The 230,359-nt window shown below is 38.2% G+C and overlaps 7 protein-coding genes and 1 long non-coding RNA gene across 20 annotated transcripts in view; 4 read left to right on the forward strand and 4 right to left on the reverse strand.

Annotated features, from left to right (window-relative positions):
• LOC139966610 (uncharacterized) overlaps positions 1-10,605 on the reverse strand; it is a 10,723-nt gene extending 118 nt beyond the window's left edge. Inside the window, exons 1-7 of the long non-coding RNA XR_011792715.1 lie at positions 10,479-10,605; positions 7,168-7,255; positions 3,681-3,704; positions 2,935-2,952; positions 1,360-1,383; positions 908-925; positions 1-117 (exon numbers count right to left, since the gene is read on the reverse strand). The exon at positions 1-117 is cut by the window's left edge and continues 118 nt beyond it. This is a non-coding gene — a long non-coding RNA (uncharacterized lncRNA). The remainder of the gene's footprint in view (positions 118-907; positions 926-1,359; positions 1,384-2,934; positions 2,953-3,680; positions 3,705-7,167; positions 7,256-10,478) is intronic.
• Positions 10,606-18,272: 7,667 nt separating this feature from the next.
• Positions 18,273-49,172, reverse strand: LOC139966609 (nascent polypeptide-associated complex subunit alpha-like). 2 transcript variants are annotated; one of them, XM_071969820.1, is made up of 8 exons: positions 48,977-49,166; positions 29,581-29,762; positions 25,793-25,950; positions 25,270-25,361; positions 23,531-23,743; positions 22,145-22,279; positions 21,051-21,173; positions 18,273-20,078 (listed from the first exon to the last, which is right to left on the reverse strand). In XM_071969820.1, exons 3-8 carry the CDS (start codon positions 25,860-25,862, stop codon positions 20,064-20,066), a joined length of 648 nt encoding a protein of 215 aa, XP_071825921.1. In that variant the 5' UTR covers positions 25,863-25,950; positions 29,581-29,762; positions 48,977-49,166; the 3' UTR covers positions 18,273-20,063. The 2 variants fall into 2 exon arrangements, with proteins under 2 accessions (XP_071825921.1, XP_071825922.1); XM_071969821.1 differs by lacking the exon at positions 29,581-29,762 and having other exon boundaries at positions 48,977-49,172.
• Positions 30,534-44,001, forward strand: LOC139966608 (2-hydroxy-6-oxononadienedioate/2-hydroxy-6-oxononatrienedioate hydrolase 2-like). The gene is made up of 7 exons (XM_071969819.1): positions 30,534-31,093; positions 32,687-32,951; positions 33,324-33,426; positions 34,302-34,427; positions 35,228-35,417; positions 36,488-36,668; positions 38,924-44,001. Exons 1-7 carry the CDS (start codon positions 30,893-30,895, stop codon positions 39,079-39,081), a joined length of 1,224 nt encoding a protein of 407 aa, XP_071825920.1. The 5' UTR covers positions 30,534-30,892; the 3' UTR covers positions 39,082-44,001.
• Positions 49,173-65,058: 15,886 nt separating the features above from the next.
• LOC139966613 (uncharacterized) lies at positions 65,059-79,167 on the forward strand. Its single transcript, XM_071969832.1, has 8 exons — positions 65,059-65,327; positions 68,733-68,879; positions 69,323-69,442; positions 69,752-69,920; positions 70,567-70,668; positions 71,851-72,104; positions 74,504-74,591; positions 75,307-79,167. The coding sequence occupies exons 1-8, from the start codon at positions 65,280-65,282 to the stop codon at positions 75,411-75,413; spliced, it is 1,035 nt and encodes a 344-aa protein (XP_071825933.1). The 5' UTR covers positions 65,059-65,279; the 3' UTR covers positions 75,414-79,167.
• A 986-nt stretch (positions 79,168-80,153) lies between these two features.
• On the reverse strand, positions 80,154-127,133 carry LOC139966611 (coronin-2B-like). 8 transcript variants are annotated; one of them, XM_071969824.1, is made up of 11 exons: positions 126,851-127,133; positions 122,783-122,835; positions 95,356-95,556; positions 92,347-92,463; positions 91,781-91,930; positions 90,007-90,171; positions 88,277-88,396; positions 87,747-87,851; positions 86,189-86,398; positions 85,068-86,012; positions 80,154-84,314 (listed from the first exon to the last, which is right to left on the reverse strand). In XM_071969824.1, exons 2-11 carry the CDS (start codon positions 122,810-122,812, stop codon positions 84,189-84,191), a joined length of 2,169 nt encoding a protein of 722 aa, XP_071825925.1. In that variant the 5' UTR covers positions 122,813-122,835; positions 126,851-127,133; the 3' UTR covers positions 80,154-84,188. The 8 variants fall into 8 exon arrangements, with proteins under 8 accessions (XP_071825925.1, XP_071825923.1, XP_071825930.1 ...); XM_071969822.1 differs by lacking the exon at positions 126,851-127,133 and adding an exon at positions 123,682-123,778; XM_071969829.1 differs by lacking the exon at positions 122,783-122,835 and having other exon boundaries at positions 126,851-127,131.
• Positions 127,134-128,061: 928 nt separating this feature from the next.
• Positions 128,062-133,621, forward strand: LOC139966614 (guanosine-3',5'-bis(diphosphate) 3'-pyrophosphohydrolase MESH1-like). Its single transcript, XM_071969833.1, has 3 exons — positions 128,062-128,468; positions 129,657-129,712; positions 130,137-133,621. Exons 1-3 carry the CDS (start codon positions 128,132-128,134, stop codon positions 130,512-130,514), a joined length of 771 nt encoding a protein of 256 aa, XP_071825934.1. The 5' UTR covers positions 128,062-128,131; the 3' UTR covers positions 130,515-133,621.
• Positions 132,931-149,335, reverse strand: LOC139966612 (phosphoserine aminotransferase-like). Of its 2 annotated transcripts, XR_011792716.1 has the most exons (11): positions 149,121-149,335; positions 144,429-144,489; positions 143,956-144,025; positions 142,321-142,517; positions 140,256-140,333; positions 139,292-139,386; positions 138,208-138,377; positions 137,031-137,159; positions 136,291-136,428; positions 133,707-135,895; positions 132,931-133,541 (listed from the first exon to the last, which is right to left on the reverse strand). XR_011792716.1 is itself a non-coding variant. In XM_071969831.1 (10 exons), the coding sequence occupies exons 1-10, from the start codon at positions 149,184-149,186 to the stop codon at positions 135,787-135,789; spliced, it is 1,113 nt and encodes a 370-aa protein (XP_071825932.1). In that variant the 5' UTR covers positions 149,187-149,335; the 3' UTR covers positions 132,931-135,786. The 2 variants fall into 2 exon arrangements, 1 of the variants encoding a protein (XP_071825932.1); XM_071969831.1 differs by having other exon boundaries at positions 132,931-135,895.
• A 16,000-nt stretch (positions 149,336-165,335) lies between these two features.
• On the forward strand, positions 165,336-218,121 carry LOC139966615 (uncharacterized). Of its 4 annotated transcripts, none has more exons than XM_071969836.1 (21): positions 165,358-165,493; positions 172,518-172,958; positions 185,370-185,625; positions 185,960-186,168; positions 189,758-190,124; positions 192,128-192,249; positions 192,631-192,919; positions 193,546-193,691; positions 194,561-194,849; positions 196,328-196,855; positions 198,521-198,678; positions 199,986-200,283; positions 202,055-202,191; positions 203,758-204,073; positions 208,177-208,310; positions 208,668-208,966; positions 212,545-212,683; positions 213,704-214,005; positions 214,996-215,143; positions 215,833-215,864; positions 217,553-218,121. In XM_071969836.1, exons 1-20 carry the CDS (start codon positions 165,448-165,450, stop codon positions 215,838-215,840), a joined length of 4,632 nt encoding a protein of 1,543 aa, XP_071825937.1. In that variant the 5' UTR covers positions 165,358-165,447; the 3' UTR covers positions 215,841-215,864; positions 217,553-218,121. The 4 variants fall into 4 exon arrangements, with proteins under 4 accessions (XP_071825939.1, XP_071825937.1, XP_071825935.1 ...); XM_071969834.1 differs by lacking the exon at positions 172,518-172,958 and adding an exon at positions 179,187-179,627 and having other exon boundaries at positions 165,360-165,493; XM_071969837.1 differs by lacking the exon at positions 172,518-172,958 and having other exon boundaries at positions 165,433-165,493.
• The last annotated feature ends 12,238 nt before the right edge of the window (positions 218,122-230,359 follow it).

Genomic DNA, 230,359 nt, shown 5'->3' on the forward strand with positions numbered 1-230,359 from the left:
GTAGGGTGTGAATTTTACAAATGTTCATGAAGAATGTCTGCAATGCAATTTCCTGGATTACCATCTTTTATTTATAAATTTGATTACCAATGCATGGTCCGCAATTTTCTATCAATTCTGAAGAAGAAGAAGAAGAAAAACCATCATCATCATCATCATCATCATCATCATCATCATCATCTTCATCATCATCATCATCATCATCATCATCATCATCATCATCATCATCATCATCATCATCATCATCATCATTATCATCATCATCATCATCATCATCATCATCATCATCATCATCATCATCATCATCATCATCATCATCATCATCATCATCATCATCATCATCATCATCATCATCAGTGCATGGTATCTTTGACTGTACAGGTTCTAGCTTGACAAATCACTTCGTGTTTTTACTTCAACTATCTGTCACATTTTCAGCTGGTAATGCAATAGCGAATATGATTTTCATTTACAACCATATTTGCATAATCACTTGATTCGTCTACTGTGCCAATCAAATTTGAAGTGCTAGCTTTGCTCTGCTGACGATACAGGTTATAAAATGATTTGGAAATCGTAGATGTCTATAAAAGGACAAGCATACGCTACAGAACCATACTGCGTAATACATTTTTGAATAAAGAAAATAGTGACTTTCCTTCACCTAGAAATTACGACTCCCTATATTTCCGGTAATTTAACAAATGTAAATAGGTTTAAATTAAAGCAGCAACAAAGGCTTCTTATTAAAGAGCTTAAGGAGTTGACAAATCAATATTCTCATGCCACATATTAGGAAAATGGAAATCTGACCCTGCTTCGCAAAATGGGTTAAGAATTGAAAACAAAGTGCACAAGCAGTTTAAACAAAAGCACAAATTATGCACTAATTAATAGATTTAAATACTTTTGCACTCGTTGGGATCTGCGAGAAAGACCGAAAGAGAAATAAGAAAACATACAATATTATAATATCCTTGTTGACGTTACCAATTTTTGGCTTAAGAAGGGTGATTTTAACACTACAATAACTAATATTTGCTTCATACCATACTGCTTATACGTGCAATTTTTGTATTTGTCAAACATTTAATATACATTTTTTACACAATCTATCAGGATATTTTAACAATTTTGTATGAAGCAGCACGACAAAAGAAGTACATAAATTCATCTTTTCATACAATATTGAAGAAATATCTTATTTATATGGATGCCGTAAAGTTAAGTCAAACATTTGGAATGTTACATATTCTGCTGTTTTGCCATTTTCAAACCATCTAAAGTTAAAGTCAAATGGTAAACTTAAAAAGTAATACTACTATTAAAATTAGTTACGGTAACAAATACTTTACGCACTCAAGTCACAGAGTTTGTAGGCGTCTGTCAGAATCAAGAGAAATATTTAAAAAGTTGTATCAGAGATTTCCTATTTGAGGGTGGGGATGGATGGGATGAGGGGGGGGGGGCTGATAAGAAAGTACATTATTTTTTATTGGTTTTGAGATTTATATTAAAGGCAAAAATGGAAAACGATATCCATAGCTTCCCCCCCCCCTCCCCCTCCCTGTCACTATCACACCACGACACAGACACCCGAGCACAAGGTGTTTATTTAGTAAATTAACATTAAAAAAATTATGAAACGCACATCCATTCCCGGCTCCATATACTCCAATTTGAAATTTAATGAACAGATTATGTTTCGTTTGCAAATCTTTGAAATTCATATTAGTAAGCTGCATGGTGAGTGTTAGGTATACTGGTGTAGTAGATTGCACTGTTTTTAGGCACGATATTTAATAACTTATTTAATAACATATAGGAAAAATCACACTTAACGTTAGATGACTTGAGGTAAACTTTTAGTCTTCATATGTCATAGTTCCAAAATATGAGACATAATAAAATAATGTCTTAAGCTATTCCTGGTTTTCAGATTATTCAGTTCCTTAATTGCTAATTCTCTTTAATTATCCTTATAGGGCTAAATTGATAATGACGCCGGCTTCTCAGTGCATGTCTAAATCGTGAGATGAATGCATTGCTTTACAAATTCTAATAACCCGACGAAAGCATGTTATTTTTATACAAACAATAGAGCAACCTCGGTTGACATCCAACACCATTGACAAATTGCATTGTGGCATGTTAATTGAGTCGATAAAAGCCTTATGGTAGCATACGACTATTAAAAGCCCCATTGACTTACACACTAAATCTCAAAAGTAATGTGGTCTCTAGGTCTAGATAGAAGTTTTCACTAGCTAAACGCTACCCATTACTGGATAGCTGACAAGTTGGCCTTTCATGGCACCCTCAATTTTCCTTACCATGACTTTGCAGATTGTTTTGCTACCAGAGCCTGAAGTTTTCGTCACGTGTAAATAAACCTCTTTACCCCTGTCGTAAATTTTCGTAGGCTGCTCCTGGGAGGGCTAAACTGGTCCAAAATTGCCGCAATTGACCCAATGTTTGCACCAAATGTGCTTCCATTCAAGCCACAAAAGAGCAAATCCTAATTGATAACATAGCAAAACAAATTGTTGTCCTGCTCCTAATTGGCACTTTTCCTGAAGGAGAACACTTGGGCGGATTGATATAGACGCCAACAGGAGTATGCCACTTTAAGTTTCCTTTTGAGTTTTGTGTTGCATCTGAGGAAGTGACCTTATGATCTGTTAAACTTTGTAGCCCAGTCACTTTAACTGATGATCCTCATGTGTTAGACTTAGTAGCCCAGTCACTTTAACTGACGATCCTCATGTGTTTAAAAGGCATTTTTACTTCATTAACAGTGCCTAGCAATTACAACATGGAGTGAGAGTAGAGCATTTTAACGATCTGCAGCCAATCAAAATGAACTATGTGTCTTAAGTCATCCTTTAAAACAAAGAAAACGACTACAAAGACAAGTAATTAATATTTACATACCGCATTTGTCAAACTGATCTGAAGACAGTTGTAAATGAGGGGGAAATGAATGTATTGAAGTCACCGTAAAACTATTGCTAGGGCGATACAATCGCATTGCTAATACAACTCAATACAAACATTACTGCCATGAACATAAAATATCCGACATTAATTTCCACAAAGTGCAAACAATATTTGTGGCATTATATTGACGTAAAGAAATGACAAGCTAAATTCGTGAATTCATGCTTTGTATGGTGAAGAATAAACAATATTTGTGGTGTACAAAGATTGTGACCTTATGTACAGCACATAAAGATTGCCGAGGTTATAACTATACCAGATAACGGTGGAAACAATTAACAATTGTAGTGGAAAGTTATATAGACGTTGTTTAAGAGCATTGGACGTACTACAACAAATTCTACATTTCAATGTTTTTCACTAAAACGGCCAAAACAGCACTATATGAATACAATTTTTTTTCTTCAATTCTTCGACAAAATGGTACTTTGAACTCGCCCGACCTTTTTCTGAACAAATGGATTTACCAAGGGGATAGAATGAAGGAGTGAACTTTTTATTTACCGTATGGATTTACCAAGGGGATAGAATGAAGGAGTGAACTTTTTATTGACAAGAAGGGCATTTACAATTTATGAACAAGAAATCTTCTCTTTCTTTTTTCTTAAAGATAGCGTTGGATGGGATTAAGTTGCCTAATCCATGTCATGAATGATAAAAATTAAAGACAATATACGCACTTCTTAGGCAGCTTAATGGGAACTCTGTTAGGATCAAGACAAAAGAGGGTTACAGAATAATTGTAATTGTTTACTTTTCAAGTATTTCAATCTTTGGATAATTACTTTCATGCTATCATGCATTTCATTATATGTAATAACCAAAAATGCTATTAAGTATTGGAGGGCGTTGTGGTCAAGTGGTTAAGGCAGTGGACTTGTGATCTAAGGATTACAGGTTCGAGCCCTGGCCAGATCGTGCCAGATCAGCGTGATCAGCGTTGTGTCCTTGGGCAAGGCGCTTTATCTCCATTGCCTCTCTTCACCCAGGTGTATAAATGGGGACCTGCGAGGTAACTTGTAAATATAGTTGCGTGCGCCGGTTTGTGGCTGCACCCTATGGGAAGTCCCCCGGGGGACACGTGGTTGTGGTGCACTGTGGTGCCCCAGGAGAGATTGATTGAATTGTGCACACTTTGGTGTGTGGGTGTGACAAGTTACCAATGACCAGAGGTTAAGTTGTAAAGTCGTGTGAGGAGGCATTAGCCTCATACAAGACTGTAAACCTTCAACTTTTAATTTTTAAGTATATTAAGTTATACAACAGGTTGTATGTCAACATCGATGAACTCATTGTGTATCATTATACTTTAACTGAAAAGCCTCTGCTTATTTGTACCACCTTATAGCCTCTGCATAGCGTTCTAAATCAATTGCATTTTGTTTACACTCAAATCACTGATGCGACGCTCTCTTCAAAATTCTGACCTATTCATTCTCCACTGCAAACAAGTGAAAGTACTTTGCAGTAGGCCTCAACTGTACAGTTAATGACAACGGCAACTTTCGTACAGATTTTTGTATGCACAATAGGCTAGGCTATACTCACATCTGCTATGAAAGTGCGGTAGGTCTGGAGTGTTCATATGACATATGTTTTGAAAAGTAAGACCCTTTGTCAAGGTTTTATGACTCTGTTGCTATGCTAACGCAACAAACTATTGATACCGTTTCTGTCTGAGGTTACTTAATGTCAGGAAATAATATCAGATTGCAGATATCATCCAACTACGTTAGTTATATGACATGTTACAGGAGTGTACCTATACCAAGTTTGAAGTACATCTCCCTTATATTAGGGGTTAGAGAGTTTGCGGCACAATATAAACATTGAAAATCGTATACGTTTAGTTGGATTTCATTGGTTGGTTAGATCACATTTGATCATTAATCACGTGACATTGACGTGTTACGTTAATATGAAATAGATATTGATAGTCCGGTTTTTTAACGTGCAGTTGATAGTTACTTCCTTTAAGGCATTACTGCACGCTAATAAAGGTCATAAATGAAATGTGCGGCTTTAATAACCTTTGAAATCATCCCGGGAGGGACGACAGCCATGCACCAGCATACACACACTACGTGTAAACTAACTCTGCGTTTTGTTTTAAGAGGTGTTCACGACACACTTTTTTTTCTCAAGAAATATGACCAAGTCTTCACCTTAAACTTCATTCACCACGTGATCATTGACGCGTGATCCTAACTAACCCAACATAAATATTGAAAGCCTGATTTCTTACGTGGCAATAAGTAATCCTGTCGGCCCGTATGGCACGTTCGCACGTGACCAATTTCTCCATTGAACACGTGACCCTCGATGCTTTAGGATATTTGATAACTGATGCAACATAAACATTACTTTATGAATTCTTACATGGGCCTTTGACACTACATAATGGCTACATTTCTCAATTTAATGTCCTTTGACCTATTACCTGTAACCCGTTGACGTCATAGGTCACGGAGACACAAAAGATCATGCCTGGGCACATACCCTCGAAGTGTGAATTTCGTTATCGACACTTTTCTTGTCACACACACAATTACACACAATACTTTTATACCCCAATTATTATTGTGTTATCTATGTGGTACTCCCGTCAATGTACAGTAACACGCGGAACGCCAGGTCAGTCCCACCATGGGTGTGACTGTAGGTGGGCGGCAATTAAAAAAATGCCAATGAAGTCCAAATATTGTCAGTATATTTAAATATATGGATGAGGGCGGATGAGATTGACGCAGGGGCCACGGAGCTCCAACCACCCCCCCCCCCCATCACCCTCGTCCTGTGTTCAACCTTAACAGTTAACCTATATCAGTTAACGTCTGTTACATTTTCTGTCCTGATACTTATATTGAATACCTATACTTTATATCATTATGCATGTGCTGTAGTTCTGTAGTTCAAACATTAACAAATAACTACCTTTCAGGCTATATGTAAGGCATTCTTCGTTGTTGTTTCACGACAAGCCGATCACGAACACTATATAAACTGAGTCTACCAGCTTTTGAACAGAACCGCTATATGAATGGTCAATATCTAACCTAAAATGGTCACAAGTACAGGCAATCCATGGACGGAGTTGCAGTTATCATCCCATTGCATGACCGCTAAGATATCATCACTTTGACTCATATAACGATGACGAAAACGAGGATTTGGGGCATAATTGTGTGAAAAAATGTAAACTACTACAGAACTTTCTGGCTAATAGACTTCAAACTTGGTGGGAATGTGCCTCCATGCATGGTATATGTAATGCCTCCGTGCAATATGACAAACTACTCCTAATTTGTATACCTCAACCTTGATGGGTTTTTGTTATGAGATGGGTTTGGTCACGAGATGTAGTGCCTATAGTACGTGATTATTGATCAATGCAGGTCAATGGGTCAAACTTGGCCAAGTTTTTGCTCATGTCAAATAATGGCGAACATGTGTCGCAATTGTCTCTTAAATCTTAAATGAATATTGCGGTGGGTGCAGTTGATTGCTTACCACATTTTGCTGGAAAGTTTACCTTAACTAACCAACAAGTTTAATTCATAAGAAGAAAAAACCCTTCACGTTTGCCGTTATGCACAAACCAAAGCGACACACATAGCTCAAACTTGCCTTACCCATACACGAAGTATCAGTGACAGTTTGAAGGAATTGTATAAATTAATGTGTAGATCGAATTAATTAACATAAAATGTGAAAGTTTATTAGGTCATTGAAGTTTAAGGCCCATTTATTTCAAACTTGGTGAGTGTATGACTATCAAAATGACCCGAAATTAAGGGGTCATATACCCAATTTGACCTGCATCTCCATGGATTGACAACTTCTTAAGCCCGTTAATATGATGGGCATGCTAGCAAGGCATACCCCAATAAAAATGAGCTGGAGCGCGCGCACTTTCTTTCTCTCTAAATATTTCCACCTGTGGCCTCGTGTTCTGAATTGGGACAGCTTGTTTGTATAGCGGCATAGCACACATAACGTTATATCAAAGGACCGTTTACCTTTTAACTTTTAAATATCGAAGTTTCACTGACATGGAATTGACCATGAAACAACTCAAATAAACCACCATAAATGTGAGCAAAGACGGTATCTATGTAAAAATTATATATATTAGCTTAAAGACAGAGTAATTAAGAGGAAACTTACTTATGCATTCAAGCGCATAGCAGCCAGTCAGTGTCATCAACAAGAACGCGTACAGTTTCATGATTTCTGTCTCGAATGGTATGTCGACCTGTAGACAAATAGAAGATAAAACGTGGAATCGTTATTGATGGCCATTATTACTTTTTCGTATACGTTAGGGAGAAGAAATAAATATAAATAAAAAACATATAACGTTGGGCTTTATGTGTTAATGCGTTAGTAGTATACGTGGGGCAGCTTGAAGCCAGTTTAGATTACCATGCAATTGAAGAACCTTGTGTGCATATTGAATTACTGATGAGTTAATGTTTGGATTCACTGATCGGAAGATCTATAGCTGCTGTCCTAGCTAAATATCAACTGTGTTGGAGATGTGTGTGCGCGCAATAAGTCCCACCAAATACGATGGTGCTTATAATACTAACCTTCTTGCAATACTTGAAACACCTGCATGGTGTTAATACAGTCAAGTGATGTAGTATTTACACAGGCGTACGGGACCATTTCAGTTTGGGAGGGGGGCAGAAACTTTTGTGCCCGAAAGTTCCCGTGACACTATCTAAGCGGAGCGCCACCATCGGTTGGCGCGTAGCGTACAAGATTTTTTTTTTGGCAAAAGGTGCCTCTCAGATTGCCGGAAATGGCCCTTCTGAGGCCTTGCAAGTTGCATTTAAACATTTTTTATTTTATAATCTCACGTTTTAGAAAATTACACTTCCCCAAAAATTTGGTAAATTAGAAGAAGAAAAAATGGTAACATCACTTTCAAGGGGAAAAATAGGACAGTTTATTTTGTAAGCTCCTATTTAGTTACCGTATTTATTGTTTTAACACAGTACTCATCTACCTCCAGAAAAACATACATTGTTCATCGACACGTAGGCGGGATAATGTCGCTGTGTCGGGTAAGACTGCAATTTGTCTCACAAAAAAGTATATAAAATCACAAAGAATATGATAAACCTGTACTTCTATAGGCTTGTAGGCACCCCCCCCCCCTCCCCCACCATCCATGAACAAGAAAACGTTTCTTATATACACTCATGTCGGGGATGTCAAGGTATATAGTTGACTAGTTAGGAAAAAAATTGATAGTGCAAAAGCGTGGTAGCCCACAAGAGCTGCGCTTACGGTGGTGTTACATGGAAATATTCTGGCAACATGATGCTAAATAAAGAAAAGCAGAAGGCCTATATTAATATTAATGTCACAAAACAAATATCAAAAAACGCTCTCCACAGAATTGTCGGGCAAAAATTTGAAAAAGATTCGGGCAAGCTATTGCATATTTATATATACATATATATTTTGTTCTCCTCTTAGGCTGCCCGAATTTTTCAGGACTTTTGCCCGAATTTCTTGTCCTCTGGAAATTTGGGGGGCAGTCTGCCCCCCCCCCTGCCCCCCTCCCGTCTCGTACGCCTATGAGTATTTACATGTAGCTGAATACACATCCATCTGACTTAGAGATGTATGCGGTTATACCCATAGCTTCTAGACCTATGTAGCTTCTTACCAGTTCCAATACCTCCCATTACAGAAAAATGTTTTGTCCAAAGAATTTATAAAATAATATTAAATTGACTTGAAGGGCTAAAGAAACATTATTGCTTTAAGTACTCCAACTACTCTTTTATAGGTGTAGACTTTATGATACCATCTGATTGGCTAACATATACTACAAAAATTCAGCTCTAATTAGCAAGCGTTGCCATGCATGGTTGTAGTTTGTACGCGTCTAAGATTGAAGATTGTACACGTCTAATTAGCAAGCGTTGCCATGCATGGTTGAAGATTGTACGCGTAGTGGAATCACCGTACTCCGCATACACAAAGATTGTACGCGTAGTGGAATCACCGTACTCCGCATACACAAAGATTGTACGCGTAGTGGAATCACGCGTACTCCGTACAAAGAGATTGTACGCGTAGTGGAATCACCGTACTCCGCATATACAAAGATTGTACGCGTAGTGGAATCACCGTACTCCGCATACACAAAGATTGTACGCGTAGTGGAATCACCGTACTCCGCATACACAAAGATTGTACGCGTAGTGGAATCACCGTACTCCGCATACACAAAGATTGTACGCGTAGTGAATCACCGTTTGCCGCATACACAAAGTGGAATGATCACGGTACGTGAGAGAAAAAAGAAATTCGTCTATACTTCCAACGTTACAAAATAGACTATTTAAAATCATTAAAAAAGTTATCTATCTTTTACCAGCCTACATTAGTGAAACATTCATGCACCAGAAGAAAGCAAATGAATGTTGTATCTCTCCGACCATACCATGTAATAATCACACATATATGAATATTTATCATTCTGAATAAGAGCGTTGGTTGCTGCAAATGATTCTATAATTAAGTGATTTATTCATTCATCCATTTATTCATTCAATCATTCTTTCACAATTCCTAAAGAGAACCTGATGGGCTGAAAGGGGGTGTAGGCGGTTTTACACTATCTAACGCAACGTAGTCGCCAAGAACCTGAAGTATTTTTAAGGGAGGGCCCGAGGAACATGAACTTATAGCATGCTCCTCATGGTGAAACATAATTGCACCTATTAGGTGAATTGAGTGTACTGTTAATAGTAGGAGAGACTAGCGTAGGTTCTTATGACCAGCTAGACCGGTTATGACCAACTGAAAAAGAACATTAGTTAATGAAGGAAATGGAACATTATTCAGGTTGGGGGAAAAAAAAACATTTGTTAAACCAAAATACAGAAAATGTTTTGTTTTGTGGTCAAATGTGAAGAAATCATAAGAAGATTCACTAATTATAACTTTGATGCTTGTTAAATATGTCGGTTTAATACATCATTTCTATTACTAACCTGCTATTAAGGCGATTGGCAATATTTTCACTAGAAACACTAGTTTTTTCACTTCAAAATTTCCCGAATTTGTGTTCAGAAAATACTTGAAAGTTGGATTGAAATAACTATGAATGCCACGTTTAAGAGGATATTACAGTGTCATGTTATAGCCACCTTTTCGCTCTGAAGGGTTTTCAGTGAAATGAACTATATGATAAAAAAACAACGTTTGCAATTGTGAGACAATATTTACATCTATTAACTAATACACAGTAAATTATATAAGTGCATAACTTTTGCTCTTAAACTGCCTGTGCACTTTTTACATTTCTAAACCCATTTTTGCGAAGCACGGTCACTTTTCCATTTTCCTAATATATGGAATGAGAATATTGATTTATCAACTCCTTAAGCTCTTTAATAATAAGCTTCTATTGCATATTTTATTTAATCTTGTTTAATTATTTTTTAACTTACCTGAAATATAAGAAGTCGTAATTTCTTGGTGAACGAAAGTCACTATTTTCTTAATTCAAAAGTGTGTCGCGCAGTAAGGTTTTGTAAGTCTGTAAAGTATGCTTGTTCTCTTATAGACATCTGCGATTACCAAATCATTTATAACCTGTCAAATTTGATTGGCCAATAAATCAATCATGCTGCAAATATGGATTGGAAATAAGAAACCATATTCGCCATAGCATTACCAGCAAAAACGTGACTGATATTTCAAATAAATGCACAGAGTTGTCTGTCAAAGTAGAACATGTACAGATAGGATGGTAACAGTTAGATGATGATGATGACGACGACGACGACGACGACGACGACGACGACGAGGAGGTGGAGGGGGAGGAGGGGGAGGAGGAGGGGAAGGAGGGGGCAGAGGGGAGGAGGAGGGGAAGGAGGGGAAGGAGGGGGAGGAGGGGAGGAGGGGAGGAGGGGAGGAGGGGAGGAGGGGAGGAGGGGAGGAGGGGGAGGAGGAGGAGGGGAGGGGGAGGAAGAGGTGGAAGAAGAGGAAGAGGAGAATGACGACGACGCCGCCGCCGACGCCGAAGACGACGGCGACGATGACGACGATGACGATGACGATGATGACGATGACGATGACGAAACGACGACGACGATGTTGATGACGATGATATTGATGATGATATTCATATTGATGTTGATATTGATGATGATATTGATGATATTCTTATAACTTAACTTAACTAGCTGAAACTGACAATGTTAATGATGATGTTAATGATGATGACGATCATGATATTGATGATGATCATGATATCGACGATGACAATGACGACGACGTAGGTGGTAATTGGAACAAGACCAAAAGGTTATGAAACAAAATGAGTTACTTCCAGGGGCATCGAGGGCCAGGTTGTGCTCCGGGGACATTTACTGTGCGTCACGATGCCACATTTTAAGTATATTATGTAAATTAGAACATCTTATTCCCTATCTCATATTTTCCGGGCCTCCAAACCGACCTCGGGTCCGGACCTGAAGCGCTTAGACCCCTTGTCGTCGGGCCCAGCTGCTTGAAACTAAGACACAGGTTGTGGATTACAATCAGCTTCTGATTGTAGGCTACATTGTAGAAGCAATGCATGATTAATGCATGTTCAATACAAGAACAACATTATGTTCAACACACTTCCAATACGGAAAGGATCAATGATTAAACAAAATGGGTTTGGTGGTGGCTATCCATCCATCCATCCATCCATCCATCCATCCATCCATCCATCCATCCATCCATCCATCCATCCATCCATCCATCCATCCATCCATCCATCCATCCATCCATCCATCCATCCATCCATCCATCCATCCATCCATCCATCCATCCATCCATCCATCCATCCATCCATCCATCCATCCATCCATCCATCCATCCATCCATCCATCCATCCATCCATCCATCCATCCATCCATCCATCCATCCATCCATCCATCCATCCATCCATCCATCCATCCATCCATCCATCCATCCATCCATCCATCCATCCATCCATCCATCCATCCATCCATCCATCCATCCATCCATCCATCCATCCATCCATCCATCCATCCATCCATCCATCCATCCATCCATCCATCCATCCATCCATCCATCCATCCATCCATCCATCCATCCATCCATCCATCCATCCATCCATCCATCCATCCATCCATCCATCCATCCATCCATCCATCCATCCATCCATCCATCCATCCATCCATCTATCTATCCCCAAACATAGTTGCATGCTTCCTGACATTCTTACATATAGTTTAATAAAGCACTTCAAATTTCGTTAGATAGATGAAGTATTTTGTATGCCAGCACTACATGCTGTATTTGTTCGCCGAGATCTCAAGAAGAACAACGGTTGACCTAGTGTGTAGTAGAGTTCGTATACAGTCAGTCACTTCCTGAAATCTCGAAACGGTTAAAATAAAGCAACATATACTTCCTTGAAAAGATATAATTACAGTAAAAAATAGAGGAATGAAACTTTATGCCAGCTCCAGCCTTACATTTCAAGGCGATCTACAAGCAGGAAGAAAAAAGGAGCCTCATCTAGGTTCAGCTTTGTGTGTAGCAATGTACCAGCCAAAAAATATATATATATTACATTAAAAAAAAACTAGGATACTTGATCCGAATTCAATACGTCTACCTTGGTTAAGTTAATAAGAATGTGATTAATGGACTTTTTTATCGTTTTTCTTTTTTGATCTATAATGAGGGGGTTTCTGTCTTTTCCGCTAGGTCAACATTGCTGTGGTATCGTTCTAGTTGTATGTGGTGCCTATATCATATGACATATGCCAATTCTGCTTTCTGTTAATTTCCAAACAAATTTCATAATAACTGACGAAACGTTAAAGTTGCTTTTCTATTTATTTCCACAATGTATATGTATATGTATGTGTATATATATATATATATATATACATTGGCGGATCCAGGGCCTTTGTTTGGGAGGGGCCAAAGTGGCATTAGAGTGATATGGGGGAGGGGTCTAAGGGTAGGGGGTTCCCCTCCCCTTTGGAAGATTTTCTATTGCTATATATTCTATTGCAATATATATTGCTGAATGCCCTCAGATGCAATTTGGTGCGACAAAAGTGTACAATGGTGATGTTAATTTACTTCTAAAAAAATGTTTCCCAGGTGTAATTTTCTAAAATATTTATAAAACAAAGTTGGCATCATCTTTCTCAAGAAATTTTATTTCTCATAGGTTATAAATTCCTTACAACCAGCCTGTAACTGCAAAATGGTGTTAAACTGTAAATCCTCATGCTCATACATTTACATAGCTCCCAACTCTTGAGATGGCAAATGCTGGTCCATGCCACGAATCGCCGTCCTGGGGGAGGGGTATAAGGGGAGGGGGTGTCCTGGTGATGCCTACATGTAAAATGGTGGCACTTAGAAAGGCTTTTGTCACCCAAAATGCATTTTTTTTGTGTGTAACATCAATAAATTGAATAGTAGGTGATAATTCATTCTTTCCCGTGGCATGAAAATGTTCGCTGCTCGCCCCAATGAAAAGAAATATAGGCTATTTTGAGGTTCAAATGATGCTGTAAAGGAGGTTTTATACTCTATTATGCTAAATGCTAAAGAAATGATGGTTGCTAAGTCAAAATTTGATGCAAATGTTTTTATGTATACTTGACAATTACAATGCGGATTTTTCGGACGCTTGTGCGGGTCAGCGGGTTTGGGTGTTAGAATGCGGGTCTAATTCCCGCGAATTGCGGGTCAGTTGGGAGCTATGCATTTAATTTTAAACCAGAAAACGAAAAGGTTTAGACTAGTCTACCACTGCTATTCCTCTCGATTTTTTAAATTTCCAATCATATGATTTAGCGGATGTTCGGAAACACTTTTTGGCTCACCTTTGGGGGGCATGGCCCCCCTTGGCCCCCCCCCTTGGATCCGCCCGTGTGTATATATATATATATATATATATATATATATATATATATATATATATATATATATAGGGTTATAGCCACGCCGGCCGGCGGCGCCCGGTGGTAACCGCCACTCACGCCTGCCGGCCGGCATTGGAAGTGAATAAACAGTCCACTGGCCGGCACAAAAAATAGTAAAATGCTTGTGAAATACAACAAAAGTAACAAATTTATCTTTCCCTTGCCGTAAAACATGATAATAACGTCACCTTTTTCTGTTATTTATCAATTGTAAACCTGAAAAGTAGCAAAAATCACCCTTAAGCGGGCCCCTGGACCCCGGCCGTGAGATGCGAGAGCTTCGCTCGCTACGCTTCGCAAATTTATTTAACCAGCACTCACAATCTCCTAGCTTTAACCCTATATATATATATATATATATATATATATATATATATATATATATATATATATATATATATATATATATATATATATATATATATATATATATATATATATATATATATATATATATATATATATATATATATATATATATATATATATATATATATAGATAGATAGATAGATAGTCTCTAACGTTAGAGACTATACATAGTCTCTAACGGTTCCATTGACCGCAAGTTAGGCCAAAACCTCCTGGAAAACGACCCAAAACCTGGTCGCTTTTATTTTCTGCCTAAAATTCACAAAGAAGGCAATCCCGGGAGGCCCATAATATCGGGTAATGGCACAGCGACTGAAAAAATTTCCAAATTCGTGGATCTCCTCATCCAACCTCTCGTTTCGGCCCTACCGTCCTATGTGCAGGACACTACGGATTTCATCCGGAAAATTGGGGAAATAAAAAATCTTCCCTTATCTTCTCTGCTAGTAACCTTGGATGTGTCTTCGTTATACACAAATATCCCTAACAAAGAGGGCATTTCGGCCTGCACAAAAGCATTCAAACCGATACGTGGCAAAACCCCCACGAAGAAAGAATTGGCCGAATTAATGCAACTTATCTTGACCAACAATAATCTGGTATTTGGCAACAAACACTACCTCCAAATTCATGGCACCGCAATGGGTACCAAAATGGCACCGTCTTTTGCCAACATCTTTATGGGAAACCTCGAGAAAGAATTTTTATCTCGACAAAACTTGAAACCACACACGTGGTTACGTTACATTGACGATATCTTTATGATATGGACCCATGGTGAGGCTAATCTAAAACTCTTCATTGATGACATAAACTCGTTTCATCACACTATCAAATTCACTGCTGATTTTTCTGGACATGGCGTTCACTTTCTGGACACCACCGTGACCCTACAAAATGGTTCACTCAAAACAGACTTGTTCAATAAACCCACGAACAAGCACAACTACCTCTTACCAAGCAGTTGCCATCCACGTCACTGTACCAGAAATATTCCGTACAGTCAAGCGTTGCGCATTCGACGCATTTGCTCCTCTGAAGTCGATTTTGATTCACGCACTAAAGAACTGTCACAACACCTCCTAAACAGACAGTATTTTCGGGGTACTATTGAAAATGCCATCAAAAAGGCTAAAAGCAAACCCCGTACCGAAACATTGACGTACAAAACTCGTCAAACCAGTTCCAAAAGGGTACCATTGGTTACTGAATTCCACCCTGGTCTCCCACCACTGGCTAATATCATTCAGAAGAATTTTCACCTACTTCAAGGCACCGAACGCCTGAAATCAGTATTCCCAGAATTACCTGTCATCGCTTTTAAAAGACCCAGCAACCTACGGGATATCTTAGTTCGGGCATCCTTTCGGGATGACACCCCATTAGGGGAAAGCAAAACAGAAACTACAGGATCATCGCCCTGTACACAAAATTGCAAAACGTGCTTACTTGTCGATTCGACCGGGGCCTTTCAGAGCAACCAAACCAAACGCACGTTCCAAATTCGGCACAAAATTAACTGCCTATCCAAAAATGTCATTTACCTCATCTACTGCAATATTTGTAACTTACAATACATTGGAGAGTCAAAAAACACTCTTAGAATGAGAATGACACAACATAGATCGGCGATCAAAACAAAAAAGATCTACCAACCTGTTGCAAATCACTTCAATCTCCAAAATCATTCAATTGAGAATTTGCGTGTTATTGCCATTGACCAGAACGATTCTTGGACAGATAAATCTAGGAAAGCGAAAGAAAATTTCTGGGAACTAAACCTAAAGACCACGGCACCATTCGGTTTAAACATCAGAAACGATTTGCCGTCCCAGATAAACCAAAACAATTCCTTTACAATTACGACGGAATCGGATTAAAATAATCCGACGCGGATTAAAATAATCCGAATTTCTAATACTTCTGCTCTATTCAACAGAAATCAGTAAGTCGCTTTGCCTTTACAACCATGCCGACATCTTCTCTATAAAACAGTTTCAATTCCTGCTACTCCATGTCACTTTCGGTGATCATGCACTGAAGAAGAGCTAGTTTTGCTCGAAAGCTCTGCAAAAACCAAACATTGGCTGTTTTACTTCCAATCACTTACCTAATTCAATTATTGTATCTCACTCGAGATCCAGCCTTTCTCTAAATGCAGCATAGTTGTTTAACAGTTTTTCCTATATATATATTTATTCATATATATATATATATATATATATATATATATATATATATATATCGCATGTGCTTTGAAAAAGACAGTATCACGGCGTTCCACACAGGCTTGTGCGAAGCCAGCTGAGCCTCAGCAGCTTGAAGCTCCCGGCCACAGCAAGCACTTTGCAGTGGTGTCAGCATCTCCAAGACTGTGGTAGGACCAAGAATTCGCCGGCCTGTTCAGATCAACGAAGAATGATACTCATACCACACATCTACGGATATATATATATGTATATATATATAGCACTACAGTTCATTTTGGTTCACCTAGCAATTTACGTATGTCTGTGTATAAATGCATGTTAGTTTGTATGTCTGTACGAATGTGTTTAGTTTGTGTTCATCTATGTATGTACGTATGTATACACGTACGCATGAAATAATGACTGAATGACACTGATGTCAAATTTAAGAGATGACTTGTATGGAACGCTAATTGTTGAACAGCGCCGATGGCAACAACATAAGTTTAGACGACGTAAGTTTCGACAACGGAAGTTTAGACATAAACGTGAGTTTGAGCACCAGCCTGGTAAAAACAGCAGCAACAACTTTAGTTTAGACAACAACAAACTTAGTTTACACAACGTAAGTTTGCCCTTTTCGCGTTCCATAGACTTAAGGCTCAAGGTTGGTCGTGGTATGTCATAGTCCAAGAAAAGATAAATAATTAGGTGATTGTAATGCTACTATTGCAATCTGGTTTTCCAGATATCCAGCTGTAAAATATGATTGATCTCTGAATGCTGGAATGCTGCTTTAACCTAAACATTTCAATGGACCTTGATTACATTTTCAAAATGAAATCTCTGTCCCCGTTGTATCTTCACCATAATCTCTCATCTGTCAATCAAACAGTGTTGTATCCTATCGTCATGGCCACTATCGCTCGTTTGTATACACATTTTGGTAGTCTTTTAAAGTTAAACTACTCTAGCATGGCAATGAGGCCGAGTGTGGCTGAAGAGTTTTGATCGACAGATAACCCACTTACAAACGTATGCTTTGGCAAAAATAACAGTGAGGGTAAAACAAGGAGAAATTCATGTTAATGCATCAGTGACATAGAAAAGTTCGTCTAATGTGTTGAATCTTATAACCTTCACAGATAAATATAAGAGAATAAACAAAATAGTTAGGTCTTAAGATGATCTATCTGATATTTTGCGGTCATAGATACGTAGTTTTAATGGAGGCATAGCGACCAATTAGTTTACCATTCCCAAAGGAATATTACAAGGTTTACAATGTAATTATCACAGATAGAAAACTTCTTAACTCTCTTTCCCACGTCCTCCTTAAGCCAAATGCTAAATGTCTTAAGGAACAGATGTATTTTGTGAGAGGACTGCAGATTCACTTATTCAGTATTCACCCTCATTGCTTCGTTTTTCCCCATCTCATCTTAATCAAGACTATTTGAAATATGGTACACGTTTGTATTTTCCAAGTTTGATAACTGCATTGTTATGCCAGTTCGATGTTACAAAAGGAATTATTTACATAATGCGTAAAAAAAATTTTTGAATCAATTCCCCCCCCCCCTCTCTTTTCTTTTATGAATATCTTATATGTATATATAAATAAATCCATATATAAATACATGCTTCATTTGTTGCCATGACACAATAAGGCATAAATACACAATCCATCAAAAATAGGAATCAGAGGTTGCAATGTTAATGTAGGATTTCACTTTATTTCAAGCAGGAGAGCTTTATAAATTCATATGAATTTAATGGACATCTTACATGCATCTGTAGTTAACGACCTTAAAGGGCAACTGAAGGCTGAAAATAATAACAAAGGTGAGGGCAAAATTTGTTTAACAGATTTAAGAGAAACAATAATGGTCTAAGTTGTCTCATAAAAATTCATGTCAAAATTGTCCTGTTTGCAGAACATTTTTAATACATGATATTTTCAGCTTTAAATGACAAATTGTTGCTTTTTTACAACTTTATACTCATATACTTAATTCTTGAATAAACTATGCCCTTAAATGTAGTAAGGTAAGGTCTATTGTATTATGCATACAAATTCAACAGACCCTGCTAACTCAATACATATACTTCATACAAGATATCTTAAATATCAGAAACAGGTCGAGCAAGTTAGACCATATCGATCCCCCCCCCCTCCGTTTTTATTCTAGCCTTCAGTGGCACTTTAAGTTCAAACTAACATTCAGTATATCTTAAGGCCCTGAGTCACCTGACCCACATTTCTGTGGTGTGGATTCAACAAAGGATACAACTACCCCAGTTTGTACAGTAAAAAGTACTGTTTTATAATGATTTCATACAAAACAAATTTAAACAACAATATCTACTGTGAGGGGGGATAAATACAATTAGCTTGATGTTGGAAATATATAAATATATATATATATCCATACCATTCTTGGTTTCTGTACCTCTTTAATCAGAAGACCATCAAGAGGAGGGGGGGGGCTATTAAAGTTGAGAACAGAGACCCTACAACACAACAGAGACCCTAAATGCACAAAGAATCAAAGCAACAAACAACTTACAAAAGATTTCTTTGACAAAACCAGTTCAGAGTGTATTTATGTACTCTTCAACATGAACCTTTTCCTTATTTGGCCACCTATCCCCACCTTCATACTCTGGTCGAGTCTGATGCATACAGGGTCGAACACTATTCAAAATTATGCAAATTGCTTGCTAACGAACCATTCTTGCATCAAGGTGTATATCTGTGACCAACTCATCACATGACGTAACTGCTAGCAACCTGTCTCCTAACAAACTTACTGTAGCCCTCCAAAACAGTCTTTTCCTTCATCTACCGATATCAAACCAATGTGGAAATATTTTGCTAACAGCTTCACTTAAATTAAACCAAAGTTACAAGAAAATGGTGTGATAGTCAATTCTGCATCAAAACCAAAAATGTTCCGGGGATTCAAATTAACCGTTGCTCAATAAGTTCACATCGAATGTTCCCCCTCCTCTGTGAGGCCTACCGACTAAAGCTGACGTAAAGAAGTAAACGTTTTGGTTGCGAATACTACAACGTCACAGTTACCACCGGTGCAGAAGATTACAAATTCCATAGCAGGCAAAGAGAAAGACTCCCTCTTTACCTCTGTTCCGTTCTTCATGCGGCCTATCATCTGCTACTTCTTCGGTAGTGGCCATTATCTGATTTTGAGGAGGTGGCAGGGTGGGCCAGTAGTGGCCATTTTCTGATTTAGAGGTGGCAGCAGGCGGGCGGGTAGTGGCCAATGGCCAGTCTTCTCCATCGCACGCATTTGTTTTCAGGATTATTAACATTCGTGATCTGGATATCCTATTACCACATGATATAGTGGTAGACCCAAAAAAAATTCTTTGTAAAGTCTCGTCTATAATGGGAGTGGTCTCTTCTTTCCGACAGGTACAGTCTCCTCGCTACAGGCCCCTCCCTCACTAATTATAATATCAATGTTCATCTTCAGTTCAATGCTACATTGTAAGCTCCTATGAACAGAAAAAAAGAACAAAGATTAATGAAGAGAAGAATTGCATTCATCACAACACTGAGTGGTACAGTAAAAAAGTTTCTTGCATTTTATATATTTTGCTTGAAATATTTCAGAAAAATTAAATGTTTGAATAATACATTTTTTAATATAAAAACAACCAAGGAGACACAATGGAGACATAGTGTGTCTATCTGGTGCCTGCCAAAGAAAGCCAGTCAAGAAAAAATGTGTGAAAATATTTCTTGGAGGGTCTGACGATTTCAAACGAGCAGAATCCTTTTCAGACAAAACTTCACACGTGGTGCCTCCCAAAATATTCATACCACCCCCATTAAATACTGGAATGCTTGTTCCCTTCATTCTCTATTGCATGATTTAGCTACCTTTCAAGCACAGACAGTGTGTATATCAGGAATCCTCTTTTTCCTTTAATCCCCTTCATAGACACTGTATCACCTACATTACTGTGTGATTCTTCAAAAATTGTGAAGTGCTGTGACATTTGCAACAAACTTGATGTCTCGTTATGATAATTCACAGAGCCAACTAGATAACTATGTTTCCAAAGCAATGGAAACAAGTTCCTTGTCCTAGATTGAGGTTGTGCCACATGTGATATATCAGGACATAACAAGGCCACCTGCCAGTGCTTTCTGTTTTCTTTTAAATGATTTTCTTCTTTCATGACTGCATATTTTTTGTATCAGTACCAATCGAAAACTGGAATAACTTTCTCAGCTGCAGAACAACATCGGACTATCCATGGCTCCAGGACTGAGCTGGGCGAGGACAGGGGATATATAGTCTTGGAGGGGGGGAGGGGGGTTAATGAGGCCAACAGACAGTGAAGTCAACACCTACCAGGGGGCTGCCAGGGGACTAGCCAATGTATTACATTAACATATGAATGTTCACACAGATTGAAAAGCAGACAAGGAACTGATAAGAAATAAGGATAATGACTCACCATAATAGCGTTGACAATATCATTGTTATTATTCTTCAATGCCTTTATTGCCTTCGCTCTGGACACGTTGGCCTGTTGCTTGACAATGTCAATGTCCTTCTCTTCCAACCCACCATCATCAACCTGAGGAGAAAAATGGACTCTCATTGGCAATAGATGGAAATAACTTGCTTTGCATTTGATCAGGTGAGGAGTATGTGATGGGAGGATCAGGGATAATGTCCTGCACAGTCAAATGTGGCGGCGCATCCTCAAATTGGAAGGAAATAAGACAGTCGACATTTAGGATTGGCTGATACCAAGTACCAGTCAAATCAACCAATGTCCTTTCAAAACATTTTATTGTAACCTGTCACAGGATGAATAGCAATGAATTTTCACTACATGTGGAAATCCTCTGCAGTTCTTAAGACAAATTAGCGAAAAATCACACACAAAAAATTAAAAGTTTGAATCTGCATATTCCGAGTTTCAGCTAGATTAAATCTATGAAGAAGTTACCCATGAGTCTTTTTACAACTGTTGTGTTAAGAATCAAATTCCCTTTTCATGAATTTTTACCATTTTAGTAATACTGTATTGATAGGCTAGGTAACTTCTGAGGTGGTTCGACTTTACTATGACAAAGGTATGACAGTGTACATTTCTTAATACAAGAAATTCACAATATTTTTGGCCACATGAACAATACATGTTTGAATGTTGTCCAACTTTTCATGATGGATGTGAATGGCCCACGTATTTCTGACGCTGGATAAGACACTGCAAACAATATAGGCCTAAATGCTTGCATATTGTATGCTGAAAATTTCATAATGTGGCAGTGAGCTTCCCAACTCACAATGTTACAATATTTGCACATTCTATTGTTCTTTTTAAGTTTTAGAATCACTGGATACTTTTGTATTTGGAAACAGCTTTTAATCTTCATTGGAGGTTGTTAACTTAAAAAGTTGCCAAAGAATAAATGTGTTTGGGAAGGTGGGAATGGTTGGATCTCTCTCAGAATATGTGGCATAAATCCAGATTCTGACTTCATAAACTTAGTGTACAGACTGGCTGTTCTTGACAAATCCACGTAAAGCAAATGTTACCTCCTCATCATCACTTTCCTCCTCGACTGCTTGGTTGACAGAGGCTTCGCTCTCACTGACAACCTGGTTGGGTGGTTCCTGTGGTCGGAACTGTTCTGCTGCGGCCATTTGAGCCTGCTGGCTGATGTCTTCAATCTGTCAAGTATTTAATAAATCCATGAATAAAGAAACAAAACTACTTTGCAAATCGACTATGACTGCACCATAGCAGTATATCATACACAGGGATGTGCCCAGGATTTCCTGAGTGCCGGGTATACTGATTGCCGTCCTGGGGGAGGGGTCTAAGGGGGAGGGGAGTGTCCCCTACCCCTTTGAGAAATGTTTCGATTTTTGAAGGTGTTCAGATGCCAAATGCTGGCACCTGTCTAGCCTTTTAAGCACATACACAAGTACTAGTTTTGCTAAAAATTTAAGTTGAATATATTGTTAGGAATGTCGGGATTTTAGATGAAAATAGTGCTGGGTGGGATTCACGATTTTTAAGACAGTGATGGGTGGTAATTGTTAGTGCTGGGCGGGGCCGCCCAGCGTGGGCACATCCCTGAATACAGATATCAGTGGTAGATCCAGGACCTTTTACAGGAGAATGCATGGCCCTGGAGGAGTTAAAGACTGCTCCGTTTGTACAGGGTATGAGCGATTTTCTCCAGGCAGAGATAGTTCTTACATTTCCCTTGCTTGGCATTTCTAATAGCAACTACTACATGATGTTAGTACGCCATTCAAACCATATCTACTGGATCATCACATCTTACAGTAGTTTTATAATCAGCATGGAACATCCACCATTAACAGGTCTAAAAGATTATTTAGCATTTTGACCACAGGTGTCATACAAATGGTATCTATATAGAAATTAAATCATTCTACTATGAAAACCAGTTGCATGGTGCTCTCCAACGACAAACAAACAATCTACACAGGGTTTGTGTCATCTCTAGTTCCAGGATAGTAGACAAGCTGTTGCTGCTACCAGTATTAGTACTGGAATCTTCAGTAGTAACATGACAGTAAAATGACTTGATCACTAAAAGTATAAATAAGTTCGTCCCTTATGAAGTGATCATTTCAAATATGTCCAAGTTTCAAGTCATACTATCAGTTTTTTTGTAACTTAACTTGTTTCTCAAACCTTTGTTTTTTCAATTGCCAAACCTGTACATGCTAAATCTTGCCAACTAGTCAGCCTGCAACCCCCTTCAAGTCAATGTCTCGCTCGGATTAAGATATCTGTGAACAACACTGACCCAGAGTCTATCCGCGGCTCTGAGAGGATCTATATGACGGCACCCTTAGATGAAACGCTAGAGAGGAGAGTCCTATCATTTCGTATTGTACATTTCCTTTCCTACACATTTTTTGGTTTTGGTTTTCTGAACTAACCTTTGCTTCACCAAACACTATATACGTATCCGAGGCAGGGCTTTTGTAGACATCGGGTTTGCTGATGACAAACAGAATATTCTTAGATTTCCTTATCGTGACTCTGGTGATACCTGTCATTGGTTTGAGACCCAATCTGCTCAGACCCTTGCGTGCTCTCTTCTCACTTCTGTTCTGTTTGGTTTTGCTCATTGAGTCTTCGGACATCCCAAGCTGTTACGATAATTGAAGAGAAGAAATGCTTTTTATGCCTGTACCAATTAAGTACATGGTGAGAGCATGGATGTATACCAATACAGTGAGAAATATTACCCTGACATGGTGCAAACTTTCAGCAATTACTAATTAGGTTCTTAAAAATGGAAATCATTCTCAATTTCATACAATACACTACTACAATATCAATTAGGGTTGTTTGACCAATAACATGCTTTTCTGTACACCACGTCCTTGGAAAAATGTCATGCTGAAACCAAAAGCTAAATTACTGCTCACATTCCTAACTAGGAAGAAAGAATTTCAGGGATTGAATTAAGCTAGCCTTAAACCGTTGAATTGAAGAAATTAAAAGTCTCAACTTGAAAACAAAATTATCCAGCTACAATGCTTTTAAGGTTTTAACCCTTTCCCCTTGCTGACCTCAAATGATCTTTGACCTTTACAACGAATTACTGGGCTCTTGCACTCATTATAGGAAAGTCATATGCTAATAGGACATCTGATGAGACTGCCTATCTTATGATGCCATGTTTAAAATTTCCAGAGTGTAACCTCTGATGAACCCAAATGACCTGTACCCTCCACCAAATTCAATAGGGTTCTTGCACTCATTATAGAGAAGCCATACATACCAGCTACTGCGGTTTTCTATCTGGAAATATAGCATTAACATAGTGCTCAACTTTTGACACACCTGGTGACCTTAAATGAACTCTGACCTACATCAAATTGTGTACAAACTCACAAGGCTATTACAGCATGCGTATAAGAGCTCCTTATATTTTCTGGAGATACAGCCCTTTAATGTATACACATTTTGCCCACTGCTGACCACAAATGACCTTTGACCTCCCATCAAAATCCATAGGGTTTGCTGAACTAATTACAGGAAATCCACATGCCAAATATAAGAACTGCATAAGAGACATTCCTTGAGATATAATGTTTACAAGATTTTCACACTTGCTTTCCCTCTGTTGACCTCCCATGAACTTTGACATTCATGACAAACACTACAGATCGTCTAGCCACCAACGACAAGCTACTCACAAAGTTTGAACTTCCTGCAACAATACCAACAACAATCTCAAACCAGTTCTACCTATAGGTAACCTACATACCATATATGAAATGTACCCCAGTTATCCATCCGAAGCATACGAGAAAGTGTCACATACACAAAAATATACTGTACCATCACCACAGCATAGATTCCTTCTGCCTTTGGCAAGGAATCAAAAAGGGGGGTGGGGGATTTCTTCAAAGCGAACAGATGTCATCTTGACAAAGACTATGAATTCCAAAGAAATAGGGCAAATTTACTGAAAGTAGGATCGCAGTAGGATACTTTGTTATGCATATGATTGAAATACATATCATGCAAAAGTTTGTACCTTTTCTTATAATCAACTATGAAAGCTACTTTGCCACACAATTTAGTAGTACTTAGGAAGTCTTATTTACAAAACACTGTTGTTTATACCACACATATATTATATTTCACTATTTTTCAAGTTTACCTGCGAATGCATTTGTGATGTGCCCATATCTTGTTGTTCCTCCAACTCGGGTACTCCTTCAGAACCACTGTCTGAATCTGTACCGGAAGATGCTTTATCACAAAGTGGAAGGAAAACAGAAAGAGAAAAAAAGGTTATTTCAAGGATTTAAAACATTCTCGATATGGACAACTGCAGAAAGATAAAAGATACCAATGACACTGGTACAGTAACAACAAATATGTAGAATAGTACACCAACCCCCCCCCCACACCCCTCCCCTACTTTTACAAATCCCCTTCAAAACATTTTAGCTCACATCTGACACTAAGATAACTAAATATTAACAAAATGCATCCTGCTACATTCAAGAGCACCGCAACTTTTTCTAATAAAACAGTTACTGTAGCAATTAGTCACAATCGTTATCAATCGGTTGGTGGGCAATTGCCCACGCTCTTGAAATGTTGTACTTTTGGGTGATATTTATGACATGTATATTACAAGAGTAAAACAACAGCTGTTTCTGCAATATTTAAGTTACCTGCATCTGCATCCTTAGTTGGTTCATCAGGAGATGCTTGAACTACTGGGGTTGTCGTTTCTGAAGGCATTGTTAAGAATGGCGGCGTTCTTTAGGTACTACGAACTATCAATATTTTGCTGCAATATTCAAAAGGCACTTGACCAACTTGTTTGTATCTGAAAGGAAAACACAAAGAGCTATGTATTTTGACAATATGGCATTAATTTGAATTATGCTGATTTCAGCAGCTGAAGTAACAAAAAATTTGTAAAAATTTAAATAAACTCAACAAAAACCAAGAGAACGGCCGTCTACATATCCACCGTACATCATAAAGTTTAACCGTTTTAGGTAATTCCAATTACTCAGTCGCCGTGGCGCGTCTTTAGATCAAATTGTTCCCAAAATAGACTCCACCGGTTGCTTGCCGAAAATCATGTAACAATGGCAAAATTATCAATTCATCCATATGAAAGGTATTTGAGATCGGCGGTGCAATTTAAGGTATAATTAAGCAATAAGTGACCTGTGGCACGCCTATCGTTACCCTGTTAAACGAATGTCGGGAGCACGTAATCCTTTCAAATTAAATAGATCATTTTCACTAAAATCTCAAATCTTTGTAAATATCTTAACAAGATTTTAAAGCAGCATTTTGCGTCCTTTTCTATGATTTTTCTCAACCTCACTGACTCCACTATGCCATAACGACATACATAACTAGCTTATCTATTTATATTTTACTTCAAATGGTGGCATAAAAGTCGAAAAAATTGCAACTTTGAACTTTGTTGTTCTCCAAGATATTTTCCGTTGGGAACCCAATAAACCTCGCCCATAATATGAATATTTAAACACTACGAACGTCATTGACAGATACGTAATATAACACCACGCTTGATTTGTGTACAGTCTATATGGCAGTTGTACCAGAGAGTTGCATAACAACTCCCTGGTTGTACCAACGCAAAGTCTTGAATCTATTTTTAGCAACGGCTCATAACTAAACCTGCATCTCTGGTTGGTTGAATTCAAACTAGTGGGTTTGCCAGTTTGGGAACTGAATGCGATTAATTTTGTATGTGGAATACTCGCCAATTAACGTTTTTGGCAGGGAAAAACTTGGCTAATAACTTAATTTGCTGTTTTGTGATTTGATGTATGTAAAAAACTCGATGGACATGTCAAAAAAGTAGAAAACGGCGACCAAACGCAAAATGCTCATGAATAAACATACTATTCACTGATTGGTGGAATTCAAACTAGTGGATTTGGAGATATGAAAACTTTGTCGAGGACACTTTTACTCGTTATCGACATAAATCGTTAATTACTCGCTAATTAACGCTCTTGGCAGGGTGAAACTTGGATGGTATCTTAGTTTGCTGTTTTATGATTGATCCATCTAAAAAATCGATGCACACGTTAAAAAGGTAGAAAAAAGCGACCCAACGCAAAATGCTGCTTTAAGCATTTACAAAGCCTGAAAAGTAATTGACTACCAAGTCTGAACCACTTTTCAAGCGTTCGAAACGTATACGAGGTTCCTTTTATTAATTGATTACCAAGTCTGAACACCCTTAGAAAACAGTAACCTTTACAAAGATTTCTGATGTCAGAGGGAGATGACAGGTAGTAGTAGCCCAGATAAAATTGTCAAGTGAAGTAATAATATTAGGCTTTTAACTATCATACAATGCCCATGCTAGGGGCTACGCAATTAACGAAAGAAATATTTTGCCTGAAAATATTTCTGCAACAGTTACTGGTGAATTAAAACACAAACTCAAATCTGTTAAAAACTTCATTAAAAACTGCAATTTGTCCTCTTTAATGTAATAATCGTCAAAACTAAACAATTACAACCAACTTTTTGACATGCTCGTTACGATCAAAAGCGCCCGTCAAACATGACCCATCTGCATAAGAAGTGGTGGCTCTGTTTTGAAATTCTAATCAAAGTTGTATTTCTCTGATACAACTAGTGCTTTTGGTGAGAAACAGGTAGGGATGCACCGGATATCCGGTCCGGCCGGACTATCCGGCCGGATAGTGAGCAATTATCCGGTTCTGGTTCTGGCCGGATATTTTTCAAAATCCGGCCGGATCTTTTTCAAAATCTGGCCTGAATTATTCCTTAAAAAGGTGTTGGTATTAACTTAAATCAATGTAAACTATTTCCAAAAATTAATAAAAACATTCAAAGTAAGGAAAAATTAGGTTTAACAAATAATTTAATTTTCTCAATGGTCTGATGGTTTGCGTATACCTCACCTAAGATTTGCTCCTTGTTTCATACTTCTACTTCTTATTAATGATTTTCTTTTGTGTAATGAAAAAATCCGGTTCCGGCCGGATTTTATCCGGCCGGATTTCATGTACTATCCGGCAAAATCCGGTTCCGGCCGGATCCAAAAATTTGGATCCGGTGCATCCCTAGAAACAGGTGAATTTGAAAACAATATTTCTACAAGAAGAAAGCGTCGAATGGGGACAAATTTAACATAGTTAGAAAGAGAAAAATAGGAACTATGATCACTTTGTATCAAAATCTTCCAACAGACAATTCCTTTAAAATCTCTACTCCGACTCCAGTAGAAGAAACGGGGGCTGTCTCATTCCACCATCGGTACTTTCCGCCTAAGAAAATATGCACTTTCGCCATAGAAATTGTGCCTTCCATGGCGGTAAAGCACTTTTTCTGTGGCTTCATGGTTGAAATGTGTGATAAAGCATAGCCTTGGGAACAAGAAATTCTCAGAATAATGAAGCAAGGAACAAGTTTATTTTGTTAGGACAATTCAATCTGCCTGATTTAATTCAATTTATTCAACCAACCATTATATATTTGAAGACAGTCTATCGACTTTTACCAACCTACAATTAAACCTATTCATCCAAACTTTACATAAAAGACTATCAATTCCCCAATCTTGTCTTAACTACAATTTAGTCTATCAAGGGAACCCTCACATTTGAAGACAGTGAACCTATTTTTTCACATGATTCAAAGAAAGTTTCACTGATACATCCCTGTACAGCAGTGTAAAATCCATTCCTAAAGTTTACCATTACCTCATTGAGGAAAGGCTCGAAATGGCGGAGAGGTATGGCAGTATGTACCTAAGACGGAATGACATTAGATTTGAAGAAAACATAGGGCATGCGTAGCCTCATTCTTCCACTAAGACCTTCTGGAATGCAGGGGTTTCTATATAATTGTAACCTGTTTGGTATGAAGTGCCTACAATACTTTAGTAGAAATTTATTGACTTTTCTCAAAAAATTACAGCTTGCCTAGTAGTAGTACTGCAACTTATCTGTTAGGCTAGGCCTTGGAATATTTAACATATAAGCTAAGTAGGCTCTCTCATGTGATTGTGTACTACTGTGGTGTGGGCACCATATTTGGATATATTACCAATGCTAGTCACATACTAATATAGTATAGGACTTAGGAGTAACTATAGCACTATCCTGTTCATGGACAAATTCAGGTAAAAAAAAAATTGTCGCTGGGTTATGACTGACTCAAACCAATGAAACATTTCGATGGTTTAAGTTAAAAAAAAAACATTCAGTTGCAGTTATCTAGCTTTGGCCTACTTAACGTTCAGTTTGATCACGATGACACACACAATGGCAGTATGGGGCAACTTAGGCCGTGTGAAATTTACACTCAATCGGAACCATATACACAACGAGTACCTTGAAGGCCGATGACATAACTAAGGCTGGTAAAGAAGTTCAGCCACAAATTGACGGGGGGAAACAACCTTAGTATAAGAATATTTCTGTTTTCATACCTTAACGTTCTCTCAAGTTGATTCTAGTCACGATGAGCAAGATAGAGATGGAATTTTTCCCTTCTGTCAGCTCTGTACACATGGACCTGTTTAGGCTTTGCAAACTGTTAGTTGTAGGCTTTCAGTCGTTTATATTCTTGAAGCTACATCAGTACAGTAAAGCATGTGGTGACGTCATCCGTCTACAGAAATGAATACATCTGCTATTCGTAATCGTGCATATGTATATACAGAGCTACTGTGGCCCGGAAGAACATTAATTATTTTCAATATTTTATTTTCTATATTTCGACGAGATAGCTTGAGCATATGCACTTTCAATTTCATAAAGTTCAAGTTCATAAACTAACCCCTAATTTTGCCCAGTTGTTGAGGTGAAATATTTCAAGTTACCATCATTTAGGTCGCTCTAAATGACGGCTCCCTGTAAATGACAGCTCCTATTCAGCATGAATAATCCGTTATTTTAACTTTACTTAATTCTATATTTGGGTGAACTTTTCAAATTTTTCAATATTTTAATTCACTTCATTACGTCAAGTATTCCAGTTATTCAATATCAGGCAACATCATCCCTGACTTAGAGGTTGAGGTATATTAACTTCAAATGTATTCATAACTGCGCGGTATGTGTATCATTTACGTGTTATTGAGCGTCATAAATTTCAGAAGCTTTGGGGGTACTCGTCTGAAGGAGGCAGTAATGGATGCTACAATTAGACATGCAGTGCTTTTAATTCTCTAAACACTCACTGAAAAATGATAATTTTCTCATACGATCATCACACCCCGCAGACGCGAGGTCCTCCAACGAGTACCCCATGCAGCTGTTGCCAACAGCACGAATACTCCATTCCGACCAGTGGACAGCTTTCGATCTCCAGGATCAGGATCAGGCAGCAGTCTGAATTGCATAAAACTGTTAATACCAAGTTACTATATTGTCTTATAGCTGTTCACGCACACCTATCAAGACCATCGAGAGTCACTGTATCAAAACATTATGGTGCCTATCAGAAAAGCGTTTTCAATGTGGAAGTTTAGTTGTGGTTTGGTTTGTGACCATTAAACAATGGGAGGAGTTCTTATAATAGAAAAGAAAAGATGACAGAAAAAACAGACATTTGCTCTGGAGAACATTGGCAATCATCCGAAAAACTTTCACACAAACCCAGTGGATCTAGCCCATTCAAGAAAATCATTTCACTTCAACATTTATTTTCAGCAGCATAATATCTCGATGGTACATCAAATGCTCCGTAGTAATCACTTCACTGTTTATATTTGCAGGCGCTAGCTAGCTGTGTATAACATGTGTACTAACCATAGAACATGGTACTGTACCACTAATATAACCTTTTATAATTTGACACTTCAAAGTTTAGCAGCCATGTACCTTGCAGCACGCCGGGGGTACGCATTTGAATGCGGCCGATTATATTGCACGTACACTTACATTCGCAAAAATCAGCTGATTAAATGTCCTACCAATACCAGTTGTCAGACGAAAAGGGTAAGCATTTAGATACTATACCAATTCAGCGAAAGTTCGCTGGCCGCACATAATCTATGTTACTGTATAGGCTATTGAAGAAATGATTAATTTTTGTAAATCGTTAAAAATCATAAATTTTTGCAGTCCCTTTGACCACAAGCTTAAGTCAATATCTTGGTGCAACATTCATGTACTGTACTGTACTACACGCATCATCAAAAGTAGCCTTTGAAGTTTGAGTTTTTTAATCAAGACTACATAAAAAGTCATTTTCATATATATTTTTATGCATTTGTATGAATGTGTTATGCTTTGCTTTTTAATATTATATATCAAGAACTGAAGCTAAGGTGAATCTCATATTTGGTTTGCAGATACTCCATATTAGAGGTCATTAGAGGTCTGCGGGTCATAGTATGAAATCCTTGTAAACATGATGTACTTCTAGAATGGAATCTTAGATGATGAACATTCATATAATTTAGTAGGTGCATTCCCCATTATGAGTAGATAAAACCTAAGGTTTTTTATTCGGGTCATCACATGTTTCGTATTTCTGGCTTTTTTAAAACAAAAGTCACTTAGGGTTTGAGAAAGTAGATAATGTTTCAATGATACATGTACAGCATGGGCCTAGAAGCCATCCAGAATTCTTGACAGGCTTGGGCCAATGCTCTGTGGGCCAAATATGCTATGTTCACTTTTGACCAAACTACAGTAACCTGTTTCCATACATGCCATCACAAAACATGACCACATGTGGTAGAATATGGCTACAAATATATTGGAAGTTGGACAACGCGAGTTAGTTCCAATCAAATTTTATAGACACAGAATCACTCAACTTTTCTTGGTTGTTGAATTGTGCACAACTATTTGCCTCGCAGTTCTCATCAAATTTTATACACAAGCATTGTCTTGTTATTCTCAGTGGTATGCAAAACATACAATGAAAAGTGTTTTTATATTCAACTCTCATCTCTCGTCTATGCGTATTTAAAAACTGTAGTACATAATGAACAGTCGGTTAACTGCTGACAGTCCTTACATGTTTTGCATAAACTTAAATACGGATGACCTAGGACATCATAATTCTCTTTTCTACTGCACAAAAGATGAAATTTACCAAAACATTGGTAGTTTCCAACAGTAGTGAGTACACTTAATAAGAATACATTGGGAATTCAATTAAAAGGTGTGTATGATAGTTGTATGATTGTCTGTATGTTCCTAGTAAAAAGTTAATAATTTATCCAATATCGCATCACAAAAGCTAGTTGCAAAATTGGCAAAATTGACTATACAAGTGCAAACACCTATAGCAATTTCCGTACACAGAAACCATAGTACTGTATCTTATAAGAGACAAGAGTTCAAAGCCTTCAAAAACTGTATTTAAAAGTTTAAACACTATTTTTCATTCCCTGAGTTATAGCCTTAGCAAACGCCCCAATGTCATAGTGTACTCCGTGGAACAGACTAAAGACACAATTTCAATTGAAGAAGTTTGCCCCAAAACAAATTTGAAAGGTCTGTAAGTAGCACCTGGTAGCAATACCATCTGTGCAAAGTTGCGGCACTTTTCTAAAAGAATGTGACTTTCTGATTTAGAGATTTCACAGAGTTGGATCTGAATGTCCAAGACAAAGAACACCCATTAAACTGGAGAACCGGGCAGATTCCTTCTTCACGTTAAAGGATATCCCCATAAATGCACTTGGCGAAAACTTTAACGTAATTTACGCTCAGGCTGGACCAAAGGATGGAGACGTGGTCTTAATGGTACATGGATCTCCAGCGTCACACAAAGGATTCCAAAATATGGCTGAGCCTTTGGTTGCTAATGGCTATCAAGTCATTCTGCCAAACTTCCCAGGTAAGTTTGTTACTCTTTGAAGCAGAACCAAGTGATATAAAAGGGAGAGTTAACTAGGAAAACTTACAAGGGATCTCACAGTGAAAAAACAATGTGAAAGTTGTATTGCGGACAAAATATTCCATTCCGCTTAGTAGAAAATCCTCGTCACAATATCTTGCCCCTAACTTGAGATGGCGGTCAATATTTCTAAGGGAATGATTGTTCCAGTATCGCATGAGTATAGCAGTTTTTGTACACAAAACCATGGTACTCACAAAAAAAACACAGAGACAATACAAATTTCTATACTATGCAAAATTTTAAATTATTTCCTGCTGGTACATTTTGTGTGTTCCAATTTTAATTGCCTTCCTTTCCTCCCTGTGACAGGAATGGGTTGGACTCCTTTGCCCTCATCAGGTTGCTACAACTTTTCTTTGCCTCACAAAGCTCAGGTGCTACAAGGGCTTGTAGAGGCCCTTAAATTTGAAAAGTGAGTATATTTCATTTTTTTTGTGTGACTGTCCCATGAGTGTAAAACATGGAGTAATGTAACTGGTTCAGATGATGGAAATGTTGCTAGATATTTTTGCACAATTGGAATGAAGTTTAGAAGCAAAGAGAAGCGATACATGCTTGAATACCATACAGCAAAATCTTTCTGTTTAATATATATGTAATAATGCGTGTGTGTATTTGTATTCAATTGTGTATGTACGCATATATATGTATTTGTGGGTGGTGGGGGTGGGGTGGGTGGGTTGATATAAGTGTTACTGTTTTCTTGTATTGTTCTCTCTATTTACTTATAGGAGCGCTCTACTAGACAAGCCCTCTGGGTTTTTTGGAGTGCTTCCTTTCACAAATTTCCCTGTTGTTGATATGTTTTGTCACTTCTCTGTATTTAAGTTGTGAAGAAACAAATAAATGAAATAAAATGAAATGAAATAATACAATTCTGGCAAACATACATACCATCAGTGAATGCTCACCGAATAACGCAATACGCAGTACGTTGGATAACATTACAGCTGCTGTCAGCCTTGCTGCACAGCATGTAGACGTGAGATCCTCCATTTCAGGGGATGGTCCATATCTTTCACTTTATATAACGACACCATAAATACACATATAATTTAAACCCTGATTATAGTTAACTATAAAAGAACCTTGATGGAGAATAGCAGTCTGTTAATAGGAGTAAGGTTGTCATGGAAACAAACCTGCATCTCACTGTAATACAATGGCAATTAGCATGACTTGCAATATGTGAAATGACATTGCTCCAATTTGATACACCTCACAAAAATATGATAGAATGGAAAATCATCATTAAAACTATTTCCTCGTTTTTTTGTTTTGTTTTAGGGTTTTAATGCTTTGCGGCCACTCTATGGGCTGCCAAGCTATCCTGCATATTTCCTCGCTTCCGGATTTCATGTCCAAGTGTCAGTCTATCTGCTTTGTATCCAGTATTGGAATGAGACCACACAAGTAAGTCCAGAGGCCTTGAGAGCCTGGTTGGGCCCTGGGAAAGATACTCTGAGACACTGCCCCCCCCCCTCCCCTCCATCAGTTTTAAAATACATTCATAGTACACTCATGACACTCATCTGTGTCATAAAATGTTTGACCCCTGACCTGATCCATCATTAAATATACCCTGGAGCCATAATTGACCCTTGACTCAGGGCTGTAGCTCTTCCTGGCCTACCCTATGATCAGGTTTGAGTAAGGCTGAGAGGAATGAAACAAAGGACTTGCCAGGTGATTTATGTCAGTAGCTGAAAACAACATCTATAGCTATCATGTTTTTTTGTGCAGTGTTGTGAAGTTTGGTGAACATTTTATGAAATCGTTTGGTAATATGTGACGCTAGAGTTATGGGTGCATCCATCAGAACCCACCATTCCATAGATTTCTTAACCTATTCAAATTGTTGCCAAACAGTGCCGAGTTGTTTTCCTAGTTGTTTTTTTTAAAGTTGGGGGGGGAGGTAAGAAAAAAATTGTTTGCCACAGCTGTCCTGAAATGGAATTTATGACTCATTATTTTCCTTTTCTGAAAAAAAAAAAACTGCTAGAAACATGCCTTAATTTAATAAATTAAAATTATATTTCAAGTGGCTTTCATTGAAAACATATCCTTACGTTGAAGATTAATTGGAATGATGACTTAAACATTACTTTTTCCTCAATGTCACAGAAAAAGATCGAGAGACAACCAAATTGTAACAACTCTCTCCACCTCTCTCTCACTCTTGCTGTCTCTTTATTTGGCTCACCAATGTACAGATTAGCATCGCCATATTTCATCAAGAAATGGATCTTCACAGGATTTTATCACCTGTGCCAGTTGCCTGTTTTAGGACCATTTCTCCGTGATTTGTCTGATCCACTATTTCAGAAGCTTGGGTTAAAAGGACGAACGAAAGAAGCACAGGTGAATTCTAGCCAGGAGGCAGCGTACTTTGACTGGAAAGGGGTCAGTATAACATGATGATTATCTTTATGCGTAAGGAATACTTGTGAAGCATAGCTACTCCTCCCAACCTCCCCCCACCTCCTCCATTCCCTCCCCCAAGAAAAGCAGGAAAGAATCGCTCAGAAACTCTTGCTCTATTTGGATGCTTTTAAAGTGTAAAAGGCAAGACCAGGAAGCTGGCATTTTGTCAAAATTTTGCTGTCAGAGTAGAAGTACTGATTGAAAAGAAAAACATGAAGTAAATTCAGTCATTAGTGGCTCGATTAATGTTAGCTTTAGACTGGCTCAAGTCATCATTCTGAGTATGATGGAACATTTTGAAGCTTTCAAATTTTCAAGCTTTCAAGTTTCACCAAATCAGAGTCATATTTTGTAGCTGTTTGTTTGGTGGTGTGGGGGGGGGGGGAGGGGGAATCTGTATTATTCATTAAAGATATCTCTGTCACATATTAGGCTATGATGATGGTTGGCTCTGCTTCGTTCGTTCCATGAAGCATTCCTTCCTTAACGATCACGCACAAAGAGGCAGGCATATGAGTTAATTAATGGGTGCACATGGCAATATGATATTTTCTCTAGAAAAGTTTCATTTTCTAGTTTTGTAAGTAAATATCCAGGGAGTGTGGTCTCTGTCAAATGATAGATACGAGAGTAAAACCCCAAGCGGAAGATGAATTGGCTCGAATTGGCCCATGCACACTTTGTGTACGATGCCTATCAACTCCATAACCACCCATGCACACTTAATGTATGATGCCTGTCAAGCCCATTACCGCCCATTCACACTTTGTGTGCAATGCCTGTCAAGCCCATTACCACCCATGCACACTTAATGTACGATACCTGTCAACCCCATAACAGCCCATGCACACTTTGTGTACGATGCCATCTATTTGATGATACTGTATGTAGCACTTTGGGTTGAACTTTTTCAGCAAATAGCAACAACAAAAAGGCTGACCCAAGAGATATTCCACACTGTCAGTTGAAATTGCAAAATACCATCAGCTTGATTTTATGATTAATGAAATAGTTTTTCATAGTTTTTCTATCTGTTTTAATAATTTCAGGCAGAAACTGCAGTTGACATCTTCAGACAACGTGAACTGCCGATGCTACTCTTCCAAGGAGACAGAGATAAATTAGTGCAACTTGATATCGCTCTTGAACTTTTATCGGGGTTAGGAATTAAGGAGGAAAACATTGCCTGGTACAAAAGGAAGACTGGAAAAGACAGAGATGACTTCAGTGGTGAGTCTTGATTTCTGTCTCTGCCCCACAACCCCCCCCCCCCTTGTGATCACGAACTGCCTCAGAACACAAAGGTTTTGCCAGACAAGCAGCTCGACAAGCAGTTGGCACTGGGTGGTGGTTAGCAAATAAAACTTTATAGTTTAAATAAATGTAATCAATCACAGGTCAATATTAAAATGAGCATGCAACCTACACAAGATTTTGATCTTTTACAGCAAAACATTCGTTGTGTACGCTGATCAGTGCAGGGGTGAGGAGGGGGGAGGTGTGGTGGTTTGCAAATAAAACTACATAGTTTAAATAAATGTAACCACTCACAGGGCAATAAATGAGCATGCGACCTACAATAAATGAGCATGCGACCTACACAAGATTTTGGTCTTTTACAGCAAAACATTCGTCGTGTATGCTGATCAATAGGTCAGTGCAGGGGTGAGGGATGGTGGTTCGCAAATAAAACTGCTTAGTTTAAACAAATGTAGCCAATCACAGGGCAATAAATGAGAATGCGACCTACACAAGATTTTGATCTTTTACAGCAAAACGTTTGTTGTTTACGCTGATCAATAGGTCAGTGCAGGAGTGAGGAGGGGTGGTGGTTTGCAAATAAAACTGCATAGTTTAAACAAATGTAGCCAATCACAGGGCAATAAATGAGAATGCAACCCACACAAGATTTTGATCTTTTACAGCAAAACATTCGTTGTGTACGCTGATCAATCGGTCAGTGTAGGGGTGAGGAGGGGGGAGGGGTCGTGGTTTGCAAGTAAAACTGCATAGTTTAAACAAATGTAACCAATTTCAGGGCAATAAATGAGCATGCGACCTACAATAAATGAGCATGCCACCTACACAAGATTTTGATCTTTTACAGCAAAACATTTGTTGTGTATGCTGATCAATCAGTCAGTGCAGTGGGGAGGGGGGGTGGTGGATCAGTTGTAAGCCAATAGGTACGTCTTCACGACAACCCAAAACTAGGTCAAGACGGTCGCATAGAGTCAGGTAGTGATCTGTTAGGCAATGTGTGGCAGTCTTAAGATTGCTGATCACTGATATATATACAGTGATTTCCAGGAAGTGTAACATTGTTGCAGATTAGTTGATGGTCACTGCGATTCTACACCATTGAGGTGTGCAGCATTACATAATAGTTTTTCCAAAGGATTAGGTTCGCAAAAGTGGGGGGGGGGGAGGGTTGAGGGAGAGTGGGCCAAATTCTTAAATTCCCTGACTGACTTAGGTAGGGGCTGAACATATTTGGAAGAGCCAGATGGGAATGAAAGGTTTGATATAGATGGGTGAAACCCTGGGTATTGTGAATCTGACTCCCATAGAGGGCAGTCTTGGGGTACTACGCATAAAAAACATTAAAATTCAAAATTTAAACATCAAGGGTGCATTCTAAGACATATTTATACTATAAACTAAGTCTGATAGTACGCTCCAAGTGCAAAGTTGTGCTAGTAAATACTCTGTGTTTTGAGGTTGAAAATGGGTGTACACCCATAGCAGTGGTCTAAATCGTCATGGCTTAGGGTTCAAAATCCCCCGACTGAACCATTTTTCCATGACTGTTGATGGTAGGCTGGGGGTAGAGGGACGGGGGGAGGGTGGTGGGCCTTGACCAACTTTGCGCACACCGCTGCGACCAAGAAAAAGTTGGATTTTGTCACACCTTCATATCTACTAATTAGTGCTCATCCCATGCAATTTGTTTAAGGAAAGATTGTCGGAATAGTTAACATAATAACCTTATAATTATATTCGATCATGACATGTATCATCTTATGTAATTCCCTCTTGTCCTTTCTAAGTTTATATTTGTTATGTTATGTTGTTTCATAACCTAAACAAGTTGGTTTCATTGGTATTAATTTATGATAATTATTCATTTGATAAGAAATATGAACATACAAAGACAATTTGCCTGTTAGTTATGAATCTTGTAACTGAACAATGAGATTGCGTCCCACATGATCGCTTTGTTCTAAATAATGAAACCTCAACAAATCCCTAGTAATACTCAGCATGTAAAGTCTGAGAAAGTTACCTCATATATAAAATTCTTCCATAGTTTAGTGGCTTGAAGAATGCTATCACATAAAAGTGCAATATTGCATTTATTCTCCTATTCATCAAACTTATCTTGAATTGTAAGAGTTCAGTCTTCTATACTGTTTTTTTTTTTTTTCCTTTCCTTCTTTTTTTTGGGGATAAATTTTGAAAAAGTTATCTTTATCTTCCCCTAGATAATGTTCTACAACGAGGAGTCGTAGTCGAAGGAGGTGATCACTCCATATTTTCCAACTCGGTGGATATAATCACTCCGGAGCAGTTGAGCTTCCTGAAAGCTGTGAAACAACAGCAGCCAGATAGCCAAGACAGAGTAAATACGGAAGAAAAATGACAGAGTCTTTTCAAAAGAGGTTTAATACTAGTTAAGACACATTAAATGCACATCATCAGATATATATATTATACGGAAATGTTAATTTATGCAAATATTTGTACTCTTCTGAAATATTTCTATGAAGTCAAATAGAAGAGCCCAAATCATTTGTTTAAGGTTCATCACTGAACAAGGATTCGTTACAACTACGTAATGTCTTAAAAACCAAACATGATGAAAATTTAAAAATATTTAAAATCAGGGCTGAATCAGGACTGGCAAGAGGTGGGGGGAGGGGGGGAAGCTGTCGCATAGAGGTTGAGAACCCATGGGCCTGTGAAATATGGATGCAGCCTGGAATATATGGGATAAGTGTATCCTCATCTTTCTAAGGACATAAAGAGAGCAGTTAGGGGTCTGTACACAATTTGAACCTTAAAAACTTTGCACTCTGAGTGTTGATACAACGTGTTCAAAATTTTAATTTTGGGTTATGTCACTAGTTTGCACATTTAGTTGATCACATCTAAAAGGTAATTTTCAGATATTCTCAGTTTTGTCATGACGGTAATACTTGTGCAAAATGGTAATTTGCAGATTTTCACCGTACGGCCAGTGCGTCTTGGCAAAACGACCTTAAATTGACCTTAAATGTAAAAGCCTATCAGGTGCAAAAGGAGTCTATGTCATGGTGATGGCATGTGTGCATGGTGATGGCATGTATGTGGCATGGTGTGGTGATGGCATGTGTCTGTGTATGTATGTGACACTGGCTGTAAACACCATTGTTCAAAAAGTTAATGGTGGATTAACTTTATACTTGGTCAGTGGATCTGTTATATCGCGTACAAGAAGCCTACTGTTTTCTGTGAAGTTCAGTGGTCATTTTGGATCAACAGAGGTCAAAGTCTGAAAACTTTGTGACCACGATAACTCAAAAAGTATTGAAATTGGTGGAGGTCATCATTTGAAATCTTGTAAACACAAGAAGTACATGTTTCTTGAACTTCATACTTAGTATGTAGGTTCAGCTTGGTGAGTGCAAGAATCCTAGTGAAATTGGTAGAGGTCAAAGGTCCCATGAGGTCAACAGGCATCAAAGTCTGAAAACCTTCTAAGCATGATAACTCTAAAATTAAAGCTACAATTAATATGTGAATTCTCCAATGCTATGATTTTCTTTTGGTAGACATAACTTGGTCAAATTTAGTTCAAATTAGTTCTTTGAAGCGGCTCTATAGGTCTTCAACGAAACAAACCTGGCATCCAGGTAATGAAATCTGCTTCAGATTGCATACTCTTGCTTTAAACATGCACTTAAACCTCCTATCAACTACGGGTTATCTCAGATGGGGGGGGGGGGGGGGGGGGGGAGACTGGCTCAAGGGCTCAAATGGTGGAAAACTTGGCCAATTTCTCAAATAGATTTCACTATGTATGAACTCTCATGTAACTCCCAACAATGATCACATATGAAGACTGTTCTTTCTGGATATTGAAACATGTTGGTTTAAAATTTCTATACCGTAAAATCCTAACCAGTGAACGACCATGGTTGATGCCCACAAGCAGTGGCGTAGGAAGGTACTTTTGAGTGGGGGGGGCTGAAGACTGATGGCCGGCCTGGGGGAGGGGTCTCAGGGGAGGGGGTGTCCCCCTCCCCTTTGGAATTTTTTTGCATTTCCAGGTGGCCTCAGATGCAATTTGGTGCAATATAGCACACTTCAACCCACCCACTCCATTTTGTATATAATTTTGCATTTTCACCTGGCCTTAGATGCAATTTGGTACTCCAAATGAGATTTTTTTCTCATTTGGAAATGAAAAAGGGGTTTTCTGCCTTGCGAAGCGGGGGGGGGAGCGGAATGATACTTCCGCCCCTCCATATTTTTCACTACGCCCTTGCCCACAAGGGATCGCTACAAACTTTTTCGGGGTTCTAACTTAGTCCTTGGACAAATTTAACTCACTTGCTCTACATTAGTCAGATAGTGATTTTTGAGCTTTGAGGAAATTGTGATGGCAAGGAACCACAAAGCTAACTGGCTCTCTGTGTTTCTTTACTGCTATTGTTTCTTGTAAATGCCATGAGCTCCCTAGAAAAAAACCCAGGAAAAGTTCTAATGTGAAATGAATTATTGTTATGAACTCTTTTTTGGTTTCATTAGTAGATCGCTTCTTATTAAGCGAGAGAGGACAAAGAAGGGTCAAAGTTTAATGATGCAGAGAAAGAATTAAACTGGCATTCTTACTCCTCCAACTCGTACATCAGGTGCAGGAAAGTCACTCTACATTGAACTAATGTCACAGAGTATCTTGTAAAGACAAGTTTAATATTAAGCAGCCGATTTTATTTTCATCTCTAAAGATTACCTAAATAGGTTTCACTGTCCACCAGATTTTCTTGATTTTACTTGTGCAGTTGCAAATTGGACAACTGCCAATGATTTCTTCACACCTTCAACAAAAATGCTGCAATAATCAAACGATTTACACTTTATACAACTTTGGATGCAATAAACCAGCGTGCTACATACTGTACAAACAACACGCTTATCCTGTGAAATGGATTGCGTTATGCTAAAATGTTTTATTCCTTTGATTTTGAAAAGCAAGAAGAAAAAGGTTATAATGTATGAAACAGATAGTAATGCCATGAATCGAATAAACGCAGTTTGTGCCTCGAAAATAGTTCTTGCGGGATGAGAGTTGTAATGTCGCAAAACCCCAACAAAAAGTGTCTTTAGATTGTTTGTTGAGAGTAAACGTGTGTGCTCCTTTTTCTGTAATTTTTTGAAGTGAAGTCGAGACTTTCAACGTGCAATTTGAAGAACCTGCAAAACATGAATTCATCTTTCTCCTATCTTTCTATAGTTTTTGTACCAATTTTAATATTTTGTATTTTTAATTTTTGCATCAACTTATTTCTCTTCACTGACTTTTGAAGCTGTCGGAGACAGTGTAAGTATAGCCATCCCATTTGCCAGAAAAGGAGGTGTCAATTTTACAACTTCAAAAGTAGACAGACATTTTTGTGACGCTCATAGTGGTGTGTGATGTACCAAAAATGAACGATTTTCAACTGGTATACTCTGCAATCTATCTACAACAGAGTCTAACTTTCTGATGTCAATGTTGATGCAAAGTAATAACAATCAGCAGTTAGTTTTACAACGCTTAGGCGACCACAAATGTGGGGGAAACCCTTAAGGGCATATGAATTACAGCTAACCCATAGGGTGGCTTCCAATTCAACATTTTTAACTCAAATTTGGAATCTTAGAAAGTCATTTCAGATGGGGAAACCGTAGGTTGCTCTTGGATGAAAGACCCACCTAACTATGACACGGCCGGGTATCAAACCCCGAACCTCTCAATTGCTAAGCATCGTTGCTTCAAATGCCGCCGCCTTTATCCACTCGGCCACAGTATGCTTCCCTGGTCCCATCAAAATTGCTTTGTTACATTTATGCCTATCCCACACAATCAGACTGGGATGTCATGATGTTCCTCAGTTCCGTCCACCACTATGACAGTGCTGTTCTGTGTAGAGTGTTTACAACCACCCTTACCTCCCACCCTTCACCCCCAGGGGCGTAGCGAAGGGTTTTTTGTTGGGGGGTGTGGAGAATTTGATTTGCCGACGGATCTGGAAGTGGTGACTGAAATGGGGGAGGGGTTTAAGGGGAGGGGGTGTCCCCCTCCCCTTTTGAAAATTTGTAGTTTTGAAACGTCCTTAGATGCAATCTGGTGTATATTTTAAGTCAAATTTGATTTGCCGACGGATCTGGAATTGGTGACTGAAATGGGGGAGGGGTCTAAGGGGAGGGGGTGTCCCCCTCCCATTTGGAAAATTTGTAGTTTTGAAACGTCCTTAGATGCAATCTGGTGTATATTTTAAGTCAAATTTGATTTGCCGACGGATCTGGAATTGGTGACTGAAATGGGGGAGGGGTCTAAGGGGAGGGGGTGTCCCCCTCCCCTTTGGAAAATTTTTAGTTTTGAAACGTCCTTAGATGCAATCTGGTGCATATTTTAAGTCAAATTTGGCACGGAAGAAGCTCCCGTTCTCCTTTTCTCTATTCAGCTTTCCTTCTTTCTTCCCCTTCCGCTCTCTTCACCTTTTCTCCTTTTGCCGACAGACCCAAAATTTGCCGACAGCGACCAAATTATTGGGGGGTGTGACACCCCCCACACCCCCCGCTCGCTACGCCCCTGTTCACCCCCGGCCCCCCTACCTGCCACCACCACATCTACCTCACTCCATACATGAGCTATGAGTATGATGAACTCACATCCTGCTCAGAATTCAAAATCTCTTGAGTTTACCAACAAGGGTTTATACAAAGACCAGTAGGAGTGTGTCTTTTGATTGTTTAAAGCAATCTAATTCTAGTTTGGTCTGGTGTTGAAGAAGTTTTATTTACAAGGGCGTAGGAACCGGGGGGGCTGGGGGGGCGCCAGCCCCCCCAGTGAAAAATGTGGAGGGGCGGAAGTATCATTCCGCCCCCCCAGTTCGCAAGTCAGAAAACCCCTTTTTCATTTTCAAAGGAGAAAAAATCTCATTTGGAGCACCAAATTGCATCTAAGGCCAGGTGAAAATACAAAATTAAGTCTACAAATTGGAGTGGGTGTTGAAGTGTGCTATATTGCACCAAATTGCATCTGAGGCCACCTGGAAATGCAAAAAATTCCAAAGGGGAGGGGGACACCCCCTCCCCTTAGACCCCTCCCCCAGGCCGGCCATCAGTCTTCAGCCCCCCCCCCCCCCACTCAAAAGTACCTTCCTACGCCACTGTTTTATTTGCTACTTCAACATACGCAGCTTATAAAAAAAAAGTTGTCTTAGATGTTGTTGTTATTAATAAATCTGAGATCTTTCAAATTCATCGTTTGTTTTACGTAAGTTATTTGAACGGAATGTGGCTTTCAAGATGTAAGAAATATATATTCGAAAAAAAGTCTAGCAAAATTTTTCCTTTTTTCTCAGTTTTCTCCCTTTGTTTAATTTGCTTCTCATTTTCTTTTATATTTTTTTTCATGTGTTTGTCAATGTAGTAGTTTTTATATTAAACAACTGGACATTTATGCGAAGCAGTGAAATTAACCCCTCTGATATATATATATGTCGAATGTTACCGGCATTTTATCAACGGTCAGTACCAAGCACAGATGCATATGCAACATTTCAGTTTCCATATATGCTACAATTAATGTATGGTATATGATTTTGCTTTATAAACACTACTAGTTAATTGATAGTTCGCAAGCAAAAACAGGGGAAACTGACACCAAGGTCTTTGTCACGCGGCAATCGTACTAATAATGACATTTGACCTTTACAACAAGACGAGAAAGCCAGGATTATCGTACACATGGAAGTATCGTATTAGATTGAACAGTCAGTAGCGTATGGCAGGGATGGGGGACGCACAGCAACCACATTCAGTCAGGGAGAATGACACCACTATACTCCAACAGTACACTATTCTTCTCGACCTCACACAAAAGTTCAAGGGTATTTGTTTAGCACAGGGTTGTCTAACCTTTTGCAGAGGAGGGCCACATGGAATGATTATGATGAAGGAGGGGGCCACATGAACCCTACGCTCGATCTTTTGCCCGAAGCCCAAGGCAACAAAATGTGAGCGCGGAGCGCACTGATTTATTTTCCTTCCTGATAAAACAGATGAATAAAGTACAGCCCCCCCCCCCTCCTCCGCTGAGAGTGTCACACAAACTGACCTGTATGCAGTTTTTTGGACCCAGAAGGTTCGAATGATTGATTATATAGCTTCAAATTGTTATCAATAAATCTGCTCACTAAAATTTCGCACCGTACAGCATCTCTGGCGGGCCGGACGCAACCCTGCGGCGGGCCGGACTGTGGCCCGCGGGCCGTAGGTTGGACAACCCTGGTTTAGCACAACCTTGGGCTTCAACGTAATTATATAACTAATTCGTTGTCGAAATAAGCCTCATAGTGGAACCCCCCCCCCCCCCTCCACACACATCTCTGAATGTGAGTTGACTTCAATGACCTCATGGCCACAGCCCTCCACAAAATCCATAATTTGCCTATGCGGACCCGCCAATAAAGGTTTATACTACCTAAATCTGTCGGGAAAATTATACTCACCCCCTCCCCCTTACCCACCCTTGAAGAACTTCACACTCTGTAATATATACTTGTGTTTTGGGGATCTAGGTAGCCTACAATTCGTAAAGGGCAATGACAACAGGGTAATTTTATTTAACAAATAGGACGCGTACCCCCAGTGCTCTGGCGCGCCCCTGCAAGCAACCCCTTTTTACACTCATATCTCCCAGGTTGATCATATATATGTGTATATACTGTACGCATACTAACATGACTGAGTATGTACGCATAATAACATGAATGAGTATATACTGTAAGCCTATAGTTGCAATGAATGTGTATATACTGTAAGCCTGGTAACATGACTGAGTATATACTGTACGCATACTAACATGACTATGTACTGTAACATGAATGAGTTTATACTGTAAGCCTAGTAACATGACTGAGTATATACTGTAAGCCTATAGTTGCAATGAATGTGTATATACTGTAAGCCTGGTAACATGACTGAGTATATACTGTACGCATACTAACATGACTATGTACTGTAACATGAATGAGTTTATACTGTAAGCCTAGTAACATGACTGAGTATATACTGTAAGCCTAGTTGCATGAATGTGCATATACTGTAAGCCTACTAACATATATGTGTATAAACTGTACGCATACTAACATGACTTAGTATGTACGCATAATAACATGCCTGAATGAGTTTATACTGTAAGCCAAGTAACATGACTGAGTATATTCTATAAGCCTAGTTACATGCATGTTTATATACTGTAAGCCTGATAACATGAATGTTATATACTGTACGCATAGAAACATGAATGAGTATATAATGTAAGCCTATAGTTACATAAAAATGTGTATATACTGTAAGCCTGGTAACAAGAATGTGTATATGCAGTACGCATAATAACATGACTGAGTATATACTGTCCGCATAATAACATGAATGAGTATATACTGTAAGCCTGATAACATGAAGAGTATATACTGTACGCATAATAACATGAATGAGTATATACTGTAAGCCTGGTAACATGAATGAGTATATACTGTACGCATAATAACATGAATGACTATATACTGTAAGCCTAATAACATGAATAATTACTTACAGTACGCATACTAACATGACTGAGTATATACTGTAAGCCTAATAACATGATCGAATGAGTACGGTATATACTGTAAGCCAAATAACATGAATGATTATACACTGTACGCATGATAACATGAATGAGTATTTACTGTAAGCCTACTTACATGAGTGATGAAGCATGCACGTCTGTAAGCGTAATGACATGATTGTTACATTATCTAAAGTTCTTGATGATGTCCGTTGCTTTTACAAACAAATATAAATATTTCGCGTATAAATTGCCCCCAAAATAAACTCTCATATATAGTGATGATTTGCATATGAAAGAAGTGCAAGTTTGTATTATTATCATCGATCTTGTTTGCAGAGTAATTTGGGAACGAAGGACAATAGTAAAAAATGTTTTTTTTTAAACCTCAGAGTAAGCTATGCTGTAGCGTCAGTGGCGTCGAGCCGTTTCGTACCCGTTCCAACCAAATTTGAGAAAAGATACTCCCTAGATCGCCGGAAATGACCCTTTCCAACACACTGATCATGGAGAGGCGTATAACGTACACTGCATGCCGACTTAAAGTTTGGTGTTTATTATTATTTTAGCCACTGCGCGTGGCGTATCGTCTAAAAACAGATCGAAAACCGCGCACAGTTCTTGGAAATAGTTTCGTACAACGGAAGTGTCGATAAATTAAAGACCGCCGTTTAGAGCATTTTGTCAGAAATTACACCAACAAAATGTGACAAATGTCAATAGGTAGATGAGAGCGCAATCAAAAAGTCAATAAGTTATTTTACACTTGATATAACACATTGTATTCCATTGGTCTCATTTTACTTCTTACTGGCCTAACCCTAACGCATAAGAAGTCCTTTTACAAAATTACAACCGATAAAATCGCAAGTTTCGCTCTTCCATAGTTAACGCGTATTTGCTACATTTTATTCAAATGTTAATCAATCAAAGAGGATATCGTTGAAAAAGCATATGAATTTTCTATTCAAAAGTGAGTATCGTAATGTAATAGCATCTTCACTTTTAGAGAAGTAATATTTTTCAATTGGCTCTCTGGTAAATTCGCGAATTTACCCTCAGGAAAAGTGCCAAAAAATCAGTAGGAGAGCATTTTTGATACGTTTTCATCAGGATCTGGTTGATTATTTCTTCCATGTTGAAGATAGTTGAATGGATGTAACATGTGGTACAGGAGCAGCGTACGAAACTTGTACACTACTGAGTGAAGAGGTTTGTTTACTATAGTGACGAAACATTCGACGAAATTCTGATCCTATCGTCAAAATTTCTTTCTTTTTCACAAATTTAGAAACACTTGGTGCACTAAATTAGCATGAATTTTGTGGGCAAAGATATACTAGGCCTAGTTGAAAATGAATTACAACACTCGGGTGCAGTGGCGTAGGAAGGTACTTTTCAGTGGGGGGGGGGCTGAAGACTGATGGCCGGCCTGGGGGAGGGGTCTAAGGGGAGGGGGTGTCCCCCTCCCCTTTGGAATTTTTTGCATTTCCAGGTGGCCTCAGATGCAATTTGGTGCAATATAGCACACTTCAACACCCACTCCATTTTATAAACTTAATTTTGTATTTTCACCTGGCCTTAGATGCAATTTGGTGCTCCATATGAGATTTTTTTTCTCATTTGGAAATGAAAAAGGGGTTTTCTGACTTGCGGAGCGGGGGGCGGAATGATACTTCCGCCCCTCCACATTTTACACTGGGGGGGGGGCTGGCGCCCCCCCCCCCCCAGCCCCCCCCCCCCCGGTTCCTACGCCCTTGCTCGGGTGGGTATTTAGCCGATGCTTACAAAATGTTCTTACGTTTTGGTAAAAACAAATCCTATAGCATGTTTGCAAATGTACAATCTTACGTTAGGCCGTTAACTAGTTACATAGGGCACAGAGCCCAACCGTGGTCTATATATCGATCACCATGGTAATTCTCAGTGATTAGACAGAAATGTTGGGGAGAGACGGCTTTACAGAGTTTATAGTTGCATACGTAGTCATTGAACTGAGCAAAGCTGATATTATCAAGTTGGTAAACAAAAGTAAATTCATACACACACAAATATCTTCGAGGTCTATGCAGTGGTGTGCGCAAAAAGAGGGGGAGGGGGTATGGCAAAATTGTTTACTCGATCGGGGGATTTTTTAAATCAACCGGAGAAGTATTAGACCACTACTACAAGTGAACACCCTGCCCCTTTTTTCATTATTCTCACACAAAGTAGTTATCAGAATCAGCTTGCGTTTAGTGTTATAACTATATAAACCTAATGCATATTCTAAATATGCCTCAGTATGCTCTTTTTGATGTACACTGTTCTTTATGAGGAAGGCCCCCAGCTCCTCCCCCCCCCCCCCACAACTGTATATGGGTCACGCGGCTTCAACGAACCCAGGGCAGCATGGCCTCCTTTAATAAAAGTCCTAAATTCGCCTCTATATAGCCGTTCGATAAATGTTCTGGTCTGACAAAGAAATGAAAATACATGATCCTTAAGAAACACATGTGATTCCTGCAGAAATAAAACATCTTGGATTTACAGGACCCTGATAATAGAACATAGACACAGAAAATGGAAAGTTTTCAAGATCCTGTACAAATATAGAATGACTACATGTGATCACGTGGGCTTACGACAAGATGGCTTCTGAGAAGATAAGTAGATATAGCTGAAATATTACCTTTTAAGATTCTCCAATTGACGCAGCCGATAGTTGTCCATCTATGAAACTGAGATATGGTCCATTTCATACGTGTCATATGCAAAGTTTCATAATATTACTTCCCGGCGAAGAAGGATACAGTGCAAATTACTCAGGGCTAGATAGATTAGTTTGCACAGTAAAAAGAGTCACCAGATGTACCACACATAGGTAAACGGAAATCAATTCGCTTACAACATAGTATTAGTACGTTGGCTGAGGAAGGCCTACTTGTTTCAGCGTATACGCTATTTACCATACCCACTATGTGGGAGACAATTCTTTCCGTGACTCGGAGTTGAGTAATTTGCATTTAAATGTAATCGGTATGTGAAATCCCATTGTATTGTATGATGTTATAAAGGATGGTCTAGTGGTCGAACGTATTGTAGACGTTCACAGACGTTCCATTGCGTATCGTACCCTATCGTTTCTCGGCCTTTAGCTAAGATCATGTGTATTATCTGTTCCCTTTCGAGGGGAATGGTGATGCACACCCGACGATGATCACACAGTCCCGATGCAAGGGGACTGGGGTTGAGAGCGGATCAGTCGTTCGGTAGTTTGGTTTTCGTGGGTGACTTTTCTTAAAAAAGTACCTTATGACTAAGGTTTATCATTTTATTTTTGGCCAATTTACCTCAAAGATTTGTCATTTGATCCATAACATCATTTAACACCCACTTTGTCTAAAGTTATGTATAACTTGTCTCAATTTTGTACAAATCATTTATCCCAAAACCTACTATAGAATCGGACATAAAACATCGAGATTTGACAGATTGTGAGAGCAAAGACAGTTATAACATAAGGTTATGACACCTATTAGGCCTTTGATATTGTGATACTGTAACAGACTATATACAAGAAAGATACAAAAATTTATCTGTGAAGCAAATGATCAATCTGCACTATTTTATAAACTACATTCATATCATGAAGATATATACTAACCCACCAGTTCACTAATAACAACAACAAAATTATTTAATTCTGAGGAATTACTAGCTCTCCTCCCTACCCCCCCCCCCCCCCTCCTCCACTCCTTCAACACATTTTCCTGTTTTCTGGCATTTCAATCCACACATTTCAACCCTTCACCCAAGATACGAGTAGAAGATTACACAATAATATTTGAGGTTGGCCTTAGGCCTATATATAAATTTATTCACATGCAACATATCCACTTGACACTCAACTTACCGTCGCCTAGACACATTGTCATAAGAAGTGACATATAACGAAGTGGCGGGAAGAAATACTAAAAAACAATAATAATAATAATAATATTGCAGTAGTATGGCAACAACAGTCAAGTACTCATTTTCAATCAAGCAACCCAACCCAGCCTCCAAGTCTCCCCTTACTCTATAACATTGCATTATCATCAATTAATGCAACATCAATATGCAGGGAAATTCTTCAAACACCTTATAAAAAAACAAAAAAATGGAACTTCAAATATAATAAGTTATTATTATAATACATGTATTTGTATATATATATATATATATATATATATATATATATATATATATATATATATATATATATATATATTTTAATAATAACTTATTATATTTGATATTTGATTATCTAATTAAGAAAGAAAGAAAGACATTTCTCGCTACTATGCGAGAGGGTCATTGAGATAAAACCCCATTCCTGTGAGTTCACCTCAAATGACATGCTGAGGCGGTTCATAGTTAACATCTTATCTCGCAGATATCGTAAATCGCAAGATTATGTTAATATTTGATAAGTAGTGTTGACTTTATTCTGTGCTGTCAACATAAACAACCATGTGACATATGACCGTGTTCTTTGTTCATGTTGAAAGTTGAAAGTTGAATATATAAATTTATTTACTTAGTCATACATATACTATGAATGAGACATGAACGATATTTGTAAGCCTTAGTAACACCGACTATATTCAGAAGCAGACTAAACAGGGGCGACGAAGCCAAAGGAACGTATACTCAAGTCCAACCAAATGAACTACAAGCTAGCTCGACGTACGAAACTAGGGACTTAAGTAAACACATTTGCTTCACTAATTGAACCTAATGCAGAATATTTGTTGATAATCATGTGTTTTCCACCGCTTCTCGAAAAATAAAATAAGTGGTTAGTCTTCCATCAAGTACGGTGATCCACAAATGTTAAGGTTTAGAGAAATCAACCATACACGTATGCAGTTGCAATGTTATCACCCCACGCCACACTTTCTCCATACACAGCTTATGTTCCTCCCTTCCCCCTTCTCGTCCCCCAATGATTGGTAACTGATAACCAGCCTTAGCGCCCTCTATAAAGATAAATAGCAAGTCACTACTCGTAGCCATGGTTTACCGTTTGCCTTTCCACGTTTGCAGTTTTAATGTACGTCAACACGTCAAGGAACTTAACTTCTCCGCGGGAATAACTAGAGAGCAATCAAACAAAGAAAACAATCAAACAAGGTAACAAACAAAACAAATAGCAGACAAATGCAGATTTATTCGTTTTGAGCATTCTTGAAGAGGGACACAATTAGAGGTTACAACGTTGGAAACGTGACAAAGAATTCACATTTCAATATTCCATATAGAAACGTTTCCCAGTACATCCCGTCGAAAGGACGAACTTTCAGCCCCAGGCTGCTGTCAGTGATTCATGGATCATATGCCGCAACGGTAGAGTCAACCATGTCTGGTGCACCACCTTGACTTTTGGGAATTTGAAGAATACGATTTAATGAGAGCTATAGAAGCAAAAACCATGTCGTGAAATGGAATTACATTTAGAGGCTGAGAGCTGAGAGGTGTGTTTTTTGGGGAGGGGGAGGGGAAGGAAGGGGTTATGGTGGTATTATTTTAGAGGGGCTGCTCTAAATGGGGGAACGATTTGCTTTAGTTTTCCCGGAAACAAGTGGAATTGCTTGCTTTCCTGTAAGTAATTTGAAGGCAAAGAGATCGGAAATGTGAGCTATATATAAATATGACTTTGCGAAAACGGTAAAATTCTCTGGAAAACGGTAACAGATTGCTGACATTCCACTTATGAAATGTACAATGTAGTTTCTAAACTGTTCTTAATTATTGAATCCAACAGAAATGAAACTCATATAACTTTTTTTTTTAACACAAATTAAACTTGAATAATCTTTGAATACCTTTCAACATAAAAAAGTATCTGAAATGGGACAACATTTCCAGATACTGGTGAAAAGTGGCAAGCTATTCTTGTTCTCAGTTTCTTTTTCTTCAAGCATATAACTTGAATCACATATTTAATGCAAACCACTTTTAGCAGTTAAAAGTATATACAGTTGGTTTGATTGGCAGCAATGGCGTATATTTGTCAATCTCTCCCAACACCCAGAAGAAAATATATATAGTAAATTATGTTTAAGAAAAAGGTCATGCCTGCCCAACCCCCCCCCCCTCAGTGGCGGCGAAACCGGGGGGGGCTTGGGGGGGGCTCAGCCCCCCCCCCCCCCAATGAAAAAGTTGAGGGGGCAAATGCATGATAAGCCCCCCCAATATTTACCAAGGTTCCGAAACGTGCATCTGCCCATTTGTCAATGCATACTTGTCGATCTGTCCGATGCACACGTATACTATATAGGTGTAATAATTTTAGTAATTGCTGGGGGACCCTCGGCCCGTCCCCTAGCTATAGACCACATTGTCACCCCAACCGCGTCTTCACGCCCCGTGAAAAGTGGAAGAAGTTAGTGTGAGTACCGGTAAGCGTAACACAACTTCGTCTTAGGTCAATGACTTGCCTCATTTCAGCCAGTTCTCCAACATCCCCTTACTTAGTGGCGGAGCTTCCATATATACAGTCAGGGGCGGATGCCCCCCCCCCCCGACGGACTCACAAATGGATTGCTGGCGCCCTTTTCAGCTTTTCACTACCTTTTTACTTATTCGCGATTATTGACTATTTTATTGCGCTCTCATATACCTATTAACATTTGTCATATTCTGTTGGTGTAATTTACCGACAAAATGGCGACGACACCTATTTATTCTCCGTTTATCTGCAAATTAGTAAGGCCCGAAAGGGTGATTTCCTGCAATCTAGGGAGTGTCTTTACTCTTTTCTTACCGCTCCGCGCCAACCTGTGGTGGCGCTCCGCTTAGGTAGTATCGAAAGCGCCCCTACAGACTATTCTTGCCCCCCCCCACCAATACCCCTAGCTCCGCCACTGCCCTTACTACACTCAAAAACGTCTTTGCGAGTACACTTCGAGTAATAGCTGCTCTCTTAAAACACCATCGAATATACAAATTACAATGTTTTTACAGGCTTTCGTGCAATCTGAGAAATTGCAGGCTTGAGACTCATATTCTAGGGGTAGGTATTCGAAGCATAAAACACTCGGGAAGTGCCGTTTCCGGCCATCTGGGGGTTTGAAAAAAACCAAAATTTTCTTTTACGCTCCGCGCCAACCGATGGTGGCGCTCCGCTTAGATAGTGTCCACACATTAGCCCCCCAATAATTTTTCCGTTCCGCCGCGCCTGCCCCCCCCCCCTCCAAGCATCGGGTCCCCCTAAATAGAAGTGTAAAATATAGAAATGCCCCGATTGACATTGTGTTTTCTGCTCGCTTGTTTTCATTCTATATCTTGTCAAATGATATTCCTTGTTTACAATAAAATTGGACGAATTTGTATTTGGACTGACAGTTTGTTTGTGCGTCGCATGACGTCACACTTTTGTAGGACTGCTTTTACACGCGCGCTTGCCCAATAGTGGAATGAAATATAGGACTATGCCAAACTGCCTTGCCAGTGTATGACAATATAAATACTACAATAATATCAGGGGAACCATGCTATTTTGTTCAGCCGGAGAAACGCTGCGGGGAGGGGGAAGACTATATGCCGACGATTACCGTCCGGGTCGTAGAAGTTAGCCAACACGACTGCACTTTTTAATCTAAGGGGTAATTACCTACAGATGCAATCCCACCCCTCCTCTCTCTCTTCCCTCCCTTTCCTTCCCTCCCCCCCCCCCTCCTCTCTCTAAAACCAAGTAGTGACGATGTTACACGATGCTCCTCCACCTGACCCTTGTTTATAGGAAGAAAATGATAATGTCATGAAAAAATCCCGGTTTCAACTCAACACCTGCACTGTTCAAATCACCGTATACAGGTTAACCATATCGTATACTCTCATTGTCTCAGCGTAATTGTATTATAACTCTCCGTGTCGTTACTGCCTGCATGCACAAGCATGTATTTAAATTTAGTCTCGCGATATTTATCCTTTGTATTTTGGACTATATTGTAAATAAAACAGTCCTTTACGAACAACGATAAGATAACAACAATAGCTTAAATCAATTTCATATACGGAGCTGTTATTTACATTATTTGCCATGTGCAAACAATTGCATATGAACAGACGGTTTACCAGTACACGAACATATTCGTAGAAATCTTCTTTGGGTGTTTTATCTTTTGTCTTTCTGTATAGCCTATAAGGTTCGTTATTTCCTTATAAACCTGTTATCATCCTCTTACAAGGGACAGTCAAGTATCTTTCTGAAAAAGGATTTACTGGACATATGCATCTCCATTAGTGTTTTCATTTTAAATTGAATGTGACATTACCAGGCTTTTGATGCGTGCAAAACTTCTCACACTGGAACGAACTTTGAGCCATGAGAAAACTAGGGCCGTCTCATGTCTTATATATAGCCTAACGTGATGTGTGAACTACCGAGGAATTTTATGCACAGATCTCATAATCACATAACGAAGTCGGTAGCAACTCTCAAGAGATCGCCCACCTTTTCAATATACGTGAACCGAAAATTAAATTTGTTTTGAAAACAATTTCTCATCCACATCGATGAATTATTAAACCAAACTGATCTGGAGAAGGAAAAAGAAACCAACCGTGAGATCGAAATCTTCCATCGGAAAATTATCAACGGACTAAACAAGACATTCGGAAAGTAAGAAAGAAAGGAAAAAGGCTGCTCTGAAGTTGTTTTTTTTCGGCAGAATATTTGGACTCAGAGAGTTCCTTCATCGAGCTTGTAGTTCATTTGGTTAGACTTGAATACATTTAAACGCCATCAGACCATTGGAATGTTAACCAGTTCAGAGATTGTTAGTACTCGTTCTTTAAGGATTGATTACTGGAGACACCATGGGTACTTGGTGTATGTTGGTGATAAAAGATTAGCATACCAATATTTTTGGGGTTTTGGAGTTTGATATATACAAGGGAAGTATAGAAATTCTGTATTTTCGTATTGCCGTCAAAAGAATATCTTTTCATCTACCGTTGCTTTCAAACATATCGTCAAAATACCGAACATAAGTCTATATAGTACATACATTAGCAAGCGGCCGCACATTCTCATTACAATATGTCGACGCCCAAAGACAAAAAGGACTCAAGAAAACTCGGAGTTAAACTTCGTAATTCATTCACTAGAAGTCCAAAGCCTCGTCAACCGGTGAATTCCACGGTTACCGGTACATCGGCGGTGCAAGTGAAGGAGACCCGCAAGGGTCACATTTCTGTCTACGTTGATACCGATGAACTCGACAAGAATGCGAATTTCGTACCGTCCACCTCACAGTCACCGTCACACCGTCGGAAGAAAGGATCGTCCCCAAAGAGGCCCAGAAGACGTAGTCCACAGAGTCCAGATAGTGCTTTCTTTAGTAGCGATGACGTAGATATCCCTCCAAATATGGTCAAAAATCAGAAAGAGATATCCAAGACGTATAATTACAGTTATTCAAGATCCGGCAAAGTCAGGGAAAACGCAAAACGAAGGACCAGCATTCAGGAATTAAACGATAGATTCGAAGCCGATTTAACCGTTAAACCGAATTCGGCGATGGACTTTTAAGAAGAGAAAACCCCTAAAAGACCGAAGTTTATACCCAAGAAGACAAGAAAACAAGTTTTTACCTATATATATATATATATATATAGGAGCTACTATGTTTTGTACAACACTCTAGGAGTACATGATCAATGTTTGTTATGGTCTTGGTTTAAGTCTATAGTTTAACAGTAAAGGAAAGATCGTATCAGGTTAACTGAACTAAATGTTGAAAAGAAAGCTGGATATATTGTGTGGTATAAAGATATGTGAAATTTTCCTTCAATTTCCTAAGAATACTGACAACACGTCGCAGTAGCACATTAGAATTTTCAAGCATTGAAGGTGGGGGCTGGGGGCTAGGGTAACATCATCCTAAGGGCGTCAGTTATGAACACGTTACTCGTTAAATTGTTGTATTTCTTTATGTTATTATGCACCGGGCACCGTGCTTTTTTTTCATTCCTTCATTCAGAATGCTTAGTTTAGGAATGATTAAGTGAGGGGTGGGGTGGGGTTAGTGAGAGGAGAGAAACGGGGTGATATCTTCCATGTATATATATATATATATATATATATATATATATATATATTACGATTTCAATTATATCTATATATATATATATCTAAATATATATATATATATATATATATATATATATAGATATATCTAAATATATATATATATGTATATATATATATACATATATATACATATATATACATATAGACGGACAACTCAGGTGATAGCATGTTATAATACACCTACCGTACCTGTTTAACCATTGGCTGTAGTCATGGGCTGGGTTCTCAACACCTACATGTTTGAATGCGACGAACTAAATATGAAATGCAGTATTACTAACACGTGTTCGAAATATTTACATGTCGTATAAGATTGATACAAGAACAAAGATCACTGCATGAGGTTATCAATCAAAAGTCGTTTCCTTCTTATGGATAGGTCACTTTAAATCGATCTTCTTTTGTTGATCGATTATCATATGGAAGACGTAATACCCCCCCTCCCCCTGCTATTGTCCCCTCCCTTTATATCCTCTCCACTTGTGCAGTGGCAGCGAAAGGAGATTTCAATCTAAGTGGTTAAGTCACAAACTCCGAAGGTCAATGAGTTGGGGAAGCAAACCACCCAAACGAAAGCAAGTTACGTTTGACCAATAGAACCCTCCGTGCATCATGTACCACAACTCTAATTATTTGAATGTCTTTCACAAAAAAGGCACTTTTAAGTTACTTTAGTTGTATTTGTTTATTGTGTTCACCGTGCTCATTAACCTGTCTGTATTCTGTGCGTGTTTTTGTCTCTTCTGTTACTGTTACTTGTCATTTAGCCTCTGAATAAGATCCTGCTAGGATCGAAACGTCAGGCCAACTTACTTTTACACATTCTATTACACAGGCTCTCTGGTGGATAAGCAGTTTGCTAACAGTTTTATTTTATTTTAGTTGTATTTGATTCAACAAAAGGACACTTTTTTAATTATAGATTTGTTTGACATTTTCTCATCAAAAGGTCACTTTTTAAGTAACAAAGAGGGTGCATTTTTTCAGTATTATAAAAAATGGAAAAAAAGTCCTTGATCTTCTCTTTTTTTTTCTTTCTTCCTTTTGTCTGTATCTATATAGATTTGTCAGATAATTAAATCAACTATACCAAATTCTTGGTGCACGCAATTGTTTATTTGTAACGATGATGCGTGCGCGTCTTATGGACTACTGTGTTAGACATACATAATTCTTTTTCTCCAGAAATGACAGTTCATAATTAACTGCGTTTTATGTTCCTCACATATTTATTGAAACTAGAATAATATTTGAATATTTTGTAACAAGTTGTGTACCACCTTATCCAGGTCTAAAGGTCTGTAAAGAAAAGAGGATAATTAATTAAATTCGATTGTATTTACATTCGCTCATCATTTTCTTCTTCTTCTTTATGTTGTCTACATGGTATGGTATTATGACATCACAATACCTTTTATATAGTGTATAAATAAATCATATACTGCAACTAGGATGTGGCATATTTAATTTAATATCAATTCAATCTAGATATGTTCGAAGTTAGAAGACCTCGAAAAGAAAGAAAGATAGAGAGCGAGAAAGGGGGCCTAAAGGGGCTGTAACACTGCAGGGGTATTGAGAGAAAATCCGGGTCCGACAGACAATTACGTCATCGGCTTAATTTTAGTGAAGTCTTCATATATTCCCTAACTATGCATTATAATGAAAAAGAATACTGTTTGTTTATGCCATATTTCTCCATGTCACCTGCAGGCCGCGTGTTAGAAGATCCTCTGCCCTCAGTTATCACTATTACCAAAATAATTCTTTTTAAGTCTTTCAAAGTATGTAGAATGCTGCGAGTACAGCACCATGCAAAGGAAAGTCCTCTAAATATATAGCTCGATTTTTATATTACATGAGGGCTATGTTATTGATTATCAAATGCAGAAATGTAGCGGTGGTTTATCATTTTGTCTTCTTCAACCAGCCATTCTGCATGTTTGAAAGAAAAAGTATACAGGCGTCTTTGAAGATGAAACGGGGTTCCGCTCCCTTCACTTCACCCTCATATACATGCACACACACACACACACACACGCACACACACATATATATATATATATATATATAGCTATACATATATATATATTGGGTGTGGTCACCATGGAACTGATATGCGTATTATGGTATACGCGTGGGTGTATGGTGTTGAGAGAGGAGAGTATTGCACTGTTCGTCTGTATACAAACTATACCAATATTTGTTTTGGGGAACGGCCTGTGTATCATTCGGAATGTGTTAGTTTGGCCTTTATATGTGTATATTTATAAATGTGTGAGGGTCTTGCTTGAATTATTCCAACTTATAACACAAATGGAATACCAACTGACATTAAACATTTATGTCTACGTATAGAATACAAATTTAGGTTATCCGTAAAGTAAAATCTAGATATTAAAAACAAAGTTAAAGATGGGTATCTTAAAAACCGGAAATGGTATGAAATGAAGATAAGTGCTCATTTTGTTTCAGTCTTGGCTTATAGGCATCATATATCAAGACTAAACTTCTATTCAAAGTCATGGCGATGTTAAATTTTAGTATTTCACCAAGGAAGAGGAGGGGGAGAGGAGGGGTGGGGGTTGGGTTGGGTCTCGATTGGTCAAATATTCCCCTATAAATTTCTGTTTCCTCTGTTTTGACATTGAAGTACAAAAAAAAAGAAAAGAAACAGTATTCTACAAGTCGGGTTTTCGACGATGGATCGAAATTTATCAAAATTGCTAATGTAAGTTTCCTCAATGTATAAATGAACTGCAATAAGAGAGGGAGTAGAGACATTAATTTCTTCACAATCAAAATGTTTATTCATTTGGTTTATAAATTTTTGAGATGATCGTGGATATTAGATGCAAAATTATCAAACAATCAATACCTCAGACGGAAATAATCGATCACCGATAAAGATATTATAATTTGATCCTCTTTTCACGTTTCATATACTAATAAAGTAAGCTGGACAAAGTTGTATATGCTCAAAGTGTATTTTTCTTGAGTTCTTGTTGGGTTGTTACAATTTCAGCATCGCTAAATGAGCCCCCTACCCCCCCCCCGAACCCCTTCTTAATGGTTATGAAATTTGCATTCAATTCCTATGTACCGTTTTCGAGACAACAACATTTTGTTGACGCGTTTAAAAGCAGAATTGAACTTGAAGATGTAATGTCATCGAAGCAAACTTACAAATTTGTTTTATTTTGTTCTTTAAATTTGAGTTTAGTTTAATTTCCACCCCAAATTCAGATGCATCTCAGTATGAATACACAACAGTCAATGAATCATTCCTTATTTCACACATGCACTATAAGGTGAGTTGGAACCATTTATCCAATAAAATGTCAAACAGTAAAGTGTAAAATAAAGTAAAATAAAATATTTCGTTGTGAGTGCGCAACTATGACGTCACACCTGTTTGCTTCAAGTTCACTTATGGTAAAACTTAACTGTGACAATTTCAATTACCAATATCTCGAGAACGACTGGTAGGAAATGGATGCAAATTTGACCAGGATGCCTCGAAAGTGTTACTCAGAAATACATCTTTCTCTGAACTATCCTTTTAATTCTAAATGGTGAGAGTTGCATATTTGAGAGTTTCTATGCGTGAATTTCACTCTTCCCGGGTAGTGGCTTCACGCAAAAGGAGCTCTAAGCAACAACATGTTTTGTTTTATTGTCAATTCTTAACTGTGTGAATGTTAAGGTTTCACTATGAACTCTCTCCATACTCTCCCAATGAGGATCCTCACCCTGGACACTTTTAAGGAGTGAATTTCCAATTTATGGATAAAAAGAGTATGTATAGATTGAAACAAAATTGTCTTCTATTGTCTTGATTACTTCTCTGACATACGAACAACTGTTGAACGCAGGTTTTTTATTATCTATATCGAGGCCAGTTATAGACGCCATTTTCTGCTATGACGTCAGAGAATGTCAACATCAAAGTGTCAATCGCAAGAAAGTTATGCAGTTCTTTAAGGTACCCGTATTAAAAAGAGTTTTCACTTCCTTACAAATATTCTTGGCTGTGTGACTTTGTGTATTCTGTAACGAATTAAGAATTTAGGGACAGTGAGGGGGGGGGGGCGTGGCGAGGGGAAAGAAAGGGGTAGGAACTTATAAATATTAATAATAATTTCTGCATAAAAGAGTTCTTTGGAATATTGTTTTTGATCCCGTATACAACATGTGCTTCTCTGCACGCTAGTAGACAGGTTGGGGCACCGGAGTGGGTGGAGTGGCGTGCGCCAAACAGACTAATGTTCCCCTTCCCCATCTGTCAAAACTATCCAAACTTTTCTTCCAATTACTTTATATTTGAATTGATGGTGCAGATACATATCTTTCTTGGTGGTGCTGTTCTTAATACGAACTAAAGCATATAAAGTATGTAAATACATAGCCCATAATATACTTATTTGGCATATAGGGCGCATATATTGAAACCATTCTTCAATTGTTGCACCCCCACCCCCCTCCTCCCTCCTCCACCAGGCTCCTTCCAGCTCATGCATAATCTCCGCATTTCTTGATTTACTCAGAGGGACTTAGGGGGATGGATGAATTCCCTTCTCGTAATACTTTTTATTACTTTTATTTTAAGAAAAAGTCGCCCAGGAAAGAACCTGGGCACGAAAACCAAACTACCAAAACGACTGATCCACTTTAAACCCCAGGCCCCTTGCATCGGGACTGTGACTGTGTGACCATCGTCAGGTGTGCATCACCATTCCCCTCGAAAGAGAACAGATACTACACATGATCTAAACCACAGTAGGGTATTCGCAGGGCAGTAGCAGATTTCTTCGTGTTTCGTAATCTTCTTCTTCACTTAAGTAAATGAAACTTTGCACTTTGTCCTCGCACTGCATGTTTGTAAAGACGCTCTCCTCCACGCACATACCATCACTTTGTGTTCCTTCTATTGCAGACACTATAAGCTATGATATATACTAAAACAAACAAAAAAGAACAGAATAATTGATAACAAAAGAAAAAATAAATAGTGTGTTGCCCTGTAGAGAAAAGACAATCACGGTTTATGTGGAAGCCGCCCTCATATTGATAAGAAGATACGACGTGCAAGTGTAATATGAATATGCATAACATAATTATATGCATGAACAAGTGGCTGTGCGCAAAAGGGGTGGGGGAAGCGGGGGTATGGCCCACCTCCCATCCTCAGTCGTTTTTGTTTTTATGTTTTTTTTTTTTTTAAATTAGCCGGGGAAGAATTAGACCACGCCTACGGGTGTACATCAACCTGTTCAACTTCACACACGAAACTAATAATCAGTATTTGTTAGAAAACATTTTGTTTAGAGCTTGGAATAGTCTCAAAATGCCTCAGAATGCAAACATTTTGACCTTTTTTCATTTTCTGGGCATGCAGGAACCCTCAGACCTTCCTACATGTTATACTGTTAAAAAAAAAACAGTACCACACAATGCCTTTATAAAAATCTTTCATTGTCTCTGGCCTGTCCATATAGGTTCAGTCCCTCCCTAAATCAGTCGGGGAAATGTATACACCCATCCCCCTCCCCGATACATTAGCGAGGTATCCATCTTTTTCATTCAGTAAAGATAATTATGTCTCCCACAAATTTAATATTATCGTTTCTTTCATTTGGAAACCTCAATATCCCATCATCGCATGATCATGGTGTGATTTTGGTAAACAAGAAAAGTAACATTCCTCAGACATATACCCCTGTCTAGATATTATCGTCGTAAAGAACCACTATTTTATAGGTTAAGTCGACTCTTTACCGGTGACTTTCCTGACTCGAGTTTGAGTCATTGACTCGAGTAACTGTATCATGACTATGCGAGGGAAAAAGTTGAGTTACATCAATTTGAAATTAAATGATTCGAATCTGTGACGTGCAAAGGGCTTCAAAGGTTGGGGGAGTGGGAATACCAAATCACCCCACCCTCTCCCCCTCGAGGCTGGGGGAATGAACCTTGAAGAATGAAGAGTGTGGCTGTGGGATCGATGAATGTGACTCCCATGCATGTGTAGGCAAACTTTTTCAAAAGGCAGACAAATTAAAGAGGGCGCTACAAACAAGACATGGCTAGAGTTCATTTACAAAGGAACTTTATGGACATGGCCAGGCTCTGAGGTAAATATACTGCTCTAAGGCTGCTGAGAGACTTACAATGGATTCGGATGTCTCAGTCTGTGACAAGAACATAGTTCTCACAATTAGCATAGATACTACGCAGTCTAAATGTCTGCAGAAATTGGACGAGGGAGGGGTGGTGGGGGGGGGGGGGGTAAGGGGGGTAAGGGGTTATGTGTCAAAATGTTATTTGTTTGAATCGGGGCTTGCTTGAAAAGCTTTTTATAACAATCGGTTTTCATATGGATAAAAGAGGAAATGATGTATCTAGTTTCATCAATTTACTTTGACAAAAAGTTTTTATAACTTTCATCAAATGGTAATTCAAATAACAGTATGTATTTGTCTGTAGATTACGTCAAGTCAAACTTAAGGATCATTCAAAGTTATTTCGATACATATAGCTTAGAATTAGTTCAATTCAGTGGCGAATCAATGATGCGTTAGTATTTTCGCAGTCGTTTTTGGACACAGCTATAGTGGTTTAAATCCGAATTTGCAAAGCGTGCCCTCCCTTTGCAGTCGTATATTTGGGGGGGGGGGGGGGGGTGGGCGGGGTAGGACGGAAGTATATATAGGCCTATTCGTGGTATCTCTATCTCTCTCTCTCTCTCAATATGTGGTCACACAGATACTTTTTGATTTTCAAGTTGGAATGCAAGTGCCAATTATTAGAATTAACTTTAGAATTATTATTAACATTAGCATTTAGCATTAGAAATATAATCTGCATTTAGAATTATAGAAATAGCAACTAAAGTAGAATTTTAGAGTAGAATTATAGGTTAGAATTAGAAATTAGTATTTACATGAGAGCATTTGAATTAGAATAAGAATTGACTTAGAATTAGAAGTCTAGGAAATGGTGTAGTTATTTATTTCTTATACCGTCATGGTGTGCGGCTTACACCCTGTTTGTATATATCTTAAGTGATACTTTTTTTTAAATCTATAGCAGTGTGTTGTGAACTTCTTCTGCGTTTTGCGTTGAATTGCTACAATCGGATGATACCTGAACCATACGGTAGTCTATCGCTTAGCGGACCACCAAATCCCTCTAAATGAATGTGATAACACTGATAAACCCTACTTCAAGATGAAAATATACAATATCCATTCCAAGATCTTTCTGGAAAAGTGTTTGACGTTCATGATTGGTATTTGTGCTGATTTGTGTTCTTGTGTATATGTGAGGATGTGGGGGGGGGGGTGGAGAGAAGGGTTCCTTTGAAAATGAAATTCTCACCCATAAAGTTTCGAATAACATTAGCACGTTCCTTCTTTCTTTACCATTTACCACTGCAAATGTTTTTGAACCATTACATACGCAAATATACGGCCCCATCATAACATCCTTCCTATCCTTAACAGTCTCGTTTGAACGAGAGAAGCAAGTTCAGCAGTATAAACACGTGCATAGTCAATCACCAGATCCTAAAGTAGCCTGACTGTTGCTCTATACAGAGGCGTCAAGAAATAACTCAGACACCGGGGACATGTGTCTTTTGCACTATTCATTTTATGCTTTGACCGACTGCGTGCCCTTTCTCCCTCCTTTCGTCAGGCCTATTTCCAATCTCCGTGGTAAATGACTAAACTAAACTATTTCTAGGTATATTTCATTGTATGAGAACCAAAGCAATGATTTCAATGCCTTAGTAGACTCCGTTTTGGAATCCGAGCGCTAGTTGCCCCAGGAGTGGGATGCCTACGCAGTAACTACGACTGCCAAGGGCGTAGGAACCGGGGGGCTGGGGGCGCCAGCCCCCCAGTGAAGAATATGGCGGGAAGTATCATTCCGCCCCCCCCCCCCCGCTTTGCAAGTAAAAAAACCCTTTTTCATTTCCAAATGAGAAAAAAATCTCATTTGGAGCACCAAATTGCATTTAAGGCAAGGTGAAAATGCAAAATTATTTACAGAATGGAGTGGGTGGGTTGAAGTGTGCTATATTGCACCAAATTGCATCTGAGGCCACCTGGAAATGCAAAAAAATCCAAAGGGGGAGGGGGACACCGGCTATCAGTCTTCAGCCCCCCCCCCCCCCCCCACTCAAAAGTACCTTCCTACGCCACTGACGACTGCTATTTAAAAAATTAACATTGGTTACATCTTCACTATCCATTATCCCCAAAATTTGTCCATCCCATAGTTTGCAGGGCTTTCGATTTTATTTGGGGCTACTAAGTACATTTTCTAAGATAGGCATATAGACGTCTAATATTAGAGCCGCGCTCGAATAACCCGGTAAGGTTTGAAATGATTATTCAGTCCCGCTGCTTTCAGAAAACTTTTCAATTTTTTGATTGGCTATTTTAAATAGCGGCTAAGTCAAGTTTACCCATTGTTGCAATATGATTGGTTAGTGCATGCTTATTATGTTAATATTAGGGTGTCCCGCAATTGCTCAATTGTATGACACCCTCTCTGGATCATACGTTCGCGCTTTCGACACTGTGTGTGTATTCATATATATACTGTGTATGTGCATTAGCTACCGCAGCGCTCCATACTGGAGCGACGGTTCATGCTAATGACCTTATTGTGTATACGTATACTGCACTGTATACCAAGCTTCAAGGCATCCTGATATATCTTTGTGTCTTTCAATGCAGGTAACCCTATCGTTGCATACTTGATCTACCGTGTGAGTTTATCGCGTATGTGTGGCGCTAGCTTCAAGCATCATTGGGGTAAAGTGTAAGTTCGTTAAAAGGAAATGGAGAAGAGGATCGAACTCGAGTCGCGAGGTATGAAGGCAGATCAGGTAAGAAATTTCTTTGATTGTTTATAATTGAGAAAAGTATGACATGATCATTGTTTGCTTCAAAACAAGGGTCGCGGAGCGGTGACTGAGGCCCCATAGTGTACTGACAGTGCTACACACGTGTGTAAATGATGGTTATAAAATGCTAGTCTTAATTCCTTCTTTGTCCGAAATTCTCAAAATTTTCAGTTGATATTGTTTCTTGTAGACAAGTCTGAAGACTGCGTGATATTTTGGTGGACTAAGGTTGTACAATGTGGAGGAACTTGGTATTCCAATCGGCTAGGTAAAGACTTGTTTACGACCCAACTTAGAAACGACACACAACGAATACGAATCTCGCGCCATACGATTTACGCAGCCAGTCTTATGTGACAACAAAACACGAGTTCTTAAAATTGGAGGGTTTTATGAAAATTGGTACAAGAAATTGGCCGCCATGTATTCTGTGAGGTTGATTGTTCGCGTGCTTGTTAATTTTGCATGGGTTGGTAGTCTTAGGAAAGTCTAGCGTTGATTGTTGTGTCCTCAACAACAGTAATATTCATATCAGTCTAGCAAAAGCTACATCTAGCACCAAATGACTAACGTGGTTTACGTACTTTCTCATCATTTGGTTTCGGCAAACAAGAAGCTAAAATACCCCATTTGGTACCTTAAAAATAGTCGTTCATCTCGTACGTTATGCAGCGGTGTTCCACCTAAGCACATTCAAATAGTACACAAAATTTGTTTCTAACATTTTCACGGTGACACCTGTGTAAGATTGTCGTAGTTGATCCCTTAGTAACGTTGGTTCAAGCTCCACCCCGCCGTTCGTTCGTCCATTTTGACTGGAATTTGCTACCGATTTTCTCTCTGTCCATTCGAAATTTTGAAATTTAGTTTGCGTGAAGCAGCTTTTGAGATTGGCAAATATGTCCCTCTGGTAACACAGCGTAAAATTTGTCGCCAGAAATGGTTATTTTGAAGAGCATTTAGTGAAGCCGTATTGCCGTGGGTACACAACCTACGCTTACATATTACGAAATGCTCTGCATATGAGACACAGTACATGCATAGTGTATATGAGAATAAGTGTGTAAGGTTGTATATAAGGCTAGCGTGTGTAGAAATCATGTACATGTACAGTTCTGTAGTAATCCTCACTTCCCTGTAACGGATTGTTTGTTCGATCCCTTAACTTTGGTTTCGTACGTACCAAGCAAATGTGCTTTTACATTTACTGATTTCGAATTTTGGAGGGAATTTTGAATTTATGATATTAAAGTTGCATGCTTGCCTTTAAAAGGCCATTGGACTTTTCCATTTAAAGTGTGTTTTGTAATAGTAATTTTTTTTTTGGAGATACAAAAATGTTTCTGTAATGATAATTTAGCTACATCTTTCATATTTATGCAGCTGTTTTAGGAATTCATTTTAAATATACCACTAATCATTTTCTTCTCTTTTGTGCTAGTCCTTCCTTCATTTCTTACATCAAAAAATAACTTGCACATTTAATTGCACAAGTGTATGATATGCATTAATTACAATTAATCACCAAGTTGAAGCATGTCATTGAAGAAGTTGGTAATTGATTAAACAATATCAGCCATCTCGGATAAAAGTTTAGAATCCTTACCCCCTGGGTTGATACATAGTCTCTGTTGACCCTTTTGTGATTTGCTTCAAAACTGAGGTATTAAAGGGGTTAGGCATACATATACTACCTCAAAAACTCCTGTGTTGAGGTTAAAAAATGTATAAAATTAGAAAAAAAACATGTATGTACACACAGTATATGAAAAAGCAGTTCTTTCCCCCAACTGTTTTTTTTTTTTGGTGACATTTTTGAACTGACTTTGTTAATTATAGGAAATTTGGCAAAAAATCTAGGTGAATTGTCTATAGAAGTGTGTTTGGATGTTGGTAACCCTCATTTTGTAACCATGGTATATAAAGTCTGTTAGGGTTTTGTTTAAATAATATTTTGACCTTTCCTAGAAATCTTTGAGACCTCTTTAGGGTCATGCTGCATGGAAAGCACAGCTCTGTGTACCGATGACCAAAAGGAGGGCAGAATTATGTCTTAAAGATGTGTCTTTCCATGAATATGTTCTTCTTTTTAAGTAGATTCTGCATGAAATATTCTCTCCCCAAAATATTGGCAAGATGACAGTAATGGTTTGGGGAAGAAAAAAAAAATAGGTATATATACAGAGCAATACACAGTAGGCATACAGTGAGTAACCTGTGCAGCTACTAAAAGCAGGGTTCGCAGGTTTCTTCCGGGGGTGGAAAAAACCGCGGAATAAACCGCGGTTTATTCCACTCGGAAGAAATAGGTTTCTTCCAGTTTCTTCCGGACAAAATGGAAGAAACTCATTTTTTGGGGAAAAACTGTTGATAAAGTTTCATAACAACCTGCAATGATTTCTAACTATGTAATAAATGGACAAGAAGCACTATAGTGTCATCTAGGTAGTCTATATCTAGGTTTGGAGCACATGACCTGCTTCCAGCATATACTGTACACAATATAGTACTAGGCTACTAGCATTGGACAATTCAGGGAACAACTATGGGCAAGCAATATTTTGCAGACCAAGATGGTCCTGATTATAGCCCAGTTCTTAGTTAAAAACTATTTTCTAAGTGGAGGGGCAAGTGTTCCCTGGAAATTAGTGTAGGCCTACTACAATGCACACTCATTTCTAAGAGTACATTGACCACTATGACCATATTTTGTGGAGATTGAACTCAAGACATGAGGGTTACAGATTCGACTGGAAGTTGTAGCGTGAAATGAGGGCTGGCTCGTGGCCAGCTGTGTTTAATTGTGGATGTTTGTTCTTTTTGCTGTTGGGATTACAAGTCCTCCTGTTAACTACAAGTTGTAATTTAGGGAGTTGCAGAAATTAAACTGTTGCCTAAATCTAACAGATATTGTTCGGCTATTTTCTTGGTGTTAATTGTATTAAATCCTCAGTGCATGGGCCAATCCAGGTTAATCATTCATACAGTATGGCCAGTTATGCAATTCTGGTTGATGGGGGGATCGTGAGATGATAAGTAGTCCTTCAATATTGTGATATAAAGCAAACATCTTTTGGTGTAGAAAACAACCCAAAGTTATAATCAAAACAAAAATATCATATTTTGATGGTTTCAATGGTATGCATTTCAGTCAGATGGTGGTAAACTATTTGTCTCTTTATCATGTATGTGGGTTGTGCTGCGTATATGCCAATTTTCACAGTTTCTTCCAGTTTCTTCCGGAAGAAACTGGAAGAAACCTGGAAGAAACAGGTTTCTTCCAGTTTCTTCCACGTCCCCGGAAGAAATAGGTTTCTTCCGGAAGAAACCAAACCCTGACTAAAAGATCTTTGCCCTAAAATATTTGTCTCTCCATTCATTTCTTAGATCAAGGATTTAATCCTTGACAACTGCAGGAGTGGGGGCACCATCGAGGGTCTGACGTCAGACTTCATCAAATTGGAGAAGCTTAGTATGAATGGGGTTTGTCTGACCAGCCTCAAGAACTTTCCAGCTCTCGTGAGTTTGAAAAAGGTAAGGATGAAAGGCAGGAGTTTTTTTAGTACTCATCCCTGCGATGTCCTTCCCTGGAGGGCGTCACTGATAGTCGGTCGTTTTGTGTGAATTCTGACGAATAAAACGCAACGTCATGTGGCGGCCAAGCCGGTCACTTTCAGTCCTCCTTTGTGGCATGACGCGAGGAAATGCGAGATGCAGCGGAGACGAGAGGGGAGTGCCTGTAACGAAATAATTTGCTCATCTCCCTGTCCTCACAGAAAGGGGTACAACAAAAGTAACCTTTCTCGCAGAGTACTTCATCAGATGGGGGAAAAGATGGGGTGCCTTGCAAGGTGATGAATAATGCTGAAGTCCACAGGTTTTGCTCCAGTCCTTACACCATTACGACGACCATTTTCAAATTTTACTGCATATCAGATAATCACTAACGAACTTCCATTTTTTCTCTGATATTACAGTTGGAATTAAGTGATAACAGAATATCATCGGGACTGCAGCATCTGACCGGCTGTACGAACCTCAAGTCTCTAACTCTGAGCAACAATAATATCAAAGATTTTGAATCTTTAGAGCCATTGGTGAGTAGTGTTGATATTTTTGGAGCCATCGTTCTCTATCTGATATCTGTGGGTCGATGAACATTTTATGGGGGCGGGGGGGTGTTATGAGGGGAAATGGTTCAGTAAGGGCTTTGTGAAAAAGAAAAAAAGTGTGGTCTGTAATAGCTGATGGTGTCTGTCGATGTTAATGTGCCTCTGGTAAATAAGCTGGACGGTTGATTCTGTGAAGCCCAATTAGCTCAAGCCTACTGTAGATCGGGAGGTGGGCTCTGGAATATATCTGTATGCAGTGTTATACTTGACATCATCTCTATCTTCTACTTGCAGAAAGAATTAAAAAATCTCCAAACCCTAGATCTTTTTCATTGTAAAGTCACATCGCTGGACAACTACAGAGATAAGGTTTTTCAGCTACTTCCTCATATTAAATTCTTAGACGGTCTGGATAGGAATGAACAAGAAGATCAAGAATCCAGCGGGGAAGAAGAGGATGACGGTAAGTCCACGGCTGTCATGATAGAACATACTCATTAATGGTGACGATGCTGGTGGGTCGGGTGAATGATGGGAGGTGGTGGGGGTAAATGATGGGGGGGTGGGTGGGGTGAATGATGGGTGGGTGGGTGGGATGAATGATGGGTGGGTGGGTGGGGTGAATGATGGGGGTAGGCGGTGGTAACTGTGTGCTTTACTCTTAGGGTTTGATGAAAACATCTATGATTTACAGAGTTCTAAAACCCCCTTTGTTTTATGTCGTTCTAAGTCAAAGCCTCGTAATGAATTCATTCCGTTTGGTTTCTATTGTGCAATTTAACTTAATCATGTAATCATGGGGATATCCTCTCTTGCCGGGACTTTGCACACAAGCAAAAAGTACCTTTTTCTGTCATGATGTGATTATTTACTATACAGCAAAATGTACCGACCAGAAGATGGTAGAGTAAGGGACTGCTGATAATGATATGCATAACGAGGCCTTGAATGAAACAGGAATAACGTGTCGAAGGCCTAAATAGTTGCTCTCAAATCCTTTACAAATACAGACTTTTTAAAAAATCAGCCTGTGCAGTTTCTCAGATTAAAGGGGGACAATTTTTGCCAATATTTTTTTTTTTTTTTTTTTTTTTTCCTCTTGGGTCCAGTTTCAGAAAATGATGACGACGATGATGACGACGAAGATGATGAAGAAGTTGGCGATGATGACGCCGACGATGGAGTAGTCCAAATTAACTCTGATGATTCGGGTAGGGGCAAAAATGAGCTGGGTTTCTTACAGAACCCTGAATATATGTCCTATTTATCTTGTTAGCATATTTCAGAGAATGATTTTGTCCAGTACCACATTACAAAATGTTATGTGAAAAATGTATAGCAAATTTTTATACACATAAACCGTACTGTTTCTATAAGATTTTGAAAATTTGTTTTGAAATGTTTTTGATTTTTTTTTTTTGTGTGTGGAAATTTTGAAGATTTGTTATTATTCACTGTATTTGTGTGGATGAATATACTGTTACTGTCACAAGTGTTTGGCAGAGTGAAATTGTCTCAGAGGAGGAGACAATGAAGTGTGCGTGCTGCATTGAATCTGCTACATGTTTTGGGCAGCAATGCTGAACCTTCTAAAGGAATAGAGAAAGTATCTGAATACATAGTCTGCTACCGTAACAATTGCACTAGAAAGGTGTACCAAATGAAAATAATAAAAAACATAGTAATAATAATACACTGCATTCAGTTTGTGGGACACAGATTTTCTGTATGTAACCATTACATAGCCAGACTGTAGTACAAGATATAACCCCTCTCTACTTGATGGAGATCCAATGCATGGTGTCGCCAAAATGACAGAAAACTTGCAACCAAATTCAAAACGCAGCTTTCTATGGGTTTAAGTTATTCGGTAAGTTATTTCTCAAGGCGTCGGTCGAGCTATTTGTGTCTGCCTCGAATTTCATTTTCAAGATGTGTGGGGGAATGGCAAAGATAGTTGTGCCTTGTCGACGGTTGTGTAATGTAATGTTCGCCTGTACAGTTACTCCACAATGTATAAACTTGTTAAACCTCCTGATTGGGGGGTGACATGGTAATCAATTTCCTAGCGACTGCTGAAGCCTGTCAGCCCGGCGCAGGCCTCAAATTTCACGACGGCCATGGCCAACGGTGCCTTTCCAACTGGCCTTGGCGCCTTTAGGAAATCTGACGTTTTTACGGCCAAAAATGCCTGCCCTTTTTCTCCGATGTCCGCCGTGCCCTTTTTTTCAACCGGACAGGGAGTCAGGGTCAGAAATTAGCAGGGGCGACGGGCGATTCGCCCTCGCAAGTGCAAAAAGCCCTCAAGCACAATTGTGTTGCCCTAAAAATTGTGAAATTTGAGGCCTGCCGGCGTTTATCGTCAGTCTCTCTTCTCTTCTATGCTGTTACAGACGGTCCAGATGATGATGACGATGATGACGACGACGATGATGATGACGATGAGGAGGAAGTCGAGGGCGATGTCGACGGCCATGTCGACGGCGGAGTCCAGGGAGAAGTCGAGGGCGATGACGACGACGATGATGATGACGATGACGAGGATGACTTTGATGTGGAGGATGACGATGATGTGGTTGAGTTAGATCCGGAAGGAGCAGATAGTAGTGAAGTCGGACTGGAGTACCTTCAGAAATCCGATTTACCCGTGAGTATGAGTAATTACTCTCAGATCAGGCATGAGCAGAGCTTTTTCCACGAATTCGCAGAATATCTGTGATCTCTTTTCTACCTCGGGGAAAAAAACTATTATCCTAACACACTTTAGCATACGCAATTTTTGTAAAGTTCCGTGATATTTTTGTACCCCAGGCTCAAATCTGTCAAATACATATCTAAAGGGGTTCTGTCAATAATAGCAATCTCTTGTAAAACTGGTCCCTTCCGCAATCCCGGAATGATTGCTATTTTGATAAAACCGCGGTTCCTATTAGTGTTTGCACGGGTTACCCGGGTACCCGCCCGACACGATACTACCCGGTTCCAAATTTATTACCCGAATCCTAAGCAAAGTGATTTAAAAAAAAAAAGTGCAAACCGATGGTTAGGCTGATTTCCCATTGACTTAGTGTGTTGTTAGGCTACAATGTGGTCGAAGATAACAGCAATAACGAAGGGGCCCCCTCGACGCGATACTGTCCGGTTCCTAATTTATTACCCGAATCATACGCAAAGTGTGATTGTTTTAAAAAAAAATTGCAAACCGATGGTTAGGCTGATTTCCCATTGACTTAGTGTGTTGTTAGGCTACCATGTGTTCGAAGATAAGCAATAACGAAAGCTTTCCATAGATATCTTATAACTGCATCACAATTTCAGCTAATAAACAGATGGCTAGGTTAGACTACCCCCATTGACTTAGTGTGGGGTTAGGCAACCATGTGGTCGAACGTAACAGCAATAACGAAAGTATTCCATGGATGTCTAATAACTGCATCACAACTCCAGCAAATAAACAGATGGTTAGGCTTAGCTAGATTTCTCATTGCCTTAGTGTGGTGTTAGGCTACCATGTGGAAGAAATTATTATTTATTCATGCGTTTATTTCAAAGAAGGAAAGGCTGACAAGGAATTTTACGCTATGTTTATGGATTATAGACGGGATAACTAAAAAATAGTAATCGCAAGTGGCTTTTTACTATTAATCGTTCATTCCAAATGCGATCAAATTGCGCGAATCGCGCAATCTCGCGGCTAATGCGAACCCTGGGCCTGCATAATAGATAGTAGTAGTATTAGAAACTGGTTAAGAGCTAAATTGGATATTTATATGGTTTGATCCAATAGACGTGCACGAGCTAACATAAGCAGCGGCGGCAGTGCGATGTTAGTAGTAATGCTAATTATAATTAAATAATTAATTTATTAACAAGTTAATGAAAGAAACAGAAGCAAATAAAAATTATTGAGGGGGGTTTTATACCTTATCTTACACCTACGTATTTGAACATGAAAACATTGTCAGTAGAGAATATAATGCATTTATTACAACATCCAATATGTAATTTCTTCAAAATCGTGATACACGCGGGTAAACAAATTTTTTCCGGGTACCCGGATACCCGACGGGTAACGGCCCTCAGGTACCCGGTTCCCGATTTTTGGACCCGTGTAAACACTAGTTCCTATGCATAGTGGCTTGCCTCACCAAACTGCTTACGACAAAAACGCATCAGACTGCCGTCATTTGTTTTTCTTTGTTTTTCTGTTTTGTGTCACATGTATTTTTTCATCTTTTTTATCTTACTGCGAGTCAATCCGTGCAAAAGTCTTTAACATGGCAACTTAGTCAGGGCTCAATCTGAGACTGTCATTGACATCAAATCGATAACAAATTGTGGCAAAAGTTGCCAGAAATCCAGGGAATGAAGTGGGCAAATTGCTATACATTTGGAACAATGCAGATCAGTTATTGTGCACAGAAACCGTGGTAGCTTTCATCAGAGACAAACTTATAGAGCCCTTCAAAACTGATACTGATATTTTGAATAATAAATGATTCTCTGCAAAGCAATTCCCAAAGTGTACATGACTTCAGCTCACATTTTTTCCCCAGTATATACTTTTATCATGTTCATGTTGTATTGATTAAAGTTTACCAAAATATTTTCAAGTCAATGAACAGTGGATCCAAAGAAGAACCCAAGCCCTGTGGTCTACCCACAGGGCAAACCCGGCCCTCAGTTGATGGCGATCCCTATATAGACATCTGCATGTGCGAGTTAATGCAAATGTAACCACTAAATTATTCGCTGCTTTTATAAAAACTGATGCTTTATAAATTAATCCTTTGTTGTTCCATGATGAACTTCTTTGCTAGGAAAAAGGGACATTTGGATGATGGAAGTCCCTAGTCGTTGTGTATGGTTAGTGATTATATCGGCCATCCCCTCCCCCTCCCAAACTAACCGTTTTATTGAACTGTCATTTTAGGGCCCAGTTAATTGAAGGGTACAACTGTTTTGTGTCCAATCCTTTGAGTTGTCAAGTATTGACGACAAATTTTTGCTCACAAAACCTAAACTGATTTTGTTTTGTTTTCTCAGGATGAGGATGACGAAGATGAGGAAGACTTCAACCCTGACGAAGAAGATGGCGACGACGAAGAAGATATCGACGAAGAAGAAGACGAAGGTTGGTTAGATGAACAAAGTTCACTGAATCATATTCTCCCCAACATTGGTGAATGCCGAATTAAAAATGTCTTGTGGCTATTCACTTACTCAGTAGTCTCCTCATGGTAGTAGCAAAAAAAAGTGGCAAACATATAATTAAAAGATAATCTTGTTCTAAATTGTAAGAAAGGAGAAAAAGCCATGGTGGGCTTGAGCATTCTCAATGGAGAGACAACTGAAAGAATGGAAGGACCATTTTTTTTTAAACAAAATAACATTTCAGTAAAGTATCTTGTTGGCATACTTGATATGCCAGGCTACTTGTGGCTCAAGGGAGAATTTTGCCACTGCTCAATGCTAGAGATTTGTCAAGTATGGTTGTTTGTTCCACGAATGAATAACTCGACTAAATTAAAGATCATATCACAAAATGGATACTCAGTGCGATCTCTGTGAACGTCTCTTTAGAGGATGAAGGATTGGGCCAAAGTGAAATGGCCTTAAACCCTGGTTGAAGGGGGGGGGGGGTTGGAGGGTAGGCAGCTGACAGAGGCATGCAAGCCACATAGAGCAAGTATGGTAGCAAGGTAGGAGGCAGTATTATTGATCAATGACCACATCACTTGTAATAAATGTAAAACTTAAAAACTATCCTGATCCAAAGTGCTCGAAATGATTCAAAGGAAAATGCAATATCTATTTAATCCTTTGCTTTAATCTTTTAATCTCTCCAGACAAGCCAGCAGCTGATGGACAGGAGTCCAAAGAGTCGGAAGAATCGAGGGGCCAGAAGAGGAAACGGGAAGATGGGGACATAGACGGGGAGGAGAAGGCGGATTAGCAGGCTCTGCCATCCTCCCTGTATTCTCTAGGGCAAGCTAATAAAAAGACTTTGAGCAAAAATCCAAAGAAAATCGAAAACCAGACGACTGCGACAGTACTGACCCCCTATGCCTGACAATCTCGGTCTGTAGACAAAAATGCCCTAAGCTCTTAGGGGTTACAAGTTACTAGTGGATGCAAACATCTGTGTGTGTGGAGAAAGACTGGTGTTTGGAGAGAAATGAAAAAGGAAGAGCTCAATGATAAAGGGTGGACTATTTTTTAGTTGTGATACATCAATTTTTAACTTTTTAATCCTTAACCATTCATATTTTTTTTTCTCTCTCTCTCTTTGCTTAAAAACGAATCACTGTAGAATAGACTGCTGTAGGGGCCTCGTTCCCCTCATACGGACATGATACCCTTCTTTAGGTTCGGGGTATGGGCTTTGTTCCACTTGTAGTTTTCTTCAGTACAGATGACTTTAATAAATGTAGAAAGGCTTATGGACCAAAAACCTGTGCATTGGGGACAAGATGAAAGATTTCCATCAGCAGATTTGCAGGGCTGCTAGAGGAAAATGTTTGGATAGTGGTATGATAGCAAATTGGATAATGTATTGGTAACATCAAGTCTGTCAAATGCATACTCTGGCAGTGCTAATGTTGGCCATAAGCATTTAACAATAGACCCTTGCCATTGACTTTGTAATGTCCATCACTACCAACAGTAATTGGCATAGTGTCCTGCTTGTGTTAAGCTTCTGCACGACTGTCACTCACCCCACCCCCAACACCCCCACCCACCCCCATAGACACAAAAGGTGGAACATATGCTGAGCATAATACAATCAGCCATGGAGTCTTTATGTTGTTGCTCAGGGTCCAGAGTTAGTTATCTGTTCTTGCTGTGTCCCTGTTAACCTGATAATGTTGCCTTATGCTATCAAGTTTTTGAAGTGACTTCATGCCTTTTTTGTGTGTGTTAGCAAGGTAAAACAATGATCCTGCAGCTAAGCCCTGTGATAGCTTTCTCAAGGTAGCAGACTAGTATTGATTTGTATATAACATTGGCCTGGCAATTACTTAGGAATAATGAACAATAACCTGATAGGGAAGCATAGTGTACAAGTTACATGAAAGTGAAAAGAAGAAAAAAGTGAACATACCCTTTCTAGGTAAATGAAACCTTTGAAATAGAAGAAGAACCCCCCCCCCCCTAAATATATATATATTTATAAATTGAAGTGAAGACTCATTGAAAAACATTGAGAAGTTTTGCTCTTTATCAGAGGAAGTGGGGTTCTCAATTTTTCTTTGTTCCACTCATTTTTCTCATCTAGCCGTCCTTTTGGCTAGACATAATGGGGTACAGAATATTTTGTCGATTTGCCTCCACATTTTGCAAGGCTTTCAGGCTGGTGGTACCTTGGGGAAGTCCCCAGGGCTCTATTATGGATAATAATAACTATAGTCATAAACACAGTTTATAAAGTGCCGGTTTTCGACTTGAGTTGCTCATTGGCATTTTGCAGAAATAATAACCAACAATGAAATAAAGAAAAAATAAATGATAATATGTGACCTGGAAAAGAAAGGCCTTTATAGGTTTTTTTTTTTTTTAATAGACTCATGGTATTGGCAAGCCTAAATGAAGGTGGTAAACTGTTGCATACTTTTGCTGCAGTAACACAGAAAGATCTACAGCTCCATTTGTGTCTAGTAAAATGTGCCTGAAGAAGCCTTTGCGATGAAGATCTGAGATTTCTGACACCTGCCTTCATATCGTTCAACTAGATTAAATGGTTGAACAGGTTGAAAAAAATTGAACACCAAAACAGCAACTTTTTATTGTTTGACATTAATTCATGGTGCAAATTTTGTTCTTTGCTACATAACTACATGATATCGGGCAGAGTAGTAGTTATAAGGGGAAGGTGGGGGGGGGTGGGGGTGGTACTATTCTTTGGTAGCAGTGTTTTGATAAGACACAGCAAAAGTGTGTACATAATCAAACTCTTCTAACTCGCTTTTCTTTTGCTTTTTTCTTGGACGATTTTTCAGAAATTCTTTTTCCTTTTTTTGTTGTTGTACCGATCTCAACGAGCCATCCACACTGCTTGCAGTCCATTTAGGTTGCGGTCAAGACTTGGTCAAGTGTCTTGATCACTTTTTTTTTTCTTTTTTTTTTGGGATACATGATAATTTGCTGTGACAGAAAAGTGTAAATGGCATTTCTAGGTAGTAAACCTTTTGTAGTTAATAGCTTCATGGACGGGAATGTAATTAAATTTTAAGTTTATCTTAGATATGGTAATCATGAGTGAATCAACCGAAATGATAGACTGATAATAAACTTGCTGGTAATTTCATCCCCAGAGAACATTCCTGTAATTAATTAGAAAGGTGTTTGACTCTGTGATAACGACTCTATTGTGATGTTCAACTTTGACCTTTCACTCGTCAGCTTTATGTAAATAAGGTCCGCCTGGAGGTGGTCGTTTTATCACTTCCTGTCATATTGTGCATGTTTAGTATTCTCTTTAATGCCCTGTCACATATTCAACTACATGGAAAAGGGGAATGTTTCTACCCACCATATGGCTTACAATTAGCTCTTAGAGCATCGTTGCTTATTTTAGGGCAATGTTTCCCCAAATCTGAGTACGACCCAAAGTAAGATTGCAAATTGGGTCAGACTACGACATTGTCATAGATGATTTTATGATATGGATGTTGACTGCATAGTTACTGTTAGTCCATTTTCCAATTCTGTGCAAGTCATAAGAATACTTAGTAGTATCCACACAATAGTCTGCATATTTTCGACACCATTCTGGACATAATGCTTTTCAGTCCATTTCTAAGTCCGCACAGTCATAGTAATACTTGGTCTGTTTAGTTATGAGTCCACAGGAGTCTCCATAGTTTCAACACCATTCTGTACAATGCTATCCGGTGGTCCAATTTGAAGTGAGTGTAGTCATTGGAATATTTGGTTTTCTTAGTTACGAGTCCACACCATCGTCTGCATAGTTTAAAGACTACTCCGGACAAAATGCTATTCAGTCCATTTCTGAGTCTGCTTAGTTACATAAAGTCCAAAGCCATGTATCTTGAATGACCTCTCTTGACCAACAGTGATGCAGTCATTAGGGACATTTTATTGAATACACTTTAGAACCCCTATGCAAGTTCTAAGACAGTTAATTTAACATTAATGTAACAGTTTAATGCCTTTATTTAGTTTATGTGACCAGCAAGTCTGCAGACATGAGACCAGTTTGGTCAAACAGCATGATAATAAGGACCTGGAGAGTAGCTCCATTTGATCAAGGGTGTTTAAGCTTTGCCCTCTTGTGCTAGTTCTCGTACTACCTTTTGTGGGCAATTTTGTTTGTTATTATCACTGTATTATTTGCACCTTGATGTGTTTCTGTTTTTTAAACGAGGAAGCAAGTAGCTCTTTTCCAAATGACTATTCCAGTAATTTTTAATAATCACAAAAGTTATTTAAGTTAATTCACTACCCATCCTGACCCAACCATCTTTATCTCATAGTGGTAACTAAATTCTTCCTGTTGTGATTTCCAAGGAGTATGGTAGGGGATGGGGGGTTGCTTTGAAAGTTGCATTTAATGCATCACTGGGCTCTTTTGTACTATATTTAAGGATAATTGTCATACTCAGTGTGTGGCCTTCTCAAATGTTCAATGTATTTGTACAGTTTAATCCTTGTAAAGTATTAAATAAAAATTCTCAGAAATGATCAAATATGGTTTGTTTGACATCGTTTTCTTTTCACAACAATTCGCTGGTAGCCTCATACCACTTACTTTCAACTGTTTACAGATATGCTGTATTGGCTCCAAATATGCTAGATATTCAAATATGGTCACCTTTTGGTCAAAATTCTTAAACTCTTTGTATTACAACCTTCAAGGAAATTTTCTTCAGTCACCTTGAGTGTTCCTTTAAAAATGTCTGATAACAATTTGGAGAGCAATTAGAAAACCTTTAGCAATTATAGCATGCTATAATTTGGGCCTATACTGACTATCTTTAAACATGAAATTGTTACGAGAAATATGCCCATACCTGCAAAAGTGCTTGTGAGGCTTGCTTTAACCTCTGGGACTAAATCATTAAGATAAAAGAATTTCTTTTGTTAAACATTCAATGGTGATTGTAATTGGGCTGACAGAACTGGGGTTTGTAAAGGCAGTGGCGTAGGAAGGTACTTTTGAGTGGGGGGGCTAAAGACTGATGGCCAGCCTGGGGGAGGGGTCTAAAGGGGTCTCCCCCTTTGGAATTTTTTTGCATTTCCAGGTGGCCTCAGATGCAATTTGGTGCAATATTGCACACTTCAACACCCACTCCATTTTGTAAACTTAATTTTGTATTTTCACCTGGCCTTAGATGCAATTTGGTGATCCAAATGAGATTTTTTTTCTCATTTGGAAATGAAAAAGGGGTTTTTTGACTTGCGAACCGGGGGCGGAATGATACTTCCGCCCCTCCACATTTTTCACTGGGGGGGCTGGCGCCCCCCCCCAGCCCCCCCGGTTCCTACGCCCTTGTGTAAAGGTCCAATAAGTTCCCAGGTCTATAACGCTATGTGGAACGTTATTCCCAAATCACATTTGACATTGAATTATTGCATGACATGATCTTGAGTTCTTCGAGTCGGTTATATGAAGAATAATGCATCGCACGACTCGAAACATTTCAAGAAAGACACCACAGAAAAATACACCCACTACCAATTGCAAATTTAAAAATTTATTCTTTTTCCAAGTGTAAAATTTACATTAAACTATTTTGAAATAAAAAAGCTCATCTACCTTTTCCTTGTTTAACAAATATCCCCTCTCCAAACTTACAGTTTGTTATAATATGACCAAAATAAGCTTCATGCATAACGGCTTTGAAAAAATACCCATCTTTCAGCCTAAAGGTCAATTATTATTTCTTTGTGTGTGTGTGTGTTTTATCAAACTTAAGGAACAATATGTCATGTGTTATAATTAAATATTTCATTTCATGATGATTGTCTGCAAATATCAGCAACATATTGATTTGACAGGGGTTTGGAATAGAATTTAAATTCAATGTGCTACCCTTAACCCCACTCAATATGTTGTATAAAATGTGTTATCCCAGTCAACAGCACCCTCCCTCTCCCCACCACCCACCCACCCACTCCCCCACCCTCTCCCCCACCACCCCATGACTCATTACTGAGGAGACATTTTCTTCACACTGGGGTTTTCTTTAGGAAATTATCTTTTTGATACCCTTACAATGTTTGGCAGAGAGCTCCCAGAAACTATCCAGTGGTTAGAATCATGCACCTCAAATACAGCCAGCCATTTTAAGGTATTTTCTACTACATCAAAACTAATCTATTTTAATACATTTCTGATGTGATAAAAAAACCAAAACATGATGCATATTAATATAGTGATGATTATACTATTAAAACATTTGATATTAAAATATGACATTGCACTGTTTGAAACTGCCAATGAAAACACAGAATAAATTACTATAGCAACAATGAACAACACTGACTGAAATTTTCATGATCCTCATGGTACTAGTTTGCCTTCTTGGTCTATAATAATAATAATAATAAGGAATGCATTTGTGGATTAAATTTGTTTCATTAATGACTAACGAATATTCATTACGATTAATTACTCCCATGAAAACCTACAAATAAATTTTCTCCGAAATTCTCCAATATTATTGGAATTGCGCTTAATTGTATCTCAAGGCAGAGTCACATGAACAGGACATAAAACCATTTCTAACATATTTGTTAAGTTTTTGAGTTCATTACAGTCAAACATGGCTACGCCAAATTTTCACCCTTGTTTTTGTGAAAGACGAGTGTTTATAAATGCATCAGTAATTTCAACAAATTGATAGAAAACAAACTTGGGAATGAATTTTTGGAATTCGAAGACAAATGGGGGGAAAACAAAAGTGATGTATTGTAAGCTTAAGCAATATTATGCCATTTCAAATTAAATTATTTTAAGTAGTAAAGTAGAAGGCCAATCTGTAATGATTGACGTGAATGCAAGCATCACTTTATCTCTTATCAACTTAACATGATTGACTGGAAAATAGAAGGGAAAAGCAAAAAATCAGTGCTAGTAATTTGTCCAAGATGTCCGCCTTTAAAATATGCAAAAAACTCTGGAATGCGCCTTTCAGGCTTCAGAACCTCATTGTGACTAAAGTAATCCTTTTAGCAGTAAAATGAAGACTAGAGCACAGGAGAGGGGTAGGGTGGGTAGAAGTACAAAAAGATGAGCAAAACTAAGGTTTTTTTTAATAGAAAATTTCATAGTCAGAAGGACGTCTTAGCATGGATCTGCAGTAAGCTCAATGCGAATAATTACTGTAGCTTTCTAATTACAATTCTTCAGCAACAGATACAGACAAGCAGTTTGGCATGTAAACTACCAAAAAAATTGAGCACACATTTGTTTTTCTTAGTGTTACATACACTCATAACTAATATAGAGTTTAACATTTTTTATATCTGTAGATTTAATCAAATGACTAAGTCCCTGTTATTATCGGGATTATTATTGATACAACAATCTGGAATATTACTGATATCATGATCTGGAAATATTATTGATATTAGAATCTGGCATATTAAAAATAGCATAACATGGAATGCAGAGTTTGGCCAGCCAAAAATATGTGCAGAGTTAAAAAGAGCTAAAATTTGTATATATGTTGATTTATTCAAAATGACTTTTAATAGAAGTCTAAGTCCCTGTTATTTTCTGGATTATTACTGATCCAATATTCTGGAATATTACTGATATCATGATCTGGAATATTATTGATATTAGAATCTGGCATATTAAAAATATCATATTATGGAATGCAGAGTTTGGCCTCACAAAAATTTTGCAAAGGTACAAATGTCATTCAAAGAATTCTTTTGGCACATTTTATCTCTCACACAAGTTTCAAAACAAATGTTAATGGTAAAACCTGGAAATTGCTTGAATATTACCCAGGGGTTACCCTAATTCTTAACAAATGTTATTACTGGATCATCAAATATCTGTATAAGAAATTGCTACAAATAAATCATACCCAAGTCATACCCAAGTATTTCACTTTGTATATAGCTTAATAACTTATTCAATGGCAAACTAGATATACTAATGATTGTACGTAATATATGCTCAAGAAAAATAAAACAATGTTACATTATAAACAAACAACATACAATATACAAAAAAAGTATAACAGAATGATCATAATATTTTCCTAACCATTACAATCATGCAGCTATAATCAGGATGTTTCCTTTTAAACTATGACATACTACACCTTCATTGACATCAGAATCTGACTCAAATGTTTGTCAAAGGTAAATTATGCTGGCATAACTCTGCTCAAGTTTTGTTGGTATACTTTTCAAAGTCCTCCCCAATGCCCACCACCAACCCCCCACCTCTAGCCCCTCACCCCCCTCTTTTGCTACTGCATCAAATTCCTTTAACCTTCTTGCAAAGTATTTTCTTAAGCCAAACTATTTCACTCTTGTTTTAGTATGGACTGTGTGTCATGATGACCTACTTGCATGTAACAATATTAAAGGTGTTTATATTAACAATTCCTACATGCAAGTAGTGAAATGGTCAAGACACTGACCTTGTAATAGGTTACAAACTGTATATTAATGGCAGTCAATGAAACACTGTCAGTTTATAGCACAAAAATAAATGACCATCCCATATTTCTTGTTGCACTCTCGGGAACACATTTATCCATCACAAATAAATGCACTTTCCAAGAAATATGGCTGATGCAACTTCTGTAGCACACATTTACCATGTATGATGTGACACTCGAAGAACAACTTTTGCTTGGTGTGATGGTGGGAGAGGGGCGGGGGGGGGGGGGCGGGGGGAGGAAACACGATAATAACAATTTGCTCAAAAGTGTACTTATAGTACTGTAAGACTGGCACCTGAAATGAAGAGAAATCATGTACATCATCCTCCAATGTGGACGAAATTGCCTGATTTCTACTATTAAATTTCCTCCCCCTTTACTGATGAATATACTACTTAACCAAAAATGTAGTTGGGTAGTTTTATGAACTGGCAACACATCTGACAGTGAAGGATGTATATTGCCTTTAGTGTACCCAATGTTTAGTGCACTCTGTATAAAAGCCTTACTCAATACAAAGTCTGTAGCAAGTGATTCTGAGTTAAGGGGGTACCAATCATGTATAATTTGACACTTGAAGAGGGACAAGTTTTGCTGACGGGTAATGTGGGGGGGCGGGGGGGGAGGGGCAAAAGGTAATAAGATTTGCTCAAAAGTGTTAGTTAGAAGTACTGTAAGTCTGACCTGACATGAAGAGAAGTGAGTACATCACATCAACAATTTGAGGGGGGAGGGCAAAGGGGGGGGGCAGGAGAACAAACCATTTGAGGAGAGGCACAAATAGTTATGAAAAGGGGAAGCTTTTGTGCACATAATGGTGGCACAGATGGGGTGGGGCACAGAAAGTCTGCACAGGGAAGGCAACGCCTGCTTTGATCACACCAGCTATGTGGTTATCATTGCAAGAAGTCCAAGATGTCTACCAGTTGAATGAACAAGTGGAAGCACCCCAAAATGTCGAGCAAAAGGCTCTCCAAGTTCATGATCAAAATGTCTCCAGTTGGATGGAGCTGACACCAGTTTAGTGTGTGAATGGGGTATATTTCGGGCTAGCTAGTGCCGTCGTTGTACCTGTTACCCTAACAGTTTGATGCGGTGTACTGTTCCAACTCTTTCTCTAGTTGTCTTATACGTACATCTTTCAGACGAAGTTGACTCTTCAGTTGTTTGATCTCCTCTTTCTGCCGGAGATAGGCCTTGCGTATCTGCAGAAAGAAAAGACGTCAACGTGATACATCAGTGCTGTTTATATAGCCAAGACTTGCAGCCCCCCCCCCCCCAAAAAAAAAAGGGCAAAATGAAAATCAACGACACCAAAAGCACAAAGTGTTGATTGACATCTCAATTTCAACTGAAAGAACAACTGTTAAACGTTTTTAATTTATGCACATAGATTGGTTTGACGCAACCACCCATCAAGTTGAAGTTCATCTATTGATAGAAGTTCACTCCGGAATTGCAAATGCAATTTTTTTTGCACATTTACAACACATTTTTCTGTTTAATGTTTTTGGAGGATTTTTATGAATCTGAGTTACAAACGACAGGTTCAGAATAGTACTTGATGGGATAGTCTCACACGATACTGTTATCTGCCGAGGACAATGCTTGATTCTTTCTTCTCATTACCCTCTTTAAGATTTAGGAACCCAAGATGTTGGCACAATGCCGCATTCATGCCAGCAAGATAAAGAAAACCCTGTGACAACTGGTTACGTAAACAAAACATTTCTATCATCATTTCCAAGTTCAGTTCCAGGATGGAAGATGATATGAAAGGATGAGGTGGCTAACATACCAGTGCCAGTACTGTGACACTCATATACTACTCGGCTCCCTAGAAGTATTTCGAAGCTCAATTAAACACTGGATCCTTCGTTTCCCCTCCCTGCAGGCACCCCCCACCACCCCCCACCTCCCCCCGCCTCCCAAAACTACTTGTTCCTATTGAAACTTACTTGATCAGCACCCATTTCTTTTGATGTTAAAAGGTCATTTGTTTCCTTAGAGCTGGAGCTACGGGAAGTCACAGATTCTGTTTTGGTTATTGCAGTTGAGCGATCTGTAATGTCATCTTTGTCAGTCTCCTTTGAAGAAGTGGTGAGCCCCGGACTCAACACGAGGCCTCCGGGCTTATGTGATTCCAGAGACGAGGTCTTCGATGGAAGTATCGATATAGAATCGTCCATTTCGATTCTGATCGTTTCTTTCCCATCGTGACTCATCGATCTTTCAACTTTGGCTTTGGGTTTCCTATCGGGGGAATTCACGCTCTCCCCTCGCGGACGAGTTCTCTTCTCTGGCTTTGCCTGCACCTTTGGCGGTACACCGTTCTCCTTTGTCTTATTGTTCTCCCAGCGGGCTAGCCGCTGAGATAAACTCAAGCTTCCTTCCATTCCAGTTAATGTACTCTGGCGGTTTTGCTCCGTGCCATTCACGCTCCTATTTGATTCTGGTCTGACCTCCATACCGTCCTCCCCGCTGGAGACCGGCGGCATAGATTCCACAGCGTCATTTGTGCTGGCTGTCACAACCTCCTCCTCAATAATGTCCCATTGCTCCAACTCTTTCGACTCCTCTTTGCGTTCCAATGGAGGTTCCGAGGGCAATTCTTGTCTAGGCTTTTTCACTTCTACGGGCTCCTCTTTCAATTCATGGTTTTCGACTTTAGATGATTGTTCAGTTCTAGGTTTGCTTACTGTCTTAGGGGGTCCCCTATACCTTTCTTCTTTGGCCTTAGGAGTCGGGACTGATGGAGGGGGTTGCGTTCTCACCTTACGGCTAACACCTCCCAAAGAGACTAGAATCGGTGGCCGGTTAATTCCTGAAATCCATTCACTTGCTGTCAGAGCGGCCTCTGAGCTAAGTGTGTCTGGATATAAATCCTTTTGAAGAGCTTCATACTGGAGAAAAAAAATAATAGAATATTACATTAACCCACACAAATAAACGCTTTTGGCACGCTTGTGGCATATAAATGCTTGTGGCTTGTGGCACAGATAAGCATGCCATCAACTCTAACTGTCTACCAAAAAAGTTTCAATGGTAAATGGTTTATACCTCTACTACTGCTACTAACCCTTCTTGGAACTATCATCGATATCGGCTCTACGAAGTTCTTGTTTGCGTGAACTTTATAAAACCTCATTATTTCACAATTGGCTGTGTTGATGCCTCGTTTGGGCATAAATCCAAGACCTCGCTGTGGGTTCCCGGAAGCGTACTGGTTCAACTCAAAGAGGTGAGGACTGCTCTCGAGAACTTCATAGAAACGAATGTTGCCATCTCCCTGGGCAGGATAAAAGAAGCAACACAAAGTGGAAACACTTAATAATAATAATAATAGAAATAATCATAATAATAGAAATAATAATAATAAAAATAATAGTAATAGTTATAGTAATAATAGTAATAGTAATAATAATAGAAATAATAATAACAATAATCATAATAATAAAACAAATAATAATACAAATAATAATACTAATCAGCAGTTATTTTTATGATGCTTAAGCGACCACAAATGTGGGAGAAACCCACAAGGGCTCATGGATTACAAATTACACGTCGGGTAGCTTCCAATTCAACACTTTAAATCAAATTTGGAATCTTTTCAATTTAGAAAGTCATTTCAGATGGGGAGAACCGTAGATTGCTCTTTGATGAAAACCCCACTTTACTATGATTTCTAAGCCTCATTGCTTCAAATGCCACCGCCTTTATCCACTCGGCCACAGCACACTTGAGCAAGTATGAAAATTGTTACAAATATAATCTTAAATTTTATACCCTTGCAGGTCTTTTTCTTTCCATACTGCAACATTTTCTGCTTTAAAACCTTCTCCCTCTGTTAAACCACTTCATTCTCCATAAACTCAAGGCGGGCGGAATTATACGAGCAATAATTTCGTAATCTGCTCTCCTACCTAACAATATCATGTAAATTTATTCTTTCTTTATTTTATCCTTCTTTCATCACTTTCTAGCCTGTTATTATTTTATCACATTTCTTTTCCTCTCTGTTCAGAGTTTTTTCTGTCCTTTCTCTTTCATACTTGTCCCTTTCTATTCTTGTAAATACCATTCATGTAAATGGAAGACTTTCTATGATCACTCAGCCTGTACAGTACTTCTTCTTTTCTAGTGCCTTCATATTACACATAATTTTCCTACTGTTCTTCTGTGTGCTTTAGTTTTCTGTTCGTTCATATGAGAAAATAAATTTGAATTGAACTGTACAACGTAATACAATAAATACAAATGCAGTATTTCTGAACAAAGAAATACAGATGGCGTGAATTATCCTCAAATACATAGTTTGTTTAATAATGGTTCAGAGTATAGTCTTTTAAGTGCCAGAAAACAGTTTCCTTGACACAACTGATAATTTGCGTCTGCTAGGCTGAGAAATATCAACGACGATATTAATCTCTTGATCAAGTCTAACATATTCAAGGGACGTAGCGTGTCTAGCTAAACATTCGCGCTTGTAACCCAGAGGTCCACTGACTCGAAACATGTTCCAGCCATTCATTTTCTCTGCTCTTTTCCAGAACATAAATATTAGCTCAAATTTTTTGTGAATGTATGTTTATATACTGTAGCAAAGGCAGTAAGCCCTTCGATCACATCCTCACCTTGCCAGCAACAAAGACCACATTGCTGTCATGATCCACAAAAGGATACAGTACTCCCGTGCCATAGCCGAGTTCCAATCGGGCTATGGGTGCCGAAATATCATGCTGAAAGGATGACAAAAAAACGATAACAGAATGTCAAATGTGCGTGCTGAATTTCAAATCAATGATACTTGATGTAAACTGACATTTGATGACGATCATTGGATCAAATTCTCATTTCAAGAGCAGCCGTTTTTCCAAAAGAAGTTAGAATTGACATAATGGAAACCAGGAGATTCTCATTTCATTTTAGTCTGTGGTCCCACTTTGACTTACATGCAGAAACCTTATCACAAGATCTCAGGAACGTACCTGCAGGAACGTACTCTCAGGAACGTACCCACAGAGCAAATACTTCTGTTTCTCATTGACCATCTTCCTATGACTTATGTCTTTGAACTGGAAACTTCAGTGTTGCTTAAGGTACGGGTGTTACTAGCCGTACTTTCAGCACTATACAAAAACGTACATAAACTCCATGGCTGTACCTGATTCCAGAGAGAGAGCTCCCTCTCGCTACCCCTGGTTGTCCCGACCGTAATTAACATTTCTGTGTCTCCGACAAACGCACACCTTGTACTCCTGGTACCTGCGTGGCACACTCCCTCCTGTGAGTATAGAGAAATGTTAATTGAACAGAATCTCGTTTAATAATCAGAAGTTTTTTCCAATGATGGCAATATTTCACTGGAACTGTGAAACTATATGTATTAGGTATATACTCTCCCAATGAGTCAAATGTTCCTAGTTCATGAAATGAATAATAGGAGGGATTGGGAGGAGGAAAATAAATCAAATGTCATCGATATATACCAGAAAGATGCCAGAAAGACATGTCAAAGTTCAATGAGCCTGCCACTGCCCAAAACAGATATATTTTTCTCTAATTGAACTTTAAATTTGAAACACGGAGCCTGTTACTCTGAAAATAGTATAGTTGCTTTGAATTGTATGTTGTCCCTCCAATCCTGGGCCCTAATCCCCCCCTCCCCTCCCAAATTGTTAGCCAGCCAATGGTACTTTATGCTGTGCTCCTTTTTCAAAATTATGTCAAGTCTTGGAATATCAATCTGGTAGGAAAAAAACTGCTGTACCATATACCCACCCTTTCACTTGTGTTTGCTGTCAAATTATAGCTGCATTTTGTCAAAATCTTATACCACACCACACCATTATAGTAAAAGTAAGGTAGCAGCTTAAAGCACAATTTGTGACAATAGTAAACCAACATGCTGAAATAAGGCATCAAATGAAGAAGAAGGTATCCTCTGCATTCATGTTGTGGAACACTTGAGTGAGAATTTTTGACAGAGCCCTGGAGGTCACTGGTTGGATTCCTAATCTAGCCATAAAATTCTTTGCTCTTTTTCCATTCACGTTAATCTTATCAAATAACAATTTTTTGTATTTCCTTTAGCCTTGTTCACACCTGAGAATGCTAGCAGCATCAGGATCTGAACCGAGACCGGAACCCAGAACGCAAGGTGGATCAGTGACAGACAAAGAGAACATTATGTGATATTTACAATCCACTGTGTGGGATTTTTTCTGTGTATGTTATTATGTTAGGTTTACAGTCTTGTTCAGGGCCAAGGCCCTCTCACACGACTTCACAACTTAACCCTGGGTCATTGGTAACTTGCTACAACTACACACCAAAGTGTGCACAATTCAAACAATCTCTCCTGGGGCACCACAGTGCACCACAACCACGTGTCCCCCGGGGGACTTCCCATAGGGTGCAGCCACAAACTGGCGCACGCAACTATATTTACAAGCCACCTCGCAAGTCCCCATTTATACACCTGGGTGAAGAGAGGCAATGGAGATAAAAGTACCTTGCCCAAGGACACAATGCAATGATCTGGCCAGGGCTCGAACCTGTAATCATTAGATCACAAGTCCATTGCCTTAACCACTTGACCACAACGCCCTCACTGTTAGTATACCAGTCCTATGTCAGTTTATGTTGGCTAAATCCTACATATCCTGCGTCATCTTTCGGAACTCTAGGTTTATAAACCGTGTGGCCAGATAACAATTTGGCTTGTTCAATACCTAGTGCTCTATTAACTGCCAGGTACATTTATGGTTAGATTAAAGCAAACACTACATAGTCAAGCCATATAACTGTAAAAACTGAAGAAAAAAAAAAACTTAACATGACAATAAATCTGATGAGTCGCTCCGTAACCGATAGCAACCACTAATTATTCACCTGCAATATATCTCCCGTCCTTGGATCAAATATTCGGAGTTTCTTGTCTTTGCTACTCGCCGCTAGCAGGCTTCCATCCCAGTTGAACGATATCGATAAGACGGGTGTTTTGCCGCAGAGTAACTCTGTAATAGGTTCCTCTCTCTCCACATTCCAGACGATGACCTGCAAGAAGTTAAGAGATGATCACGCAATTCCTTTCACATTTGTATAGCTAGACACTCAGGGCTGATCCAGGGTGGCAGGAGTCGGGGGGGGGGGGAGGAAATGATTTGTTACTAAAACTTAGCTACAAAAATTTGGCAAACCTTGGGCCTGGGCATTCCTTTTCTTTTTACCAAAGTTTACTTATAAATGCCATTTTGGTCTAAATTTCGATATCTATCAATAGTTTTCTGGTGCAGTTTATCTGGCCATACAAAGAAATCTGGGCTCTGTCATTGCTAGAGGAACACTCTTAAATTAGAACCATCAGGGCTTTGGAAGGCATCATCCTCACAGGCATTTGAGTAATATTACTGTGAGGACGACACCTTCAAAAAAGTTAGACAAATTTATCTTGGTTTGGAGAACAAGGTTTAATGGCAGCAGTCGTTTGTTCAATATTTGTGAGGTAACAATGCCACTTATAACAAAATAACAAACAAGGTCTCTTTTTTACTTTTAAACATTTTTAAAATTTCACAAAATTGTTGCATTAAAATTTCACCAAATGCCCCCTCCCTCCCCCCACATACACTTCCCCACACACATACTTTCCCACATGCACACTTCCCACACATACACTTCCCCACACATAAACCATGAAACCACCTGTTGCTATGCTGACCATGAGTAGCTTCAACTCGGAACTCCCCCCCCCCCCCCCCCCCGTGTTTTACAGTTTACTTCTGAGAGAGTTTTAAACATCAGCTCAGGTTCTGTTATTTAATTCGTGTATTGTCTATATATCAGTATGTAAACAATGAAAAACTGAATGGGAAATAATACGCGATATGGGAAAAGTGCAAGGAAAGTTTTGGCTATTATTGGCATCTTTGCTCTTCCCATGTTTGCGTTACGATATAAATTTGAAATTTAAATATCGATGCTAGTGCTAAGTGTGCTCTTAGAGACTGAAAGCTTACAAATTTGTCAGTTATCTGGAAATACATGAAAGCTGTATTCTCTTTCACAATTGCACTATTCCCCAGAAAACAAAAATCTGCTCACTCTCACTGAGCTGTAAACACAGAAAGTGATAATTAATGAGGCTCTGCCTGAAGTTAGCGCTGAATACTATAGCAGAGTTGACTTTTCATTCTGAGATCAATCACTTTCCATTCTGAGGTCAATCTTTCAAAATAACAATGCCGCTTCATCCAATCTCCGAACAAAGACCGAAAAAAATATATGTCACTTAATACACAAAAGCACATGTATCACACAATGATTAACAAAGTATGGTTCTTTAAATACTCAGATATCAGAGAAGGAAATTCACTGAATCAAATTTATTGCTGGTTGTTGATGTTCTAATGAAAGATTTGTGTCAAACTGATGAGCGCATTTAATCATGAATGTACGACTGGCTTCGAATGCTACACCATTACATTGTTCATTAATACTCAAAAGTTGTTTGTGGTTCCTTTGGCCAAGCCCGCTCTTCCTCCCCAACCACACCCAAAAACACACATACACACACGCAGAAATATGCACGTACACACCAAGGCCTTTATTCATTTATGGCACCATGTTAGACCTACACAGTTGGCCTCCACTCGTATGAGCTTACCTTTCCATCAAAAGCTGCGCTAGCCAAGATAAAAGAAGCCGTAGGGTGCCACTCTATTACCCCACACTTTCTACCATGGCCTCTGAGTTTCACCAAGTGTTCTGTCAAATTCTCCTCCATATTTGTTTCTGGGATCTCCCATATTATCACCTGTGTGTATCACAAAATCATCAAAAAAAGTCTGGTTAATCAAAACAATAGTCACACTTGAGTAGCAAATTAGTTTGGTTCATAAATATTTGTTTTCTTTAAATCAAACTCTCACCACTAGCAAAGTCTATTATACCAGCTTTAGTTTATTAAAGAGATTATACTAGCATCAGAATTGTTTAAGCCTGAATTATTTCTTGCGAAGGCAAGATGACATTTTGAAGGTACTTCTCAATAAGGAAAACAGCATCAAGGTGATACACAGTACGACCTGTCTCACATCACCGCCCCACATCATCCCTGTCCTTACCCTTTCCTTTCCATTTCTTTCCCACCGTTACCCACCGTTACCCACCTCCTTCCCCAACCCGAATGGAAATTTTGCACACGAATCTTACAATGAGTACTGTACTTACTGATCCATCTTCTGAACATGATGCTATGATGTTATCATCAAACGGATACCACTTCAAATCCAAGACGGAGGACGAATGGCCGCAAACTCTCGGGTAATTCGGGTCGATCCTACCACACTGTGTCAAGAGAGTAGATCAACGTGATGAAAATGATTTATAAGTTACAAACTTGTTTGTTTTTTGGCAGAGTGGAAACTAAACAAAATCTTGTTTTAGTTCCAATGCATTATGGGAATAATTTACAGTTCACATTTTGGGATGCAGCTGTTAAGGTATTTTGAATTTTATTTTTCATACAAATACTGGCGATACTATGGGTCTATTTAAAGACTGCTAAACAATACATGCATGTGTGGATTAGGGGGAGGGGGTTGGATCACTGCCACCCCCCCTTCAGCCTCACACATAAAATCAATAGCAGCGATAAGAACAACCTTGAGGAGATGCTCACAAATCACCTAAATAGGAAGTCAGGGTCAGTCACCCCCTCCTTCATAAAATCCTGGATCAACACTGGATAAAAACAACATAGTACAATGGCCCTGGTATTGTATTACATGTTAGTAGTAATAATGCTATTCCAGACATACTGTATTATGCCATGAAATATCATAACTTGGGAAAGACGCCAGTGCAGTATTATGATTATTCATGAAGTGAGCATGAAAGTGTTCAAACAAACCAATCTATTTACAAAAAGAGATTGATAAAACAATTTGGAGAAAAAGAAAAGAAAATAAAAAAACAGAAACTGCAATGTTGAATCAACTGTAAAGGAAAATAAACCTAGTTTCACTTTGACCACCACAGTTTAATGTTCATTGGTAAACTCTGCAAACTGAAACAGAACCAGGAAACATTTCTACTGATAATGGATGTGAAAAGTTACACAGCATCATCACATGACATGGTTATCGCTTATCAGTTAAACATTTGTTCAAGCTGTCAAAACATTTTATGTTATTATTATCGTAATAGCTTTAAACAGTTTCAGAGTTACAGAGATTAATTACCTGTATGGTTCTTATCTGCGTGGGATATATATTAACACTAATATTCCCCATTACCATACAGTATATACGTTTTCTATGGATTTGCAAGTACTTTGTTCGACTAAGAATCTAAGTTCTAAGTAATGCGTATCACCAACCATGGTTATGCAAATGGTTATACAGCAGGGTACAGCTGTTCACAATCGTAAATTTACTAATTAGGAGAAACACAAACAATCTGTGTTGTCTAATGAGAGGGGATGCATTATGAAATAATGGTTAGGAGCCCTGAGTAACTGCTTAGAAATGCAGTCCCAGCACATCACAAACGTAACGTCAGTATTGTTCATCGTCGATTGCTGACATAGATAATAATAATAATGGTGCTTTTTAAGAAAAGTCGGCAAACCCTGTTCAATGAACTGTTACACTCTCATTAGGACCTTGTCTCCCTTCATAAAATAGATAAAATAAGGACTTTGACCATGTGATGATATCGGAAAAATGTCTGCTGCAGTATCAAAGTATGTAAAAGAGAACAGATTCTATAGGCTCGATCTAAGCAGAAACATGAGATATGAGAAGCAATACAAGTTTAAGTTCTGCTACACAATAGTTTTTTTTTTGGGGGGGGGGGGGGTTCGGCATAGCAGTTTGATGAATTAACATAGCATATTATATATCAATGCTAATTCAAATGAAGTTGTCCCTGTAGAGATTCCATTCGTTTTTTAATGTTTGTGGAAAATATGTTCGTGTAAACTTGTATTAATCACATGTAAAGTGCGATTTAGAAAACTTCCCAAAATTTTGGACTTTTTAATTGAGCTTGTTAAAAATAGGGGTTTACTGAGACCATATTTATTAATTCAATACTCACTTACTGTACTTGGCCCCATACAAGTGATTCCCAAATCTAATCAGGTTTTGGATACTGTATGTTTATATGAGCGAAGAGCTTAATTACCAATCTTCTCAAAACCTTCATTAATTTTGAAACACAAACTGCTATGTGAACATCAAAAGCAGTCCACATGAAAACCATGAATGAAGATTGATGTGGATAACAAAGTCCATTAAGAAAACACACTTCCTGACACGTTGGGTGGTAGTATGAAGACCATGACCAAAAGCGACCACTGTCCGTAAGGGTGTACTATGTTATTAGGTTACTGGGTCACTCAAGAACATGGTAGAGAAGAAGTTGAGAGTGGACAGGCAAGCGATGAAATGATGGGGACGTGGGTCAATTTCTCTCATTAATGGCCTTTGAGGGATGAGTGCATGGGAACAATGTACATCATGTAGATAAAGACAATTCCTGACGAGGTAGATAAACAAAGTTGTCTTGATTAGAGAAAGAGAGGTACATTAAACAAGAAGGAGCAGGTCGCTTAGGGTGCAGAGTGTTAAAAGATTACCAGGGCACACTAGACATGGTAGAATGAGGTGATAAGGTTGTGAGGAGACAACGTTACACTAAAAAAACGAATGCATGGGCGAGAGTGTACATTAAAAACAGCCCCCAAAAACACCCTTCCCTACAAGAAAAGGATACTTATCAGGCTGGAAAAGATGTTGAAAGTCTAGAACTCCTGATAGGAAACTTCTAGGTATAATAATCCAAGGTATCCGGGCGAATTTCGGCGAAAATTTTTCCCAATCCTAAAACACTATGAGACACTTTCGTGGTAGAAAAATGAAGGAGGTCACTAGGGTCAGTGAGGGTGTACAGTGTTAAAAGATTACCAGGGCATACTAGACACGGTAGAATGCGGTGCTTAGGTTGTGGGGAGACAGGTAAGTGGGGAACGAAGTAAATAAAAGATTACCAGGGCATACTAGACACGGTAGAATGAGGTGATAAGGTTGTGAGGAGACAGGTAAGCGAGGAGCGAAGTAAATAAACAAAGTTTTCTTGATTAGAGAGAGGTATATTAAACAAGGTAATTAAATCAATGAATACATCTGTAACGTTTCCTTTCTATACCTAAAACGGTTTCCTTTTGTGACTTACGTGTTCGATGGGAACGACTATGAACGATCCACCGCCCCCTGATTCGGTCACGATGGCCAGATATTTCGGATTCACAGCACAGTAGTTGCCGTCGGCCGTATTCTTACTCATGACGATGGACTCGTAGCATTGCTCTTTCCGGAAAGGTTGGCCGTAGACATGCCGGAACTTAGAGTACCGGACTTTGAATCCGGGCATATCCTATCGCCAAACCAAGAAAAGGAGAGAGAATCGAACAATTTTATGGAAATGCAAGACATTCTTTTAAATACTGTAATAGAAATGTCCGATGTTTATTTTCCATCTCCACAGCACTATTGGAGGAAACTTGGGACGCCTGAGGAAGAAAATCAGCATGAAGTTGCTAGATTTGAAACATTAATAATGTATAAATGAAAGAACAGAACAATTACTTTTATACTCACGTGTCACTGATTATAAATAAATTCAGACTAATTGTCATGAAAGCAATACCAAATGACATTTCAACAGTTCCATGTATTGCACCACGGATATTATTGATGCCAATTTTTCTAGCTAACAACTTCAAGGCAAAATCAAGCAGGTAATTAAACATATATCACATGACTGTGTTTGGATTAAAAAGATCCAAATGCACCAAAAACAAACATTCCATTGTACAGAATTAACTACAAAGTGTTGGTTAAGTAAAAATCTATGTACTATGAACAGTATACCTTGACATCCTTCATGCTTTCTTTTGGTTTATAATCTTCCCTCAAAAGAAACTCCAGTAACAAGTTAGTCGACAGATTGCATACCCTTCGTTTCCAAAAGATATATACATAAAGAAGGTAAGTTTGGCTTGGTATTTGTCAACACAACAAGATCTTATGTACTGAATTAAGATGTAACAATAATTTGGCTCTTCGAGACCGAATCATTCAAAGCGGCCTAATAGATATAGTAGTTCCAAAACTCCTGATGAGCAAAGGTGTTGTCCAACGGGAACAGACGTATGGAGTATACTGATCCAGCTATAGCTACTGAATGGCTGTACTACAGAAAACCGATACCAGCAAGTACGAATTTATATATCATTGTATGGGTCGAGTCTGATAAACGTATAAGGGTAGGCTGTAAAAAATGATCAGCAATATCACACTCTACATGCACACTCCACATACAGGGATATATACGTGAATCGGCCTGCAGTGTTGAAGCTTTTAAAATAAATGTCGGGGAGCTGCCAAAAACTGGTATATATTACATTGCCCCCCTCTGTGCAAATGCAACGGTCCATTTTGGGGCAACGAGCATATGCAGTTTGTATATTCCCCACGCGGTTTCAAAAGTTAGTTGGCAATAACCTACAGTACATGAGCTGCATATAGCAATGGCTCAATCTTGGTACTGTGCCACCACATGTACATCCCAAAACATAACAAACTGAGTGTTTTTTTTGGGGGGGGGGGGCATGGGGAGGGGTGCATGGCTTGGTCTGTGTAGTAAGCTAGTCTTCTTTCATGAGTCAATGTTTTATAGAAAGTGTTTTTTTCTTTTCACCTTTTGTTCAGCTATAATATTTCAATGTCACAGAATAATCCTTTCCCCTGAAATTGACCTAAAACTAATATTTCATGTTTGCTTTAGACTATTTTTTCCTTTCTTCTTTTTAGAAATGTGCACGTTACGTGACACACCCTTTATAATACCAAAACCTATTCACACAGACTTGAAACTATTCTTCGTTTTTGTTTGCTGGATCTTAACGAACTGAATGCATGCATTCCAGGTGTTTTATTTACAACTCCCATAGATCTCTTGTTCTCACATTTCATGCATCTTGTTGTTTTCAAGTTGCAATACCTCATAGACTGCACAAATACAACCAGCGATGTGCCCAAAACTTGATTTGTTTTACTGTGACTGGTATAAGTAGTAATAATAGTAGTCATAATATTGAGTGCCGTTTGAGCTAGATGGACCCGCCACAAGCAATTTGCATTATCGATTCAGATCGTATAATAAGTCTATACACACATGGCGAACAAACAACTTATCATGGATGTGGCATGACTAATGTATGCAGTGAATTGTCACAAAAAGGAGAAAATAATACTCATAACATATTGATGATAGACAACCTCCTCGCCCCCCCTCCCCGTTATATAAATAACCACCCCTATCAACACCCCTTCTATAAGTAAATTGCCAGTGCCACCCGTTGTGCTCCCACTACAATAAAAAAAAAAAAAAACTGTTTCTCAACAAAGTCAGAGGTACATTTCCTATAAGTCTGGTATTAGGTTTTGGTGATTAAAGTTGTAACCTTATGAGGAAGCATATTGTAGTGCCTTTTTGCAGCCCATGTAATCCTACAGTGTTTTAATAGAAAATAAAAAAATTGAACAAGCCATCTTCCTTTGTAGTGTTATTTTAACAAATGTCGCTAACAAAAAATGGTAACAAGAAGCGGCTTCATTACCTGCCTATACAGTGCAGTCAGGCATTTCCGCATACATAGTAGACATATTTAAAAATATCATGTAAAATATAAAGAGCTATAGTACACACATACACAGACTTGACAATGGGTACTTTATTGTGAAGTGGTACAGAATACTTGTATTACAATTTGAAAATTTAATCAACAGACAATAGGCGCCTGGGAGGATATTTGGAAGCAGACCCCATATGGGGGGGGGGTCTGGTCCTTCCCAATAGGACATTGAAATTATAGATGTCAAAGTGTGTTTTCTGAGGGGCATTTAGACTCTTAATTAGGTCTACATGTAACTTTGTAGTAATAATTACTTTTGTCTTTTCTGTGTGGGGTTGAAATGGGGAGGGGTGGGAGGGAGAAGAGAATGTTCCCCCTTCTCCCTCCCTCCCTGGGTTTCCACCCATCAGTTATGTGTGAATTTTCCATGCCTTGATCAAAATCACACAAAGCTAAAACACATGAAAACAAAATGCAATTCTCTAAGAACAATTATGTGAGTATGGTATGAACATTAGCACAAGAACATGAACAAGAAGACACTGTGCTTAAATCTCAGTCACACTAGATATGAAACGACCCTGGGCAGTCCTTCAGAAAGTGCAACAATACGCTAAATGCATTACTTATAATCCTTGAGTAAAATTGGAGGGGGGGGGCGGGGGGACAGGGCATCCACAGTTTTGACTAAATAATTGCTAAATATATTAATGTAGGAAAATATCACTACATATGCTGACATTTCTTGGTTATTAGTGCTGAATCTTTATTTTCATTTTCGATATTAATTTACTTTTATATTTATTTTGGTTTGCTATCTGTGATTTCTATTCCTATGTCATCTGTTTTAAAGACTGTGCCATTTAAAGCTATAGAGATTCTATTCGTGAATTCTATACCTATTTAACCTGTTCATAGACCGTGCCATGTAAAACTATACAGTTTGATAGTTTGATCGTCGTCATAGCTGATCATTTTGGTTTTTCTATTCACATTTGAGCCAATTATAATTTAAACTGTTAACGCTTTACCTCGCTTCAAGGTATGCAACGTAAGCAGCTATACACTGACTAATATTAGGTGTATACATACATAATTGATAATAGATTGCTAGGTGTTAATGAATACTACAAATTGACAACACAATGAAAGTGGATACTCTATAATGTCTACATATATGGGTGCTTTTGAAAGAAAATAGCATATTTAGCATATTACAGCGTTCATGTAAACAACAAGCAGCTTTAATAATGACAAACTACTACGTTAAAGTAAGGCGCAATGTAGTCCTATCAGGTTGGTATGTCTTAATGGGATATTGAAACTCATGCTATTCTCTAGTAAGTGACGTGGTAATTGGGCCGAAAGTGAAATATGTGGATTTGAAAATGTACTAAAAAAAATTTTCTTTTCCACTTCTGGGGATGGAAATTCTGAGTGAGAGGGAAAGGAGAGGGATAGGGTAAAGGGATAGGGTAGAGAAGGTGCTGGGGAGAGAAGGGGTGGGGGAGAGGAGGAGGGGGAGAGAAGGGGAAGGAATATTCTTATGCTTGCCTCAATATTCCAGGCACAATAGTCAAGCTTTAGAAAATGATCTCAACAGAAGAGTCAAGGGCTGCATGGATGGTTTACATCTTGTCATATTTAGTAAAACACAAACAACATTTTTGGTAGTTTAAAGCTCTATGTTCAGCATTATCCCCAACTCTTAGCTTGCTAAAAAATTTCTAGAAGTATTCAAAAGTACATTTCTGACAGTTTTGCTTCTCCAGTTAGTTTACTTCCAGACATCGTGGAGTTTATTAATTAATTAATTAAATAAATGTTCAGTCAGAAAAAAAAATTGAGTGTGGTAGCAAACGCTTAATAATAAATTAATATTCAAGATAATAGTACATTTTTGGAGAATATTGATGGCCTTTAAGAATTAAACCATCTCTGTGGCATTTGAAGTTTTTTTTAAAATTTATCATGGTAGCATACTAATTAATGAAATATGTGTGTGCTGAAACAAACAAAATCAAGACCTACTCAGTATTGGCATATAAACAAACATGTACATGCAGCACTGGGATATATATATAGGCCTCGGTTTGAATCCCGGTGGAGGCTGGGAGTTTTTTCACTGTTTTGCCTTTTCCAACTCACTACGATTTCAATAATACATATATATATATATATATATATACCTACTGTACAATCAATTTATAGAGCCACACATTTGTAAATTATGCCCTTAATTGAAAACACACCTGCTGGAAGAAACAGAACAAACTATAATATACTGTAGACTTCACAAAGTATATAACTCTATTGCTAATTAACCTAAAATATTTGTTACACTTTCTTTCCCTGATTTTGAGCCTGAGAGTATTTCAGATTTACAATCAGTTCTCCTTAAACCTCTTACATCTTTGATTTCTCACATGTTGACTTAATAAATCCTACCTTTGGTTCCCGAGGCGAGTCAATACTCATAATAATTCTTTAATTCTTCTGTGAAATCTAACCTCACAGCAGTCTTGAAACAACAGCGACTCTGATTCGACTGTTGAGTATTTATCATGTATTTAAAGCGTTTGAAGGACGCTATTTAGTGTAGATATAGCTGGGGATTCCAAGCGTACGGTAGTAGTGGCAAGAACAAAGTACAGAACATGTTGACCTTAATTATCAATTTGTAAACACTGATGATGGAATATTGATCATTACTCGTTGTAAAGAAACACAAGAGGAAACTGTGACATTGGATCATAGTCTGAAGTGATTATTACAACCCCTCTGTAAACTAAAAGGAAGAAAATGTCTGCTAATGATTGAAGCATTTTCAGGCATTGAGTTGAAAAACAAACAACAATTAAAACCAAGGAACTGACTTCATTGTAGTTGTAAACTGATATATATTGTGATAAACAGTTATAAAATTTAGGTAAAGGTCTGAGGACTTAAGGTGGCTTCGATGTTATATGGATCCATGGACACTTCTTGTGAAACTAGAATATTACTGGGTCAGAAAATAAATGTATGCAATAATACAAGGTATGCATAACATAGGTTGTTTCAACTTATATTTGTATTTTCAATCCTCCTGCGAAGAAGCGGAGGCTCATTGGCTTTTCAAAGCCGCAAGCTGACCGAAGTCGGTCTCTTAGATTCATATTTAACGTCCATGATTATGAATTGTCAATTGTCAACATCTCTTTAACTGGACGACATACATTAATCTTGGACTCGAAGTGACTCAAACTCGGTACCTTATGATTAAAAGGCACCGGCATTAACCACTGAGCATAACACTCCTAGAGCTAACACTCCTAAAATTCAAGGTGAAAGTTAGCTATGGGCTGGAATACTAGCAGGTAAGGAAGAACAGTTAAAATGAATATAGAAAACAGTCATTCACTCTTTTTTTTTGGAGGGGGGAGGGGATGAAGACTCAACTTCACATGTTGATGGTGCAACCCAACCTACTCCCCCTCCCCTCCTCCAGGAGGTCTTGCTATAATAGTAAATTATGCAGTATGCAGAATCCTCATCGACAGCAAATTTAGGTCCTGTCTCTAGTCAATGTGTTGATCACTCCATCCAATCTAATACTTCTCTTTCTCCAAGAGTGTAATTCCCCCCCCCCCCCCCCCTTCAATCAGCAGTCTCTTTCTGTGGACTATAAGAAATGTTGATCTAATCAACTTTGCCAATATTTGTTTGGTTTTCTTATTGACTCAGTCTGGAATTAAAAAAGTGTCCCTTTACCAGGTATGGCTTTAAACTAAAGTCAGTATGATTTAAGAGCCAGTGGTCCATTCAGTCTTGAATGCTGTACAGTACGGAACTTAAAAATCAATACATGTTTATATATATTAAAGTAGCCAAGAGCTGTTTGTGCAGCAGAAGGATTGGATGTACCACGGGTGCAATATTCCATAAGTAGATAGTCATCACACAAAGTTGCACATAACTGGGCGAAGATCATGATGAAATTGTACGAATTGTGTCTCAAATTTGAAACAGTACAAATTATGCAGTGCTAACAGTCCTACAGTACCTACTATCAACATATACACTGGATATATGGCGTTAACAGAACAGAAAGTTACGTCTATCACTTATAATCTGACTTTCTTATGAAACAGTTCCTCTCAGCTTCATTGATTACTTCCAAATACCATTGAAATTGTATAATGTAGCCCTATGTATAAATTTGAGCCTGCACATTTTTTTTTAAATTTGCAACAGACATCCCCCCCCCCACCTCCCTCCCTCCCTCCTTCCACCAGCACCCTAACACCAACCTACCACCACTCAAACTACTGTACCTACCTTGCCATCAGTTACATCCTCACTTTATATATGCATGGTTAATATCATATTAATATCATATATCAAAGCATAAACCTTGCATACACCTTTAATCATGACAATTTCCTGTTCCATTAGATTTCTGCAATTATGTAAATTTATTCATGTGCACTCCAAACCATGCAACACAGCCTGCATATATCACAAAAGTTATTACACAAACAATTCATCAATTCTATATGTTAGCTACCAAAAGGGAGAATTATTGCAATGATCACGCGGTGAGCTGCAGAATCGAGATGAATTATAACTTCCTTACTTTGTCATACATTTGCATTAAAACTTGAATCATAATACACTTTGTGTTGCCGAACAAATGTGTGACGCGATTGTTCAAGTCTCTCAGCTCTGATGACAGCTAAAGCAGAACAACAAAGAATAGCGGCATAAAAAATACATAGCAAAATCAGACGAAAACGAGATGAAAACGAGATGAAAATCAGATGAAAATCAGATGAAAAGCAGCAACTTGTTGAATCTGAAAGACAATTCCAAATGTCAACATGCAGTTTTATGCATGAGCACTTAAACTTAAACTATTGTTCTTATAAAGGATAACCCTGTGGTTTGCCAGAGGGCCCCTCGATCCTTAGACCCCTGAATGTTTCGTTTTGCCAAGCCGATAAAATGTTCTTTTCACAAAAAAAAACGGCAGAAAAAAATCATACGTGGATCATGATAGATTAGCACATGATGCCTGAATAATTATATTTACAGTTTATGTCTTCACTCAACTGTGTCCAATTACTCTCCCGGCAAATTTACCTTTTGGAGCGATTTCTGGGTACAGTGCTAACTAATACATTAACAATCTGTTTAGGCTGGTAAGATTCAAGTGTTTAAATGTTGTGAGGAGACATGTTAGAAAAGAATGAAGAAAATTGCTTTTATATCAAAGGTCTATTTATTTTAAGCTTAATCCATTGATAAAGTCTAACAACACTGTTCAAAAACAGTTGGATTCAGTCTCACATAAGCCACCTCTGTATTAAACCATTGGTGTTGGCCTCAAACATCGGCCTCAAATGTTGTGATGTGTTATGCCTTAATTTAACTTTAAACTGAAAATATAAATTTTCATTAAATTAAACACAAATTAAATAAAATATCACATTCTCTTGAAGGCAATTATTTCAGCTATATATATATATATATATATATATACTTACTACAGACACTAGTTGTTAAGTAAACTTCATGACTTTGTCAACGGGTGGGCATAAACCAAGACAGTATGTAGGTCGCTACCAAATTTACAATTAATTGAATCAAAAGATATCATGACAACATGTTAGATATACAGTACATCAATGTACACAAACTGAGCATGTAGTATAATATTGTCTGTATAAATAATCAGAAATGTTAACCATCCTTTTTGGCTATTCCAAAAATAAAAATTTGCGTAGGAAGTGTCTGGTGTAGATGACAGACCATTTGAAGGACATAAATGCATTACTGTATTATAACCACATTGCAAAACTAGTGAGCAATATACATACATGGATACAACCTTTGATGATGTGTACATGCAGTGTTATATAGGTCTGCATGTCATAAAACTATGTAGACACTGGCACTTTCATGTTTTATTTGTGGCAAACACGCATACAGATACACTAACTGTGAAGTAACCTAGTTTCCAACATGCAATTAGCCGACATCTTTGTGCAATCGAATCAAACTGCACGCACACAATCGTTCACGGCAACAGTACTCAACATAAACACAGTGTACTAGTGCAATGTATATGATTTGTGTGATTGTGAAGACCGGCATGCATTCATTGTGCAAACAGAAGCTGAACAGATTTGCACTGGTATCATGTACAGTGAATATTATTTAGATGATTATTATGTATTAAGGTATAGCTGGGAATAATTTATTTTTGATATAAGCACTTGTTAGCAATTTCTAATTACAAAAAAAAATGACCAAATTGCTCTATATGAAAATGTTTGGTAGTTTTTATACATAGGAATGTTATACTAAAGCATTTTATAATGCTTTATAATAAATGTAATTAAAATATCATATAAGTTACGAAAATTGCTACTCATAATGTTACCACTTAACTATTATTCCTTTGAAAGGATCAATTGAAAAATAGCATGATTAGTTTCAGCAGAATTTTCAAACTGTCAATTTTCCCTGATGATAATTAGCAAGTGTATTGCAGAGAATATGCGATCTGATATTTGTAAAATAAAATGCCAAGATTTGAACAGTTTAATTTCTAGACAATATGCAACACAGAGCAATCACGGTGTTTCTCTATATAGAATGCCAATAGTCCATTTAAAACATCTGTTGAACTTAATAACATATATAACCCTTGAAATTTGCATAAATTTACAAATCCAAATCAGTGACACTACATAATTCTCTGTACAGTAATTTCAACTGTAAGTTAATAGATATAGTGATATACTGTACCAAGCTACAATGTGCAGCTAAAAAATATGACGATAGTTTCACTGTTCTGCTTGTTGTTACTGTATGTTGATTGAAATTCACTTACAGAGAATATGTAATAGGAAAGTTATTAAAATTATTATGAATTTGTCCACAGAATGATAGGGCTAGAGGTGGGAGGGAGGATTCCAAAACAATGTCTGTTTAGGAGACAATAGACACTGTAATAAGTTATCATATATATTATAACAAGTATATTATCAGTACACTGTTATCAATCTGAAGGTACTGTAAACACTGTCAATGCTATTCAAATTGAATTTTAAACAATCAAGAAAAAAGTTATCAGAACTGCAAATTATGACAAATTTGGGGGGATCGAATATAGTGATCTTGAATTAATCTTGAATTAATTATTTTAAGAGGAAAAGTGCTAGGACAATGTCTTTGATCTACAATCATGATATTTAGAGCAATAAGTGGTATCGGTGAACCCTCATTAACATCCTTTGAGGCCCTAAGGTACAGTATCATGCATGTTCTCTGTATGACATTGTCCCCCATCCCCCTCCCCCCCCACCCTTCTTCCCCCCTCCTCCTTCCACCATCAAGGTTTGTAAACACAACCCAAGCATATAAGGTTGGCACATCTTACTTGGATGCCCTTTAACCTTGGGTTGCCCTTTGACCTTGGGTTGCCCTTTGACCTTGGGTGTCACTTGACATTGAGTGCCCCTAAGCACTTGCTTCCTTTGCCCCTTTGGATGACTGATCCAGCACAACTGTTTTTGGTGTGTTACTGTACGGTAATTTGCATGCTGTACAAGCAATTATACATACATGTATAAATGCAAACAGCAGACTACAATTTGTTTATCAGTGACTGTGACTCCACAGAATTTTCAATCACATTGCCTTTGGTGATATTACTGTATAGATCTACTTTATTGCACAACAGCAGACAGTTGGACCAGGAAGCTGCTACGATAGAAAAGCAGCTCCCTGGTTGGACTGACAATGAAGTAATATTAACAAAATTATGATCATTATTGTAAAACAAAGGTTGCAATGTTCAGTTTAATTTGCTCATTGACAAGACGGTCTACAAAACGGAATCTAGCATATTGCAAACAGAACAGAAACAGAGAGCTCACGTATTAAACCGGATTTATACGGTGTTTGTATTTGATTAATGAGGTGATGACTATAAACACACACAGTACTTACTGCTATGAACTCAAAATCTATTCAATTATTAACGACAACTTGGGGTCATTAAGCTATAGTTTTATATAAAATACTGGGATTGTGAAGGATATACTTGTGAGCACTGATATATTCAAACAAGGGGACCCTGTTTGAGGCAGCCCAAATATTTTGGTCAGTCACACAAAAACAAAAATTTGATGTCTTAAAAGTACAGATAATTGTGGAAAAATCTTGTAACTTAAATTTCTTCAAAGGTTGCAAAATTATCTTGTGAAATTTCTCACAGGAGGGGGGGGGGGGGGAATGCCTCCTTCACATTGACCTCTTCCCCAGATCGTAACATCCTCCACTGGAAGGATGCCAAAATGATGATGATGAAAATGGAGATTGGGGCCACCAAGCCAGAAAAATGTGTTAGAATACCTGAAGGCTTTTAGGGCATTGAAATGGATATTACACCTATTAAAATTTGTCTGTAATTTTTTTTTTATACTAGATAGTTGCTACATATAATATCAATTTAGCTACAAAAACATTGGCGATGAATAATGTTGTAGTCATAGAGATCATTTTGCGACAGCGATTTTAGCCTTTTATCAATTGCCAATATCAAGTGGAATATATTCTTTGTGTGAATCAGGAGAACAGAACATTGTTACATAATTTACACATTCTATAATATTACTACATGAAGCATCTATTAAAAGAAGATGTAAAAAAATCTTGAGATTAAATTTTATGAATCAGATAGGAAGTCAAACATCGAGTATTACATAATTTTAGTGTATTCCGGACCTTAGTTGGATATTTGCATACTGAAAACTTGCGTGAAAGGCGGTAAGCAGCAAAATATGTGGTTTCATAATTTTGAATCCGGTGGAAAGTGAAATATATTCCCTAGAATCTATCATTTTTGCAAAGAGGATTACAGACCACATTTATTGGTTTACACGTCTGTTGCGAAACTGAAATATGTCCATACAACATTGGCGGATCTGATGGGATGCAAAAGTACAGATATTTCTCGTACTGCTATGCAGCTGAGCCACATGTATCCCATGAAAATGTGCGGCCACTAACTAACTTTCCTCATGTTTTTGATCATGGACGTGCCATATCCACATTGAATACGTAAAGGTTCCACCACCAGGGCTGTCACCTTCTACAGAGTGTTTACCAAAGTAGTTTACTACGTTCCATGATTCCACATTGCCATATGCTGATGATGTGTTTTCTAGTTCAACTTGACATTACAATTCCATCGATTTAAAAAAAAAAAAAAAAAAAAAAAATTGAAACCTGGCAAGAACTAAGTTAATATTAAAATAATGTCGAAAATTCTCATATTCAATATTACTTTGCTAACAGATAAGAAATCAATAAAGGGTATTTAACCTTGATCAAGAAAAAAGAATTCTATGTGTGAAATGTGTTGTAAGTTTGGTGCAAAGCTGAACTGGGAAGAGAGCTAGATGGTAGTAGTGTATACACTAATGTATGAATCTAGAGAGAAAAGTAAAATATGGACCCTTACATAATTATTTAATATCCCACAGGGAAAAAAAGAAGAATATTGTTAGACGTAAGCTCAGTGAATCTGTATTAAGTGGAAGACAGTTTAATAATTTCCATCATGAAAATTAGTGATAAAAGTTTCCTTAATCGTTCCACAATGATGGCCCAGACCATAGTCTACAGTGTTTCCCTAAAATACAGAGTGGTCCCCATACACACAACCAAAAAAAAAAAAAAAAATTGGTGACAAATATTTTGTGGAATCTGAGAAAACATCCAGAAAGTCATGAAAATTGCCCAAACTTTCCGAGGGATTTCAGTAAGGGATATCTTGTTTTTGATAATGTATAAAGATTAGGGGTCCATGTATTGCGGGAGCAGTACTAGATATCACCATGTGCACCAACAACATCTTCTAAACTATACAAGTGAACATACTTTGGTGAAGAACACAAAAGTTCTTGTTGAAAAGTGATGTCGCCTATTTCCAAAATGGAACTTGATTACAATTTACATTATCACATTTATTATAATTATTTGCTTCTCTTGATCTTGTCTGGTCCATCAAGGTGGGGGTGACACTTTGTGTGTAACGTAGTTGATGTCTGGGTCGTCGGGGGGGGGGGTACGAATGTTGACCACTGCTTTACTGTACATACAATTTTTATGACTACTATCACATTACGATTTGCTAGTGATGTGTTAAATCCTATTTACGTAAGTCAACACTTCACTGTTTCCAAAATATCTGCTGATATCCAAAACTGAAGATTATTTTAGTATAGAATGTGGACAAATGGGTCAAAAATTGTGTGGAATATATTCGAATTTTAAAAGAAAATCTGGTGAAAAGTTGAATATTATAGTTGATCTCATTTGAAAGAATCTGGAATGAAGTTGTGTACATTTATATTTAATATGAATGACAACGACCTGCTTTAAGTTTTCAATGAGTGTTTTTACCCTCTTCTCTACGGCAAAGCTATTTTTTGGTAAACAATCCTGACGATAATAGTCAACGAAAATTGTTTTTTCTGGCAGACGAATAACCAATCGATGTAACCTTGATCAGGTATGAGAATCAAATGTGTATCAGCTTTCATAATACCACCGTACAAAACATTGAATATTTCATACCTTCCGCTTCATTTCATTCCCGTCAAACAGTCAGTTTCGTTACCGAACGATGACAAGGTGACTTTATTGCGATATATCAAATTAGCTTATGGTTGAGTTATAATTACTGTCAAGTCTGTAATTATATAGTGGAATACACTGTGGAATCTAAATATATATACTGTCGCACGTGGAAGGGGCAAGGATATTGAGGGGTAAATTTGTGTGAGTCCTAGGGGGCATAGGGGAGGGTAGTTGCTACGGTGATCGAGGAAGTATCATGGGTGGGTATAGGATGCAGGGTTTAGAGTGAGGGTACGATATATAGGTGAGAGAGGACAGCATATGCAGTGTAACACCAGCTATATTTAACACACTTTTTAAAGAGGCTAGTAAAGTGATTTTGTAAAGTCAGTAAAACGGTGACTGACACTTTGTTCTTGGTTTCGTTAAGGTATGTATGAGCAGCAAACATTATTTGCAAACCTTACAAATTACTGATGGGCCCCAGGCTGCTTACCCATCATGCACTGTTCCTCTCTGAATGCAGCACCACTTCAAAATGTTCCATGCTGTTCTTGTATGAACTTAACGATTAGCGCATAATTATGTAACTAATGTGTTACCTGCAGGCTGCAGCAATTTATCCTTGGGTGGCTGTTTTCTCCTGAGGGTGTCCAGAGTTTAAAATTTAAAGCCCCACCAAAAAGAGGTCCAACTTGGGTTCTATTATAACCCATGACCTTGCATAATTTACAAGTAGGTTTGGATAATTCATCATTCCTTTCGGTTCCATTAGTTGTGCTTTTTACGTAACAAAAAGACATAGTCTGTAAAGTTGTGAAAAGTCCCTCACAGCTCTTGTTAACCATAAATAAATAAGGCATACTTTATCGCACTTATGTGATTCCATAATACCATGCAACTTAAATGGGCAAAATTACTGCACAAATCGTAGGTACACACCACAGTAGCTTTGAAAACAAAACACAACGTCGTTGGTATTTTCAATTCCTTTTTGTGAACTGAAAATTTGTTAACCTCTGAATTACTTCTAAATTGTGAACACAACATTAATTATTCCCTGTAAGACTACACGATCCTTTGTTCCTCGTGGTAGGCTTAAAGTCGATCTCCACCGAGAGCTGTACCAGAACCAACAACGTAAACTATAATAGCTAGCTACAATGATAATGCTGCATCGTGTTCAATGACCTGTACGTGGCTTTAAAAGCTATCACACCAGCATGCCAGTAAGGGCTTCAAGGCGCTCCCAAGCCTCCCACCCACCCGCCCTTCCCCTATCGATGAAAGCAAATCTTGAATTGCATTACTTTGGTCTATATTGGTATTAGTTGATAATTTATGTGGAACAAAGGAAAGTATAATAATACTTTCATACATTAAACATTAACTCAGGAATGTATGTTCATTAATATAAACAAATGGCATTGATCTGAATAAATATGACAGACCAGCCATTTCATGAACAAGGCTTAGAAATTGTTTTTTTCTTAGAAAATTTTATAAATCATGCTTTCAATACTTTAGGACATCAGTGTTGCCAACCAAGAATTGCTAAATACTCAAATAATGGTCACCATATAATTCTCGGACTTCAACAAGCACTTTATTGTCACACAAGAATGACAAGATGGAGTCAAAATGCATCTTGTCTGTTGAATGTCGTGAAATAATATGGATGATCAGAGCCTCTACAGGAAATCACTTTTGAAAAGTGATTTGAAAAGTAATTTGTAGCGTGCTAAAATAAAAATTGGGAACGATCCTAAGAATCTATGACCTGTACTATCGTTACAGTTTGTTGAACACATACACGCCAAAAGTATAAGGCAGCCTTTTGAGTTCAATTTCCTAAAATTATCCAACTCAGGTTGTAACACTCCTATTGTTATAATGTAATTCATATTAAAAAAGGATGAAGGAAGTTGAACCATGCAAATCTTCCAGTTTTGCATATTTGGTTTTGTACTATGTGACCGATAAAAATATGCAAATGTGATCTGCGCCTTGAATTTTACCACTCAAAAGAAATCATCAATTGCTTGCTCAATATAACCTTCATACGATGAAAATTAGTAGCACCTACCAGGTAGGTTTGGTGATATTGTTGACCAATCACAGGCCAAAGAAAAAGCTGCTATCTGGAAGTTCTTTATTCCGTGGATTTTGAAAAAAGTGCTGATCCTATTCGTGAATGTTAAAATCCAATCAGAATGTAGATGATTAGCTTGACTAGTCATCATCATGCACAGGATAACAAAAGATTGGGATGGGGAGGGGGGAGGGGGAGGGGGCATATTAAATTTCCCCTCTGACTTAGGTATGGGAATGGACCTTATCGGAAACAATTGAGCAAGAGGCGGGATAAGAATGTTACATAGGGGGTGCATGAGGCCCTGTTGTTGTTGAAGGAGATTCAGCTATCGGGGTTAGCTTGGAGTCCTTCCCATCCCCTCCAACAACAAAAATAATACCAATTAAAGTTATAAGTGACATGGTACATTCTGAGACATAATTTTACTATAATTTAGGTCTTGGGTTAATGTGCTAATACATTAAATACCTTTATATGGTAAAAGAAAAAAAAACGTATTTCCCAGGATGCACACACCACAGCTGTGACCTTATACTGTAAGTTCCATTCGGAAAAAAATGATTATACAGAAGTCGAATCTGAAAATTTGGATTTTAAATTTTGCATTTTAACATATATACCACTTAAACTATCGTGTTGCTCAAATTGTCGACCCATATATGCAAATTTAACCAAGATGTGTACTTTTTTTTTTGTAGGTGATCAAGGTCATGCAGGTGTGTTTAACTCCTATTATTTTAAATTGAATAAACAAAAGATTATGCAATTGGCTTACCTCTTGATTGCACTTATGATTGCTGACTGAAAGATGATTGAACTGTTGAACAAGAATTAGGTAATAATAGAGCTCTCCCAGCAGCAGTAAAGCAACCCACACAAGATGGACCGCTAGACTTTGACAACCACACAGATACCTGAGCACTGCATCAAACTTTATTCAAGTAGCACTTCCGATTTCCCAGCTAGGTAAAAATTTACAACCTTATGTGCACATGTCCCACACTTGAAACTACTGTACCTACATACATACATACACATTGATGACAACATCCAGTCAACTTTCCAATAGAATAATTTGACACAATTTTACAGTGTATGGAATCCTCACATATAGGCGTGATATACGGTAGATCATGTAATATCATAAAACTATGGACAAACTCTGCACGAAACCCAAAATGATTTTTTCAAACAATTACTGGTAGCTGCAGCTCCGACACCGACCCAATACGGAGATTCAAAGAGCTTAAGATACAAGGTTGCAGCAAGCGCTGGCTCCACCCACTTTTTCTATTGCCTCTCGTGGAGTTACAAGCTTGTCATAGCAAATGCACGGCGGCAGCAGTGACGTGCAACCAGCTGTGTGCTGTTATTGATTACGAGTGAGTTCCACTGTACTGCAGTCACAACGTCGTCCCTGGCTGCGTAACGCCATTAAAGCAATAAGCCACAGAGAAGGACGGATAGGGTGACAGCTTGTACTGCATATATTTAAAAACCATCTTGAGACCAAAACACAAGTGAACTGGAACACTTGAATTTGAGGCAAAAATAGTCAAAGAAACGCTGAATAAAAATATTTTAAAATAAATAATACAGGATCACGTTATATATATAATTTCAGTATTTGAAGGCATTTTAAATATATAATGAATGTGTTTTAGCTGGTATACTGGTGGCTGTGGATTAGATTGCTGAGTTGGGCGCAGCATATATGCATGGATGCATTGTATGAAATTGAACTAATAGTAAATTTGCACAATTAGTGTCAAATACAGTGCTTATATGTTAATCAGTAGTTGCTTTTCATGACTTTACTGTATGTCTGAACAGTGCAGTAATGCCTTCCAATTGCAAGTTTCTAGGAAATGTGTGCGACAGGTGATAGTGAATTAGCAAATGGGAAAGGACTGAAAAATATATAATGCCAGGCGAGCGTAGAGGGCTAAGTAGGGGTGCAACCTTGTATACTTCTGAAGAGCCACCCCCTCATTCCCAGGAAAAATACCATGGGAGGGTCAACCTCTGACAAATGGCAGACAGAATATTACAACAACAAAACTCAGTGTATGTACACATGTGTCTACTGTACAGTAGACACATATAACATGCATGTGTGGTAGTCTACTGTAAGGCTGAAAACATCTTGAACCTTTTCCAAAGATATACCAACATTTCACAGCTTAGTACCTATCATTTAATACTGCATGTAACCAGTGGCGGAGCGTCCATTTAGTCAGGGGGGGGGGTGGATGCCCCCCCTGACGGACTCAAATGGACTACTGGCGCCCTTTTCAGCTTTTTACCACTCTTTACTGATTCACGATTATTGACTTTTTTATTGCGCTCTCATCTACCTATTGACATTTGTCACATTTTGTTGGTGTAATTTCCTGACAAAATGCTCTAACAGCTATTTATTCTTCGTTTATCTGCAAATTAGCAAGGCCCGGAAAGGCTCATTTCCGGTGATCTAGGGAGTATCTATACTCAAAAAAAATTCTGTACGCTCCGCGGTAGCGCTCCGCTTAGATAGTGTCGAAAGCGCCCCTACAGACCATTCTCGCCCCCTCTGACCAATATCCCTAGCTCCGCCACTGCATGTAACCAAACTTTCTCAAAGGAATTGGAACTCCCCTTCGCTCAATCCTCTGCACAACACCTTAGCCCCACCCTCCTCCCTTCAGTACAAAAATGGTGGTTATGCCCATATGTGTAGGGAAAGGAGAGGGGAGAAGGAAAACGATCTGAGGTGATGGTCATATTATTCCATCTACTAGCTAGCTGCCAGTATTCATATTATGGGATCAAACTTGCGCAATTATAAATTGTAAAGGATTCTGGTTCGGGTCTAAATTTACGAACGACAAGACACGTAACCTGTCTCCAACCTACGTAATAGATATTATGCAATTGTTACCATTTCAGCACTGCACCCTCTATATCGACTTCGAAAACATCACCCCCTCCCCCCCCCCACACTTTCCTACTCCTGAATTCATCATTCAAAAGAATATAATTGGATGTATTTTATCACTTAACCTCATATCTCCCCTTAGTTTTTGCTTTGGTGATCATCTTCTGGACTTGAAAGTTACAACCAGCAAGATTTCATTTCAGTATCTCTCAAAATAAATAAATTTAAAATAAATCAGAGTTATCATTAAGAACAAGATGTAAAGTGGTATGGGCAAAATTTGATTCTGCTTGACCTTCTACCTGCATGTCATACGATTTCTGAAATTTGCCTACAAAAATTCACTTAAATATTGCCCATCCTCCCCCCCATCCCCCATCCCTCCTTTGTGCCAAAGACAATTTAAAAAAACTGAATGAATACTTTCCACTGTTCATCCTCTCTGAATTCTCCAAATATATACTGAAACTGTTCCAATAATGGAACTTTAGGAACCACACTCTCTTCAATATCCTACGAATCTTTTGTACATAATATAGAGGAGCTTCTACATATTCTGTTACCCAGGTTGTCAAACTACCTTCAGAACCAACTTTATGCAGTGAGTCACTTCGAGGATAAGTGCTCATTGATTGAATTATAAATACTCTGGTTTTAAAGTGAAGAGATACATCTTCACAGGTAAGTGTCAAGTGTTTGGTATCTTAACGACAAGTTGAAGGTCACAAGTACAATGCAGATTGGAAAATATATTCTCCCCTTTAAAAGATTGACAGTTTTTATTATGCCAGTTTCTCTTAGGGACAAAATTAAGTCTGACAAGATCAAGTTCTAGTTATGCATTAATTAACGAGTTAACAAGGCAAATCTTATCAGATGTGCATGGCATGATAGATAAAGTTCATTATAATACATGTATGTTTGTAAAATTACTGGGCATATTTCTCAAACAAATGGAGTGTAACAACAAGTGGTAGGTTGGGGGAGGGTGTACAGCTGTTGTGTTTTGCTAAATTGATGAATTGAAGATGTGAAACCTGACAAAATGACAGGGTTAAAGTTAATGAAGTTAAACATCACAAATTAAACAAAACCAGAGCATTTCGGTAAAAATATTTGATGGTCGGTATCGATACCACTGGAAAACTGAACAAACTGTCCATGCACTCATATCTGTGACACGACTTCCCTTTGACCCATTTTCCCTTCCTTCCTTCCTTCCTTCCCTCCATCCGCCCAATCCCCCTTCCCCCTCTTCCTCCCCCTGTTACTTAGTTTGCATGCATGCATGTTACAGTACCTATCATTACAAATATTACTTTGGTTTTTAAAGAAGTTGTGTCAGAACTCAGAACATTGACTTCATTAATAAATTATAAATAAGACAATAACCCGCTTTGAGATAAATTTGTAAAATGACATATATACATTTACAAAGGAATCCAGGGCAACAAATTTAGGTATCAACTGCTGGAAGAGGCTAATAGAGGAATGGGAAAGTACTTAGTACAACTGAATATATGTTATATTGATTTAATAGCATAATATCAAAGTTAAATATTTCTTTGAGGGGTGGGTGCATGGGGCACAGCTCACAGAATTAGCCGAGCAGAATAGGGAAGTGATTGGTGGAGCTGGGGATAGTGGAGGAGGCCTTAAGACCGGTAGTACTTAAATCATTCATTACCATCATTCTAGTCTTTATTAATTTGACTATACACCTTTAATTCACAAGGTATATTAAACTTGTCTGTTTAGTATTAACATTTTATTGCTGTTAACTGCATGCATACATGTACTGTTTAGTATGACTCAGAATTACAACCATGCAGTTAGGATACTGCATGTAGATGGTACTTAGATATAGTAACAATTAAAACAAACAAAAAGAACACAACAGTGCAGAATCTACAGTACTGGTACATAATTATGAAATAGACTCGAATACGGAATATTACATCAAGAATTAATATAGTAGTTATGGGCTAATTACATGGTGATCAATAAAACGGTATATACATGGAGGGTTTCATTGTGGAAATATAGTAGACACTGCACCTGCATGTACATTATATATGAAAACTACAAGCATACACAACATAGTACACCAATATCAGCAATACATGGCATTAGAACTAAGTACTATTAATGCCATGTATTGCCAAAGAACAAGAACAAAATGTATTGACTGCAAGGAATAATGTTATCCAGTATCGCAAAACAACATGGTCAAATTGCTACATAAATGCAAATACAGTATATGCAAAGCTAGTACATGTTCACATGTAAGGACTACAGTAATCAGACAAAATTCAGAATACTTGAAATTTGAGTAACTTAATTTTTCTTTGGAAAAATTGCATCATGAATGATTCAAGTTTCCATTAGCTTAAATCATTTTTGGGATGGGAGGGGATGGGAGGGGATGGGAGGGGATGGGAGGGGATGGGAGGGGATGGGAGGGGATGGGAGGGGATGGGAGGGGATGGGAGGGGATGGGAGGGGATGGGAGGGGATGGGAGGGGATGGGAGGGGATGGGAGGGGATGGGAGGGGATGGGAGGGGATGGGATGGGAGGGGATGGGAGGGGATGGGAGGGGATGGGATGGGAGGGGATGGGAGGGGATGGGAGGGGAGGGGATGGGAAGGGATGGGAGGATGGAAGGGGATGGGAGAGGATGGGAGGGGATGGGAGGGGATGGGAGGGGATGGGATGGGAGGATGGAAGGGGGATGGGAGAGGGATGAAGGAGGAGGGGAGGGGAAGGGGATGGAGCTTGATTTGGGAGGAATGCAAAACCTGCTTAACGTTCCTTCTATTTTAAAATGATGACCATCAGCTAGATAACTAGCCAACTATATATTAATTTGATTACATTACTGTACATAATTCAGGCCAGTTTCTTACATACGCATTAGACTCATATGAAAGGTTTGTTACACTCTGGCAGACAAGTGCATCTGATCAGAGTAATTCGTTTTCCTGAGGTATTAAACGTCAGCTGTTATGTCATGTCATTTAGTTTTCATGATGGGGCAACCACACAGAGACCCCTAAAAAAGGTTTGAAATTTGGTGGGGATAGAGGAAGGGAGGGGAGAGGGTTGGCAGTGGGCAGAAGTTCCACAATTGCAGTGAAACAATTGTAGTGGTACCAAGCAAGCCTACATGAAAATCCTTTCTGTGCAAATTATTGAGACAGGCATGAATTCCTCAGTGACTATAAAAGGACCGGTAATGTAAGCAACCAATAGCTTCCAACTATATGCTTTATCGGCTGTAGGTAACTCACACTGTAGTCTGTGCCAATAAATCCCTAGCAGTCTAGTCTTCATAACAATTTCAAATTTGACATGTTTGAAATATGGTTGGCGGGCAAAAGATAATGATCAACAAATAAACTTGTTTTGATAATCTCAAATGTCACCCAGATACTTTAAAAAAACCCAAAAAATATGGTGGTTTCCTGGAATCCCCCTGGAATTAAAAATGACATTATCAATCAACATCATCCATTGTTTGAGACCCCTGCAAGGATAGTTGATCAATCCTAATCTTTCACACATTTAGGAATCATTCAAATGGCATAATGTGATGATCTACAGATGGCTGTTACCAAGGTGTTTAAAAGCTGAGCACTTCTAAGAATCCTGCTGATTAGCAGGTATACCTATCATTTACAGTATCGACATTGAAAATGATGAAGAAATGTAATGCAGGCAGTGCCCCTGGCTGTACAATTGCTGTTTGAGTGATTACAAGATAAAAGCTGCCACAGCAGTGAGCTGTCACATCAGGGACCTGTCACATCAGGGAGCTGTCACAGCAGCTCCCTGTCACAGCAGCTCCCTGGATGAATTGAGGCAACTACATACATCACCTGATGGCTAGAGTTTGAAATTGCCTCCTCCATCCTCAATCTCCATCCTCAACCCCCCTCTCCCTCCCCCTCCCCAACCATTGTCTCTCACATTATTTTGTCACGATATGTTGCTGAACGCCACAACAAGGCAATCTTAATTAGAAGTATAGTGCAGTGTTTTGCATGCATGCCTGTTCTCCCAATTCCACTGATAGGAAAATTTCAAAATAAGCATTATGAAAACTGCTAGGAATTTAGAGAGAGCACTATTACTCAATAGGCTGTTAGTTTTTATATAAATTGGGTATTAATTGAAAGCAACGAAAACCATATTATGTGTGGAACTTACAATTGCTCTCAAGCCTCAGCCTTTGTGGCCTATCGGAACGAGTCAGACCACGCACTTACACACAGTCTTTAACACAACACTTGTGACTTTTATTGGCTTCACAGTTGGCCTCAAATTAGCTAAAATTCTTCATTAACGAGGATCTTAATATTCGCCGGCCTAACTATTCCCTCACATTGAGGTGGGTGCTGAATTAGACAATACATGAGATCTCTCATTTAGAGGAGAAATGATTTAATAAGATTTAATAGTACAGCTACAGTATAGGACAATGATTCTTTAAGTTTTAACAATATTTATGACCATGACCATTTATTTGGTTTTCTAGCAGTTTTAAGGGAAAAACTGATGAGTAGTACAGCTTACACTACCCTGGCAAGTCACATGATACATACTTCTCTATATATTCCTTTGTCCCAAAGGAAACAATGATTTTCCTCAATTAGTGTGATCACATGATTTTAACCTATTTTTTGAAAGTCACATTCTGTGTTACAAAACACATTTGAAGGCTTGTATTAAAAAATTGTTGGCGAATTATGAATAACATTTCCTTGAAGGCCAGAGGAAAGAAACCCCTACATGTAATAACTTTTTGTTCTTTTTTTATTTGCATAAAGTTGAATATTAAATATACATTTTCCATACCTGCTGCATAGTGGAAGGATATAGAACATATCTCAAAAGGCAAACATAATTAAGTTAGCCATCAATCTTCAGTGAAACCAGGCCCTCGATGTTAAACCATTTCGTCTTGAGTGCTACCAACCACAGCCGCGTATATATGAACACAATGTACGAGTAGCAACGTACATATCTCAAACTCTTTTTTTTTTTCAAACTCTTCAAACTTGTCCTATTATTTAGTCCCACTCTGTCCTATACATAAATGCTATGGTTCAACAACCCAGACTTTGCAAACAGGACACTGCACTATTAACAATTAAAACAGAGGTGAAAAGAAAGACAAACACATATATGGTTCCTTCACACCCACAGAGTTCACCAGATGGTGTATATGTATTTTTCTTTCTTTCTTTATCTGTTTTTTTAAAACAAAATTCCATATAAAAACTTTCATAAATGTCTAATGCAATTTCTTTTTTTACTAGGGTTAACAAAAGAAAGATTTATAGTACTAGTTCTTAATATAAGGGGGTAATTTTACTGAAAATACCTTTGCCCTTTATGAAATGATGAACCAAAAAGTTAAACATGCAGTAACAGTAAGGAATGAAGGGAACTGTTGAAACAGTATTATTCTTACAAGACGAATGTCAATCCCTCTCTAGACTCTCTATGAATTTACTAAATCACTCAAAACTTATATAAAAGCCACACTGTCTCTTGCCTGTCTCTTCTATGGATAATGACAGTCAATTTCTGACCCAAAGGTTGTGTGGTTTTAGAGCTCTATTATCTTATGAAATACTCAAGGTACTAATAAGATCTACAGACAGGCCAAATAGTGTGACCTATGACCAAGATGACTATAAGCACAAAATTAATTTTGACCTGTGTTACATTAAAACAAAAATTGGAGGGGGGGGGGGCATCATATATACATATTTCCGGTACGTTACAAGTTTTCGAAGGAATAAATGGTATTGTAGGAAGTTATCCACTGGCATTGCTGTGATGTTTAATTATAAAATTTATAGAACATGATTTGGTTAATGAGTATTTACCATTTGTACTATGGTTTTTACATGACATAATTGTCAAAGTTGTTTTTGAAAAAACATTTTAGAAGTGCCTAACTTTCACAAGTATAATTTAGAAAAAGAACACATACTCCATATCTCTACACCCATCCCCACCCAAACCTACCCCCACCCTTTATTTGTTAAAAAAGATAAAAGAAGAAAATGTAAAACCTATACTGCGGAAATCAAATTAGCAAACAGACCTATTTCCAAAAAAATTCAAATGACCAATTAACTAAAAGTGTCCTTACCCTTGATAATTTGAGATATTTATCCAATATGAGGAACCTTGGGACTCAAGAGAGTTTCAACAGTCAGGATATAGAGCGTTTTTGTCGAGCCCTCCTCTCAAATTCAATCTTTCACTGTTCTCCTTATTCCTCGAGTAACTTTTTTTTGTGTCCAGACAGATAATACACACTGGTGGGTGTTTGTCTATTGAATAAACTTTCTTTACATTTATGCACAAATATGACCGTAAAAATTCCCCGAGAAACAATTTCCTCACAGAACTGACCTGAAGCTCATAAAACCTAATACAAACGTGCTAAAAACAACAACCGAGCTTCACAAAACAACAGGAAAGAGGGCGGTAACGCGAGCAGACAAACAGTGTGATTTACTCTCCACGTACAATGAAAATGCCACCTGGTTAAATAGACCAGACTTTGTGCGTCAATTATTAAAAAACCCATTGAAAGTGATCATCCGATTGCACGGAGTGCATGGCCACGGCTTTGATGTAAAAAGCCTTGAATGGTTTCAATCACTGGTTTACAAGTCTTGTGTTTTTACTAATTAGAGTATGAGCCATGTTTTGAGTATTAAAAGATGTAACCTAATACACTGTCAATTAGCAGCCGTGATGCTATGAAATGTGGTATAGTGATAGGACGGTATTAGCTATGAACATACTGTAGCAATTAGGCAGGTATTCATGAATGGCATAGATTACCAGTTTCTCATGAAGGGGGCATGGTGGAAATAATGGGGCAGAGGAGGAGAGGGAAATGGGGTGAGAGGAGAGACTTTATGGGGTTAAAGGGAAGAGGAACTTAATGTGGGGGAGGGGGACAAAGAAGAGAGGGACTGGATGGGGGTAAAACAGTCAAGCAAGAGGAGTGCTTTGTGTAATATATCATACTAACTTTCACATATCTTCAATCCCAACTCAACATGTGATCCCCTTGCTCCTCCTCCCCAAACACATCCCCCTCCCCCTCCTCCTCCCCCTCCCCATCCCAATATACTTTACATTTGCAATTTTATGCACATGTGTATAACATTTGGAATCTACCACTTCCAAATAAAGATTGGATAATTTATAACAATGTTTTTTTTTAAGACTAGGTAGGAAATCGTCTTAACCAATGGTACTATAAACAATCGGGAAAAGATGGTAAATATTAGGAAATGGGATACTAGCCTTCAGGAAAGGAAAGTCAAAATGTGTGACAGTGCAGAGGAAATCCTTTCACACAGTTACGACCCCGAGTTTGTTATCAGTGCAACAGAAGGTCAGACAACAAAGTCAGGTTCTGGTATTCGCATCTTTCATTGGTATTTTTTGTGTGACACTTCACAAGTTAGCTATAATTGTGCATGTATAGTGTATAGCCCCTCCGAAGGCTTTAAGTGTGCGAAAATGGCCACATGTACTTAATGCTTCGCAACTAAACTTTTCTTGAAAGTTTCATAATCCTCCAAATTGTTTTGAAGCTGTTATAGGGAAAATTGAACAAAAGATGACAACAAAGACATGACAAATATCGTTTTGGGTTAGAGGCAGGTTAAAGCTTAATTAAATCTTTGATTGATAAATGTGTTCTAGGAGACTGCTGAACAAATGTTGTCATCTTAAGGATATATATTTCAGCACAGTGATCTCCAGAAAATTACATCTATAGGGCCTAATTATTCCCTTTTATCCAAGAAGCACTTTTTGAAAATTTCAGAGGCAGTGGATTCAAAGTTTGGGAGTTATATAGACTGCACATGGTTTTAAAAACATTATGGAGACCACTATAAAAGATAATTTGCTAAGAGGTTTTAATGTTCATCTTTTTAAAAAAAATCTGAGATATTTTTAGTATTCTGATACTAAATTCACATATAATGTACTGAATGTAGTTCATTTAAACGAGTCATTTTGCATTTCAAGAAGAAAGTTAAAAGTCAAAAAAATATTGCAAATTTCCAAAGCGCTATGTGCTATTATATATAATATTAAAGTATGTGGGTGATGAAATCAGGATTTATGATGTCAATCAACAACGAATGCATGTGTACACTTGCATTTTTTTGTGAACGCGCAATGCATTATAGCATAAGAGCATTGTTAGCAGGTACGTTTGAAAGCCAAAGTTTATCTCAACTGAATACTTTCCAAGCTATAAATAATATGGCCCCCTCAGCTTTGATAATTATTAAAAACTTGTGCAATTTAATTGCTACTGATACGCTCTCACTTTTTAAGTTTGCTAGCCGCTTAAATCAATAACCAATCAGATAACTAATGAATGATCAATATTAACTTAGATTTATTTATAGTTTGTTACTATCTAACCTGTCCCTATGGCTAATAATGCACACACAACTAGCCATGGGTCAATAATAAAACATTCATCGTCGATAAGTACTACTCTTGTTGTTATTCCTTCTCCGCTCAAGATGTAAAAATCTACAACGGCGATTAATTTCCATGACAACTCTTACATTTGTCACTGATATGATTGAAATTGTATAATGCACGACTTTTAGAGCACACAATTAATTATAATATACCCTAAATTTAAACATCTGAGGCTCATGGATAAAAGTAGCTGTACAACATGTACTGTATAGACAATTAGGTCAGTACCACAGATGCAACAGATACAACATTTGGGGAAACATAAGAACATTTGTTACGGCCTCAAATGAGTTGTTTACAGTGTAATACAAATTTATCAAGGCCAACTGGTTTTTTGAATCCTCATTCCAGGATGCTCATGCAGTTTTGTTCCTGTGAAAGTAACATAACATGGAAGAACTGCCAACCTTGTCCATTTAGTATTAATAATAACCATAGCATTAATATCGGCAACACAGCATACTGTATACTTGAATGGTGAATATCTTGAAAAACCTGAGCAGCTATATAGAATTGAAATATCACCACATCTCAGTGCTTTTATTCTATTTCATAAAAAACATTATCCTTTGGATTGTATTATTTATTGGGATTATGAAGCCCTGGGTAAAAATTGAATGAATTGCTGATCTGTTAATATATTTGAAGATTGATAACTATAGGAATCGATAATTAAACTTCATCATCCACCCCCCTAAAACCCCCACCCCTCACCCAACCCCCAAAACAATCTTTCTTTCTTTTTTCTAGATCTGTAAAGCGTACCTTATCTTCAATGGGGAGATTATCCTCCATTCAGATCCAACAGAGGTAAATGACTGAGGAGAAATACAAAGATGCAAGTCGTGATCACACTGGCATGAGTCATTGTGGGGTGGGAGGGCGGGATGGAAGGGGCGGGGTGGGAGGGCGGGTGGGAGTGGTGGGGCGGGAGTTGTGGGGTGGGAGTTGTGGGTGGGTGTCGGTGAGGGAAAGGGGTGCTAAACTAGAAGCATTAACAGGACAAGAATGATGCTCAAATGCAAATTTAAAGCTAGCGACGAACGACTGATAATTCTATAGTCTGTGGCAATAATATATCACTTAACAATTTCCATGAAAAAAACAAATTCATATACTGTAGATGAGATTTCTACTGACATGTCATGCACTATGACTCAAAAAGTGATCCCAAAGTTGCCAAAGGAAGGGAATTGAATGGTTTCGCACATCAGGGTTTCTTCCCACAAATAGTTTAAGAACGTCATTCATGAATACCCATTTGTGACCCAGGTTTAAGAAACCCAGACAGACCAATAACATTCCTTTAACAAAGAAGATATATTCTACCAAGGTGTTGGCTGTGAAAGGAGAAATGACCATGCGTGATGGTTTCTGTGACAACTACACTATTTGTCTATCACAATAAAATCCATAATTGGGACTTAATCTTGAAATATAAAAATTATCCTAGATTGTAGTACTGTATAACCTTTATTCACCAAAACAGAAAAGATAATCCTAGGATTTGTAATACACACTCACACACATCAAGACACTGTTAATAGACGTGTATAGAGATGACATGAAATTTAAATATTTAAAAACTGTTTTTCACTTATACTGTACTTAATCCCAAATATATATCCATGTCAATACAGAATACCATGAAGATCATTTCTTACCTAAGCACGCTCCCGATTGAAAACAAGAACCTTTCTATCCTCTTAGAGCTTCGAAAACAGTTCCTGCCCTATGTTATAACGACAAGGTAAACTGATTAAATTTTCAGACAATCTTTTAACAAATAATTCATATCTTTTTTCTTTTTTTTTCAATTTTGAACTTTGAAATGAAGAACTCTACTGGAAGGATTAAAGTACAAGTTTACTGGCTATCTTACTAATGGAATAGAAAACAATTTTGTTTACATTCAAATTTACACTCTAAACTACCACATTCAATTTTTTCCATACTATATACCAAAAGACAATTCGAAAAGCAAACACAACAGCTTCTGTACACAGTCAAATTTTTATCTTTGGTTAAATATTGAAGATTAACTTAAAGGGGTACATATTTACATAAATGCTTATAGAAAAATAAAATAGAAGCTAGGGTTATGTTTGGTTGTATGTACATTTGTCTCTTCAGTTCAATATTTACTGTAAATTAAATGGAATGCATTTATCACTTTTTAGGGTGGTCTTGGGTAGGGGTCCAGATCCCCACCTCTGGGGCACAGCTGGCAAACTTTTTGTGAATGATGGTCTTAACAACTTAAAGGGGTCAAAAAAGGGGTCAAAAAGGGGTCAAAGAGGGTGAAATCTTCTGTCACCAGCCTAACAATCAAAACTACACTATGAAATGTTTCCAGAAAGGAAATGAGGGCGGTATTGAAGAAGTAAGCATGCATAGACTCTGGATGTGTGCCCTGATTAATTCGCAGATGACATCGCAAGGGTCCTACCGTTACAGTGTAAAATTGTTACAGGGGTTCGTGCTCGTAATGCGTAACGTTGGCATGTAATATATACAGTTTTGAGTAGCCGAATGAGAACTTGATCTTTTCAGAATACATAAAAATATGAATGTTCCTCATACGTTGCCTTGGAAGCAGATTTTTCCATTTATACTTCCACTTTTGTGTTTATTTAAAGCCACCTTATGTTACACCTATGAACATAATGGTACTAACCAAAGCTTCAGGTATATACATGGACTATTGTATAGGGGTTAACAATTTCCGTATCAAACAAAACATAATTTAACATGTTAAGACATGTTTACGACATAATATTATCAACATTTATTAATTTAATAGTACCAAGTACAATTTTAATGTTCCTTTCATAATTTTATTCTACCTGTTTTGAGAAATGACAGTCTAACCGTCACTGGCCAAAGGATTTGTACTGGCAATGAAGTCTTTGGCTTTGAGAACATCGTTTCGGTATGTTGTCGTGTCTAACCAATCTAACTGCAATAGTAATTACCGACTTTGCGATCCACATTAAAGTCAATGCCGACTTTGCAATCCACATTCACCATAACAATTTTGCAAGGTTGGTAAGAGTGACTCCAGTTTTTTTTTTGTGACAAGAAAGATAATGGCCTCAGCTTGTATGACTATGACAGTATGAGCTATCAAGCTTCTTTTATTCCAGTCTATCACGTTTCTGTGATACAGACTTTTCTTCCACCAAGGCGGTTTATTTTTCGGTACCTGATGAGCAGAGTAATTCTAATTGAACGACACTGTACACATGTCATATTGTCAGGCACTACATACAGATAACAGAGCTGGTAAACACAGTATGCTACACCGTCAAATATTCAGTACTGTATCATAAGTTCCATTGGTGAAATGAGAAGTGCAAAGTGCTTTTTTACTTTAGTCCTATTGTCTATAGTAGGCCAAATTTATGCAAAACATGTTACTTAGGAACACTTTGTTGCCTAGGGTATTTGACGTATCCGCTGGTTTAACTCTTTTAATTAACCAAACGAACACCCAAAACGAAACACATGAGAACGGGCTTATATATATACGTCTTTATTCTAAATGAGTAAATGCCGAACTGAATCTGAGGTGATACATATTTGTGTATATACCATATGATAAATGATATGTAAGCAGACATTCCAACTCACAGGCATTTAGCGTGTGACACACACATTTCCAGCCCTTCACACGCTCACACGCTATGTGTACTTTATCACACGCAATCCACAAACAATCTCCGAAAAACCGTCCTGAAAGATGCTAAGAAGACTACATACCTCTACAATACAAAGCAACTTTGAGTACTTACACTTACAAGACTAGTGCGTTTGCCATGGTGGTGGTGGAAAACGCTGGGTGGGAGAGGTGTTGGTACTAGGGATTGAGAAGTGCTCTTCAATTTCCGATATAAATGTTCAATTATGTTAGCAAGTGATTACTTTCATCGATTCAAGAAAAGTCTTTGTTGCGAATTTTCATGCTTGTTGAGTTCAATAATATATATGATGAAATTCTCAATATAAAATTACTCTGAGAAACTGAAAAAGAATGCACCATTTTGCATCTAGGCAGTCAAAAATACAAAAAAATTTCCAATGGGGAGGGGGAGATCCCCTCACCTTAGACCCCTCTCCCACTGCCGCTGATCACACTTATAAATTTTCCTCAATGTTTTAAAGTCTGATGTAAGTCATAAGGTCAGCGGACAGACCAACAGGTGGTTTCGAAGAAGGCCGTGGCTATTCCTACGACTAGTTGTAACAATTATTTATATACTATTCTTACGACTTTGGCAAATTCAAGCGCAGTTACGTAAATAAAGCAAATGCGCATGAAGTAGGGGTAACCCTAACCCTTACCCTAAACACTAACCTAACCCTAACCTTAACCCTAACCGGAAATAATTGTTACTCCTGGTCGTAAAAATATTACTCCTAGTCGTAAAAATAGCTATGTTATAGCAACTGCGCATGCGTATTTATAAATTATTCTTACGATTAGTGGTAAAAATAGCCACTTTGTTCGAAGAACCTGGGAATTCTACATCAGAATATACAAACTTTATCAATGTACTAGGCTACAGTATTCATATTCCAACTATCAAAATATAGCGATTAAAAATTAAGCTGATCTTCAAAAAGGTTTACCATGGCATTAATTACTACCAATACATTATAAAATAGCTAGGTACTGGTAGCCTTCTAACCCGAACTAATGACAATATTAGTAATAGGTCCTAGAAGTAGAACTAGGCCTAGCCTATAACTTATTTATAGCCCCTAGTCCTTACTGACGTTCGCAGTGACCGTTTTGTCTAGTGACAGTGTAATAAAGTAATTAATTCTTACTATTGTTCCAGTGGTTTTTTTCTCCAAACTATGTGAGATGAATGTTTGGAATATTTACAAAATATCCTTCTTCGAGTTCTGTCTCCTGGTTCCTGAAACTGAAACTAGTTTTTCCAAGTACCAGGATAACCAACGAAGTTAACCTTCGTCCTTTCGTTGAAAAAATTAAGCCAAATAGCTATAACACTAAGTAAAAGTGAATGTAACCTTGGTGCGTCGCCTCGTTTCTCAATCACAATATGGTAGTGTGCAATGTCTTTAGTATCATACACATGGCAGGCATTTCATACATGTGCCTTTTATCATTACAGACGTTCATCGTCGCAAACATAAGTTCGATGCAGACGGTACACGAGGAGACAAGTTCCCAGGTAAGTACGCTTACACTGTAACCACGGTACCGTTCCCCCAGGGACCATGCAGAGCCGTCGGTGCAGAGCGGAAATTTCGAGCAAAGCTCGGAGAAGAAGGGGAGGATTATAGTTACAAATCGATGCATATGTCTATTTTTCAATATTTGAGATTGAAATAATCACCAGATTAGAAAACGCTCTTCAGGTACTGCTTGCGAACGTGCGTATAGCGCCTATACGGTCAGCTGTATAATATTCATCCCCTCTGGAATGAGTAATTACAGGTATAACGAGGAAGAAACAATTAGAGAATGAAATGTATACGTTTGGAAGGATGACTTTATAATAATTTAAATCTAAGCACCTGAGATCATTCATCTCTTTTTCAGGATCTTTGGACGATGAACTGACAAACGACCTTTAGTGAAAATGCAACTGAATGCACTGTGCAAACAGTTTTTGGCCCTGGGTACCGCGGAAAATGAGATATTATTACACAGAGTAAATTAAAGCAGCTGAGTAATTCCTCTTTCTGACGGAAACGTATTTATATATGTGCTTCAAAATTGCTAGCAGGGACCAAGAACCGTCTGAAAAAGCTGCCGCTTGAGTGAAAATGTATAATATTTTCCAGTCGGTCTCAAAAAAAAAGTTAAGTCTCAAGTTCAGTCTACTGTTCACCCCCTTAATTGAGAGACATGTTTGCCAGGTTTTTAGTGACTGAATTCTCTTTGAAGATTTAATTATTAGAACGGTTAACCGGTCGCGAATTCTAGCCGAAATCTTACCGAACATCTATTAAATGATATCTGGCAACTCTCGTTCATGGTCGGTTGTCTGCTTATTTCGCAAAACTAGTACTGTAAATTCTTTTTTGTCTTACACCTGTTATCACATCACTTGTTTACGCTGTTGATTTTCCAAGGTCATGCTTATTTCAAAACACATGTTTTCCCGTGTTTTCTTATTGAATTTTAGCAACGTGAGGCTACGCAATAATATTTCATATTTGTCCAGGTATTTGCATTCGGGGCGCAAGCCTAATCCTCACCAAAAAAATAAGTTCTTTTTGTGGTATCTGCCAGTTTACATTTCACCATTTCAGAAAGAATACCTCCGAACATATGTAACAATGTCGAAAGGTGACGGGGAAAATGACGGCCATATAGTTTCGTTAGTAAAGTGTGCAGATTTTGCAGCAATAAAACACCGTGACCAAAGGAGAAAGGACAAGGAAGAAACTCCATACATTAACCATCCAATTGGTAAGACTTAGTTTCAGACAGTAACCTAATAGTAATAATACGGCTATGCCTAACTAGGCTACCCGGCCTTAGGCTACATGTACATGCTGTAGGCCTATGCATAACGTTAGACATAGGCTGTACTGTTAGATTTTATATCGGACTCGGAGTAACTAAAATACTATATGACCTTCATTGAAAAGATGACACGGTGTTGCCAATTGGGTACAGTTAAAAGAAAAGGAAGAAAACTTCTTTCTCAAGAATTCCAGTTCTTAATATTTCATTTAAGAAAACTATGAATGTACTAGAACTTTATATTTATACATGCAGTAGCCTTGTACTGAGTCTATTACTAATGAATACTGTACAGTATGAGCAGAGGTATATAAAATAATAAAAATAATCAGCAGTTATTTTTATATCTAATCCTTTCCCACAGTTATCCCTGTTTATTTCTTCACACCTCGTTTTCTCACTGTTTTTCTTATTTATTTACTATAGAGATGCTTCATTATTCATTGTGTAGTAATATTTCCAGACCAGTGAAGATTCATTTCAGAGTTTAGAGTCTCACCTCAGGAAGATCTATCTACTTGCACTCTATACCTGTAGGCTGTACCTTTGGGTCAGTGTAAATAGGTTGAATACAGTGTTAGTGAAATTCTGAATAAGTTGTATGGTCAAAAAAATTCTGCATTGTCCTTGAGACTTTCATTGCTTATTTCTTCATTCATATTGGGAATAGATATATACTTTCAAGCATTATTCACTCTCGTGTTGACGTTATCTTTACTTGCTCTGCACTACATAGCTATATCTAAACTTGTACCACATGAATATCACCTACTGTAACTTAAAGCTAATAAAAGATTCAATTGTGGTAATTGTAAATCCAGTCGCTCATCGGCAGCATGATTACCATTACTCATATGAAGTCATTATGACTTAGTGCTTGACATTTTCACCATGTCTTGAAAAGTCTCACCCGAGCTTCTCCCCTTTCCAAAGAGTTAAAAACTACAGTAACTACTGTACCTGTCATCTTTTTGTTTCCACTTATTGAAGGGGAGACTGATAATTGTCACTGTGCCAAAGATGTAATGCTTATTTGTTGTAGACATTGTCGAATTTGTCGCTCAGTTTACAAATTTTTAGAAGAGAAATTGTAGCTAATGTTCATAATAATTTCCATATTTCTCTGTACAGGTGTCGCAAGAATATTGACCGCTGAAGGTGGAATATCTGATCCAATTGTTCTGCAGGTAAATGTAGTATTTGTGCTTTGTCTCATGGCTATAAAATATTTTTTAAACATTCAGAGTTGAAAATCATGTTCTATCCCCTTTAACAGTCACTATTAAGTCAAGCAATTCTGGCAAAGAGAAGTCAGTTGGACGATGGTGTAAGTGCTCTGTATTCTTTCCCCATAACCCCCCCCCCTTTCCCCACAGTTGTACAAGTTGTTTGCCACAGTGTGAATAAATGTGACAATATTATTATTATAATCTGATCTAACCAGGAACCACCACGCACAGACATGTACATTTAGAATCATGATGTGGTGGTTGTTGGCTACAAATGCAAACTTTTGCCTGGGCTGCTTGTGCTTATGTTTGTACTTGTATGCTGCATGAGTAGTTCATGACTTAGATTTAGTGCAATGATTTTCATTGTTACTCCATCTAGGCTGCTCTACTGCATGATACAGTAGAAGACACCGAGACCTCCTTTGAAGAATTAGAGAAAGAGTTTGGCAAAGCAGTGTGTGACATCGTGGCAGAAGTAACTGACGACAAGTCCTTACCAAAGATGGAGAGGAAACGACTGCAGATCGAACATGCTCCTCACAAGAGCAGAGAGGCAAAGCTGGTGAAGCTTGCGGACAAGCTTTACAATCTCCGAGATTTAGAGAAATGCACACCTCAGGGATGGACGGAAACAAGAGTTCAGGAATACTTTCAATGGGCGAGTCAGGTGGTGAAGGGCTTGAGAAATACCAACGAAAACTTGGAGAAGGAACTTGACAAATTATTCAATAAGAGAAATATTATTGTGGAATCCTGAGTGTAGCCACCAGATGAAAATTCAAAAGGATGAGATTAAATTGATATTGTTTAAAGTTGTATATAAGAAGAATGACTTACTTCACTGACCAACAAAAGGGCATTTATTAGCTAAATGTCATATTGATGAAGTTCATTGGTACATCTAGAAAGGAAAGTAGGAGGTGCATTTCAAATGAACTTGTGTGCAATGATATATCCAGAAACTCTTCAAGTAAGAAAGTTTGGAGAACTTTTCTATTTTTTGTGCAAGCAATCGAACAATTCACTGATAAAATCAGTACCTTAATAGGATTCCACAAAAGATGTTACTTATTTTTACAGTGAAATTGTGATATATGCCATTTAGGATCTACGCCACAGGCCCAGTTTTGATAATTTTCTAATGCTTATACCATTATATACTGTCCTCTCATATCAAGCTTTAAAGCACTCCTACTGACAGTATGCAGTTTGTGCCATTGATCTGGTGAGAATGGGATGTTTGTACTACTCATACTGGCAATTCAAGTGCTTTGAAGTGAGACATGAAAGCAGTTTATAGAAAATTGTCCCAACTGCATGACACTCAGTTCTTAATGAATGTTTTTAGAAGCAAAAAAAAAAAAAGAAAAGAAAAATAGCTCTTAAAATGTGTTGGCTTTCAAAAAGAAGACAATCATTTTCATATCTAAGAACAGAGTGGTTATGGTTGTTCTTTGAAAGACTCATTTTGTTTGCAGACTTTGTAATATCCGGGAGGGATGTGAGTTAAGTGAATTGACAATATGACAAGTATTTCATCTCTATAAAGTACCTTTTTCTGTGGATCAACAATTGCTAACAGTTTTGCTAATCTGGATCGAAGATCAATTCAAAAGGAAGTTCTTCAATATATCTAGTTTATGTGAGAAAACTACAGAATTATTGCTATGCCTGAATTTTTCAATCTTTGTTAGTGTATGTCAATGACAGAATTAAATATGTATTTAAGACATTAATAAAGATCACTTAGTCTAATAGTTAACAGGGATGTAATGAACTGAGTCCAGTCTATACACAGCATTCCTTTATTTACAGATTCTTGTCATTTGGGGTTTTTTCCATGCATATTCAAGGTGGTATGAGAGCATAGTGGACGATTGGCTAAGGCATCGAACTTGTGTTCCAAGGATTGCTGGTTCGATTCATGCCTAGTTCATTTTGTTGTGTCCTTGGGCAAGATGCTTTATCTCACTTGCCTCTCTCCACACAGGGGTTAAATTGGTACCTGTGAGGTAACTTGTCATTGGGCGCAGTATATAACTGCTGCCGACTGGAGGGATTGTCTCTGGGACAGGTTATCATTGACCAGGGGTAATATAACGTCTGTAAAGCGCTTTGGGACCTATTGCTGGTGTAAAGTGCTATATAAAAATTAAATATTATATTAAGGTATTTTAAGCATTTAGTATTCAGCCAGTGGGGAGAATTTGCCATGACCACACCATACAGTACTATCATATGAGTTTGCATATTTTTCTGCTTAAAAAGTGGTACACTGCATGCTTTGTTAAGCTGTATGAACTTAATATATTATGAACTAAATGAGGTCACACCAAACATTACCTAAGAACTAAAATCAGAGAATAGCTACAATAACAGGAGCGTTCATTAGTGTTAGTAGCTGGTTGCAACTATGTATTGTAAATTCTGTGTGCTCACGATATTGAAGTTTTCTGGCCAATCTAATATGCTTCCATTAATCATGTATTGAAACAATTACACCTCACTTCCAAAACATACCTCATAGTGACATGTACTACATGTTTATTTTGTTTCAGTTTGCGTATCGTGATATTTATTAACAAAATTCGGGACAAATTAGTTTGCCGGCTGGACAGTATAATTATTTGATGCGAAAACAGGACCATCCGGATTAATTAGTACATATGGTAACCCTTATCATGACATGTATGGACACTTCCTCACCTTATCATCTAATAGAAACAGGCAGGGGGGTAGGAAGCTTCCACAAAGTGGGGGGGGGCACAACATCAGAGGGGCACTTACTCATTCCACAACCACCACTCGTTATGCTATAAACCGATACACACCGGCCATGTCACTTAAATATATATGTGTTAATATATTATCAATACTATTAAGGTGCATGTGAATAATTCAAATAAAATATTAAAATTAACAAAGGCTTAAGATATCCAAAAGACAGTTCATCAAAGGGGCATACTTTATTTGCCAGTAGGGCACATTTATGATTTTGGAAAAAAGTGGGGGTTACGTGCCCCGGCTTCTACCCCTGGTGAAACAGGATATGTGTACTGCTCGTACTGTCAGGAGGAGGGCTTTGAAGTTTGTCATGAATGTACACAAAATAGGAAATTGTTCACTGGGTGGAAACTTTACATACTACAGGAAAGAGAAGGCAGAGAGAGAGCTTGTAGTTTACACAGAAAGTCTTATTTGCATGAAAAATACTCAATAAGTATAATTATTCCTCTATTACTGAACATCATCATGTGCCTATCTATCATTTCATTTGTAGAATGGAGAATAAAAAGATATGTTAAACTTACTTCATGTCACTTATCTCATTTACAATCAGTAAAGGATTTAGATATATGTTTCCCTGGAAATGATTGTCAAAGTGGGAAAAGGTGACTTAAATAGTGACTGAATACACAAAGGAGCAAAGAAATTGGAATGCTTTTTAAACCTTTTCCATAATTGGTTCAAATAACTGCAGCATCAACAGAATTCATACATGCAAAAAGAAAAACTAGTTTTACCGAAATTTACCGAAGCCACCAAGTGCTATGCACATAACGATTGCACATGGTCAAATTGAGTTTTCCTGTAAGATCTATGCACCAACCATATCACCCACCTTATCACCCAAACACCTCTTCACCCTACTATAAAAACATTCAAAAAGAAAAACTAATTTTACCGAAATTTTACCGAAGCCACCAAGTGCTATGCACATAACGATTGCACATGGTCAAATCGAGTTTTCCTGTAAGATCTATGCACCAACCATATCACCCACCTTATCGCCCAAACACCTCTTCACCCTACTTTAAAAACATATAAAGAAAAACATAAAGAAAAAAACATATAAAGAAAAACTAATTTTACCGAAGCCACCAAGTGCTATGCACATAACGATTGCACATGGTCAAATTGAGTTTTCTTGTAAGATCTATGCACCCACCTTATCACCCAAGCACCTCTTCACCCTACATTAAAGACATTTAAAAAGGAAAACTACTTTTAATAGATAAAAATAATTTACTAATCATGATGATAAACAAACATTCACCCAAAATCGAGGCAAAAAGCTGCATTAAGACAATTTGTTCATGGTACATGCTAGCAATTATTTAACAAACTTCCAGCTGCTGGGAAAATGGAAATTGGCATCATAAGTTAAATGTGATGTATTTGTTATGTTACACAATGTTCAAAACTCAGTTGCAAAGTGATTTCACATATAACCTTTTATACTTTATACAAATTTCAAGCAAGGAATGGTAAACAAAAAAAAAGGTATGATAAAATAAATTTTGGCTTAATTATAATATTCATACCAGTGTCTTCTCTTGAACAAAATGGGATGTTGCTTACAACATAGGTCCAGATCAGCATTCTCTAATTAAAAGTCCTGAAAGGAATCAACTTTTACCTTAAGCTCTCATGACAAAGATAACTTATACACAAGTTTAGTTCTTGTATTTAAAATATTAATATTCCTTTTATCGTACCGAAAGACTGCGTGCGCAAGTTTCCTCAGTACAGATTTTCTTAAACTTAGGAGGAAAACAGATGACATAACATATCTACAACAGGAATAATTTATGCATTATCACATCCCCAATGGTACCCAAAATGGTCAAACTGCTACACACGTGCACAGATTAGTAGCAGTGCTATACACAAGGACCATAGTAAATTATAAGAGACAAACTTCAGATCGTTAAAAACTTGCCAAAAATATTTGTACACAAAATTATACGCTGACAGTAACATTTATTGCTGTAACGGCAAGTCAAACATGCAAATGACTACATGAAATTTAAGGAGCGCTCTCTTTAGTTTATCTCGCAAGTCTTGCAAATGTACTGCTTAAGAGCTGTTATTCTGTATTGGATTGTACCTTTAACCGTACGTTTAGTCATAAATATAGTTAGCTACCACTGCAACTAAGCAGATCTGTGAGGTCATAACCATTCTCTTGCTCTTCGAGAGGCGGCTACCTGTCAATACCGGTGAAGACAATTATGTGTCCCACAAAATAATGATTGCATTTTGTCCACTGAAGAACTATTTGGTTCAGAACCTGTTGCACATTATCTTTGCTTTTAAAGGATGAGTACGGTAATATCGTCCAGGCCTCCATGTCAAAATACATCAGACTCAATATAGTAACATATTTGTGATAGTTCAAACTTGAGTTTAGCAAGTATGCTGTGATTTTAATTAGAGTGTGCGGTTTGTGACATCAAATTTCTGGTCTAACCTGCCAGTTACTGGTCACTTGCATATAGACATCATTATAAGGTCAGAATTTATTCAAGGCACTCTCTTTTAGTTTTGCCTATGTAAATTTCTCTTCTACTACAAAGTTATAAAATAATTTCAAAAAAATTAAGGTTCCACGATGTACAACTCCAGGGAATGTTGTCATGGCCGAAAAATTTCAGTTGTAATCATTGAAAACACACTTTACTTTTTCTTTTTTATTATAGAATCAACCAACGGTGATATTAAAGGAAATTTAAACCTGTGTTCATAACTTTACTTAACTAACAAGTACTTTATTATATACAGGCAAAATGTCATTCAGTTTACATGCCAAATCCAATCCTTCAACTACTATATGTCCATATAAGCTGAAGAAAATGGTAAGCCTAATTTGTTTAGCTCAATAAAATGGGCAATCATAAGCTTCAATTAAGATTTTTTCCATGAGCTTAGCTTAATATTACAGAGTGTAAAGACTGCTCCTCTGTCACCTAATTCAGCTGATATGAATTTGTTTAATAACAAAATACCACTTACATATTGCAAGAAATTATAGACAACCACTTTAACATGTTTCCAAGACCTTGTTACCCAGAAGGTATTGCTTGCACACACAAAACCTGATTACGGGCACCTTTCTAATCTACTGCTTCGTTTGGACATTTTGACGAATGACAGGTGACCTCTTTAACCGTCGGGGTGAAAACTCCGAGGACCATAAGAAGATGCTTGGAGGACATGATGCTCTTTAGGAGATGGTCGGAGCAAAATTACTGCTTCCCATACTTCTCTTTGAAATCCGTCATTAACTCCCCGAGAAGTTTGGTCTCTTGCAGGGACATGGCATTGTACAAAGAAACACGCAACCCACCGATAGACCTTTGAATGGAAAAATATTAAACAATGTCAGCATACCAAGCTGGCATTGCCACTGGTTACATGAACTAGGTCATCTTAGGCACCGTGTCCAATAGGAAAAGCTGCAGCAGCTGCAAGAATCCTGCTCAGCTAGGATCAATCAATATCAAACAATGGGGATTATCTATGCAGACCTATTGCATCGTTTGAAACTGCAGGACACAAAAGGTTATGTTCTATGCAGCAGAGCTGCGGAATGCTGCAGCCCCACTCTGTGTCCTAATTTTGACATGGTTCCGCAACAATGCTAGCGTTGGAGGAGGGTTCTTGTAATGGGAACAATCATTAAAAGTCTACGATTACAACAAGGTATCTTACATTCAAAGATAAAACTGTATTTTCATGACTAAACCTACCTGTGTCCTTTCAGAGAGATCATTCCCTTGGCCTCAGCTTCCTGCAAGAACTGCTTTTCCAATCCCTCATTACCCTCGGCACCACCAATCCTGAATGGAATGTTTATTCTACTGCGAACAGAATTTTCAACTGGACAGCTGTAAAAAAATAGAAATATGGTAAGAGCTTATCTGATCCTGGAAGAGCTCTTGAATAACAAAAATAATAATACACACAATGTTATAGTTTAAAAGATCCTGCATGAGTTTACTTTGTTTTAAAAAGGCATAGCCTTACAGCATTATCTTTCAGCTTGAGTTACAATCTGAGAAAGAGTCCCCACCCCTTGATTTGATGGTATTAAAGTACTTCACAATGATAAAATCCATCTACTTCTTTATTTGCCAGGAACTAATAACTGGACACTGCCTACTTCTTAGTAGGGAGCCGCCTGTCTAGAGAGATATCAAATATGAAAACATAAGGATTCTTACTTTTAGGAACCACACATCGTTTATTGACCTGTTTGACACCCAAATGCCGTTTCAAATTTCACTTCACATTATGATTCTCACCCAAGCCAAAAAGGGCAACATCGAGATGCAACACTTCCTGTCAGAATTAACTAAACTCCCATCTTGCTCGATCTTGTTTCGTATACATTTTTTAAGTGCTGACGCGATCCTAAGTCAAATTATTAAGAAATTTCTTTCCTTTGAATGACAGACAAAGACAGAAAAGTGAGAATAAAGCTACTTACGAATAAAATCCATCAGATTCATCAATGATCTTATAGATACAGGAAGACTTGTCCTTGCTCCTCTTATCCATGGCATCTACACCACCTTCTGACTGTAACCACTGCATATTCAAACTCAGGATGTAGATGCTGACGAGACAAATTTCAATCAGTTTAAGAGCCAACAATGACTGACTGAATTCATTCATTCTGTGGTGTAATCCAAACATTTTACATGCGCATTGATGACGTTTGCGATGATACTGATTATAGTATTTTGGCTCGCTGCTATGGCATTGACATGTCCAATGCTAGAAAGATCTTCTTCACTGCATAATTAAAGGTATGCTGTATGGGTCCCAAATATGCTAGATATACAAATATGGTCACCTTTGGTCAAAATTCTTAAATTGTCATGATTACAAACTTCGAAGAAATTTTCCTCACTGGGACATTCAGTCATCTTGTGTGTTCCTTAAAAATTTCTGAGAACAATTTGGAGATTAAAGACCTCCAGGAAAGTACTTTTTGAAAACTACTAGCAGTTATAGCATGCTATAATTTGGGGCCTATACTGACTACCTTTAAGTAACAAATTTGGCAATGCAAGGGTAATATCTTAAGAAGATATGGATGCAACTATCATTACTCGACTGATTGAAATGCCAAAGGCACAAAAACATTCTCTAAGAAATTAAACAGCAAAATTGGAAAGCCTGTAATAATAAGAGGTCTGATTATAAGGTAAATAAATGCCCTATAATGTGTTTGGCAGTAGGGCCTTGTACCCCATTTCAACACACTGACAGCTAAACCAGTATTGTTTGCTAGAAAGTAATGATTGAATGTTCTAATAGTTTTCTCTTATTCCATTTCTATTCTTTGATAGGTAGCAAAATTGTTTATCTGGGAGTTACCCATGGGATAGTCCATCACATGCAAAGTGACGACTGGAGCAAGTCTAAAAACAATTCTACCTGAATGTTTAGCGTTCACTTTTCATGTTTTTTCTTTGAAGGGTAGTATTCGCAAATACTGTTCGCTAAAATATGGTAAAGTTCAGCTTTCAGTGGATACCGACACATAATGAGTGATTTTATGCGGACTCTGTAAAGGTGTCAATGAGAAACATCAATAGGCTCCTTTGGTTTACAAGACAAATACTTCAGTGTTTTTATTATTAACAGACAATATATACCTGTAACATGGTGGTGTGTTGTACATGGAATTCTGCTTGGCTTGAACTGTAAAATCCAGGACACTAGGACATTCTTTCTTGGCTTTACCAAGGAGATCATCTCGAATGATAACCACAGTGACACCTGCACATCCCACATTCTTCTGTGCACCAGCAAATATGACACCATACTGCAGAGAGAGTTTATGTTTACGAGGTTGATGATGTGACTCTAAGGATGACATATGAAAGGCTTAATACCCCCGTAGTAACAATCAATTTTGAAAGAAATAACCTCCCATACCCCTCCAACCCCCAGTCTCTCCAACAATATGTTAAACCATCAATCAAACAAGGTGAGAAGATCTTGAAGTGAACATGCACACAAATAGAACCTCACTGTAACCATTTTGACTAACAAAGTTCTGCATCCAAAATTGTATCAAAACACAGGTTTCCCCACTTTTTTGGTGTTTATGGTATTATGGTGTTTCCTGAAACTGCTAATTTTGATATCTCAGAAATCAAAAGAAAAATGTAACCTTGCCATAAACAAAATACTGCATATTGTGACATTGAGTGGTTACAGAATCAACACACTACTAGTACTTGGGGTGACTATCCAACTGTGGTATGAAACATCTCAAGTTCTTGTTGAGATTAAGTGGTTATAAAGTCCAAATCACTACCAGGTTTAACTATCCAACTGTTGTATGAAACATCAATATTTCTTGTTAGAAAACCGGAATTATCCTTGAAGTTTTTGTAAAAGAAAAATTCTATCTCTTCCACTTCTTTTATTTTGTTTCTTGCGATCACTACCTTGTTAAACAATCTTTTTTTATTTTGTATACCAGACACACAAATTGTGAACCTACTTTCAGCTAAGTAAAAGCACTTGATAATTAATGGTCAGATCATTCTGGAGACCTCCAGTGATAAACTCTGTACCCAGAATTACATGTTATGCAATTTATGATAACTATTGCTCCATTGCTATTCTTCCGTTTTTGTTTGTAATGATGCAATAGTGATGTTGCCATACATGGCACAATTTTTTGGGCAATAGCTCGCTTTTGCCTTAAACAAATTAAACTGCTGATACCTTTGAGACATCAACCTTTCTTGTCAGAAAGTTTGAGGACATATCACAGACAATGGGAACACCTTTGACATCAGGTATCCAAGGAAACTCAACACCTGAAATGTGATCAGACAAAAGCCTTGAAAATAGGTGGCGTTAAATGTCAACATATTCTATCCGCTAATACACAACGTTTACCTAGTACTGTAGCCCTTTAACTTCGCCTGTACTATCACTGACGTTTAATAATGCTTTCTCCATGTAGTGCAAGAATAACTTTAGTACCAGCACATGTAGAATCTCCCTTGGCACAAGCTCAGGTTCCAAGCCAAAATATGAACTCTGCACAATTAGTAGTTACATTTCCAAAATTCCCCGAATACGAGCACAAATTCACTAGGGCGAGTGAGACTACAGGTATTAATTTTGTTGGAATATGACAAAATGTGCAGGTTCACTAAACGTCTGCTTTTAAAATTAACTAGTAATTAATTAAGGGCGAACCAATTAACATAATTATTCTCTTGTTCTGGCTTTCTGGTTCAGTATTGATAGCTATTTAGCAACCTGTGGAAGTGGGCACTTTTTCTTCCAACAATTTGGATCTTTGGCAAAGAATGAGCAATGACAAACAATCACAATTTTGCTTTTATGTTGTTTGTTCAAATGAAAGAAATAGTCAGAAGAAATATTCACAAGACCCTTCCTCCCTTGTATCTACTGTTTTAATCCATAAAAGAAAATTTAATAATTGCCATTTTTCAAGTCTCAACAAGAGGGCACAAAACAGAGCTCACTGAAATTAGCTGCCGGATGTTATATCACACATGTTGAAAAGCTGTGAAAGTTTGGCTTCATTATGCATACATATTCAATCAACTTAAAATTGTATGTTTAAAATTGTCTTAAAGAGGTTAATTTGAATCTGAAGTTTGTAAACAGACGCATGGACAAAAAGTCACTAGAAAGGGGGAAAAAAACTGACCAAAAACTGTTTCATTTGCACAGTAATAAACATATTCAGCATCATCTGACAGGTTCCATTCATCCTGAGAGGGTATTCCTAAAGAAAAGGAAAAACAAAGAAAGATTTAATGATATAAAGAATCCTTCATTTACATGTGGTCTTGGCTGTGAACAAATGAAGTGTGTACTGTAAGCCTTGCTACATATATTGTCAAGTTAGCAGCTGTGTTATGCAGGGACACCTTAATAACATACATCAAAAACTGCAGAATAACTTGTTATACAGATGATGCTCTGGTAAACTTTCATAGGATACCATCTGGTCATATTGTTCTAGCCTTGTGCACCTTACCCCTCTGCAAGGGATTGTAAATTTAACAGCACGGATGAGGAACCACATGCACTTCCACATATGGTATATTAATGCAGCCCTCATGAGTTGACATTGATAAAGGTTTTTATGCAATTCTAAAAATACCACGGCCAGATAATAAACTTTGATATTTATAATAGTCAAGATTCACATTATATATATATATATATATGATGAAAAAGCCAAATTATTTGGGAGTTATATAATTCCTCTGTTACATATGCATAATGATATTAACCCTAGAATATGAAGAAGTGTCTGGAGATGAAATGATGCTATCAATTCAAACAAATTTCTAGAAATTGCCTGCACACAATTTTTTTACGGATATCTTAGTTGATCAATTCCCATCACATTGTGAATATGATAATACAAAGCTGGCAAAACTGCTGAGGGAACAGAGGATTGAGGCAAAAAGGTGTAACAGAGTCCTGCATGCTACACGCAGAGAACCGATATTTTTAGGGATTTTACAAGAAAAGATCAGTTAAGAGATAATGCAGAAGATATACTGGTACTAATATTATCATTTCCATAGCAGCATTCAAATTTATTATTCATCTGTGAATTGCATAGCCCACAACAACAAATCCTACTATACTGAACTGGCATGCTAAATCAAACCAAAATATACATATATATATATATATATATATTCCAATTACAACATTTATACTAAAGTAAATGACAAAATTTAAGGACAAAATTATGACCTTGTTTGATTATACTGGATTCAGTATGAATAAAATTGAATGGAGCTAGTGTAGTTACAAGTTGATAATTGTATAACAAAACATCTGTTCATACAATCTCAGTTGTGCTTTTCATGATCGCAGCTGTCAATTTTCTCACACCTTTTGGTTCCCTTTTTCTAAGTGACTCTCAGAAAAAAATCATCATCAAGGTGAAAAATGTATTCAAATCCAATTTTTAAAATATGACCAATTTCTAAGATCCTCATCCTACTTTGATTTCTTCTGTAATCCTATAGACGGTTTTCAGCCATTATGGAATAAAACTGCAGGAAGGTTAGAGAAGCACACAGTCTGAATCTAACCATCTGGAGAACTACAAAAAAATCACTTGTACTACGTTTAAAGTTATCTTTTGTTTTGTCCTTCTTTATGAATAAATAAGTTGGATTCTATAGAGAGAAACAAAATCATTTACTGCCGTATTGCCGTAAAAAACAAAATAGATGCAAAATTAATTCTTCAAAATGTTCATTATGCAAGTTTAATATTTGCTTTATCCGTTTGGGTTGTAACTCTTCATCACTTTAGCCTGGGCTATGTGGTATTCACACACAAACTCTCGGTTCATCTTCATTCTAACCAAGAGATCTATGCGCTCACACCCAAATGAATGCTTTCATCAATGTCAAGGTTAGTTACTGTACTCACACAGGTGATATATGCAAAATTTCAAAATAGGATTGGAGAACAAAAAGACCAGGAATGGTAAGATTGCTGGACAGCCTGGTAATATCAAGAACTACTAATATTTCACTTGATGAAATTCGTAACATCAATATTTCAGTATGGTCATACCCGCCGGGGTAACTTGTATTTATCTCTTTTCTACTGTACCTAGATCCTTCCACTGTCCGAAAGAAAAAATTCTCCACCTAGAAAGAAAAGGCATAATCTTCACTAGACCACAAAGAAGGGGGGAAAAAAAGAAAGAAAAAAAAGAAAAGGAATCAGCTTACTGTTATACTGGTCCAATTTGGTTAATACCAAGTTCACTTTGCCATACTTTTCAGCTTCCTTAGCAGCTTTTGCGGACCAACCTCCGGTTACTATATAATCAGCTTTACCTTTGGTCATTAAATTTAGGGGTATGGCACTGAACTGGCCAGTACCTCCTCCTTGAAGGAATAGAATTTGGTAGTTTGATGGGACATCCCTGAAGAAAAAAAAATGAAGGGGAAAAAAATGGAAATGAATGTTACAACAGACATATAGAACGATTATAACAGCATGAGTATGAGTACAATTATAATAACTGCCCCTTGGTATGGGTATGAGTACAAGGCTCTAATCGTGAGTACAAATATATAAACTTTTACAAGCATATGCAGTAGATTTCAAAAATGCTAAAATAGAAGTACAGGTAACTTTGTAGAATAAGAGTACCAGTACAAGTACATTTCACAACAACCATTTCAAAAGTTTAACCCATCTATTTGGGCGGGGGCATTTACATCGAAGTTGTCAAAACTTTGTCCTTGTTAATCAGTAAGGCAACTTCACTGTCATTACAACACCCCAACGGTTGAACATTTTCAACAGAGCAATACAAGTCTCTTTGTGCACAACAGGTAATTTGCTAAACCTTATTATCCAAATTGTTCAATATATCAGAGCTGTTTGCATACCTTCATGGTTTACAATGATAACCAGGGCAACAGAAATGTCACAAAGTCAGCTTTCCTACTTATCAAAATGACCTACTGTTTATAGATGAAAGATATCATTGTTTCCAATTCTTTGCATGCAAATCTTCACAGAATGGTAGACTCAACAAAATTTACTTTAGTCTTAGCTCTGAAGGTTTGATTACAGGACAAAGTCATAGAGCATTTTAGGAGGTCCTCAATTTTGTGGCTACAACATGTTACTCTACTACTTTCAAAATAAAATAAAACTGTTAGCAAACTGCTTATGCACTAAAGAGCCTGTGTAAAAGAATGTGTAAAAGTAAGTTGCCCTGAGTTTCCTACCCTCTTCCCTTAATGCACTCTTTGTCCCTCTACAGTTTATCTCCTACCTCTTCTTCCCCTGTTGGTTTCTTTCTTTCCTCTCTCCATCCCTCGTCTACTAATCCCCTTACATCTATCTCTTTGTGTTCACCATGCTCATTAACCTGTCGGTATTCTGTGCTTGTTTTTGTGCCTTCTGTTGACTACTGTTATTTATCATTTATCATTTAGCCTCTGAAGCAGATCCTGCCAACTTACTCTTCTATTTTATAATAATTCCTCGTACTTGTGATTATTAGGAAATGATTAGGAAACGAAATGAACAACACTTTCAGTTCAAAACGTCATAACCAGTACAAACAAAATTAAATCCCCATCTTTATGAAGCCAGCAAAATCAAGATAACTATTTTAATTTAGTTGCCAGGAAAATTTATCTTTCATCATAACGTTTTTTTTTTTTTTTTTAAACTCTCTTGGCTTTGAGTTTGTGATCGTCAGATGAAATATTGTTAAAGCTGGTTTGGCTAACTTCATTAGAAACCAAAAGTCATATTGATATAGACACTGCTGTATATTTTTTTGATATCATGATATCGTAATAATGCTATTCTGTACACACATTCAAAGGTCCACAACTTACAAGATGTTTCGTAATGTTTCTTTGGCTGTCTGCAGAATATTCAAGAAATCCGCAGATCTGTGACTCATTTCTGTGGAACAGAGGTAAAAAAAAAAATAGGTCATACCATGAGGGTTGATGCTAAAACACACATTAAGCAGTTCATTTAGACTTCCCTGAGGTACCTCCTCATTTAAAGTTGCATTTTGAGTTGATTATAACTGTTTCGATTCTGTTAGATGCTTAAATCCCAGAGCAATACATAGTTAATTAGATCGATCAGTCAAGTTTTACATCAAGGAAGGGATAGAAAATTTGGAACTGTTGAATATTGTACGTCATAAAATGTTCAGGAGCTGCAGCAGGTTCAAGTTAATCATCAGCAATTCAAGCCAATCGCTGCAAAGGCCTATGAATAGAAACCCCTTCCAATGAAGACCTATTTCAGTTCGCACTGAATTTTAGTCTCAATTGCAGATTACACACTGACTTACCCATAACACTTATCCCAAGGCCATTGTAGTTGAGTAATTCTTCTTGAGCTTTTTCTAAGACCTGCAAGAATGACGAAGGATAAATTCAAAAGTGACTGAAGCAAATTCTTGAGGAGATCTGTAGCAATCTTCCGGGAATCATGGTTTCACAAGCAAGGAAGGATGCAGTGTTCGATTTTTCTGGTATCGCATCGCAAAATGCGATCCAAAACGACAAACTTGCGAGACGTTTCCAAATCAGCATCGCACATTGTGCCGATTTGTGCGATACAAATTCCTAGTCAGATTTGGGAGCAAACACTCAAACCTTAACTTACGAACTGTCGATCACAATGTAGAAGTTATAATTTATTGAGTTTATACTCAATGTACAACTTATTCACTTGACCGTATAGCCCAAAAAAAACCCTGAAAAAATAATATCCTACCATATTTAAGTGTAAAGCAAATAGCCTAACCACCTCGACGGTTACGGATCTCACGTAACTAAAAGGTTCCCTGGCAACGTGCCAAAAAAATGTTAACAAACAGGTGTTACACAGGGGATGAGCTCACAGTTGTTGGGAAGGTACCTGGGCAAATTCGCAGCACATGTACCGTGGTACAGTAGTTGGGTATAGGGTTAAACACTGCAGTTGTAAAAATGTACGCATAGTGCACGCTATTCATTGTTAGGCAGTCTAGAAACAGGGCTTTGCTGAACGTTGTTTGTTTCATAATATCGGAAGTTTTGTAAGTTGCACTTTTTAAAGATTGAAAGACAGATTAAATCTCTTTTCATTTTATAACATAAGATACCTACTTTTACTTGTCATTTTAAAATTTTCATCAGTTTCGTGACAATTTAAATAAAAAAAGTTGTCAGTATTTTGCATCCTCAACTGCGAATTTTTTCATCGCCAGACATCGCAAAAAATACAACAATTTTCGGGGGCTTTCGCCCCCAGGATCCCCACGAGGGGTTCTACCCCATGACCCCACCATAGCCCTAAGACGGGCCCCTGGACACCACGCCTTTATGCTCGCACGTTACGCGTGCTAGGCAGGCGAACACCGGTGGGAAATCGGCAGTGTGTTCGCGGGAAATTGAACAAGGTTTTCCAACACTGCTGAACTGTGCAGTTACTGTATGCATCATGTTCAAGGTTTTCACGGAGGCCTTTGAGGATGAATGGTTAGTACAGTGTATATATGCTGCACTAATGCTGTGTGTAGGCCAAGGTTCACGAAGGTCATTGGTTATATTCGCGCGCCGTAGACGTGTTTTTAGATGTTACGGCGAGTCAGGTTTCCATGGATATTAATCGAAAATGAATCTGAGTTTAACTGACGCTAAAGAAATGGATCGTCTTGGGCAGATTAACAAATCATTGCAAGTATAAATAAGTACAGGTAGCTCTGCTGTTAAAAAGAAAAGTTCAATATCGGTTTGCTGTTATCGGCAATTAGGCAAAATTTTACCGATACCGATATGCTGCCGATATTGCAAATATCGGCCGATACCGATATTGAAAACGATTATCGTAGCAACACTAGTATAAATAATAATAATAAACAAACATTTTCTAGTTAATACATTGATCGCCAACATTTGGTCCGTTTTGTAGTAATTTCAAAACTGCTATTCAATATTGGGGAACTGCTATGCAACAAAAATATTGTATAGCAATTGTCAAAATTTGTTGCTATGCAATTTTTTGGCCATAAGTCGAACACTGGAAGGATGATGTGTGAAGTCAAAGTATTGTACTTGGCCAATTAAGACTCACTTTAGCATGGTATGACCAAGAACAACATAATTATCTTGGTTGGGTAATATTGATGAGGTTCTCTATATATGACATTCATCCTGCTAGTCCCTTATTCAAGGAATGGTAATTCCTCTTGAACAAACCACCGACTACCACAAGGATTAATAGTAAACACATTTTGAGTAGCAGTGTTTTTTTAGATTTTGGATTGTGCATGTCATACAGTGTAATAAAGGATAAGTAGGTTCTGTTTCCCCCTCACCCCTCCCCCCCCCCACACACCCCAATAACCCATCTAGATCTATAGATATATAACTATTTACTGTAAGCATTAACAGAATAATTCTTGCTCAGTACCCTGTCATAAATCAGTATGTAAAGTATTTATCTAGATTGGGTTTTGGGGTGATTTTTTGTTTGTTTGTATAGAACCTAAAGTATCCTTTATAATGAAAACTCAGACAGACACAAGCTACCTTCAAATCAAACCATTTTGCTAAAGACATTCAGCAAAATTTAGAGGAAATGCCTTATAATGTATCAACCATTATTTATTCTATCAATCAAGTCTAAACAACATTCATGCATGAAAATATGGAACTCCACCTACTGACACAACTACCAGAATAACATTAGGCCATTATATGTATGATGTGAGATCCGACTTAGGCCTATGTTATATATTAGGTTGGTGGGAGCCCTGGCCGTGATAATGGGGGGGACGGGGGGAGATGTCCCCCCAATATTTTAAGGGGGAACATAGTATCTAATATCCCCCCAATATTTGGTGGCATAGTTTTTTTTGTGGCTATAAATTGAAAATAATGTGTGAGATTATTTATCCAAATCTTATTTGGCGGTGGCTAAAACTTCATCCAACACATGCTGCATGAGGTAAATGACACTTTCTGTGACCTGTGACCGTATATAGCAAGTTGTCGCTCATGATTATTATCATAATATCTGTACATCTCTTGTATATGAGTGTAAGTACGTACAGTACAATCATATATATGATCCACATGCATCAATATGGGTTAACTGGATTTCCATTTGGCCTATTTACTACAAGATTTCTAACTGCAGGCACGTAGCCAAGGGGGGAGGGAAGGGGGCCACCGGCCCTTCCCACTTGAGCATATTTTTTTATGATATCGCTAGTAATTCCAAAAAGAAAATGCTTAGATGCAACTTACAAGGCCTGGGAAGTGCCATTTCCAGCAATCTGGAAGGCATTTTTGGCCAAAATTTTGTTTTACGCTTCACGCCAACTCATGGTGGCGCCACGCTTAGATAGTTTGCCTGCAAGCTTCGCCCCTCCCTTGGCAAATTCCTCGCTACAGGCATGTCTAACCGTGTCACAATTTGTTACTAAATATCACCAGAAAACGACACAGACTTTCACCGAGAGTAGTTTTTACTTATTTTCGAAATGAATTAGCTAGACGGACCATGGGCTTTTTCAGTGGTGTTGTTTGGTGTTCAGTTGGTGTTCAGTTGTTTTGACCAACCGCTTGCATTGCAAATTTCCCTGTATTGAACTTTGGCGCAGTTTGATCCAGCATTGTGCAAATGACATGCAGCAGTTCTCATTTTATTACATTTATCCACAGTTGTGAAATATTGGAAGGAAATCGTATTTGCAGCAGTCTATGATTGTTTTCTGGGAGAGGACCCCAGACCCATCGTATACAAAAGTCTACTTGGATTATTTGTCCCCTGATTTTTTATCTGCAGACGCCCATGTGTTTCCCCCAAATTAAATTACTAAGCCATGAGATCTCAAATTTAAGGAGGTTTTGGAGCATCATTGCGTCTGGGAAGTGTTATTTCCAGCGATCTGGGCGGTAAATGCCAAAAAATTTCTTGTACGCTACGCGCGAACCAATGGTCGAGCTCTGCTTAGATAGTATCAGAGAACAGATACGCGTCCCCACAATTATCCAAGACTGACCTGCGACCATGAGACAGACCGCATCCGTAATGAAACTTGGTATAGATACAAAATATCACAAAGCGAGCGAACAATTTTGGGAATGAAGTTGCTACGCGGCCTACACCCAAGCAAATATCCCCCCCCCCATATTTGAAACAAATCGCCGCCCCTGGTGGGAGCTATTCACCTGACCATTGGTGTAATAAGCATTGCTCTGCCACTACTTTACCCAATCATAAGCTGAATAAGCGATGCACTGGTTGTTTACCCAATCGTCAGTTAAACAAGGGGTGCCTGATGAAACGCTAATAGCGGATCATCGGGAGATTCATCAGGTAAAATGTCTCAACTTTTACAGCCACCAATCCCTAACACAAAAGAAAAGTTTCAATAGTTATTAGCCTAACTTTGCATGTTGAAACTATAAAACTAATTTATTGACAAATATGCATCAGAATACACCATTTCACTTATTTTTTTCATGGGAGGACACTTTACCCCCCCCCCCAAACTGGAGTGCGCTTCAACGACCTACAGCCAGTGCAATACAAGTATGTTTGACCACCTGTATTTTAATTTCTTAAATCGTTTGTACAATGTACTATTACTACACAAAGATATTTCTTTCCTATATGGCTTGATGTGTCTCTCACTGTCTCACTCTCAACTCACAAGTTTGTAACAGGCCTTGATCTGGTGAATAAGCGAGCACACCATGGTTATAAATAGCCACAATCAAATTTTAGCAATGACGTGAGGCACTTACCTTAAAGTTCTATACAGAATTATTAATACTGTGTCTAGGCTAGTCTTACTTGGCCTTAGTCCTCGTTGTCATTTCGGACTCTTTCTTACAAGTAACAAATAACATTAACAACAAGTATTAAGTAACATTCACAAATAACATGTTACTTGTTAGGCCTAGCCTAATCCTGATAGATGTTAGGCCATGTTGAGCGTTTGCCCATTCATAGCACTAGAATTTCAAGTGATAAACTCTCTCACCCTTTCAGGCAATTTCGCTGGCCCTGGAGAAAAATTAATGACACGTTTTGCCTTTTTAGTCTCCATTTTTAGTCTTAAAGTTTGATCTGTTCTTTCTTTGATACTGGAATGATTAAAATGAGTCTCCTTTTACACATATGCCTACGACATATATGTATCCTATAATAATAATAATACTACTGTCAGCTGGCTGAGTTGTCAAGACACAGACGAAATCTACACATGGCAAACTATCGCCATGTGTCTACTGTGAGATATATGCAGGCTATACAGGATCCGGACAAATCAGGTTTCCACCGCATTTCGTGTTTACAATTTCCAAACGAAGCTCTGATTGGCTATTCATTTGCAATGACGTAACTACACCAATTTGATTGGATCATTGTAAAATCGCACGTGTTATCAGAATGTTTACAAGCCCGGAAAATTACAAGGTAAGCTAAAATATCTCCCTCAACATTAGAAAGACCATGCTTGTTCCTGCATGGTAGAAGATTCCCTCATTGACAGCAGAATTCCAAAGTAAATTTTAATAGTTCGAGCTATAAGTCTGAAGTGTAGTTGCGTCGAGAGTAGACTTCTATGTACATTCGCTTCTCGACCTTTTGGCTAAGATCATTTGTAGCTGTATGTTCCCCTTCTACTGTTCTAGGGGAATCGTGATACACACTGCGTGACAATGATCACACAGTCTTGATGCAAGAGGTCATGGCATGGAATTGAGCGCATCAGTCGTTTGGTAGTTGGTAGTTTGGTTTTTCTTGCCCAGGTTCTTTCCTGGGTGACTTTCCATAAAAAAAAGGGTGTTCACTTGCGACAGCATTTGATTCAGTGCACATAAATTTATTTCAGTGATTCAGTGTGATTATCGTGGAGGACTGTGAATATCACTTTGTGATTCAACACGCTCTCCTCTCCACATACGTTTGTATACGTCGTGATCCCTCGACCCGATGCTCATTCAGTACCGCACCCATAGAGCATCAATTTAATTTTCCAACTCTTTCTCACATTCGTGATGAAGGGGTAGACAATATCGAAAACGAGTGGAGGGAGGGGTCTCGTTCAAAACTTCAACTAGAGGGACGGTGAGGGCGGAGCGCGCACGAGTGAACTCGTTTATGATGGACAGTTTAATACATGTCAGATGTACAACTCCGAAAATAATTCTTTGATAAGTATATAGCGGTACCATGAAGAAACCTGGGGCCCGAAAAGCTCTTGTGGAATGCATGCACACCCGGTTCAAGAAGAAACCCACAGAAGTGTCTACATATGCGAAATATTTGAATTCTGATAAGATTTTCTTTCGTGGATCTTCCTTAAACTATACATTATTGAACTTGTAGGCAAGTAGGCCTACATCGAAGCCTATTCATTATCTTATATGGGGATGTCGAAATGATATTTATGTCAATCATACAGGGTAATAATGATTCATATTTTGAAAGCACTTGTAAATTCTTTCCATTTGAAATTTGCCGGATAGTAGGTGCCATGGCAGCTGATATGCGGTTCCCGTAGTCGTAAGTGTTAGAGTTGAGCACAGGTAGGCTAAGTAGGAAAAATGGAGGGCGATCATAAAATTACCACAGTAATGAAATAGTCAAGTTTAAGGTCTACGGACACATATGAACAACATTTTCCTAATCACTCTAAAAGGCATTAGAAATCATGAACATATCTGCAACTCCCATCAAAATCCATCAAAGAGTGATCATTTTACAAGCCTTTTCTTTAATTCCGAGTTTTATTGATGAATAGCATAAAATATGAAATTTTGATAAGCGCACTTCATGGTTTGCACATATTTTTCAGAGATTGATAAAATCTTCTAATATGTATATCTTGGAAAAGAAAAGAGCTTTTCGAAGCTTTCGACAGATTTGGAATGAAATTATCACCCCCACAAAGTACCGACTATTTGGCAAAATTGGCTAGGTGTCCGCAATACTGTAACTGCGTTGTAGCTGCTCAAGTGTGCAAATACGTTCATACTGACTGAGCTTGTGTCAATGTAATTGTAGCGTGTATGTCAACTTTACTGTTATATGCATACGCGAACAAAATAAAATTTCACAAAACCACGGGGAAATATCTACGATTCCTACAAGCGAAGCTGGGGGCATCGATTAATTCATTACTAAAATGCTGACGCGGTATTATGTATATTTTTATTTATACATATATGCATGCAGATTTTGACATATTAACCATGCATATTTTATATATATTTAGTTTATTTATAGATAACTTTATTTATTCTTTCGTATTCGTTGGTTGATATCCTAACCGTTCCCCGCCCGATAGGGGCCCTTTCCACCGGCCATTCAATAGGCCTATGTCATTTGGGCCGAGTGATTGTAGGAGATTCTGATTCCATCCTCGCCACAACCGTATGTTGATTCATCATTCATATTAAATACTTGCCCACATTCATATATAGCGCCACCTATTTATAGTAGTACGCTCCATATGGTCGAATTAAAATGGTTTTCATAATGGTTTACCGTGGTTTACCCTGCGATAAACTCACGGTAGACCGTTCATTAACCCTGTTCATTCATACAAAAAACAGTAAACATTAATTTTCATCTCAGAATGTTACAATTTAACAACAACAAAAGAAAATGGAAGAAAAATAACCAACAACTGTCTCGAAATTGTACCCCGTCTTTATTTACGTTTATCATAGTTAAAAGTCTGAAACCAATGTAAATGACAAAATGAACAAGAATGACGATAATAAGGCTATGCATTGAATAAAACTATACGTTGTACAGCAGAACGATCTGACACAAGGGCATACCGCGCCTGCGTACAATTAGCATAGCAACACGGACCGATATGGTTATGTCCATGCCACAGAAATGCAACAAAACAAAGTGGGGGGGGGGGAGCACAACATCAGAGGGGCACTTTCTCATTCCACAACCACCACTCGTTATGCTATAAACCGATACACACCGGCCATATCACTTAAATTTATATGTTGTGTTAGTATGCTATCAATACTATTTATTGAGATTGCTACAAAAAGATATGGGATGCCATTTTAAAATAGCATGTACGGATTAAACTAAATAATTAAAATAAAATATTAAAATTTACAAAGGCTTAAGATATCCAAAGACAGTTCTTCATCAAAGTGGCACATTTTATTTGCCAGTAGGGAACATTTGCTATTTTGGAAAAAAGTGGGGGCACGTGCCCCAAGTCCCCCATACCCCGGCTTCTACCCCTGATAGTGGCGTTCTATTGTCAATGGAACACCTATCTCTTCGACGCACCAACTATGGAGTGTCATGTGACGTGTTCCCATGCGGTATTACTTACCCAATAATTAGAACTTTGTAAGTTCGATCGAACTGACAAAGTTCTAATTATTGGGTAAGTAACACCTTTGGAGCACGTCACATGACCTTCCATAGTTGGTGCGTTTTCGTACTATATAGTGATCCATCCAGGTAGAATGTAGTAGATCATCGGCGTATACATTAACCTGGACCGACTATGTCAACGTGGAAACGCGCCAAAAAACCAAACAAAGACGTATCAAAACCATGGAGGGTAAATATATATATATATGGCTCTGATTCCCGCCAGAGACGTAGCCTACCTTTACAGATTCCCATATTTGTATAGCGCCACCCGAAGTTGTGTAACAACATCTCATCTGTACAGTCTCACATTTAGTATTAAATTAAGACAAAAACACAAGTAATAAAAAAAAAGAAACATTTCGATGTAACAAATCTGCAAATGATGATATTAACAATAAGTAATTCGCTATTATGGAATCGTCACTGTAACAAATTTGACATTCTTTATTACGAATTAGCAATTTAAATTATTAAATGATTTAAATTATTAGTAACTCATTATTAGGTATTAAGAATTCGAAATAACGAGTTGATTAATTCGTTACAACAAATTAGCAAAATCATAATACATACTTGACTACCGGGCCTCCGTAGAACAAAACCGTATGGTTCCGTGGGACTGCTGTATAAGTGTCTGTCGAGATACCTTTACTATTATAGGACTACTGCCCTCTAACCATCGTTCCACACAGCTCCGTAATGCCCCTAGTGTATCATTCTTTGTTTGAACAGCTATATGGACAATTTGCAACAATGATACCACTCAATGATGTACTCCCATGGCATGCTTTAATATCACGTAATTGAATACACCTAATTATTCACATCTTCGATCGCCAATGTTCTTCTTTGTGAAGGAACTGCGTTCTTTGATTCCGATGGAAATGTACATGCCTTTCAATTGTGAAAAAAAAAGCAGTGGCATGTTTCCTTTTACACTACTAGCTCCCCCTATTCGAAGAAAATATACTTTGCACCCCTTTACCAACTTTGCGTGGATACACGATATATTGAACTTACCTTTTTCGGAAATTTGTTATTTATGCCGATTGCTTCGCACTCTATGTAGCCCTGGGGTCTTGCACCTCAAGGGGGTCAATGTGGTTATAACTATTTGGCTATGCTCGCTTAATTAACAACTTGATTTTACAGTTTGATATATATATCAGGCGCGTATCCAGGATTTTCAAACCCGGGGGGCGCGAATTACTATCTAAGCGGAGCGCCACCATCGGTTGGCGCGCAGCGTACAAGAAAATTTCTTGTTTTGAAACCCCCCAGATCACCGGAAACGGCACTTCTTGGGCTTGAAATGACCAACCAGATGTACACTTTTTGCCTGAGAACCAAGTATTTCCTAATAGTTTTTTTTTCCATCCATAACCTTTTTGAAGATTGTCAACCCGGCACACATCATGTTCGACCTGATCGCATCTCCTGTGGGTCTTTGCTTCAGTTGTAGGTGATTCTACGTCGCGGCCCACAATACCCGTCAGCCCCACTTTTCAAGGTTTTAAGCCCCATATTTGTTCAGAATTTGAAAATTCACATTTCTCGTGAATAAACTCACTTCAAAACATACCCATAATGTTGTACAAAATTTCATCTATGGACAACCAATATAGAAAAAACTTCCTTCAACCCCTAACAGACCGGTCAAAATTGCACGAGTAGAGGGAAGTGTGATGTAGCATGTTGGTCAGAAAGTTTCGAAAATTCAGACACACTTAATTTATTGGTGTACAAATATTAAAACCTGTTATAACGGCTATTATAAAACTTGGTTGAAGGAAATGAAAAAAATAGCAGATATTTCCGAAACCGAACACTACACACATAGGCGTAGGAGGCGCGGCGGCAGTGGCGGAGCTAGGGGTATTTGTCAGGAGTGGCGAGAATGGTCTGAAGGGGCGCTTTCGACACTATCTAAGCGGAGCGCCACCACAGGTTGGCGCGTAGCGTACAAAAATTTTTGAGTAAAGATACTCCCTAGATCGCCGGAAATGACCCTTTCCGGGCCTTACTAATTTGCAGATAAACGAAGAATAAGGTGTCATCGCCAAATTACACCAACAAAATGTGAGAAATGTCAATAAGTAGATGAGAGCGCAATAAAAAAGTCAATAATCTAGAATAAGTAAAAAGTGGTAAAGAGCTGAAAAAGGCGCCAGCAGTCCATTTGTGTCCGTCAGGGGGGCATCCGCCCCCCTGACCGTATAGACGCTCCGCAACTGCGCGGCGGGGGTGCAGGCCCTAATTCGCCATTATTAATGTAAAAGAGAGTTTTGATATAATTGGACCTCCCTGCTTTTTATACATCTACATGAGACATGTCGTTGTTTACATTAGCATCCCGCGGTATACTGCGCAATTTGAACGGACCGTACGGTACATGATGGCATGCGATGTAATAACCGATGCTTGCTTATATGATATTGACATGAACACGTTGAACTCGCGCGAAGCGCGCGAAAATTTTTGGCTATTTTTTCAGGCAAGTCGGACAGTTTTGAGGCTTTTCATCCTGGAACGCCATTTTCATGCTCACTGATATGATGTGATATCTGCTGTTTGCGTTACAAATTCGAACAGGCGCGTAGCGAGGAATTTGCCAAGGGAGGGGCGAAGCCTGTAGGCAAATTATCTAAGCGTAGCGCCACCATAGGTTGGCGCGAAGCGTACAAGCAAATTTTGGCCGAAAATGTCTCCCAGATCGCTGGAAATGACACTTCCCAGGCCTTGTTAGTTGCCTCTAAGCACTTTCTATTTTGAAATTTCTTAGCGATATCATTTAAAAAATGCTGAATGGGGGGGGGGGGCGGGCGGTCGCCCCCATCCCAAAATGAGTCATGTTCCCCGACGACACGGTCGAGTTCGAGACCAGCCACAGTTGGTTTCATAGCACAATTCTACACACGCGTTATGATAGACCTTATATAGTATATATATAGATCATTAGTGAGAGAGGAAAATGGAAACGTCAAAAAATGGAGTTGTCGGTGTAAGGGGTAGGGTGAGTCACACTTTTACGAAATCATTGATCCGTCACTGGGTACCCTTCAGCGCTGTAATGATGTCACTGTTCTTCTTTCTCTTCCCGGTGTCTTCGCGTTTTGCCTTTACTCCCTCTTTTTCTCCTTTTTCTCTCTTTCTTCTTTTTCTTTTCCCTTCCTTCCTCTCCTCCTCCTCTTTTTTCCCCTCTTTTTTCCTTTTTTCTTCTCTCTTTTTCTCTTCTCTTTTTCTTACCCGGGGGGCGCGCGCCCCCAACGCCCCCCGGATACGCACCTGTATATATACAGAATATTTTGTATATCCCCTGCGAAATTAATGAATATTTCTTTATGCAACTGCATGAAAACAAGCAGATATCGACAGAGAAACTGATGTTTGGAGTATATATTAAATTGCAGTTTTGTAGAAGAAAAGCCAATCGCGCATTCTTACAGTGTATGTAGAAATGGTCACCGTTTTTCACATTTGCACGAAATGTAACATACATATTTAAGTTTAAATCTATCAGGCGATAGAAGGAAGGAAGTAGCCAACAGGATATTATCAGGGTCGGAAATCTCTGGCTCGTTTACACACATGAGTATAAACTCATCTACACATCATTTTTGGATTGTCAGGCGAATGTTATAAATGTTATTGTCGAAGTACATATAGCACCGGTGGTTAAACGACAAACCAGATGTTGTGTGACAATTACGGTGACATTTAACATTAAAGTTCTACATGAACTTTTCAAAGAAATTTAACTTTTGATGAAGGACACAGTTAAGAAAACACATAGGGTCCTGTTGTTATTGAATATACCAACGGTACATTAGGCAATTCTTTCACAAAATGTCAGATTACACTACGCATGATCTAGAAATTGTAAACATCTTATATTTTATCAACATTATATTGTGGTTATGTGATTAAACGACACACTGGATGATTTGTGAAATTTGGGGGCCGGGGAGGGGGGGCCTAGAATTTAAAATTCCACGTGAAGATTTTCAACAAATTAGAAATTGATGAAAACATATGTAAACGTATGTGTTGTTAATCTGTACTTTGATCATTTGTTTATGACGCATTCTAATGTTCTTCTTTTGGTTAACTAGATACGAATTTATGGAATCGTTACCGGTACAGATCCACTGTGTTGCTCTTGAATGTTACCTTCTTCTATAATATTAACACAGACGGTTGTCATTACACGGGCGTACCTGGACTCTGGAAACATTTACATATCATTTTGACCGTGGGGGGGGGGGTGGGTGGGGAGGGCGGTGGTAAAATATGCATAAATCATCAAATATGCATCAATTAAAGAATGTCCTAAATCGTTTTAAACGTTAAGCAGAGATTTGCGAAGCATTTATAATCTTCCATGGCTATTAAACATTCCAAAGAGAAATGTACCAGCACGATTGAAAAATCCCGTCCTTGCGACTGTGTTGACCATTCGGACGCCATATTTTACCGGCCTTCTATATATATATATATATATATATATATATATATATATATATATATATATATATATATATATATATATATATATATATATATACCTTCTCTTACATGGATCCCTATGCACTGAGCTTACATTCTGATGTCTTTGCAATGCGTTCCTTTCCTGAGGTTGAATGTGGTCAGTGGATATAGGCCTAGGGATGTAAAGCCCTCAGAGTTAACTATAAATGTTCGATCGGATATATAATAGTTTACATTTGAATTTAAATTTATATATACATACACGAATAATATCATTTTATAGACTAGACTTGATTCAGCACGGTTTTATGACGAAAAGGTATAAGGAAATACAATCTGAGACTATTTGCTTTCAATTTCCGCCAGTTGCTGGATATTCCTTTACCTCATACAGCCAAACATTGTCCACCAACTCATGTGAAAATCGAACTAAGTGCCTGATGTAATGTGAATAATTTTTTAACCCCCGAGAATAAATGAATGAGAATGACGTGGCAGTTGGGTTATGGGGGGGGGTGGGGATGGGTGGGGTGGGTGCATAGCCACGAAAATCTATACTACAAGAAGTAGACAAATCGCTCGCAAGAAACTCAATACTCATTATTCAATACTGTGCATGCTAACATGTGGCTAAATGATGACAGTTCATTGCAATTGCGATGGTACTCTCTTTTTCTTTCTTCTTTGTCGACTAGTGATATACTTTATTAGTTTCCCGAAACGGGAAACTAATAAAGTCACTTTTACCGACCTTGCAAACTTGTGAGAGGGACTGCGAATTGAAAGTCGGCAATGACTATAAATATTACTATATTATAAATATATACTATGAATATTATGTAGTTAACATGTCTTTAAATGTTAAAATATGTTTTGTCCGATACAGAAATTGCTAACCTGCTGTACAATAATAGCCCATGTACCTATAGAGCTTTTGTAGGTTAGTACCATTATGTTGATAGGGGTAACGTAAATAGTACGGCAAATGACGCATAAGGAACACATTTATATATTTTGTTAACGTATTCTGAAATACAGTTCTTATTCGACTACTCAAAAATGTATATTACATGCCAAACTTACGCATTGCGAGTAGAAACCCCGGTGACTAATCTTACGCGGTACAGGTAGGACCCTTGCAATGTCATCTGTGAATTAATCAGGTCACACATCCGGAGTCTATGCATGCTAAGTTCTTCAATGCCGCCCTTTATTATCTTTCGGGGGAACATACCTTACTAAATATTAAAATACACTTTATTCATATAGGGTACGTGTCTTAATCCACGGCAATCCTATAGATATCATAAATATCATAAACATTATCATAAATATTGTCGAGAAAGGTCACCTAAAAATACGGCAACTTTAAACATGACACCAAGATCAGAATATCTAAGCCTAAAACAGTTGGTATTGTGGAAATAACGATACGTAATTAGTTGTCATTTCAAGATCTTTCAGACAATTGTCACATTTTAACATTTGCATAAATCTGTTGAAACGACGAAATGTAATGACTATATTTGTTGTTGTACGACAAGTGTACTTTACATTACCGATCAATCACTGTATAAATTAAGTTACGGGCTTTCGATTGTCTTTCAAATTGTTTTTCACTCGCAGTACATCGTGTAGGCAAGGGCAGGACACGAAGTCGATCTTAAGAAACTGTGCAATTTCTTATCTAATCCTATATACGGTGGTGCTGAATGGACAAGCGAGTTGTACAATTTAGCGTGTTAGTATAACTCGACATCTCGAATAATTTGTATATTTCTTTGTCGAGTTGACTCCTTACGCTAAGGCTACAACTTGACGATTGTTATCATTGCATATATATTATCGAGTTGCTGAACTTCACACTTGAACATGGTTAATGGTTGGATAACAAAATATTGCTCCGATATGATGTCGTTAAATTCTAACTGTTAAAATTACAACTAACTCAACGCTAAATTGCCAAATCCCTTACTGAGGTTTAATGCGGATTCGTCTTGATGTTTCATGATCGATGGGCGCAAACTGGTATGCGTTCAGATGATAACGAAAGGGCGGAGTGTCCCCACCATGCACCCTTCCATATCCCCCCCCCCCCCCGCTGCATCAACATTTTCAGGAAGCAACGGGACGGTCAGGAATTTACACAAATGCAGTAAACATGATGAAAATAGTAGCACCACTTTGCATCTCAGCCCTTTACCAAAACTAAAAGAGAGTGGTCAAGAAGACTCCTCCCCAAAGCAGACGGTAGATAATTTTGTATTCCCCTCCCTTAAAACTCTGGCTACGGGTCTGAACATATACACCGAACTATATACAAAGACCATTCTTTAATATAGATAACGAAGTGATAATGCTTGTGCTGTTTGTCTCCAAAATGGAGACCAATATTAGGCCTTGATCCTTGGTCACACAGCTGTAACGGCGACACAAAGATTTAAACCAGAACAATATGATATTTTGAATTCATACTCTGTTTTTCCTAAACCCTGTTTCCATAAACATAAATCACTCAAAGATGTGAGTAATCTGAATCGAAACTACTGCTGTATGCATAATTATAGAATAACTTAATAACTCAATTTATTTTTAAAACATCTGATCATATTATATATATGATCCACCTTTCATATATATATATGTATATATGTATATATATATATATATATATATATATATATATATATATATATATATATATATATATATTTATATATATATATATATATATATATATATATACCGTAATATATATTTGTACATATATATATATATATATATATATATATATATATATATATATATATATATATATATATATATATATATATATATATATATATATATATATATATATATATATGATCAGATGTTTTGATGAATTGACGATAAACGATACGCCAGAAGGATGACGTTCCATGCTGTGCTGTTTCGTGCTAGATGTCTCGATACCCACCGGACCCTCCACCTTCCAATAACACCCACGCCAGAGACAGAACCAAGTCACGATAAGTTTGCCCCTCACAAGACCTTTTTCTTTTCAATATTTAAATCTTCCAAAATTCATTATTTATTTAAATGATTCTTTCAATAGTAAAAAAAAAGAGGCAGAAAGAAAGGATATGATAACAATAAACAGAATATTATTGTATACCAATCTAACGGATTCCGAGAATCCCGTTATATGACATACCTGGGAGGCAAAATTGCATAGCACATACATATTGAAGTAGCAGCACATTCTTTTCTCTCTGGAGCCCTCGGACCTTTTCCAGGCCTCCATCCAACCTATATAGACCTATTGTGCCCCCCCCCTCCACCGGACCACATGCCTCTGGGTTCGTGCTCTGTATACTCACTGGGATCTGTTGCGAACGGTTTCTTCTTGTATGTAAGAAGGTGAATGCAATAATGTGATTTCATCACTATCAGACTACGGTAACTTTAATATTAGGGCGTGGTCAATACAAAAAGGTCCCTTTTCTTCTATAATTGTCGACCTTTACGTTTTTACAGAACCATCACTTTTACCGTCGGCTGCATGATGCATGAAATGTCCCCTTTCAGATACCGTAGAATACTTGCCGATGCCCGCAGTTTTGGCAGTCGTAAGATATTTTAGAAAAAGGTTCACAATTTCGAACAGCTGACATCGCCATTTTAAGAACACAGAGGGGAGTTTATGAAATATGTCAGGGAGCATATACTCGTCATTTAGCTGATGTCCAAGCGGGAAGAAAGAAGGACAAATAAATTAACTAAAAGCCTCAGAAACATTGACATGAAGATATGGTTATAATATCGGAATCAAACTTGGCAGCTTGCTGAATTTATAAAGCAAACCAAACAGAGCAAAATATACAACTATAGATCCGACGGAAAAAAAAGGAAAGACAACATTTATAGCGACTGATTGGGACAACATTAAAGAGAAACATGGGGAAAAAGTAACAGAAAAAATAACACCCGTAAAGTGACCATAATGACCACCAATAGTGTCGTATATATATAACTACATTAACGTACAGCTTGATGGGAGTAGTGGAAATTGGAAATGCGGCTGCGCATTTTCGAATGCACCGGGAACGGCTATTGCGTAAGCACCGTGCCCGATGGGACAGTACCTCTAACACAGGGGTGGGCAACCTACGGCCCGCGGGCCACATGCGGCCTACAAGTGATTTTTGTGCGGCCCGTGAGATGTCTCATGAAAAAGACAAAATATCAATCTATTTTACATCATCACAATAAAACGAGCTAGCTGCTTAGAATTCATCGGCACTAATGATGATGTCAGGTAGGCCTATTATCCCCATTAATTATCAACTGTACTGTATTGACATTATGTTTTTGTGAATATAGATTAAGTACACACACCCATATTGCTTGAAAGTCCTCGGAGTCAAATGTTTGAAATGAACAGCAGGTCGTTGGTTAGGTTCACTCCTTATACCTGGCCCTTTCATTCAAAAAGGTTGCCCACCACTGCTCTAACATATCGTGACATAATATACGCTCTCAGTTGCAGGGTTACGTGCGCGCTGTTTATTTATAATTTCTTTTCGGCCTTTTAAGTTCAAGTTTTAAGTTTCAACAAAGCTATTGAACGGACGTGAGCGGAAATAAAAGAAGGATTTGGCGAACGAACAAATATTTAAAGATATAGTGTATTACAAATGTCAAGGTAATGGCATGACACAGTAAATTTTTCTTCCTTTGCTACCGGGGAGTTTTCATTTTAGCTCTTGGTCAAGGTCCTGCCCCAGCCATATCTGCGTCGCGTAGTTGCGCGAGCTTTTGGAACGCCGCAATGGTCAAGAGATATCAATAACAGGTGTTCTCTGCAGTCAATCAAATTTCACATACAAAATCTTATAAAGAAACCGAATGATAAAGGGAATATTTCGTACTGTTAAGGAGTTGTGTATTCCCATCCTATTTACTGTGAGAAATAAAAGGTTATGGTCAACACAAATTAAAGAAGAAAACTAAAAGGAAACAATGGCTATCCGACAGGTTCTTTAAGTATCAGGCTGGTATTCTTAAGTTATTAAGCTATTTTTAAGCTAATCAAAGTTGAACTCCAGCTGACTTATATGTTTCGATCACCCACCTGTCTGCGAAGCTCATCGCGTCATTCACGTCATTTAAAAAAAAAATGTATTCTTGTTGTTAATACCGCCCTCTTTTAAAGAGTTTGAACTTTGATTAATAGCATTAAATGAACAGCGGAAAACTGACTTTGAACTGGAAATTTTATAGACACCTTTCACTCAGCTCTGCCAACTGAGCTATCCCGCCGCCTCTTACGGTTGGTAGTCATCCCTCTATAACCTGACTGGGAAATTATAACGAATTTAATCTAGCAAAGATTTTGACTACGAAACGGGATTCAAACTAGAGATTTCAGGCATTTCCAGGCTTGCGCTCTACCACCATGAAGTATAGGCTCCCCCGGTACGGTTGGTGTTCATCCCTATACAGTCATTTCTCTGCTGCCAACGGGGATTGGGGGGGGGGGGGTGTTGCCACTCAGAAACAACAGAACGGCCTTTGCCATTCCGTGTAACCAGGGCTCCCCATCCTCCAGTTTCTTTCGATGCAGGACAGATCAGAGGGGTTTTCCCTCTGAAGCCTAAGGTCAATTGTTAGGGGACACAGGGAATGTCAGGAATTATCATGGGACACGGGGAATATGATATGAAGAAACGATGTGTTTTATATGAAATATGTTTTATGATATATGTATCAGCTAAAATGAAGACATAAAAAATGGGGTATCCATGGACACAATTGTCCCCGGGACACGGCCTGGCTTTCGACGCCGTTGATTCTGTATGCAACATGGTAGCTTTCTGGGCTATATGTGAATCAAATTGAATGGTGGCTGAAATATTATTGAAAATTCTATAGCGTTTGTTGTTGTTGTTGTTGTTGCATATGCACGTTTTTCACCTTATATCTCTTTTTTGGAAATGTTCATGTTGACGTGAAATCGGTCTTTACATATAATACTCTGATAACATTTTGGTCTTGTTAGCTAACCTATACAAGGCATCCATCCATCGGAGAAAGTTTATGTATGCTGTACGCACGGTATAGTATTGATAATGATCCACAATTTTCACGAAATCGTCCATATTTTTGAGGAAAATGGAATTCCATTCTTGGCTCTCAGATGTTTCCGTATAATATGAGATAATTAAAGTATATAAAACAATTTAATTATTTCAATGTCTTTCAAATGATTTTCTTTACGTGATTGCTTTATAATGGGTTTTTTTTTATGGACATGAAGATATCGTGACAGAAACCCGAAAACGATACTTCTCCAGTTTCTTAGAGATTGTCTTGGACTGAATGATTCTGTTTTGCTATATAAACGAATTGTGTAATATCGCGTGAAAACATCTGTGTGAAGACGAGACCTCTGCATTACGTGACGACATTTGCACCTCCTCTGCCTGCCTAGCTTGTGAAACATTATGCAGTTATATACGGAGCTGTTAAGGTGCCGTAGAAATGGTAAAAGATATTAACACAATTATCTCAGCAGATTTTCTGCAAAGTGTTGATTTTTTTGCAACTGTAAGATAAGGTTAATTAATTAGTGAATTTACGGAACTGATAAATTTTGTACAAATTTTTAACATTAATAACATATTAAGTGACTTAATCATTTCGTCGGAAAAACTGTGTTTAGTTTATATTTATAGCGCGATCTTAACATTATGACGGCACATGAACGTCTCCGTAGATATACACACGATGAAGCAGCTGGTAGGTAAACATTTACAAACATTTCTGTTTGCGTCAAGGTAAAAAAAAGTCGGAAGTCAAAACAGTTCAGTGACCTTTGACATACGTTCTCAGTTGGTTGTTTTCAAATTCTCAGCAGAGGTCCCGATTTCAAGTCGAAAACACAAAATTAGACCAGACGGGGGAACGAAACTAGCGCCAACAACAATTTGAAACTTCAAGTCGTATCCAAGCATGATCTTCGTTTTGAATCAAATTGTTCTTGAAACCAGCATCAGTTTCAATATACCAGACAAATTGTATTTTTAGGTCATGATGATAGTTTATTATCGTTTAATTTCCCCCCAAAACACAAAAAAATTATATCATTGGTTCCTTATTTTAATCACGAAACGGACTGGGTTATACAATGATGGTGTGACCATACTTCATGCACAGCAATATGCTATTTCATCTTTTCTTTCAAACATTAAGTCCTTCCAGGCGCGTAGCCAGGAATTTGCCAAGGGAGGGGCGAAACTGTAGATTCCGCATTGCAAACTATCTAAGCGTAGCGCCCCATGATTGGCGCGAAGCGTACAAGAAAATTTTGGCTGTAAATGCCTCCCAGATCGCCGGAAATGGCACTTCCCATGCCTTGTAAGTTGCATCTTAGCATTTTCTCTTTTGAAAATACTAGCGATATCATAAAAACCTTTAAAAAATTTGTAATAAATATGCTCAAGGGGGGGGGGGGGGCGGCCGCCCCCTTCGCCCCCCCCCCTTGGCTACGCGCCTGAGTCCTTCAGTCAATAACAAACATCAGTTTCTTAAAGATTATTTTTTGCAGCAAAAATATATTCTTTCAAGCAACATGACTGGGGATAAATGGGAAAAGTTCTGGCTCCCATAGTATAATTTCCTGCACTTATTTTAACAATTTTTGGTTTATTGAAAGATACCCAAACATTTTTCTATTGTTTTTTTTTTGTTATATTTATGTACAAGTATGTTATCATTATTATTAACAAAGCATGTTACTTATGTAACTACGTATTTTTTACTTTAATTTTGATTTCATTTTGTTATTCTTGAGAGAAGAAAAACAGAAATGAGAAACAAAATATGCTGTCAACTCCCCCCCCCCCCCCCCATCCCACTCCACCCCAAACAGTGGTTCGCAAACGCCACAGATGCATATAGGCCTATAAAGCATTACGTCACCAATATAATCGTTAATGGGAATACGCCATTATATACACGAGTAGTTCTAATATATTTGCGTTGATCAAGGGTAAGTCCGAAACTTCTAGCAAACTATCCATAACCTAATTGAAGCATATTCCTTTTAATTAAAGGGTAACAAAATCTTTCTTCGTTCTTGGCAGAATTAAACATTTCTGATGCTTTTTTTTTTCAATTTATACTATTAACGCGAACATTTTTTGGGGGTAAAAATAGTGAAGCCAAAATGTTGAGAAAATATCCCCATTCAAAATTTCCCACTTTCCGAGAATTCATTAGCGAATCTGCTATACGTTGTTCACGTCAACCGGATATTAATAGGTATACCTATCATCTCGACTTCTGACCTAGCTAAGTTTTTTTCCTCATCTCCGTACATGCCGCGACTGGTGCACGTCAGTATCTTCATTCGGAACTATCAAACAGACTTGTTGTGACGACGGTTGAAGTTAGCAGTCGATTAGGAAAAGATGGCGCTTCCATGTAGTTGTCTGCTGTTGTTTCTTCTCGCAATAGGTAAGTTTTGCCAAATGATATCAAAATCTTCTTTTTTTTGTGTGTGTATGTTATTATATTACTAATAGTTGTTCATTTCTCGTTGTAAGTTTTCATCACCATTAGTAGCTGTGATGAATTGTTATATTACATGTATAGATGTATGTATGAATGTAATACAAGATTTGTCTAATATGGTGATCAGCAACTATTTTGTTTTATTGTTTATACTGCTGCGTTTACGACCGTGACGTTCGTAAATCAAATTCTGATAATAAATGTCTGGGGGCATCTGGGTGTGAGTGTGAATCTGTCTGCCTCGAAAACTGATTAACATTATTTTAGGTCTTTTTGAGATACACAGACAAAAATGACACGTGTAAGCTAGATTAGCTATCGATACCGGTCATATATCAGATGCCGCCACTCAACTTTGACCTGTAACACATATATGACGTATGTGACCCACTTTATACTTTTACAAACATCGATATTATAATTGAATATTACTTTTAGTTTAGCAGTTAGGCCTATAAGATTTCAAAGAACCGCAGCCTAACATGTCACGAAACGTTTGTGTGACTATATGTAATCTTTCTATATGTAATCTTTCTATATGTAATCTTTCTATATGTAATCTTTCTATATGTAATCTTTCTATATGTAATCTTTCTATATGTAATCTTTCTATATGTAATTTTTCTCTATGTAATCTTTCTATATGTAATTTTTCTCTATGTAATCTTTCTATATGTAATCTTTCTATATGTAATCTTTCTATATGTAATCTTTCTATATGTAATCTTTCTATATGTAATCTTTCTATATGTAATCTTTCTATATGTAATCTTTCTATATGTAATCTTTCTATATGTAATCTTTCTATATGTAATCTTTCTATATGTAATCTTTCTATATGTAATCTTTCTATATGTAATCTTTCTATATGTAATCTTTCTATATGTAATCTTTCTATATGTAATCTTTCTATATGTAATCTTTCTATATGTAATCTTTCTATATGTAATCTTTCTATATGTAATCTTTCTATATGTAATCTTTCTATATGTAATCTGTCTATATGTCATCTTTCTATATGTAATTCTGTCTATGTAATGTAATAAACACTTTAATGTAATTCAAAGTATTACAAACAGTTTTCACTGCGATTAAAAGGTTCGCATCACAAAATCATCGTATACAGTATGTATATGTAACATATAAATGAACATCGTACAGTCTGTATGTAACAAATAAACAACAGAATCTGATTTTTGTTGCTTGTGCATTTTCCCTTCGTGGTTGTTTCCTGTTTGTCTCCATATCGAAGACATCAAATGCATTGACCTTTACTATTTGGAGTGTTACCAAAAACATTTGGTCTCGTATTGACAAGTCTTTATCTTCGACTATTAACGTTTTTCTGATGAGAGAGAGAGAGAGGTGGAGAGGGACAGAAAGAGAGAAACCTTTAGTTTTTTTCTTTTTACCTTCATGTTTATCAGTTTTATGTTTAATTTTAAAGTCTTTATGCCTCCTTTCTACGGATGGCTGTAAATCTTGAAATTGCCAGTTTGTGCATGACGTCACGTCTAGTCACATAGAAGTACATCTGGCTATTTCCTTCGCGTTCACTTTTTTTTCCGAGTGACGTCAGCCCTATATATTAATGACCAAATTGTGTGTGTGAGTGGTGGCAGTGCGGATGTGGTCGAGATGCTGTAAATCTTACACTAGTTACTTACTTTGAGGTTTTTACCATTATACTCTATAAGTACGTCCCCTCCCTCCTCCCCCCCCCCCGCCCTCGCAGCCCCATCTCATCCTCACTTTTCCTTCCGATTCTCTGCCACGTATCCTTGTGCGTTATCGAACGTCATTTGCACAACGGAGTGTTTTAATATTTAAATGACGGGATTTTCTGTAAATGTTTTGCAAAATGTTATCCGTGAGTCATGATGGTGATTTATCACTAAAATGACGTAATTTATCTCAGTATTTTAGCTGACTCAAGCAAAGAATGTTACAGTTATTGATGGTAACTATAGCAACATGTCATACATATCGTTTGCAATATGTTTTTTTCATCTGATGAGTCAGGCTGACATGTGGGGGTCATGTACATGTGGAACAAAATCCCAAAAAGCAATGAAACACAGCGAGCAGGTAACCACCGTCCAAGAAGTAATGAGTTAGGAATTTCGTATAAACCACATCTTCTAAGTTCTGTAATCTATACAAAATGTTAGTATGCTCATAATATGCGTGGATTTCAGTTAAACCTTAATTTCCTTTACTTGCATAGCCGAAAAACTTCATATCAAGAAAACAACGCCTTTTTCTTTTTAAGAACTTGTCAGTTGCCATGACGTCATATATCACTTTAGGTTTTTGTTTAAGTGATGGCAGTTCAAAAACAATTATTAAGAGTTAACCTGAAATTTTAACAAGCTCTATGTAACCGGCATGCATAATTCATACTAACGGTCCCTAACCGTTTAGGCTCAAGACCCAGGATCTCTTCTGCGGATCGACTGAGCCTCGATTCACCAGACTCACACCCGTCAGGATAGATGTACTGCAGAATAAATGAAAGCTTTCTTGGACCATACGGACTTTACGTAAAAAAATAAAAATTTCTCGATTTCCGTCGACAAGCTGCAATAATTATTTGAAATAAAATGTTCGTCGTCTGGAAAAATGGTGACCCACTCTGAGGTCACACCCTATAGTTTGCGGACTGTCGCTACGGATGGTACACCTACACTCAATTCCTGGGCAGTGAATTAGGGTGGGGGGGGGGGAGTATTGTTACACATATGCAAAGTGAGCAAATTCTGGGATTCCTAACGCGGTCTATTCATGCAGTTTTTATTTTAATTTTCATGGCGTCAAATTCAGCGCAAGAGAATTTTATGGAGTGGAAATGTCACCGTTTCATGCTACGGTGGTGGGGATGGCATGGGTGGGGGGGGGGGTAGGTGTGAGAGGACAATAATTCAATTTGGGGTTCGAGTAAATTTTATCCCTATAAGTTCGATCTTATGTCAGCGGTTAAAACGTTAACAAGGCGGAGCATGGTCCGCGTCGCTCGTTCAGTGTTATCGTACACAGGGAAGTGACATTGTTGGTAAACGGTCGCCCCACCCCCTTCCATCCCATATTAGATTAAAGTTAAGCAAAACCAACAACACACCCCACCACTGCTGACAGGCCCCAACGCGGCGCCCTCGCTTCTCCCCTCCTCTTAAGCCTATATGACAACGGGTATATATAACCATCACATAGACCTACCTGAATATATATATATATATATATATATATATATATATATATATATATATATATATATATGTATATGTATATATATATATATATATATATATATATATATATATATATATATATATATATATATATATATATATATATATATATATATATATATACACTCATACATGGCTGTATACTCAATTCATCGAGACAGCTAATGGAAAAAATCCGTTGCCAATATTGTGGAATTTAAATAAGAAACTATATATGAAAGAAACATGTACATATTTATCATTGTTGTTACCCAGATATGCTTTTAATTATATATTATATACACGGTGACTCGTGGTGTGAATAAAATGCCTTTGAGGTAAGATAATTAGGATCCTACTGTGATCAGTACTACAGAATAGATTAGATTAACATTCCTTTGTTTCAAAACAATCCTACTCATAGCTATAAATACTGTTTATATGATCCTGAATGGCCGTCGCTGATAATTCACTCTGTATGAAGAGTTCTAACAATAGAAATAGACTATACACCAAGTAGGTCTGCTGCATGATGGTATTGATGTACTCTCTGTATATATAGTACGTAAAGATATATGTAATAGCTTCCCGGCATTTTGCTAAGATCATGTGTAGTATCTCTTCCCTTTAGAGGGGAATGTTGATACACGCCCGACGATGATTACACAGTCACAGAGGCTCTATGCAAGGGGACTGGGTTGAGAGCGGATCAGTTGTTTGGTAGTTTGGTTTTCGTGCCCGGGTTCTTACCTGTGTGGCTTTTCTCAAAAAAAAATAACCTATATGTAATAGGCATTAAGCAGATTAAGTGGAATGGGGGGGGGGGGGGAGAAAAGAAAACTGGGTTCAGAGTAGGAATCAACTACAAAAATTGCAATTGATCTAAGTAAATCACCTAATTCCTTTAGCTTCTTATTTAACGACGAGTTTGGGACAATTTTCCAATGCTAATACCAGTGTATGCTGTACTCTATATCATCGTGTTTCAATGCACTCGTTTTGACAGTACGAATAGTTCCTAACCTTTTCTCTAATAGAAACCGGATTTTTATATTGTTATGTACAAATTGCTTTGAATCATGACATGAGAGTATACATTTTTTTTTTTTTAATTTAACTTTAAACAAAGGGCCCAACTGGGTGGAAAGATGGACTTATCTGGATTAGATTCAACTTCTAAATTTAAATGTGTTGTCATCCAGACATTTATGTTTTCATTTTAGTATTAATCACATTTTTGAAAGGAAACTTTCAAAAAAACCGAACGGTTCTTCATTTTATAATTTCGTGTCACGGACCAGGGAGTTGTTTCCATAACAACTCCCTGGTCAGACACAGAAGCTTTGCCTCTTCAACATTTGGTAGTATACGACTCGCAGTATCTCACTGAAGGCGAACCGACTATAGTATGACGTGGGGGTTGGGGGGGGGGGGGGAGGATGCCTACCAGACAGACCTCATGGCTCAAGATCATGTGCATGGTAGAAATCAGACCGTCGTGTAACATAATCTAAATTTCTATGTTACGTTTCTTCTAAAATCCGCAATGGGCATTTTCTCGTCGCTTCTTTCTTGATTATGCATTTCGTTTTTTTTTTTTTTTTTATTCATTTTCTGGTTAACGTTTTACGGAGGTCGATAATGTGTCATTATCCAACGTTTCATCGATCACGCGTTGTTTAACTGCGAAGCCACATTGGTGAACATATGTCACATGACTGGAAAATGGTAATGAGCAAGAATCGTGATGAATTCTACTCTCACATTATTATGTAAATGGAACCGGTGCGTCACTACATGGGGCGGTTTAAGGCGCCAAAGACGCGACCATGTTGAGGTACAGAAGGCGTCCATATCCTTTTGGTCAAAGAAAAGTGTTCGTTTAGTCCGAGGCGCCAAATGCGTCGCTTGTTTCAAGACCCAACACCGCAGGCTAGATATCTGGGGCGGTAGCAACTAATGCCCCCCCCCCCCCCCTTACTAGTCACATACCAAACTTGATCTGGTATCATACCTCTTACGGACTGACCATAGGATACTGCTACAGTAGGAGTAAAACCAATTGTGCCGTCGAGTCGACGTTTTCAATCAGAGAGCAGCCACTTAAATGGAAATCCTCAGGATAAAGCCCCGCAACTAAGCAGTAGAAAGTTTGAAACACGTCCAGTCATTTCGATTTTTTTTAAGCAAGGGAAATTGTTTGTCTTGTAACACCAACCTACGCAGTTATGTTATTAAGTTTGTTTCAGAAGTCATTTTAGGTGCCCTTTGGGTCACATTTGTTTGTTATTTTTGTTTTCTATTCCAAGAAGTCGCGGTCATAGTTCAAGTTTTCTCTAGATGGGAAGTACCCCAAAGGTGACAAAAAAACACTCAAAGAGTTTCTTTTTATTTAGATCCATTAGAAAACTTATAAACAACCCAGCATGGTAAAAAAATTTATCACATGTATGATGGTTGTCAAAACCCATATCAAACGCCCACTTTTGACTTTAGAGATATGACAGACGCACATCATAAAAAATAAAATAAATAATAATAAATAAACACACGCTTATTTATAGCTTCTGATTGACATGGTAACATAAAGTGAACATATAGTAACAGGATTGCCAGTTTTTCGACGACGCTATTTTTGCAAATCGGGCAAAAAATCACGCGACATACGAAGGAGCTGTTATTTCATGACAACTAACCGGTTATACTATACGTAGCAAGTATGTGGGTTCGCAATTCTTTGCAATTGGGTTTCTCTTATATTAGCTGAAGATTAGCGAATGATACGTGGTAAATTAAAATGCTGTTTTCACTGACGCGTATGCTTATATGCAACCTTTAGTTGGATTGGACAGCATGACATTTTTGAAATGTTCTCTCGAGTAACTTAACAGTTCTCAGCTACTAGGTTTCTTAAATTTGATAGATCATTTAAAAGTATAAGTAAAAAATAAAAACGACAAAATTCCGTTTGGCCGGAACTTTTATTTTCCTTCCTTTGGCCAAGGAAATTTGATAAACGCTCAATTTGTCATTTTTGCCAAACTGGCAACCTCTGGTTTATTTCGAAGGTCTGATCTGATCAAGGTAATTCATAAAATGGCTAACGCTATTAAATAAAGAACAATAAGTTGAAGAAGGAGTTTAAAACGTACGATCATGTCTATCTGAAGTTTGCAAGTTTCCCCAGCTGTATAATGACCAAACAAAGAGCTGAAACAGTAACACTAATGATAAATACAAGAACACACATCAGGATCATTTTAACGATAAGGTTTTAAATCCAAATACTGGAAGAATGAATGAACACATTTGACTTTGTTTTCTTTCTTTCAATTTTGACAAGCAGTTTTCAGCTTGAAGCTTTAAACACTCATTGAAGATTGATCAGGCTAATCTAGTTTTACGCCCACCTTCAGAAAAACTACCAAACGTACACAAAGATGTTGATTAGACCCCCCCCCCCTCCACTGACTGTCTATTCTCGCAACACTTTCGACGCTCACCTCGTGTGTGGGATGAGCATTAACACGCGGGGGGGGGGGGGGGTATCGAATGTTTGGTGTCCATATGAGACCAGCCTATGAAATTTTAGGTTGGTACTTATATTGCAGGAGTATCTCGATTGGGAATGGTTGAGGCCGGGGGGGGGGGAGGGATGGGTAGTCATGGTAGAATAGTGGAACTTCATTTCTGAAAGATGTTGAAGAAAATAATGATTATGTTCTTGGCTTTCTTCCCAGATGTTACGGATGCCACGACCATCCATGTTACCCTATTCGAATGGACCATCAATCCTCTTACCATTAGGGTCGGAGCAGAAAGTGACGTCCGTGTCAGGGTTAACGTGACTTCATCTCGTATTTCTGACAATATGGGCAGGGGAAAGGGTCTCTGGCGGGTTGGTATCTTTGGCAGTCAAAATCCTTCTGGGCATGGTTCAAAATATGACTATCGCCCCCAAGTCCTTGAACGAAAAGCACAAGGCAGACCACTGAAAAGAAATAGAAAGTTAATATTCGATGTTGAAACAAAATTTAATCTCAGAGGGCTTGAGCCTAGCACTTCCTTCCCTTACATGTGTTTGGAGTTCACCCAAGGTGATAATCCCAGGCCGCCTTTTACACTTATTATAGAACGCACCAATATCATCACCTCTTGTCAAATGACGCCGGCAGAGGAAGGTAGGCCAATCTTATAAATGAGCCTGATGCACCCATCGACAGCCAATTCATCTCCATTGTACCGTGCATACGGTCCACTCACAAACATAATTTGCCACCCGAGGATTGGGTAGATATATATATATATATATATATATATATATATATATATATATTTATATATATATATATATATCTATATATCTATATATATATATATATATATATATATATATATCTATATATATATATATATATATATTTATATATAAAAATAGCTTATTTGCATGTATATTATTCTATCCTATATCCACGGGTGGCAGCATAGTTTCATTACGCCCTATAGAGTTACAGCCTTAGAATAGAATTGACCCTAGCATGCATGAACGGACATTTCATCTTGTAGATACTCTGCTATAGATCGCTTATTCACTCTTCATTTAGAAGTAGTCTTCTGCAGATTTTAGTTCATCATTCAATGACATCATTATGCTGCAAACAGAGAATGTGTCACAGCCCAGCAAATCATAATTTCTTGCGCAATTTTGCTATGGTTTCCAAACAGGGGCAAACAATTCGCTATAACTCGGTTGTTATCTTTCAACCAATATATCTCGCCATATTTCTTTTGTCGACCGTGATACTTTGAGATTTTTTACCAGCGTGTAGCCTAGACGTAGAGCATAGCTTGCATTCTTTTGCCTCATATTTAACTAGACTATATAGTTATAATTATTTTTCAGCGGACTCCACTCTTTTAATATCTACTTGGTATAGACGATTGTACGTGAACTTGATTAAGATGTAATTCATCCAGTTGATTGAAGTCAACATGCGGGAATGATTAACCAAGTTTGAATTGCTGGCAAATAAAAAGCATTCTGTTTGGGGAAGATTTTGCTTTAACTATATAGTGTCTGTTTATCTTTGAATCACGTTAGATACAATAATTAATTAAACAAATAGTTTATAGCTTATTTATTTCAATGTTACTCTTCGGTTATGTGTATGTGGACATAATTATAAGTGATAATAACTTAATGTAAACTATAAGCACGTGATGTGATAGCTGCAACTACGTACATATGATGCTTAACTTTTCTGTGCGGTAAGGATCCTTCCATAGCAACCAAAATGACACAGACGATGTAAGTAGTGATATCTTTAACGCACTATATCCAAAGAGCTCAATGACGTGCGCAAGGTCGTGGGGGGGGGGGGGGGAGGTTCGTGGCTCCAGAATGCACAATTGGACCTACATATTCATATTTTTCTCTGCTGGAGGAACCCCAGACCACCCCCTTCCTAAATAGGAGTAGAAGTCAATGAAACCCCCACAGGCAAGCCTCTCATTGGTAACAATTTTGATCAGTGTACCCTCAGTTCAAAAAGGTTTATGAACCTATACCTAAATCATTCAAGGGGGTGGGGAGGGGGGATTTGGAATTTGGACCCAACCTTTGAAATCTAGTGCACGCATCACTGCAAGGGCTAGTAGCAGATTAGGTCAGGATTCCCCAAGCAATGAAATAAAATGGGAAATAAATTGAGGCTAAAGGTAAAATAATTGAAACTATAAAATAGAAATAGAAAATAATAACAAATAATAACAAAATGCAAAAAAAAAAGAAGAAAAATAACGAGCGACTGTTTATTACATATAACTATCTCTTAGGATCCCGTAACATACCTCTTACATGATCATTTCTTACTGTGAGAATATCCGTATGACGCCACCATCCACCGGTAGCGCCAACGTACTATTTCCTATATCCTCTTCATTAATCGTGAGTAACGAGTTTCGTATTTAAGTTAATATGTTACAATTACCAACTCGGTTTCCAATGACATTTTGTTTCTCGCAATATTCATAACCTTGTTCTCGGGAGAAATGAGTAGAATTAAATACTTTAAAGCATGGGAGTAGGGGTGGGGTGGCAAGGGTTTGCCCTTGTCCCCCACCCCTGGACGATCAAGGCAATAAACAATAGACAGCAACATTGTGCTCGTTTGATAGAAAAAGGGTTGACCTGTTCAATTTTGGCCGGTATAACCGCTAAACCGGTTACTTCTTTTCTTTGTAAACGTATCAACCGGTTACTTGTTCTGACGGTTAACAGGTTATACAGGTGCGTATCCAGGGGGGCGTTGGGGGCGCGCGCCCCCCGGGTAAGGAAAAAGGAGAGAAAAAAAGAGAAGAGAAAAGGGAAAAGGAGGGGGAAAAAAGAAAAGGAGGAGAGGAAGGAAGGGAAAAGAAAAAGAAAAAAAAGAGAGAAAAAGGAAAAAAGGAGGGAGTAGAAGATAGCCAAGACCTCGGGAAGAGAAAGAGGAACAGTCATAGTTAAAGCGCTGATCCCTATAATATACACAGGGTAGCCAGTGACAGATCAAGGATTACGGAGGGGGTGTGCGCCTCACCCTACCCCTTACACCGACAACTCCATTTTTGACGTTTCCATTTTTCCTCTCTCACTAATGTATCTATATAAATACTATATATGGTCTATCATAACGCGTGTGTGTGTATGGACGCCTTAAACAATTGTACAATTGTGCTATATGGAACCAACTGTGCACTGGTCTTGAACTCGACCGAGTCGTCGGGGTACATGACGCATTTCGGGAAGGGGGCGACCGCCCCCCCCCCCCCCGAGCAAATTTTCTTTATGACATCGCTAGTAATATCAAAATAGACAATGCTTAGATGCAACTTACAAGGCCTGGGAAGTGTCATTTCCAGCGATCTGGGAGGCATTTTCGGCCAAAATTTTTCTTTTACGCTTCGCGCCAACATATGGTGGCGCTTCGCTTAGATAGTTTGCCCCTCCCTTGGCAATTACTCGCTACACGCCTGTTCGAATTTGTAAAGCAAAGAGCAGATATAACATCATATCAGTGAGCATTGAAATGCATGTTCCACGATGAACAGCCTCAAAAACTGTCTATGTGTGTAGTTAAAGCCGTAGGAGCCCAATTGGATTTGGGGGCTGTAATGACTTGCCCGAAAAAAAGCCAAAATTGTTCGCGCGCGGGGCGCGCGTTCAACATACCGATGCCAGTATCATATAAGCAAGCATCGGTCATTACAGTGCATGGCATCGTGTACCGCACGGTCCGTGAAAGTTGCACAGTATACCGCTGGATGCTATGTAAACAACCAAATGTCTTATGTAGATGGAGAAAAAGCATACAGATCCATTTATGTCAAAACTCTCTTTTACAGTAGTAATGTCGGCCAAGCTTACAACTTTATTTTAATTACCAAGGAGATCATTTTTAAGCTATTCATTGCTATTTATTTTTCTTTCAGTAGGTGCCCGAAAAAGATGGGGAAAAATTTGGTTGCGGGGGGGGGGGGGGGGAGGGGGGCTGCAGCCACCGCCTTCTACGGGACCTACGCCTATGTGTTTAGTGTTCGCTTTCGATATACCTGATATCGGAAATATCTGCTATTTTTCATTTCCTTCAACCAAGTTTTATAATAGTTATTATAACAGGTTGCAATATTTCTACACCAAGAAATTAACTGTGTCGGAATTTTCCAAAATTTCCTCACCAACATTCTTCATCATACTTTCCTCTACTCGTGCAACTTTGACCTGTCTGTTAGGGGATCAAGGAGGTTTTTATATATTGCTTGTACCATAGATTGAATTTTGTGCAACATTATGGGTATGTTTTCAAGTGATTTTATTCACGAGAAATGTGAATTTTCAAATTCTCAACAAATAATGGGCTTAAAACCTTGAAAAGTGGGGCTTTCGGATATTGTGGGCCGTGACGTAGATTCACCTACAAAAGCAATGATCCATAGGAAATGCAATGAGGTCGAACATGATGTGTGACTGGTGACAATCTTCAAAAAGGTTATGGATGGAAAAAAACTTTGGGGAAATACTGCGGTTCTCAGGCAAAAGTGTACATCTGGTTGGTCATTTTCAAGCCCGAGAAGTGCTATTTCCGGTGATCTGGGGGGTATCAAAACCAGAAATTTTCTTGTACGCTGCGCGCCAACCGATGGTGGCGCTCCGCTTAGATAGTAATTCGCGCCCCCCGGGTTAGAAAATCCTGGATACGCGCCTGTTATATCGCAAACAAGAAGTGTGGTTGCCCCCTCAATATTTCTCTCTGGGAATATTCGTACATTGAAGTACATATTTTTTGTTCGCTATTTAAACCCATCTATACACTGCGTGCATAGTAAGACGCGGCAACCGCTCACACTGCGACATATCTCTTATAGATGCCTTCATCAAACGAATGTTAATTATATACAACGATCAACGCCCGCCCTCATCCCACTCCCTCCCATTCATTTCTGAACATTCCATAGCCCAGACATTTTAGAATTGATCACAGGTTGCGAAAATGCAAATCAATGAAACTTCTAGTTTCTTTCTGCTTCTTCTTCTTCTTCATAATTTGGACAATTCAGAATGTAATGGAACAGTATTGCGACATGGCTTTAAAATTCAGACCACATTTGACAATTAAGTTCAACTGAAGGATATGGAAAAGCTATGTATGAATGAATGAAACGAAAATCAGAGAAACAGGAAACTTTGGTCTTTTTATGGCCATATGTTCCTTTTATCATCCTTGTATAATGTTCCTTTCATTTGTTCCTTTTATATCTGGGCAGTGGTGAATGTTGTACCTATACTGTACCTCAAATTTTTCTGTAGATTTGGTTTAGCATCATTATTATGCTAAGTACATTGTGCAAATACTTTTCATCTTAATCTCGTGATTACAGTACCTTGTGTAAGAGACTGATTTCGATTACTTATATCATTATAGAGAATGGCAACGGTGTCGTTAAGTTTTGCGGTTTTTCGTAATCAATTGTTTTCTCATTTTAAAGTTCTATCAAAACCAGAATATTCCTATACTTTTCCAGAGTCTTGAACCTGCGGCATCACCGTATAGGTTAGTGAAAATAAACCCTTCCCCAACTATCATACATAATGTATACATAAGACGATACTATTCGACTATATACAAACGTGATGAACTTCAATAGTAACTAGCACATCCACCCGGTAAATTTATCACCAAGGTCGAGTGGTAGACGAGAGCGGGACCGAGGTAATACCCGGGGTGCGGGTGCACTAAACGATAAAATAATAATAATCGTGTTTAATATAACTATATTACAATTGACTACTGTTTTACTTTGTTATTGGTTACCTCGTATACACGCAACGAACTAAGCCGCAACCATACGAGTCATGTTGACGTCAAATCCTCAGGTATATACGTCAGTTCCTGGCCACACTGGGGTCAATAATGCAAAAACAAGTACATATCAAAACATATTTCCGGTGCATTTATATGAGCGTAGAAAACAAAGAACATAAATCTTTAGACTTTCGGATAAGGCACTCTGACGCTTTTCCGGTTGCGGATGGGTGGTTAGATGTCGGTACTCCTCCCTCCCCCCCCCCCTTTCACAACTTGGGACCCGGCCACACCGGCCAATCGCCTCTGACTGCCATGCAGTTTGAAGACATACGCATATATATGCCATTCTAAGTTTTCGTTCTTCTTTAGTTACTGTTCAATCTCTAACGAGATGGAAGGCCCACTTGGTATCGGCATCTCCTCTTTCAATATCTGAAAATTGTCCATACGATTGTTGGATATACTTACTGTATGTTTCAGGATGAAGAGGGTGGAAACAGGGTGCGAGAGGATGCGACGATGTTGTAGGAGTCTTTCTGAGTTTTTGTATCAATTAAGCATGAACTCGTTTGGCATGTAAACAGTGTGTTTCGTCATGCCATTTTCATGGTTTCAACCTATACGCGACGTCTTCGTTTCATTTCATGGAGAGTATTTTTTTTTTACAACTTGTTAAGGCATGTTGTAATAAGTGGGACGAAATATAAGGAAAACCAATCACCTCCTTCTACGTCATCATCAGTAATAAGATGTTTGGTCATACTGTGAAACCCTCCCAGATTATTTTCACCATTTGAAGTATAAACAATTTCGTCAAACAGAATCTTTTTCAATTTGCTATTAGTTTTCATACAAAACCAAAATATAAAAAATAAATAAATAAATAAATAAAAAAATTACACATGACCAGTAAAGTTAAGCAAATGGTCATATTACTAGATTTTAGCAATTGATTAATGTCAAATATTTATCAAAACCAAATTCTTATTAGTTACCGAATGATATTCTGTAGCAGCTCAAAAAGGGAGATTTTTTAATGATCTCTGGTCTTGGTTTTTTTCCCAGATGTTACGGATGCCTTGACTGTCCGTGTGTCCCAATTCGAATGGACCATCAATCCTCTTACCATTAGGGTCGGAGCAGAAAGTGACGTTCGTGTCAGAGTAAACGTGACGTCCTCCCGTTTCTCTGACAATATGGGCAAGGGGAAGGGTCTCTGGCGGGTTGGGATCTTTGGCAGTCAAAATAATTATGGGCACGGTCCAAAATATGATTATCGCCCTCAAATCCTTCCACGGAAGGAACAGGGGAAGGCGGTAAGAAGAGGCCAGAAGTTAGTATTTGATATTGAAACCAAATTTAATCTCCGTGGGCTCGGTCCCAATTCTGCGTTTCCTTATATGTGTTTAGAATACACCCAGGGTGATTATCCAAAACCGCCTTTCGCTCTAATCATAAAACGTACTGATATCATCACTTCGTGCCAAATGACGCCAGCTGGGCAAGGTAGGACAATCTTATCAATGTGCCTGCTCCGTTCGTCAACCTCCCAACCCCATTCAGCCCAGTTTACCATGCATACAACAAAGTGCTAATGTATAGCTGTCGGTTTGTGTGGTCACCCTCAAGCATGGATGTGTATAACATAAACTCCACTCGTAACAGACTGTTGCATCAACCACCACCACCCCTCTACCCTCCCCCTCCCCAATACGATAAACATTTGCTTACTTGAACCAACCCGAGCGCAATACCACATTTTATTTTTCATAATGTCATGCAAGAAAGTTGGGTTCTGTGCTACCAATGTTGGGGGAGTGCTATATATCTCTGTTAACGATTTTAACGTATACATATATATATATATATATATATATATATATATATATATATATATATATATATATATATATATATATATATATATATATATGTATATATGTATATATATATATATATATATATATATATGTATATATATATATATATATATATAGTTATCCTCAATTACACTGATGGAAGTCACCTCTATGAATATAGTGACGTTCGTTTAAATCCTTTGAAAAATTGATTAATTGGGCAAGCTTTCATTCGAGATTAGTCGGTTACATACATGTACCACCCACAGTCAGTGATGTTTGATGAACTTTTCCTGCCAGCATGTATTCTTGCTAAATAGCTTACGTCATGCAATATGTCGTGATATTTTTGAGTTGTGACCATTGTATAAATGTGTATTTTGCCTGAACCCAAAGCAGCATACCCTGGTGAGACCTACATGGACTCAGCTTGGTTGAAGAGGGCTTAAGGGGGCTAATTAGGTCCACGGTCCCTATAGGGTGGGATAGTTTAGTGGGTAATCTTTTCTTAAAACCCAGCAGGGCATAATCCCTTGAGAACTGTATGCAATTAACCGCATGTAACGTCCACTATCGAACTATACATAAGCGAAATGTGTCATGCGCCTCTGCTTGTGCCGAAGTGACTTTAGACTGGTCAGTAGTGACGCCATGTATGTTCATGCACAATTCGAATCACAAAAAAAAAAGATTGTTACAAGAAAATAAAATGCAGACGAACATAGCGATAGTTTTACAAAACTTATACTTTGACAACTCTCTGAGTACCAGGTTTTGCCGTGCACGTTTGGGTGTCTGTCTGTCTGTATGTTTGTCTGTCTGTCTGTATTAGGTTCGTCGTACAATTCCACGTACAGTTCGATTACGTAGACAAGATGATACTGCTTCACATTCCTTCTCAGTGGTTATATTCTTACGTGACCTAGTTTAAATTGATTAACCTACACCTCACCCGGCCGGTCACCAATTTCTTTACACTAAGATCTTAACCAAATGTGAGCTCAGTCTATATTGACGTGCTATTTCTGCGAGGGAAGCACAGCAAGAAGTTGTAGATCGTTTGTATTATAGAAGAGCATTACGTGTAGGTGGTCGGTCATCTCAAATCAAAGAGACATTCTTGTTTTTTTTTCTTCTCAGTCTTAACACAGTAAAATAGGTCTGTATATTGTACCATATGCGTCATGTACCATAGTGGCATATACTAGTTTTACCTGTACAGTATATGGCCATAGCTTATATATCAGAGCATTGAAGTATGAATGTTGCTTTTATATGCTTCAAACATAATGAACGCGAAAGATCGTGAATTTCACTGAGCCAAGAGTACCATATCGCGCGTACAGTGTAGGGTATGACGTCATTGCTTACCAAGGGATGATGCATCACCTTTAATTGGTTATGCTAGTTAGAAAGATAAGATAAAATGGATGATTTGCGATTCGAAAACAATACGACAACGCAAAGGGTTAAGGTGGTGTGATGGTTCGTAAGTCGAAATCGTGCTACGAGCTAGCGGTCCATAATTCACTCAAGCACACGGCACTTGTTTGAATACCGGAATCATCATGGGATTCATATATTATTATGTGCAGGCCTGAGTTGAATGGGTGGGTATGTACCCACTTAAAGTAGCTGCAAAATCAGAATAATTGCTCTTTCTGATATATATTTTTTGATATGTGTGATCGTTACCAGTAGACAATAAATATCCAAAAACGCTATAGTTTCCGGATCAACGGGACTCCCTCCTTGACAGCCCCTTCGTCCTTGACAGCCCCTGCACTTCCATCCAATAACAGCGTACCCCCACCCGCCAAAATATCCTCTAACGCATCTGGTGTGATGTGGCAGTAGTTTTGGGGTCACAACATGTATGTTTAATTACTTGAAAGTTCTAGTACAAATGTATTTATTTTTTATTATTTTTTTTATTTATTTAAACTTTATTTTGAGAGGGTAACTCGTTTAGCCGAAGCTAATCTTCCACGAGGCCCTCGTACAATACAAAAATGGATAAATATCAATTAAAATATATAAGTATAAAAATAATATACTAAATATCAATTAAAAATAAATAAAAAATGAATAAATATCAACTAAATATCAATTAAAATATATATGTATAACCTAAACAACACTCGGAACACATATTGTTACAAATCCATAGCCTATACATTTATCACAATACTTACAATGCTATTGACCAAACAAATTAAACTGGAAACAGGGATAGATGCTGATTTTGCCATTAAATACCAATTTAGAGCAGGTGTAAGCTGCGGAAGGGGGGGGGGGGCTGATGATGGAGAAGGTGTGCAAGGAGTTGGGATGGGAGAGTGAGCATATTTCGCAATAACTATTTCACGAAGATATGCTTTGAAACAGATTGCTTTGTCCACAGCAGCTAGATCTGAGGAGAGCAGACGTGGTTCTATACTCTAATTTTACCAATATGTAATCTTTGCTCCTTCCTGTTGTTCGCTTCTAATACAGGGGAACTAGCATGCCCCTACTCCTATGCAAGTACAATTAGCAGGAACTGTACACGGTCGTTCATGTTAACACATAGTTCGGATGAATTAAGTAGGAGCCATGTTTGATTAAGCAGCTGATTTCAAATGTTTCCCATGCTTGGATATACCTGTCGGTCGTTAACATAGTGCAATTACTTTATTGGCGAGTAAGGCTAATGTTTCATTTTCTCCCCCATCACAATTTTGTAAAGGAGGAAAAAAGTTTAGGCCAAGCGTTCTAACTGAGGGTCTCCCACCCTCACTGAAGGCTGGTTATGCCACAGTGACCGGCAGGTGGTAATAACAATGTAATAGAAAGGTGTTAGTGGTTTCCACGAAACTTTACACTATAGTTATTCCCGTTTTTCTGTTAGAAATTGAAAAAAAAATGACGTTATGTGATTTTAAAGTATTAAACAATAGCTTTAACAGATTGACGTGTGACAGTTGTTGTTTGTTTAACAGGAATTTCAGTGGCTTGCTATGTGCTACAAATAGAATCAAAATTGTATAAATGCTTGATGAGGATACCCCGCAAATATGTTTTAACGCTCAAACCTTTGAGTCCTGTGTGACGTGTGTCTATCATACGTCGAGAAAAGTTTGTTTTGCAACAGATGGTGTCTACACGTCGAAATTATAACAACAACATCAGTAACAACATCAGATTCCATAAATCAAGCACTACCATCTTGTTCATTGTGGTGATATCATCTGCCATCTTAGCGGAAGTTAAACGTGATAGGTTTTCAGTCTACGTTTTACATTGAATCAATCAATGGCACCCATATGCGCCTTTAACCTATCACGTCTTAGCCTACCTATGATCTCAAAATTGCTTCGCAGTTGTAGGTCTACTTAGCATTGTTTTCAAAAATTGCGCCGCGGTGAGAGGGCAGGTTGAGAAACAGGTTCCCCCGCCCCCCCCTTCCCATATGCCCTCTAAAGTCCCCTTAGTGTCTAACGGTTCCATGGTCCGATGATTGACGTTCGATGATAAGACTGAATAAGTTTTATACTGTATCTGTTCCACCAGTTTGCACTATTAAGCACAGAAATTTATAACTAGATTGTTATCAGTTTTAGACGCACTGCGAAGTACTGAATTACCTACTTTAAGGTAAGATAATTAGAAAACAAAGAAACAAGGCTTAGTCTTAGACTAGAGGTACTATGGGGAATGTCAGGGAGGATATTGGTTCAATGCATGACACTGCTTGCTACTTGTAGGACGTGGGGGAGTAGTTTCACGAAATACATTTAGATTTGCAACGTTGATACTGTAGGCCCCTAGGCCTACGCCCTAGCCTTATGTGCGAATGGCTATTGAACCACACACTTCACAACACGTCAATCCTAGGTCGGGTTCATAACTGCTTGGTTGTGAAGTTACTCTTTAAAAGTTATTAAACTCATGGTACTTTATGACGCTAATGATGCTCCACATATGCCTGCAGTAGGTTGACAGTAAGAAATGATCACCCAAGATTGAATAATAACAAATAATTTGACCCCAACTTAGTAGAACTTAGAAGTTCTTTTATGTGTTTTACAAGCTCAGTAGGTCTAAGCAGTTTCATATTTTGCATCCTTTAAAATCTAGCTAATGAAACAAAATTGTATTTTTGGTTTCCTCTCTTTGAATATATGCCGCAATTTCACTGAGGACATGTTGCCAACATTTCTTTGTTTTTAAGGATATGCAGTTGATGCGATTTGTTTGGGGAATCCATGGCCATCTTCTGCTATGTGTTTAAAATATCCCTATTAGGCTTTCAATCTCATACAAACATTTTCAACTCTTTTGCCAACTGGGGGAAATACCTTTTACAAAGTTAAACCACTTTTGACCACATTGCATTAAATTTCATCAAGCCTTTTGCAAAGATGGAACTCACAGAGTAAAATAATTCTGTGCGCAATTTTTCAATTTTGATTTGTCAGCAAAGGATACTTAGCGCACTGTCCATCAATTAAAATTAGAAGAGTAATGGTAAATAAAATGACACATATCAGTATGTGATTTGTCTTTCTTGCCAGAATGCTTTAATAATTTTGTAATTAATCTTCTAAGGTGCGCACAGCTACCCTAGCCTTGACTGCAAGTAATGTGCATTTTGGACATGACATTTTTAGCTTGTAATGCATGAATTTAACTACTAAAGCATCCTTGCAATTTTTCACATTTCCCCACAAGTGCTGTAGACATTTAGTCATGTATACTATATGCAAGCTGTGCATGTATAATTCCCATGCATGTAAAGAACTTCAATATGAGAGTTTTTGCGTTGATCGATGAAATTTGCTATAAAATTCATATAAGAAGAAAAATGCTCTATTTGAGGTACAATTCAAGAAATGCTATACTTCAGATGAGGTACCTGGACATATATATACAAGATCTTCCAGTGACAATTTCTTCTTTAAAATTGCTTAAAAGACCCAATATTGCTAAAAGTGACTTTAATGATTTATATTTGCTATGGTGAGTATCCATACTGTGTGGTCATGAAAGCAGAGTGTACTTAGAGACACAGACCCCTGAAGATATCATTTCACTAAATTTCATTTGATGGTCCTGATCAGGACCATCAAATGATCCTCCATATCTTCAATATATACAGCCTTTAATTGGCAGCAGAAAAATTTAGTTACTGTACCCATTAAGTCTTGCAGTACATGATATACACTCAAAAAGAGATCTTCAACCATTTGAGCTTCATCGCTTATGATTGGTTCTGTGGATGAATCTCTCTACGAGAGACATTCTTTTCTTCAAAATTTGACATTTCCTGTTCGAAGATATGATCATCATGATCAGAGTGAAATGTTTGTGTCCATCCGCCCCCGGGTCAAACAAATTACTTTTGCAGCTGGAGATCACAGCGCCGTCGGAAATCCTCTTGGTTCGATGAACAACGCCATTTTCAACGGTATCCGGTGGGACGTTTATTCACCGAGACAGATAGATACTGAAGCGGCTACTCCTATCCGTATTATTCTTACTATCGGTGTCGATAGATCTTCTGACAGCATCCACGGGGAAAACCTCTGGAGAGTCGACCTCTTTGCCAGTCGCAACAGAGAAGGGACTGGACCAAAATACTTTCACAGAGAACAAATTCTTTCGTAAGCTCTGAACGTCACTGTTTCAAAGAACTTACAATCAGCTTACATTGACCTACTTTCCCCGTCCCTCTCCTGATACCTCCTCACCCATGTCTTCAGGGACCATTTATGGATATGTTCTGACCTGTGTATGATGACTTGGCAGACCTGTAATGAACAACGCATTTGATTCCTTACAAAAAACTAGACCAAAAATTGTTGTTCATTTCGGCATGCTGTCCCCTGCATGTCTCTCGAACGGTCTTTGACCACTTTCGGCCGTTCTATAGCAAAGTTTTCAGTCGACAACTTTTAACGTTCTGTTTTTATGTTTGCCCATGTATTATCTTTCTAGGAGGAAATACCAAAGCAAGAGCTTGGACAATACTGCTAGGACTCTGAACTTCAGCATCAATACAGCAATTGAATATTATGGAATTAACTGTCACCCCAATGATCCGTCCTTCTTTTGTATTGAGTTCTCTCAAGGCGAGAATCGTAATTTTAATATTCCAATATATGGCGACGATGGTCTCAGGAATTGTCAAGAGATAGAATGCAAGGGTAGGTTTATTATCGAAGAAGTAAATACATTCATGCACCCCACTTTATCTAAAGGAGTAAATCCTGTGAATGCATGATGCCATTTGAGAAAATGAAAAACTTGAAATTGTCTTTTGTTTTGCTTTATAATATTTTGTCCCAATTTAAGGAGCAAATCTTGAAGCTGGGTTTTTCTCTTTACTAGTAAGAGTAGAGTGAATGATGTCACCAGGCCGATGATACGGAAATCTTGTTGTGTAATTGGTTTCCTTCAAGATGTTTCAGTTATTTTATATCAAAGATCCTTTTGAAGAAAAAATGTTGCAATTTGATGAAATTCTGTTGAGCAAAAGAAGCAAAACATTCCAAAACGTATCAAAAAGAAGATTCTAACAGTAAAAGTAAAGTCTTTGAAGAACGTTTACTGTCACAATGACATCAATGCAGACTATACCGTTTGGACATATGCCATCCACTTCCTGGAATATAAAAGAAGGTTTAGTTGTCAGTCAAAATAGTTTACATCAAAATCAACCATATCTCGAGTTTGTTGAAAAGATATTGAGATGGGGATTTTGATTAACACAGTGGTACATTTGTCTCTTCAATACAATTAGAATATCCCCTTTTAATAAAATCAACAAGCCATGTCAGTACTGGAACACAAATTTGTGAACGTCCCTGGTGGCTGTCTAAGGGATTTATTGTGACTGATTGTTGCAATAGTTTATCATTGGCATTGCCATTAGTAAAGACAACATAGTCTACCTGGACTGCATAAGTGCTGTTAGTTATTAACATACTGAGATGGGAATGTTGGTTTTAAATAAAAGTAAAGACAACATAGTCTGCCAGGACTGCAAAAGTGCTGTTAATTAAACAAGTTGAGATGGGAATGTTGGTTTTAATAAAAGTAAAGACAACATATTCTGCCAGGACTGCATAAGTGCTATTAATTAAACAAGTTGAGATGGGAATGTTGGTTTTGAAAAAAAAATACACCATATAGATTTATTTATACAGCAATTGTTATAAATGGTATGCAAGGTATTGTGACATCTCTGGGATATCACTTCCCCTTTCCCCGTCCCCCACAGCAAAGAAATAATTGTTGACGATAAGCAGTATTAAACATGAGGCTTATGTAAGGTGTGGAAATCATGCCAATTCTTTGACAGGCGACGATTGTTAACCTGTTCATCACGTGTCTATGTTCTGATTGGCTACCTGTGCCTATTTGGCATTTAGCCAAGATAAAATAGCTTGAATTTGGAAGCATGATATGGGGATTGCCATTGGCTAAGGCCAGGATAGTTCAGTTGATAGACTGTAATCATGAGGACATTGGATTGGCATTCCTCTAAAGCTATTAAAACAATTTTTGGTTCTTATCATATTGTTTAAAATTATCCAGTCAGTTTTGCATAATTTCTGATTTTAGAGCTCTTCAGTCGATTAACTAGATTTACGAATTGAGCATCGCCGTTGTAACAACTACAACAAAATAAAATCAATATTTAATAAATATTGTTATGGACTATAAAGGGGCTACAATACCCAAGTAATATTTTTGATGTTGTTCTGATATGTTTTTGTTAATGTTTCCATTAAAGCATGAGGGTGAGTATGTAGTGGTTTCAGAATTGCTAAAAATCCTAAAATGGTCACAATATTTGCGAAACGAACAGTGCGCATTTAGTCCTTCCTCCACAAGTTTTGTATATGGTTGCATAAGCAGTGCATGGTCATGGCGTTTAAGAAGGGTCTTTGTTTTTACCCTGTATTTGAAAGGAGACAGGCAGGCTTTGGTATACATTCTATGACCCACAAATTTTTGATACCAATCTAGAAGCACTTTTCCTTTTATTTTTTTATATTGCTTTACCTTGCAACAGACCTCAGCATCAAACAGTTGATCCACTCAGGTCTTCCTGTGTGTCACCACCTTGTTTTGTTTATCAAGACAACCTCACACTCTCCGGATTTATAAATTTATTTACACCTGGCCAAACCTTTTTCCAGTTTTGCTTTTTCCACCGCTAATTTGCATTCGGAAATTGGTGGCGGGAATGTTTTTTAGACAAAATCCTTTGTGTAAATTTATCGGCCTCAAGGTACTAGTGCAACAACTAAGTTCTGATTTGTGTTTACAGTCACTTCAGCAGTAGTAAAGTTGACTATTGCTGAAGTGACTTTGTAAAACCCCCAGAATGTTGCTACTTTACTTTTTATATATGATAAGTCACCATCTTAATATTCTAGTTTCAATTTTTTTCCCCAATTTGATCCCTCTTTGATACTTTTTTCAATAGTCTCCTGACTTCCCTCCTTATCTCCCTTTTTTTTTGGCATCTGAGGCAGTTTGAGCCGTGTTTCTATATCGTTGAACATTATTTAATATTAATATATTACAGCTGATTTTTGCTGGATGTCAGATCATCCAAGATACTCTATACTATATTTTCGGAACATCTCAAAAGCTACACCTGGCAGACACGTTTAACAGACTTTTATAACCTTACAGTAAATTCCATGCCTCACTATCAGGACATTTCAATAGTATATTATACCTAACAGTAAATCCAATGTGAATAATTGCATTATAATTCCTCATATCAATGTAATAATTATTAATGTGAGATTTTGATGGTTTTGAATTGCTTTGTATAGAAGGAGTCAAACAAGAAGTTACTAGAATTTGCTATTTTTAACTCCCTTTCTTTGTATATTTTGTATGTCTATTTTGTATTGTTATGGTCATGATTATTCGATATAAATTATGATTGCTGCTACGACCACCATACATGGCATCCAATTGTGAAGGTGATTGGTAAAAATGTCACATCTGTGACACTCTATCCATGCATGGCAATTCTAAATCCCGATATTGATGTCTGTCTCAAATATCACATAAAATGTGTCATGCCGATGGTATATAAGAAACTCTTCGAAAACTCTTCCATGATTATCACAGTGAAAATGATTGACTTTCCTAGGCCAAGTTTGTTACAGCAATGCATTTAAATATACAGTACATTTTATAATGAGAAACACTTGCTGTGTACTGCTTCCGTACATACTTTTACTGACTGTTTATCAGTGCCCCTACACCAAGTTAAGGGGGGGGGGCCATGCCCTCCCCCACAATTATTTTCACAGCAGTGGTTTTCTCTCAGGCACTGTTGCAGTCGCAGGTGGTAAAATTACGTCGCAACGCCAGTAAACATGTTTTTTTTTCTTCTTTTTTACTTCTGACCCATCCCAATGTCAAACCTGTGATTGGGACTATGCTCATCAGGTTCTTTTGGGTAAATAATTTGGGTTACTTTGTTGTGATATAAAAATGGCGACGCAAAATGACAGGTTAACAGTGCAGATTGGAACTATATAACACTTTTATGTATATATTGAGTGTGAAGTGCAGGATTTTCTGAATTCAAATACAATTTGAGTTTTATTGTTGTTCCATCCTTGAAAACCTTCAATACCAAGATTGAATACTTTAATTTCAATATAATCTTTTCTCTCTTTTTCCTCTTCCCTCTTCCCTCCTCTCACCCCCACCCCCCCCCCCCCCCTCCCTCCAACCCCATCTCCATCTGCACAAAAGCACCTGGTGGGCAAGCAGCTCATCATGAGCCAGGTGACAGTAGGCATCATGGCAGTGGGTTACCACAGGCTGTAATATCTTCGGTGGGATGGTCCACGGGTCGATACATGGTCAGCCGCAACCAGCCCAGCCGACTGAATATGCGGATGACAGTCTTACCGAGTCCTTCCTCCGATTTAATCACCGGCACTGGGCTATGGGAGGTGGTCGTCTTTGGTTCCGAACATCCCCGAGGCTCTGGACAGCGTTTTGAGCAGAATAGAAACATTTTAACCAGAAGGCAAGAGAGCCAACCCCTTTATCCCGGTGAGGAGATGATCTTTGATGTGGAATTTGATTTTATGATCGGCCAAATAGGATGCGATCGGTGAGTATTGTCAAAACTTTCAACTTTGAAGGTCAGATTCTTTCAGGCACCTTTGTCTAAAAGAAAAGCTGTAGTGGCACTGCAAGATCCCCCGCAGCCAGGCTGTGTCCAATATCGGACAGTAGAGTATGTGAGACTGCAGCCCCCTCAGCACCCTACTTGTGACAATTTGCCCTCTTGTTGTTGCCATAGCTTCAGTACAGCTAGGCATGTCTTTGTTCCCGCTAGAGGACAAGCGTCTAACTGTTATGCCACTACTTAAAGGCATTGAAGACTCGCGCACAAAGAAACGTCTCATGCCAGTAATCTGACCTAGTTTCGAATGAGGTGTAACAGAGGTTTGAGACACCACCATCGATCCCAGAAAATACACACACAGCTTGCTACCATCGGTACTTAGACACTAGTGCACAGTCAATACATACAGCTATGGTCAATACCCACAGCACAGTGTACATAGCAGCGATGGACATCTCAGGTCTAGATAAAAGATAACAAGGTACCACGTTTCATTACTGTCTGCATTTTGTAGCAACACGAAAAAAACTTCACTTGGCAAGCAACGGAAAGTTAACTTTTTCAGATGGCGGCACGCGGTTTGGGGGGAGTCTTCAATGCCTTTAATTGGTTGATGTAGATGATCTTGGGCAGTGACGTAGACAAATGTTTAGTCAATCTGTTTTTTTCTTTTTTTTTGCCCTAACTTTCTTTTACACACTACCACATTTTTTTTCTTGAAATGATATTTATTTATAGGGAAGTGATAGCGCAAACACCTGGATTAGCTCCTGTGCGTGGGTGACGGGGCTTTGTGGTGCCATTCGTGGAAGGAATTCCTCTTGAGGGAGCATTCAACTCAAACAAACAAAAATAGTATCGATAGAAAACAGCATCTTCACCCCCACCTATGGTGTATGAAAACAAACTAGCAGCAAGAAAAAAAAATATATATATTCAAAGACATACAGAAGATGATATGTAGAAAGATTATATATGGAAACAGCTCTACTGTTAGTCTCAAGGTCATGGTTAACAGGTGCATCAATCAAATTACCTGGTTTCTTAATTCCATCCACAAGCTGGGATTTTGTTGTGATTATGAAAAGCATCATGGTATGTAACCTTGACTGTAACAGGCAACATGTTCCCCATCAATCATGTATCAAAACTTCCCAGGAGTGTACAAAGTACAAATGCCACTCCCCCCCCCCTAATACAAGTAGAGGGTTAACTTTTACATGTCAAAGTTAAAATTAAGTGTAAAGGCATGCTGTGGCCATTTTGACCCTTTATGGCCTATGCAGTGGCAATAATCTATGCTGTATGAATGGGGAGTGGGGGTGGGGAGTTGGAGAGGGTCATGAATTTTCATTAAAACTGGAAGAGAATTTTTTTCCCCTCTTTGTTTGTTTGTTGTACAAATGTTACAATAACAACAAGATATGCGGTTGTCTTTCAAGCATTGTGACACCTTACACTTACAGGGGAACAAACTAAGTATAAATCTCTCTGGTGAGTTTGATATTGAAAGGCGGGCCTTTGCAACCTTTCTTTTGGTATAGTGTGTATTGGTTGTATTTACATTATAAAACCTCTCATGTCATGTGGTCTGCTCTAGATCTCTCAAAGAAAATGGTATGACCTGGTAAATACCCCACCAGTGGTGGGGATCCACTGAGACCTGAGGGGAATTACGAGTAGAGTCACATATCTTACATTTGCTAGCTATTCCAACAAACTCAATAACATTTTAACAAAAAAAAAAAAAATTAAGGAAAAGGTGTTATTGATTGAGAGAATTTGGCATTATCTATTTTGTATTCATTAAATATTGATGAATTTTGTGTAAATGCATTGTTGCGATTTTACCCTTCATCCCACCCCCACCCCCCCCTCCCTCTCTCTCTCTCTCTCTCTCTCTCTCCTTGCCTACTTCATTCTTTGTCAATCTGGTGGAAATCCCCTCACGGAAATTGATCTCTTTTTTTTCCTTCAATTTTCAGCGTAAATTATTTCTGTGTGGAATTTAAGAAAGGAAGCAATGCCAATCCTGACTTTGAGATACCATCCACCCTCGGAGATAACACTATCAGAAAGTGCGAAGAAAGATCCTGCCCATTTCCAGGTTTGTCTGGTATTTATACCTCCCAGTATCGTAATGAATTGTAGATCAACTTACAAAGTATGCCAGGATATTTCTAAACAAGAAAAAAATACTTGATTATATTGGTTTTTTGTGTTGCTCTCAAACATTTGGCAAAATTGGATTTGCATTGATGCAAGATGCTTTATCACTTTTGCCTCTTTCCAACCAGAGGTTAAATGGGTACCTGTGAGGTAACTTGTCATTGGGCGCAGTATATAACTGCTGCCTACTGAAGGGATTGTCTCTGGGACAGGTTATCATTGACCAGGGGTAATATACCGTCTGTAATGCGCTTTGAGACCTATCGCTTGTATAAAGTGCTATACAAAATGCAAATATTATTAAATATTATTTTTACAGATGAAGCTGGCACAACCGCCCGCCTGACTAACATTGGTTTCTCGGTGCAACCTGGATCTGGTGATGCCCCACATGGACACGCTGACATGGGTGTTACAGCCACAGTCTCAACCAGTCTGAACTCTGACAGGATAGAGGGGCGAGGTCTGTGGAGGTTGGGCATTTTCGGAAGCCGAAGCCAGGACGGCTCCGGAGAACGGTTACACGAAATGCGGAATATTTTAAGTGACGATGTTGCAGCAATGCCTCTCATCCCAGGACAAGAGTTGGTACTGCCTGGTAATGCCATGTAAGAAAAGAATATTTACATGTTTCCTCTTTTTCATCTAGATGTCTCAGTGGTTCTTAGATCCAGACAGATTTTCAAAGGAAGGTTAAAGCTGGGGAGGGGGAAGGGGAGGGGAAGGGGGAAGGGGAGGGGAAGGGGGAGTTCAGCAAGAGATTGAGGTCAGGGATTGAGTCACTGAAAACCAATATAAAAGGGGCTCAGTTTAAACTGGTTAGTGTTCCAACTAAAATTTTATGGAGTGTTTCATTGAAAGGTTTGTACATGACTTCAAGAATATAGAACAAAGTTTTGTCCTCCAACTCAAGTGGCATATACAGTATCAAGAATAAATTTGGTATTGAAATGTAGCCTGCATTGATAGTTGTCGTTTCTTAATCAAGAAACTTATCCGACAAGATTTCAAAGTTGTTTCTATCCAGCTTTATCTAGCACTACAAGAAGCAATGGTTATATCAAGATTAATTGAACAGTCTTTTTTTTGGGGGGGGAGGGGAAGGGGGGGCAATGATATGTATTAAGCTTCCTCCGATTTCTTTCAAATTTCCTTGGTTTTTTTGTTGTTGTCAATTTGCAGGATGCGAAGGAAACGCCATGAATTGTTTATTTTTCCTTTTTTTTTTTTAAAGCATCAATCTTCAAGGTATTGGGACTGGTCAGGATTTTTCGTACTTTTGTATGGAATTTGCCAAAGGAGACCATGCGGACCCTGACTTCGATATGCCTATGCAAGGGGGCTCTATAGTGTCCTGTTCTAGTCTGGCAGGCACCCCAGGTATGCTCTTTGCTCCATCTGTCTCTCCACATCCGGTTAACGCCGGTGCCTTTCAATCATAAGGTTCCGAGTTTGAGTCACTCCAAGATTAATGTATGTCGTCCAGTTACAGAGTTGTCGACAATGGACAATTCATAATCATGGACGTTAACTATGAATCTAAGAGACTGTCTTTGGTCAGCTTAAGGCTTTGATAAGCCAATGATGGCTTCTTTGTGAGTTCCTGCTTGCAGGAGGATCTAAAATACATACATTTATGTATCACACAACCTGGCCCATTAGCCCCTTTTGCCAGTTTTTTTGTCATAAATTGACACAACAACAACAACAAAAACAGCTGCAGTCATTTCCTGTTTTAAATAATGAAATCATCTCATGCTTTGTAAAAAGAACAAAGGAGAAGTCTGACATTGTTTCTAACATTCTATCTATTTAGATCCTTCATTGTCACTTCTTACAACTCCCTCCTCTACTCTAACTTACGTAAGGTTTTATATACCAATATTGACTAAAACCAGACAATAAGTACCGTCGGGGGAATCTCCAGCAATTCAGCAAATATCAAGTTGATTTGGTCCCAAAGTCGCCACTTAAAAAATTGACACACGTAGATCGGAGACAGGTATCATAAATCTCCAAACCATTTATTTTGCGCGGAATCGCCAGCATCAAGAAGAAATATCAAGTTAATTGGTCGCAGAGTTGCCACTTTAAAAATGCACCGTTTCTGTCATATATATTGGAAAGAATACCAAAATAGAGGGAATGAGGGGAGGGGGGGTGTGGAGGGGGGATGAAATGAAATAAACTGCACAACATTCAGAGGCTCTGTTTCACATTCTTTTCTACTGTTCCGTCACCAAATAAAGTCCATGACGGCAGGCCAAGGGTAATGATGACTGGGTTTAGATCCTCATATGAGCTTGGACGAAAATACCAAGATGGGACCACAAGCGTGACCGTAGAGGCTACGGTAACACCCCATCAGCAGAGCGATCCGTTGCAGGGACAGAGACTTTGGAAGTTAGGAGTGTACGGCAGCAGTAACGAAGAAGGAACTGGAAGAAGGCAAACGGTATCTCCACAACTCTTGAGGCCACCAGATACGGACGTTCCCTTATCTCCCGGGGGTGACCTAGACTTTGTTGTGACCGACAAGTAAGTGGAGTTTTGCCGTTATTCATAACGCAGTCACCCACCTGCATATTTCCTGGTCACGGCAATGCATTTCGATATCTGTTTAGTTTGTGTAATTTTATGTCGGTGTTACCTTTGGCAGATGTCGTTACATTAGGCCAAAAAATACAGTTCAAAATAGAAGAGAAACAAACTTATTATCCATCGCAAATATTCTGTGTAGGTCAAATAAGAGTTTATGCTGTAAACTATAGGCAAGTCAAACGTACATTGACTGGAATGAAATTTATAGTATGCTCTCTTTGGTTTCATATCTCGCAGGTTTTGCAATATTGCGCTACTTTCAAGCTATTATCCTGTGTAGATCAATAAGATGAAAGTAGTTCAGAGGAAAGTGATGTTTGGATCCCAGCAGGATCTTCTTTAGAAGCTAAATATATGATTAACTCATGAAAAACCCATAAAGGTTAATTATTCAAAGAGGACAAACATGTCATTGAAGACTCGCCCCAAACCGTGTGCCGCGCTCTGAAAAAGTTAACTTTCCGTTGCTTGCAAGTGAAGTTTTCTGCTTGTCGCTACAAAGAGCAGACAGTAATGATACGTGATACCTTGTTATCTTTAGCTGGACCTGAGATGTCCATCTCTGTATCGTTTGTACACTGTGCTGTGGGTTATTGACTGCAGCTGTATGTACTGACTGTACAATTACCGACCGTAGCAAGCTGTGTGCATATTTTCTGGGATCGATGGTGGTGTCTAACACTTCTGTTACACCTCATTCTAAACTAGGTCAGATTACTGGCATTAGACGTTTCTTTTTGCGCGGGTCTTCACACCCTTTAATTAGAACATTAAACAGAGAAAAGAGGCCAAAGAAATGACATAGCAACGGTCAATGAGAAATGCAATAATAATCTTTGCCGTAAGAAAATTATTAGTTGGACTCAAAGAGAACCTTGAATAATCAGCTCGTCAGAAATCTTTGGAAGATAAATGCCAGATTTGTCTTGTAAAGTGTGCTTAGAAACGACTTGCGACTTGAAACTTGATGGAAAAGCTGTTTTTTCTGTGACGACACAGGCTTGTATGAAATGAAATGTATGGTGTAACGCTTCTGCCTGCCACTAAATTAGAATAAACTATTATTATTATTGGTATTTTCCTTGTTCTTGTTGTTATTTACCCCCCTCCCGACTATAACCCCCACAGCAGAGAAATTTTTGTGGGATAGATATTGGACCACTCATTGTACAATGGCACCTAAGAGAGAAATAATGGCCGAGCTTGAATTTCGTGACACCCTAAACTTCAGTGATCTGCTCCGATTTTAGTTATAGTTAATATAGTCTGTTAGCAGGCCTATTAGACCCAGGGAAGGAGTTTAATATTCCTTAATACCAGGGAGAGAGTAGTTACTTATATAGCTTTCAGATTCAGTGTTGAGAGACATTTTCCTTTGTGGCTAATTAAATTATGCCTCTCTTTTTTTTTAACAGTCTTGATCTGAGAGCTGTGGGCCCCGATACAAACTTCCCCTATCTCTGTGTGGAGTTTGGAAAAGATGCTAATGCATCACCAGATTATGAATTGGAGCTTGGTGGTCCGGAAACCATCGTCACATGCCACCTCTTGTATGGTACTGGAAACACCGATCCACACGAGATCGGCGGGACCGACCCTGACCGTGAGAGACCCGACCACGGTCACCACGGTGGAAGCAATCCGGGACACCACGGGGGCAACTCCAGGCCCAGGGCTCTTGTATCTGGATTTGGTTATGAGATAGGAACCAGGCCTGTACCGCGGTCGCATTTGACAAACGTCGAAGTTACAGCTGAAGTCCATCCATTCGATACTACCGATACCATCAGAGGTACCGATTTATGGAGACTCGGTATTTTTGGCAGCGCCGAGCCCGACGGCAGCGGCCCGAGAATGGGGGAAGTGCCACAGTTGCTCTCGGAAGAAGAAGGGTCCAAGACTCTAAGGAGTGGTTCCACTCTAACTTTGATGGGATCTGCAGCGTAAGAGAATGTCTCTGTTTTGCGTCATCAATATGTATATAAAGAAAACTCAGTCTGCGCTGAGTGGAGATATAGCTAGGCTGAATTTCAAATGTCCTTTGTCCAGTAGTAATCTGTAGGAAGAGTCTGCTTTGTAGCCTATGTGCCGCAAAGGAGCACTAATTATCACTGGCGTGCACAGGATTTGAAAGTCTGATATTAGGTATGAGCATGAAGCTTAATATGGAAAGGCAACCGATGTAGATGGAGGATTCTTCAAAGTAGGAACTTTAACCCTGTGGTCATTGAAGCCTACTCCCTCATGCTGGGAAGGGAGGGTGGGGGAGGGGGTGGTCTTGCTGTCCTTCCTAAGGAAAATATCAAAGTTCAGTATATTTAGACTATTAATTAGGTCTATGTTTGGGCTAAAAAGGCAAAGGTTCTGCTAATAAATACTTGAATTTCAGTGTGAGGGGGACGGAAGGGAAAGGGGGGGGGAGTGTACACCAGTAGGAGTAGTCTAATTCAATTCATAATTGACAATGGGAGGGGACAGGATTCCCACCCCTTTTCTAGACACCACTACAGATTGTTCTGCTTTAATTGGTTTTTAGTTGACTTTATTAAAATGGTATAAAGTTTAGTTTAATAATAGCTAACTGAATTTTGTCTCTATGGACATGGAGAAAGCACTTCATTGTTGTACTGATATTAGGCCGACATAATAAATGAGCATCGTTTTTTAATAGCCGTATCTGCAGCAGAATTTTGAGATGATGTGAAGAAATGTTTTTCGATGCAGTTTCTCACAAAGAAACATTCTATATGAACAAAGTGTAATTAAGCCATTGTGTGACTAACTCGTTATGTTTTATTACAAATAGTGCAGGAGGATTTGAGAGGGGTTTTTTTTGGCCCTTTTTTACTCTTTTTTTCATGACTTCTTGAAATGTGGTCAGGTGTGTAAAATGTTGTGGTTTAAATAAAATTTTTAAACTTAATTTGTGAAAGGGAATCTTTGAAATGATCTTACATTGTTCAATTGCAATCTAAATTTGTGAATAATAATACTTGATAGATTTGAAAAAAAGTTGTGAAAGAAAACCCACTCAAGAAGCTATTCTGAAGCCCGTCCAGACTGCTGTTTGATCATGAGCCCTGACTCAACTTAACCTTCGTTACATGAGCAATTGTTGCTAATTTAGGGGTGGGGGGGGGGGGTGGAGATTATATATGCTTTGGTCCATGACTGATCAAAATGTTGCCAGTTTTTAATGTCTCATTAGCTTCCTTGGGGAAAACTGAGCATGTACTTTTGCTTTCTGATTGGAAAGTGGTGCTGCACAGTTTTAAAATTGTAACCAATCACAGGGTGATAAGTTTGCATGTGACCTATTGAATGAGATCCGTTCATTAACAGCAAACGGTCATTGTGTGCACTTTTTCGGGAAAAGCCTTGTAGGTAATGAAATGTAATTGATGTAACTGCCCTTAAAATCATACCATCAAATTGCCTTAAGAAGATCCATACATTTGATTTATTTTTGCAGTCCTGTTTATGGAGCAAAAATTACAAAATATGATATTGTTACTGCTTCGATATTAACAAAATCTTGAAGATAAACTGTAAACAATTATATGGCCGAGACAGATAGATAATATATTTCACACCATTCTATCGTACAGTGCAGATCTGAGAGGCATCGGGGACACTCGATTCCCTTACCTGTGCGTGGAGTTTGGTAAAGCTAATCCAGACAGTCACTTTGACTTCCCTGTGCAGAACCCATCAGGAACAATCTACATCTGCAAACTCTATGAACCACATCATGGAAATGGTGGTGGTATGTATCCATTATAGTGTTAGCATGGTGGTGGTATGTATCCATGGTAGTATTAGCATGGTGGTAGTATGTATCCATGCTGGTGTTATCATAGTGGTGGTATGTGTCCATGGGGGTGTTAGCATGGTAGTGGTATGTATCCATGGTAGTGTTAGCATGGTGGTGGTATGTATGCATGGTGGTGTTAGCATGGTGGTGGTATGTATCCATGGGGGTGTTAGCATGGTAGTGGTATGTATCCATGGTAGTGTTAGCATGGTGGTGGTATGTATTCATGCAGGTGTTAGCATGGTGGTGGTATGTGTCCATGGTGGTGTTAGCATGGTGGTGGTATGTATCCATGGGGGTGTTAGCATGGTAGAGGTATGTATCTATGGTAGTGTTAGCATGGTGGTGGTATGTATCCATGGTGGTGTTAGCATAGTGGTGGTATGTATGCATGGTGGTGTTAGCATAGTGGTGGTATGTATCCATGGCAGTGTTAGCATAGTGGTGGTATGTATGCATGGTGGTGTTAGCATGGTGGTGGTATGTATCCATGGTAGTGTTATCATAGTGGTGGTATGTATCCATGGTGGTGTTAGCATAGTGGTGGTATGTATGCATGGTGGTGTTAGCATAGTGGTGGTATGTATCCATGGTAGTGTTAGCATGGTGGTGGTATGTATCCATGGTAGTGTTAGCATGGTGGTGGTATGTATCCATGGTAGTGTTAGCATGGTGGTGGTGTGTATCCATGGGAGTGTTATCATAGTGGTGGTATGTGTCCATGGTGGTGTTAGCATGGTGGTGGTATGTATCCATGGGGGTGTTATCATAGTGGTGGTATGTATCCATGCTGGTGTTAGCATGGTGGTGGTATGTATCCATGGTGGTGTTAGCATGGTAGTGGTATGTTTCCATGGTAGTGTTAGCATGGTGGTGGTATGTATCCATGGTGGTGTTAGCATAGTGGTGGTATGTATGCATGCCAATGTTAGCATAGTGGTGGTATGTATTCATGCAGGTGTTAGCATAGTGGTGGTATGTATGCATGGTAGTGTTAGCATAGTGGTGGTATGTATCCATGCTGGTGTTAGCAAAGTGTTGGTAATACTACAAACTGCATTTAACTTTGGTTTCTAACATTGCACCATCGTGTCAAGCTCCAAACATTTTGAAATGTTGTACTATGAAGGGCTCGGTAAGTTCAATACAGATCTCTACAATATAACAAATTTCAGACTCTGAAGAAAGATCAGTCAACTTTGTATTAATGAGAGAGAAATCTTATGCAATTTGTCCTCTTTGTCTAAAATCAACAACAGGACACGGAGGAGACGACCCCGATGCGCCGAACGCTATATTCAGCAATATTAGGGTTGCCATCAATCCATCTACCATTCCTGAATCCCGCATGACACGGCTGGCGATCGAAGCTACCGTGACACCCCACGACGATACCGACTATGTACCCGATGGACAGTTCCGACTTGGGGTATTCGGAAGTGACACCCGGGATGGTATGGGAGCCCGTGTCAAGGAGGTCACGCAGATACTGCCTCGTGATGCCCAATCACACCCTGTCTACACCGGCAGACCAGTAGACCTGGACGTTGAATCTGAGTAAGATTTCTTGTTTGATTGTTGTCTTGAAAAAGAGAGACTTGGTTTACTTTTAACTCTATCCACACTAAGGGGGCCTGGTGTGGGGTTAGGCGGAGGGGGCAAAGGTTGGTAAGGGGCACTTCCAGGGATCAGTTTACAGCATGGTAAGAGCTTGCGTTAATCATATGCATGTTCTAACCATCTGTCTAGTAAAGGTGTTTTGCTATTATTCGACTATTTTCAATGGATGACTCGCACCTCAAATTGATCGTCAACTATTTCACATTAATTTTAACAGAATAGAATTTATTGCAGTCGATAGATTATTCTTCATCTTTATAATTCATTTGTCATGCAAATATTTGCAGTGTTCAAATTAAAAGTCATGCAACGGTGTTGCCACCAAATATGCTAGAATGTTAAAAAAAAATGGCCACACATTCTCAAACTTATAGCAAGCATTTTATTGCCACTTTAAACAGTAGTTATAACCAAAATGAGATATTTAATTATCCACTTTGTATTTAATACTTTTCAATTTCTGGGAATAAATTTTGATAACTATCAGAGCCTCTGGTGAGAGTATTTTAAAAAGTTAACCTGCAAGTTTGTTTGTATCAAGATAAAAATTTGTGGCCAATGCTAATGATCTTTAAAGATATTACAATGAGCAATTAAAGAGTGTTCGTATAAACATACCTTATGGTTCACTCTTAATGAGCATGCAGCTTAGATGGTTTAACATTGTATATCTATAATACTTATACTATCTATTTAGGGAGTGTTAGCCCAGTGGTTAACGCCGGTGCCTTTCAATCATGAGGTCCCGAGTTTGTGTCACTCCAAGATTACTGTATGTCGTCCAGTTACAGAGTTGTTGACAATTGACAATTCATAATCATGGATGTTAAATATGAATCTAAGAGACTGACTTCAGTCAGCTTGCGGCTTTGATAAGCCAATGATGGCTTCTTCGCGAGTTCCTGCTTGCTGGAGGATCTAAAATACATATACAACAACCCTCAATCAGGGGAAGGTGTCTGCATGCACATAATTCACTTAGAATCACAGATCTGGGAAACAGTATAGATTACACACATTGGGACTGGCATGACAGCGCCCTCGGTATAGAAACCCCAGAGATACCCATTTTCTTCACAGCTGGTGTTTTTTTTTGTTTTTTTTCTGTCAAAGAATCTGTATCTGATCTATTTTTGAATCAATTGGTTAAACCTTTGGGTTTCTTTCCTATTAAGAGCGTGGGATTCAAGAAGTTGTATTGTTTAACGCAACCTGTGATTCAACATGTAACACAATGACTTTGTGCAGTAGAAGAGTATTCATTTCTATTCAGTATCCACATTCCTTTCGTACAATGAAACATTTTCAAGTATGAAAGCTCGTCAACTGCTTTGTTTTCAATTTTCAATCAATCAACAATCCTTTGTGATATTGCATATGATTGAGCTGCTCTAAATATTTAAACAAACCTACATCTGTATTTTTGCATGAATTTGCATTAATTACTATCATACATGGGGAATGGATTATCAAATGGGATTGCTTCTCAGCTCACTATATTACTTCATTTCAAAATGGAGAGTATGAGAAGGGGTACCTTTAGCTGTGTAATCAACCGTACCAAAGGTATAGGAATGCTATTATCAGGGCTAGTAAAAAACATTGCCACAAAACAGCTGACCCCCAACCTCCCTCCCCCACCCCCAAGCCCCACCCACAAAAGCATGCAAGCAGCATGCACTTTTAATGTCATTTACTGCCATTTCAGTTTGGATCTCAGGGGCATTGGTCCTGGAACAGACTATCCGTACCTGTGTGTGGAGTTTGACAGGAAAAATGACCATGTGAATTTTGACATGCCAGCTGGACCATTAGTGGCTTGCAGTGAGTACACGGCTCCAACAGGTGAGTGCGTTTTAAGACACTGTAACCGTAACAGGCTGTAATTATGGACCCTAAAATTTGAGCATCCTTGTGATGACTTTTAGTGGCCAACTGCAGCTCAACACCTTTATTTTATGATAATATTTTTATTATAATAATTATATAAAGTGCTGCTGCAGTCAAAATGTTTCTTGAAACAAATATTATTAAAAGCACCAAAAGTATCACTAGATTATTTGTTTCCTACCAACAATAAAAAATGTCTGCTGACATAAAGTTGTTTAATCTTTGTCCATTATCCATTGAAGGAATATTTCAGTAGCAGACAATATATTTATATTAACAAGAAACATAATTAAGAGTTGAAAACCCCCATCTCAATATCTTTTCCCTAGTATAAACTTGAGATATGTGCTGTACATTATTTTGACTTGGCTAAACCCTTGATGCTTCCCAGGAGTTGCTTGCAGTAGGTGTTCTAAAATGTCACCAGGCTCAAATGCTAATTAAAAGGTTTTCTTTGGCTGTTCCAATGTTTTTGTTGTTTTATACTTGAGACCTGAAACATTTGGAAAGTTTGGTTTAATATAGCTGTCAATGTTCCCTTAATAATGTTTTTTTTTTTTTTTTTGTAGAATTTTTTTTTTCCCTCTGTGGATGAATGGCTATTATAGTAACATAAGACATTTTTTAGCTGCATTGGCCTCGTTACATCATTTATTCTACTGTTAGCAGATGCCTAATTTACAAAATGTTACCCCAATTTACTGCATATCCATATCTACAAGTTTGCGATACAAAATGCTGTGAGAATATGTTTGTGACCTAAAGATTCAAATACAAATTTCTGCATTTCTTCTAAGCAATCAACTTCAGCCATCAGAAGATCCTTTTATTTCTTGGCCTATTTAACTTTAAGAGTCCTGTTTTTAAGTGTAGTTTTACATATTTAGTCATATTTAAAGGTATAGATTGAGACAATAGATTGATGCCTAGGTACAAGGTGGGGGTTCTAAAGAGGGTGGAAATTAAGGGAGAGCTTAAGAATTAGGATGTGGATGTTTGGTACTAGGGGTGTAATACCTTTGACTGGTTTCCAATATCAAAACTGTCATGTACTTAAAGGCATTGAAGACTCGCCCTAAACCGTGTGCCCCAACTCCCCCCAAACCGCCCTCTGAAAAAAGTTAATTTTCGTTGCTTGCAAGTGAAGTTTTCTTCTTGTCGCTACAAAATGCAGACAGTATATGGAACATGACCCCTTGTTATCTTTTATCTGGACCTGAGATCAGGGACTTCCATAACAACTCCCTGTTGAGTTGTCCATCGCTGCTATGTACACTGTGTTGTGGGTATTGACAGTAGCTGCATGTATTGAATGTACACTAGTGTCTAAATACCGACGGTAGCAAGATGTGTGTATTTTCTGGGATCGATGGTGGTGTCTAACACTTCTGTTACACCTCATTCGAAACTAGGTCAGATTTCTGGCATCAGACGTTTCTTTGTGCGCGAGTCTTCAGGCCCTTTAAACATTTGCCTCCTCAGCGATATAACCGTTGTGTCCCATTCTTCTTCGTCTTACAGATCATTCAGGTGGACCAATGCCGGACCCATACAGCGATAGACCTAGGGCATCGATAGCCAGCATGAATAATTCGCTCGGTTTTCGTCAGGTGCCGCATTCCAACTTGTTGGAGACCAGTGTGACTCTCATGGTCGCATCACATGGAAGTGCTGATTATATACCAGAAGGAGTGAACTGGAGGCTAGGGGTCTTTGGCAGTGCTGAATCTGACGGCTCCGGGCGACGCATTAACGAAGAACCGCAACTGCTGCCACGAAATCAGCAAAGATACTCGTGGGCTCCTGGTGAGACGCTTAACTTTGAAACCACGGAAGAGTGAGTATATATCTTGACTTTGGATCAAGATTATCGTTTTTTGGGGGGGGGATTATTTTTTGGGGGGGATTATTTTTTTTGAGGGGGGCTTGTTCAATATCAGCAAAGATACTTGTGGGCTCCTGGTGAGACGCTTAACTTTGAAGCCACGGAACAGTGAGTATATACAGTATCTTGACTTTGGATTAAGATTATCGGTTTTTGGGGGGGTATGTATTTTTTTTTGGGGGGGAGGGCTCGTTCAATATAGTTTAGGCATTTTCTGCAACAAATAGCCAGTACTTTCATTGCTGCATTTTCTTGCATTGAGTTGTATCTTAAAAATGTGTCATTTTGACCCAGTTATGTAACTTCCACACATAATCCAGCAGCAGGAAGATTTATGTGGTTAGAACAACCCACTTTTGGTGTTTGTATAAAACATGTGAGTCATTAATTAGCCTGCAAAACTAATGAACATAAAAATTTTTAGTCCCATCCAAATCCTGTATTAATTAATGCTTGTAATTTTGTCATACCTGTGTACCCTTTAAGTCTTATCTTAGTTTATAGTTTCATGGCTGTTGCGATCTTTATGACCTGGGGATGCAAACTAACAGAATTATTGAGTTAGATATTTAGTGATTCTAACACAGTGTAACTGTAACAGTGTTACTATCTTGAGATGCATGTACAGTAGCTGTCACATGCGCAACGATGGTTCATTTAAAATATTTTGAACCTTGATTGTCTTGTCACTCGATACTAAGAAATTGCAATAAACACACGAGGCAAATAGTAAATTTCAGCCTTCTTGTTGACAACTATCAGACTATATATACAAGGTCAATTACACACAATACAATTACAATTTAAACAAAAAAAATATGAAATTAATTTAAGGTTGCTTCCATATGTATCCAGAGTGAGTGATCCAAACTGCGAAAGTACGCTATCTTCATTTCATTAGTTGTGAGCTTTGTCATCTTTAAATTGGAGTTATTAATCTGTTTTACCATGATCTGATCCGACTCGCTTAAGGTGTGTTTCCAGCGAGTTAAGTTGTATGAGTATTCACCATAATCGTCTGCTGACAAGTTCCATGCCAACACGTTTATTTCTCCCGGCATGGGCGGGGATCATGGGGGGGACGGGGGGACATGTCCCCCCCAATATTTCAGGTGGGGGGGATATAGTATCTAATATCCCCCCCAATATTTGGTGGCATAGTTTTTTTTTATGCATATGTTTTGTATTTTTTATGATATCGCTAGTAATTTCAAAATAGAAAATGCTTAGATGCAACTTACAAGGCCTGGGAAGAGCCATTTCCAGCGATCTGGGAGGCATTTTCGGCCAAATTTTTCTTTTGCGTTTCGCGCCAACTTATGGCGCTACAATGGCGCTACAATTAGAAAGTCTGGGTACAAGCTTTGCCCCTCCCTTGGCAAATTCCTCGCAAGGCGCCTGTCTTACCGTGTCACAATGTGTTACTATATATGACCGAAAGTAGTTTTTACTTTTTTCTCTCGAAATGAATAGCTAGACGAACCGCATCCGTAATGAAATTTGGTTTGCATCTTGTGTACGAGTGTAGGTACGTACAATCATATATATGATCCACATCGATATGGGTTCACTGGGTTTCCATTTGGCCTGTTTCTTACAAGATTTCTAACCGCAGGTGCCTAGCCAAGGGCGGGAGGGGGTGAAGGGGGAGACCGCCCTCCCCCCTCGAGCATATTTTTTTGGGTATTTTCTATGATATCGAAGTTTTATAGTAGCCGTTATAAGAGGTTTTAATATTTGTACACCAATAATTTAACTGTGTCTGAATTTTCGAAAATTCCTTTACCAACATTTTTCATCATACTTCCCTCTACTCGTGCAATTTTGACCGGTCTGTTAGGGGTTGAGGGGGGTTTTACTATATTGGTTGTCCATTAGATGAAATTTTGTGCAACATTATGGGTATGTTTTGAAGTGAATTTATTATTCAAATTCTGAACAAATAATGGGCTTAAAACCTTGAAAAGTGGGGCTGACGGATATTGTGGGGCGTTACGTAGAATTACCTACAAAAGCAATGATCCACAGGAGATGCAATGAGGTCGAACATGATGTGTGACTGGTGACAATCTTGAAAAAAGTTTATGAATGAAAAAAAAAACTATTAGGAAAAACTTGGTTCTCAGGCAAAAGTGTACATCTGGTTGGTCATTTTCAAGCCCGAGAAGTGCCATTTCCGGTGATCTGGGGGGCTATCAAAACCAAAAATTTTCTTGTACGCTGCGCGCCAACCAATGGTGGCGCTCCGCTTTGATAATAATTCGCCCGCATCCAAGCAAATATCCCCCCCAATATTTGAAACAGATCGCCGCCCCTGTCTCCCGGTACGCTTTTCAAATTGTAATATTGATTACAGGCTTCCGAATCCACGGATTGTCACCTTCACGTCCAGCCTCCGCTCTGGACTGCGCACCCTGAGTGACCCTCTCAGTACCCAGTGCAAAACACCAGAAAATGGTCGTCAACAAAACACATTTCCTGGCACACTAACTATCCAGTTAATTTTATTGTTGAGACTTTTCCTCAATTTTCCTCTTTGACAAGGTAAAATCACTCTAGCCAGATTTTTGGCCCTTGGAAATCGCACACAACTGTACCGCCTGAGTTCTGATGGTCAACTCCCGCCCAAAATCTGCCAATTCCTAAATTCACCCAAAGTTTGGTGTTTGGAATGCTAAAAACCCGCTTTTCAGATTTTAACCTTTTGTGTCAATGTATACAGTCCCTTTAAGCCGGGGGTTGCTGACCGCCTCACTGACCACTCATAATAAGTACTTATCCTCAACGACCATATACCGTGCGACATGCATAGTGCGCTACAAGAGAAAATGAATTACACCCCCTGACAGTAGCTAACACATTTTGATCAGCTGTTTAATTAAGGTAACACAAACTTACTATATGTTGTTTTACATGGCTACAGCAATCATGCCCAAAGCCTGCCGAGGGAGGGGGGGTGCAGCTGCCCCCCCCATTGAGATTTCCACTTCCTCAATGAAAGTGCAGCTGCCCCCCCCCCCCCCCATTGAGATTTCCACTTCCTCAATGAAAGTAGGCCTACGATAATGTGTATGCTTGGACAGTATTCGCTGTTTCAGTTAATTTCAGCGATATGTTCAATATCATTTCTTCTGATTTCATTAATCAGTAGTGTGCAACCTCAATATTCCTTAAGATCTAAATCCCTCATCAGGTGTATGAACGACCTCAGATGCGATGACCGTGCGTTTTTTTGTTGCTATTCACGAGTGTTAGAATAACAATAAAAAATAGAGAGCGCCCTAAGATTTAACTTGTGTGTACAGTACTGTAGCAGTCTTAAGTGAAACTATGGTTCATTAATATATTTATTCTGCCTGTGTGTCTTATGTAGGACTATCAGACTCAGTGTTGGTCCCAATATCTCTCCCACTATTTTTAACACTGAGAGTATCGAGGCACTGTGAATATACGTATATTAATACCTTGTGCCTTTTCTTAACATTCTAAACTAGGGGGCCAGGCTTGCAGTCCCATACAAGGCCCTTCCGCTCAGCATATATATATAGGCCACGGCTACCATCAGAATGCCCAATAGTGTGCTTTCACATCTTCAATTACCTATGTAAAAAGACTTAATAAAGCAGAGCTTATAAAAGTCATGTTAAGTCCTATTTTCAATACCAAATTAAAATTTTCCAATTTTTTACCATCTTTTTATCGTAACTTTATAAAACATGAGATCTCAAAATAAAGAATGTTAGATGCAACAAGGCCTGGGAAGTACCATTTCTAGCAATCTGGAAGGTCTTTTTTCTTTTTCTTGTTACCCTATGGGCCAAACGACAGTGGTGCTTTTGTTAGATGGTGTCATGATGATCTCTTTTGGGAAAGCCCCCCCCCTCTCCCCATATAAAAAGTCCCTAAAACTGTTAGCATCACTTTGTAACATTTGGATGATAGAGAATGTTTCTTGACGTTCCTGAACTATCCCCCTAGGGATTTTACACCAGGCTATGGCCATGGCAAACCTTGGAATTAAAGACTGTTTTCTCTTTTCTTTCCTCTGTTACAAGACTGGACTTAAATGGGATTGGCATTGGGACAATGTATCCCTTCTTGTGTACTGAATTTGACAAAGCTAATGATCATGTGAACTTTGACCTACCACAAGGTGCAATGGTGGCTTGCAGAGAATTTGACAACCCTGGTGAGCTGTTAATATTAATTACGACTTTGATACGTAATTACTAATGTTGTAATCATACTTACTGTCTGGCACTATCGTAAATTTCAGAACAAAATTTATACTATTTCAGTCCATCTCGGTCTCCTATTGCCATGGTAACACGGGGTAGGTTTTTGAGCTAGTATTAAAGACCCCTTTTGCAAAAAGATAATCTCCTTGCAAGTCGATACGTATTCCCTTCACCTTAAAGTTACATGGGTATGAAAAGTTTCAAGGTTCTAGCCAGGAGATGGAGAGAAAAAGTTGGGAAGGATGATCCTATATCTTTCCTGATTCATTTCATCCGGGTTTATCCTTTTTGTATCCTCCCGATGCCAGGACCACACGTACCACATGGAGGACCTGAGCCGGACACCCCGGTTGTCATGGTGACATCTGTGACTCCAGACAAAAAAGTGAAGGGGAAAGAGAAAGGCACGGTGGACGTCACCTTTGACGTCGTCGCAGCCGTGGATCCTTCCTCCGACGAGGTCCAAGGCAACAACCTCTGGGTCTTGACCGTCTTCATGTCAAAGAAGAAGACCGGGAAGGGCCCTCGCCTGGGAGAAGTCCCTCAGGCATTGTCGAGAGCACAGCAGAGCCAAACTATTCAAAATGGGAAGAAGATACCGTTTAGGGTGAGATGACTATCAGTAATATTAGACCACGCAGTTTTACATTTTGTAACTTCAGTGCCTTTATTAGTAGAAAATACAAATTGTTAGCATAATTTGATAGCAAGGTTGATTAATATCACCGATACTCCCAGGTCCCCCTCATCTATAGAGCAGGCCAGACATCTTATGTCGTTGTACAATTGTCTGTTCTTTCTTTATTTATAAAAAACTCCTTGTCAGATGTATAGTTGAAACAAAATCATTTTTCTAACTTTTTCCAATCCAGCCCTATAACAATTTTTGCTTTTACAGTTTTACTTTCATTGCCCCAGTTTATTTCCCCCCCTCCCACCCCCCACCTCGCCTACCCTTCTCCTTCACTCTTTGCACTCACTTTGGCTGTCTCTCCCTCTGTCTCTATTCACCCATTTATAATGTAAACATGTAAGGAAGTTAATTCCTGTTTCAATGACAGATGTCACAGATGCCTCATAAAACAAGTTGAAGCATCCTAGTGTCTCTGGTGTAGGTCAAAGACCATTTAAGGTCAATATTGATGTGGAATATGAAGAGAAAAAAAACAAACTTGAGAAAAGTATATCTAGAAAATGACAATGTGGAAGATCATTGACATATTTTTATAGATTGCAAATACCTGATTTCAGAAAGACAAGAAGTACATTGCCTATTGCCAGTTAGATATAGTGATGCTATTTCCATGGTTACGATCTGTCTAATATATGTCTCCATATAAGAGGTTGCATTATGTTGTTGGCGGAAAAATCAGTAAGATTTACAGGATTTGGAAAATGTCACAGAGTAATTCTGTCTCAGTAGCACCATCTGGTTCACGGTAACAGTAAGGTATATATGCGTGTATGTATGTGTGTATTTTAGATCCTCCTGCAAGCAGGAACTCGCGAAGAAGCCATCATTGGCTTATCAAAGCCGCAAGCTGACCCAAGTCAGTCTCTTAGATTCATATTTAACGTCCATCATTATGAATTGTCAATTATCAACAACTCTGTAACTGGACGACATACATTAATCTTGGAGTGACTCGAACTCGGGACCTTATGATTGAAGGGCACCGGCATTAACCACTGAGCTAACACTCCTATATGGGAGGAGATGGAATGACCTGCAGACTGCAAATTATAATAGTTTGCCTTTTGTTGTGATTGACGAGATAAATGCAGTTGAGCAACTGTGTTAACTCTGAAAATGAGGAACAGTGCCATCATCGTTTTACATATGATGTCAATTCTGTCAATGATGTCAATTCTGCTTATAATACCTTTCTGCTTATAATTCTGCTTATAATACCTTTTTTAATTATCTCAGTTCAACTTATAATAATTGTTTTCCTATTCGCCAAATCAATCATAAACAGCGTCGTAGAAAGAAACACCCATGGATTACGAATGGTATTTTGACTTCCATTAAAAGGAAGCACAAACTTTACAGACGTCAGTTAAAGTCTCCTACAGTTATGTACAAGTCTATGTATACAACGTATTGTAATAAGCTTAATCAAGTAATCAGACTTTCGAAAAAGCTCTATTTTGACAATAAATTTAATGAGAGCAGAAATAACACAAACCATACATGGCGTACTATTAATGAAATGTTGCACAATAACCGTAAAGAATCATCATATCCTGCTGTTTTCAAAGATGGTGACCAAGAAACCAGTGATGAAAATATCATTGCGAATAACTTCAACAATTTCTATGTAAATCTTGGACCATCGCTTGCTAGTAAAATAAGTAACAAAGGTAAATCACACAAAACCATCCATTATAACAATAGTCATTCAATATTCACATTCCCAGTCACTAAAGAAGAACTAATTAAAATTGCAACTTCCAACTTGAAACCCAATAAAGCAGCAGGATATGATGATTTCAAACCTGGTATTATAAAAAATGTTATTCCTTTTATTGCTAAGCCTTTGACCCATATATGTAATTTATCATTTAACACTGGCGTATTCCCAGATAAACTTAAAACGGCAAAGGTTATACCAATCTATAAAAAGGGAGATTCAAATGTATATGAGAATTATCGACCGATTTCATTGCTTTCCTGTTTTTCTAAAATCATAGAACGACTTATGTTCAATCGCATATTTAATTTTCTTAACCAATATAATATTCTCTGTAAAGAACAGTACGGCTTTCGACCCGAACATTCTACTGAACTGGCTTTGGCAGATGCACTTAACAGTTTACATACTAGTCTTAATAATGGCAAAAATTGCATTGGTGTATTCCTCGACCTTTCGAAGGCGTTTGACACGATCGATCATACCATCCTTATCAATAAATTATTTTCATACGGCATTAGAGGAACTACTCTCAACTGGCTTGAAAGCTATATTTCGAACAGATATCAGTATACCTTGTATAAAAACTCTAGATCCGATCTTGCTAAAATTCGTTGCGGCGTTCCACAGGGTTCAGTCTTAGGTCCTTTGTTATTTATTCTATGTATTAACAATATTTGTCATGTCTCCAAACTAGCCAAAATCATTCTCTTTGCTGATGACACCAGTATTTTCTTCGAGAGCGACGACATAATCACATTATCTTTCAACGTGTCAAATGAATTAAATAAATTCTGTAATTGGTTTTCAGCCAACAAATTATCACTAAATGTACAAAAAAGTAATTACATTGTCTTTAATACTCGTAATACACTTATTTGGAATAAAGATATATGTATGGATGGGAAAATAATTAAGCAAGTTTATACTACTAAGTTTTTAGGTGTAAATATTGATTGTAAACTTAGCTGGCGCAACCATATTTCAACTATTTGCAGTATTATTGCACGGAATGTTGGCATATTATCCAAGTTGAAATATTATCTATCGGAAAACATACTCAGAACACTATACCAGACCCTGGTTGTCCCGCATCTCACTTATTGTTCCATTATTTGGTCTGGTACATACAACACCAACCTTAACAATCTTATAATACTCCAAAAGGCAGCCATTCGCCACATAACACACTCAGCCCCACGTGAGCACACCAGTCCCCTATTTAAGAAACTCAACTTACTAAAATTGCACGATCTCATTAAAGTTAAGCTTGCATTATTTGCCTACAAGACCTGGAATGGATTACTACCAGCTGCCTTTGACAATTTTTTAACCAGTAACAGAGATGTACATAACCGCGAGGCATGCTAATCATGCCCACTATAATCTCTACAATACCACCATTGGAACTTTAAGCCTACAAAACCGTGCAACAAAAACATGGAATCTTCTAATGAACGATTTAAAGAGTAAAAAGTCAGTCACATCCTTTAAGAAGTGGTTTTGTAAGGAAATAATAGCTAGTTACTGACTAAAACTAAATTATACCTATATGTAATTACTATATATATATGTATTGAACATTTAATTTGTACTTATATCTATGTATGTATTCATACACATATATATATTTTGTTTTTTCTTTTCTTTTCTTTTCTTTCTTCAGGGAGTCTTCCACATTGTTAAGCTTTTAAGCTTTATGGAAGACTTCCTCCACTTTGTACTTTTGTGGCAAACAAATAAATAAATAAATATCGCTCTCATCTTTCAGGACATCGCAACAACTCTGGACTTGACAGGAGTGAAATGCAAAGATGCCAAATACTTATGCGCCGAAATTTCGCAGGGAAGCAACCAAGACTTTGAATTAGCGGAACCCGTCATCGGATGTCAGAAAATGAGTTGCCAGAGTAAGTATGAACACAAAATAAACAGAGAAATCAAAAGGAGACAAATGGATGTGTTTTCTTTTGAAGGTTCTCTCACATCTTCTCCCATTTTTTCTTGCATGAGGGTCTTTGTGTGAACGCTGTATGATTAACAACACTGTAGACATGAACATATTTCGACACAGTGTTACACAAAGAGCCTAATGGTGTTAAGAAGCTATGGAGGCTAATTGTCAAACCTGAGCTTGATTTACGACCTGGCAGGTCGATTACATAATCACGAAACTTTCATAGCTATAGAGTGCTATCATTGGAGCCACTAAAGCAGATCTTTAAGTGTTTTTTGTTTGTTTTTTGTACCCAATGGTTTCATTTCATTCTTAAAAAATGACTGGCAGATACGTTTCACATAGAATTGGTCACATATATGAGCCATAATACCGGAATTTTTTTAAAGAAATGTTGGGACTTTTTTATGAATAAGTAGCATTATAGAGTAATCAGGATATTCAAATGAAATGGCAGTTTATGAAAATCAGCGCAAAAGACTGCATTGACTTTTGTCGATCATGCCTAAAGTTTCCATTTTGTATTCACCAAGGATTTTGTGCTGACAATTTTGGACAGTCAACTCTCAATATTTCTCCATACTAAGATCCTTTAACAGTGCAGTTGATTATTGCCTATGACTAGTGAAGTTTTTGTCTTAGCAAATTATTCAAGAAAATGCCCAAAGCTTTTGAAAAATCCTGTGTCCAGTCATGAAAGTTTTCCCGACATCACGCAGTTAGTGAATGGAATTGTTACAAGCCTGCTCTAAATTAATAAGCTTTCACTTGGTACGAAAGGCTTGTTCTAGGTCTGATCAATTGGAAATCTCATTTTAGGTATAAATACTACATAGGGTTTTTGATAAAGTTGGCAGAAAATAGGTGACTGAATGCAGATACCACTTTAATTTTAGCTTTTAACTGATACACCTCCTACTGATACGCAGAAGATGAAGTGTTAATACATCTCTCGCTCATTTTGTCTTGACAGAAAAGGGCAAAAAAGATAAACCTGCTGCAAGAGCTGGAACCACCCTGACCATCAATTCCATCACACCGAGCCAAGTCTCCATTTTCCACGATAACTTCTACTCCGTGCGATTCTCCGCCCCCATCGAATTTGATGCCAGCCAGTCCGACCCTCTGACCCGGGGCGTCAACTTGTGGAGGATGAGCGCCTGGTTCAACAACCAGGCCAGCAACAGCAACCAACATGCGCTCCAGGAACAGGTTCTGGAGGGAAGCAAAGTGTCCAAATACGTGACCGACCCGTCTAACCCTTTCGGCTTTGGGGTGAGTTTGAAACGATGACTTTTGTAGATCAGATGGAATTTTTCTATCCTAGGTTCTGCTTCAATGCTGCTTTAATTCATTTTTTGCAATTAGAGCAGGATATTGCTACACTCCTCTTATGTAGGTTTTGGTTGTTTGAACTCCGGCCCTCTGATAATACCTACATGACTGAAGGTGACCTCATGCAGTGAGAGTAAGAAAGGTGGTATATATATACTTGAAATACTGTAAGCTTGAACTTGTCACTGCATGGCATCATTTTGTGCTCAAATCTTGGACACCAAGCTTGTGAGGTTAGGTAGGAGACCTAAATCATGTGATGTTGCTGAAGAAGAGTACTCCTGTAACCAGACATTTTGTAGTGGTGAGGGGTGATGGTGAGGGGGGGGGGAGGGGGGGGGGTTAAAGTATAGCTTCTTGATTTTGTTACTATACACTGTCGACATAGTTTCCTTGAGGTTACAACTTGAAAGCCAGATTTGACCACAGAACATTTTTATCCATTCTTTAGGTGTCATAAAGTCCCATAATTGAATCTGCTTTTGAAATATTTTTTTAAATTTTTTACCTTTACAAATAAACATTTTACTTTAAATTGTATATATCCCATATCTTTCCAATTATACCTTACAATTTTTACCTTTGCTACAATATGGTAATTAACACTAGTGTAACTTTAACTGTATCTTATTTCTCTCCAAATTCCTCACAACATTAATGTTACTATGTAGGTTATGAAAATGAAGCTTAGTTACATATCTTGTCTAACAAATTCCCCAACAATGTTACCTTTTACTATGACGGTAAACAAACAGGTGTAAATTTGTCCTACCCTGTAACGTATCTCGGATGTTAAAAATTTTGAATTTAGCTAGACTTCTCGTTCTCGATGGCATGTCGATACCTCTAAATTTAAAATTCCCAAGTCAAGGGTTTTCGATATTGAAATTTTATTTCTGTGGTGACAAATGTCACTTTTGAATTCTGCAGCGAATAGAATTGGAAATGGATCTTCGTGGACTGACTTGCAAGAAACTGAAATATTTCTGTGTCAAATTGACCGCCGATGACCCCTTGCCACCCTTTACCTTGGCCAAAGCTGTAAACGGTGCAAACATCGGTTGCAGCCGAACAAAATGTAAGTATTACCAGATGCTTGACACAGTCAGAGGAACAACCCTCTCCCTACCACCGCACACCCCTTCCCCCCCCCCCTCCACCAATCCACCTTCTTAAAGATCAGCATATATGCAATGGTGGGGCTCATTATGTCCCACATTTTGGGACTATTTTGTGAAGATCATTTGGGCGTGACAATTTGATCCTTGCCAGGAGCTTCTACAGAGACAAATTCTCTTTGCTTCTGTTTTTTGATAATTTTTCTGTGCCAATTGCATCTGAAGAAGATCTTGTTTGGAATCCAGTGTTTGGTTTTCTTCTATTTGTTAAGTATCTGTTTATCTTTCTTGGAAATAACTTGAGAAGACCTGTTTGGAATTATTGGTGCATTATTCATGAATCACCATTCGTTTGTGTAGGCAATGGCCCCTTCCTCATTCTCTCTCATCTACACACCATATATGTGGGTTATAACGTCCATAACATTAGAGCCCCATCTTCAATTATGAAGTATTAACAACGAAATTCTTTTTGTTTGGTTGAGCTGGCAAAGAGAAAGCAAAGAAAAGACTCTGTCTGATGCTGATAGTTTTCGGGGGTTCTATGGTTTGTGTTTTAAAAAGTAATTTACTTTCAGAATAAAGAGCTGATAAAAGACCTGTGTCGTTTCATATGTACATGGTTTCTTCCATTTCTTTGTCCATGCAGGTCGCTAAGGTCATCATTTTCGTAAAGATCATGTGAGTATTACTTGTTTGTGTGTGTGTTTATATTTAATTCATTTCTTGTTTAAATTTTTTCAACCATTATGGTTTAGTCGGTTCATTTTATGACGTGCCTTTGGGGTCAGCTTATTACGTCATCGTAAGTCTTTATGTCATCCAACCGCACAATGCCTGTCTCATTCTCAATCTCAACTCTCCCTTATGTTGTCCAAACACTTGTTGTCATCTATAAACCTCATTATGCCTCCATTAAGTCATCATTTCTGCAGTACGTCTCTGCCATCTGACGGGAGATGTAATAAGGTGCCCAGACGTCCCCGATTTTCGGGGACAGTCCCCGATTACAGTGTGCTGTCCCCGATGAACAAGTTGTCCCCGAAAATGTCCCCGATTCGTCAAAATGTTCAGGAATTTCGAAAATATCCCACATTGTTAAGTAAAATAATTGTAAAAGCAAAATTTAGTCAAGTGAGCAGTCGCAGTACGGAACAGGTGGGCCAGTGTAAAGTGGAAACACTGTTAAAAAATATGCTAGATCGATCTAGCCTAGCACTCTTTCGACCGTATAATTGGCAACTACGGCGACACAACACTTATAGTGTGAGCATGAGCAACTCACAAGCTCTTAAAGAACCACTTAAAGTTAGTGAATTTCATCTAAAAAAAGCTACATTTTTGAAAATAAAATTGATTATCACCATTTTACATCTAAGCACCTTAGGCACTTGAAAATTTTCCAAAGGGGAGGGGGAAAATTTTCCAAAGGGGAAGGAACCCCCTCCCCTTAGACCCCTCCCCCATATCAGTCACGCAATAAATGTCCCCGATTCCAGGCAGGAAAATATGGTCACCTTAAGATGTAATCCAGAACAACAAATAACATGTAGCATGGAGTAGACCAACAACTATACACATAGCATTTTGAGTTCTTTTTTTTAACTGGCCTCGAAAAGTGCCACAAAATGGAGATTCAAACCAAGCTGCTGCATTTTGTTCCCAAATTTACCAACCTTACTTTACTCAAATGATGGCAATTGATCAGGATATGACACCCTCCTAGATGGTTGGGCAGCAAAAAGTCACTAACAGCACAACGAGGTTGACAACAAAAGAGAGTTTGGACAACCTAATGGCTTGAGACGGCATGAGTTGAGTCAATAGGTCGGCAACCATATCATTCAATTACCATGCACTCCGGTTCTCTCACCAGTTCCCTTCCACTTCACATCAATCTTACCCATCACCCCTCCCCACGTCACCCCTCCCCACATCACCCCTCCCCACATACCCCTCCCCACATCACCCCTCCCCACATCACCCCTCCCCACATCACCCCTCCCCACACACCCCTCCTCACATCACCCCTCCCCACATCACCCCTCCCCACATCACCCCTCCCCACATCACCCCTCCCCACATCACCCTCCCCCACATCACCCCTCCCCCACATCACCCATCCCCACATCACCCCTCCCTTCATCACCCCTCCCCACATCACTGTTACCCTTACTACCCTTCTCACTACCTGTTTCTGTCACCCCTTACCATATCACCACCCCTCATCACCATTTCAATTTACCCCTCTCATCACTCCAGCAGTCAAATGCATTATGACCATCCAGCATACTTTTATTGGGGTTTTGAATTCTCAGTTTTTTTTAAAAATTATTTTGCATCTGTTGTATTGTTTTATCTCCTTTCAGGGTTACTTGTCAAAGACTTGGCAGAAGATAATGTAAGCATCAGGATGGCATAACATCATGAAAGGCGAATGAAAAGCTACAAAGAATTATAATTCAATAACTCTTTTAAAAGAAAACAAAGCAAATTAAGCATAATGTTGCCTTTTTTCCATTTTTACTATCAAAGTTTACCATGGGAGTTGCTTCCTCCAAGGTTTATAATTAGCCTTTAATATGAAGTGCTGTTTTAATCAAGAGGCGAATCAGTTTACAAAAATTAATGTTTAATCGAGAGAAATCGTCGCAGAAAGTGCCACATAATCTTGTAAATGGCTGGATTGAAAGGATTATGTTTGCTTGTAATTTTTATGAACGTCTTATTAATTCAATGAAGAGTGTACTTATTAAGAAAAATATGCAAGGTTTTTTTTTTTTTTTTGATTTTTATAGAGCTTTCTTGTTGCGGATCTGTGACAAAGAAATGTTATAGTTCTGTGATTTTGAAAGACTCTAGCCGTGTTAATTATGGTTTGTGTTGCTATGGTAACTACATTAAAAGCCTCACAATAAAATGCTTCTGAAATAATGAATTACTATTGTTTGTAATTTTCTTGTATTGTTACACCTGAGAATTAACAACTGTTAATAATCATGTTTTGAAAAGAATCGTAAGCATTCTTTATATCGTGGGTAACAAGATCAAGGGGTGCAACCACATATACTTCTTTGGAGGGGAGGGGGGGTAGTTGCTTTAGACCCTCCAGAATAAATTCATGGTAGGCTCAGCTCAGATCAGACCCCACTCCCCCCCCCCCCTTTGTAGACAGAATATTACCAAAAAAAATCTAGTATACAATACATAAGTATGTAACATGCACTGGTGATACAACCTAAAAAGTCAAACAATCTTCATCATTGTGACCATTCTTGGAAAACTCAGTTAAACCAGTAACAACAGTTAAGCATCTTAAATTTTAAAGGCTATATCCAACTGAACAACATAATGCATGACCTCGGTAAGTAGTGTAGCTATGGTAGATGGAGGGAGCTAGGCCAGCAACTATTTGTTTCCTAGTCTGCACACCGCCCCCCCCCCCCCCCATCAAAGAAAAAGAAAATGCCAGGACTTTTTGTTTTGTGTTTGGTGACTCAGCAACCTTTGTGAGCGTGGATGTGACGCTAGCTTGTAGACACGATATCTCAACAACACAAGTTGAATCAATGTCGCACGACCTTACATGTATTTACGTAGATTTCCTCAGGCTCAACCTCTTAGGGTTTGTTTTTCTCATGTAACCCACCCCCCTCCACCCCCTAGTCAACTTTCCTTGAAATAAAGGATGATAGTGGTATTCAGTATAATTGGGTGGTACTAAGTAAGGTAGGGTAGTGTAGGAATGTAAGGATAACGAAAGGTATACAAATAAACTTTTGAATGATTTCGGTGTTTCAGTCAAATTTAACTTTTGACGTCAAGTCAAAACTTAGACTGATTAAGGGGTACATGAAACAAAACAAAGTTGATCATTTGACGGTTAGCTGTCTATATCCACGTACGGGAATTGAATTGGCGCTTCTCTTTAACCACGGTACCGATGTACTACATGAGGCCTGCTTTGTTGTGTAGGCCTAAATGTAGGCCGCCTTCAAATTTTGAATGATAATAGCCAGTTGTTATTAGTTTTTGAAGGTTATTTTGCTATCGTTTGACTTTTCTCACTTGAAATTATTTAAGAAATGGATAACAAGTGAGGGCCCGATATCTAAAACCCCTCCAGCAGCCCCCACCCCATGCTCCGCAGTCCCTGCATGACCATATTTAATGGCTTGGTAGGAAATGGTGCAGATTTAAATTCATCATCATACTACAATTTTGATACAAGTTTCACCATGAGTGGTAATTCTTAGTCCATACAATGTATTGCGACGATGAAATGACAGCGTACACAGAAATGCTCATGTAAATTAATTCGTACCCGTAAAGCTATTCTTCTTGGGAAAAACGAATCGTATGGTGTAACTTTGATTTGTACCAAAGAAAAGCAAAGTGATGGACGTCAAGAAAAGGCAAGGGTGGATGCAATTGTGATCAAACCCGTTCCGATTCATTCTGGTCTTGAACGCCGATAACACTTAAAATTCATTGCGTTTTATAAAAGCACCGCCACATTGCGCCCTACCTAACACACATAGCCTATATACACACCCGGTCGTGCCCAAAAAATGTTTTCCCTGATTTGCGATGTATCGCTTTCATGTAGCAGCGTAGAAAATAATAACTTTCTTAAATTATAATATAACAAACACTATAGTTTATAAGATTAATCTGCCATAGACCAAATCCTTTAAATGGCGCTTTCATGTGTTTCTGGAAAGTAATGTACCATTTTTTTTTATGAAAGAAACCCTCTTGGACTTTATGATGAAATAAAGGAGGTTAATGAGCAGGTAATTATTTATTCCATTTGGTTGTCAACATTTCCTCGTTCAGACACCTTCATATATTTGACACTGATTTTGGTTTGGTTCTGTCTCTATCTTGATCCAATAACGTCGAGAATGCTAAAGCAGTGGCGTATAATTCACATGTTTTCCTTCGAAATTTGGACGACTTTCCTCCTAAAGCAATTGACAATAATCTTTTCAATTTTGAAAGTTCGACTTTTATAGTTTAAAATTTGTATTTTCAGATTTCGAATGTTTTCTCAAAACTTCAATTTTATACCGTCAGTAATGTCAACTTTTTTTTCAAAATATTTTCAAAAATGTTTTCAAGTATTTATTCAAAATTATGCATTATTTTTTTTTATTTGCAATATTTCATTTCTATCTTTCGACTATTATATCTGAAAATGTTGACTATTTTATCTTAAAAATTCACCCTATTTGAGACCATAGGACTTTAAATTGTTTTTCCTCCCCAAGGATGGGGGGTGGAACAGTGGGAAGGGGAGGGGGGTTAGCGATGGCCTTCATCTACCCATGCACCTCATCCTTTTCTTCGCTCCTACCTATTCCATGCACTCGTAATGAAGTTACCGAATCGACCACCTTGATTTAAATAAAGTTATATCACGAAATATGTTATGACATTGACAAGTATCGTCAAATTATCTACTTAGCGGGATGACACTAGATATTTTAAGTGTCGTCTTTCAAAGACTTCACACAAACAGCGCCATGATTACAATTGACAATGCCACGAACACCAAGCTGTGAAAGAGGGTGTAGATCAGGGTTAATTAAGCAGATGTCACTGTATATCACTACAGCGTTTAATTCCACCTTCATGTTACTACAGTTTTCTATCGGTCAATGTATTCCGCTGTCTCCATCAACACCCTTCATGGGTCCGACCTCCCTTCTTTGCCCCCTGTTCAAATTATATATCGTAGCCCTATAGTTCCATATTCCCTGAAAAACTACAGTTTTAAATATCGCTAAAAGTAATACTTAATTTTGTCGCATGTCGCATGTCGCCCTCCCCAAACCAATATTCACTTCGATTTCAAGGTTCTCAGGGATGAACCATAGTCATACGAACATGGAGCAGAGCTGGGTCGCTGGGGTGTGAACGAGTAGACGAAAGATGAACCTCCCCCACTTTGAAAAGGTCGGACAGGAGTCAGCTACAACCCCTCACGTTCATATACCTCCTTATACGTCTAATTTTTACCGACACTGACATTCTACAAAACTGCCTTTTTCTGATGAAGACACCAAACACCACCTGTTCCCCCACCTCACAAACACACACACACACACACTTTTTGATAGCTTCATATGCCACTGTTTAACATTGTTATTTGGAGAAGTAATTGCAATGTCTATAAAGAAAGGAAAATACAAAAAAATAAATAAATCAAACAAACAAAACAAAACCATTTTAGAAGTTAACAGTAACTAATTTGTTGTTGTTGCAATTTACAAGGTTTTCCTTTCTTCTTAAATTTTGTAAGAATATTTCAATTGCTTCCAAACTCTGCAGACAGGAATTAATAAGAATCCCCCCCCCCCCCCACCTCACCTTCGTCTTTTGGAGTAAATGTTGTCAAAGATAACAATGGCGTGGCGCCCTCTATTAACCCCTTTCTTTTCTTATCTTCCTATTTCTTTACTTTTTTTTTTTTACTTTATTCGAGTACCGAGCAGAGAAGCATCCTGCTATTAATGAATCCAATTAATATCAAATATCCTGAACTTAAAGTCATGTCCAACCAAGAAAGGACCTTGTAACACCTGAGGTGTTCGACCAACTCTGAGCGGGGACAGCTGGTCAACAAACAGTTGTTCACACATTTTGTTTTCCTTCTTTTTTTTCTGTGCTGTCCTTGACACAAACATCAATATTTAACTATCAGTATAATAAATATGATTCAGAACCTGATACGGTTTTGATAAAAACATTGTGGAAATTGTATGACTTTTCCGACAGTTTGCTAAATAAAGTTGTTTAACTTCTCGGCCACCATAGCTTTGAAGCGTCGAACAGAATCACCCTATTGAAATCGCTAACTCCAACAAACATGGCTTTTTATAGCTATATTTTAACAAGACGTAAGGATTCATATTGTAACGCCTTGTCGCACTACGTCAAGCAAAGTGATCTTGCTTGTGATATTCGAATTCATATTCTTTGAAATCACACGTTGTAGAAAGTATATACATGGTAAGACTCAGGGGCGGACTGGGTCTTAAAACCGGCCCGGACATTTTCCACCTAGACCGGGCCATTATTCATTGTTATGCTACTTACATAGTGATCGCCGTCCCGGGGGAGGGGTAAAAGGGGTTAAAATGTAAATAAATATAGGCAATAATATATGTTATAGACTGGATTTTATGTAATTTTTTAAGGATTTTGTGACAACATGCTTGAAAAAAATGGAAAAACCTAAATAAAATCCATTAGCACGGACGGGATGCCAATAGCATGTTCTTTTGTTACGAACTAACAGACTAAATAACATGGTGATTTCATGAGCTGATTCCCACAGTTAAAAATATATTTCTACATAGCCCGTCTGTATTCCATTAACTACTGTGAAAATGGGCTGTAATTTTACCAGGCTCCCCAGCCCACCGGCCCACCGGGCATTGCCCAAATGTCGAGCGTGGCCAGTCCGCCGCTGGTAAGACTGTCGGTTCCAGAAGCTGACGTTGGGTAGTGAGGTAGCTATACCGGGGTGGAAGGGGTGCGAGGGGCTTGCCCACAAATATGTGTCTCTCGCCCGCTCCCCCCCCCCCCAGCCAAAAAAAAAAGAAGAAAATATTGGAGGATATTTTTTAGGGTAAGTATTGGGCTCCTAAAACCCCCAGAAAATTCACAATTGTCCACATCAGGTACGATTACGGGGAATGACATAATCGGGTAGGCTGGGGTAGGCGAGGGGTCTCAACTACTAATATGAAGTTTGTGGACTTGGCCACTCGGTTTTACCGCCCAACCAACGATAACAAAAAACCGTCGAGACCACCTGAATTCGATATGGGTAATAGTCTGGTGGATGTAGGAGATGATACTTGATTCGAATAGGTGTCCCTAAAATTTTCCATCATGACCTCGTCACAAGTCAACATGACTTTATCTTGTCATCTTACGTATATAAAACAGCCATATAACATTATTTTCGAGCTTTGAGAACGAAGGACATATTAACATATATATATTAACATTATATATATTAACATATATATATATTATCTCAGGTACAGTACGTATTTTATGTAACTAGAATTATATTGCTAGGATTGCTATTAATATGGTAAATGTTATCCAGCTATACGAAATCTTGCAGACGTCACGTACTGTAAACATTCTGATATTAAACGATGAATTGTAAGATTAACTATTCAAGGACGTTATTATTTTTTTTATTCAGACATTTATTTAACAATTTTTTCTATATATATTTTTTATCATGAATTGAGTTAAAACAGAATTAATGTATATATATACCTGGATGGAGAACAACCGCTGACGTGTAATTTCATATTGTTGAATCTAGCTGCGAAAATAACCTCGTCATGTTAGAAGTTGTTTTGAGGGGAAAAAATGAATGCAGAAAGAAAAACACTTAAGTCAATTGTATTAACAATACATGACATGCAAAACATTCACCATGGATAGACAATGTTTTTTATCCTTTCAGTCCCACCGGCTCGCTGAGTTTTCTCAGCACGCCATTCTTTTATTCTAAGAGGAGATTATATGTTTCCAAGGTTACTCTATATATTGTACCTCAGGTTATCTCACGTTCAACTTCAAAGTCTTTCTTAATCCTAAAAGGTGATAAAGGCAAGTAACCATCAAAATAGTCCTCTCGTCACGTCCATCGTTATTGTCTGTTAATGTTTGTTTATTATATCCAGGGGGTAGGAGCCGGAGGAGGCACTGGGCACGTGCCCCCCCCCCCCCCAACTTTTTTTTCCAAAATAGCAAATGTGCCCTACTGGCAAATAAAATGTGCCCCTTTGATGAAGAACTGTCTATTGCATATCTTAAGCCTTTGTTAATTTTAATATTTTATTTTAATTATTTATAATTTCTTGTCTGTACATGCTAATGATCAGTAACCGAGGTTGTTAAAGACCTTTGTTCAAGGAATGAACACAGGAGGATTTTTGTTTTTGGCAAAGTTCTAAATTATGGATGGACAGAAGTATAGATGTAGGTTGATAAATTTACGTGCACCATAATAGTATTGATAGCATACTAACACATCATATATATTTAAGTGACAGGGCCGGTGTGTATCGGTTTATAGCATAACGAGTGGTGGTTGTGGAATGAGAAAGTGCTCCTCTGATGTTGTGCCCCCCCCCCCACTGTTTGAAAGTTTCCTACCCCCCTGATTACATCGGACTCGAGTCTAATTTGTTCTGTGGTCTCGACATCAAAAGTACTCCCATGGTCTATAACCTCTGGTCTCAAACCGAGTCCTTGCAGCAATATATAATTTTAAGTCCTTCCCGAAATCTTTCCCGAAAATAGCCATATGGTTTCGATAAAATCAAATTTGATTTATTACTGTGGTAAACCCACACTGGTTATTTATCATAGAAAGTGTCTGGATTGATATGGAAACCATGCGCAATAGTGTTTCGCCTTCAAGAAGTACCAATCATCATTTGTATATTAATTACCGAGCCTAATTCACATCGAAAATCCTTCCAGTTCATCCAAATTATAACCTGCCATCTAAATTTAGTATCAACCAAATAAGATTTAGGGCCCTGGTATTTAAACCTTTTTGCTTGGGGACTCTAATTTTCACCACCATGTTGGGTCACCCTCTAGTCACGGACTTTGTGGCCTAGGAACGTGATGTACGTGGAAGAGGTATATACTCCTCCCGTTTGAGAAATTTTGATATCATTAGGGATGCTTAATTGCAAAATTAATTATAAATTACTATATATAGATATATATATATATATATATATATGTATATATATATGTATATGTATATATACATGTATATATATATATATATATATATATATATATATATATATATATATATATATATATATTTATATATATATTTATATGCATATACCATGTGGTATTATAGGCACTAAACATGTGATATTGCATATGCTATATAGGCCTATGTATCATCTTTGTTTTAAAAATGTAAGTTTTAAGAAGACTCTCATCACTGACACTTGTTACAGTGATTAAGTTTGGAACTTGTGATTAATAAAATCTCCCCTGAGACTGACTGATCAGGGAATTTGTCGCAATATTATACCGTTAACTTGTGATTGTACTTGTTCCGAGAGTTGCCAAGTGAAGTTCAGACTCGTTTGTTCAAGTTATTTGGCGACAATTTCCAATCTCGTCACAAATAGATTGCAGCTGAGGTTAATGCCTTCCAAGGCCATGTTGAATTAGTTTCGTCTAAAAAATAAATTAAATAACAAGTAAAACGACAGGCAAAAAGAAGAAAAAAAAGGTGTTTCCATATTAACTTTCTTGTCAACACTGAAGTGGAGATCGGCATAGAAGTTTTATTTTATTTCAAAAACAGGATTTCCGACCGACGATTTGTGAACTTTTGGACGATTTGTAACACTGTAAGATCTATATATTGAGGGCGTTAAGTTGTGATGTAATTGTGCCTGCATTTCGCAGAACTGCACCCATTTCAATATACATGGTTGGATCTCACACGTATAGTTATACCTACATGGCGTAGGATGCTTCGTCCAACGTACATGTCCTTCTGGACGAGTCTGTTTTAGCGGTTTAATCAGTGGCGTAGGAAGGCACTTTTGAGTGGGGGGCTGAAGACTGATGGCCGGCCTGGGGGAGGGGTCTAAGGGGAGGGGGTGTCCCCCTCCCCTTTGGAATTTTTTTGCATTTCCAGGTGGCCTCAGATGCAATTTGGTGCAATATAGCACACTTCAACACCCACTCCATTTTGTAAAGAATTTTGCATTTTCACCTGGCCTTAGATACAATTTGGTGCTTCAAATGAGATTTTTTCTCATTTGGAAATGAAAAAGGGGTTTTCTGACTTGCGGAGCGGGGGGCGGAACGATACTTCCGCCCCCCCATATTTTTCACTGGGGGGCTGGCGCCCCCCAGCCCCCCGGTTCCTACGCCCTTGGGTTTAATGCATCTATCACCAGAAGCAATATCATTATAACAACAAAAACAACATATATTAACAACAATAACACCACCACAAAAAATAAAATTTAACACAAATAAGCAGTTTGTACGACTAAGCGAAATTAGAGCAAAGTGTGGTGGTTTTTTAAGTTCCACTGACGTCATACACTGGATTGACCAAAGTAGACCCTTTGTAGTATTTATATAGTTTATTAAATTCAGTATGGAGAAGTGTAATTAGCCTGACCTATAGCTGGTAAACGGTACCTTTGTCAAAAGCAATAAATAACGTCCTCCGAATTTGACATGCAAAATAATAGCGAGGCCAGATATAAACTGTTGTATGTGTCAGCAGTATATGGCTGTTGATTTGTTGCTTTTTTGAAAGATCATTCTTGTATTCAGTCTATATTGGATAGGCTACATACTACGGTCAATAATATGGAGATTCCTCCCTAATTATTACAACGTAATAAATCATGCATGTATTTCATTAAAGACCGTACTTATTAGGTGCCGTCATGACTCATGAGTCGATCGAAACAATCTAAACCCTTTAATATTTCGAGAAATGGCAAGGAAATTGCTGCACTATAAGTTTGTCAAAGCTAAGTATAGCCTGGAGCATGGTAAACACCTCTTGAGCTATATATATGTAGAAACGTGTGCAAAAACATAACAGGTAAATATATCCTTATTTGGCTTTGACCCTTCCCCTCCTCTGTATTGCATTGTCTGGTTTGATTACAAGGAAAATAGTACAAAGCAGTTATGGTATAACGAGCCCTAAGGGGGGCGACATTTACGTGACATTGAGATATGTCTCTGGCTTGGAAGCGAGTTCTAACAACATTTACAAGGTCATGTCAAGTTAAATATCGTGTTTCTCGCATGTCAACTTGAGTAATGTGAAGAAATGTCTGAGGATAGGGTGAGACCTTTTCCTTATAGTTGAACCTCCGTCATTATAAAATGTCTGGCAACCTTGTCAGGCCCTAGAAAATGTATATAGAGTCGAATCAAATCCCTTGTCAAATATTGAATGACTTACGCCATTTTGAAAGATCGTATCATTTAACGAAGCAACTTAGATCGATTTCCGTTCCTCTGAGGTGGAGGGCGGGGTTGCGGAAATAAAGAGATCGGGAAAGGGATAGAAGGGAAAGATAATGGGAAGGGTAAGAAGGCGGGTGGGGGGGGGGAGGCGAGAATGGGAGACATAAGGAGGAAATAAAAGGTGAAAGGAAGAGGAAGAATGGGAACTTGAAGAAAGGAGGGGAAGGCACTTGTGAACTGAAAGGGGCAGGGGAAGCCGGGAAGGAAAGGATAGGAAAGGTTAACGCTTTGCCCTCAGTTATCTCTCTCCATTGTCCACAACAACAATGAAACTGAAATGTCGGTTCAGAACTTAAAAAAAAAAAAAAAAATTCTGCTCTCCGACGAGGATAGCTAAGCGCAATATGTCAAGAGGGCAACATCCCACGCGGACATTCCACAGGGAAAGATAAAAAACCGTCATCGTGGGTTACAGGCAAAATGTCATTGTTTGAACGTTACCGTCTAGATAGAGATATGGTACGCATGCAACCTGTACCCCTCGTCATAGGCGTAGGAGGCGGGAGAGGGCTGGGGGGGGGGGCTGCAGTCCCCCAACCAAATATTTTTGTGAAATTTCGGGCAATATGCTGAGAGTTTTTTGGGCACCTACTGAAAGAAAAATAAATTGCAATGTGTTTTTCAATGGTTAAACTGATATTACTATTATCATTATTATTGTAACGACTTCCCCGAAAATGATAACCAATATGGAAGGGTTATAACACGGCAAATGATTCTATGTAATTGGCATGCGATGTAATAACCGATGCATTCCTATATGATATGTACATTAACGTGTTGAACGGGCGTAGCGCGAAAACTGTTTTTTCGGGCAAGTCGTTACAGTCCCCCCAAATCAAACTGGGCTCCAACGCCTATGCCCCTCGTGACAGTATGCAAATATTTCTTCTGGCATGCTGCGTGTCTGCCTTGAGTGGAAAGACTTTCACAATGTACAAACAAATGTGGAACACGTTCTAATGTTTACACCTTGATAATATCGATGTCATAATTATGTCAACCTGAGATGTATGATTTATCTATTCCTAAACCCCACTAAATTTAGACCATGCATATACCGAACAAGATTGTAACCTGTAGAGTTGAATAATTTATGGCCACATAATAGATTTACCATCGTCTGTAATATTATACCACATCCATCCATTTTTAAGGTATTATACTACACTGTCATAAGTCACACACATGCATGTAGACCGTAACATTAACCCTACGACGACATTAATGAGATGACCTCTGACCGTCCAAAATCAGTCGTTAATGTCAGACGGCATTTCTCTTTCTGTTTTTTTCACCCGCCTTTCACATCTATGGTTTCGATCTCATTTATCATGTCAAGTTTATTGGTTACATAGCCGTTCGACTGTATGATGCCAGTCTACTGCATGCATGTATGTTAACAAATACCGTAATGCCGCCTTTTTTGATGTCGTTTTTCTATGTCGTTCACAGAAACATGCACTATACAGATATAAAAACAAATCGGCCTATTTTTAGTCGATTCACTCAACGTATACGAAAGATAAATTTAAAGTCAAATACCATGTGCTCTCATGTCTTGTATGTTTATAGGTTCATGACAACGTGAGAACGCACAACCACATGATCTATACCCACACAAATTGTTCAGGTTCCCATGCATGGCAAATCATCAGCAATGCATCCAAGAATTTCTTAAACAAATGCGATTTGGACATCTTGGAAGTAATCCATCGCTTGAGTGTGAAGAGCATGGAACGCCAAAATAAAATGCACACCAGATATGAGAATGATCCACAGATATGTCCATGTTTTAAATTGTACGGTAATGTTCATTTGGATGTATCGCACTGCTGTAAGAATGACATGCACATGATGTCAAACAAACGTAGCAGATTACAAAAAAATTGATAAACTTCATAATTTCTATATAGTGTGGTGAGCCTATTTGCACGAATGCAGAATGCCAAGGGGCTCTGCAAATATGATGATGTTAGGAATAGCCTAAACATGATACATTATATGTCTTTCTGTGGTTGTGTTACTTGTTTACATCAACTATACATATACAGTGATATTACTTCATGTCAGCAACATGTAAACATACATTATGAACATTATCTTTCAGACTATGGGCATATCTTTCCGACCATCATTACATCTGGTAATCCCTTTGGCGTTCCACATGAACGTGGATTTAACAAGATTTGACAACTGCTGATTCAAATTGCCCGACCTGTCTATCACTCGGTATTTTTAGAGTTATTATTTATTTTATATATTTAATTTTCATTTGAGTAAAATCTTCACAACTTTGATAAAATATGATATATACTTTTTTGGAATAAAAACAAAGCGTTGTAGCTTGAAGGATATATAAAACACTGACACACACGCCCACACAAAAATCAATGAACAGCCGTAAAGGATGATTGCGTTGATTTAAAGAAAACTTAAAGATAACAAAATATAGCCTCAGTTTTTGGCGTAATTATTAAAATTGGTGATAGCATGGAGTAGCAGTAGCAGTTAGCGTTGAACTGTGGAGATGACGTAATCTTCTAATTTTACTTAAAGCAGCAGTCCGGATATTTAACATGGTGTTAAGGTGAATGGCTAGAACACTCATCTAGCTATTATCGAAAACCCATTTGTATTTAAAACGATAATGTTATTTTCTACCGACAAGATTTTAATAGACAAATTACTGAACCTCAATTATACTAGATATTAAGTATCCTTGGTTATCTGATAACCATATTCCACTTCCTGTCAATTTTTATGAAATGTAGGAAATTTTCTTCTCATTCGTGCAATGTGCAAAATTACTGAAAAGAAAACATTTATTTAATTTTCCCCCCTAGATGCCTATACAAAAAGAATATGATAGGATGGAAATATCATGCTGTAAAAGCGTGGTAGGCAGACCATGAGCATCGCATAGTATTATTATTGAAAGAAATAAACAAGACTTGAAGCTTCGGCTACCAAGGGCGTAGGAACCGGGGGCTGGGGGGCGCCAGCCCCCCCCCCCAGTGAAAAATATGGGGGCGGAAGTATCATTCCGCCCCCCCCCCCCCGCTTCGCAAGTCAGAAAACCCCTTTTT

Source organism: Apostichopus japonicus, chromosome 4 (genome assembly GCF_037975245.1).
Source record: "Apostichopus japonicus isolate 1M-3 chromosome 4, ASM3797524v1, whole genome shotgun sequence".
Taxonomy (NCBI): Eukaryota; Metazoa; Echinodermata; class Holothuroidea; order Aspidochirotida; family Stichopodidae; genus Apostichopus; species Apostichopus japonicus.

What these genes read in the sequence shown, in the direction of transcription:
- LOC139966612 (XM_071969831.1), bottom strand. Translation starts at nt 149,186, where the DNA reads ATGGAGACTAAAAAGGCAAAACGTGTCATTAATTTTTCTCCAGGGCCA. An exon ending in GAAACATTACGAAACATCTT is followed by an intron (nt 142,518 to 143,955) that starts GTAAGTTGTGGA and finishes TTTTTTCTTCAG; the next exon opens with GGATGTCCCATCAAACTACC. An exon ending in TGCAAATGAAACAGTTTTTG is followed by an intron (nt 139,387 to 140,255) that starts GTCAGTTTTTTT and finishes ATCACATTTCAG; the next exon opens with GTGTTGAGTTTCCTTGGATA.
- LOC139966614 (XM_071969833.1), top strand. Translation starts at nt 128,132, where the DNA reads ATGCTTATTTCAAAACACATGTTTTCCCGTGTTTTCTTATTGAATTTT. An exon ending in ATACATTAACCATCCAATTG is followed by an intron (nt 128,469 to 129,656) that starts GTAAGACTTAGT and finishes TTCTCTGTACAG; the next exon opens with GTGTCGCAAGAATATTGACC. An exon ending in CTGATCCAATTGTTCTGCAG is followed by an intron (nt 129,713 to 130,136) that starts GTAAATGTAGTA and finishes TACTCCATCTAG; the next exon opens with GCTGCTCTACTGCATGATAC.
- LOC139966608 (XM_071969819.1), top strand. Translation starts at nt 30,893, where the DNA reads ATGTGTACTAACCATAGAACATGGTACTGTACCACTAATATAACCTTT. An exon ending in ATTGGAATGAGACCACACAA is followed by an intron (nt 34,428 to 35,227) that starts GTAAGTCCAGAG and finishes ACCAATGTACAG; the next exon opens with ATTAGCATCGCCATATTTCA. An exon ending in CGTACTTTGACTGGAAAGGG is followed by an intron (nt 35,418 to 36,487) that starts GTCAGTATAACA and finishes TAATAATTTCAG; the next exon opens with GCAGAAACTGCAGTTGACAT.
- LOC139966613 (XM_071969832.1), top strand. Translation starts at nt 65,280, where the DNA reads ATGGAGAAGAGGATCGAACTCGAGTCGCGAGGTATGAAGGCAGATCAG. An exon ending in CGGGGAAGAAGAGGATGACG is followed by an intron (nt 69,921 to 70,566) that starts GTAAGTCCACGG and finishes TCTTGGGTCCAG; the next exon opens with TTTCAGAAAATGATGACGAC. An exon ending in CGACGAAGAAGAAGACGAAG is followed by an intron (nt 74,592 to 75,306) that starts GTTGGTTAGATG and finishes TAATCTCTCCAG; the next exon opens with ACAAGCCAGCAGCTGATGGA.
- LOC139966609 (XM_071969821.1), bottom strand. Translation starts at nt 25,862, where the DNA reads ATGCCTTCAGAAACGACAACCCCAGTAGTTCAAGCATCTCCTGATGAA. An exon ending in CATCACAAATGCATTCGCAG is followed by an intron (nt 23,744 to 25,269) that starts GTAAACTTGAAA and finishes TTATCGTAACAG; the next exon opens with CTTGGGATGTCCGAAGACTC. An exon ending in TAGTGTTTGGTGAAGCAAAG is followed by an intron (nt 22,280 to 23,530) that starts GTTAGTTCAGAA and finishes AATACTTGACAG; the next exon opens with ATTGAAGACATCAGCCAGCA.
- LOC139966611 (XM_071969824.1), bottom strand. Translation starts at nt 122,812, where the DNA reads ATGGAGGATAATCTCCCCATTGAAGATAAG. An exon ending in CATGTTCAGAAGATGGATCA is followed by an intron (nt 91,931 to 92,346) that starts GTAAGTACAGTA and finishes TGATACACACAG; the next exon opens with GTGATAATATGGGAGATCCC. An exon ending in TGGTCTTTGTTGCTGGCAAG is followed by an intron (nt 86,399 to 87,746) that starts GTGAGGATGTGA and finishes TATCCTGCCCAG; the next exon opens with GGAGATGGCAACATTCGTTT.
- LOC139966615 (XM_071969836.1), top strand. Translation starts at nt 165,448, where the DNA reads ATGGCGCTTCCATGTAGTTGTCTGCTGTTGTTTCTTCTCGCAATAG. An exon ending in AAGATCCTGCCCATTTCCAG is followed by an intron (nt 192,250 to 192,630) that starts GTTTGTCTGGTA and finishes TTATTTTTACAG; the next exon opens with ATGAAGCTGGCACAACCGCC. An exon ending in TAGTCTGGCAGGCACCCCAG is followed by an intron (nt 193,692 to 194,560) that starts GTATGCTCTTTG and finishes CACCAAATAAAG; the next exon opens with TCCATGACGGCAGGCCAAGG.